The sequence below is a fragment of the Apiospora aurea genome, assembly GCF_038362705.1.
Source record: "Apiospora aurea strain CBS 24483 chromosome Unknown utg000010l_segment0_segment0, whole genome shotgun sequence".
Lineage (NCBI taxonomy): Eukaryota > Fungi > Ascomycota > Sordariomycetes > Amphisphaeriales > Apiosporaceae > Apiospora > Apiospora aurea.
In genome coordinates, this window is record NW_027117397.1 from 2,372,371 (window position 1) to 2,640,482 (window position 268,112).

The 268,112-nt window shown below is 48.1% G+C and overlaps 48 protein-coding genes across 48 annotated transcripts; 21 read left to right on the forward strand and 27 right to left on the reverse strand.

Moving 5' to 3' along the window:
- Positions 1 to 21,106: 21,106 nt before the first annotated feature.
- On the forward strand, positions 21,107 to 23,417 carry PG986_014752 (peptidase S8/S53 domain-containing protein; the record flags this gene model as incomplete). The annotated part of the gene is made up of 4 exons (XM_066850974.1): positions 21,107 to 21,181; positions 21,290 to 21,735; positions 21,820 to 22,762; positions 22,866 to 23,417. 4 exons carry the CDS (start codon positions 21,107 to 21,109, stop codon positions 23,415 to 23,417), a joined length of 2,016 nt encoding a protein of 671 aa, XP_066693212.1.
- Positions 23,418 to 38,949: 15,532 nt separating this feature from the next.
- Positions 38,950 to 41,131, forward strand: PG986_014753 (cyclin; the record flags this gene model as incomplete). Its single annotated transcript, XM_066850975.1, has 2 exons — positions 38,950 to 39,618; positions 39,671 to 41,131. 2 exons carry the CDS (start codon positions 38,950 to 38,952, stop codon positions 41,129 to 41,131), a joined length of 2,130 nt encoding a protein of 709 aa, XP_066693213.1.
- A 5,621-nt stretch (positions 41,132 to 46,752) lies between these two features.
- Positions 46,753 to 48,524, forward strand: PG986_014754 (uncharacterized protein; the record flags this gene model as incomplete). The annotated part of the gene is made up of 2 exons (XM_066850976.1): positions 46,753 to 46,844; positions 47,018 to 48,524. 2 exons carry the CDS (start codon positions 46,753 to 46,755, stop codon positions 48,522 to 48,524), a joined length of 1,599 nt encoding a protein of 532 aa, XP_066693214.1.
- A 2,112-nt stretch (positions 48,525 to 50,636) lies between these two features.
- Positions 50,637 to 51,943, reverse strand: PG986_014755 (uncharacterized protein; the record flags this gene model as incomplete). Its single annotated transcript, XM_066850977.1, has 2 exons — positions 50,637 to 51,332; positions 51,524 to 51,943. Coding segments are annotated over 2 exons (1,116 nt in total), but the record flags the coding sequence as incomplete, so codon positions are not given.
- A 1,065-nt stretch (positions 51,944 to 53,008) lies between these two features.
- On the reverse strand, positions 53,009 to 53,410 carry PG986_014756 (uncharacterized protein; the record flags this gene model as incomplete). The annotated part of the gene is made up of 1 exon (XM_066850978.1): positions 53,009 to 53,410. The coding sequence occupies one exon, from the start codon at positions 53,408 to 53,410 to the stop codon at positions 53,009 to 53,011; it is 402 nt and encodes a 133-aa protein (XP_066693216.1).
- A 4,728-nt stretch (positions 53,411 to 58,138) lies between these two features.
- On the reverse strand, positions 58,139 to 59,777 carry PG986_014757 (uncharacterized protein; the record flags this gene model as incomplete). Its single annotated transcript, XM_066850979.1, has 3 exons — positions 58,139 to 58,222; positions 58,340 to 59,383; positions 59,460 to 59,777. The coding sequence occupies 3 exons, from the start codon at positions 59,775 to 59,777 to the stop codon at positions 58,139 to 58,141; spliced, it is 1,446 nt and encodes a 481-aa protein (XP_066693217.1).
- Positions 59,778 to 60,563: 786 nt separating this feature from the next.
- Positions 60,564 to 64,000, forward strand: PG986_014758 (ribosome assembly protein 3; the record flags this gene model as incomplete). The annotated part of the gene is made up of 4 exons (XM_066850980.1): positions 60,564 to 60,626; positions 60,679 to 61,619; positions 61,673 to 63,492; positions 63,618 to 64,000. 4 exons carry the CDS (start codon positions 60,564 to 60,566, stop codon positions 63,998 to 64,000), a joined length of 3,207 nt encoding a protein of 1,068 aa, XP_066693218.1.
- A 498-nt stretch (positions 64,001 to 64,498) lies between these two features.
- Positions 64,499 to 68,248, reverse strand: PG986_014759 (Telomere length regulation protein elg1; the record flags this gene model as incomplete). The annotated part of the gene is made up of 1 exon (XM_066850981.1): positions 64,499 to 68,248. The coding sequence occupies one exon, from the start codon at positions 68,246 to 68,248 to the stop codon at positions 64,499 to 64,501; it is 3,750 nt and encodes a 1,249-aa protein (XP_066693219.1).
- Positions 68,249 to 68,902: 654 nt separating this feature from the next.
- PG986_014760 (uncharacterized protein) lies at positions 68,903 to 71,737 on the forward strand (the record flags this gene model as incomplete). Its single annotated transcript, XM_066850982.1, has 4 exons — positions 68,903 to 69,082; positions 69,181 to 69,712; positions 69,805 to 71,097; positions 71,265 to 71,737. The coding sequence occupies 4 exons, from the start codon at positions 68,903 to 68,905 to the stop codon at positions 71,735 to 71,737; spliced, it is 2,478 nt and encodes an 825-aa protein (XP_066693220.1).
- Positions 71,738 to 77,239: 5,502 nt separating this feature from the next.
- Positions 77,240 to 79,707, forward strand: PG986_014761 (uncharacterized protein; the record flags this gene model as incomplete). The annotated part of the gene is made up of 2 exons (XM_066850983.1): positions 77,240 to 77,893; positions 77,947 to 79,707. The coding sequence occupies 2 exons, from the start codon at positions 77,240 to 77,242 to the stop codon at positions 79,705 to 79,707; spliced, it is 2,415 nt and encodes an 804-aa protein (XP_066693221.1).
- Positions 79,708 to 80,750: 1,043 nt separating this feature from the next.
- PG986_014762 (uncharacterized protein) lies at positions 80,751 to 83,493 on the reverse strand (the record flags this gene model as incomplete). Its single annotated transcript, XM_066850984.1, has 2 exons — positions 80,751 to 83,285; positions 83,389 to 83,493. The coding sequence occupies 2 exons, from the start codon at positions 83,491 to 83,493 to the stop codon at positions 80,751 to 80,753; spliced, it is 2,640 nt and encodes an 879-aa protein (XP_066693222.1).
- Positions 83,494 to 86,925: 3,432 nt separating this feature from the next.
- PG986_014763 (carboxylesterase) lies at positions 86,926 to 88,762 on the reverse strand (the record flags this gene model as incomplete). The annotated part of the gene is made up of 4 exons (XM_066850985.1): positions 86,926 to 87,941; positions 88,022 to 88,250; positions 88,318 to 88,507; positions 88,569 to 88,762. The coding sequence occupies 4 exons, from the start codon at positions 88,760 to 88,762 to the stop codon at positions 86,926 to 86,928; spliced, it is 1,629 nt and encodes a 542-aa protein (XP_066693223.1).
- Positions 88,763 to 90,392: 1,630 nt separating this feature from the next.
- On the forward strand, positions 90,393 to 91,412 carry PG986_014764 (uncharacterized protein; the record flags this gene model as incomplete). The annotated part of the gene is made up of 1 exon (XM_066850986.1): positions 90,393 to 91,412. One exon carries the CDS (start codon positions 90,393 to 90,395, stop codon positions 91,410 to 91,412), a length of 1,020 nt encoding a protein of 339 aa, XP_066693224.1.
- Positions 91,413 to 91,732: 320 nt separating this feature from the next.
- PG986_014765 (uncharacterized protein) lies at positions 91,733 to 92,821 on the reverse strand (the record flags this gene model as incomplete). Its single annotated transcript, XM_066850987.1, has 1 exon — positions 91,733 to 92,821. The coding sequence occupies one exon, from the start codon at positions 92,819 to 92,821 to the stop codon at positions 91,733 to 91,735; it is 1,089 nt and encodes a 362-aa protein (XP_066693225.1).
- A 540-nt stretch (positions 92,822 to 93,361) lies between these two features.
- Positions 93,362 to 94,798, reverse strand: PG986_014766 (histidine acid phosphatase; the record flags this gene model as incomplete). Its single annotated transcript, XM_066850988.1, has 1 exon — positions 93,362 to 94,798. One exon carries the CDS (start codon positions 94,796 to 94,798, stop codon positions 93,362 to 93,364), a length of 1,437 nt encoding a protein of 478 aa, XP_066693226.1.
- A 1,797-nt stretch (positions 94,799 to 96,595) lies between these two features.
- PG986_014767 (aminotriazole resistance) lies at positions 96,596 to 98,399 on the reverse strand (the record flags this gene model as incomplete). The annotated part of the gene is made up of 2 exons (XM_066850989.1): positions 96,596 to 97,992; positions 98,111 to 98,399. The coding sequence occupies 2 exons, from the start codon at positions 98,397 to 98,399 to the stop codon at positions 96,596 to 96,598; spliced, it is 1,686 nt and encodes a 561-aa protein (XP_066693227.1).
- Positions 98,400 to 99,799: 1,400 nt separating this feature from the next.
- Positions 99,800 to 100,329, forward strand: PG986_014768 (uncharacterized protein; the record flags this gene model as incomplete). Its single annotated transcript, XM_066850990.1, has 3 exons — positions 99,800 to 99,885; positions 99,951 to 100,159; positions 100,226 to 100,329. 3 exons carry the CDS (start codon positions 99,800 to 99,802, stop codon positions 100,327 to 100,329), a joined length of 399 nt encoding a protein of 132 aa, XP_066693228.1.
- Positions 100,330 to 101,063: 734 nt separating this feature from the next.
- On the forward strand, positions 101,064 to 102,185 carry PG986_014769 (chitin deacetylase 1; the record flags this gene model as incomplete). The annotated part of the gene is made up of 3 exons (XM_066850991.1): positions 101,064 to 101,185; positions 101,249 to 101,659; positions 101,720 to 102,185. 3 exons carry the CDS (start codon positions 101,064 to 101,066, stop codon positions 102,183 to 102,185), a joined length of 999 nt encoding a protein of 332 aa, XP_066693229.1.
- A 1,089-nt stretch (positions 102,186 to 103,274) lies between these two features.
- On the forward strand, positions 103,275 to 105,635 carry PG986_014770 (uncharacterized protein; the record flags this gene model as incomplete). The annotated part of the gene is given in 4 exon segments (XM_066850992.1): positions 103,275 to 103,290; positions 103,387 to 104,078; positions 104,158 to 105,493; positions 105,508 to 105,635. The coding sequence occupies 4 exon segments, from the start codon at positions 103,275 to 103,277 to the stop codon at positions 105,633 to 105,635; spliced, it is 2,172 nt and encodes a 723-aa protein (XP_066693230.1).
- Positions 105,636 to 105,923: 288 nt separating this feature from the next.
- On the reverse strand, positions 105,924 to 107,948 carry PG986_014771 (uncharacterized protein; the record flags this gene model as incomplete). The annotated part of the gene is made up of 4 exons (XM_066850993.1): positions 105,924 to 106,357; positions 106,390 to 106,784; positions 106,905 to 107,710; positions 107,856 to 107,948. 4 exons carry the CDS (start codon positions 107,946 to 107,948, stop codon positions 105,924 to 105,926), a joined length of 1,728 nt encoding a protein of 575 aa, XP_066693231.1.
- Positions 107,949 to 108,902: 954 nt separating this feature from the next.
- On the forward strand, positions 108,903 to 110,981 carry PG986_014772 (major facilitator superfamily domain-containing protein; the record flags this gene model as incomplete). Its single annotated transcript, XM_066850994.1, has 5 exons — positions 108,903 to 109,272; positions 109,392 to 109,925; positions 110,064 to 110,319; positions 110,394 to 110,648; positions 110,672 to 110,981. The coding sequence occupies 5 exons, from the start codon at positions 108,903 to 108,905 to the stop codon at positions 110,979 to 110,981; spliced, it is 1,725 nt and encodes a 574-aa protein (XP_066693232.1).
- Positions 110,982 to 111,102: 121 nt separating this feature from the next.
- Positions 111,103 to 114,527, reverse strand: PG986_014773 (RNA polymerase III transcription factor tfiiic; the record flags this gene model as incomplete). The annotated part of the gene is made up of 5 exons (XM_066850995.1): positions 111,103 to 111,575; positions 111,651 to 111,986; positions 112,057 to 112,311; positions 112,380 to 113,241; positions 113,298 to 114,527. 5 exons carry the CDS (start codon positions 114,525 to 114,527, stop codon positions 111,103 to 111,105), a joined length of 3,156 nt encoding a protein of 1,051 aa, XP_066693233.1.
- A 1,234-nt stretch (positions 114,528 to 115,761) lies between these two features.
- PG986_014774 (uncharacterized protein) lies at positions 115,762 to 117,749 on the reverse strand (the record flags this gene model as incomplete). Its single annotated transcript, XM_066850996.1, has 5 exons — positions 115,762 to 115,856; positions 115,925 to 116,468; positions 116,545 to 117,182; positions 117,261 to 117,613; positions 117,655 to 117,749. The coding sequence occupies 5 exons, from the start codon at positions 117,747 to 117,749 to the stop codon at positions 115,828 to 115,830; spliced, it is 1,659 nt and encodes a 552-aa protein (XP_066693234.1). The 3' UTR covers positions 115,762 to 115,827.
- A 3,447-nt stretch (positions 117,750 to 121,196) lies between these two features.
- PG986_014775 (60S ribosomal protein eL29) lies at positions 121,197 to 121,676 on the reverse strand. The gene is made up of 3 exons (XM_066850997.1): positions 121,619 to 121,676; positions 121,380 to 121,534; positions 121,197 to 121,265 (listed from the first exon to the last, which is right to left on the reverse strand). Exons 1-3 carry the CDS (start codon positions 121,623 to 121,625, stop codon positions 121,230 to 121,232), a joined length of 198 nt encoding a protein of 65 aa, XP_066693235.1. The 5' UTR covers positions 121,626 to 121,676; the 3' UTR covers positions 121,197 to 121,229.
- A 1,046-nt stretch (positions 121,677 to 122,722) lies between these two features.
- On the reverse strand, positions 122,723 to 126,820 carry PG986_014776 (intracellular distribution of mitochondria; the record flags this gene model as incomplete). Its single annotated transcript, XM_066850998.1, has 4 exons — positions 122,723 to 126,427; positions 126,493 to 126,551; positions 126,610 to 126,714; positions 126,784 to 126,820. 4 exons carry the CDS (start codon positions 126,818 to 126,820, stop codon positions 122,723 to 122,725), a joined length of 3,906 nt encoding a protein of 1,301 aa, XP_066693236.1.
- Positions 126,821 to 128,379: 1,559 nt separating this feature from the next.
- Positions 128,380 to 131,085, forward strand: PG986_014777 (uncharacterized protein; the record flags this gene model as incomplete). Its single annotated transcript, XM_066850999.1, has 1 exon — positions 128,380 to 131,085. The coding sequence occupies one exon, from the start codon at positions 128,380 to 128,382 to the stop codon at positions 131,083 to 131,085; it is 2,706 nt and encodes a 901-aa protein (XP_066693237.1).
- Positions 131,086 to 137,585: 6,500 nt separating this feature from the next.
- PG986_014778 (uncharacterized protein) lies at positions 137,586 to 139,438 on the forward strand (the record flags this gene model as incomplete). The annotated part of the gene is made up of 2 exons (XM_066851000.1): positions 137,586 to 138,092; positions 138,155 to 139,438. 2 exons carry the CDS (start codon positions 137,586 to 137,588, stop codon positions 139,436 to 139,438), a joined length of 1,791 nt encoding a protein of 596 aa, XP_066693238.1.
- Positions 139,439 to 141,761: 2,323 nt separating this feature from the next.
- On the forward strand, positions 141,762 to 142,263 carry PG986_014779 (Yippee/Mis18; the record flags this gene model as incomplete). The annotated part of the gene is made up of 2 exons (XM_066851001.1): positions 141,762 to 141,860; positions 142,030 to 142,263. The coding sequence occupies 2 exons, from the start codon at positions 141,762 to 141,764 to the stop codon at positions 142,261 to 142,263; spliced, it is 333 nt and encodes a 110-aa protein (XP_066693239.1).
- A 1,291-nt stretch (positions 142,264 to 143,554) lies between these two features.
- PG986_014780 (uncharacterized protein) lies at positions 143,555 to 144,993 on the reverse strand (the record flags this gene model as incomplete). Its single annotated transcript, XM_066851002.1, has 4 exons — positions 143,555 to 143,681; positions 143,777 to 144,014; positions 144,147 to 144,700; positions 144,890 to 144,993. The coding sequence occupies 4 exons, from the start codon at positions 144,991 to 144,993 to the stop codon at positions 143,555 to 143,557; spliced, it is 1,023 nt and encodes a 340-aa protein (XP_066693240.1).
- Positions 144,994 to 146,599: 1,606 nt separating this feature from the next.
- On the forward strand, positions 146,600 to 149,360 carry PG986_014781 (PALB protein; the record flags this gene model as incomplete). The annotated part of the gene is made up of 3 exons (XM_066851003.1): positions 146,600 to 146,617; positions 146,698 to 147,050; positions 147,107 to 149,360. 3 exons carry the CDS (start codon positions 146,600 to 146,602, stop codon positions 149,358 to 149,360), a joined length of 2,625 nt encoding a protein of 874 aa, XP_066693241.1.
- A 574-nt stretch (positions 149,361 to 149,934) lies between these two features.
- On the reverse strand, positions 149,935 to 151,334 carry PG986_014782 (uncharacterized protein; the record flags this gene model as incomplete). The annotated part of the gene is made up of 2 exons (XM_066851004.1): positions 149,935 to 150,205; positions 150,268 to 151,334. 2 exons carry the CDS (start codon positions 151,332 to 151,334, stop codon positions 149,935 to 149,937), a joined length of 1,338 nt encoding a protein of 445 aa, XP_066693242.1.
- A 1,028-nt stretch (positions 151,335 to 152,362) lies between these two features.
- PG986_014783 (uncharacterized protein) lies at positions 152,363 to 153,462 on the reverse strand (the record flags this gene model as incomplete). The annotated part of the gene is made up of 2 exons (XM_066851005.1): positions 152,363 to 152,488; positions 152,533 to 153,462. 2 exons carry the CDS (start codon positions 153,460 to 153,462, stop codon positions 152,363 to 152,365), a joined length of 1,056 nt encoding a protein of 351 aa, XP_066693243.1.
- A 2,288-nt stretch (positions 153,463 to 155,750) lies between these two features.
- Positions 155,751 to 156,194, forward strand: PG986_014784 (uncharacterized protein; the record flags this gene model as incomplete). Its single annotated transcript, XM_066851006.1, has 1 exon — positions 155,751 to 156,194. One exon carries the CDS (start codon positions 155,751 to 155,753, stop codon positions 156,192 to 156,194), a length of 444 nt encoding a protein of 147 aa, XP_066693244.1.
- Positions 156,195 to 156,274: 80 nt separating this feature from the next.
- PG986_014785 (dehydrogenase-like protein) lies at positions 156,275 to 157,741 on the reverse strand (the record flags this gene model as incomplete). The annotated part of the gene is made up of 5 exons (XM_066851007.1): positions 156,275 to 156,499; positions 156,577 to 157,141; positions 157,265 to 157,411; positions 157,498 to 157,552; positions 157,657 to 157,741. The coding sequence occupies 5 exons, from the start codon at positions 157,739 to 157,741 to the stop codon at positions 156,275 to 156,277; spliced, it is 1,077 nt and encodes a 358-aa protein (XP_066693245.1).
- A 7,911-nt stretch (positions 157,742 to 165,652) lies between these two features.
- PG986_014786 (C2H2 type zinc finger domain-containing protein) lies at positions 165,653 to 167,292 on the forward strand (the record flags this gene model as incomplete). The annotated part of the gene is made up of 3 exons (XM_066851008.1): positions 165,653 to 166,401; positions 166,463 to 167,176; positions 167,235 to 167,292. The coding sequence occupies 3 exons, from the start codon at positions 165,653 to 165,655 to the stop codon at positions 167,290 to 167,292; spliced, it is 1,521 nt and encodes a 506-aa protein (XP_066693246.1).
- A 4,781-nt stretch (positions 167,293 to 172,073) lies between these two features.
- Positions 172,074 to 174,286, reverse strand: PG986_014787 (Fork-head transcriptional regulator 2; the record flags this gene model as incomplete). Its single annotated transcript, XM_066851009.1, has 3 exons — positions 172,074 to 172,985; positions 173,041 to 173,465; positions 173,503 to 174,286. 3 exons carry the CDS (start codon positions 174,284 to 174,286, stop codon positions 172,074 to 172,076), a joined length of 2,121 nt encoding a protein of 706 aa, XP_066693247.1.
- Positions 174,287 to 176,076: 1,790 nt separating this feature from the next.
- PG986_014788 (aminotransferase- class III) lies at positions 176,077 to 177,647 on the reverse strand (the record flags this gene model as incomplete). Its single annotated transcript, XM_066851010.1, has 3 exons — positions 176,077 to 177,012; positions 177,068 to 177,138; positions 177,203 to 177,647. The coding sequence occupies 3 exons, from the start codon at positions 177,645 to 177,647 to the stop codon at positions 176,077 to 176,079; spliced, it is 1,452 nt and encodes a 483-aa protein (XP_066693248.1).
- A 2,386-nt stretch (positions 177,648 to 180,033) lies between these two features.
- PG986_014789 (uncharacterized protein) lies at positions 180,034 to 180,879 on the reverse strand (the record flags this gene model as incomplete). The annotated part of the gene is made up of 1 exon (XM_066851011.1): positions 180,034 to 180,879. The coding sequence occupies one exon, from the start codon at positions 180,877 to 180,879 to the stop codon at positions 180,034 to 180,036; it is 846 nt and encodes a 281-aa protein (XP_066693249.1).
- Positions 180,880 to 181,858: 979 nt separating this feature from the next.
- Positions 181,859 to 182,744, reverse strand: PG986_014790 (uncharacterized protein; the record flags this gene model as incomplete). Its single annotated transcript, XM_066851012.1, has 2 exons — positions 181,859 to 182,341; positions 182,562 to 182,744. The coding sequence occupies 2 exons, from the start codon at positions 182,742 to 182,744 to the stop codon at positions 181,859 to 181,861; spliced, it is 666 nt and encodes a 221-aa protein (XP_066693250.1).
- Positions 182,745 to 183,267: 523 nt separating this feature from the next.
- On the forward strand, positions 183,268 to 185,229 carry PG986_014791 (uncharacterized protein; the record flags this gene model as incomplete). The annotated part of the gene is made up of 5 exons (XM_066851013.1): positions 183,268 to 183,339; positions 183,390 to 183,592; positions 183,661 to 184,102; positions 184,169 to 184,815; positions 184,956 to 185,229. The coding sequence occupies 5 exons, from the start codon at positions 183,268 to 183,270 to the stop codon at positions 185,227 to 185,229; spliced, it is 1,638 nt and encodes a 545-aa protein (XP_066693251.1).
- Positions 185,230 to 190,560: 5,331 nt separating this feature from the next.
- PG986_014792 (uncharacterized protein) lies at positions 190,561 to 190,851 on the reverse strand (the record flags this gene model as incomplete). Its single annotated transcript, XM_066851014.1, has 2 exons — positions 190,561 to 190,692; positions 190,744 to 190,851. The coding sequence occupies 2 exons, from the start codon at positions 190,849 to 190,851 to the stop codon at positions 190,561 to 190,563; spliced, it is 240 nt and encodes a 79-aa protein (XP_066693252.1).
- A 9,387-nt stretch (positions 190,852 to 200,238) lies between these two features.
- Positions 200,239 to 202,651, forward strand: PG986_014793 (STE like transcription factor-domain-containing protein; the record flags this gene model as incomplete). The annotated part of the gene is made up of 4 exons (XM_066851015.1): positions 200,239 to 200,341; positions 200,405 to 202,004; positions 202,076 to 202,159; positions 202,369 to 202,651. 4 exons carry the CDS (start codon positions 200,239 to 200,241, stop codon positions 202,649 to 202,651), a joined length of 2,070 nt encoding a protein of 689 aa, XP_066693253.1.
- A 1,252-nt stretch (positions 202,652 to 203,903) lies between these two features.
- Positions 203,904 to 204,945, reverse strand: PG986_014794 (uncharacterized protein; the record flags this gene model as incomplete). The annotated part of the gene is made up of 2 exons (XM_066851016.1): positions 203,904 to 204,572; positions 204,634 to 204,945. The coding sequence occupies 2 exons, from the start codon at positions 204,943 to 204,945 to the stop codon at positions 203,904 to 203,906; spliced, it is 981 nt and encodes a 326-aa protein (XP_066693254.1).
- Positions 204,946 to 205,344: 399 nt separating this feature from the next.
- PG986_014795 (phosphoribosylformimino-5-aminoimidazole carboxamide ribotide isomerase) lies at positions 205,345 to 206,353 on the forward strand (the record flags this gene model as incomplete). Its single annotated transcript, XM_066851017.1, has 3 exons — positions 205,345 to 205,644; positions 205,724 to 205,913; positions 206,067 to 206,353. The coding sequence occupies 3 exons, from the start codon at positions 205,345 to 205,347 to the stop codon at positions 206,351 to 206,353; spliced, it is 777 nt and encodes a 258-aa protein (XP_066693255.1).
- A 1,094-nt stretch (positions 206,354 to 207,447) lies between these two features.
- PG986_014796 (FACT complex subunit pob-3) lies at positions 207,448 to 209,157 on the reverse strand (the record flags this gene model as incomplete). Its single annotated transcript, XM_066851018.1, has 1 exon — positions 207,448 to 209,157. One exon carries the CDS (start codon positions 209,155 to 209,157, stop codon positions 207,448 to 207,450), a length of 1,710 nt encoding a protein of 569 aa, XP_066693256.1.
- Positions 209,158 to 209,990: 833 nt separating this feature from the next.
- PG986_014797 (coronin-6) lies at positions 209,991 to 212,183 on the forward strand (the record flags this gene model as incomplete). Its single annotated transcript, XM_066851019.1, is given in 7 exon segments — positions 209,991 to 210,024; positions 210,149 to 210,237; positions 210,311 to 210,453; positions 210,528 to 210,982; positions 210,999 to 211,134; positions 211,200 to 211,314; positions 211,368 to 212,183. 7 exon segments carry the CDS (start codon positions 209,991 to 209,993, stop codon positions 212,181 to 212,183), a joined length of 1,788 nt encoding a protein of 595 aa, XP_066693257.1.
- A 1,398-nt stretch (positions 212,184 to 213,581) lies between these two features.
- On the reverse strand, positions 213,582 to 218,500 carry PG986_014798 (uncharacterized protein; the record flags this gene model as incomplete). The annotated part of the gene is made up of 4 exons (XM_066851020.1): positions 213,582 to 214,040; positions 214,094 to 214,830; positions 214,886 to 218,390; positions 218,483 to 218,500. 4 exons carry the CDS (start codon positions 218,498 to 218,500, stop codon positions 213,582 to 213,584), a joined length of 4,719 nt encoding a protein of 1,572 aa, XP_066693258.1.
- A 44,310-nt stretch (positions 218,501 to 262,810) lies between these two features.
- Positions 262,811 to 266,008, reverse strand: PG986_014799 (uncharacterized protein; the record flags this gene model as incomplete). The annotated part of the gene is made up of 3 exons (XM_066851021.1): positions 262,811 to 265,374; positions 265,434 to 265,741; positions 265,809 to 266,008. The coding sequence occupies 3 exons, from the start codon at positions 266,006 to 266,008 to the stop codon at positions 262,811 to 262,813; spliced, it is 3,072 nt and encodes a 1,023-aa protein (XP_066693259.1).
- Between the last annotated feature and the right edge of the window lie 2,104 nt (positions 266,009 to 268,112).

The window sequence follows — 268,112 nt, forward strand, 5'->3', positions numbered from 1 at the left end:
GGATGGGAGATTGCGGCCCCAAAAGCTTTATACCGAGCAGCTGAGATCGAGAGATGCGAGCGAGACTGCGCAAGCCGCTCACAGCCGCCCGGTTTCCCGAGCGTGCCATTTTGGGTTCAATCATTAGTCGTAAGGACACTCCCGCCCTCTCGCTCGTAGCCTGGCCTCTACACCCCGAGCTCCGTGGTTTGGGACGAAGGGATGGGGTGATAGGCCTTGTGGCTTGGTGTTCTGGCCGTTTGAGTTTTGGCACCCTGTTCCCTTATTTCCTGCGTTGAGGCCGGGGGCAAGGGGACGGGGGTGGTGCGTTGTGGCTGCGCCTGTAACAGTTTACTCTAATTCTACAGCAGTGCAGGGTGCCTTGGTGGAACACGGATCGAACAAACGGGTAGCAGTGATGGTGTTCTGGTGTCATCTAAGGTTTGTTGCTACGGTAAGCTTCGCGGCCATCCCATGTCGCCAGCTGAGCCGGAGCTGCAGCCCGTAGGCCAATGTGAGGTTGATAGGCTAGACTGAATCGTTCCTCGCACGATGCTCATCCCATCGACTCAGGGCGCGGGGGGTGGGTGCTTTGAGGCTAGTCCTTCTATCTTTGGACAGAGGACAAATCCTCCCATCTCTGGCGGGTTTTGTCGATGTGGCAGAGTGATGCCGATGAGGGGCAGGACGTCGGAGAGAGGTTAAAGGAGAAGACGCCCAAAGCTTCGAGAAGAGCCCAGCGATCCCCTCGATGCCCGACCCCGACCCCGGCAGCGCGGCTTGGCGCAACTCCGGACGATCTCGCACGCGCTACTGTCGCGAGCAAGAATTAGACTTAACCGGATCAAAGTTTTCCTCGTTTCTACTTGGCAGCCTTGCGACTGCAGTCGTCGCGCCTTGGCGGCTGACAAGCTTTCCATCACGCCTGTTCGTTGGCCGTTCATGGCTTTAATTGCCTGCGTCGTTGCGATCCTCTGGGGGCTCCCTATTCCTAAGCACCTGCTGTAGTGCCGATCTCCCATTCAAATACAGCACGCGGGGAGCCTCCTTGTGTTCTTTTGCATTGCTGTTCCTGCATCTTGAGTGGCTGTTTGCGTATCGCCAAACCCATCCTACATACTGCAAACGCTCAACCCTACATGGAGCATTGGTGTGGCAGCTCCAGCCACGTACAGTGGCCTGATCTTGAAGTGATTCTTGGCCCTACCTGTCATCACAGTATCGATCTGAGCCAAGTGATACGGCCAAGCCTAGAAAGTTCGAACAAGATGGGTTTACTTACCAGGAGCAGTTTTGTGTATAATAAGACGAAATACAGGCCAAATAGATGTATATAAGCGACTGTCCCAACGGCAATACCCGCGGATTGTGATTTTAACAAGCTCCCTATATCATTCAAGCAGGTTACTTGGAACACTACATTGTATAGCATCGTATTCTAACTTTCTTTGATTGACGGTTTAATCGAGAGAGGGTGGGTGAGCGGTCCTTCTTTCCTTGTCATTCCTCTTCCAATGAAACTACCTTAACTTATTTACCCGAGGAACTATAGGAGTGTCGATCACCGGTCCCAGATTTCGTAAACTACCAGCCCCGAAGCTTCGGAAAGGCCCGCCTCACGCAGGAACCGCAAGGAAAGCCTATTAAAAGAAACATCATCACGCGAAGATGCTGCGTATGGTCGCCGCCCCCGGGCCCGAACAGCCGCGGTACCTCGGAGACCTACTCGAAGGACCCCTGAGGCGCCTCAAGTGAACGAATTCATCGGCCTCCTCGGCCTCCTCAGAGAGGTCTGACGCCTCGCCGCCTTTATCCCGCACCAGCTCCAAAAACATCTTTCGACCCATGCTAGGAAGGAAACCCTCAGCCGGATCTTCTTCTTCCTCTTCCTAAGGAAGGCATTCTCACCGACTAGAACTATAATATTGGGACAACACAGGGACCGATATGATGAGCACTTGATTATGGGAGCAGACTTGTCTGCTTCGTAGCTGCATGTCATCCATCGGTTGTGCGGCACGCGAACCTTTCTGGCTTAGGTTCCTCCAGGCTGGATTTCCTGGATCTGACAAGGGTTGGACTAATTGGATTAAAATGTGGCCAGGAGCCATGCTTTACTTTTTTATACGGTGTTGGCTCCTTGCGATGGGGAAAATGTTCGAGAATGGCGTGGAGTTTCCAGGGCTGGCTTACTCACACCCCCGGGCTTGGGAAGACAAAAAACGAACAACAAAACTATCTACAAAATTTCAAACATCTTTAAACCAAAACCTTGCACCAGTTGATGATTACTTGCTTGTACCAGGGAATCCAAAGTCTTCCTTTTCCCGAGCTGAATCCTTTTCTGCCATAAACAGTCTGACTTCGGATCAGAACTTGCAAGCAGTAGCAACCGAGAAGGACTCGGACAAAAAGAAAGGGGGCTCAGACTCCCATCAGAAGCTTGTTTTGACTGCAAGAGGATACGAAGACCAATCAGCCTGCGTATCTTTGGGAGCTGACCTCCACAGCTTTTGCGACGTGGGTGGAACGAGGTGAAACGGGGACCTGTCGAGTTTCATCTCTTCTTTCCGCCTGACAGGGGCGGCCGGTCTAGACTTGTCGAGCCAAAAACATCAGCACACGCCCGACATCGCGTCGGGATGCCAATCCTGTCATCTGACACCTGTCGATCAATGATCAACACTCTGTAAGAGATCAGCAAATCAGACTCGTCTCGAAGAAAAAGAATCGAGTAGGAAACCCCAATGGGAGCATCAAACCAAAATAGTTCAAACAGGATATATGAACTAGAACATATTAGAGCTCGGTTCGGATAGCCCTATAAGCTTTAACAGCTGATGAGTAATAAGATGAGTCCTCTTGTCTCAGCTCATATTTCCAGCTGAGGGCTGGATGGCAATCGATCTTACATAGTAATTGGTGAAAAGGGGTCGACCAACACATTGCCCGCTTCAAGTGACACTACTATGCGATGTCGACTTTTCGAAACGTTATCTTCAACCATCACAAGTCTACTATGCATCAAACATATTCAATTAGTGTCATCTATCAAACTGCGTATAGTCTCAACATGCTATTGGGCATAAGTAACGAAGGAAAGCTTGGAGTCTTACGTGCCGCTGGACTGTACCTTTGAAGCTGACTTCAGATTCAGAAATGATCGATTAATGTTGACGCCACTTGGACAGACTGCCATCTTCACATATATCTAACCCTATTTCACAAATTACCCGGAAGAAGCCTTCATCTCCAGAGGTTAGAGATCACACAGAAGAGATAAACGCTAGATCAAACCGGTCAGTATTTACCAACTTGGCTCTTTCGATTAGTTTAATGGAAACATCAGAACGACGTACCGCTGTTCAGGGCGATATGCGAATATGTGGTGATGGCCATAGGTATCGAGATGCCGGCCTCAATGAAGGAGGTCTACTTCCTCTGCACGAGTTTTTCCGTGCAATGCGCCCCTCTGAAATGGCCAAGTTTGTTGCCATAGCATGCATATGGTGGATGCTGCTTGGAGAGAGATCCTACCTATGTCTTGTTTTCAATATCATATATCTCAGGAACGTAATCATCGGTGCATTCGTGGTTGAAAAGAGAAGTTCTCTCGTCGAACTGCCAAGCCTTTCTGCGATCCAACTGCCGTCTTTCGTGGGCGACATAAGATTATCAATGCAAGGGCTACTTGGAGGCAGGATCGAACCAACAAAATGAAATCGGAGAAAACGCGCCACCGCAACGGTATTTCGCTGTAAGCGAAATAGCTTTAGAACAGTTACTCCCTGGAGAGGTTTTGGCCATTCCATCATTCCTTGCTTGCTTGGGAAATACAACATTAATTCTGCCAAGCGGCGAAGCGACCGTCGCTCGTGGTGGTGTGATATCGTGTAAGCCTTTGCCCGCATATGCATAGTAGCAGTCCTGCAGGCCGGATCATGTATGCCCCGCCATTGATCGGATTAGTGACAGAGGGTTGGTTGTGCGAGGAAATTGACTTATATCGACTCATAACCAACTACAGTTGGTCTCATTCATCACACCATCTAGCACGTGTATAAAGTCACTGGTGTAAGACGTAACCCCTATCGGCTGACCCCCCCCTTCCGTTAACCCTTTATATAAATGTTACTTAAAAATTAAATAATAAATTAAATAAATTATTTTTATATTTTACGCTAATAACTTTTTTTATTAAACGCGTATAAATATAAAAATTATATTTTAATAACGTGGTTTATTATTAAGTCGATTATATTCGTAAAATAGAAATTAACGATTTTTATAACGATAAGAATAAAGATAACGTGGTTTACCACTACGCGACGTATATTATTTAGCGACGCATTTTAATTTAATTTTAATATAATTAAACTTTAACGCGTAATACTTTTATAATTATAATACTTAATTAATCCTAAAAAGATTAGATAATTTTAATAATTTAAGCGATACGAAACGGACCGAATTAAATAAACTAAAGGGTAGTAATAAAAGCTTATAATATACCCGAATTAATTTTATACTATCGAATCCACGGTTAAACTTTAAAATATAAAATCCGACTGAAACAACGTAAAATAAATCTAATTAAAAAAGAGGTATTTCGTAAGTATATAATTAATTTAAATATTTAAGGGATATTTCCCGATTTCGTTAGTGTAGAAGATATAGTTAATTTCTTTACCGCGTTACGCGACGGCGATTATATTGGTAAGTATTAAGTTAAGCGTTTTATTAATTATAACCCGAATTTAAAGATTAAAATAAATTATTAATATAATTATTAAAAGGCTTTTTATAAAGATTTTAAAGTTATTTTTATTTAATTTACGCTAGTTACGAATATAAAGGCGAAATACAGGATTGTCGACGAATACATTTAAAATTTTAACGAGACCGGTTTTATAATAGGTATAATCGGGTTAATATTCGTCGTAATACGCGCCGAGCGGCGTAGAAAGGCGAAATTAATTTAACTTAGTAATCGGGAATAAATAACGGCGATTAAATATATTAATTTATAGGGTTAATATATTCCGTCGTTTTTAATCGTTTAAAGTTAATATTACCTCGCGAATTAATCCCGCGAAACCGATTTACTAAGCGATTAAGTAATTAAACCGATTTTTAATAACTGGATTAATAACGAAATAAACTTAAACTAAATTAAATACTTTAATAAATATACTAGATCGTAAATAAAGAGTCGCTACCGCCTTTTAATTCTTAACGGCTATAAAAGTTATATTTTAACCGAATTTAAAGTATATTATTAAAATAACGATATTATTATTATTAATATACTTCCTTATTTATCGTATTTACTTTAACTTTTCGATATAATATTTTATTTACTTTTAAAACGTATTTATTTGAAAAAAATCGAGTTATTTATTAAAGTTTCTATAAACTATATTATTAAGCTCGAGTTTTTTATTACTTTTAAAGCTATATATTTTACTATTTTTACGGAAATTAATATTAAATTTGTTACGGCTCTAGATACTGAGATAAGCCCTCGGCCCTTAACGGGCCGACTGCTATGCTTAACGCTGCGTACGGACGCTCGGAAAGCGCCCTTTTCCGAAAACCTCTGCTCTCGATCTTTTATTTCGTAGTTTTTCGAGTTACGTCTTCGTTATATAGTTATTAATACTTAAGAGACTATAATAATAAAATTAACGTTGTTTTATTTATTTTAATATTTAATTACTACCCGTAATATTACGTAGCTTTTTTTATAAGTATCGCGACTTTCGCCGCGATAATTACCCGACTCGACATCTTTATAAACGCCCGTACTTTTAATACGTTTAAAAACGTAATCGCGTTTAACCCGGAAGCTTAATTTCGATATAACTTCGGTTTTTACGATTATATTAACGGGTTAAAAATCGAGCTAAACTTAGCGAAATTTTAACTCGTAAATACGTAAGCTTAATTCGCGATACGTAGGTTTAATTTATTTAAAAATAAGCTATCGTAATTTATTAAAAAAAGTTTACCGGAATAAATCGTTTTTAAAGGACGAGTTTATTAAATAATTATATATAGAAAAAGCGTTAACCCTTTCCGCCGCTATTTTTATTATAGTTACTTTTTTAATTACTTTTACCCCGAACGTTTTTATACCCGTTTTCGTCGCCCCCGCCGGTGTTAACTTATTTATAAGCCCAGTACCGAGATTATATACGCCGTTTATTACTCGCCGTCCCGGATTTTTTATTAAAAATAAAAAGCTTCTTAACCTAATAAAGTTTAATAGGTTTTATTAAAACCTCCGTCGCTTTTCCGCTTAAATATACGGTAAAATAATTTAAAACGAAAACCGCTTCTTAACCTTTACGTTCCGCTTAGTATATATAGCCGGCCGCTTAAAAGGCCGGGCTTACGATTTAATCTTACCCCGTGTTTATAAAAGCGTCCTCGATTTCCCCGATTACGCCGATTTTTTAAAATATATCGAAACCGTTTTCGGCGACCTTAACCGAGTTTAAAACGCCCGTAACCGACTATATTAATACCGTTAAAAAACTTAAGATTTTAATATATATTACGCAAAGTTTTAACGCTTCGTATTTAAAAAAGAAATATTTTTCGAAGCTTTTTAACCGCTATTATTTTAAAATATATCGTAAGAATTATAAAATATATTACTTTATAACCCCGCGCTTATTTAAAAATATATTTAATACGTTAAGTATTTATAGTCTTTAAATAACCGTTTTTATTAATATAAATAGTAAACCGCGAAAAAAACAGTTTATTTACGTCCTTAGCTCGGTTTCGTTTAATATTATTCGTACCCCGTTTATATTTAAATTAGTCCGCCGCTTATTTTCGTTTTTATCCCGGGTTTCTTTTACTGTTTTAATATTCGAAAATAACTTTATAAATTTTAATTATACCTATAAAAACGAATAATATAAACGAAAAAAATATTTTCGTTATAACGAAAAAAATTATTTAATATTTAATTACTCGTTACCCGATACCCGTTTTTAATCCTAACTCCGGTTTATTAAAACCGTTAGCCCCCCGTTAAAACTTATCCGTTTTATTACCCGTTTCTCTGCCCGGTCCCCCAGCCCGATTTTAAACACTTAAAGCTTAATAAACGAAGCGAGCTTAACGTAAATCGTTACTAGGCTCGTACTATACGCACTTTTCGAAATCGAACGATCCGATTCTCCGAGGCCGCGGTACGAAGCTAATCCGTATAAAAAAAGCCGGGCTACGCTTAAACTCTTTAATTTTACTTATTATTTTAAAGCTGAATAAAAAACTATTATTAACGTATATTATAACTAATATTAATATTAATAGTATAGGGTTTATAAATTAAAATTAAGCCGATTATTATAACCTACCCCTAAATAAACTATCGAACCTTATTAAATTAACGACTTTTAACGGTTCGAATTATAATTTCGGCGCCGTTATTTATTATATTACCGCTAATTTAATTATTAAAAATTATATTAAAATTATAAGGCTATTCGTTATTTAGTTCGCGTATTATTTTATAATATTAGGCTTACCTTAGTTAAAAAAATACGACCCGAAAATTAGGTTTTCTAAATATATTTTTATTTTTAATAGCGATTATTACCGGAAATATTGTAATACGCCGAGGAGTCCGGCGAAAATTAAAGCGATGTACGACGTATTATTAAAAAACCGCTCGATAAACTTACCTATTTAACCCGAAAAATTAAAATATATAAATATCGCGAAAATATTTTTCCGCGTTTATTAATTATATTAGCGACGCGATTACCGTATATTTATAATTACGTTAAAAGAAATCGATTAATTATTAAAGAAAGAGGAGCCCTTTAAACTTATACCGACCGTCTTTTTTAAATTATTTAATTATACCGACGTGTTTTCGCCGTAAAAGGCGAAGAATTTACCGTTATATCGCGATTACGATTACCGTATCTAGTTTATAAAAAAGAAAACTCCGCCTTTTAAACTATTATACCTAATATTAAGAAACGAGCTAACCGCGTTAAGGAAATAATTAAACGAGAACCTATAAAAAAAGTTTATACGCCTTAGCTTTTTCTTTACCGCGTCCCCCGTTTTATTCGTTAAAAAGGCTAATAAAGGCCTCCGATTTTATATTAATTATTAAAGGTTAAATAATATTATTCTTAAAAACCGTTACTTATTACCTTTAATTAAAAAGTTGCTAAATAATTTAAAAGGGATAAAATATTTTACGAAATTAAATATTATCGCCGTTTTTAACGCTATACGTATAAAATAGGGATAAAAATACTTAACCGCTTTCCGTATACGGTTCGGCTTATTTAAAAACCTAGTTATACTGTTTAACTTAACGGGCGTACCGTTAACGTTTTAAAGGTTTATAAACGATACTTTAAGGTTTTATTTAAACTAATTTTATACCGCGTACTTAAATAATATCCTAATTTATAGCTAAACGCGAAAGGAATATACCGAACACGTTCGAAAAGTTTTATAAACCTTAAAAAAATTAAGGTTATTCGTAAAGCTAAAAAAGTACGAATTCGCTGTCTAAAAAACGATATTTTTAAGAATAATCGTGGGCGCCGAAAGGATTCAAATAAATCCGAAAAAAATTAAAACGATTAAAAATTAGGCTACGCCGGCTTATTTAACTAATATATAAATCTTTATTAAATTTAAAAACTTTTATCGAAAGTTTATTCGCGATTTTTTTAAGATTATCGCGTTAATAATAAACCTAATAAAAAAAGGCGTACCTTTTTATTAAACTCGAAATTATAAAAACGCTTCTTAAAAATTAAAAAAGGTATTTATAAAAGCGCCGGTATTAATACCGTTCGATTAAAATAAAAAGGTTGTTTTAAAAACCGACGCGTTTAATTTTATATTAACCGGAATACTATTATAATACGATAATAAAGGGATATTACGGCCGGTAACGTTTTATTCGAAGAAATACTTTACGACGGAGTGTAACTACGAAATTTACGATAAAGAATTATTAGTTATTATTCGTTGTTTTAAAAAATAACGGCCCGAATTAAAAAGCGCCGCTTCCCCGATTAAAGTAATTACGGATTATAAAAACTTAAAATATTTCACGATAACGAAATTATTAAACCGAAAATAAGCCCGATAGTTTAAATTTTTATTACGTTTTAATTTTAAAATTACGTATTACTTAAAAAAATAAAGAATTAAGCCCGACGTTTTAATTAAAAGGTTAAAAAATCTATTAAAAAAGGGGGATAAACGCTTAAAATATTAAAGTTAAGTAATATTAAAACGCGTTAATTTTGAGCACCTTTTTAACCTCGAATAGAATATTTTTAACCTCGGATAACCGTTAGCCCGTTTATATAAATACGTCCGCTTCGCCGATCCTTTAACTTTTTTAAGCCTGTCCCCGATTACCCGATCTTAAACTAGGTTTTAAATAACTTTACCCGCTAATAAACCTACCGTTAATGCCGAGCTTATTAACGACGTTAATTTAACTAACCCCGCCGCTTTTAAACCGCCCCCGGAAAAAGAAACACTTATTTCGACCGTCTCGGCTTAATTATAACCTCTTTTTAACGAAGGTTATTTAAAAAACGAAAAACTTTTATCTATTATTAACGCCTTAAAAACCGAGAAAACCTGCTATCCGCGGATTTTTTTAACCGAGTACGAAATAAAGGGTTAATACCTATTTTATCGAAGAAGATTATATGTTTTTAATTTACCGGAATTATACGTAGAACTCTTAAAAATATATTACGCTTTTTTCGTGACCGGATATATAAAGCGTTTATGCACTTATAAAGCGTTGTCCCGAGATTATTATTAGCTTAGTATATTAGTATATATTAAAACCTAGGTTAAGAACTATTATATTTATAAAAGAATTATTAGTTCCCGCGAGCCCCGTTAAAGGGTATTAAAACCCTTCCCCGTTTTTTTAAAAAGCTTAGTAAAATTTATCGATAAATTTTATTATTTACCTACCGAAAAACGAAAGCTACGACGCTATTTTAGTCGTAATTAACCGTTTAACTAAAATAAAGCATTTTATATACTATAAAGGTATTTATAATTCCGAAAAAATCGCTCGCTTATATATAAAATATATATAAAAGCTTTACGGACTCCCGAAAACGATTATATCGGACCGAGGCCCTTAATTCGTTTTCGATTTTTAAAAATACTTAATCCGCCGTTTAGGGATAAAATCCCGCTTATTTATTATTTATTACTTTAAAATCGATAAATAAATAAAAATCGTTAACGCGTTTTTAAAATAATATTTACGAGGCTAAGTATTATATTTATAAAATAATTAAGTAAAATAATTACTATTAACCGAGTTCGCGATTAATAATACGATTAATAAAAGTATAGGCACGACGCTTTTTTTCGCGAATTACGGGTTTTATTTATATTTTAGTTTTAAATTTACCGTATTAAACGATAAGATCGCTACGAAAAACGTTAAAAACTTCGCTCGCCGAATAAAAGAGATATACGAGTATTTTTAAGCCGAGATCCGTTTAATTTAAAGCCGATAAAAAAAATACGCGAACCGTAAACGTAAACTCGCCCGCCGATTTTTAATTAATTAAAGAGTATAGCTCGATATTTATAATATATAAACGTTCCGCTTATAAAAGAAATTAAACTAGAAGAACCTAGGGCTATTTATAATCGAAAAGGTCGTTAGTTTATACGCGTACCGCTTAGAACTACTTATTTCGATAAAGATTTACCCCGTATTTTACGTTAACTTATTAAAGCCCGTCGCTGAGAATTTTTTACCTAGATAACGATAAGACTTTCTTTTATTTATAAAAGTAGAGGGTATTAAAAAATAGAATGTTAAAAAGATCTTAGATTCCCGTTAAGACCGCCGAAGCCGCGATGGCCGCCCTCGCTTAAAATATACCGTTAAGTGGACGGGATACGATGAGCCGACCGAGGAATTTACCGTATACTTAAAAAATTATACCGAAATTATAATAAATTATTATCGCCGTTACCCGAATAAATTTAGGTTTATTTAAATTAAATTAAAAAATTTGCCGCCTAATTAAGAGTTACGCTAAAAATTATTTATTTAAGCTAATTAAGTATTATATTATTTAAATCGGCTAAACCGTTTAAATTTTACTCTATTATTTCGCGTTAACGGTGCTTCGCTTTAAAAAAAGGGGTATTATTACGGCTTTAAATATTAAAATAAACCTTCGGCCTTTAACGGGCCGACTATTATACTTAACGTTACGCACGGACGCTCGGAGAGCGCCTTTTCTCGAAAACCTCTGCTCTCGATCCTTTATTTCGTAGCTCTTCGAGCTACGTCCTCGTTATATAGTTATCGATATTTAAAAGACTGTAGTAATAAAATTAACGTCGCCCTGCCTATCTTAATATTTAATTACTGCCTGTAATAAAATTTAGATTTAACGTATTTAATTTAATACTTTATAATTTTAACGAAGTAATTAATAAGTTAAATATACGTTTCCGGACGCTTATATTTAACCTATCCCGTTTAAGGACGGTTAATACCTATAACCTTTAAACGCCGTTTAACCCTTAATAAATAATTAAGCACTCTATTTATATTAAAAAAGGTATTTATTTATTAAGGAAGCTCTCTGACGCCGATTTTAAATATAATAAACTAAATAACGAAGGGTATAACTAAAATAACTTATAAAATAACCTTTATACACGATAAAATATATATATTAAAGGAGGTTAATTTAATACTTTTTAAACGTTAAAAAGCTAAAAAATCGCGAATCTAATTTAAAAGAGCCTTTATTATTAAGGAATCTTAATAAATATAAAATAAAAAAGTAAAAAGGAAGCGTTTAACGCCCGATAAAAATAAAAATAAAGGTTTATTAAAACGGAGGGCGATCGATAAAAAGCGCTATAATATTTACGGCGAGATAAGTTATAATACACGAATATATAAAAAAGATATAAAATTAAGCGAGAAATCGGATAGCGAGTAATTTTAATTAATTTTAAGCTTTATAATTAAATTAATTTATATAAAAAAATCGAGAAATAGAAACGGTGCGTCGTTAAATAATATACGTTACGTAGTAGTAAACTACGTTAAGGTTTTTTTAAGGTTTAATTCTATTAAATTAAAGATATACGAATTAAAAATATCGATTACTTTACTTTTAATAATTAAATGTTTAACGCTATCTATAATTATATAAAAGGAAAGGCCGCCCGTAAACTATTACTTTTCCTTTAAGATTATTACCTTAATTATATTATTATTATTATCGATAAATTCCTTAATTATTTATAGGAGCGTTATTTTAATTATACCTTTTACGAAAAAGTTAAAAAAGAGTACGATTAATTAGAAATAACTTTTTTAATTAAATATTAAAAGTTCTTATTTAATTTCGTCCGATTAATTAAAAAAAAAAGGAACTCTCCTATACTTCTTAGAAAGAAAGTTTTTATAATAAGTTTATACTTCGCGTTATAATTATTACCGTTACGATATATTTTAATAAAACTATCGATTTTAATATTTACGTTAAATATTATAAGTAAATAATTTAAAGCTTTATAAACATAAATAAGAAGAAGAAGTAGTTCGATAAATTTACCTTTTCGTTAACCGTTAAAAATAACTCTAATAATAAAAACGATAGAATCGGTGGTTTTAAAACCGCTATTTCTATAAAGTCTATTTTATTAATAGGTAACTCTTTAATTAAAACTTACCCTTCTCTTATTACCGTTAAAGAGACTTAAAAGCTAGTAAAGGAAGGACGTTACTTTAATTATTATTAAATTAATTATCCTTTAAAGTAATATAATACCGGAGAACGTAACTTTATTAATATTAACGTGGTTTACTACTACGCGACGTATATTACTTAACGACGTACTTTTTTACTTCTCGACCCTTTTATATAAATTAATTTAATTATAACATTTAAAATTAATTAAAACTATTCGCTATCTAATTCCTCGCTTAATTTTATATTTTTTTTATATATTCGCGTATTATAACTTATTTCGTTGTAAATATTATAATATTTTTTATCGGTCGCTTTTCGCTTTAACGAACCCTTATTTTTATTTTTATTAAACGTTAAACGCTTCCCTTTTACTTTTTCGTCTTATAGCTACTAAGATTTTTTAATAATAAGGGCTCTTTTAAATTAAATTTATAATTTTTTAGCTCTCCGGCGCTTAAAAAGTGTTAAATTAACTTCTTTTAATATATATATTTTATTATATAAAAAGGTTATTTTATAAACTATTTTAATTATACTTTTCGCTATTTAATTTATTATATTTAAAATCGGCGTCGGAAAGCTTCTTTAATAGATAAATACCTTTTTTTAATATAAGTAAAGTATTTAATTATTTATTAGGGGTTAAACAGCGTTTAAAGGTTATAGGTATTAGCTATCCTTAAACGGGATAAGTTAAGTGTAAATATTCGGAGATATATATTTAATTTATTAATTACCTCGTTAAGATTATAAGGTATTAAATTAAATACGTTAAATCTAGATTTAATGTTAATTTTTATAAAAATAATAAAATGCGCGGCTTTAAAGGCGATAAAGAACTTAAGCTTAATAATATAGTTTATAGAAACTTTAATAAATAGTTCGATTTTTTCGAATAAATACGCTTTAAAAGCGAATAAAATATTATATCGAGAGGTTAGAGTAAATACGATAAATAAGGAGGTATATTAATAGTAATAATATCGTTATTTTAATAATATACTTTAAATTTAACCGAAATGTAGTTTTTATAGCCGTTAAGAATTAAGAGGTAATAACGACCTTTTGTTTACGATTTAATATATTTATTAAAGTATTTAATCTAGTTTAAGCTTATTTTATTATTAGTCTAGTTATTAAAAGTCGGTTTAATTACTTAATCGCTTAGTAAATCGGTTTCGCGGGATTAATTCGCGAGGTAATATTAGTTTTAAACGATTAAAAAGGGCGGAATATATTAACCTTACGAATTAATATATTTAATCGCCGTTGTTTATTCCCGATTATTAAGCTAAACCGACTTTATTTTTTTACGCCGCTTAACGCGTATTATAATAAGTGTTAACCCGATTATATTTATTATAAAGCTAGTTTTATCGAAATTTTAAATATCTTTATTAATAATTCCGTATTTCGCTTTTATATTCGCGACTAGCGTAAATTAAATAAAAATAATTTTAAAATTTTCGTAAAGAGGCTTTTAATAATTATACCGATAATTTATTTTAGTTTTTAAATCCGGGTTACAATCGATAAAGCGTTTAACTTAATGTTTACCGACGCGGTTACCGCCGCGCGACTGTTACGACCTGGCCCAGCCATGCGGCCCAGAACCCACCCTACGGCACGGCCCTACGATACCCCGAAACCTCTGCACAAAGACCCAGCGTAATCCGAAGCCCCACCAGTCAGCGAAACCCCACCAGTCATCACGACCCCACTGGTCAGCAAGGCCAACTACGACGATGACCAACACCACGAATTGGACAGTACGAATTGGACAGCACGAACTGGACAGCACGAGTTGGACAGCACGAACTAAACAGCCAGGGAAGGACAAGCCACAGCAGGATAACACTGGTCACGTGGAGATAAGATACGCGCAACGACTCTCGGGATCGCGACAAGAGCCAGAGAGTCAGCTCGACAGGATCTCGCGAGAGCTGCGAGATCCCCGAGATCTAGGGAGATCAGTGAAGGAGAAGTTGGATATATAACGATGGACATTCCCCATGTATTTCATATAGACACTCTCTACTTCAGTGATCAATCTAAGCATCAATCTAACCCATTGGTGAGGCAAACAGCCTTAACGACCCTATTGTGAATACCCTCAAGTCTACGCACCTCAGTCATCTTTGTTCCTACGGCTATTGCACATTGTATCGATAGAAGTGGACTTCTATCGCACGTTCAGATACTCTCTCGTATTGCCAAACATAAAACCCCAGTACGTCTTACTAGGTTTCCTTTGGAACCCAGATAGCGTTCGTTACAGCGACGCGGTAAAGAGACTAGCTATATTTTCTATATTAACGAGATCGGGAGGTATTCCTCGGATATTTAAATTAATTATATATTTACGAAGTACCTTTTTTTAATTAGATTTATTTTATATCGTTTCGGTTAGATTTTATATTTTAAAGTTCGGTCGTAAATTCGATAACGTAAAGTTAATTCGAGTATATTATAAGCTTTTATTATTACTTTTTAATTTATTTAATTCGGTTTATTTCGTATCGCTTAAATTATTAAAACTATTCGATTTTTTTAAGATTAATTAGGTATTATAATTATAAAGGTATTACGCGTTAAAGTTTAATTATATTAAAATTAAATTAAAGTGCGTCGTTAAGTGATATATATCGCGTAGTAATAAACTACGTTAACGGCGATTAAATATATTAATTCGTGAGGTTAATATATTCCGCCGTTTTTAATTATTTAAGGCTAATATTATTTCGCGAACTAATTCCGCGTAACCGATTTATTAAGCGATTAAATAATTAAGCCGATTTTTAATAATTAAATTAATAAGGAAATAAGCCTAAACTAAATTAAGTATTTCGATAAATATATTAAATCGTAAACGAAAAGTCGCTACCGCCTTTTAATTTTTAACGGCTACGAGAGTTATATTTCGCCCGAATTTAAAGTATATTACTAGGATAACGATATTATTATTATTAATATACCTCCCTATTATCGTATTTATTTTACTTTTTCGATATAATATTTTATTCGCCTTTAAAGCGTACTTATTCGAAAAAATCGAGCTATTTATTAAAGTTTTTATAAACTATATTATTAAGTTCGAATTCTTTATCGTTTTTAAAGCCGCGTATTTTATTATTTTTATAGAAACTAATATTAAATTTAAATTTAACGTATTTAATTTAATACTGTATAACTTTAACGAGGTAATTAATAAATTAAATGTACGTTTTTAAACGTTTATACTTAACTTATCCTATTTAAGGACAGTTAATATTTACGACCCTTAAATACCGTTTAACCTTTAATAAATAACTAAACACTTTATTTATATTAAAAAAAGGTCTTTACCCATTAAGGAAGCTTTTTAACGCCGATTTTAAATACGGTAAACTAAATAGCGAAAAGTATAACTAAAATAGTTTATAAAATATTCTTTATACGTAATAAAATATATATATTAAAAGAGGTTAATTTAATACTTTTTAAACGCCGGAGAGCTAAAAAATCGCGAGTTTAACTTAAAAAAGCCTTTATTATTAAAACATTTTAGTAATTATAAAACGAAAAAGTAAAAAAGAAACGTTTAATAAAAATAAAAATAAAGGTTCGTTAAAACGAAAGGCGACCGATAAAAAGCGTTATAATATTTACGGCGAAATATATTATAATACGTAAATATATAAAAAAATATAAATTTAAGCGAGGAATCGGATAACGAGTAGTTTTAATTAGTTTTAAACGTTATAATTAAATTAATTTATATAAAAAGGTCGAGAAATAAAAAAAGTACGTCGTTAAGTAATATACGTCGCGTAGTAATAAACCACTTTACTCGGTATTATAAGATAAATAAATTAGAAATAACGTGGTTTACCACTACGCGACGCATATTACTTAGCAACGCACCTTTTTTACTTCTCGACCCTTTTATATAAATTAATGTAATTATAACGCTTAAAATTAATTAAAATTACTCGCTATCCGATTCCTCGCTTAATTTTATATCTTTTTTATATATTCGCGCATTATAACCTGTCTCGTCGTAAATACTATAGCGTTTTTTATTAGTCGCTTTTCGCTTCGACGAACCCTTATTTTTATTTTTATTAGGCGTTAAACGCTTCTTTTTTACTTTTTCGTTTTATAGCTATTAAAATTCCTTAATAATAAGGGCTTTTTTAAACTAGATTCGCAACTTTTTAATTCTTCGGCGCTTAAAAAATTCTAAATTAACCTCCTTTAATATATATATCTTATCGCGTATAAAGGTTATTTTATAGGCTATTTTAATTATACCCTTCGTTATTTAGTTTACCGCATTTAAAATCGGCGTCGGAAAGCTTTCTTAATAAATAAACACCCTTTTTTTAATATAAGTAAAGTGCTTAATTATTTATTAAGGGTTAAACGGCGTTTAAAGGTCGTAAATATTAGCCGTCCCTAAACAAGATGGGTTAAGTATAAACGTCCGGAGACACATATTTAATTTATTAATTACCTCGTTAAGGTTATAAGGTATTAAACTAAATACGCTAAATTTAAATTTAATATTAATTTCCGTAAAAAACAGTAAAATACGCGGCTTTAAAAGCGATAAAGAATTCGAACTTAGTAATATAATTTATAAAAGCCTTAATAAATAGCTCGATTTTTTTCGAATAAACACGTTTTAAAAGCGAATAAAGTATTATATCGAGAAGTTAAAGTAAATACGATAAATAAAGAAGTATATTAATAATAATAATATCGTTATCTTAGTAATATACCTCGAATTCGGCCGAAATATAGCTTTCGTAGCCGTTAAAAATTAAGAGGCGGTAGCGATTTTTCGTTTACGATTTAATACATTTATCGAAATATTTAATTTAATTTAAGCTTATTTCGTTATTAATTCAGCTATTAGAAATCGGCTTAATTATTTAATCGCCCGGTAAATCGGTTTCGCGGAATTAGTTCGCGAGGTAATATTAACTTTAAACGATTAAAAACGGCGGAATATATTAACCCTACGAATTAATATATTTAATCGCCGTTATTTATTCCCGATTATTAAGCTAAACCGATTTCGCTTTTTTACGCCGCTCGGCGCGTATTACGACGAGTATTAACCCGATTATACTTATTATAAAGCCGGTTTCGTCGAAATTCTAAATGTTTTTATCGACAATCCCGTATTTCGTTTTTATATTCGCGATTAGTATAAACTAGGTAGAAATAACTTTAAAATCCTTATAAAAAATCCTTTAGTAATTATATTAACGATTTATTTTAGTCTTTAAGTCCGGGTTACGGTTAATAAAACGTTTAACCTAATACTTACCGACGCGGTCGCCGCCGCGCGACGCGGTAAAGAGATTAGCTATATTTTTTATATTAACGAAATCGGGAGGCATTCCTCGAATATTTAAATTAATTATATATTTACGAAGTACCTCCTTTTTAATTAAATTTATTTTATATTATTTCGGTCGGATTTCACGTTTTAAAGTTCGGCCGTAAATTCGATAGCGTAAAATTAATTCGGGTATATTATAAACTTTTACTATTACTCTTTAACTTATTTAATTCGGTCCGTTTCGTATTGCTTAAATTATTAAAACTATCCGATCTTTTTAAAATTAATTAGGCATTATAATTATAAAAGTATTACGCGTTAAAGTTTAATTATATTAAAATTAAATTAAAGTGCGTCGCTAAATAATATACGTCGCGTAATAGTAAACCACGTTACCCTTTTATATAATACTATTATCTTAATAAACTTTAAATAAAATATTAAAATAATTTTATAAAATTAAATAAAATAGCTTTTAACTTTATTTCTTAAAAATTATTTTTCTATTATAATTATTTAAATATCGTATTTAAATAATATTTTATATCTCTTTTAAATAAAAAGTTAACTTTTTACGAATTTATACGATATTTTTAAAAATATTTTAATATAAAGTGCTTAATTTTTTTATTTTATTTTTTTATTAACGTAATCTACGGTTTAATTGAATACACGGTTTAATTAAATACTTTTTAAGGCCTCGTATAACGAAATATAAATTAATTCTATTATAATGCATTTAATATATTAAAATTAATCGGAATCCTCTTTTTTAAATATTTTTATATTATTTTAATAGGTACGCGTATTATACCCGGGTTCCCTATAGATTTTATAGCGTCGCGGGTACGTTTTAAGCCTTTTCGTACGACTACTACTTCGGCGCGATTTATCCTGTAATTGTTTATTAACGTTCTTTTAAGACTATAGGTTTTTTTTAGCTTATATACGAAGTAATCTTTTATTTTATAGCTATTTTTTTTTTCGTACGGCGGCGCCGGTTAAGTATTTTATTTATTTCTCGTAATGCGGTTATTTTACCTTTTAAAAGAGCGAGCCGGTATATTATTTACGTTATATTTTTCGTAATTTAGTTAAGTTTAGTTAAAATCGATATCGGAGAGCTATTTTAATACCGTATAATACGGTTTTAAATATATTCGGTTTAGGATTAAGCTTTAATCGGGTTATTTAGGGTTTTTAATTTTTAAAGAATAAGTAAGCTAAAAGACGTCCTCGGAGGTGTTAAAGTATATAGCTTTATATTTAATTATGAAATAATATATTTTAGATTATACGGGACGAGTCCGGTCCTTTAAAAGCCTCTTTGTATATTCGAAACGGTGAAAGTTACTTAGAACGTTTTTAAAAACGTTAGTAGGAAGTTTTCCTTTAAAATATAAGTAATATATACCCGTATAAAACCTTTAATTTCTTTCTTATACGCCCTTTTTAATGTATAAAAATAGCCGATATTAAGAGGCTAGAGTTTATATAATAAATGAGAAAGTATATAAAATATAATAATCGAGTTTTTTTTATAGTAAAGCTCGAAAGCTATTAAATGGTAGCTTTTATAGCCGTTAAGGATTAATAAGCGGTAAATACTTTTCGTATAAGATTTCGTGTATTTATTAAAGTATTAAATCTAGTCCTCGCTTTTTTTATTCGTAGTTTAATTATTTTTAATGATTACGATTACTTAATCTTTCAATAATAGGTTATTTTTATATTAAGAAGAGAGGTGCGTTTTCCCGGTAAAAATAATGTACGGAGGGATAACGTAATTATATAATCCGATACCTTATATTATTATAATCTATTCCCGATTCCCTTACTATATTATTTTAAGCTTTTTGCGTCGATCGGAGGTAGTTATAATTATTTCGGACGAAATTTAGTTTATAAAAAACCCGGTTTCGTTAAAATTATATATATTCTTTTTTTAAATTCTATATTTATTAATTATATTCCGTACGAAAGTAAATTACGCGTAATACGCGTCGGGATTTTTATAAAGGATTCTTTAATAATCGATTCTTTAGTTAAAACGTGTCCGGAAATCTAGTTATCGTCGTATAAAATTAAAGGTTTAATTAACGCCGATACGTCCCGCGTCGCGTAAATTAAGTAATCGATTCGCTATATCTTTAATATTATTTATTTAAAGCGAAAACGATCGCGAATCTAAATTAATTATATATTATACGATTAATTACTCTTCGAAATTCGTAAACTTTTACGTTAACGATTACGTATTTTATCGTAAAATATTACTGCGACGTCGATAACGTAAAGTTATATAAAAAATATTATATATTCGCGCTACGGTTTATACGCGTAATTTAAGGTTTTTTTAAAGCGCTTAAAGCGTTAATTATATATCGCTCTCTTTTTATTAATTTACTATTGTGGGTAGTAAAAGTATAAGGTATAAAATATAAGTTATATAAAATTAAAAAAAAGTGTTTAATTAAACCGTGTATTTAATTAAACCGTGGATTACGTTATTTTATAATTAAAATTCTATATTTTTACCTATTTTATTTAATTCCATATTAAGTTTTAAATCTTACCGATTTAAGTGGGAAACTACGGAATGTATAGGTTATTTAAGAGGGGGGGGCAGCCGATAAGGGTTGCATCTTAGTTCATACCATGTCAGTGCCAACTGCTCCCACACAATTACGTTCAACCGGCTGCCTTCCAGTACGGTCTAAAGAGCCCATTGCTGTTGAGGGGGCATACCTCATTGCTTTCAAGGAAAGCTACAGATACGTAAGTCACACCTCACCTTGAACGTGGGAGGAAGGACAATCAAGTCCTGGTGAATGATGGGTGGGACGGTCTTCTTCGCCGTACCTGTACTGTATTCAGACTTTAACCAATCGCCACCTCAGAATGATGGGTTCCTGGCAAAGCTGTCAGACGAACTCGGCATCCAGCTCACTTCACGGACGACCCAGCAGCGGGACTGTCCAAAAGACAGCGCCTCGGACATACTTACTCCCAAACCGAGCATCTGATGGCCCAGATCGACCAGGCCCACGCCGCGGGCTATACCGGCAAAGGGCAGACAATTGCCATCATTGATGCATGGGTGCGTTTCTCTGATACTTCGTTCCTCGCTGAACAGATAGCGACACGATGGCTGCTCCGTAGGTTCCGTACAGGAAGTGACTGCTTACCAGCCGGCTTCTGGAAATAGATCGACTACACACATCCCGCCCTTGGAGGTTGCCTCGGCGACGGCTGCCTGGTCTCCTTCAGCCACGAGTGGCTCGAGGAGGACGACAAGAACAATCCGGACCCCGAATGCAAATCACACTCCACCTCCCTGGCCGGCGTCATCGCCGCGCAAGCTGGTAGCGGGCCCGCCGGGTACCGCGGCGGCGTGGCGCCTGGCGTGCAGCTCGGCAGCTATGCGGTCGCCGGGTGCGCCCGCGGCCCCAACGACGAGAAGCTCATCCAGGCGCTCGGCCAGGGCCTCAAAGACGGCGTGACGGCCGTCGTGTTCAGCATGGGCACGATCAATGGCTGGTTGAACCAGGTGCTCAACCTCGCGTTCGACGAGGCGAGCCGGCGCGGGCTCCTGATCGCCGTCGCCGTGAGCAACGACGGCAGCGGGGGCGTCTTCAAGACGAGTAGGCCCGCGTAAGCCGCGGAGGTGCTCGGCGTAGGGTCCGTTGACAACACCTATACCTATACTCTTGCGGATGTCTCAACCTATACCCAGAGTTCGGGTAGTGACGGTGGTGAAGCAGTCGAATTCGTCTGGCGAGATGGCGATCCTGGCTCTGGGGCGACCGGGTGGAACGACATGGTGCTGCCACTCTGGTTCAACCTGAGCCTCCACGACACGGGCGAGAATTGCGATAGGTTATTCCCCGATGACGTACCTGACCTGAGCAGTCACCTCGTATTGCTTCCGCGGACCTTACCATATGGCTCCTGGTGCTCGGATGTTGACCTTGCGGCCCGCGTTGGCGAGAAAGGCGCCGTCTACGTCATGATGGTGGACCATGATGAGAACGAGCGCATCGAGGTGGTCCGGGTTAACACACCATCACTCCATGCCATCGCCATGACCGACAGGAAGCAGGGCTACGAGTGGATGCGGCTGCTGCAGTCCGGGGCCGAGGTCAGGGTGAACATGACGGCGCTGCCAGACAGAATGCGCGTGCTCGCTGACAAGAAGCAGAGCGGTGGCAGAATGAGCGCGTTCAGCGAGTGGGGCCCGACCTATGATGGGTACCTGCCCACGTCAGTCTCGGGGCCCGGGGACAGCCTGCTGACCACCAAGGCAGGCGGCGGTTGGGTCCTCTCGGGGGGCACCTCGCTGTCGGCGCCCTTTGTGGCGGCCGCCGCGGCCCTGGTCGCCGAGGCGCGGGGCCCAAAGGACTGGAGAGTTCTCCGGAGTCTGTTGAGCACGACGGCTTTGCCCCTCGTGCGCGCCGCGCCGCAGGGCAACTGGGACCTTCCGGGGCTGGAGCTGGCGTCGACCGCGCAGCAGGGCGCAGGGCTCGTTCAGGCCATGAACGCCATCCGGGCGCCGTGCGAGATCAGCGTTCACAAGATCCTATTCAATGACACGACGAACCGGCAGAAGGCCGTCTTCAACATCCGCAACCCAACATCCGACGCCATCACCTACGACTTGGGCAATATCCCAGCGGGTACTGTGTACCCTTTCAAGCCGCACACCTGGATACTGGGTAATTACGGTGCGCTCACCAACGATGGGCTGTACACATCCGACGCGGCCGAACTGTCATACTGGCCAGATACGCGCGACCGTCCCTGGAAACGGGGGCCAGGCCACAATCGAGGTGACGGCCTCGGACCCGCCAGGGGTGAACAAAACGCGCTTGCCCATATTCTCGGGGTGGCTGGCGCTGAATGGTTCCGATGGCTTCGGTTACACCATCCCATACATGGGGCTGGCGGGCAGCATCGACAAGACGCCGACGATGCACTCTCTGACATGGCAGCGGCAGGACGACAGCACCATAGGGCCTGGCGGCACCGTAGAGCTGCCGGACGGGTTTCCCAGGCTGGCGTTCGAATTAGCGCTGGTGGCGCGGCGGGTCGTGACGGAGCTCCGAGATGCGGCGACCCGCAAGACGTTGGGCGAACTCCCCATGTATTTCGGACAGATGGCTTACGCCAACGCGGGATGGTGGGGATTGGCCGGATACTTCGACAATGGCACGCGTGTGCCTGATGGCGAGTATGTCGCAGTGGCCATGTCGCAGGCGGCGTTCATGTCGGACCAGGATAGGTCGAAATGGCAGCAAAGAGCGTCGCCTCCGCTGAAGATCAAGTGGACTCGCTAAAGAGCAGAGAGGCCAGTGTTGATGGTCGCGATTGTTTGTACTTACAGTTACCAATGTAGAAACTCGTTTGGGTGTTGCCTGCACTCCCTGATGTTGCTATCGAGTCAAAGAGTGTACACGTCAGACCACGTACGTAGTTTCTGATAGCATGGAATGACCCTCACGACGCATACCGAAGGGCACCGCACCTATGGCCCTAATGCTGCAGCGAAACGGTCAGAGTAACCGCCGAATTTTTCTCCGCCGCTTTTCAAATGCAGATAGGCAGCGGTAAAGAACCTCTTCTCGCCATGGCATGGCAGCCTGATAGGCCATGTGAAGAAGCAGCAACCTCGGTGCCGCGGGCTGCGTGGATTAGCATTGCAACACCTACCTGGTAGACACACAACCTAACATCAAATCACACCTGGATGCAGGAACCCAAGCAAACCGACCGTCTTTCTGCTTGTATTGAGCTCCTTGCACGCGCGCACTCGTATATGAGAGTGAATCCTTGACAATGAGCATGCGAGTCAGGCTTCCCACCTTCCTAGCGGTGAGGCATCGTTGGATGCAATGCGCACCTACGCGACGACGATGTGTCACGCGCGATATATGAATCGCAAGCATACGCGTAATTCAGCCCAGCTTGCTTGCTTCAATGCTCTTCAAACCAAGTTTCTGTCTCCCATCAGCATGGCAAGTGTATTCATCCCAGAGGGCACGGATGCGAGGGTTGTTCTCCAATGCGAGATTAGCAAAAATTGGCAATCAATGGCAATGGGTCCGTAGATGCAAATGCCCTCAAATACGAGGTGGGATCAAGTTCCATGGAAGACCACATCATGCGGAAGAAACAGGAAAGCAGCCAGCATGAAAGAGTCAACAATTCATCTTGGAATGTAGTAACAGAACAAAAAGTGGAATTGAATGCGATAGCGGACAGTTGGGGGTTGGAAAGTGGAAGTACCAATGAAAAAGGCAAAAGAAAATCAACTTAGCATCTCTTGGTTTCGATCCAAGGACCTCCGGGTTATGAGCCCGGCGCGCTTCCCCTGCGCCAAGATGCTTCTTTTCGTTGATGACTGAAAGCCCCTTATCAGCAGATATGACTAGTACCAAGAAGTTGATGTGACATTGTGGTGGATAAAATCTCGTCACTGACCAGCCGTGGTTGCTGCTTATGGGCGCCAGTTGTGAGGGTTGCTTATGTGATGTTCCAATGGTGGGCTGTTGGAAGACCGACATTGACTGATAAACTCAGGAGTCAGTCTATCGTTTTGGGGGCAGCGCACGCGGGTGGACAATGGTTCATTCCAGTCACATGTTCCCGAACGACGGAAAAGAAGTAGACAGACGAGAGGAAGCTGTGATGTGATTCTAGAACCTCGCCCAAAGAGAGACAGGCACCTTGTTTCCGGTGCGACGGGCGGTCGTTGCCGGTGATACCGATTTTTGGCAAGTTGTTGTTGTAGTCGTCCTTTGGCTAATAAGTGTGACGGAGACAAGAACGGACACCCTTCCGCAACCAGTACAGGACGTGCACGCGTGTGCACTTACTGATCAACTGTCTGTCTGACGGACTACCTACATGCCTACTAACATCACATGCCGTGCCAACACTGGCAAGATTGCAAACACATAGCCCAGACCGATCGATCCTTCAATCGACCGCCTGGGTGAGTGAGACCTGTGGCGGGCACGCTCGAGAACAACGTGATTCCAATGTTGAGTAGGTAGGCAACAAGAAAACGAAGCGTGAGACTTGCGAAATCGTCTCAATCACCCGAGCATTGCTCACTCACTCATCCTTCCATTGAGCACATAGGTCAAAGTGGAAAAGTATGTAGGGCAGAGACAAACGGGAAGAGTACCGTCCACTGTTCCACATGCCCCTCACTCATCCCCTAATTCAGCGGAAGGACTACTACAGCCAGGCAGGTCTTGTTCTGGAATACGAAAGCGGCAGTGATGAATGACCTGAGAGAGAATGCGACGACCTTCTCACTTTAGCCTCGCAATGTGTGCGCCCGCTTGCAATAGCCGATCCGACCTGCAGGTCACAGTACATACATACCTCCAAGAAAGATGCCCTACATAGATCCCAGGTCGAGTTTGGTCGCAGTCAGGAATTTCGAGATTCCTTCGTCGGGGTGGATATCGAGTCAGGAGGCATTACGTCGTCGTTGTCTGGTCGCCGTCGATCGCTCATCGTCAAAGAAAGTAGCGTACTCTGACCTGCTAACGTAGTCTGTATGCGAGTACATACTACTACGTATTGGTCGGTTGGCTGCGCTGCGCGCAGTATATGCAGGCAATAGCAACGGGTCTAATTGTGTGATCTTTTTGCGGAGCCCCGTTTGCGCAGCCCGTCATCAATCCATCGCCCAGGGGCAACCTAGAAGTATGTGTGTAGTAGAGGGGCTGTTGTTGTATTCTGTCTCCTCCTACATACGCTGACGCGAGGTGGCTGACGACGGTATGGGAATAAGAGACGGGATACGCTTGTTAGCCAAGCACACAAAGCAGCTCAGGGGCGGGCTGGCTAGCTGGCTCGTCGGCTGGTGGTGTGACATCAAACACAAATTGTACCCCTTCTTCGTCTCTATCTGGCTTGCTTGCACTCATTGACAGAGAGGGATGCAAGTGAAGAAAAGATGCTCGCCAATAACAGAAAGAAGCTGTCTCGACTCGGTTGGAACATCTTCGAATCATCATTTCCAGTCTCTTTTCCTGGTTGCATCATATGGGCGAATCCGGATCATGCAGACGACGATTCCGTCACATCCATCTGCCTGCCTGCCTCTTTCTCTGCCTCGTGTAAGCCGCGGGTGCGAGGTTTCGCCGCCCTCGAAGGGGGCGGCGCGCGCTATTTCAAATGGATGGATGCAGGGCGGGGGGGGGTTGTTTAGTACATGTATGTAGCCCCGAGCAGTCAGTGAGGGATCGGCTATGGAAAGGCCTGAAAAGGGAGGGGTTGTCCGTCGTCCGGCGCGTTTGCTTGTTTGGTGGAGGATACCTCAGCATAGATCATTTTCCGTTTTTTTTTTCTTTTCACCACTACACAATGGATTGAACGGCTGGAGCCTCTTCTCGTTGCCGATCCAGCCAGGGAAGGGGGCAAGTGTCGTCGGTAAGAGGAGCAAGAAGAAGAAAAAATAGGACAGTAGTAGTGAGTGGTGTCCACAAGGGACTGACGGACTTACTGGTCTGATAAGACATTTTTCTTACGCAGACCACCGATCTTTTCGGGTAGGTGAGAGCAAGTAGGTTTACTAGTCGGTAGTAGTGGATCGAGTATTGGCCCAGAAGCCGAGGAGGAAAAAGATAGGGGAGTGTATATTGCAGGCATGTACATTGTGACATTTCTCGTGTCAAAGTGGGAAGAGGATGTACCTAATTGGAAGACTGCGAAACCGTTCGGGTGTGTGTGTGTGTGTGTGTGTGTGTGTGCAGGTGCGGTGTCGAACGGGACGGGTGTTAGTTAGTCGGGCGGGACCGCGGACGTGGAAACGACAGCATCCGATGGAATGTGAAATTCGCTACGACTCCTTACTAAAGGAACGGTGTGCGTGTCAATGTAGGTGCGTGTGCGTGTGAGTGTGTGATATTGCTCGTATCGTCAGTCAATGCTGCGCTGCGCTACCTGCTTTTGCCAGGATCATACCAGTAGAGGCACATGGGGAATTCAGGCAGAGAGAGGTACCGAGGGGTCACGGTCAAGGGACTTGCAGCCATTCAGTTCAAGGGATCGGTTTGGGAATTTGGAGAAAAAAGAGGCAGGCCACAGTGCCTCTGGCCGGTACGATGTAGCACCGTAGAACCCCGCAGGACGACAGGGCCCTTCCCAATCCGCTGGTGAGGAGCAGAAAAGATGCGGTTGTTGGGGGTCTGGGATGGTGGAAAACGAACTTCTTCGTTCCGCCTGGAACAATCATCTCAAACACCAACCAATCAATCAGTGGGGGGAGGGGAAGCGATACGATCAGTCTGCACCTGCCGTGCGCGTAGAATGAGGGAAGAAAGCCGACTTGACTTGGCATGAGAAGGGGAAGCTGGCCTAAACCTACCGTGGAAGTATCTGGAATACCTTCTGATTGGATGATGCGGATATCTAAAAACACCCATCTTCAAATATTGACCAATATCGGAGAGCGATATATGATTACCTACAGGTTGGCGGAACCTGTTTTAGGTACATTGCGTACAGTTGCCATCTACTAATAATAGTCGAGGGGTTTCGTGACGGCCCGGTTGCATTCACTTTTAGGTATTCGAGCACGCAGTCTCCCTGACTTGGACAACCGCGAGGGCGAGGTTGCCTTGCCGCCGTGAAGAGAGTCAGTCAGTCGGCCGATCGAAGTCTGGGCCAAAAGGACAAGCACAGTCAAGTCGGATGTCGTAAGGATGGGATTCAAGCGAGTTCTCCCCACCGCCCACCGCCCACCGGGGACGGCAGGTGGCCATCAGCTTTTGATACCGATACCCAATTTACACCAGACTACTGCAACTTATATACGCCCTTGACCTTGCTCCCTGCCTGTTTGTACCGAGAGCTTACATATGGCGGTGGCTAACATGACAGATGGAACGTCATCCCGGCGACAAGGCAGCTGCGGAACATGTGCCAGTAGGTGGCCAAGAGTCCCTTGCGACGAACAGCGCCCACCTGTTAGTCGTTGGCTGATAGGCGGCCTAAGAATATAGCTCTATCCCTTGACGCCGAGGTAAAGGACATCGGCTGCCCGGCAGGGAGTTGGGGGCCAAGATACCGACTGGGTTTTTTCCCGTCATCAACCACAGGGGCTTTCGGTTGTTGCGAAAGGGATGCTAGCGATCTGGCCATCGGGCGTGATATTGGGTCTTGTCGAGCTTGTTTTGTTCCTTGGATCGGTGCGACGCTTCACTAATCTGGCCAGGCCGCTTCTGCCCAACATCTACGCGCGGTATCCATCCAAGAAGGGCGCGCGGCAACTCTCGAGCCTGGGAAGCCGTCATCCGTATCCACGGTCTACGGGGAAGTATTCCCCGGTGCAGTTGGTCCGAGGCTGGGCTGGGTGCTAGTTGTCCACGGCTGGAACCATCGGTATCGCCAGGTTCTACGAGAGTGCAGGGCCTACTCAGGTTCACCTATGTCCGTGTTGTGTGCCGAGCATTCTGCTGCAGGTTTCAGTAATCCAAGCGACTTGACTGGCGCCGGCTGCGACTCGGCTTTGGATGTGGCGGGACTCGGGATGCGCAAGGGTGCGCTGCTGACTGCAAATATATCATGGTGTATTGGGACTGTGTAATGGGCCCATCTTCTGTTTGTTGCATGGATGCTCGTGTGTATTGGACATGCTTGGTGTAAGTAAATCAATTCGCGACAGTCTGAACTCGTGATGGTGACGCAAGTCCCGAATGGAGACGGAAAGAAAGAAAAAAAAGGTTGCCAATCTGATTTGCTCCTAATTGCAGCCGCGTCGTGATGGGTAACCCATCATGGTGCGTTTTTGAGTTTGAAACCGTAGTGAGAGACTGAATTAGCGCTGGCTCTCAGTTGCTGCCCGAATACCATCCATACCTAGGCAGTAAGTAAGAAGTAATAGGTAGGCAGGCCTGGTCATTTCGATTAGAAGGTTGATTCGCAATAGATTTGGGAACGAGATCGGCCGGTCCCTCTTGTTTGTGATGCTGCACTACGACACCACGGGAAATGCTCCTGCGACGTAGTTTGGTAGTGTAGGTACACGGTACTGTGGCCACCATAGGTCAGTATTTCCTTTCCACACGCTATCTCTGCCTCACCCCATCTTGGCCCCCTGCCCCGGCACAGCTAGCACCCAGGCAAGGCAGGTGTATCGCAAGCGCATGCGTTGGGGGAGACGTCGTCTGCCGCCGAGGAGGAATCAAGAAAAAAGGGAGCGTCTAAAGTTGGCCCAGGGCCGAAACGCAGGTATGGACCCCCGTTCATCCCGGAGCTTCGAAATAAAATAAAAACAGGGTGATATCACCTGTCGCTCTGACACCGAGCGGCCCTCATGCAGGTAGGCCCTCCTGCAACGAGTCATTTGCAGCTGAAATTTTAGAGTGGTGGTGGTGGTGGTGACTAGGATAGGATCCGAAAGATGTCGTCCAGCTTCTGTTGAAATCCCTGGGACTCGAAGCGAAGAGGGCCCTTTTTTTCGTAGTAGTAGTAGTAGTGTTTCCCGTTAGATCGGCACGCGGGAGAGGTCGGTGCGGATGAGTCTGCTGTGACGGACTGAATGACTGACTGACTGTATTACACAGTGAGAGAAGCAGCCTGGCCAGAACGAGACAATCACGCGACCGAGGGGCAAGACGTTTTTACGCCAATACGTTCACCCTTTCCACAGCCCGCCCGGCCAAAGCATCAGATAGCAGTATGCGTATGTATGGGAATGTATCAGCCATGTGCGCTTGTTGCTGGTCTGGCGGAGTGAAGACTGGGAAGAGTTCCTGTTGGTATGGCAAGGTAAGGTACGGCACAGCCCCTCTTGGTCGGGTACCCGATATATTCGACCCCTTGTCACAAATCAGGTGGGAGACAGGGTTGCAGCAGCATGGAATTCCTCTCCGCCACCTGCCGCAGCAGCAACGACTATCGACGCGCCACAAACCCCCTTCCCCTTCGACATGTTCCAACAGCAACCCTGGAGCTGCCGCTGGAAATAGCATCGCATCATGCACCGAGGTGTGCTTGAAAACATGCACGTTAGTGAGCTCGACTGAGCATGGCACGGCCTGCTGGGCTACTGTAGGTCGAGATTACTTCATCATCCAAGTCCAGGTCCATGCCATTGTCCTGTCTCGACCTGAGATTCACGGAAATGCATCCGGCAGTCTAGAGTAGCGATAGCGAACTTGTTTCATTCGTCGCTCCCATCCGTGCAGGGCATACACCCCTGCAACTTCTGGTACTGTGGCTTGACTGCGGTCCAGTCCAGGGTGGCAGGTAGGTACTCGGTGGGAGGGCGTGCCGTTAACACCATTAAGTTTCCCTGCGTGGCCGGACTACTTGCTGCCTTGCCCTCTCTGGATTAAGGTCCTCACAGTACAGTACGTAGCGCCCTACTTCCTACCGTAGTAAGACGCAAGTAGGTACCGTTGCAGTCAGGACATTCCTTCCCAATCCAGGCGCAGGTAGCGTGGGCAGGTCTTATTATTAGGTGCTGCCGGGCTGCTATGATGTCGGGCGGTAGGCCGCGGGTGATGATGATGATGCCGCTGAAAAGAATGGAATCCAGCATATCCACTGGCGCTCCTTGCACTGAAGGCAGGCATGATCATCACGACATTCCGAAAACCTGCCCAAACCCTGCAGCGTCCACCTTCAGCGCCACACTTGGGGGATTATTAGTATTTCATTGTAAGATGCTAGCGGCTGACCGGATAATGAATGGGCAGCGCAACCAACCTACAATAGATACCTCCTACAAAACTTACGGACGAGGCCACACGTACATCATACACACACTACGAAACGGGGCAACCGGCTAGCGACAACAGGGTGAAGATGCATGAGGAGTGCCACTGCTGTCCTACTCGATAGCAATCACGATGTCCATCAGGTATATAAAATACATATATGTATACATAGACGGCATATAATGTCTGCGCTGTGGGCCTATCAGAGAAGAGCTGCCGAGTCCGTCCGGTAGGTAGGCAAGCAGGCAATATCTCAGAATGCCCAAGCCCTGTACAATTAATACTCTACATTGCTGGCCGGTATGGGCGCTGAAACGCATGAGTGTCAAAGAAGGGCATGATGTGACTGGCTGCCCCATTGCCAACTCGGGCACTTGGAGGGCAACGTGGCCGACATTCTTACAATAAGCACCGAGCTATTAGGTTTCGGGTTGGCTTCCGAGTCAAGAGCAGAAATCCATTGTAGGTATCGAGACACGAGAAGGCCCACCGAGGCTGAAAAAAAAAAAGGAATCAGGGAGAATATTGGCTTGTTGATTACCGTGTGCAGGCAGACAATTGATAGTTCGTTGCCTTGGGCGCATGCTTTATGCAGTGATGACTGACTTTCGAGTGGGCATTTTATCGTCCGTCCATTCGCCGTGGGGACCATGGCCGAGTTGTTTTTTTTGTTTTTTGTTTTTTGATTAGCGATCGTCTTTCCAGAGTCTGGCCAGCGGGTCCCTCGTTGCGTATCTCAATCGGCCAATGTAGGGAGAAAGACTTGTATGTATGTAGGTATGTTGCAGGCATGTAATACCGCACACGGACGTAGGTCATCGTAGATTGCGACCGACGAAACGAGCCTGCAAGTACGAGAAAGCCTAACCTAGAAGGAGACGAAGCAGAACCACACCTCGTGTCTATTGCTTGGCCCGAGCCGACACACTTCGCACTCGTGATATTCAAGCCAGATTCCGGTATCAAAAGCCCAGCGATGGCACGCACGGCTTGGGCGGCCATGGACCCTGTCCATCCAAATGGAGACGTCGGTGGTTTGTTTAGTTAGCCAAGGGTCTGATTGGCCCAGCAGAGTTGCAAGAGGACGATGACGGCGCCTCTACTAATAGGCATTCAGCGACAGCAGCAGGCTCTCTCCAGAAAGTATCGACTACGAGAAGTGCGTGGAATTAGCCGTCCATGGCCCATGGGTCAGCCTGACTTGCTGCTATCACCGAATATCATCTCACACAAAAAAGGCGAGAGTTAGGGAAATGGGGCGCGCGCCTTCGCCGGTCTGCCTGTCGTCGTCGTCTGGCCCGTTCCATGACTAGCTAGGCCTTCTCCGAGAGGGCAGGTGGGAGGAGTAGTAGTAGGTACTTACGTTCGATTCGATTTAGATCCAGTCATCGAAAGGGCTCCCGTGCAGGGTAATCTGTACATACTGTATGCCGCCCGCGAAGACGCCAATGACATGCCAGCAGTATCGTCCATCCTCCGGTTAGTATCAGGAGATATGAACAGAATACTCAGCCCGAGGATGACGCCAAGGATGTATGCATAACAACCCTGGCGAAGGCTGGGCAAAGGAGACTCCGTGAATGCGCATATCCAAACTCTCTTCCTGTCCCTTACGCGTGGATCTCGCTCATCGTCACGCCCACTTACAGGCACGCAAGAACAAGATCTCTTTCTTTCTTGACCGACAAGATTATTAATGGATGGGTGATCGTACCATCATCCGCCCAGCTTGATCCAACCCCCTCACTGAAAGGATCCTTCTGCGATCCATCTCATCAAAAATCATGCCTGCTCTGCCGGAGTCCATCAATACCGGCGGATGGATTGCTTGGAATGTCGGAGATTCAGTCATAGTAGCAGCATGCATAGCATAACACCTAAGCGGTGGACACTCCGATAGGTGTGTGCCCTTGCTACGAATCGAAACGAAGAGTTGCCTGTATTGGCAATTAATTGCCTGCCTGCGCTATGCGACGCTACGCTAGTCACAAGCAACCCAACCTGCGACTTACACCTCCTTCGTCCTTGTGCCTCGTGCGCGGCCGCGTTCCCAATTTGTTTCCGGCCGGTTGCGGGTGCACGCAGCGCCAGAGACACGTTACCGAAATGGTAAGACCGGGGAGTCCTTTTTCCCTCCAGACCCTTTCTTCGACTTCTTACTCACTTACCCCTTGCTGGCAGCCGGCCAGCGCCCGCGCCCCCCCTCCTCATCATCAGACAAGAGAGTGATGGACATGAACCAAGCGAGCTCTCGTACGCACTAACGCTTTGCTGTTTGTGGCAACCTCCACGAAACAAGAGCCAGGAAGTCCGTCGTAGGTTGCAATCAAGAACGACAACAATAATAGATCGCCCACGCAAGGTCCATGTTTCAACCGTTGATTGATGACAGTGAACATGGAACCTTGAATACGGGAAAGGAGGCATGACGACGGACGGATGTAGGAAAGGAAAGCTATGTGTCTCGTATGTACTATGTTGTCTTGGGCACGATGCACAGCCAGCCGGGCAAGGGCCCAAGCCAGCCAATGAGTACGAGTAGATCGCCCTGTAGCACAGTATTTCTGTGCGCCTATTTGCACTATACGGTCTGGTATTTTTCGCCCTCGGTAGTAATTCCTGAGCTGGCAGCCTGGGCCCATCTGCACGTACCTGTGCGCAGGCATCAATTCGATATGGCTTCTCATCTCGTTCGCCGCTCCTGGAGATGTCTTAGGCAACTATACATAAGGAATGAATCCAAGCAAATCTCGATTGCAGCCCGGACCGGACTCGTCGCCCGTCTCCGGACTGGTATTGAACATCCACATAACCTAAAATGAGGGCCGGGGTTTCGCCCATTCCGTCAGGATACCACGCAATTCCTGGGTTGTTGGGCCGAGCCTTCCACTGAGTCCATGATGCGAAGTGAGTGTTTTATTTTATTTTAGATCCAGCGCCGTCAGATTGGAAATGGGCTTGGATTGGGTGGTCGTAGTCGGTGGCAGGTATTTTGGCTTATGACCGGGGTCTCGGATGGAAACAAATACCTTGACTGCCCACTCACTCACTCACTCACTCACTGCTTGCCGGCTGCAGTTGGGACTATCATTCTCATCCATCAGATCCATCCGCCGTCTATACGTACAGTGTGCACATAGTGTGCATCCCTTTCTTCTTTTTTCTCACCCGACCGAGACGACTGATGTGTGTGGTGCGTACGTGTGTGTGTTAGTGTCGCGCGCATCTTGTTCTGGCTGGGTCTGGTCTTGATAGAGGACCACCCCGGACGACGTGCTACCTACGCCTACATACATCTGACCTGCAACCACTTTACACCAGCATGGTCATCGACACGTCGCGTGTTCGGTTCGATGATTGCCATGCCATGGAAACCGGTCGTAATGAAAAATGCGCCCCATACCCAAGGCGTGCGTAAGTACATGACATGAATCGGCGCAAGCGGGATTGTGAATGAAACTCGAGGCTATCAATCAATCGTTCAATTTTTCTCCAAACTGCCTCCTCGCCCTTTCATCGCGCATTACGTGGGGACTCTTATTCCCTGCCCTGTCCACTCTGAACGCAAACCCGCATCCTTGACGAACGGACGGAGGAAGAGGCTAGAAAAGTACAGTGGCTAGGCAATGATTAACCCCGGAATGCGAGTTTTCTCACACACTCGCACACACACGATCCATCTCGCTTGCTGGCCGGTGGTTTGATTGATGGTCTCAACTTGCTTTGCTGATGCCGCCGTGATGCTTTCCCTTACCCCCCTACCAGTACCTACCTACCTTGCCTAGGTATCTACCCCTCCCCTCCACCACACATCATCCTAATACGGCATGTACATTTCAATAGGGCCATCCCAGGCAGGTTTCTTTTGCCACTGCCGTGTATGATAGGGCGGACTCCTCTTGGGCGCGCGGCGTTTGACCTCGCCAATCCAAAGTTTCGTGTTTCCACCTTTTTTCGCATCTCGGTCGGTCGGGGGGTGGTCCAACACGACAATAGACCGACAACGCAAATTCCTGTACCGTAATACTGTGCCCATTCTCGCCAAAAGGTTCTGCCTACGTTTCGTGGGGCAGACGCCTGGATCATGAAGCGTGAATATGCGTGTGTCAATATGTGTGTTGCTAGTTCTTTTTTTCTTTCCTTGTGCGGGCGGGCGCCTCGCCAATGTCCCACAGCCAGAGAGGCAATTTACTTATCCCGGCCCTGCAAGCCCCAGCCAGCATTGCTCAGGCGGTCACAGATATGTATGTATGTATGTATGTATGTATGTATGTATGTATGTATATATGTATGTATGTATATGTGGTATGGGGACGTACGCAGTGATAATTGAGCCCGAGCAGGGTTCCTGTTAACTGGGCTGGACCGGACTGGATGAACGGCCGACGCACTGCCCTGGCCATGTCCGCCGATGGTAGCATATACCACTACTATCCTTGGCCCTTGCAGTTGCAGCACCAGCAAGCAGCAGGGAAAGACGGCATGGGACCGTGTGGTAGTTGACGGGCCACACATATCGCACAAACAAAGACAGTCCAGGTGTCGGTCGGGCAAGGCTGCTTGCTTGTTGTTGCTGCTGCTTACTGCTGCCGCTGGCTCCTGGCTCCTGGCTCCTGGCCTGGCTGGCTGGCCTAGCAGGTCGGGCGGACTGGCAGCCAAGCAACCTTGCCCTAGTCAGTCAGTCCATCCATTGACGATGATTGATCCTGAACCCTTTTTTTCCCTCATCCAACAACCACACAGTTCTGAAAACAGTGTGGCATGCCGCCCCCTTTGGTCATGCATCAAGGCTAGAAGACTCCAGGCTAGGCTGGCATTGTCTGGTCAGCAAGCAGTGTCTGGCTTTTTGCTCTGACGGGCTGCGCACCGCACTACACTATTACCAGCAATACTCCGCTTCCTGCACTGCATGTGCCTAAGCTAGCTGAAAATAACAAATCGCTACGATGCCGGACGGAATCCTCGTACGCTCGGCGCTCACAATTCCATGATCAACCTGGGAAGTAGCAAGTATGGAGTTGGGGGCACTTTTTTTTCTTTAATCGCCGTTCAAGTTTTTCTTTCTCTGGTTAATCGGCATTTTTTTTTTCTTGCTGCCCTTCCCTGTCGGTCGTCCCAGCCAACCTAAGCGACTGCGAGGTGTAACGGCATGGTATGGCGAATGCACTAAAAGGGTCCCGGCTGGGCTCTAAAACACACTCCTTTCCCAGCAACGCACACAAGAGGCCGGCAAGAGGAGGCCCCAGTCCGTGGAATCCACGTTCCTCGTCAGGCTTTGAGAAGCGGAGTTACGATTGGTCGAAACCTTGGATGATCGAGAGAGTCGCAAACCAAGTGTGCTAGGAACCACTTCGTTGTGCAAACCAAGCGACGCAAATCCCCGCCGATGAATCTTTTTTTTCTTCTCATCTGCTGGGGCTGATGATGGATGGGCACTTGCAAAATCCATTTTTTCCAAGATTGATGAGGAGTTCCTTGTGAGTCTGGGACCGTCGGTGAACTGAACTGGAGGTATATGCGTCGTGTGTGTGTGCATAGGTACCGTAGGTGTACGTGAAGCAAAACACAGCACGGGAGTATGACGCTCCTCGGTTCTCGGTGATGCGATGCAAAGTATTTGATTTGATGTTATTGAGTCTGTTCTAACTTCAGGCATTTTGCCTTGCTTTGCTTTGCTTTGCTTTACTGTGTGTGGAATCCAGACGTGGGCAAAGCCTGGATTGGCCGGATGGATCTCGTTTTGATTGCGATTGTGCGCAGTTGTGTGTCGTTGGATGGATTGATTGGGTGTATCACGGCACTACACCACAGTTCAGTACATGCCTCCCCCTACGCCTCCTGTGCACTGCAAACGCAGCAGCACCACCACCACCTACCTATCCCGGAGGTAGGATGTAGGATGTATCTACAGCTCCCCTAACACTATCACACGTCGATGGACGGCATGGGCCTCCCAGCCCTGGCCGAAAAAGAACGAGTCCCTTTTTTATTAGGCATTATTTCCTTCTTCCTGCTTGTGCTAGATTAGTGGGTTTGTTCTCATTCTTGCTGTTTCCGCAGCACCAATTTCAGAGCGCGAGCGGTGATCCATCCACCAACGACACAACCAGTCGGGACTGGCCAGTCAGAGTCAGTCAGTCCAGCCGAAACTAGCATGTCATGTCTATCTTCCGGTCGGTCGGTCATATTTGCGGTACGAGCGATGTATTGATTACATTGGACAGGTTACATGCTCCTCTGACCTGCCTACCTGACCACTTCTTGTTGCCCTCCCCCCTCCCAGCCCAGTGCCCAGTGCCCAGTGCCCCCCGAACGAACTAGGCTAGGTGCTTGCTTGTAGTTGCAGGTACATCGAATCTCCATGTTCATTACGCACCCACGCAACGCACACACGCACATTGATACGTTTGATATCCATCCATGCCAGGCCAGAGACGCATTTCATTTGATCAATCGATCGCTCAATCAATTCCAACGAATTACGCACAGAAAGGCTGTTCGTTGACGAAGCTGACTGGCCGGCTGTAATGTACAGATGGGCGTCTATCTGTAGGTACTGACTGACAAGGTGGTTTTGCCCGACCGGCACATGCAATAGGAGGCAGCATGCATACAGATAGCACTCCTTGGACTTGCACATTCGCACCACACACTCTCTGGCTGCTGCTCAACCACTCGAGCCCTTCGCTACTGTGTGTGAGAAAGAGTATGTGCGTGGTGTGTATGCGTGTGTGTGTGTGTGTGTGTGTGCTGGGCTGGGCTTGTAGGTACTGGTAGTCCAGAAAGCAACCGGAGGAGTACCGTACGTGCTTACCTAGGCTCACGCCTAGAGCCAACTCTCAGTCCGATTGTACCGTATTGTTCCCATGTCACGGTTCTCACCTCCACATCCACATGCCCGCCCTCTCCCACGCCCCCATGTCACCCAATCAGGGCCGTTGTCCTCTTAATTTCACCCCCAGGCCCTTTGACTTTTCCCATCCCAGGCAAGCGTGGTTTTCAAAGAGCCATGCCGCTCTGCCTCTTCTTGCCTCTCTCTCTCTTCTCACACGCCGCTTGCTCACTCACGTACAGTACAGTACCAACGCTGCGTACCCTCACCTAGCACCCCTCCCCCCCCAGCACACTAAAAACCTTCCTGGTCGACGACCTGGGACTCCCTTTCCTCACTGTGACTTTCTCCGTTCTCCACCTGCACTTCCACTTGCACCTCCCATGCCGGCCGCTCGACATACCAAGTACAGTAATACCCTTACCCCCCCTGGACGACACTAATCCAAGCAAAATTCGGTGGCAGTACTGATGAGTCGCAGCCAAGCGTCCCCAAGCCCACTTTCGCTCACGCCCTCCCCATTCTTCGTACCCCCCTCCCCCAACCCTCTCCACTCTGGCATCCCTCTGGCGAATCTCTTCAGACATGGTCAACGCCAGTCTCAATCCGGCTGATACCTAGAACATACGTAACTTATTAACGATTGTATATCATTCAATGAGCGCCCAAGTTCCAATTGCATCCCGTCTTCAGTTCAGGAACTCTTGCAAGTCCGAGGAATTTGAACTGCAGTGTCGTGAGTGCTCGTTTCTCGCCAGCGGCAAAGCCATTTCTGCCTTCATCCGTTGTAAACCCAACCATCCTCCCGTTGCACCTTCGTCGACAAGCGCTGCAGCAACAAACCGTCCCTCCCGATTCGATATATCTCCCATTCCGTAACCACACCCCCACCAACCAAAGGAGGATCCAGGAACGCGGAAACGAAAGAGTCGAAACTTGAAAAAGCCTCCTTCTTTCTCTAACATTACTACTTCTCTCCTGGACCGGTTTTGGCAACAACTTCAGTCCGGATTGTTCAATGCTCGATATGGCTCATATATGACTTGTTCGGATTCACCATCAAACCACTTATATTGCGTCTTGCAGCATTCACTCCCGGCACCGATCCTGACCACTACAAGCCCTTCCTGCCTGGCCTGACGATTGATGAATGGAACACCCACCAAAGACGAACAATACCACTCACATCGATTTTGAACTTGCTTCTCTCCGGGTTTTCCCACCTCGATCACCAATCCCTCCACTCTAGGATATTTGAACTCTTTCAGGAGTTTTAATTTCTAGCTCTTCCTCATGTCTTCAGCCATTTCGACTATCGCTCGTCCATTCGTACCTCCCTATCTCCCATCTCCGGTGGGATATCCGCAGTCACGAAGGCTTGTGCCTCCGCCTTTGAGCTTGAAGAAGGTACAAGAGACGTCTGTGGCCGACGAAGCTGCCCTCTACTCGGGCGGTCTTCGAACGCCCCCAGCTGAGGACGGCATGGGCACTACTTACCACCACAATCCGGTGCTTTCTTCGACGTACGACAGCCATGTTGCTTTGGCGAGACAGCCTAACAGCCTGGTGCAAGCCAGCCGCCCAGGCATGGTTCTTTGTGATGCCACGCTGAACCAGTTCTCGAAAAGCCAGGCCCAACAGCAGCAACAACAGCAACAACCACTGCCGCACCAACATCACTACCAAACGGCACCGCAACATCACCAGCAAAATCTGCCGCAACTTCCGCAACCTTCACAGCAACCTCACCATGCCTCGGCCGTGGCATCAGTTCCCGCCTGCCACTCTGGAGCTTCACGTCATTCCACTCGGCCGTCGACACCATCCTCCACACGATCAAGCCACGCACACTCGGAGGGGGGCACCGTCTCTCGCAGAGAATCCACCATGGTTATGCACAGCCTGCGCATGCCGAGCTGTATCACCTCGAATGGCGGCAATCTGGATGACTTTGCTGCACTGGTAAGTAGAATGGTATGCCATACCGGACCGACTTGCACCTAACTTTTCGCAGATGACATGTTTCTTCTGGTTCGAGAACATGGAGACTATCCAAGCGGCAGAGGGCGTCAAAGACCGCAACCCGAACGCACCGGTACCTCCATTATCTTCGTACACGAGGCCGGATCGAGCTTACAAGAAATGGGTGAACACCATTCTATCGACGACCCAGGTCACCCAGAACGTGATTCTTTTGGCACTGCTCTTCGTGTACCGCTTGAAGAGCACGAACCCGAAAGTCAATGGTAGCCCTGGAAGCGAGTACCGATTACTTACCGTAGCGCTCATGCTGGGAAACAAGTTCTTGGATGATAACACCTACACGAACAAGACCTGGGCTGAGGTGTCCGGTATCGCTGTTAAGGAGATCCACGTTATGGAGGTCGAATTTCTTAGCAACATGCGATATGGCTTGTTGACCTCCAAGCAACAGTGGGCAGAGTGGTTGGACAAGCTGGCGTGCTTCCATGAGTACTGCGAGAAAGCCGAGCTGGCTGAGAGGGCTGCCGAGATGGCCGCAGCCAGGCGTGCTATGCAACCGAACCTGCCGTCGCCAACCCACCGAACTTTCACCTCTCCGCTGCCTTCGCCCACCAGCATCCTGCCTCACAGCAGCGTCTTGGCTTCCAGCATGCAAAGCACGCCGGCCTCGGTCCCAGCCTACTCGCCAAGCGCGACCATGTACAGCACGAACCAGAGCTGGCCCGGACAATTCCAGCCTACGCCTGCGATGTCACCCTTGGCTGCCAAGCCAAGCTTGAGCTTCAACGGAGCCAGAAAGCGAAGTATGGAATCTACAGAAGTGGCCGAGCCGGCGCCGAAGCGAGTAAACCGTCAATCCGTCGTTTCCATGCCTCCGCACGCGCGCCAATTGCCTAGCGGTGGCGTGGACCCCGCCCGCTTGCCTGTGCCACACCTCACATTGGACACTAGCCAGGCTACATCTGCTGCCTACGTGCCGCCCCCTAACTATTCTCAGGGGCCAGTCTCTCTGCCGCCCCTGGGATCAGGTGTCCGTGCCATGGCGACCGTCTATCCCAACGCGACCACTTGGGCCCCTCAGGCTCCCATTATGGCCACTTGCGGTCCTCAGACACCAGCTTATACAGCCCCTTCGAACTATGGAACGCCTACGAAGCGAAACAGTCCGCGTGGCTTGGCCGTCTACGGTTCATCGCCCTTGGCCGAATCGTACGCTGGGCATCACACCCCCATGTCCAACTCGCCTTCGGTCTACCTTCAGCAGCGCAACAGCCCTTACAAGCCTCTGCGTCCTGTCAATACTCTTAACTACCCACCGCCTTCGATTCCTCTTTCCGAGTACCATTTGGGCTCCGCTCAAATGCACTATCAGCCACTGGGCCGCCGAAACAACGTCCGCACTGGAATCGTGCCGGAATTCATGCCTGGCTACGGCAGTGGACGACCAACCCCCATGCCGGCGACACACACGCTCCACCACTATCATTCTTGAATGATATGAGTGTAGACTCATACGTTACTTGTGCTTTTCTTCCTTTTTCGTTTTTTTTTTTCGTCAATATTTGCATGGCCATCGGCGTTCCACAGAGGGTATATGAAACGGTTATTCCCACGGAATCCTGCTTTTTTCTTTTTCTTTTTTTTTTTTTTTCAGCGACAGCATCGAGGGCATCTACGAGGCGTTTTTTCTTTTCGGTAAATCCCGTGGTGGGATTTTGTAGCATGCACGAACGACCATCTGAGGAGTTTACCGAGGAATTTGAGATACACACATTTTCGGTTTCGGGGGTTTGCCACGCGTATCAAGCAAATGGCTCATGTAAGATTTGGAGAAACGGAAATCAATGAGATACCCATGGTTCAGGAAGTGGACCAACACTGGCGGTATCTCACAGGGAGGGAATGAATATAGCTAGCTCACAGGCAGAGACGGCTCGTCAGCGATGACAACGCGAAACCGTCCATGGACCATGAAACAAATCAAAGCAAATTGGTTCAACCAACAACAATAACCACAAACATTTTTCGATATGAACACATACATGCTTGACACGTCGAAATGTGACATGTAGATTCGCCATGTCGCCAAGTACCCTCGGTATGATGTAATGTCATCCATTGCCTCGGGATTTTAGTAGAAGCCTTGGCAATCTTATCTTATCGAAGCTTCTCAGCCGATCTGGCAGATCTTGGCGTGCTACCCAGCTGATTGTTTTACCGGTTACATTCTATTTTCGGTGTTCATTGGGTGTCAGTCTAGGTACCTACAGTGTGTGAACAACACCCGTTATTCATCCTCGCGAATTGGCTTCTTTCTATTTGCTTTTGGTAACACTCATCTCTATCGACCTATTGAATCACGCACGCATCAATAATGAAAGTTGCAAAGGTTCATCCGTAACCAGAACTTTGCCAGCTGTCAGCCAGCTGGCCGTGACTTGGTTCTGGTGAGAGGTAAGACCTTTGCTTGTGTGACGAAGTTGGTAACAGCCTGGAAAGGGTATTTCAGGCTTGGGTAGCTTATCAAATAAACGTTGAGCCGAAATTTGCTTGAAGCGGAAAGACTATTCGGGTTGTGTGACAAGGGCTAGAAAGGCCTAGGCTGTATTCCACTACTAGTTGATTGTCATGGCACTTCTGTGGGCTCTGGTTCCTTCCTCCTAGAGTTGAGGTACTGTGTGAAGTTTATATACACGTTGTTGAGGGCTCGAAAGGGCCTCTTTCCTTCCGAAGGCCGTAGCTCCTTGGAATGTGATGCTGCCGGTCGGCCGATATGCGTGCCACTTGGTCCTAAGTTGCCCTTATTTGACCTTGAGGTGGTGGCGGAATCGAGGTAGAGGTGGCTCATATAATTGTTTTCAACCGAGGGTTTTGGGTAGAAGGGGACCGGAGGCGATGGAAGGGAGTTGAATAGAGGCCATAAGGGAAGACGTGTTGTGATGTTTGGATATGCATAGCTCTTATGGTACTAGGAGTTGGGAACATATGCACACGTTTTCATGTGCACAAGTTCTGTCGCCATCTTCATATCCTTGGACTCGGGGCTTCTTTTTTTGGATCTGGTAGATTCCAGGGTAGTAACCCGTACTTTGTGGCTGTTTTGTTTCGGTCAGGCTGGGTGACATTTGAGACAGGATTGAAGTTGGAGGATATTATCCGTAGAATTGGCTGGGCTTATGGTACTTGGCCATGTACGAAAGCTCATGTGGTTGAAATAAATGGTAATGACCGCCAGTTGTGTTACTCATGCGCGAGACGAACTAGATGTGTGCATTAATATTTCCCGCTGCTCAGGCCTGGTTTTTGAGTGTCTGCAAGAAGAGGGCATATTGATGAACGAAAGCAGTCTTGTGGTATCTTAGACCACGTGGAAGAACACTCGAGAGCTATACTCGGGTAATTATAGCGTAGTATCCTTCTACCTGCCTTACGAATGATCGCAACTCACATCGCAGGATTCAATTCCCCCCCCCCGCCATGTTCATGTCACGCCTTTTCTAATTCGGGTTTACACTAGGTCTGACCAAAGCAGCAGAAGACATAGACAAGAGCAGGTCACATCATGAAAATCATCAACATAGGACGTGTGCAGAGTAGAACATGCCTCATGGAGCAAAATAGTATCAGTAGATGTTTGGTTACAGGAACAGGCTGTGGGGTATGTTCGCCGTCTTCATAGCTATCAGCGTTTCTCATGAAGCGGCTGGTGATATTCCACAGGATAGAACCTATTGAAGCTGTCGTTAGAAACCGCCCCCGAGGAACATGTCTAGCCTCGCGGTTTATGGACGTGAAGCAGATTGAACCACAAGATGGTGCACCATATAACTATCAGGCACTTGGTCGCATGTTCTGGTAGTGAAGGGAGGGAATGCCCCTTGACCTCCCCTGAACTGCGATTCCTAAGACAGCTTTGGTTCTTGCCAAGAAGGCAGGTTGGCAACCATTGAGCGAGTATGAGAACGAGACTTCTGTTGCCACGGTATTTGGATGGAATACTAAGGTTAATCTCGTCATGGCAGGAACTGAGCAATGGCTATTGCTATACCTATCAACAATAAAGTCATTTTGAGGTGTAAGATGCACGACATCTCTCCAGTGGTTGTCTGATGCCGAGTCTCTGTCTATTGCGATAACATGTCGGGACGTATAGCTAACGAGGTGCTCAAGTACGATGAGGCTCCCCCAGTGGTTGGCTTGGTGGCTTTTGTTCAGGCCGCGTAGGATATTATAAGATCAATAGCAGCATTAGTTGATTCCTCTGAGAATAATATTCAATCTAGCATTCTCCATTTATAGGTCTCGAGAAATTTGGGTGGATCAGATCCTAATCTGCCCTCATCGGAAAATCATTCCAACATTTGGGTGAAGATCCCCCCAAATGGAGACTAGAACCATAAGCCGGGCCCGGGTATTGGGTAGATCTTTCACTTGCATCCACCCCATAGAAGCTCTCGTGTTGGCAATGCTGTCTAATTATAGTGTGATGGTATGCCATCTCCGGTCGGGCTGTCCTGCCCCTCAAGAGTCGCGGCTTCTCAGAGAAGATAATCTCGGCAGGCCGTGTGCACTGCCCGAATCGAATATGAACCCCCCCCCGAGCCCTCAATCTCCATGATCCATAGAGTTCCGCTCGCAGCAGGGGCGTGCCTCCTTATGGTGGTCTTTCGAGACCCAGTTGTAGATGGGAAGGGCTTGCTAGTGCCCCGAGCAGTTTACCAGGTCGTCCAAGGTGCAAGGCTTCTTGTGGCTTCTGGTTCGCGGACACCACGTGAGAAAGAGCCCCAGATGGATCGGCAGCCACTTGGTATGGGTAATACAGTGGCCCAATCACACAACGCTCGGATTGCCAAACGATGTCTGCTCATCCGTCGTGCAGGTATTTTGAGACGCTGAATGTGTTAGTCGACTGACGACGGTTGAGTCGAGACGGGCTCGAGCGACAAAACCGCCAACCAGCTCGACCCTTGAAACAATCCAATTGTTGGGCAACCGAGTCGCTGCACAACAATTGATTGAGCGATCTGCACATACCTCGGCTCGATAGACCGCCGCCGTCGACCAATTTCAGCAAAGGATCAGGTCTAGGCCCACGTGTCTGTGTGACTGTTCTCTCTCGTTGCTTGCTGGCCGTCTGCGCCGTTCAGAGATTCTCGGGAGGGGCTCCCGAGCACGGACCCTCTCGGTGTCACGGTTGGATCAGCCGCATCGAATCGCTGCAGCGGCGTGGATGATGTGCTGCAGGCAGCCCAATCACTCACTTGGCCTCTCTTAGCACTGCAACCTCTCTAATTTGGCCGATTACATGCAGTTTGATTGCAACGGGAAGTTTATTCGCCGTCAAATGATCGGCAAGTGGTAAGTCTGCGGCCGCTGCCGAATCACATCGCAGACACCCGGTCGAGCTATTGTGGTCGGTCACTAGTGGCAGTAGCAGCTGAAGAAGAAGCTGAAGAAGAAGAAAAGAGGCTTGGAAGCTTTGGAAGCTTTGGAAGGAACAATGCAAAAAGGAAGCGGCCCTGGCAAGATGGCCTTTCCCCACTTGCCATCTGCCCCGGCCTGCCTTTTGTGGCTTTCGACAGCACCAGTCAGCAGCAGCTTGGATCCGAAAATAAATCGGGATCAACTGCCTATTCGCGAAACAAGACGCCTTGGGATTCGCAGTCATCGCCTATTTTAGGGACCATCTCGAGTTTTTTTCTTCTTCTTCTTGTCCTGCTTTTCTTCTGCCACCTGGTTCTGCCGAGCTCAGCTCACAACGAGCCTGAAACGCCATGCACAGACATGTGCTCGTGGGGTTGCGTGAGGAAAAAACACAGCACTTGAGGGAAAATACAGGGTCTAGCGCCGCTCTCAGGGTGCCCACCCACCACCCCCCTAACGCATGAATTCGTCCAATACTCCATTTTCTGCCTCTTCCATGCAGGGAGCAGCCGGTGCCTGGCATCATCATCGCCGTCATCGCCGTCAATGTCGCTGGGCGGACTGACCACCTGCTCTGCCGGCCATGACTCTCGCGCCGCCGCTCAGCCGGCGATTTGGGATTTTGTCGGTGGGAGGCGATACACGTACGCAGCTTGCAACGGAACACACCACAAACGTTGAACATGTCGAGCCAACCAGGTAAGCTACCTTGCACGGCTAACAGTTTGCGGAGCCGCCTTGCCCTTTCTCCTATTGCCAAGAGGGTAGCAGGGCCCCCGTACCAGACCTGTGGCTCACCATCTGCTCATTTTTATGTACGCTGCAGTCCTGTGCAATCCCCGTCCGGGCATGGGCTCTCCTTATGGCAATTGGTGCAGGGCGACCTGCTAGTCTTCAACCATGGTTTCGGTCTCTCGGGAAAATTGACTGATGACGGCCGTCTGACTACGACCTACAGTACCTAATGTACTGGCCCGGCCCCCTGAGTGAACACTGAAGTGAAGGGCGCGAAAGTCTTGGTAGTGCCGTCCAACGGCCGCGAATTAGGGCATTGCCGACCGACTAGCCTGCCCCCCAGGCCAATAATGCTGGACAACACAGGCCTAAAAAGCAGGACGGTGACAACCCAGTCTTTGCTGATGATGTCGGTCGGAATATAGAACGGCTGACTACCTAGGTATTAACCCCGTCCAAACAGCCTGATTAGTACGTGTGGTAGGACCGCCACACATGACTTCCCACGCCCAGCGGCCTCCTTTCTGACTTGACCTCGTCGAGAATTCATTTTGTCATGACAGTTTCTTAGCCGGGTTTGAGGTTGATTGGCCCATCACAGACAGGCCCTGCCCTGCCGGCTTCCTGGGCCCCCCCATTACCCATCCCTCTGATCCCAGTCCCTATCCCAGTCTCCATCCCCCACCCTGCAACTGGAGCGACATAGCCGTCCACGGGAGCTCCGCCAAGCCGCGCTATCGCGACCAGAACCCGTCAGGGAACAAGTACCATGCGAGTCTTTCGATTCCATGCAGCTATCTATTTCTTTAAACTCCCGCCGGACGCCCGTTCCCTTTCCCGTCTTCTGTGCTGCCCGCCCACATCGACCTACGTCTCTTCAATCTGAAGATCGATCGACTGTCCGCCATTGTTGTCGTCCAGAGCCCCTCGACTAATACACAACACAACAACACGATGCCGCTTGCAAGGGAGCCCAGTCAGCGGTCCAAATGGATGAGATGGCACAACACCAACAACGCTGCCGCTGCCGCTGCCGCCATAACCAAGTATGTGATCCCCTATGAACCCGGAGTGCTACCTATATTTCTATATATCTATATCTATATCTATATCTATATCTATATATATATATATATATACACATATATACATAGCACAAACCATTTGTCAACTCCATTTGGCCCAATTGCTAACAGTTGCTGCACTTCAGCAACACCAGCAACAATGAGCCCGCGGAAATCATTCACTTGGGCGGCTCGCGTGTCAGCAATACTTCATCATCAGCGGATGAGCGCCCGGTTACACAGTGGTTCACCATGTCCCCTCCGGAACCGCCTATGCAGGCTTCCGACCGGAAGTCGGACGAGCAAAACCAGGAGAAGCGGCTTCCATCACCACCGCCTTCGGCAACCAATTCCATGTTGAGCCCTGCGCCGCTCAATGTAGGTCAGTCCAAAGGCAAACCGCCCGCCCCTGTGCAGATCCCTACTGCCCATCAAAGGATGCTGTCCCCTCTGCACTCGGATCCATCGAACGGGCATTCGTTCTTGTCTCCGCCCTTGACCGGATCCTCCTCGGACAGCCGAGGGTCAGCGGCGATGTTTTCCCCTGTTGCTCCTAATCCTTTTGTATGCAACCCGGTCTCGCCCAGCTCGAGTATTGCATCCAACGATGCGCCCGAGCATGGTTTAAGGCGGTCCCAATCCGTGGCCGATATCAAGGATCGCTCGAAAGAGGTCACGAGATCCAATACCACCGTTACACGGCCTAAATGGAGACCTTTCCCCAACTCCACGCCGTCCGAGTCCGACGGCGAGATAGACGAGATGTATTCGAGACAGCCGGCGACTTCGCGCGCCGAGTCGAGCATCTCCGCCAGAACCTATCCGCCCCCGAGCCACCCTCCGCCTTCTGGACCTCTACCTGCCATTAGCCAGGTTTTATCGATGGGAGAACAGCAGCAGCAGGAACAACAGCAACAGCAACAACAACGTCCTGAGACAGCAGCCACGGTAGAGGAGATAACAGTGAAACAACCACAACCCTCCGGCCCACCGCCGCCTGTACCAGGCCAATCTGGCCAGGTTTCTTCCCTGACGCGGTCGTCGTCGCTGAGCGGCCCGAAGATTTCACTGGTGGTGGACCACAAGGCCCGCCCGGCGAAGACGACGAGGCACACGCGCGAGGAGCGCCTCTGGCTGCATAAGAACTACCGGGGCGAGGCCAACTTCCTGCGCGCCTGGGGTCTCTCGATCGATAGCGAGGAGGACCGGGACGAGGGCGCCGCGCTCCTGCGCGAGCTGTGCCAGTCCGAGCAGGAGGCCAAGTGGATCAGGAGCCAACAACAACAGCAAGTGGTCGAGCAACGTGGAGAACAACTCGGGTCGAAGAACAACAGCAGCAACAACAGCGCCACAGACGGATCCCTCCATGTGATCCTCGAAGAGAGCAACACCGGCCACAGCCCACGGCAGCTGCCGCCCTACGGGTACAAGTACCCGGGGGTCATGGTGGAGGAGGAGCCCGTGACGACGATTGTGGCGGCGGACCACGAGGACGGCGTCAACCTGCGGATCCCGGTCAACCCGCCATGGACGACAGTGGCGGAACAGCAGCAGCAGCAACACCTCGCCCGAATCGCCGCCGCGGAAAAGCACGCGCGGTCCGAGAGTGAGCATTCCGTTTTGGGTGCGTACCTCGATGTCCGAATGAGCCGCTTGGACTGATTGTGAAATTTGTGTACGACAGGAGACATTTATTACGGCAGCGGCGGCAACCGGATGAGTTATGAGTCTCGTTACTCGTCGGAGGACAATTTCATCTAGTTGCATTTTGGCATAGGATGGCAGCATCATCGGTTGGGTTGGTTGGGGTCTTCTGATTTTTATTTTATTTTATTTTTTTACTATTTTTGGTCATAGGGGGCGGTTCTCGATTCCCCGTCTTTCTTTTGTTACACTGTAGCAACAGCAGCATTCATAGCGGCGGCGCACTTGGACGGCCGGACGGACGGCAGGGTTGATTAATTTGTGTGTTGGTTCCTTTTGTTCTTGTATTTCCATAGGTTCATGGAATGGCGAGAAGAGGGGTGTGTGGTGGTGGTGGTTGTACAGATACTCGTCAATGTATATTTATATCTATCTAGACTGGCAGATGAACTCGGCAGTCAGACTGGCTGGCTTTTCGGAAGAATGCAACATGAATCATTCAACCAGGTCTCTATGAGTATTCTTTGTTGCCCTATAGAATACACTTTATTGCAGTAGTAATGTGATAGCATAGATAGATGGCTGGAAAACGGTGCCTCGTGGCTGACTTTTGGACACCCTCCGCTGTCTCGGTGAGCTACAGCCCTCTCTCATCGTGAAAATGCCCTACCAACCAACACGTACTTACTTTTCTCAGACTCTCAAAGTCTGCCAAACACGAACTTCTCCTCTTTTTCGTTTCGTACCTTCCATGCTTACGTTGGCGCTCATCAACAGATACATGGCTTCATTTACTCCTGCAAATGACTGTCCAAAAGGCTCTGAACCAGTGTTTGTTGTGAACGGCTTGGGGGAAACAAAATATTGATTGACACGACCGAGGTTGGTAACTACCAAACCAATTGATGCATGGTCGGTCCATGCCCATCAGTATTTATCGAGGCTGGGACTCGTTCCAGTACTTGGTACGCACGCGACGCAAATCTCTCAACATCCGGTCTTCGTTCTATGTTATGCATTTCTCCGGCGCCGTCGGAGTGTGGTTGCATACTAGGGGAAAGCAAAGGATGTTCTGGATTGTGCGGTTGCACTCACCGGTATAGTGTCCAGTAGCGTCGAATTGAACTAACGATGGAGCAACTACTTCTCAAGTCCCATATAGTGTAACGGCTAACATACCGCGTTTTCACCGCGGAGCTCGGGGTTCGATTCCCCGTATGGGAGCTACAATCGCATCATGCAATTTCTCTTTTTGCATTTTCGCGCTATGCCATTCCCGAAGCAATCCTTTTTGTGTATGAATGTCTTCTCTCTCCTTATTTTTGGCGATGGTGACCGATTCGATCTGTTATTGGGCTCATGTTGGATACTATTTGCGTACGTAATCCAACATCCCCTATTTACGGTTCGGAGTATGCAACAGAAGCGCTGGCAAGGAAGCTGGATATATACTCCGATCACAAAAGCTCATTGATCGAAAATATGGCTCTCTGCTCCTGCTTCGTTTTGTAAAAGACGACAACCATTTCAGGCAACAAATGTACTTGAATCGACCAAGGGCGTTGGGAACCGCCATATCCATACTTTCCTGGGCGCCAGTGAAACCGTCCGGCTTGGTCCAGAACATCGTCATGCAGTACGACAGAAATGACGAAGCCGAAGTGCCTTGCGCTTATGAGTTGGGATATCATTTGTATTGCAGCAGCCACTACATCCACACACAACCTTAGAAGAGTGAGTGACCAATACCACTCTCGGATCTGTCTAGATCGGCCAATCATGGCGTGGCCAGATACGACACCAGACAAGTACGCTGTGGAACGCCGTCCAGAAAGTAGCAAACAACGCAACGCTTTGATGTGTGGCTAGCATAGCCTTTCGTCCCTACCCTCGCTCAGGGGAAAAGAAAAGACATGACTACCAAGCAAACATTCGTAACAACTCTTTCCTTCTCTCGGCGTTGTCGTCTCTTTCAATAGTCATGCCAAAAAAAGAAAAAAAGAAGAAAAAAAGACCCGTGACAAGGGACAACTGCACTGAAGAAGACCTCGCAGGTTTGCCGGTTCAAAGGAGATGGGCCCCGTCCGGTGTCACGCGTCCTCGAGTACGTTTGCTCCCATCCGTCTTACCCGTTTCCTGTCTTAGCCCCCCTTCATCTTCGTCGTCGATCGACTCTGTGCTCATCTTCCGGCCTGACGTCTTGAGTGCTGCACCTTCATTGGACTCCATCTTATGCAAGCGCTCCTTTTTCTCTGCTTCATCAGCGCCGCTGGTCACATCGAACACTTCCTCAAACTCCGAATCCTCCCCGTCACTATCCGGGCTAGGGTCGGGGACGGGGTCGCCCTCCTTATTGACGGGCGCCAGAGGCTCTTGGCCTCTCTCGGCCAGATCAAGCATGGAAGCAGGTTCTCGTGTCGGAGTTGCCGCACGCTTGCCACCACCCCGAGCCAGTATTGCGTCGACGTCCAGAGGTTTGATCGTCGGATCGAATGCGGCAGGCAACCCGACCGCCATCGCGACACGATGGGCTTCTTCGTCGGGGTCGATGGTGGGTTCGAGTTCGTAAGTGCTGTTGTTGTCGCTGTCTGCTTCGTGTTTTTGACCGGCTAATATGCTCAGATAGCTGTGACGGCCAGGATCCTGCGCTCGCTTGGCCTTTTTCTTCTCGCGCTTCTCGTTAGGGCGAACGACCACGACCGGCACCGGCGAGTACTGCAGGCAGTACTTCGAGAAACTGTTATAGCTGCTGAAGAATCCCTGTACACTATCCAGGGACCGACCCTTCGTGCCCACGATTAACATAGATGGTTCGTGGATCTTGATCTGGAGGGAACAAGTCAGTAAATGGCCCATTGCTCTGTCAATAGTCCCCGACTGCCCGCCCATCAGAGGTGCAGTGGAATCCGGGAGTGTGAGGAAGCGGTATACGCGCTGCCGCTGCCGCACCTGAGAAGGGGTCCGGGGAGGGGTGATGCGCTCCAACACCAAACCATTCCTTGACTGGTAAGACTTACGAAGGACTGAAACGTGTTATGCAGTTTTCCAACAGCATATTCCACCACCAGAGCTATCGCCAGATTCTTCACGTTTTTCGACTGGATATGCTTCTGCAATTGGCTGGCGGCATCATGGTACGACTTGTCTGATGATCGCACTTGGGTTTCGATGACACGGACACATACTATCTCGTCTCCATCATCGACAAGTTCGTCCAGAAGCCATTGTAGGGCGTGGTCGGAGTACGAGTTATCGTCGACGCCGACCATGAAGGTGCGGCTAGATCGGGTCTTCTGGTAACCATTATGCCGATAGTTAAGGGTCAGCGAGATCGGATTATCTTTGGTCGGTGGTTCATTAGAGGTGATATTGTCGAATCCAACATGCTGTTGAAACCTATGCGGGGAAGACGAAGGTGTCAGCGTTTCAGTAGCCATCGATTAGGCGAAATCGCGCAGACATGTGAATTGGCCAAAAAAATGGGAAGTGCTAGTTTTAGAACACAAGCAGGTAATGTAATGATGATAGCTTGAAAGAATGGCCGCTGAGCCGTTTGGGGAAAGTGGGTGCAGGGAGGTGAAATGAGCTTGGCAGCAGGTCGGTGACGCCAGCGGAAGTCGGGTTGACAATCGTCAGATGTTTCGCGAAACCTCGTTCGAGAGGTTGCAATCCAATGGATTGGCGGTGGTAGGAAACGAGAAGGATCGCCAAGCGCTGAGTCAAACCCAGAGAGGGGCAGGCTGGGGTTGGCGGGGAACCATCCAGTGCCAAGCGAAGACCATTTGGGGTCGAAAGCGCTTTGTTGAAGAGGCAGCCCGACGAGCGTCGTTTGTTTTGCAGCATCGCAGCAAGCATAAGCTGGAGTTGAACGGCGAGCGGTTAAAGCCCCGAGGGCCCCGTGGCTGCGCGTCGCAATGGGATCCAATCAATGGACGGACAGCCGTCAAAGAGACACCAGCACCCGTCCCCACGATCCAAACGGCGCGGAGGGGGCCTTCCCCGGCCAAGGCACGTGAGGAATACCGCGTCTGGGTGTGGGTGCAGGTACACGCTCTCTGGCTTGTACTCGTTTGTGTGTGTGGCAGGCCATGTGATGCACCCCTCACGAACGACGATTCTGGAGTGACGAACCCCGAGAGTGGCTCTTGCAGCTAACCCCTCCAGAGGAGCTAAAAGCAGAGCTCCAATTCTCTTGAGTCGAGACCATAGCGGGCCGCATTTGCAGCGTTGTGCAGTTGTGGCCCGATCAAGGGTCATCCCGCGGGATGTCTAACATCATTCGACGTCGCTTGGGTTGATCTTGCCCGAAACTTGCCGCACGCAATAGCGACACAGAGCAAAGCAGAGCCTCATCGCCCACAACAATGACAACGACTTCTCAATCGAGTATCGCAGTGGCATCGACATGGGGTTTGATGAGGTATATGGGGATTTGCAGAGAAGGAAAGAGAGGCGAGAGGAAGTAAAAGCGAGGAGAGAACAAAACATCAGGAAATACTAACTCACCGACGATGCGGAGGCGATGCATCCCGTATTCTGCTGCTGCCATGGGGTTTCTTCTGTCCTTGAGGCAACTTGGGGTTGTTAGGCTGCCGGAAACTGACACTCGAGACCGAAGGCTTTCTGGACAAGGGGCCAGGGCCGCTACTGCCGGGACTAGGAGCAGTTTCCGCGCCGGGGCTAGGGACGGTCTCGTTGCCAGGCGTCGAAACGCTGCTAGCGCTCGTGTCGTCTTTCACTTCGGCCCTTGATGATGAGGAGGATGGCTGGGCATGGTTCGGGGAACTCGTCTGGGCTGCGCGGCGGCCGGCATCGTCGAAATAATCTCCCCGCCGCGGGGTGGACTGCGATCTAGGCGAGGCGTCACTCGCGGGACTCTGCACGGGAGTGGTGTTCAGCGACATGATTGGCGATGTTGCTGCTGGCGCTGCGGCTGCGGCTGGGGCAGGATCTCGAGTATGTCGATATGTCTGTCGGGGAGGGCGCGTGGCGGTTGCGGGTTGTAGAGATGATCGACTAATATACAAGTTGTTGGTTTGGTGTTCGTTTTCAATCTGTACCTGACTCACGTTGCCTCAAGAAGAGGGCGGAGGAGGCAAATTCGCATAGGCCAACATTTGGTAGGAATGTAAAGGGTGAAGCTCACGATCGAGCTTTGGACTAAGGCTAAGGCGCAGTGACTCTCAAGTCAGGCAGGCAGGCAGGTAAACAATGGCTGGTTCTCGCGGCGGGGCAGGGCAGGGCAGGTGCGCTCGTGACCGGGTTTGACTTTGGGGAGGCTTGGGTCGGTGGACGCCGCCAGTCTCTCTTCTTTCTACCTCTGTCGGGACCAGTGAGGCAGGCTTTCTGGCCAAGGTTGGAGCTGCGTTGGGCGATGGCAATGGAGGAAAACAGAAGTGTCGAACGAACAAAGCCTGACTGGGGACTCAATGGACCAGAGCCTGGGCCGGGGGCGCGCACCGTATTGTAGTCGGGAGACAGGTATGAGGTAGTAGGACTCTAGGCCGAGCTCGACACCCTCCCCAGAACCAAAGCGACTTGACAGGGTTACAGCTATCTCGAGAAATCAACGATAAGCCAGGCTGCCAGGGGTCCTTGCGAGCGCTATCAATCAGAACCAGGCCCGGGGTTGTAGGTTGGGTGCAGATAGGTGTGTGCATGTGCATATACATGTACATACATTGATATATGTCATGTTGGTTTGCTGTGCTGCCTGGGGTGGTCCAATGCGCGTTTGGGTTTTACTTACTTTCAAAAATCAGTCGGGTTTTGCTTCTTTCCCGCCTTCTCTCTTATCGTTCGTCTGGCGTGCGTGCTTCTGTCCTTCTTTTTCCTATGAGGGGGAGGTATTGCGCCAACGAGAAACAAAAGTGCTGGATAATACAAAAACGCTGCTGCTGCAAGGAACCGAAGGAGGTCGTTCCCGTAGAGGCTTAATGCGGTGAGCTCTTGCCAATGCCGACCCTTATCTGCACGTCCCAAGCTCGAGGCAGAGACAGAGGCAGAGTGAGCCAGTCAGATTTCTCGGCACCACCACGTTCGCGCAAAGCGCATGTAAATCTGTATGTTTTTCCTGAAAATCTTTCGATGTTTGTGCGACAATGGTCCTGCGAAATGATGTGGGAGAACAATGATGTGAGATGTGATTTGGCCGGCTGGGACACTAAAAGATGGGAAAGGCAGAGGCGCGGGCTCTTTTTTCTCTCTCTTTGTCTCCCTTGCTCTCTACGGGGCGGTCGTTACGTCGATCGATAAGACGCAGAAATCCGGTTACAAATCGGGACTGGACTGGATTGGATGTCGTCAACTTGTTTCTCTTGCTCTGCCTTCCCGATGTCTGAGATCTGGGAGCTGCAAGAAATTGAAACAGGGTAGCTTAGTAGTAGTAGTAGTAGTAGTAGTAGTAGTAGTAGCCAAGGCGCCCGAGGGGGTGGGTTTCCGAATATTGCTTGCTATCTCTGGCTTCCACAACAGACAACGGGTGAGTCAAGCAAGAGGCTTCAAAAAAGCTTAGGAAAGCTTGTACTTAGACAGTGTCTTACGGGGACGGGACCAAGAATGGGGTCGGTATGACCTCCCTTTATGTAAGAAGTTCAGGGAAGAGAGGGAAAAGGGCACAGCACATTCACGCGGAGCCCAGGCCAGGGCCAAAGTGAGGAGCTAGTGGGGAACCGGGGCCGCAGATTCTCATACGGCGGCTGCGCTGATGGATCATGGACTATGTGAACGAGCAAGCAAGAGGAGGAGGAGCTGGAGCAGGCAGATGGGGGAGGATAGGTAAGGTAGCGAGTATTGTCCAAAGTCTGTACGTTTCGGTACATGTACTTCTTTTTTCTTCTCACGTTTGTGATGCTAAGGATGTTGTGTGTGGCCCGATGCGGAGGGGAGTTGTGAAAATGGGACAGGACAGATCGAAACAGAACTATGTACATTACATGCACCGTAGGGGGAACAGCCAAGCGGCTAATAGAGGCTGGGCGGCAGATGCGCAGCCCAACGAGCTGGGGCAGGTAACGCCCGCGCATCGCGACCACATTGATGCCGTCCTCCCTCTGTCAGACGCTCCGGCCGAATCCTCTCCCCATGGTCAACCATGTCACCGTTGCGTGGACGGAACCCGTGGATGCGCATTGCCGCTGGAGGGAAGAGATGTACACGGTTGGGGCGTGTCACAAAAATGTCGTCCCGTGTTAGGCCCGTGGGGCATCAGGGCTGACGGACGGGGTTCGGTCGAATTCACCAACTGCTTGCTGGTTGCTGCTGCTGCTCCATCTTCATTGCTGGTCCTTTTGGATATCGCATCATCCTGCCGTCTGCCTGTCCTGCTTTCTCTTCCTCTTCCCTTCTCCCAGTTAAAATTGATCCAGTTCGTAATTTGTACACCGCGCTTATCGACGTCGCAGGTGGCTGCATAGTATCCGGTACTTTGGGGGAGGCAGACAGCAGACAGCAGCCATCCAGATGGGAGCTGAGCTGGGTAGCGGTACACATGGACACGCTTGGCAGGCTTGGCAGCGCTGCGAAATCAAAGTTGCCAAGTCATCGCACAGCGTGTGTCGGGGGACGGACGTCCTGGGCTTTATTCCTAGGTTCGCTCAATTTGCATACCTGGCTGTTTGCTGCTTGCACGCGGCGACCCGCAATGCCGGCCCCTCTGCCATGTGAATTTCAAGCAATCATCCCACGCAACCGACGCCAAAACCTGTGTGTTGTGGTTCTGTCAAGCGGTATGCCTGGAGGTATGAAGTATAAAGGTGCAACGTCCAACCTCCACAAGTGTTTTGCATGTACGTCTGGATCAAAGACAAAAAGGTAAGAGGAAGCAACAGTGATATATGACAGAGACAGTAAGTAGGCTTTATCTAAACATTATGCCATGAAAATAGCTCGATGATTGAGGACTCTATCCAACAAATCAACATCCCACCTAATCACATGTTATGACGACACTAACCGCTATGATAATATCAATCCGTCCCATTTGATGCTACATACAAAGTATCTCATGCACTTACACCAACGTAGCTAGCATCCCGGTGGTAGCAGTGGTAGACACAGCATGAAGAAGTACACTCGTGTCCATCTACATGCTTGCCTACATCCTACCTAGGTATCTGCAGACCACTCCGGCGCACTTTTCGCCGTGCGGTGAAACAGAAGCGAGGTCTTTTTCCAAGCCCTTCGTTCGGAGAGAACAGGCCCAGCCAGCTGCTCTGCTTGTTTGCTACGGCTAAGACGGCTCGGGTCGTTCCAGCCTCGCAGTTTAGCACGGCAACCAGATCCGAGTCAAGTATATTAAGCCATTGTCCCGGAATGAGGAGGCCACGCGTTGCGGGCGGGGGACCCCGTCACCGGTCGGTCGGTCTATTACCTGTATGCGAGCCGGTAGAATGAATAGTCTGAGTTGAAATGCCTCTCTTGCTGGAAAGGGGGCTCGTAGCTCGGGGGCCCATGAAAGCTAGCCCGCAGCTTATGGGCGATGTTCCCTAGCATCGAACAAGGCCTGGCCTCTTCGAGCGGAGCGGAAGTGGGTGGAGGGGCAAAGGGGTTACCGCACCGACAGCACCAGCGCCTAGGTGCGTGCAGTACAGGCACCTACTTTCCACTTCTGAACCATTGAGCGCCGATCAATGAAGGAGGAAAACACCAGCCAGCCAGCTCTCAATGCTCAAGGAGGGGCCAGCAGACCAGGTAGGAAAGTAGACCTTCTCTTGCTGCAATACACCGGGCATGCCCGACAACCAGTAACCAGGGTGGCCAAGCCCGTCGACTTCTGCCTCCACATGAACAGCAACCGCAAGTCAAGGTACGGTTACTGTCCAGACCCGGTGCGAATGCCACAGTTCCGGCGCTGTAGCGACGACTCTCACACATCCCGCATAACACGCAGATGAACAAGAAAGAATTCAACCAGAAACACGCATTGATCGCGTAGCGTACATCGTGCCACCTTGCACCAAGCCACCTAGCATTCACACGCTTCATGTATATTTGCATAGCTCAAAGCCCGATGCAGCAACTCTTGGCAAGCTGCAGCCTGATAATCAACTGACGCGCCGCAGTACTGACGCATACCAATCTTACATCCAACTACGGGAAGGAGGGGCGTTCAAAGTAGCACAGTTCAACAACCTCGTGACGAGGGGAGTCATCTTGGCTCAGGTTTGCTTTGCTAATTTATAGATGAATGAACCAATTGAGAAGCCTCATTCCACCGGCTAGTGGCACGATGAGCTGCCTTGGTTTGTGATTTAGCGTCATGAACCAACATATCTCATTCGGACTCTATCGGTCTCCAGAGCAGGAGCCGGCTATTCTCTTTTCTCCCTCCCCCTTCCCAATGCCGCGTAGCCGTACTTGTACGCACATGAAGAAAATGTGTCGTCACCCCGGAACCAGCTTTTCCTGTGCGACCTTATCCCCAAGCCCGTCACTGATGGTGCGTGGCCAGAGTATAAACAGTAATTCCCGTGACGCCTATGCAATGCAAGTTAAGAAAGAAACCTGCGCAAAGCCCATCCATGGACCCATCCGTCCTTACGAGATCTCATGGGCCAACAATGCTCGGCTTGGTGCCATGAAGTTGCTGGCCTGGCGATTGATTGATGTGTTTCGTCGAGGTTGCCCTACGTCTAGTTGTATGTGCGGGCAAGGTTGCGCAGATACCAGTCTACCAGCTTGCGTCCTACCTTGGCCTCTGAGATGTGGATCAAGTCCTGTAGCATGCCGTTAGTAAAATGGGGAACAAAAGGCTTGACGGTTACGCAGAAAGCTTGTGTGGTCTTTGATGCAAGACAGCAATGGAGGGGAACAGGGGGTTTGGATATACGTACTCCTTGCATGGCGTAGTCAAGATCGCTGACGTTGACCCATTCTCCGTCCAACAAACCACCTTGGTCAGTCCATCGCAATTGCCTAGCTCGCTGCTTGTTGACCAAAAGGTAGGAACGGAGCTCCTCGGGCTGGACCTCCAGGAAACCAGCGAGCTTCTTAAGATCCATGGTTGTGTAGAGGCGCAGGTAGGACTTGACGGTCGGGTTGAACATGTTGGTCTTGACCTCGTCCATGAAGATGCCCAGGTGGTGGTCAATGGGGTCAACGTTGGCCTCGGGGTTCTCGAAATCCGGGGGCACGGGCGAGATGAACTTGGGGCAGGCCGCGCGGAAGAGCTCCTCGAAGATGGGGAGAGCCTCGGGGCCACCGCGCTGCAGCTTGACGAGCTGGTCGCCGTACTTCTCGCGGAGAGCAGTGTGGATGGTGTCATCCAGACGAGTGGGGTGGAAGGCAACGCAGATGGCGATCAAGGCGTACATCTGGTCGTTCTTCTTGGTGATGGAGTCGTACTGAGCGTTCTTCTGGAAGTTCTTGGTACGAGACACATAGATGAGGATGTGGCTGAACATGCGGATGGCATCGGCGTAGCGGTGCATCATCATGTAGGAGAAGCCCACGTAGTAGTATGTGGTGAAGTGGGCGGCCATGACGCGGGCGAACATGGCCTTCTTGTTCAGCTCGATGTCGTCGAGGGTCTTCAGGGCGAGGCTGAAGTCACCGAGCAAGCAGTGGACTCGAAGGAGACCAATGATGGAGAAGTAGCCAAGCATGCGATAGAGGTTCTTAGATCCGTAATCGCCAGCGACGGCCATGGGGTCCTCGTTACGCTTCATGGCAGCAAGCTGCTCGGTGATCTGAGACCGCTGGATCAGGGAGTACAGCACATTAAGCACACTATAGCAACCCCAGGTGTTGGGGTTCTCGCGCAGGATCTGGCGCTCTTCTTCGTTGTCTCGGGGCTGTCGGGCCAGTCTCATTCTGTAGGACGAGAAGGAGTTGAACTGGTAGATGAACTCGTCGATGACGTCCCAAGCCCAGTAGTACTGTAGTTGGCGCGCATTAGCAAAAGTCCTTGGATGGAGATCATGGTGGAGGGTGAGGAGAGCCGGGTTTACTGACCGAAGGGGGCTCCAGATCGACCGGGCCTTCCGAGTTCAGAATGAAGTGGAACAGGTTGCAGTAGGCATCGTAGCTCTGGAACTTGACTTCAAGAGGGGCGGAGAAGTCCAGAGGCTGGGCGGCGGCGACGAGTCTCGACTGGATGTCGTCGGTTTGGGCGGCCATGCCGAAGGAGCTGGTTCGCTCGAGGTCCTCGCCAATGCCATCTTCGTACTGGACCTGCTCCTTGTAGTCGTTGACCAGGGCCTCCTCCTCGACATCGCTGTCAACTTCCATGGAGCGCATCGGGCGCTGTTCGCCGTTTTGAAAAGCGCTCATCTTGACGAATGTGCTGCTGCTGCTGCTGCTGCTGCTAGCGATGTATGTGATGGGACAGCAGCGACGGGCGTCGATAGACTGTGGAGGTTAGAAGGGAAAATATGTGTGGGTGGGAGAATTTGACGATTAAGTGGGGCTTTTGACTTGTGTGCCCAACCAGATCAATTGGCTGGCGATGCGTGCAAAGTGCCTGCCATTCAGTACGTACCGGCCAGAATTAGTGCGGGGTTCTTTCCTCTCAACCCCTCCAAAGCAGAAAAAAAAGTCTTAGTACAGCTGCATACCTTTTAGGTATGTAAAGCGCCTGCAAATGCGCGCGCTGGCTGTGCTGAAGCGATCCCAAGATCTTAGCCTGGATGAATCATAATGAGCTGCATTTCTTTCACAGCCCCCGGACCAGCATCCATTCATTCCTTTGACTAAGTGTATTGTTGATAGTATCATTTGAATGCCTATTATTTAGACTCTTGTATGCCATTCGTATGAATCGTTATGCAGTCGGACAGTCATCTCCACTGTCTTCTACTGTATTGAATAAGTACTTAACCTCGATGAAGTCAGACCTTCTTCCTACCGATTATTAGTCACCCGTCTCTTTGCCGGACATAAGCGATCGCATCCATCTTAAAGAATACCTTTACCTACGGAAGTCGACGTCTTTTATATAACAAGTTCCGAGTCCTCTTTATTCAACGAAAAGCAACCGCAATACTCGCTCTGACTTTTACATTCAACCACGTCATCTTGGTCTAGAGCCTCCTCAAACACGACTCAACACTCGGCACCATGCCCGTCGTCTCGCCGGAAAAGCTGGGCCGCCTCCAGAGCGAGCCCGACGATGTCAGAAACGTATGTACAATGCACCCCTATGATGCCTTACACACTAACACTTGCTAAATAGATATGTATTCTTGCTCATGTTGACCATGGAAAAACGTCTCTTACGGATGCGCTTATTGCCACAAATGGCATCATTTCACCCAAGATGGCCGGCAAAATCCGGTATCTCGATTCTCGCCCAGACGAGCAACTCAGGGGAATCACCATGGAGTCTTCGGCCATCTCGCTGTATTTTTCCATGTTGCGGAGGTCGGCGCCCGACGCCACACCAGAAGCTAAGGAGTATTTGATCAACTTGATCGACTCGCCTGGCCATATCGACTTCAGCAGCGAGGTATCAACCGCTTCCCGGTTATGCGACGGTGCAGTTGTGCTAGTCGACGCGGTGGAGGGAGTCTGCAGTCAAACAGTTACCGTCCTACGCCAGACATGGATAGAGAAACTGAAGCCCCTATTGGTCATCAACAAGATGGACCGCCTCGTCACAGAACTCAAGATGTCTCCGACTGAGGCATATCAACACCTCAGCAAGCTTTTGGAGCAAGTGAACGCTGTGTTAGGAAGCTTCTTCCAGGGCGAGCGTATGGTGGAGGACTTGAACTGGCGAGAGCGCATGGACGAGAGAGTAGCTGCCGCCGCAGCAAAGGAGAAGGAAGCCGCCTACCAGGAAAGCGAGAGTGATGAACTGCAATTCCAGGAGAGGGATGATGAGGAGATCTACTTCGCCCCCGAGAAGAACAACGTCATCTTTAGCAGTGCCATTGACGGCTGGGCATTCACTGTGCGGCAATTTGCCAGCCTGTACGAGAAGAAGCTCGGCATAAAACGGAACGTTATGGAGAGAGTCCTCTGGGGTGATTTCTACCTGGACCCCAAGACCAAGAAAGTCTTGGGCAGGAAGCACCTTAAGGGGCGGAACCTGAAACCCATGTTTGTTCAGTTAGTCCTGGAGCAGGTATGGGCAATTTACGCAGCGACAACGGGTGGTGACAATGGAAGAGGGTAAGTACTGCTAACATCCGAACGAAGAGATCTGTCATACTGACCAGCTATAGTGATCCCGCACTGGTCGAGAAGATTACCAAGTCTCTAAACCTCACCATACCACCCCATATTGCGAGGTCTCGCGACCCCAAAGTCTTACAAAGCACGATATTCGCCTCATGGCTGCCGCTATCAACTGCGTTGTTGGTTTCGGCCATCGAATCGTTACCTTCTCCTCGCGTCGCCCAGAAAGAGCGACTTCCTGAGTTGCTAGAGGACTCGCCAGGGGCTTCCCATATCGACGCCAATGTCAAGAACGCGATGATCAACTTCCAGACATCCAAGTCTGACCCCGTAGTTGCGTACGTCAGCAAAATGGTGTCAGTACCCGAAAGCGAACTTCCAGCCAACAAGAGACGTGGTGGACAATTGAGCCCAGAAGAGGCGCGCGAGCTTGCGAGGAAGAAGCGCGCTGAGCTGGCGCGAGCACAACAGGCTGCGGATACCAATGGAGCGAACGACCTTACAACAGCTATCGAGGATGTGAACCTCGATGACGTTACCCCACAACTAGACGAGAAGCCGATCGACCCGGAACATCTGATTGGTTTCGCGCGAATGTACTCTGGCAACCTGTCAGTTGGAGACGAGCTATATGTCCTGCCGCCGAAGTTCTCGCCAGCTCATGCGCATGCAGCCCCTGAACCGCAAAAGGTCACCGTAAGAGCCCTTTACATGATGATGGGTCGGAACCTCGAGTCGCTCAGCTCCGTGCCCGCCGGTGTCGTTTTCGGCATCGGTGGATTGGAAGGACACATCCTCAAGTCCGGAACGCTCTGCAGTCAGCTAGACGGCGCTGTGAACCTTGCTGGTGTGAGCATGCTTGGCCAGCCCATTGTCCGCGTGGCGCTCGAGCCTGTCAACCCTGCAGACTTGGACAAGATGATCAACGGTCTGAAGCTTTTAGTCCAGAGCGATCCTTGCGCCGAGTATGAGCAGTTTGAGAGTGGCGAGCACGTGTTACTAACCGCAGGTGAACTGCATCTGGAGCGCTGCCTGACAGATCTCAAGGAAAGGTTCGCTAGGTGCGATATCCAGGCGGGTGCACCCATTGTTCCTTACAGGGAAACGATTGTGCGAGCCGAGGAGATGAAGCCCCCCGCCAACAAGGAGCTGGGTCGCGGTGCTGTCGTTGGTGTTACAAGCTCAAAGCAGGTCTCGATTACACTCCGGGTCCGACCTCTTCCCGATAACGTGACCGAGTTTCTCCTGAAGAACTCGGGTGCCATCAAGCGCCTGTACAACGAAAAAGAAGCGGCTGCTGAGGGCATAGAGATTTCTTCAGAGAGTGGAGACGTGCAGGAAGATGTCGACATTGACGACGACGTCCGTGATGGCAAGGGACTGTCGCACGATGAGTTGAAGCAGCAACTCCAAGCGGCGCTGGAGACCGGCAAGGGAAGGGAAACCTGGAAAGGCGTCATCGATAAGATTGCCGCCTTCGGCCCTAAGCGAATCGGTCCCAACCTGCTGATCGACGCGACCAAAGAGGGCGGGTGCTTGTCCAAGGTCTTCGGGGCTAACAGCACCAACAACAGCCTGGGAGCCGATGACTCTCTCAACGCTTCTCATCTCAGCGACAAGATCACGTACGGTTTCCAGCTGGCTACTAACCAGGGACCGTTGTGCCACGAACCGGTTCGCGGCATCGCTGTCATAATCGAGGATATCCAGATCGAGCCACCAGAGGATGAGGCATCGGCCAGAGACAGACTAGGCCGTCTCACCGGCGAGGTCATCAAGACGGTGCAACAGTCCATCCGCCAAGGTTTCTTGGATTGGTCGCCGCGTCTCATGTTGGCCATGTACTCCTGCGAAATCCAAGCTAGCAGTAAGTCTTTCTTCTCTTCCCCTTTCTACCCCTTGCTCTTTCTTGCCCCAACACTCCGCGTCCTGGCCAGCCCTTCTTTTTTATCGTACCGATGCACTGTACTAACTCGTGTAACCCAAACACAGCCGAAGTCCTAGGCCGCGTCTACGACGTCCTAACCCGCCGCCGCGGTCGCGTCAACGCCGAAGCCATGAAGGAAGGCACGCCCTTCTTCACCATCTCGTCGGTCCTCCCCGTCGCCGAATCCTTCGGCTTCGCCGACGACATGCGCAAGCGCACGTCGGGAGCGGCACAACCCCAGCTCATCTTCACCGGCTTCGAGATCCTCGACGAGGACCCCTTCTGGGTGCCATTCACCGTCGACGACCTCGAGGACCTCGGCGAGCTCGGTGATAAGGAGAATGTGGCGAAGCGATATATGGACGGTGTTCGCAGGAAGAAGGGGTTGCTGGTCGAGGGCAGGGGCGAGAGGAGGGGAGCGGAGAAGCAGAAGACGCTGAAGAGGTAAGGGCGACGGCAACTGGCGCACGTGTTGGTAAGGTATGGAATGGATAGGCGAATCCGGGTTTTGCTTGCCGGACTAGGCTTTATTTATTCCTCGTTGTTGAAAAGGAGACTTGGGTTTCAGACGGCGGCGCATCACGATCTTTCCATGGGTTGGTTAGTTAACATACAAAGTATTGCCATTTTCACAAGCACCACCTTTCACTTTCCAGTGGTTGAATAGTAGAGGCAAAAGAAACGCAGCTTCATTTCGTGAATTTGTATAGCAGACAATCAAGCAAGCAACCAGTCCACACCGTACTCCGTCCGCCATGCTGTCATTCATGCCTCTTCTTCTAATATGTTCGTTCGCCTAATTCCATGAAAACAAACGCTGGGCCTCCATCTTTCGAGCAGAAGCCATAGAACTATTATGTACAAAGCCAGATGTTCTTCACTGTTCTCTCCACTTCTTCTTCTTCCATGATCGTCAACAATGATTTGAGATCATTCATGCTTACTTTTAACCACTCGTGGCGGCATCCTCCATGTCCGTATCGCCGTCGCAGTCTTCTGAGCTGCCTCGACTGCTTCGGTCGCTCTGCTGCTGCTGCTGCTCTTCTCTTTCTCCAACAGCAGCAGCCGCAATACTGGCCCAGTCCTCCCCGCCTGTGCGCATGACAAGAACAGGGTTGACGTTAGCTGCAAAATACTTCTCGCGCCTCGTGCTAGCCCGGGTCCCGCCCTCAAGTGCCGACATCGCTGCACGCGTAGTGCGCATGCGCTTCTTGGACTTGCCGCCCTCGCTGAGGAGGTTGCTACGTTGGAGCCGCTTCTTCTGCAGATGTTGATCGTATGCCACGATGCTGCGTACAAAGGGGGCCACGTCCAGAGTGATTAGGCGCATGGTGCGGTCGAAGACAGATGGATCTAGGTAGCCACCTGAATGGGTAGGTGACTCGGCGATGACATCGAAGGCGAGACTATAGTCGTAGCGTGTGATTGATGGAGTCGAGTAGGGAGGGCTGGAGAAGCTTTCACTTAATTTCTTCACGGCGGTATCCTCAGTGAAGGGGCAGGAGTCGGTCATGCATGGAAGCTTGCCCTTGCCAGACGCGAATACTTCCTTGCCCAGGCCCCGTAGGGCTAGGGCGATGTGCATTGAAGTTAGATCGTAACGAGTTGAAGGTTCTACTTCCAGGAGGCGACGACCAACAATAAAGTCATCACGAGTCTTGAGAGGCAGATCTGGTACCGAGTGGTCGATTGTTACTCCATTGCCACCAGAATATGTGCCCGAAGAACATAAATCCGCAACACTGAGCAAGTCGGCGAGAGCGTCAACGGCTTCCAGTTCTGCCAGTCTCTTCGCTCCAGACGTCTCTTGGCCACTGATGTTGCGATGGGAAGGGAACACCAAGTCGCCGTAGTCAAGACACCAGCCGTCCCAAAGTTGTTGTTGGGCCTCTTCTTCGATAGTACGGTAGGCGCAGGCCTCGAGTAGCGGGTCTCGGCCGAGCCAGCCCATGCCGGGCTCATATGTATTCGTGCTGACCACACGCATTTGTCCCTCGCTCTCAGCTGTGACGTCTTCCACCCCTTTGTGGAGAAACCAGCCAAATCCGCCCCTGAGATCACCGATACCAATTTGGCACCAATAGCTGAGCTCTGTTATGGACGCGCGAAGGTCGTGATGGCGGGAGTCAAACAGCGTTTCAACGGCACGCCTCCTCAAGGCATGCCCTTCGTTGGCAGCAATCAAAAGCAACAGGTCAACCGCCAGGTCCTTGGGAGGATTGCCGAATCTGAATATACCGTACAAATTGAGATTTTGCAGCGGCACAAGGCTTTCATCATTGCAGGTCATGACGAAAGGTCGTTTTGACTGTATCATGAGGCTGATTACTGTTGCCCAGAATTGCTTATCTTCTTCGTACAAGATATCAACTTCCTCAAGCAGGATCAAGGACTGCTTTTGGCCCTTACCGGTCAGGGGTTTCGCTAGCTTTTCCTTCAGTGGCTTCAACACCTGATCGACTTTCTGATCGACCTTCGCAGGTTTCGCTTGTGGTTTCGCTGGCTGCGCAGACGTCTTTGGCTTGAAGAAGGTCATCATCGTACCCTGCTTGCCCGATTTGAGATCCCTGGCCACTTCATCGTCACTAGCAGCTTCCACATGGGCAACATCTGCCTCGCCTTGCTTGTGCTGAACGAGGTGATTTTGGGTCATGTCGCCGATTCTCTCGAGTATGTCTTTGCCACTTCTTCGTGAACCGGGACTGATCTCAAAGATTTCAAAATCGAGTTCCTTCGCGATGGCATAAACTGCAGCAGTCTTGCCACAACCGTGCGGGCCACTTATGACGACAGCATTCGTGAGTCTGGCAGATTCTTTGGAACCCTTTCCAGCCTTGACGACTGTCTTCTTCGCACTGCCTTGGCTTCCTTGTGGCGCCCAGTCAGCCTCATCCTCGGAGATTTCGGCCAATTCGTCTTCTTCGGCAAAATCATCAACAATAAAACCATCCAGCTTCTTCCCTTTCTTTCTCTTCTTGGCAGCAGCAGTTTGTTTTGACTTGGTTTTGCTTAGATCCGCAGCGCCGGTGTTAACTGATTGGATTTTGAGTGTCATTAACCAGTCCCTAAGCATTATAGCATCATGGCCGCTTTGAAGAACATGAGCCGCCGCATGGGGTGCATACTTCTGCGCCCAGGCAACAGTTTCGCATTTGGATTGGTCAAAGGCGGACAGAGACGTTGCGAGCGAGTTGTATGCATCGGAGATGGCGGGGTGAGATTTCTTCCCAGAACCAGCTTGCCAGGTGCGAAGTTCAGGGCGGATCCGGGACTGTAGCTTCAATCCGCTCTCAAGATGTCTCTCAGGGATTCGCAAGGCCGGGTCAGGAGGTTGGAAGTCATCGGTTTTCAGGGCCTGGAGTGTCTCGGTAAGACTGTCAAGACCAAGGTTCATGGTGACGTTTGACAACACAGACTCGCCCGGTTCCAGACGAACCATAGCCCCTTTCGCTTTCTTGTGCGGCATTGCGAAATGGACCCCATGATTTCTCGAGTTAGGCGCATCACTGGCGTCGCGTCCATCCCCGTGAACGTGGGCCATTCCCTTTGAAGGCCAGGCTGGGTGCTGAGCTCCAGGTATCTTGAGCCCGCCTGGCCTGGAGCCGAATTGAGGAGCGTTTAATTTCGGGAACGGGGCTGCCTTGGCCTGCTTAGGCGAGCAAGGAGTTGATGTGAAAATGGAATGCCGCTTTTCTGTTGACTTGGCGTTTGAATCCTTCTGCTTATCGTCCGAGGTTGAAGATCTGTTCGAATTTGGCTGCTTCGACTTTGCAACGAAGAATGGATGAGTGGGCGCTCCAGTCTTCTTGGTCGCCTCTTTGGGTGCTGCTGATTTCTTGGGGGTCTGTGGTTTCTCAACAGTCGATTGTTTCTTGACGTCTGGCTGTGTCATAGGATAATCATGGGCTGGTACAAAGCGAACGCCGCTGTATATAGCCTCAATCGCCTCGCAAATCCGGGTGCTCGATTGTTCGTCGGTCCCATAGCGTATAGTGACAATGCGAGAAGGGGGCTGCTTGGGCTTTCTCCCACGCTTGCCTTTTACCGCAGGTTTGACCTCGCCATCTGCTTTGCTCCCATCATCAACTTGCACTTTAGGTGGTGAACCGATTGTTCCCGTCTTTGGGTTGTATTGTAATAACTTGTGAACCTTCACAGCTGGTCGTATTTCCTGGCTCCCATTTTGAAGGTTGCTTGGTGAGTCCGCTTGGCTTCTCGAGGCAATCGTTTGTGTCAGGGGTTGCAAAGGCGTCTCAGCAACCATGACGCCATTACTGGGCCGGCAGTCAAGGCTCCCAGTGTCTGACGTAGGCTGCTCTTCCTTAGATCCAAAGTGATCAAGGATACTGGAGGCAGCAGAGTCCTTACAACGGCGCTTGGCTCGCGGTGCTGCCTTCTTGGGGGGTTGGTCGTTGCTTCCATCTGGCACATCTGTGTCGGTTTTGCGTCGCTTCTTTTTCGGTTGGCCGTCGTTGGGTTTCGGGTCGGGGTCTCCAGCAAGTTCGTCAATGTCGGCAGCTTCTTGCATGGTTTGTGCCCGTTCGGAGTTGGGACTGCACGAGGGATCGGGTGTCACTGGGCGCACCACATCGGCAGTTGTGTCTTTTGGAGCGATCTTGGGAGCTGAGAAGAAAGGATGCACCTTCGTGGTTGACAGACCACCATCTATCACCACTTCCCCTCCATTCTCAGCCATCGTGTGCACGCCGCGATAAGGAGTAAGATGTGGGCAATCGGATCAAGGATTCGCAGCCATCGGGATTTTGGAGCACGATATGGTGGCCGAGGTGCTGGGCAGCGTCTAACTATGGAGTTTAAAAATGGCAAGAATGGATTACAGGTCTAGATCATCCCCCTAAGGTGAAGTCGAGTTGTAAATATCGGTCTGGTATATGGTATGTCTGGTGTATCACTGGCAAACGACCATGAGAGCTACCAGCTTGCTGCATGCGAATTAATGGCTGTCGCGTCTGCTGCCACAGGCAATCGCGTCCGTCATAGTCGCGCAAGCTAGTTGGACGCGCCTGCCAGGGTCAGTCTTAATTGGATTTGATGCACTGGCCCATTTGCTGCTTGGGGCGACCAGCCCAACCAACTATAAGTAGGGGCTGTAGGAACTTCCAGCGGGGCTTATCGTGGACTGGCCCCACTGATACGGCTGCAAAAGATGTCGGTCTTTGCACGGTCCGACAACTTTTTTCTTTGCTTGCTGAGACTCCACTAAAAAAGTTCACGATTCTGTTTGGTCAACAGGCGAAGAAGAGCAGAAAGCCCATCATCCCATTGCGTGCGCTGCAACGCTCTCTTCCCCGACCGACCCTCGATCGCATTGGACCCAGCCACGGTCGCAATGACTTCCAACTTCCAGATTCAGAAGCCGTATGTGCTGACCACTTTGCCTCGCCCTCTGGACCCCAAAACCGGCCAATATGTTGTTGGTGAGGTCTACGGAACCACCGAAGGCTCGAGGAAGAGAAAGCGACCGGAAGTAACGGTGGGCATTGACGGCGAAGCAGTTAATATCTACGACGTAAGGCTCAATTCGAGATACCTTCCTCTCGGCTACGTACTAATCTGTCTCAGGTGTCGTCTACCCGACTAGTCACTTCCTATCCCATCCCTCCGCAGTCCTTCTTCAGCTGCCCGCCTTGTTCGATTCGCCGGAGGAAGCCTGAGTCGAAGGAGGTAATCAGGTACACTTATATAGCGACTCGAGACCCAGCCTACAAAGTGACGCTCTACAAAGACGTGATCGAAGCCTCCGGGAAAACCATCTCTTCCACAAAAACCCAGTCGCTGCAAAGTACCGAGCCTGTCGTCTACTTGACTACCCGGTCCAGCCAGGAGTCCAAGAATGACGATATCCTTAACTCGGCCAGCGATGAACTGTTGGTGATCCGACGCAATGGCGAAGTCCTGGGGCTTGACAGCGAGACGCTCCAGCAAAAGTGGAAGACAACCCCTGCTATTTTGCAACAAGACTTTGCTTTCGAGACTAAGCAAGACTTCCAGCTGGACTACTGCCTATCAGCTCAGGCATCCGAAGTGGTGGAAGGCCTGTTCAAGGGAAACTGGGACGCTGTCAGTTCGCTTTCCAATGCCGCGCGCGATGGTTCCAATGTCGAGCTTCTCCTGTTTGTTTCCAGCATTGTGGCCGATGGTCAGCGAGTCCGCCATCTTCATATCCTTGGACCTCTTCCACGCTCGCAAGCCATAGTGTCTACTGCGGGGGTCTTGTGCAACTGAATGCAGTTCCTCTGCCCGCTTCGTCCACCTCCGAGAAGAAGGCTCCCATCTATCGCCTGGACATCCGATCCGGATCTCTCACCGTCCTGTCAAGTGGTGTGCTGACAGTCTATGACTTGACGACCAGTATCCCGAAGGTTAGCCACCGTATGGAGGTCGAGGAAGCAAAGTCCATTTTACGTCTGTCTAAAACGTCAGTTCTGGCGTCGAGCTCCACGATGCTTAATATCTACAACCCGCAGTTCCAATCTCTACAGAGTTCAATCGAATCTGAGATGGACAGCCAAGGTCAAAGCGCGAGCAGTGGATCGAAGCAAGGGTGCTCCCTGGTTGCGTATTTCTCACGGTTAGAGCTCGCTATCGGTATATCCGATACCAATCTCGTTGCCGTCCAACTCGAAGCACCCAAGACTCGGTCTAAAAAGCGTCGTGCCGAGGGCCTTCTTATCGATTCCATCGGACGTGGTGTGCAGCAATTCAAGAAGACCAATCGGGACTCAGGCTCCAAGGTGGACACATCAACCTTCAGCGGCTTCCTACCCGGTTCTTTACGGGATGACTACTGGGATAGCTGGGCACAGGACCTGCAACGCGCCGATAAATGGGTCGAGGATGATAACATCGAAGCTCTCGAGGCCTTCCTCGCTGAGAAGTTTGGAATAAAGCTGAAGGACACCAAGTCGACCAACGGCGCCAATGCTTCCTCCAAGAAGGGTGAGCAGCAACCGCTGCCCGAGTGGGAGTGGCCGAGTTCGAGATCCGATTACCCTCAGGCCGACAGGCGCTGGATCTTGTACGCAATCAGCAGGACGTTTCAGTGGACCGGCGAAAAGGTCGACGATACCAGTGCGCCCGTGCTGGTATGCACTCTGCCGTACACTAACATCATCAACTACCTTCTGGATGCAGGCCACTTGACAATCACCAATGTTAAGGCAGCTTTGCGGTCCCTGACAAACAATCTCCGAGACATCGACACGAGTCTGGCCGAACAGCTCGTGCTACGGTTGGCGGAGCTCGACCCTACGCTGGAACTGTTGGCAATATATATCTCGGGAACTGCATTGGGCGCTGTTGAACTCGTGCTAGCGGTTCGTACAATCATGAGGAGCCTGGGGTGTGTTCAAGATCCCAAGCAACCGCCACCATTGCTTCTCACCAACGGAGCTACTGAGGGAGCAGAGAGTGGTGAAAACGACAGTAACGACGTGGAGATGGAGCTGGACAACCTCGAGCAAGACATCCTCAAGTTTGAGTCGGCAATCAATGGCAATACGGGCGTGCAAGGTGATGGCCTTAGTGCGGCTTTTGAGAAACTAGGAAACTGCTCTTCACCTTCTATGGTCAAGGCGTTGAGATCGATCTTCAAGCCGGAGGAGATCCTATCTCTCATTCACCTTCTACGAGTCGAATTGCTCAAGGGGGCGTGGCCCTCGCGCTACATGGATAACACACAGTTTGAGGAGGATCCGACTATGGAGGCTCCCCGGACGGCGTTATCAAGCTGATCGCGGACCTGCTGCACCGCTGCGTGGACGCCATCGGACCCGGCGGATGGCTGCTCAACGACGCCATCCTGGCGAGCGACGGATCAAGCGACCTGATCACGGCGCTGCGACTCGAGGTCGGCGCTGCCCTGGAGGCCTCACTGGAAGCCTCGTCGATTAGGAGTTACCTGGGGCAAATGCTGAAGTACAGCGAGGCAGCCCAGAAGGCCGAGGAGCAGGCCAAGAAGGTCGACGTGTCGCGGCCCATCGCGCTTAACGTGCGCGAGTCGGGCGACCAGGCGTTGCCGCTGGGTCTCAAGACCAAGTCGCAGCAGATCGAGTGGCGGAAGGTTGTCGCTGGCGGTGAGATTGTGAGGAGATCCGCCCGAGAGACTGGACACCTGCGTAGTCAGCAAGTCGGCTCTTACTCTTTGGAGAGGATCGCTATCTAGATGCCCTTACGCGCGCGCGAACGAGCAGGGCCGCATTGGGCAGGTATACTTATTTGCGGCTCTTTCTACGGAAGCTTACGCCGAAGGTTCTGTCAGTTCCTAATGGGGCCCAGAGGGACAGGTTGCAAAAGTCACGAGGCACGCGGGGGAGCGAAGCGAGAAAAGGGGCTTTGGTTAGCTAGCGCTGTTACGACATGGATGGTCGAGTAAATGTGGATGTGTGTACGGACGGACTTGCTGTTGGTTGCGACTTCTAGGCAGTCAGATAAAGACCAATGAAGGTGTAGAATTCACTTAATGTTCCTTGAGCCGCATGCCTACCTAACCTGACCTGGCCTCATTGACTCAACGTGAATCAGCCACCACCATTCTAGTAGCTTGGATTCGGCACTTCAACTTTTCAGCTCGGGCACCAGCCTGACCTGAAGAAGCAAATTACAGGAAATGCGTGCGTCTATACGACGCTCTACGTACGTAGGTGTATGGCTGCCTACTTGACTTCATCGAAGATAGATACCGACAACGAGACACCGCTACTCATTGGCCAGCCTTGCTATCCGAACGGTATTTCCCAGGTTGCCGGGACTCCAACGATCACGATATCCGAAAGCCTCTTTTTGCTGGGCAGGTAGGTAGGCAGGTCCCTGCCGCGAGCCTGTTCGGGGCGTAAAGTACACAGGAAGTTTCTCTCATGTATACATTCTTGGCGTTTTCTCTCTCCCTTCTAGTGTGTATCTGTCTCTCTCTCTGTAACGCTGACATCAATATTGTCATAGGCATGTATGTAGTTTACTGAGCCTATCTGATTAGTATATGCAGGATGAACGAATGCTTTCAACCGGTGAAGTGGATGACATGTCGGTGACTCAATCAAGAAGAGCCCCGTACTGGTACTACCATAGGGGGTGTTATCCAGGATGTAATTAGGCATTCGCCGGCTTGCGAAATTCCCATATTGGGCGATCGGTGGCAGGTTGAGTCCGTAACATCGTGTCTGCCCATCATCAGCCTCAACCCAAGCTTGTTTGTGAGGCTCGCTAGTCGCAAACCTACAGGCCGGGTTCAAGGATGATAGTAGGTCAACCCCAGCACCCGTCATGATGCTGCGAGGTTTTCGTCCCAACAACAGAGACCTCGGGACCCAGCGAACGTGCAGATCGTTCCGCAAGGTGAGCTCGTGAAGCATGTTCGGTGTTCTGCTCGGTGCTGCTTTCCATGGAAGTTCCCTAGGCTTCCCAGTCAAGCCCGTTTACAAATCGCACAGCCCAGGTGTTCCCCTCCATATTTTTCTTCTAGAAGTATTCCATAGCTACCCGTATGTATGTAGCGAGAGATGGCCCCACCAAGTCTCCGCCGCTCCGCCGGTAACGTTTTTTCCTGTCCACAAGAGGCGAGTCACGAGGGCTGTACTCTGCTTCGCCTCCTTTGCTTAGTCTCCCCGATGGCCGGTCCAAATGCCTAGCTGCTTATTCGAACCTGGGCACATCATCATCATAGGCGCATTCCCCTCGTTTTTTTCTCCCCGAACCCCGAGCTAGTTCGAGCTCGGTAAGCAGTTTTGGATTGGGCGATGTCAGCTGGTAGCGGAAAAAAAAGGGGGGGGGGGTTCAGAAGTGATCCGAGAGCCTCATGTTTCGAGGTGAGAATCTTCTGATTACCCCACAATCGAGAGGGCTTAGCCATGCAAGTGTCGTGCCGAATGGTGGGGTGGGTGATGGATGACGGTTACACACGGACGACATGGAAGCATTTCCGATCATCAACCAAGCCTCGTTTGCCGTTCGTTACCTAACCTGATATGATCAATCAATGGTTGGAAGAGAGAAAGATAGTCTTAGGTGCACTCCATGCGCCATCCCTTCGTTGACCGAGCTATGGACCAAGGTATCAGGGATGCAGACCACCCTGCATGCGATTTCCTAACGCAAGTATTGGCGCCTGAAGGGGTAGAGTTGTCTTGTACGATGGGGGGTGACTCCTTTCCCGGCCGGAACTGGTGACTCTCCAGTGCAACGGCACACAGCGTAGACGCACCTCCGAAAATCTTGAAATCGTGTTAGATGGCATTGATCGTGCTTCTTCAGCCAGGTGTATATGTTGGCACCAATTGACTTGCAGATGCCTATCTCGAAATGGCGATCAGGCAGGCAGACATGATCAAAGCATCCAATGTAGTCTGGGTAATTCTCGCAATTTCTGGTCGTACGCCGCAGTCTTCTGATATGCACATACACTGAAGATTCACACTTGTAGATCCTCGTGCGTGTTCCGTTCCGCGGTTCTCCATAGCCAATCGATGTTTCAACCAATGTAAACATGTTGCGAGCTTAGGTGATCCCTGACTGGCTGACTGCACCAAAGTACGCCAAACAAGGCGGGCGTAGCACTGCCGGATGCAATATCGGTGACGGGACGGTCATTTGGAGTGTGCCCGCTTAATGATATCCATCAATGTAAAACTGCCAGTGTGGCTTTCCGGGTGGGATCGCGGTTTGCTGTTGATGCCTGGGTCGAAAGAGGAGCGCCCGCCACAAACGCCCAAGCCGCGATTAAGGTTGAGACCTGATGTCCAATGCAACATGGTCAATGTAATGTGAACCTGACTGCAAGGCCGAGATTACGTGCATACACATACATACATACCTCTATATCATACGCATATAGCAAACGGTATGACTCAAGGCCCCGGTTGACAGCAGTGCCCTTGATACGTGTCCGCGTCGCCGTAAAGAGAGGGGCACAAATGGCCGCTTGATGGCAAACAAACCTTGTACCACGATGAAATATGCAGCTTTCCACATCGTATATATATAGCTGAAAAAATTGCTAAGCGGGTAAGTCACATAGTGATGCACGCACATCGCCCAATTGTGGTGGTCGAGGTGGTGCGCCCAATGACCTAGCACCATGTTAGCAACAACCAATTCGAGACTTGCCGCATGCCATGCCATGTACTATCCTCCTGCAGCTTCGCTTGGAAGTTGTGGATTGACCACCCAGAGGGCGCTTGCATAGATCCGATAGATTGTAGAAGGTGTCACGCCGGCGATCATTGTCGGCGCTACACAGAATATTTCACGTCCCCCCTGATGGAGGAAACAGGTTGTTGGGCAGGCAAGCCACCTGCCCGTATCAGTTGTCGTGATAGGACACGCATATAATATGATACCTTTAGTGGAAATTACGAGGAATCCGGGAACGGCTGAAATATGGCGGGCATAGCCGCCTTTCGGGAGGAGCAAAGAGAAGAAGATGAAAGGAACTCCCCCGAGTTTTTGTCCGAGTCCCACTGCCCATCTCGATTCTGTTGCCTGCTGCCGCTTTCCTCTGCATGTGGCTCCATCCGCCTGGACAGCTGGATGCAGACGCCACTTGGTTTTTGTCACGAATATCAAGTGAGTGGCGGTTGCAGCGTCGCGTTGCAGCGACAATCTTCAACGTAGCAGTTCAGTAGTGCTTGGCGGCAGTAGTCATAAGTAATAGCAGCAGCAATCGCAACCGCAATCGCAATGGTACATGTGCGCCGTCTTGCTTAGCTGACCATGTGGTAGTGGTAGGGGGTGGTATTGGGAGCGTGAGAGCGCTGGAGCGGAGAACCGAAGCCGCGGGCCCGGCCACTGATGACAGGATACGTATATGCACGTACAGTAGCGTTCACGAGCCTGCAGTTGGCGTGCCCTCGGCGCCAGTACCTTAACCTAAACTGGTGTTTGTCGCCCGTATCGTTGGTACCTCTTTGCTAATTGCTGGTTTGCGGGGGATGTTTCAACTTGGATGCGAAGCAAGGACACACGCACACGCACACGCATCGAATCCTTTCTCCCCCATCCAAGCGCATCCTTCCAACACATCCTGGCATCCCTCCATCTCGCTTTTTCTTCGCGCCCGTTGAAGACCCTGGTCCCCGGTCACTTCAATAATTTTTTCGGGGGGATGGGATTTTCTTGGATTCCATGGGGGATGATCCCCGCCTAAAAAGTCTTGAGGATGGGATGATTCACCACGTCATTGGCTAGCCTTGTCTCAAGGGTCCGAGTTATGATGACATACGTCCCCCATGGATGGCTGCCCGTAATTGGGGAAAGACGTCACATAGCCTCAAACCCAGCACTTTTCTGTCTGGCGCTGTACAGCTACCGTACCACCACCAGAAATTACCACCACACCAGACACAGGAATTTCCAACGCCAGCCCCCCAGCCCACAGACTTTTTGCTTCAAGTTACCTTCGGACTAGAATACGTCGCAGATAACACCGTTGCAGGCTACTAACTTTGTCGCAGGAATCGAAACGGTCTGGGAGCCACGAAAGCAGGCAATGGTCCTGTCGATCTCAGGACAGAATAGCATGTCTGTCGCTTGTGGGTGTACATCCTTACGTCCTTGTGTGTCTACTTTTTTCGATTTGAATCTCGCGGCATGCGTCAGTCGAGCGATTCGACATCAGATTGAGCGGGTGCCGGGCATGGGGATAGAACGGGAAATGGCAGACCAAACGACAAATGTCAGCCCATCAGCACGCCGCATAGGCATCAATATGTGTCGATTACAATAAACCCCCAGCCGATTGTACCTCAAAGCATGTGGCGGCATTCGAAAACGGCTTCGACTACATACACACATCTGATACAATGCATTATGTGCGCTACTGCGCAAGCCTCCAAGTGTACCCTCTCCCGATGCACAGCGACTATCAAGTCTATCCGCCGTCCACTTTTGTCGACCTCTGAGACTGCGTCGAGTAGACTAAAGGGCCTTTTTCTGCTATTTCCGTCCCACCCAGACCCTGCTAAGTACGTGTAGAATCCTGTTGGGCCTTCCTTTCAGGGCCCCATCTCCAACGGCCGCAACTGATGGTGGTCGCTTCATTTTTTGTGTCTGTACAGTTTCTGTACAGATTCCGAGAAGACAGTCTGACAGCTGGGCGCTGTCTACTTCAGCTAGCCAGCTAGGCACGCAAGGCACATACCACAGGTTCACGCAGGTGTGTGCTACGTCAAGGGTTCTATCTACTCGCTCGATACATGTACTGGTACCTGGAGTGGCCAAGCCAAGGGGGCTAGGTAAGGACGGACGCTGGGCGCCCCCTCGCCCACAACATACAAGGGTCACCAGCCCAGCAGATCACCCCCGGTCGTATGGGGACATCCTTGGAACATAGACACTCCACTATGTCCTGCACCCAGCACGCTTACACGCACAGTCGCTCCCTTCCCGTTATGTCCATCCTTTCACCCTAGATTACTGCTACATGACCTAAACAGATCGACTTATTAATCTTACTTTACGCACCTCGTGTTTCTTTCTAATAACCTTTGGTCTCCCATCCATTACTTACGACCTGTCCCATCACATTGACTCACATCTCTGGATTCTCTCGTGCTAAAGGGTTTTGTGAGACAACATCAACAGCAGCAGCAGCAATAACAACAACACGACTGGTTTCAGTACTGGTCGACTTACACGGCAAACTGGGACTTGGTTCCCAACCCACGACGGCGTGATGACGACCAACGGTTATGGAACAGCCGCGCAGGCATCGTCAGCTGCTGACATTGACAAGGTCGACGCCTTTGCGCGCCAGCTCTTTCGCCGGGCCCGGAATGCTGGCACAGACTTTTCCGACGTGTCTATGATAGTCTACGGGCTGCATACGGCATTGAAGCATCTGAAAGCGGAAGCTGAGGACCCGGATTCTTTGCTTAACTCGGGCGACAAATCTCGATACATCAGACAGCTCACGCCTATCCTGGAGGACTGCGAATTCACCCTCCAGCAACTCGATACCATTCTGGGCAGATGCAGCGGTACTGGCAGCGGGAGCGACGGGGACAGTCGAAATGCGTCCTCGCTAAATGGCTTCGAACGCGACAAGATTGCCCTGATTCGCACCAAGCTGGCTAACCAGAGACTCAACATTGATATGTTCCTCGACACGGTTCAACTGCACAACCCAGCCAGATCGCATCCCGCGGTAGACACCAGCAACGCGAACCTAGACTCGATCAAGGACAAGGTCGATGTCATTGCCGCGAGGATCTTCCAACGCGAGAGCTCGAACGCGAGCGCTGGCGAAGTTGATGATGGCCTCTGGCGGCAGTTCAGAGACGAACTTGAGCATGAAGGTTTCTCGAAAGATGTCCTCCGAAGGAATCAGGTGCGTCCATCCGCCCCATCAATCATTGCGATACGCTTACTAACTCTGCCCAGGATGTTCTTCGTGCTTACATCAGGCAGCTTGACGAGCAACGATCAATCTCTGGCGGTGTTACACCTACTGTTCGTGGTTTTCTTGAGAGTTATGAGTCGCAGCAACCTTCTTTCGCAGTCGCGCCATACCCACCCTATCCAGCTGACCCTGAAGAGTTGAGTCCGAAGGAGATGTATCCTTCCATCGAGAATGAGAAATTCTTCCCTTCCATCAAAGATGAGAGGCGCCAACATGAGAAACAACCACCATACCCGTCAAGTCTAACGCAGCAGTCCACTGACGTATCCTACGACCGGCGTTACTCGGATGATGATGTGGATGACGAGCGTTCAGATGATTCCATGGCCCTGGTCATTTCCACGCGCGATCTCATGGCCATAGACAAACGCCAGGCTGACCTGGCCATTGCCATGGACAATATGCATCTCCAACCACCTCAAAACTATATTACCGGCCCCAGCCCTGGCACCTCCCCGCAAAACCACTACCTTCCTGCTCCGCCTAACGCCGGTCTTCTTCCACCGACTGACCAGAGTGGCCTCTCACCTCACTTTGCGCCACCTCCACCTTACGGGAACTCGCCTCCTCCCGTACTCCACTCGCACTCCATCTCGGCACCGGTGATCCCCGGCGTAGCACCTTCTCTCCCGGGACAATCGCAACGTTCCTCGCGCCTCGCGCCCGACTCCCAGGGGTGCGACATCCCATTGGACGCTTCTTGGACGCGTATCAAGCGGTCCCTTGTCTCTCCCGAGGTTCTGCACCAAGCGGGTGTGCGTTTCGAGGCGCGTCCAGACTTCGTCGCGATTCTCGGCGTGTTCACCAAGGAGGACATTAGCGAGTTTGCGCGCCGTAGCGCAGAAGTACGCAGGAGGCGGATGGGACAGCGCAAACCAAGGGAGCGCAGCGATAGCCAACGATACTACCCGGACAAGTACAAGAACTGGGACATCGAGGCGCAAAAGAGGAACGCCAACGGCAACGGCAACAGCAATGGAGCCAGCAACAGACCTCGCGCCGACTTGCAGTTCTCTTCCAGCTCCGACCTGTTTGATTCATCGGGCGACAGCTCCGACGAGGCGCTTCCAGCTTACCGATCGCGTGACCGCCGCGCCTCCCACTCGCAAGACTCCAAGTCCGACCAGTCTCACGAAGATGGGGATGAAAAGGGGACCAAATCCTACCCCTTTATTGTCCCTCCTCCGGATAAGGATCGAGGAAGCGGGGCGAGTCCTTCCGCCACGGTGAAGCCGAAGCCCATCCTGAAAAACAAGAACGACGACCCTCATGTGCGCTTCGATCCGGAGCCCAAGGTCCTGAACGACGGATCGACCGCAAAGTCCGTCCCGCAGTCACGCAGCAGCGGTCGCAGGGACCGAGACGAACGCGAACGACGGTACCGCGAAGACCGCTATGCGCCCCGCTCCTACGACGATAGGGACCACCACCGTGAATCGATGACGCGAGGGGAACGAGACCGGGGTGACCGTGACCGCAGGGAGGAACGTGGTCATCGCGGCAGCGAGGACGACTACAGCCGTAGGCACGGTGGTCATTCCCGACACCACTCCGATACCTCGTCGCGCCCGCGGAGCGATCGATACAGCGCCCGGCGGCGCAGTGACCGGGACCGATACCGCGATGAGGACGACCGTGTGGCTCGGAAAAAGGCGCGGGGCGAGACGCTCCGCGCGGTGGGCATTGGTGGTGCTGCGGCCAGTCTGCTTAGCGTCCTTACTGAGGCGGCTGCTGGTCTGTAAAGATACACATATTTGCTGTCTCAAGGCTGGGCCTCGAAAGACGACATACAACAAAAAAAAAAAAAAAAACTCAAAAGTCAAAAAAGAGAAACGGGCTTGGTCATGGCCAGGAAAACGAGAAGGGGGCTATTACGATTTGTTACGATTCTACGTTCTACATGTCCGATTTTGTTCGACTAAGATTGAGGTTTATGGGGGGTGGGGGAGATTATACCATTACTACACTGTCGGTGTGTGTTTATGTGTTGTGTTGAAGTGCAGTATCAAACTGCATGCTGTTTCATATGTATGATATGATGGCGGAGGATGTGTTAGGATACAGTGATGGAGGTGAACTGTGGAATATGATACCCGGAGAGGAAAGTTGCTCATTTGGAAACCATCAAATTTTTATACCTGGAAATGAATGGATGATGCATGCGTACTTCGTTCTGTTGGCACGCATGCGGTTGCTTTTCACTCCTAAAACTTCCTCTTGAACTTAAGGCCTCTTGTGACCTCCGAGTGGATAGCTTCGTCGTGACGATGTGTCCCGACTCATACTTGCTGCCGAATGCTGCCCACGGACTGACATTCAACCAATTGATATACCGGGCTGTCCCGGTCCAGAAGGCATAGAGACGATCGAGAGTAGGAAAGCGCCGCCAACCCCTAACAGAGCGAAATGATATGAACATAAGCACATAATTACTTATGACGGTTATAGATACGTACCGATCATCCTTGGCCAACTCAGGTTTAGAGTACAAAATAATGTATTGTCATTTCGTGTCATGATCCTATATGAATGCAAGAACAAATCGCAGACACCAATACGCCATACATGCATACAATGATAGGCATGAAATATCCCAGAAAGCAGTTGGGATGAATGACCAGACATTCGCACCCACACACAACACACTCCCATCTCGTCGTGATCGTGAAACCCAATATTTCTCCAAACAGTCCCTTCCCCTCCCCCTCTCCAGTAGTCATCCACCACCGGTATTGTATATTCTTTAGCCTCATTATATTATCACTCCACCGCACTCACTCACCCATCAACGACGCCGACTCCTCCTCAGCGCCCCACTCGCCGCCGGATCCCCGTCCGCGCGCAACGTCTCCATAGTCACAGGTTCCTGTACTGAAACTTTTGCATCGACAGCTGCTGCGGCCGCGCCGCTCCCCTTCTTCATGCGAGCCATGACGACGGCGCGATGCCGCGTCGCCTCAGGATTGTCGTAGTTGATCTGCGTCGAGGGAGGTTTATCAGAGGCGTTGCCGTCCTCGTCCAGGATGGTGTTGTCCTGGCTGGCGGAGCCACCCTCTAGACTGTTGAGGGAATCGATGCGTGTCGCTTTGGTGGCAGACCCCGCGCTCAGAGATGACGCGGGTCTTGCGGCGGTGGTAGTATTATTATCGCCGCCACCACTCGCTGAAGAGGCAGCCGATGCGTTGCTGATGGCTCGACCGAAGACTTCGCGCTTGCGCCGGGGTGGACGAGCCGCCGCATCGCCAGCAGCACCGTTCGGGAGCAAGTCGACGAGACGATTGGCCAAGGCCTCGCGCTCAGCATTCTTCGCGGCCTCTTTCGCTGCCGCTTCTTTCGCAGCCGCGGTCTCTTTTGCAGCTGCCGCTTCCTTTTCCGCCTCCTTTTCCGCCTCGGCTTTGCGTTGGCGTGATCGTGCAAGGTCGTCGGCCGAGGGAGGGAGCCGGATGGATGGCTCGTCGTCCGACTCATCACCATCGCCGCCTTCCGAGTCGGCTACAGTGCCGCCCGACTGGAAGCGCCGCAAAGGCTTTCGATCATCGGGCTTTGGTGCCGCTTTGCCATTGCTATTTAAAGACGTCCTAGATGCTTCGGAGAGAGGTTGATGTTCGGGGGCTGTATCGGGAAATTCTTGGGGCTGGGTTGGTGCCGTTTCGTAGTGGGACGTTTCTTCGGGGCGAGCATTGTTCGTTGGGGTCCTGTTGTCATCCCTGAAGGCGCTTTCGTCAAGCACGCCACCCATAGAGCGGCGACCTGGTTTTGGCTTCTTGTAGACAGGTTCGGACTTTGTCCTTGCCAGCTTTTGGTTATGCCTTTGAAGGTCTGGATCAACATCAATGGAGTGTCGCTGCTTCAGTTCCGGGAACATATACTCCTCCCACCAGGGTACCAGGCAGCCAGTCGAGATGCACTGCCAGAGCCACTCGGCATTCACCACGGGGATCTTGGAAAGGATGGCAAAATCCAACTTCTGCCTCCGGACGTCCTTGATCGATGGGCAAACCAACAATGAGCTCTGCGAGTTCAGTCTCTCGGCATATTTCGCGCCCAGTTGCGATACTGTCTTCTCAACCTGGTTGAGCTGCTCGTTCTTGAAACCAGCGGTGCAAATAGTAAGCTCCTGAAATCCATCAATCGGGAATAGGGGGAACGGCCGCCCCAAAATATGCTCGTTGGGATGGTATAGACGCCGGTTATGAATGCATCGCTCAAGATAGAACTCGGTAATAATATGAACACCTTCGGGTATGATGGGATGTGTATCGGGTTGAGAGGTCTGTGGCACTATCAAGAAGCGCTGGTCGGCTGGTTCGGGGTGTGACGCAGATGCCACATCAGCAAGTGAGGAGGAGACTTCTCCGCCATGTGACACCAAGTGCTCGCAGACGATCTGGGACCGTTTTGTAGGGAATCCATGAACGAAGAACCTGCATGACGAGAACACGCCACCGTCCGGGAGGGGCGTGGGGTTCACGCTCGACATCGAACGCGAGAGCTGGCTACTTTCCGACGCCTGCGGCTCAGGCGCCTGGTCTATAGCTGACATGCTGGCCGCGCGAGAATCCAGGGCCGGCCTCGACAGATCCATCGACGACCTCTTCACAATCATCTCGCCCCAGATGTTGTTGCCGCCCTTGGCAAGCTTCATGCTCGCCGTCTTCCGGAGCTTCCTGCGCCCCTCCTCCGGCGCCGCCGCCGAGCCGTCGCGTGGCCGCTTCGCCGAGGCCAAAAGCTGCTTGATCTCCTTGCGCGCGCCTCTGCCTTGCCTCTCCGGCGGGAAAAGCGGGTCGTAACAGGCCTCGTCGAGGATCATGCCCCGGTCGACGCTGTCGTTGAGCCACTTGAGCGAGACGGTGGTGATGTCCCAGTCGCGGGCCGCCATGTACTTCTTGCCCTCGGGCTTGCAGACGATGAGGTGGGTGACCTTCCTAGAGAGATCGCCCGTGTACTCGCCACCGTTCGCCTTGACCGTGTCCTCGATGTACAGCCGGTCGGCTTCCTCGAAGCCCGTGAGGCACACCAGAAGCCGCCCTGGGTCCCTTTCTTCCGCGTGGGGGCTACCTGGGTTCGCGCCGCGCGACTCGAAGGGCTTGAGCTGCCATTGGGCCTCGAGCTCGGGGAAGTTGATGTCCTGGTCCTCGACCCAGAGGCTGCGGACGGCGTTGATCCAGCCCACGGCCATGGGCTTGATGTCGGGGCGCTCGCGGGCGACATGGCGGTACTTGGGGGTGTCGTAGTCGCCGACGATGAGGTGGGTTACGTCGGGGGTCAGGTCATACTTGTGAATGCCTCCCAAATCGGCCGTTCTCGTGGCGATCTCGGTCTGGTGGCGGTGGAGGCGGATGTTAGTTGGAGAAGATGCAAAAGACAGACAGACAGACAAGACATATGGCAGCGATGCGCGTCCAAGCGGGAGATTGACTTACTCTTTGGTCGGGCGGGATGCTTGTGCAGCAGACGACAACACCAGCAAAGGGTTGGGAGGGGTCGAAGGCCGTCCCACCAGTCTCTGAGGCAGGCGGCGAGTTCATCGCTGGCTTAGCAACAGCAGTGACGCATTCCAGGCAGGACCAAAAGCAGCCAAGAGAGGGCCAAAAACGGGCAAAGATTGGGAGCAAGGTGAGGCTGGCAGGTGTTTGGAAAAGTAAACAATCTAAGTAAATAATACTGGCATAAACCAATGCAAATGCAGATGCTGGGTGTTTTGGGTGTGCAGTGCAGTCCAAGGAATAAATGGTAGGTGCCGTTGCCAATGCCAATGTTGCCTCGAATACTGTAAGCAATCAATTAATTGTGGCGCGTCAAGTCCAGTCAAAGGCGCGTTGAGCCGAATCGATGGACGATCAATCAAAGAGCGGATGTACAAGTAGATGCAGAGTGGGGCGCCACTGATCGCGTTCCCAGCTAGCAGGTACGTACCTTTGTCTTTCCCAACGTCATGTCATCCTCCCCTATTCCCTTACTCAACACCATTGGCCATCACCACTGCCGTAAGGATCATAACTCAATTGGGACGCTGTTGTGTTTGGTGTTGCTTCTGCATTGCCACTGTGTGGATGAGACAGTGGCCAATTGATTGGATTGGAAGTGAATTGCACGGATCCTGTGCAGTTATCCTACGCATCGCGGAAAGGGGGTCAGGTTGCAAGATATCGTGGAATGACTGGGGTTTGGCAAGCAATCCGGCCATGAAGCATGACAAAATTGCTTTTAGAATCACATGACTCATGCCCTGTAAGCTTCCAGGCCGATAATCATCAATTCGCAAATGACCAGGCAGCAGTGGTTATGTTACCGAGGCTGGGCAGCACCAACACGAAGAGCACTGTTCAGACTGAGTATTCCGAGTAAATGTGGCATGGCCCACAATGAAGGGCAAATGCATAGGCTTGCCAAGTCAAATTTTCCATATTAATGCCGATAGGGCTGGGGAATCAGTTTGGTATGGAGGATTTGTGTATTGACGATTAGGATAGCATCACTGCAAGGAGGAAACCCAAGAAACAGGCTTGTGCCATATGGGCTTATCTTTCATATCGAGCTCTGGCCTTGAGTGGAGGCAGGTGTATTTCTGTTGCAATGCGATTAAACTGAAAGTCCCAAAGCTGTGTGTGGTTCGGGGTTTGCCTCATGAAAGGTGTGTGTGGGGGGGGTGGACGGTAATGGGGAGCTCTGGATGACCTCAGGTGTGTTGATTGTTGAACAGCTACAGTGGCAGTTACTGAGTGTGGTAGACGAGTAATACAATTACTACAGTGATGTGTTGCCGAGTAGGAGGCTAATAAGTGGCTGCCTGTCTGTTGTGGTCGTCTCCGTGTCCATGAACTATCACTTATTTACCTACACTGTGTATGCCACGATGATGGATCACGAAATACAAAATCACGAGGGACCTAGAAAGAAGTCCAGCTTCATCAGATGGCGGTTGGGTACGAAAGGCATGGCGGTTGCTCTGAAAGGTGAGCCAAACCTCGGGTGGTGGTGGTGGGCAGAGCTGGCCTACCGCCCTCCTGTGTCCAGGCAGCCAAATTGTATCTGGGAGGGGGACATTTCGGTAAAACAGAACAGCCCTACTTAATGCCGAATAACTCGAGGAATCATCACCACTGGATAGTACAGATTCGGACGTGCAGCAGGCATGTTGGCGTAACGGTCTGTACCATGACTCCAATAGCAAACAAATACCCGGAAACAGGCAACCCATGTGGTCACTGGGCCCTGTTAGGAGCAGCTCCTGGATCACAAATGGAAGAGGTGGGTGACGAACATCTAGGGGTTATCGCAGAAACAAAACACTTACTGCAGTTCCAACATTCCAAGTGATCCAGAAGCAACGCTCAGGAGGGGGTGCTCAGATGAGGGCCTAGTAGACAGTTCGATAGTTTATTTTTTGCTCTTTGTAATAAGAAGACATATGAAGTTCTATTGTATTTCTTTGTTTGTTCTCTGTCTCTCCTTCGCTTCGGTCGTTTCTCTGATGTGGTTTTGGTAAAAAAGGGCAAAAAGCCCAAAAACTAAAAAAACGCGCTCCCACAGGGATTTGAACCGTCTACTTCTCCATAAGCACCATCACCCAGCGCCTTTGACTTGACACCACCGCCCTTTGCATCTATCTTATCGGATGGGCATTCCTTCGTCACGTCCATGCAGAGGATGGCATTCCTTGGACCATGAATTGACAGTCGTCCTCTCTCATCTAGAAAGTCCAACCAAAACTTTCGCCGCTCCTTTCGTAGGCTCCACACATTCGAGTTGAATGCGTCGCCCATTCCCGTCAGCTGAGTTTTGTTCTGGATGGCCGCTTCCGCTGTACATGTCGATGACTTCTTCTGAATGTGCCAGTGTCCGTCAACGTCCTCGACAGGTTGTTTCCCAAGCTGCATTGGTCTTCTGGCCCTGCCTCTGTGTGTACGCCCACGCATGGCTCAAGGGAGCTAGAAGAGTGGCTGTGTTTCTGCGCAATTACTACTCGACGCTACCAAGCTTCCATTCTTGGTCAGGCAAAAGGGGCAGTACCAATCCTTTTGTTGGAGTGCGTATGATCACTTTCCACAAGGACGAACATGTCCATTCGCATGTTGCACGTTTAAAACGAGAAAGCGCTGTTCTGGGGCCCAAATTTGGCAAGCGTGGGATTCCATTTTATGATGACATGACAGCGAGGTAGTAAATGGATGGTGGTTGCTCCCTTGTACTGAGTACATAACATAGCCTAACTTTAGGAGGCCTGGGCTGATTGGATAGGCGTAACCGTTTACCTTGTGCCCCAGTTGCCCTATTGGCAAGTTTAAGTAATCCCCTTCCTGTTACTTATTTCTTTCCCCTTGATCGGATTATTAGAACACAATAACACCGCCATCGACGGCCGGCAGTGAAGACCACTAAAGACCACACGTCATCCTTGTTAAAAGATACGGACGGTACTGTTATTGGACGAACTAGGGGTAGGAAGGAATGGAACGCGTTTGCCAAGACTCACTCATGTGTGGCGGGACGCGCTGGTCGGGGTCTTCGGAAGCTTGACGGATGTGTGTTCCTGTGCGGCTTCTTTTTCCTTGCCACTGTTGGGTGGCCGCGTTACGGAGCCACCAGCGAACCAGTGGAGGTATGAAATAGGATGGGTCTCGAACATGACGTTTGGGACCTGGATGTCGAAGTATGGGGTGTGACGCATGAGCTCCAATACTCTAAGCCTTCTCCTTTTGATGGCCAACCCCCTACAACTGTTATCCCGCCTCCTCGCCTAATAAACAGACAGCTTGCTCCCCCTCCTACGCACGACAGCAAGCCGACTGCTGCTGAAAAGGCCCCCCTCTATTACTAGTAAAACATCCCCTATTACTACAACAAACAGATCCGACGAACGTTCTATCACCGTTGATCCTAACGGTCGTCCATGACATAAGAGTTGTCACACTCACAGATGCCCTTATGCTCTATATCAACCAAAACATAGACCTACATTAGGAGGACTTCCTGACAGGGTTCTGTACAACAGGGTAGTCAGGGAAGAATGGCTTGTACACAGCCTGACAACGAGAATTATGCTCCGACGTGGACCCGAGGATGCGGAACAGCTCGTCGCCAGGAACTCCCAGCTTGGCCAAAGAGCCGTTGCCAGGCTTGACCTGCTCCCAGCCCGGACCAGCCGCGGGGTTCTTGATCCAGGCCACGAACCAAGCGTGGATGGCATCGGCCAGCGCCTGCTGCGCCGCCGTGACGCCCTGCAGCGACGCGAAGCACTCGTTGCCGCCCAGGAAGAAGGGGATCTCGGTGCCGTGGGTCGGGGCCGTGCCGGGCACGCCGACGACGTTGTCGTAGGCGCCAAAGAAGCGGTACTCCCACGTGGCCTGCGTCTCGCTGCGCAGGTCGACGAAGAAGTCGACGGGGCAGTTGAAGCGCGCGTCGCCGTACTGCGTGCCGCTCATGCGCGACTCGGTCGCCGAGTCGGCGACGTCGTGGTCGTAGTCGTACGCGCCGCGCAGGACGGACGCGGGGATATGGGCGCTGTCGGCGTCAAACGTCGTGATCCATTCGGAGAAGTTGGCGTTCTCGGCCGAGTAGACGAGGGAGAAGATGGTGCCCTCGCCGTCCGAGTTGCCCGTCAACAGGGGCACGTGAGACGGATACGCGCCGGCGGCGAAGCGGGTCGGGTAGTCGGAAAAGCGCGTGATATCGTCGATGACGGGCGTGAACCAGGTGTTGGCCGTCGCGTTGAAGAAGGCCGTCTGCATGGCCAAGGCATCGACGGTGCGGAGGCACTCGAGCTGGCCGGGGCCGGTACCGCAGCCTGCCTCGGCTGCGACGACGTCGAGAGCCGCGTTGCTGGGCGCGTAGGCGGGGCCGGAGATGGCGTTCGCGCTCATCTGCACGGCGCCTTTGAGCCAGGTGTCCGGGTGATTCCAGAGGTAGTGGTCCACGTGGACGGAGCCGGAGGAGTGGCCGCCGAAAACGATATGGTCAGGGTCGCCTCCGAACGCTACATTCAGCCGTAGCCATCGTCAGTCAGCTTGATGTCGTACTCGCATTTTCTGCTGGTGTGTTGTGGTATTCCCTTACCGGCGATGTTCTGGTGGATCCAGTCAAGTGCCTTCTCGACATCCAAGATGCCGAAGTTTTGGCTTTCGCCGTCTCCTCCCAGCTCGGCCGAGTTGGGAGAGGCCCAGATGCTCTCACGTGTGTTGAAACTGACAAAAATGACGCCGTTGCGGGCAAAATTGTTGCCCTGGAATTGAGGGTTACTGCTGGATCCGGTAACCATAGCACCGCCGTACATGTAAACAAATACCTGAGCCATGTTAGTTTCTGAAATATATCATCGCGGCGCAACAGAGGGTAGATGATGGCGGACTCACGGGCAACCTGGCCCCCTCCCGCCCCCCCTCCGATGGAGCCCAGACGTTCAGGTTCAAGCAGTCCTCATCCTGCCGGCTATACGAAGTGCCTGTGATGGCTTGAGGACACGTCGGCCCGTAGGACGTAGCATTGAGGACAGCAGCAGACTTGTTTCCCTGGGGCAACGGGAGGTCTTGGGGGCGTTTCCATCTGGTTCGTAGGGCATGCATTAGAGAGACGTCTACTAGGCTAGGCTGGCCAGGAGACCTACCGGTTTTTGCCTCCAGTGGACTGGGCAAAGGGGACGCCTAGGAATACCGAGTTGTTGTGGGAGTCCCGGAATCCATCAATGGTCCCTTGCGGCAATAGCACGCGCGGCGTCCCGGAGGCGGAGGGCGGCTTCGCGCATGGCGATGCAGCAGCGAAAGACAGGCTAGCAGCGAGCGGCAGGAGCTTGAACAACATGACGGCTGCTCAATCTTTGATTGGATCTCGAAAGCTACAAAAAGAAAGATGAGTTGCAGATCGGATGGCCGACAATTTTTCTACAGTTGAAGGTAGACCGGAAGAGAGTCACTAGAGGATACGGCTCCGAGGCTCCTGATCTAGCGCCGGCCATCACACCCGATATGGGCAAGGTACGGAGTTGGAGATTTGCAGCCCACAGTAGTAAGCACTAGGTTACGATACATCTCGGTGTCCAACCGCGCGATGCCCAATTGGGAAGGGGGCAAGACCCGGGAGGTGCGACAGCGCGTTCTCGATTACAAAATGAAGCTGCTCGGCCCCAAGTGCCAGCTTTATGGCTACGCAGTGAAACCCGATCCTGAGGTCGTCTAATCCCCCAAGTACGGACGAACCTGATTGGCGGGTATATAAATCCATCAGCTCCATGAATTGTATGTACGCTGAGCACTTGCATATGATCTCGTTGGTGCGACCTGGACAAGTTCGAGCCAGCCTGAGCCGGGCGAGATTGTGAGACGCCACTGACGCGCCGGCGCCAACGGCCATCGTTTGGAACGAAGGGAACGGGAAAGCCCACCTCCACTGGGCTCCCGTCTCTTGCGTAAGATGTGGTGACCTTCAAGTCCCGTCGTTTGTAGGGTTGGCCACGTGATGTTCTGTACCTAACCCAGCATGCAATCACCCGGAAAAGGGTGCATGTACTACGTGTTTCGAAACCCTTGTACGCGATGAGTAATCGACGTGTACCTGCTGCCTACTTAAGTAGGTATGTAGGTAAACATGTGCTCACATATCCAGTCAGGAAGGTTGTCGCCGATTCTGACTTGTACATGTATGTGGGTCGTCGAATCAGTCCACGATGTAAAGATATGGACGGATGGGTAGGGGAGCCGTGGATCAGACCAGATCAGATCGGAGATGCCCACCATTCCGAAAAGGGGTCGTACGGAAACAGGTCCGCACGCCCTAGAAAACGACTGCAGTTGAAACAAGCCCGCCCTCGTCTTGCCTTATCGGGCATTATTCACGCTTGTCACTGTCATTCAAGAGCTTGGCAACCCCGTGGCAGTCATGGGTTTCTTTCCTCCCCATGATCCATTTGTTCTGATGCCAAACGGGCAATTGCATGTTGGTACTACAGGTACGACCCAACGTGTTCGCCTGAATGCCACCTTCCGTTAGTCTACCGCCTTGTGCCCACCCACCACGTCCTGATCGGGGCTTGTTGCCCATTACTAGTCCATGAGGCTCTTCAATTTCCGACTGCCTCTCCCTCTCTCGACCTCGGCAGCAAATGACATTTTCCCAAAATTTCCGTCTGCGCTTCTTTTCTTCGTCCTCTTTTCAGGCTAGCTCAAACTGCTCTCCAAATCTAGCACACCATTACTTATTCACGGTACGCGGTGGTTCTCTGACATTCTACTCTTCTCAAACATATCGTTCTATTTTCCCAAGATCAGGATCGAAACGGCGGGGTCGGGTTCACTGAAGCCCGAGATACAATCGAGGTTTTCTACAAGACTGTCTCTTGAGAGGGCTCCTTTATAGTCCGGTCTATTTAAACAAGACAAGACACATCGAAGAAACTGGAGTACGCTACTATCTACCCGCGACCCCAAGGACAAAGATGCAACGAGGTCGTCCCACCAGGACCCCTTCGCTCACTTCCTCCCTGGCCGACTCCCGTTCGCCCAGCCCCTATGCGCGCTCGCGGTCTCATTCCCGGCCACCTCCCTACCCCACCAGCACACACCATAACAACGTCCGATGGTCCTCCTCCGTGTCTCCGGATGCTCCGCTACGGAATAGGAGTTCCTACGCACCGCCGCCACAGCAGCAGCACTCTTCATCATCCCGGCGACGTGACTCTTTCGCCACCAACCGACCACCGACACCGCCACAGCAGCAGAAGAGGAAACCGTCGGTATCCTTCCTCAAAGACCAGATCAAGGAAAAGATAAAGGACGAGAAACCCACCGCCAAGGACGTCAAGCATAAAGTGAAGGGAAGCAGCACGCTCAAGACCTCCTTGATGTTTCTCGGCTCCGTCGCGGCAGCGACGTACGTGGCCAACCGTTTCTGGCCCCGGGGCATCACTTACGGCGATAAGGAGGCGTGGGAGGAGGACCGGCGACGGGGCCGCAGGCGGCGCTCGGCCTCTCGGCGGCGGGAAGGGGGGCGGCGGGGTAGTTTCGACGACGAGGAAGAAAACCCTCGGCTGTATCGTCGAGGCCGCGGGGTCGAGCGCGTGGTCTACGGAGAGGAACCGATCCGGCGGGCTCCGTCGAGAGGGGGTCGATCGGATCATACGGCTGCCGCTTCCGGGTACACCGTAGTGAGGACCGCTGCGAGCCGACCGGTCAGCGTGGCGAGGCAAGAGCGATATAGAGACGATTCCAGAGATGGCGGTCGGAGGGCCTCTTCCTCATCCTATTACTACTACGATGGCGGCGACCACTGTTACTACTCCACGAGGCGGCGCGACGACGATGCCGACGAGTTTGACGATGGCCGTCGTAGTGCTGTTTACCGAGAGCCTCGCTACGTCGAGCACCAAGTCACGACGCTGCGGAGGAGCTCATCGGATGACCCCTACACGACGACGGAGCGGGTGGTGCGGCGACAGTATCACCTTGATGACCGTTGATGAGTGGTGCTGGTATCTGCTCTCAAGAAGCAGAGAAAATCGAAAGGGGGTGGCTGGTTTGGCATTTGGTGGCGGCAGCGTTTCGTTCATGGAAGCCAAGGAAAAGTTTGTCATCTTCCCCGGGTCAGGTATTAACTTTGATAGATTTTGGGTGGAAATGATTGACTTGTACAGTGAAGCCATGCGCATGAAGCTTTTTGTGTTGCTTTACCCGGTTCCCGTCATGGGACTGACGAAGGTGCGATGTGATCCCTGAATGAGCATCTCGAAATGTCGCAGACGCTCACGAGCGACGGGCCAGGCGGTACACCGATGGGTTCTCAAGAGGGGCGTGGGCGATTCAGGGGTAATATGTCAACTTGACCCTTGAGTCGTGTGCCACCAGCTAGCGCAACCCAGGGTACCGTCATCGACAGAGACGTCAACCCAGAGTCTGGGCTGGGTTGGGAGTTGCTGCGTTCACTTCCATCCGCTTGTTCGTCGTTGCCGCTGCAATCACCATCATTGGTCTCCTCAGCTTCGGGTTCCTCTTCTTCTTCTTCTTCCTCCTCGGCCTCGTCGACCTCTACCCCTCGAGATCCGACTTCAGCCGCCGCCGCCTTCTTAGCCTTTCCAACTGCATCGCGTCGCCTGGGAATTACATCTGTACCTTCCTCCGCGACCTGCGCACGACGTCGTCGTCTTTTAGCTCGCGCTGGTTGACGAGTCCGAGCACTGCCGCCATGATGGCTGCTACTTCTCTCGTCACCGGCCTCCTCCATCTCCACATCCTCTTCTTCGCTTCCACTGGCCGGCAGCTCTCCTGAAGATTCGAAATCTCGGGGGAACCACAATGGTGACGTTAGCCCATCACCACCACCCAATAGCTTCGCGATGGTCTCGTGGGGGTATTGAGCCGCGATGACGTAGTAACCCAGCCTCCAGCGCCGTCCTTCAGCACTGTGGATCGGGACCACGATCTCGGCGGCGGCTGTAGTGGTGGTCACTGCGATGCTCTGTCCCAAGGCAAGTTTTCGGCTGGAACTATCGCCGCCACCATCACCGGCCTCCTTCTCAACCTTCGTGGAGTAGACCAACAAGTCACGGCCCGAGGGGCTATTGTTAAGCAGCTGCGGCGCGCCACCGCCAATCGTCGGCAACGGGTACCAGATCAAGAACTCGGGTGGTTGGATTAGGCTACTGTTGCTGCTGCTTCTGTCATCTTGGACTTGAAACGCGATGCCGCTGTTCGTGCTGTCGGCGGAAAATATGGTGGTGGTGCCCGGGCTGAGGCGGAAGAGGATCAGGTTGGGGTTGAGGCGCTCGGTCGACCTGACGGAGGGCGAGATCTGAATGTTGCCCAGGGGCAAGTTGCAGATGAGCAAGATGCGTAGAGAGGTGGTGTTCTTCTCGTCCAACGAAGGAGTCATTCTGTTGCAGTGCTTTTAGATGCCAGTGAGCAGGATATGATCATTTCGTCCCCGCGACTGGGGGTGATGTGCTGCGTTAGGAGGGAGATCAAGCATGGAGGGTCGGATTTGACTTCATAACGTATCATTAGCCTTGTCCCTTTTGAAAAAGCACATGTCAATTCAAATGAAACTGCTCTCCATTTGAGATTACTTAGGTCATCTCGCCCGTCGCCGTTGGGAAGTGAGACTTTTATCTTGCGAACCCATACCGAAGACGGCCTCAAAACGGTGAGCAGCCCACTCCCAAAGATGATGTATGACAGGGCAGGGGGACAAAGGCGGCCACGTTCGCCATGTATCAGAAAATGTCTTCGACACATCATCATCCTCACGGAGAAAATGGTACGGCTTTTTAACATAGAGACTAATATCACATTTGACGGTTCACACAAAACGCGAAGATAGATTACATGGTAATGGGTCATTACTTCGTTCAGATTAAGTACGTAAAAATATTATATATAGAAGGCATTAAAGATTAAGCGTGAGCTTCTTCCTTTAGAAGCGGTAGTTCTCGTGACGCTTACCCACAATAGTGCCGTTGCCCACACCGGAGTCGGTGTAGATGGACAGGCTATCGGTGGAGTTCTTGTAGCTGACGCCACACTTCTCGGAAAAGCCGTTGGGGCCGCTAAACATGTCGACGCGCTCCTGGAGGTACTTCTCGAAGCCGGCGCGGGAGCAGGTGGTGCCCGGACCGTCGGCGCAGGCATCGAGAGGCTGGGGCGCGCTGTTGACGAGGACGCGGTAGTACTCGCCGTCGTCGTAGCCGTAGCTGCCGGTGCAGTTGAGGCGCTCGACGGCCAGGTTGCTCAGGAAGGGCAGGATGGAGGAAGCCTTCCAGGCGCGGCGGTAGTTGATGCGGTCCAGGGGCATGGTCTCGTTGACCTTGTCGGGGCTGCCGCCGTAGGCCGAGTTGTTGAACAGGCCCATGGCGACGAGGACCATGGGCGGGAGCTCGCGGTGGGTGAAGCTGACGTACAGGTCCTCGGCCTCGGGGGCCTCGCTCATGAGCAGGCTCGCGGTGGCGTTGAACCAGGGCAGGCCGACGGCGCCGGCGACCTCGTTGCCGTAGCCGACGTTGTAGTGGTAGCGGACGTCCTCGGTGTACTCCCAGGCCAGCCAGTCGTCGGGCGAGAAGAGGTCGAGGTCGCAGAAGGGCGACTTGCCGCGGATGACGGACTCGTAGCCGCACATCTCCATCATGCCGTAGATGTCGTTCATGGTGAAGTTGAACTCGGGCGCCAGGTCGTTGAGGCGCGCCATGATGGGCTTGGTGTACTTCTCCTTGTACACGGAGGACTCGTCGCTGCCGGCCGACGAGGAGTAGGCCGGGCAGGCCTTGTAGGGGGTCAGGCTGTCGGCGCCCGACTGCTTGCCCTCGTAGATGCTGACGACGTTCATGGTGTTGTCGTCGAACTCGAAGCCGCGCACGAGCGACTGGGCCGACTTGTAGGTGCGCTCGGCCGAGGAGGTGTAGACCTTGGAAGGCAGCTTCAAGTGGGAGTAGCGGAAGAACAAGTCCACGCCGAGCCGGGTTGCCTCGAGTCTTCCGACGCGGGTCAGCAGCTCCTCCTCTTCCTCGCTAACGGGGGCGGACCAGTCGGCCAGGAAGTTCAGGGTGGGGATCTTGGACCAATCGATAGTCTTGTTCTCAACCTTGGAGACGAAAGGCTCCAGGTAGGTCTCATAGTCAAAGTCGTTGGCCGCAATGGCGGCGTGGCGGACCAGGTAGGCGGCGCGCGAGGCTTTGCAGCCCTGGGGCACGTCGGGAGAGGCCTGGGGGTCCTGGGACTCGAAGTAGGGAGCGACACCTCCGAGATGCTCGAGGGGGTTGAACTTGTAGTTGGAGTTCAGGGTCGCGGCAGAGGCGAGGGAAGCGAGGGGCAGGGCCTTGAGCAGGCGCCCGAGGCTGTAAGACTGGCCGGAAGACATGGCTGGCGTATCGCGTGGAAGCTCAGGCAAGTCACGATGGAAGCGAGAGTGAGAGCGGGAGTTGCGGGTGAGGACAGGCAAGAGAGACAAGCGACGTCGAGAGCGAGGCTACATTGCTTATGTATTGACATGACTCCCTTAAACTGAACCATCTTACCTATGTAGCTACATGCCGATTCCCCATCCAGCTGCATACATGGAGCTACGTATGATGTATGCTAGCTGGGGTGGCAGAAGGATTGCTTCTGGGTTGCCGGTGTGCCGGCCCAGGTAGGTAACGGAGGTAACGCAATTGGGTGGTGTAGGCAAGCCAGGCCCAAGGGGAGACCAAAGACAGACAGCAAACAGGTCAATTGATCCCGCCGAAAACCTGTTCATGCTACTGTCGGTACGGTTTCTGGTACGGTTAGCGGTGAATTCGATCATCGATTCACGATGCCAACCATAGCAACCGCAGGCTAGCCCTTGTCTTGCTGGCGTCATTGGCCCGAGCGTGGGCGGGTAGATCAGGAAAAGCTAATTTGCTTTTCCCCACTGTTCCCGCGAAGCGACCGTGGCTGTCGAATGCGCTGTCTGCGCTGTCTGGCTGTCGGGCAGTGCAGTGTCCAGCGTGCAGGCCCCCCAACCCCCAGCGAGCGGTGGTTCCTGGATGTCTGGCGCCACTGCAGTAACGTCATAGCCAAGCAAATGTCTGCGGTCGATATGCTCCGATCCGATCTTCTGAAGCACAAGGTTGAGTTGCATCGGTTCCTCTCGGTCGGTCGTCTCCACGCGAAGCGGCCCGCCAGCACTACAATATGCGAACCGGGGATTAATTCGATTGCAGTGTTTCGAATTGATCCTTCGTCCATGCGGCAGATGCATCGCGAAAATGTATCCAATGCAATGAACACGCTAGCATAGGGGAGAGACATGAAGAACCCCCCCCTAATGGTCGATCTTAGCTTCATTTTAATCCAACTACAGTGACATAGCTCGGAACGCTAATAGAAAAGATGCCGCCTTAGGTAAGTTTCACTGGAAGAACTTTCGGCATTGATGGCACCATCTTCAGGAAGAACAGCCACCAACGAATCATGCAAATCTTTATGAGGGCTTCGAGTTGGCACATACATGACAAGCTCATGAGTGCCTCCGACTGCAGCAGCTCGTCAAGAACTTTTACCTGGCAAGGCGTTTCAGGAGCGACGAGTTCTCCATGGCAGACCTGTGGGACATGGCTCGTAGGAGTCGGGAGCAAATGTTCAACTCGCTGAACGAGGCCGAGTTTCACCACTTTAGTGTGGACCGGTTCTTGGGCAGCCTGATGAAAGGTGATGATACAAATCTTTTACCGTAGCGAGAATGCACGTCACATAGGGTTCAATGAAAACCGCGAGATCCAGTTCCTGCCAATCGTGAAAGTACTATGTACAAGTAAGTCCCAACTCACATACCTATGTAACTGTACACCAGGATTTCATAATGGATCTGCGTACAAGTCGGTTCACCCCCGGCCACCACAATCAGCCAAACAACTGCGCCAACGGCGCCGGTAACGACCACGGCGAGGCCACCGCCATAGTTATAGATCTGGCTGCTGGAATGATTGATAGGTAGGTAGCTATGGGACGGAGGTCTCGAGACGTTTTGGCATCTCAGTAACTACCTACATAGCATTCCGAAAACTTCGCGTGCCACTTGCACATTTACCCCGTAGGATTGGATTCGGACAGCCAAGTTTTGAACTTTTTCCCAATTGAAACATCTAATATCATTCGTCTAATGAGTTCTATATCTACATCTATCTGAATGTCTTCACGCCTTCTCGCTCAGCCTCTCATCGCGCCGAGTTCTATGCGCCTTAATCAGGTACGCGATGCAGATGAGCACGCCCAGCCCCGCCAGCCCGATACCCATATAGTACGCCCCATGGAAACCCCGGAGCCTGTCTTCGGGCGTCTCCCCGCCATTATTGGCCTTATACTCGACCGTGCCCGCGAACCCGAGCCCCAGCGCGATACTATAGTTGACAACGGTATTAATAAGACTAGCCGCAATACCCTGATGCTTGCGGTGTACCGCGTTTGACAAGATAAGCGTAGCGGCGGGAAAGCTCATATCCATGCCCCACGGCGTGACCAGCATCGACACAAACGCCTGGCTCCAGTACGTCTGCTCGACTGGCGCCGTGGCAATGAGCGTGATCCCCACCGTGAAGAAGAGCAGGGCCGCGGCCATGACGACGGCGGGGCCGAGGCGGTGGATCAGCATGCCCGTGAAGACGGACGCGGCGCAGCCCGAGACGGCGACGGGCGAGAACCAGGCCGTCGCCAGCAGCGGGGTCGCGCCCCGGAACTCCTCGAAGAACTGCCAGGTGTACATGATCCAGATGCCGAAGCAGCCCCAGCCGCACGCGATAGCGGCCAGCACGAAGGAGACGTCGACCGAGAGGGCGTCGAAGGGGATCAGGGGGTGCTGGGCGTAGCGGATCTCGATCAGGAAGAAGGCGGCGATGAAGAGGACGCCGATGAGCAGGAGCACGTAGACGTAGGGGGCTGACCACCCGCTTAGCGGCGCTTGGTTCCAGGCAAAGTTGATGAGCACTAGGCCCGTAATGCCCGTTGCGGCGCCCGCGAGATCCAGCTCGTGGATCATGGACCAGAAGCCTCGGGGCCAGGTTTCGCGAGGCCTGCCCATCAGGGACGGCCGCGAGGGGATCACGTAGTAGCTCAGGACGACACTGAGGGCCAATACAATGGCGAAGCAGAAGTAGGCCCATGGCCACCAGTGTCGCGCAAACAGGCCCGCGAACACGGCGCCCAAAATGCTTCCTCCGGGCGCAGTAGCGCCAAACGCAGCGAAGGCCAGGGCCTTGCGCTTGCCCGGCCCGTACGACGCGCCGAGGATGGCGAGCCCGTTGGTCAGGCAGATGGCGGGGCCGATGCCCTGGAGGACGCGCGAAAAGATCAGCAGCACGTGGTTCGAGTAGATGGCCAGGCCGCAGACGACGTTCCAGACGGAGAACCAGGCCATGCCAATGAGGAACAGCGGCTTGTAGCCGTACACGTCGCCGAGCCGGCCGGAGAACATGATGAAGGTGCCTACGGTCAGGCTGTAGCCCGCGATGATCCAGGACAGCTCGGCCGGGTTGGAGATGCCATAGCTGTTGCCGATGATCTTCAGGATGCCGATGGTGTTGCCAAGGGCGGCCTCTGTAATATGGCGTCAGTTCTCATATTCTCTCTACTTCAGGATGAGTGTCCCGACCTCGACTGGTGGAGTGAGACAAGGACGTGCAGGGGCATGGGAGGGAGGAAGGGAAATACCTACGGGTATAGAGCTGCGCAAGGCATACCACGGCTACAAGAAGCAACTCGTGGGGCAGCGAGATGGTCTCGGCGATGGAAAGGTTGGTGGAGACTCGCGTGGCTTCGGGCCCGGTTCCATCTACGGTCGAGGTGTCGTCGGCGTCGTCCTCCGGCGAACTGTCCAGTCCCGAGTCCCTTCTGAGGTCGCGCTCATCATCCTTCGGGGGTAAACGCCCGTGGTTGGTTCCGGCATCATCGGCGTCGGTCGCTGCTGTCATGTCGTCGCTTGTTGAACTCCTCCTATGTTCCATCTTTTCATGCGATGGGAAGGTCTTGGACCTGCAGCAAACCAGCAGGAACGCTGCTTTCTTATGGTCGTGCGGCCTACTGAGCGCGGGCGGCGCCAAAGGCTGATTACTGGGCGGATTACAAATGGCTGATAATTCCAGGCTCACACATCAATACGCTTAATCCGGACTCATGGGCGATGCGTCAGGATCTGCATGTTTCGAGCGGTAGACGCAGCCTTTTCTTCTAGAAGTAAGCAAATAGTTCAGGTGATCTGCGGAAGGGGGCGACTGGTGTCTGCATTCTTGCAGAATCGGGCACGGCATGGGATAAGTTAGAACCCACTCATCCATCATCCCTTTCTAAAACGACGGCAAGGAAAGAAAAACTCTGGCCTTGGTGATTTCAATGATGACGGGTAAGACTGGAGACGGGATGGGGCCACACACTCGGAAATAAATGGACCTATCATCTGTCATCGGCCCATTGCCTGCTGAGACGGTTCGGCGATAGCATACGTAACTTTGATGTCAGGGAAAATGGTCTGTTCAGATTGTTCTAGTTAATTCCTTCCTCGCTCGTAGCCTTACATAGTGTTTGACTAGACCCAGCCAGCAAAGCGAAGAGGCGTTGTTGTATTTCCGCGCCGGGTTTACGAATAAGCTCCTGCCATTTCCGTCCCGCCGCTGCTGAAAAGTAACTGTTGCAACCACAAGACAGGGGTACGACGTGATCAACCGAGAACCAGCTATTCGGTACCAGCAGGGCAGGAATGACTTCAAATGTCATTCCTATCATTATTGATTCAACCTGGGAGCCTCAACACCTGCCGAACATGTGTAATTCAGCGTCGGACCGCCTCTTTTCCCTTCTTCTCCTTTCTCTAATCAACGTAGTTTCTTCAAAATAAAACAACACAACTTCATAGTGCACCACTCAGTATCATACTGACGCTACAGGTACCAAACTCCAATGCATGTCAGCCAGGCTGAGAAAAGAAAACAACGGGAAGGTACCATGTTGCCTGTTGGGTCATTCCCCAGCCTACTTCTACGCAACAACCATACGAATGTATCGAGGTTGGCAATTGATACTCAAAATGGCCTAGTAGTAAGCCTGCCTGCAGCAGTAGACCAGGTGCATCGATCGCTTAGGCGACGATTGTGGTCTTTTCAGAAACCTAGCCGACCCGAGCCAGTTATAACAGACGAGAACAATCCATGGGTGTGTTTTCTGCCCTTGTATGTCGGTCAAGGTGCAAGACAAAGTCACTCTACTCCTAAAACTGCCAGTAAATATCCTACATGGAGGGTTGCTACTGAATCGGCTGGTTAGCGTTGGCGAGGACCTGAACATCACGAAGAATAGCGGCGTGAGCCAGTTATCTTTTGAGCACCTGACGAGCGTGAACAGAATCTACATCATGGACAACCCGAATTCGACGATATCCGGCGACTTCTCACGAATGGATACTGCCGTTTCAACCTACATCAACGGTATAGTGGACACGTACGTTGGGCGAAGATATATATCGGTCAATTATTGAGCCGTTCAACGAGCTAATCGGACGGCAGGACCATCAACCCAGCCCTTTTCCCGCTCCTTTCCCGCGCCGGAGAGGTCAGTAGTAGCTTCACCGCAGAACAAGAAGACATTGCCAGCGGAGTTACCCTGAATTCTTGCGAGAGTGCCAATGCCGTTTATGGATGTGGAGCGGGCCAGAACGAGATAGAGCGTGGGATACGGGAAACCCCTGAAGCTCGGATGACAGCTCTGCCAAGTGGTAAGCACTGCTTGAGGCTGACTGCATACATAAGGCATCTCATGTTGCGCACTCTACTGCGTGCAGCAAGAGAGAGTCTGGGTAAGAAGTATGGACGTTGGACAGACCTGCATCAATATTTGCTCCGCCCTACCCGACGCAAAACTCGGGACCGCAATGAACCGTCATAAGGGCCGGGCTTGAACGCGATGGGTGTGTTATCGTTGTCGGCAGCTGGGGTGGTCTGGTCTCTAACCTTAATGGCTAATTCCGTAAGTGCGAGAGAGTTGGGAGTTGGGAAAGTTCGATGCAAACCGATTGGAAGGTGCCCCCACCCCCATTGAAACAACTGGTCTGCTCCGCCCCCGGATTGTCAAAACGCTGCCGTTTAGTTGAGCCTGCGCTGTGAGCCTGTGCCCTCTGATTCTCATTTCACCACAATGCAAGTTCCATGGGGGTATCCAAGCGCTACCGCAGTGCTCCGAGACTATTGTTTCAGCCGGAGAATAACGTTCGGATACCATGGACTTACTGTCAGGATGAATCCGATACCCCGCAATGCGCTAGCAGGTACACCCCCAACCCCCCCAGTTCCCATTGCCTGCCTGGTGCAAACGGCTGAACAGAATGGAGCCGTGGTGCACATCATTTCGATAACATAAGCACGGCTGCTGCTCGATAATGCACCTTTTCGGTGTATGGGCCGTGATGGCGAGAGGGCACACCACCTCCAGTCTGGAGGGCGCGCCTATCATCGGAGTTGGCGGTATTCGCACCCCGCCCTGCCTTCTTGGCCATATGGTTGACCCTGCAGCACTACCATGACCACTTCATGTGCATCTGGCTCTGGGGCTGTTTTGCACAACTCGCACGATCCTGAGATTCCAGATCTTCAGAGAGTACCTTACTGGTAAGCGGAGCAATCATGGTTCACATCGAGGAGAGCTTACAGGTCCCTCGGGACTTCGAGGGGTTCGGCGAGGAGGGATATGACCCTCAATGGCCTAACGGCGCAAGAATAGCAGTCTCTTTCGTGCTTAACTATGAGTAAGTGCACTACCTGAATAGACTCGCACCACATATTTCAAAGTTGCTGACACGTAATTACAGAGAAGGTGGAGAGCGCTCTGTACTGGACGGCGACGCCCACTCGGAGCCCTACCTCTGGGAGAAGGGCGCATCCGGCGGCTACAAGGAGGGCACCCGGTACCTGAATGCAGAGCACGACTTCGAGTACGGCAGTCGGACGGCGTCGTGGCGCATCATGCGCCTGTTCAAGGAGTTTGGCTGGAATTTCACCATCTACGCCGTCGCGGTGGCGCTGCAGAAGAACCCCAAGTTCGCCAAGGCCCTGGTGCGTGAGGGCCACGAGATCGCAGCCCACGGCTTGCGGTGGAAAGACACCTGGGACTACACCCTCGAGGAGGACAAGGAGTACATCAAGAAGGCCATATTGCTGCTCAAGGAGGTTTCTGGCGAAATGCCCGTGGGCGCTTACTTTGGCCGTGGCACGCCGCAGACGTAAGTGCATCTAATCCGCAAACCCCCTGTCATATGGGCGTCGACTTATCACAACCACAGACACATGCTGTTCCCCGAGGTATGGAAGAGCGTCGGCGCCGAATTCCTGTGGTCGTCCGAGTGCTACAACGACGACGTGCCCTACTGGATCGACATGCCGCAAGAAAAGGACCTACCCGACAGCGAAAAGAAGGGCATGCTGCTGATCCCGTACAACTACGACTGCAACGACGGCAAGTTCCACATGTCGCCCGGGTTCGGCAGCTCGGTGGCCGAGACGTACGAGCAATACCTCAAGAACACATTTGACTGCCTCTACCGCGAGGGCGGCAAGTTGATGAACATCCCGCTGCACACGCGCATCATCGGCAAGCCGGGTCGCAGCGAGGCGCTGCGCAAGTTCATGCAGTACGTCGCCGACAAGCCCGGTGTGTGGGTCACGACGCGGCGCGAGATTGCAAAGCACATGCACGCCAAGTTCCCGTACAAGCCCAATGGTGCTTGGATGGAAGGGGTCGGCAACTAGAGCAACATATCATCACGTAATGGCAGACTATCTATATCTATCTATCTTCCCAGCACACATGCAGAATATCCCAGGTCTGCGGTTTCGAAGCCGTATCAAGGCGCAGTGCATTTGGATCACACTCGGTTGATCAGAGAAGCATCTGGCTCCACTCTACGACTCTGATGCGCAAGAAACAAGACGGCATATCAACTGAACTGGTATAGCTTCGAGATAACTGATACCAACCGCAGCTATGCCGTCACTCACTTCCATTGACGGGCACTTCCCCTCTTCTTCCTTCTGTCTGATATGCACTGCCGCATCGGCACATGTCCCCGGAACCCACTGGGACAGCTAACAGAGCGGGGCCGGCACCCTTCGCTATCAGCAGCACCTACCCCTTTTGGCAATCTGCTGGGCGGAGGTGACCGGTTCCCACCGACTTGTTATCGGACCCTCTTGACTAACACCATGGACATGACATGACAGCTCCGATAGTACGGCCCCTTCCAATGTGTAACCATAACCGAATGAGACGGTTATATACACGCGAAGATTCGGACATCCGTATTTCGATCGAAAAGTTGACCGCTTGTTGTTACGAAACGACACGACCCTCACGACGCAAGCCCGATTGGTTATTTACCTGAGTCAGCTCACTTGCTTGCCCAAACTAATGATGACCACCCCCGGCCAATTGCCTCCTTCGTGTCGCCGGCCCTGACGGACGCACCGACTCATAACCCCGAAAACGGGGCCGGACCGCATGTACTAGGTAAGCAACATTGGCATTTCCGTGGTTCTTATGGATGAGCTCCGTTGAGAGAGTAATCCTTTGCCAAGTGGTGAATCTTAGAGGCATTCCTCTTCCGGACTAGGTCCACACATCTCTCTTGCGCTTCTGTCTACTGAAATCGGAAAACTAACACACCAACTTGCAGATGTAAGAACCGCAAACAGAAAGTAAGCCAATCATGTATCAGACATTATACCACACCTTAAGAGACACACCCCATTGACTTTGCCTCAAGTGTGATGATCAATGGCCGATCTGTTCCAACTGCAGGAAGGCAGGCACCGAATGTGACAAGACTGCCGTGACCGAAGATGAACCACCAGCAGCGTATGTGCCAGCCCCTCTCCGTACCAAACATGACATCGTGGCCACGTTGCATGCATACTGAACATTCCCCTCTCAGCTATACCCGCGCACTTGAAGAGCGAGTTGCCTTCCTCGAGTCCAGGGTGACGGAACTGAACGGGCTCCCATTTCAGCAGCAAGAGGAAGAGCAGAAGCATAGGCAGCCACAACACCCTTCACAGTCCCAATTCCCTCCTAGGAACAGTAGTCACAGTAGCAATGCGCTAGGAGAAGTTGTCGAGCTGTTGTCTATGGGAAACTTTGAGGCGCCTGCTTACATCGGTTCTTCATCGGGTCTGAACCTCGCCTTGAACCTGGGAGAAATGGTACAAGCGACCGTCTGGAACAAAGCCATACCAAGCAGAGGAGGCGATATCAGCCCCAGGAGTTGCAAGCGGAGGAAGTCGAGCGCCGCGGGAACGGGCTTCTCGTGCGGAGGTGATATCAAGTGCAGCAGTCCTACCCCACAGGGGTCCCCTACGAAAGCCATCACCATGGACGAGGTCATCGCCAACAGTGCGGGCCCGCCCAATGACGAGCTGGGTCTCAGCATTTTATCGGCCTACTTCAGTCAGATCCACCCGCGGTACCCCTTTCTGGACCCGGCCGAGGTCTGGATCCTGCACAACGAACGGGCCGCTTTGGCGGCGACGCCCATTCCGAATTTGACGAAGCAGCAGCGCTTCGGCATCTTCAAGCTGTACATGGTCTACGCCATCGGCGCCATGCTGCTGCAGTTGACGGAGAAGCATACAAGTTCTCCGCCAGAGGTCAGTAACCCCTAACTCTCTCCTTATATGCGCACTAGCCATGAGCCCAGGACTAACGTTCGTCCAATTCAATCAACAGAGCTACTACATGTCAGCCCTCCAGCATATCTTCGCGGCCCGGGAGTCGCGCACGACCCAGAACATTGAGGCCATGGCCCTGCTGGTGCTGTACCACCTGCGCTCGCCCTCGAGCTTCGGGATCTGGTACATGATCGGGCTCGCGATGCGGACGTCCATCGACCTGGGCCTGCACATGCGGCGCAATGAAGACAAGCTGGGCAGCCGGGACGAGATACAGATGCGGCGCCGGCTCTTCTGGAGCGTCTACGCCCTCGAGCGGACTATCGCCATCTCCATGGGGCGTCCGTTTAGCATCCCGGACCGGCAGATCGATGTGGAATTGCCCGAAGATAAACCGGATGACAGAAGAAGCTCGGAAGGAAAAACCAATACCGAGACAAGCAACGGTAATGACCACCGACCCCTAAGCAGTGGCAGTAACAGTAGCTGTGTGAGCCCCAAGGCGGTAGTGTTCCATGGGGGCATGGGGAGGAGCTATCCGGTCAGCTGGAAGACGTCGCTCACGCCTGCCATCTTCCTCTTTAAGCTACGCCGGATCGAGTCGCGGATTCAGCACTCCATCTACCGCACCGACAAGCCGCTGGCCGTTTTAGTACCCAAGCTGAACAAATACCACGCGGAGCTGGAGGCGTGGAAGCAGGACCTGCTGCAGTCGCCTCTCGCGACTGCTACCACCTCAGCAACTACTACTTCTTCGATCAACAGCTCCAACAGTACAAACAATAGCAGAAGCAGCAACAACAACAACAACAACAACGAACTAAACTACCCCCTCCTCCACTACCACCGCGCCATCCGCCTCCTAGTCCAGCCCTTCCTCGCCCTGCTCCCGCCCACGGACCCGTACTACGCCCTTTGCCTCGCGTCGGCCGGCGACATCTGCCAGGCCCACAAGCGCCTGCACCAGACGCTCGACTACGGGCACTCTTTCATCGCGGTCCAGACCGTCTTCGTCGCGGGCATTACCTTGTTGTACGGCCTCTGGACGCACCCGGGCCGCGTCTGGTCGGTCCGTCTGGCCGACGACGTCCGCGCCTGCTCGCTGGTGCTGTTCGTCATGGGCGAGCGCGCGCCATGGGTCCGCAAGTATCGGGATGCGTTTGAGTTGCTGGTTAATGCGGCGATGGAGAAGTTGCAGCAGCGGAGTAATGGTAGCAGCGGTGGGGCGGAGGAGGTGTTTGCGCAGGTGGGAGAGACCGCAGCGGCGGAGCAGAAGAGCAATTTTGCTGCTGGTTCTGCTTCGGATGCTGTTGATGTGACTATCGATCCTCAAATCATTGCGGCGTCGACGATAGCACCGGATCAGGGACATCAGCAGCAACAGCACCAGCGCAGTATCTTGAGCCAGATGAGCCCGGGGGCGACGACCATGAGGCGTGGAGGGTGGTGGCGGAGCTGGCCAGCTGGATCGATCAGGACAAGGAGCATTCGCCAATCTGGATGCCGGACTTTGAGACGCTGCAGAGCCTGTCTTAGCGTAATTTACCTCCATCTATTGGGCAATCTGACCGAAGGGAGAGTGGATATCTCGCGGCATCGGGTTTGCTATTAATGAATGATAATGATTATGAGGATACGTAGGATAAGAATATCACGAGGATCATGTAAAGACTTTTTTCAACCATGGTCCCTGTGGCAACTCGAGTAACGATGGGCACGTTTCCAAATGAACAAGTTCTTTCATGGACACTTCAGAGCTCGATAAAGTATTCGGCGTTTTACACGTATAATATATTAGCATATTAGTCCATATCATTCCAATCTTCACACGACAACCGACTGATCCTTCTCTTTACTACTCGTCCCGTAGCCCCTTGCAGGAAGAGCACTGCCGTAGTCGACGATCCCGTAATCGCCCACCAGGACCCCGCGAATGCGGTCCGCGTTCTCGCCCGCGAAGAAGCCCTCAGACTGCGCCATGTACTCGAAACTCTTCGTATCCCCGTCGTAGCCAGACGCCGTATGATCCGCAGGGTACATGGGTACAGGCCAGATAAGACTCAAGACCCAGTACACCCCAGCCCCCATGAAGAACGAGAGCAGGAAGCCCAACTTGTACATATCCTTGCTCGCCTGGTTGACGGCGCCCGGGTCGAGGGATCCCGCAATGCCGTGGACCGTAAACACGACGCCCGCGACCCATGCCGCGACGGCGCGCAGGTTCCACCCGTTCATGTAGGCGTAGGGGTCCCAACGGCCTTGGTGTAGAGCGAGGGCACGTGCAGGTTGCCGCGGTGGAGGATCCAGTAGTCGACGACCATGACGCCGCAGACGGGCATCAGAAACACGGTGTAGGAGCCCAGGAAGGTCAGGAACGTGGACGCGCTGCTGATGATCTTCCAGGGCACGCACAGCGGCGCGAGCACGGCGCAGAGGACTTGGCCGCGCACGATGGTCAGGTACCGCGGGAGCAGGCCGGAGCCGTCGGCCCCGACGGGCAGGGAGTTGGAGCCGGCGTTGGTCGCGATGGTGGCGAGGACCATGCCGAAGGCGGCGAAGAAGATGCCGGCTCGCGCGCCGGGGCTCCAGAACTCGGTCAGGATGGCGTCGTATAGGTCCCAGACGTTCCAGTAGCTCTTGCCTAGGATCCCCGTCGTGGCGCTGGTGGTTGCGCAGCTTACGAACCTATTCAATGGGGGTAAAGGTTAACAATGAATATCTACAGGGATATAGTACAGCTTGCCCGAACTTCTGCAGAAGAAAAAAGGAAAAAAAAAAGATAGAGAGAAAACCGACAAAACTTACATGACAATCAGCTTCGAAACCAAGATGCCCGTGCTCTGCGACCAAGTCGCCTGCGAAAAGGAAGTAGCGTAACGAGCGACATCGGGCTGGTTGATGAGAATCGGGCAGAGCGCGCCCATGACGCTGTTAATAGCCTGGATCATGGGCCAGACGAGGGCACTCCCAGACAGAACAAGCTGCTTGTCGTAGCTGAACGAGCCAATACTGCCGCCATTAGCATGGACGGCCCAGCCCAGCACCCCGAAGAGGGCGACGGTGGTGTAGACGGCCTTGACGACGAACAGGTGGCGCAGCAGCGTCGGGTGCAGGAACATGACGGGGAACTGGACGATCCAGTAGACGAAAAAGGCCAGTAGGTTCTTGGAACTAATCCCCGCGCTCGCGGGGAGGGTGCTGGGGATCCGGTCCCACGCCGCGCCGAAGATGGCGCGCAGGCAGACGGCCGTGATCATGCCGCCGTAGAAGGTCTGCGTCGCAAAGTAGATGATGGCGACCGAGGCGCGGACGACAACAAACAGCTTGGCGCCGCCGACGCCCGCGGACGCGCGCGCGAAGACGGGGAAGCCGACGTGGTAGCGAGTGGCGCCGCGCGAGTTGAGCACGACGATGGCGCTCAGGACGAGGGAGCCGAGGGCGGCGGCAATCATGCCGTGGTACCACTGCAGGCCGATGGAGACGAGCGTCGCGCCCAGGTTGTAGGACCCGGAGCTGAAGGTTTGGGTGAGGTAGTAGCTGAAGAAGTGCAGCGCCGTCCACGTCCGCCGTGCTGGTGGGGTGGGGAGGAGGTCTTCGTTGAAGTAGGCGGCCTGTATCGCGTCGGGTCAGTATGTTCGGTGCTTTCTCTCACGCATGTGCATATACGGTCTAGCCATAGGCCAAGCCAACGCAAAACCGCCGCGATATATGTTTTGGCATGCAAAGAGCAAGAATGCTATTGGAAATTTGACATACACCTTCTGCTGGGGCATCTGGCGTCAGCAGTGCTTTCTTGAACTCCTCCTTGGACGAGAAGGCCGTCTTGGCCCTGCGAACGGCGGTCGCCATGGCGGTGGGTCTTGCTTTCTCTCAAGCCGAGTGGTGGTGAGGTTTTAATCTATGGTCGTCCTTCTGCGAGAAGATGGCACATGACACCCAGTTGTTGAATATATGCAAGACGATGGCAACGAACAGGGGCGGCAGGAGCCCTCTGGATGGGAAGGCAGCCTGGGCGGGCCGATGGGATATATTCCAACCCCGCTCTCGCCCTGACAGGACCATTCTCTACCAGTGGCCATTATCATTGCCGGTATTGGACTCCACCGCCATGGCAGAGGATTCCAAGACTAGACTGGGTTGTCGGACCGGGATGGTGGTAGGCAGGTCTTGTGTGTTCTGTTCTTGGGCTAGATAACAACAGTGCATCATGGCTGCATTGCGGGCAAGTGGGTAAAGCGAATACTGCATGCGTGCTAGCGACAGATAAATACACCTGGGGGCCTGATATCTACTAGTCTTCTCGGCATGTGGTGGTTTGGTGATTGTGGTTCTGGCGTGGCCAGTCAAATAAATGCTTGACGGAAGGGTTGGATTTGTCGGAGGCATTCCGACCATCTTCGGCGCTGCTGCGAAACCTCCGACGAAACCCGGCAAAGCCGCCGCCAAGAAGAGACGGGGCGGCAAATCATGCCCTCGGAGCACTCCGTCTATCACCTGTCAGGAGCGTTCCGAGCCTCAAACTCACTCTGGCCTGATTCGAAGAGCCCAGTCGTGAGTGATTTCCGTTTTACTATTCATGCTTTCCAAGCCCGCAAGGTTGGTCTGTCCAGGGCAGGCAATCCAGGAATGATGTCCGGGTACGTACACTTGCCTCTCGTCGGATGGATGCCGAGGCTTGATTCGATGCGAATGGTATATACGTGCCTCGGGTCTATTCTTGTCGTTTGAGGGAGCCGAAGCGAAAAGGGAAAAGACTTACAAAAGAGGGCGGAGGATACTATACAGAGGGAAATGAAGACGACTATGGCCATCAACACCACCGCCAAGGACCACCGCCGCGTCCAAGCCGCCGCCGAACGGGCCCTGACGGACCAGACCAATCTGCTCTCGCGCCCGCGGCTCCTGACCGTGTTTGCCGTCCTGTCCTTGTCGCTGCTCATCTCCTTCATCGACCAGAACGGCATCGGCGTCACTTTACCGACCATCGCGGCCGACCTGGACGCCGGCGACACCATCTCCTGGGCCGGGACCGCGTCCCTCATCGCCAACACCACCTTCGCCATGCTCTACGGCAGACTGTCCGACGTCTTTGGCCGCAAGGCCGTCTTCCTCGTTGCCGTGGCCTTGCTAAGCGTCGCGGCGCTGCTTTGCGGCTTCGCGCAGGACGCTGCCGGTTGTAAGTGCAACTACTTATTCACAGCCCATGTTCGCCCCCTTTTCCCGCTCTCTTACTCCCTTGGGTAGCCATTCCTGCTGGCCGGCCTCTCTGACCCCTGGAACCCCTACCCGCAGTCTACGTCTTCCGCGCCCTAGCCGGAATTGGCGGCGGCGGCGTCAGCAACCTCGCCATGATCATCGTGTCGGACATCGTGACCCTGGAGCGGCGCGGGAAGTACCAGGGCTTCATCGGCTCGTGCGTAGGCCTGGGTAACATCACCGGCCCCTTCCTGGCCGCCGCCTTCATCTCCTCCCCGCGCACGACCTGGCGGGCCTTCTTCTGGACCACGGCGCCCCTGGCCGCGCTCATGGGCGGCGTCGGCTGGTTCCTGATTCCGGGGATCCCTCCGTCTGCTTCGCCGCAACAGCAGGAACAGCAGGAACAGCAGAGTAAAGCCAAAATCTGCGAAGGCCTGCGTCGGATCGACTGGGCTGGCGTGGCCACCTCGAGCATTGCTGTCGTGTTCCTCCTGATTCCCATCAGCGGCGGGGGTGCCTATTTCCCCTGGGATTCGCCCATGGTGATCAGCATGCTCGTAATCGGCGTCTTGTCCTTGGGCCTCTTCATTTTCGTGGAGTCGAGGGTAGCTCGGCTGCCCATGATGCCATGTCAGTACTTTCTTTCTCCTCCCCTGCCTTATCCCCCGGCCGCCCCCTTTTCCGTTTCCTCCCCCTTTTTCCTCTACTGCGCAGCAGACTATATAATAAAACCGAACTGGTAGCATGACGTGCTGACTGTCCGTCCAGTGGAAATCTTCCAAAACCCCGTCATCAGCATCATGCTCGCCCAATCCTTCCTTTTCGGCGCCGTGTACCAGTCCTACCTGTACTACCTCCCGATGTACCTGCAAAACGCCCGTCGGTACTCGGTCCTAGCCTCGGCCGCCTTCACGGCGGCGCTCGTCGCCATGCAGTCCATCTTCTCCGTCGCGGGCGGCCAGTACATCGCGCGGACGAAGCGGTACGGCGAGGTCATCTGGTTCGGCTTCGGGTCATGGACGCTGTGAGCTTTTCCCCTTTCCCTCTTTACCTAAACTTATTTGACCTGCTACTCACTACTATAATCCTCGCCCCCAGCGGCTCCTGTCTAACCCTCCTCTACGCCGCCACCACCCCCACCGGTCTAATCATCCTCCCCCTCCTCCTCATCGGCGCCGGCGTCGGCTGCATCTTCCAGCCCACCCTCGTCGCCTTCCAGGCCCACATGACCAAGCCCAAGCGCGCCGTCATCATCGCGAACCGCAACTTCTTCCGCTGCGGCGGCGGCGCTTGTGGTCTGGCCGTCTCGGGCGCCGTCCTGCAGGCCGCCCTCCGGGCCAACCTGCCGGCCTCGTACGCGCACCTGGCCAACAAAGGCACCTATGCGGTACCGGAGGATCTCCTCCTGCTCTCGGCCGCCGACGAGGGGGCGCCTTATTAATTCAAGCCTACGTGGCCGCGAGCCGGGCCGTCTTCATCTTACAGATCCCCTTGATCGGCCTGTGCCTGCTGGGCTGTGCCTTTATCCGAGATCGGGGCTTGCAGCCGTTGAAAGACGACAGCGGCGGCGATGACGAAGTGAAAGAGGACTTTGACACGTCCGTTGATGAGCTGCGGCAGCAGCAGCCGCTAGAGGAGAAAACTGGCTCGGGAAACCCCGTCGAGGATAACAATAGGGGGGCGTAACGGCTTATTGGTGCAGGCGGAAAATAGATGATTAGACCCAAGAATCGAGTTTTTCACCAACACGAATTTTACAGATTACATGCTTGAGCAATTACTAATACATACTACGTATATATCCCTCTCACAGGACCAAATGCTGCCCCGCCACGCTCCGAGCCGCAATCATATCCCCGCCAATGAGACAGCAATTCTGGATATTATAGGCCGCCTCCTGCGCCAGATTCTCCATCTTCCGTCTCCTCATTATCACGCCTCTCTCCCCCTCTTCTCCCATCTCTTCCTCCTTCTCCGCCGGCGGGTTGGCCTCGATCTCCCGCAACACAAGGCGGTAGTACTGGATCGCCAGGTGCGTGAGCCCCAGCTGGTGGTAGCTGCGCGCCAGGTTGTAGTGCGCCTCCTGCCGCTGCATCGAGCAGTTCTCCGCCGACGCGAGCCGCTGGTCGTAGTACTTGTGCAGGAAGGTCAGTCCCTGTGCGATCAGGTACTGGCGGTTCTCGGCCTGGCGCTTCAGCGAGTAGTGCACATAGGCCAGGCCGATGCTGATGTTGACCATGGGATTGTTCGGCTCTCGTGCGTGGGCTCGGATGAAGTAGTCTAAAAGGAAGAGAAAATATATCAGCGCTTCGCCACTTATCTCACCGAGTCTTGCTAGGTTTAGTTCAAACTTACTGAGAGCGTAGGTAAAGCTGTTCGACACGAACAGGATATGCCCGTACATCATCAACAGCGTCGCATCGAGTTCTTTACCAGGATACACCTTAACATCCTGGCCTTCGAGCGACTTGTCCTTCTGCTCCGGCGGCAGCAAGGCGGCATCCATCATCTTGATCTGGCGTAGCGTGAACTTCTGCACGCGGGAATCGGCGTACCAGCCGGCCGTCGACGAACAGAGCCGACAAATGGCAGCGTAAACGCGGTACCCATCGGTCGAGAACTGGTTCTTGGACATGATGTACCGAGCAACCTCGACACACTTCTCCTCATCGCGAGCGCGGAGAGCACAAGCTGCGAAAGGAAATGTCAATAACAGCTTACGCAGGGTATCGACCGAGATACTTCATGGAAACAAACATACCTGCCATCGCCATATGAATCAGAAACAAGTTAGCCGTATCCTCGAAGAAGACATTGGCGTCCTTGGCCGACTCGCAAATCTTGTAAGCCTCTTTCGTCTGGCCAATCTGGGCCAAGGCTAGCGCGTATCCAACAAACAGGTCGAGCCATTCGGGGAACGTGACATCTCGATATTCCACCGGGTTCTCGTGTACGCGTTTCCCGAGGTTCGACTGGACACGGCTTCCCTGGTCTGCCGCCTGGGAACTATCGATATCTAAACCATACAGGTTAGCGTCATTTAGCCTCGCGACAATAAGCGAACGAAGGTTCGGGAAGACTGACTGTCTTTCAGGCGCTGAGCCATCTTCAAGAGTGTAGGGTTGGTCGAAGACAAGCCCGCTTTGTCCTGCTTAAGGCCAATGTTCACGAGATATCTCTCCCAGGGGAAGAAAGCCTTGAATGAGCAGAAATCCTCAATAAGCTCCTTGGCGGCTGCCATCCACTCCTCCCCAGGACCGCCGAAGAGTTCCCCCGTCTGGTAATTACCTGCACGCACGATCTCCCATTTCGTGGCCAGGTGTGCGGATCTTGCGTTCTCTTCACGCTCCCTATCCTCGTTCAGAGCGAAGATTCTCACACGACGCTTATAAGGTCCCTTCGGGCCGGTCCTTGGTTCCTTCGGTTCCCTTGGGCGTCTTGGACCGGATGACCGTAACGCTTTTTCTCCCTTCACTCTCGGTTTCCTCGGGCCAGCAGGTTTCCGCTTTGCCTTCAATGGCCTGCGAGGTCTATATGCGCCATCTGCATCGCCGTACAGAAGGTTCTCATCGCGGTCTCTCTCCAGCTCCATAGCTTCATTCACCAAGATGTAGGCCTCCTCTCCTTGTCTCGCTTCTTCGTACATCTTCGCCAACTCATAACGTGCGCTGATACGGGTGTCGATGGTTGACTCCTCGGCGTCCAAGGCGGCAGCAAAATAGTCTTCGGCATCTCGCTTGTTTCCTGCCTCCAGATAGCATTTTCCAACTTGGTACAGTTGGGCCGCATCGAGGTACCCCTCTTGATGACGCAAAGGGTCGTAGAAGCGCAGTGCTCGTGGATAGTGCTGATGTCCGTACAAGGCCCCGGCTATCTCAGCAAATATATCGGAGTACTGTTCATCGTCTGGGACAAGCTCGATAGGCTCGAACCATTCCAGATGGTGCTATGTTCGTGGTCAGTTGAGTGCCTATATGGAAGCATGATTAGATAAATACGTACCATTGCCTCGTCCTCTTGTTTTAAGTGGAGGCGGCAAATAGCAAGCTTTGCCCGTAGACGTAAAGGGAGCCCCAGCCCGTAGGACTCCATGGGGTGCTTTCCGGGGGCGTAGTCTGGAATCATCTCATTGCGCCGGTGATCGTAGTTATCCCATTCACGGTCGTCCTGAATATTGTCCCAGAAGCTCTCGTCTCGCCTTCCAAGCAGCCATCTTGCGTATAGCTTGGTCTGGCTGATGACATCCTCCCATTGCTTCAAGTGGTGTAGGAGCTCGATATACATGATGAAGTCATCCCAAGTGAGAGGGAGGTTTGGATCATGGCTCCCTAGCTCGAACTCAGAACGGTAGTGCTCGATACCGCGCTGATACGCCTCCTTGGCAGCGTACTGAGGCTTCTCGGTGCCCTTTTTCCGAGTCATCGACAGCTGGACAGCGGCTTCCACGAGACCGCGGAGAACCACGAGGTCGTGCGGGGTCTGCTCAAGAATAAGCTGGTACTCGCCGATAGCGTGTTTGTAGCTCTCCCTCGCGAAATACAAATCGGCCCTGCCCAGGCGCGTCGCGATGTTGTCCGGCTCGATCCTGATGGCTTGCGACAGGGCCATCAACCCAATCTTGGAGACATCCTCAAAGTCTTCAGGGCAACTGTCTAGAAGCTGGAGCGCCAGCTGCGCGCAGTGGACCCAGCCGGTAATGATCTTGGGCTCCAGATGAGCAGCGCACACGAGCGCCAGGAGGCCCTGCTTGACCTCGCCGCGGTCCTGGAGGATGCTGGCGAGCAGGGTCCAGGCCCGGTGGATCTCGCCGTTGATGCGGATGGCATCCTCGACATAGTTGAGCGCATCGTCCAGGCGGCCTTCCATGTAGGCGGTCGTGGCGTAGTTAAGGCGCATCTTGACATCGCCAGTGGGCTCGGCGGCCTTGCGGGGACCCCGTTTCTTGACGATACGCGGGGCCTTATTAGCAGCCGCCTGCGGATCATCGTCGAGGCCAAACTTAACAGCCTTCTTGATGTCGCGCGCGTTGACGAAGTTGCGCACCGAGTCTTCGAACGTGCCTAGCGCTTGCTTCTGGGCCTCGAGAAGGGCGTCATTCTCTTCTGCCGGTTCCTCCACCCGCAGGCCTTCCGGGGGCACGGAGGGGGCCTCTTGGTACAGCGCCTGCGTTTGAGATTGGGCAAAAGCGCCGGCTGCGGCGTGTAGCCATTGTCTTGAGTCTGGTTGATCCATGATCCGGTGCTGGGTAGGAACATGCACCGCGATGTAGTGTTGGGGTTTGGCTTGGGGCTTGAGCAGCAACACCAATTCAAGTCGCTATCCCCATTGGCCGAGTGAACGGAGAAAGTGTAACAGACCGTTGGTAATCCCAACCAGAAGTGGAACAACAAAAGTTTACCAGATAAATCGAGACTGCGGAATAAGTAAAAGCTGCTCGTCGCATGGCCTTGCGAGCATTAAGAGGTGTCGTCTCCAATCATCAGAAGGCATCACAACGCATTGGTTCGCATAAGCCCAGCTCAACAAATGGAACGTCGGGGAAAGAATGCAGATTTGATATCAGATAGATGATGTTCCGTTTCCTTTTTTCCTTCTTTATTCTTATTCCGATGGGTTGATCCGTCATTTTCATTGAAGACTGCATCCATCCTTCATTTGACTTTGTAATCCCGTCTGGGATATTCTTGTTCGCACCCACCTATCAAAAGCCTGTACCTGCTAGAAGCATAACGCCACCTGCGCCAGCTGGAATCAGCTGCATCAATATTGGACGATCCCCAGTAGCAGTGATCGTCAACGGTTCAAATATAATCGAAACCCAACCAAAGACCAAACCCCGAGATTGCGTGAAGGCTGTCTATCTATCCCATCTGCTGGCACCACATATGCCACACGTTCCCCAGATGCGCCTATAGAGCAAAATTGATAGACCCATTCATGTCACGAGAAGTTGACGTTTACATTAAGAGCAAGCAAGCCAGGTAAAGTCGGTGAAAGTTCCGTACTCGTGATTCTTCTTTCCAAGTTTGTATTCCGCGACAAGGAAAGACGAGAGTAAGCGGTGGTACTGTGGTGACTGACTGGCTGTCCCGTCCATCCACCCCGCCCCTGGCTCTTCCTCCTTCGCCCCCGCCGTTGGCGTCGTTGATGATGAAAATGATGAGATGTTTTTTATGTACACAATTTCAGAACAATACAGGGAAAGGTCAACAACAACAAAATCCGCTATGCTTTGATTTTCTCATCGATTGGCTGAGAAAACCCGCCTGACACGCCAAAAGTTTCACTCCAAGAAACAATCAAGCAACAAATGCCTTCCCTCTTCCCTTCCAAAATCCACGGAAGAGCAGCATTGCCATGTATATCCTAGCTCCGAAACCCCCTAGATGCACCCTGAGTATCCTGAATTTTCCCTGCCAGTGATGATAAAGGGGTGGCCTGACCTCTCGATACTAGTTATTATCTACCGATGTTAAGTCTGAACTGCTAAGAACTACTGTCAAAGTTTTGCTCCTCGCTCATTAGAAAAAGGCTAGGCCAGCTTGCCGTCCGCCTTGGCTTCTGTGAGGCTGTTAGTGCACTGTTCATGTCTGATAGCGAGGCGCAGATTCGATAAATTTCTTACTTACCCTTGACCTGCTCGAAAACCTTAAGCATCTTGCGTCTAGCGCCTAGCGCGTTGACGCCTCGCTTCTCCAGGGCCTCGTCGTCCAGCTCAACCAGATCGGTCCACTTCAAATCCTTCAGGTTATCCGTGTACTTGTGCAAGCGGAGACTGCGTAGCCAAGCGGGGATGTCCTGCAAAAGAGTAGGGTCGGTCGGGTCCTCCGGGGGCTTCGAGGTACCACGGCGACCGCGCGGGGATCGGCCACGGTTCATATCGGAGTGGTCAGACAGATAGCCCTCAGGCGAAAGACCCATCTGGCCCATGCCAAGACCACCGCTCAACAGGGGGTTGCCATCGTAGACACCCAGGAAGCCGTTGTTCTGAGGGGAAGCAAAGGGCATGGCTCCTCCGGGGAAGCCGCCTTGCATGGCAATGCCCGGCGAGCTGGGTCGCGAGCGAGCACCGAAGCTGCCCATCTGCTGGTTCTGCATAGCGATCATCTGATCTCGGCTAATGACCTGTCCGTGCTCGTTGATCATCACAACATTATTAGGGATGCCACCTGCCTGGACACCTGGTGAAAGGGGGGTTCTGGTTTGCTCCCGGAGCATCATTAGATCTCGCCCGGCGATATTTTCGTACGTCGTCCAGCGCAAAACGGTTATTCACAGTAGACAGAGCAGCGAGCTTCATGGCAGTCGCGTTGGCCACCATGTCAGCCTGGTTAGGGCCGCCGCCTGGTTGAAAGTTGGCCACCATAGGGGTGTTCACCATAGAGGCCCAGTTACCACCAGCGGTGTAGGGAGAAAGAAGAGGAAGATCGGAGCCCTGCTTATCGCCGGTCGTGAGAGTGGTGCTCTGGATGTTCTGGTTGCCACCAAGTTGAGGGGGTCTGGGTGACCGCAGGCCGGCAGATGGCGGGGGCTGCTGGAACTGGCCCATGGGGGCCTGGCCAGAAGAAGAGTTGGGTCTGCCACCTTCCCAGGGGGAAGAGGGGTTTTGACCGTTGGACTCTTCAGCAATTGTAGGGGCGGCGAGGGAGTTGCGAACGTCGACGGCAGTGCTGTTACGGTTCGACGGAGGCTGGTTTCCAGTCTGTTGGGTAAATTTGGCCTTCTCGGTTGCGATGGCAGCGGCGGCATCGGGGAACATGGCATTGATAGTCGAGGGGTCGAGGCCAGAGTGTCTCTTGGTCGAGTTCTGGGCCTGGGACATCGAGTTTCTAGTCGAGTTGACGTTCAGCTTGCCCATAGCATCGCTAAGGCGGTTCGACATAGGATCTGTAGTGCGAGCCAAAAGAATTAGTATCGAAAATCAATAAACCGAAAAATACGAACAGCACCAATCATGAGACTGACCCTTATCAAAGTTGGCGGGCGACAAAACGCCCGACATGGGGTGGTTCTTGCCCATCTGCTGAAGAACCTGAATAAAGAAACGAATTTGGACTTGAGTAGTCTGCTGCAACAAGGCATACAAGGCAGCTGTGCGTTCAGCTTCGGACAGGACACGGAACCACTGCTCAATAGCGCTCAGCTCGTCCTTGAAGTCCTGGTCCAGCGTAGCAGCCGCCATCTCTTCCAGCGTGGTCTCGTACTGGTCGATGTCGGCGATCCACTGCTGCGTCATCTTGTCCTGGGGGTCGGCATCGGCGCCGCCCTGGCCTTGGCCCTGGGACTGGCCGTAGAAGTCCGACGAGGGGCGGATTCGGCTCGAGGGGGGTTGCCGACCATGGCAGCCATGTCGGCAGACGCTCGCAGGTTATGCTGGGCGGCGGCGGAGGTCCTGGCCGACGGCGGGCGAAGCGACGAGGCCGTGTTGGCTTCCGGGGTGCTGTTCCGATTCATATTTAGCATAGAGGTTGCCTCGCGAGACACCTTACACGACGACACTGGCTCAAGCAACGATTTTTGGTCTTTTTGCTGGTAGATGGGGAAATCTTGACTGCTTGGCCTTTGCTCTGTTCAGCACGTTGTTGGTGTGTGTGATGGGATGTGCTCTTGAAGATGATGCTAAAAAGAGAGCGAGCTAGCTGAAAGGCTGCAGCAGCAGGACAATGAATGGAGGGGGATGAGACAAGAAGTCGGAAAGGGGAATATTTCTAATCGCCCGGGCAGGGTCGGCTAGATGGGGAAATGTGGTTCTCTGAACGGGAAGACTGTCCAGCACACCTTCATGAAGCAGAGGCGCAGAAGCAGAGGCGAAGGCAGGATGCAGACGACACACAACAGCAGAAAGGCAGACAGTCTTTGTCGGTCGAGTCGAGTCGAGGAGCCCCAAAGGGAAAGACGGGCAGGGTTGGCAGGCAATGTGAAACGACGAGAGACCCCTGCGGTCCGGAACGGGGGCGATCGATGGCCCGTGTGAAAGAATGGACAAGGGGGAGTCAGGTAATGCACTGTTTCGAGATTCTCGATGGATGGCTTCTTCCAAGGGCGATGCAACAACAAAGCCTCGATGGAATACACTTTCGACCTGCCTGAGAACTGGGAGACTGGCCAGAATAGATCACAAGAGTAGGGAGTACGGTCTATAGAAAGTGGTCAAATGGTGTGGCTTTGACTGTCAATTGCAACAGAAAAGAGGGAGCGCAGCACACCTCCGTATGCAATTCTGCCCGCAGGTTGGGCGTGAGCTTTTTGCAGCAAAAAAAAAAAACTTATGGAGACAAGCAGCAGATAAGGTCTCAATCCAACAGCAGAAAGGAACATTCAATGGGACAGCAGGTCCCTGTCTTTCCCTGATCAGACCAAATGTTTCTTGGAGGAAATGCCACTGAACTGGATGGGGCTGAACTCTAGGGGCAGTCGTTAGGCAGTTAGGGGGGCTTTAGGGTCGTTCTGCGGGCGGCGCTCGTAGGCCTGGAAAGCCTGGAAAGCCTGGAAAGCCCGTAGCGAGCTGTGAGCTGCGCAGCGGTAGGTCGTTAGCGGGTTCCATTAGCTTCCACTTTGCGACCAGTCGGGACTCGGAGCGGCCTTCAGACCTTACCACCAGGGTTACAACGTACCAAATTGATCGATTTCTCTACCACCCCATATGAGATGAACACGAACATCCAATGCGACGACGACGACGAGCTTACGTGCCAATCGAAATAGGAGTGACTAGGCCTAGCGAACCTTAACATCTATGCTATGGGTGACTCGGTAGAACCTGTTCAATGTAGACACCTGTCAATCCGTCACCTACGCCCAGTACAATATTTGCGAGCTCGGGTACGTGTAGGGACAATGCTGTTTTTGACATGCGGGATCCCGGTATTAGATACCAGGCTGGGACACACCTACTATATCTTGGGCTTGGTCCCGTCTGGGGCGATCCAAGGTTCTCCCAGGACAGTACATGGCCAATCGGTCGTACAGCGTCCTAAAAGTGGTGTGTTGCCTCCGCCAGCACCGTATAGCAGCAAAGGAGGAATGTCGGGCATATGGGACTGCACCATCCACGGGCCATTGCATCTGCCTGCTTCTGCGAGTATCATCAGCCACTCACACGTTCCTTGGCCCAATGTCCAGTCCAATAAGCTCGGCGTCCCAAACACTTCTGCCGCACAGAGCCTGAGCCTCTTCCAGGCCGCTCATTCGTCCTTAGCCTGTGCTTGGCGTCTGCGCCTATAAAGCCGCATCGGGAGCACCTACACACGGCCATAGAAGAAGGGCGTCATCTATTCACTTACCAAGTCTTGGCCACGAAACTAGTCAACCGCAATTGTCCACATACATACTTACCTAGGCTTCGTCTCCAAGGAGTTGTTGCTTAGATAACACACACTACTATCGAAGATTATGTACATATCTAGCTCCAAGTATCTACATGTTGGTCTCAAACAGTTCCAGCTGTTTACTCACCCCAGATCGTCATCAACTCTAAACCGTCCAAGGTTACAGGCCCGGCTGGCCGATGAATCAAACCCACCACGGTTCCTGACGGTCCTATCCCAATTTCCAAGAAGGGCATTGAAAGCATAAAAAAAGCAAAAAAAAGAAGAAGAAAAGGGAATGCCGAAAAAGCCCACCTATACCATATCACGTACCAGAATGGAATAGGTAAGCCTGCAGGTGGTATCTATGCGTGCATGAATACGGAAGAGGCAAAGAGCACTTGCATAAGCGGGCAGTCCACCGGGCAGTCCTACTGATGTTAAAAGGGTCAAGGCACCAAGGGCACCTACCTGGCCTCCTATTTCTCCTCGCTCCCTCCTGAAAGGACACAGCTCCCCAACTCGGTCAAGACAAGTGCCAATAGATCCACATTTTCTACTGCTCTCGAGCCAGTGCCCGGAGGAGTCCCAGCGCCAGGAGCCCACACCACCGTTTGACAGGTAGAAGAAACACCATCAGAGCGGCCTGCACCCGACTGCCAAATCTACCCAGTCGGCGCCAGATGGAACCGTCAGCCCAATAGTCGGGCCACCGAGAGTCCAATGTCCGCAGAAAGGGGTTTGAGACGATGACAGCGTCGCGAATCGAAGCTGAGTTTGAGCTGGCGCAGAAGGAATTTCACGGTCTCTCCGCAGTTGCGACTGGTCCGTCATATGTCAATTTTGGTAGGTAGGTGTACAAAAGAATTACGTGCAATCATTTGGTTCAACACATAATCCTCATTGGCAATGGTAGAAACAGTATCAGGTTTATTTATCATAGGTCAGCTGAATGACGCATGCAGAGATTCTGTTCTGCTGGCACGTGGAAGGCTCTGGAGTTGAGCAGACATAATCAACGATATCATGATGGGGATGTAGTCCAGCATTCATACGCCTTTGCAATCGGACCGTTTGAGCAAAGGCGTTTGGTAATAGACGGACAAAGAGTTCTTCTCGGCACGAAGAATAATTCCTTCAGCAGTTGGACAAGGGAGTGATTCCACAGCTGTACACACTAATGCCGGTTTTCGTTCGGAGCAGCAACTTGCGTTGTGCTCCGTTCGAGTCACTTTCATGGGGGATTGAGGTAATGGGGACGAGGATGGGATGGGATGGGACGAATGGATGTTCGGATCTCACACTGGACGACGACGCAGCCCGAATCACTTCTTCGGTGGAGGAAACGGCATCGGAGAGGCACGCGAGGAAGCGGACGCGGGCGAGCGGACGGGCTGGTTTGGTTGTTGTTCATCGTGGCTCATTAGCCCAGTTTGGATTCAATCTTCTCCATTGAAGACAGTCCTCTGACGTAAAAGACAGCCAAATGCATGATCATATATCCCCGGGACCCGTGAAATGTCGTTGGTCCGAAAAGTTCCTGAACTCGCCATCGATGCACGCCGTGGCATGTGCTGCCTTCCCTAAAGCCCTGCTCCGAAACTCGAAAAAATTGTGGGCGAACTTCTTATGCGGTCTCACGCTTGCCCTCCTTCTTCTCCTTCTGTAGGGAACTGTTAGCCATCGGCCCGGATGATCGTTGACCCGTCACAATCAGAGGCAGGTTTTTTTTCTGGTCGCGGCGGGTGATCGGTGGGAAGAGTCAGGAATCGCGTACCAGAGCCTTCATGGTGCCGTGCAGAGCATGTCTGTGGTTGCGTCGGAACTTGGGGTCGGTTCCCTTCAGCGAAGGGTAACGCATAGTCTTAGGCTTCTTGATACCATTGCGGTGAGCCTTCTTGCTCTGGTTGTGCTGGGACGAGTTCTTTGACTCTGCGCGCAGAAGATTCTGTCAGTAACTGCATTCCCATTCTGCAAATCGCTTGAGCGAAGGGCGTGGCACGGGTGGTAACATACTGGCCATCTCGACGACTGTTCCTGTACAGAGACGGGGTGGTTTGGTGATGGGGATGCGGAATTGAAGAACTGGTGACGAAAAGTAGAATGGATCGCTAGGCAAATCGATTGAGTGCGAGTCGGTCACTTCGAAAATGTGCGCGGCGCTACTAGGGCTGGACGTCGGCTGTGACTGGCCTAGTGCGCTTTTTTATCAGTATTGACCCCACTCCATGCGATAACAAATTTGATTGGCTCCGGTGGCCAGCCAGACCAATAGTGGATCTTTATCTCGACAGCCTCCAGGGCTGACAGCTGGAGGTCAGTTAGGACGAGCACAGGTCAAGGTGCCTCATGCTGCTGTTCAGCAAGAGCGACAGGGGGAATAGGTGCTTATTGCCTAACTTTCATACGTGAAAGATACGTTGATGTATCTGTGATCTGCTTGATATTGAATCAGAGAGAATTCATACCTTAGTGTCAATGGAAAGTGCTAAATATGCTCATTACATGTAAACAGGCATCACGTTGTACACAATAGAAGTGTCTTCATGTCATACCTTCATACGCCGTCACTAGTTACAACAGTCGATTGTACAGCCCGTAGAGTGAAGATGATTTTCTATTTTATCAAGAGCCCGCCCGACAAGTAGCAAACCCAAGCTCGTTATTTCGTTGCAGAGGCGGTTGCTCGTCGTCGCAGCCGTTGTTTGGGTAGTGGGGTGGTCGCCAAAAGTATGTATGGCATCATCAACAGAAAAAAATACACACATACGCAGAAGAGATGTATGTGATGTAACAAGAAAATGCCCAAATGCTTTTCGTTTTCCCAGTCGTACCCTTCATGCAGCCGTCGTGATCAACCGGTCACGTCTCTATGAGCAAGCAAGCAGTTGCTCCCAGCAAAGCAGCACAGAAACCCCCCGAAGCACCGAGATATACTCCAGCCGTATCTGCAAAAGTATTTTCCCTCCATCCTCCGTATGGTACAGATCATCCCTCATCATCACTATTCCCTCAACCCTTTCCCTCTTTATATGCAGCTTTTCTCTCTGTATAAACATTTCCTCCCCAGTCAGCCAATAATTGGTTGCTCAAAAAAGATGCACCTATGCAAATAGCCACTTATTTGCTGGCGCCAACACGAGGACCTCCTCGGCCAGATCGCTTCTTGTTGGTACTCTTCTTTTGCGAGTCACTACCCTCAATGAACTTGATCAAGTCATCAATGCTTCTAGCATCGGTGCCAGGTGCCTTGGGCCGTCCGCTGGATTGCATCGACGCCACGGGGTCGACATTTCCGGTGAGGGCCGAGTTACGCGACGGGAACTTGATCCCGGCGCGGAGTCGTCGTGCGTGGACATCCTTGTCGCGCTTGGCAATAGCAACGGCATTTTGGGTAAGCTGCTCGAGCCACGATTCGGCCTCCTTGGTGTTGTTGTTCTCGGGACCCAGTGTCTCCTTGAAGATGGTGTAGCACTCCTTCATGCGTACCAGCGCAGACTTGGATTCCTTGTCCAGGGCCAAGGCCTGTGCGAGTTGGAAGAGCAGGCTAGCCGCACTCAAACTGTTCTTGCCCATGACGCGCTCACAGACAGCAAGGGCTTGCTCGAACCAGATGCGAGATTCGTGGTAAGCCTGCATATGCTGCAGCATCACGGCGGCGTTGTTGAGGGTGGTGATGGAGTCGGGGTGGTCAGGGCCGTAGATGATCTTCCACAAGTCAAGCGCATGCTTGACGTAGATCAGAGCCGTCTTGCTGTCGCCGGATCCGTGGACAAACAAGCTCAGGTTCAGGTAGTACAAGAGCGTCTCGGCAGAGTCGACACCGATAGTACGCTCTGACACGATGACGGCTTTGCGGGCCAAGTCAACCGCAGCCTCCTTCTCGTCAAGCTGGTAGTAGATTTGGGACAGGCTAGAATAAGCGCGGGCAACTTCCGGATGCAGAATGCCGTAGATTTGCTCATGCAGAGTGAGGGACTCGAGCAGAAGCTCCTGTCCGATCCTTCGGTTGTTTTGCATGATGGAGTGCTTGCCGCCTTCGAGAGCCTCCTCGGAGATGGCGCTCTTAGGGGCAGAGTCTTTGACAATAGGAACGATGTTCACAATGTCGTCGGCAGTGAAAGTCAACGGCTCCTTGGGAGTGGTGGTAGCAGAAGCAGGAGAGCCCTCTCGGTTCTTGTTCTTCTTCTTCTTGCTCTTGCTCTCTCCTTGAGATTGACCATTGACGCCGTTGGCAGCTGCGCCGTTGGCAGCGGGCTTATCAGCCTCTGCCTTCTGAGGCTCGCTCTTGACGAACTGGAGATCCTTGGTTTGCAATTGGAGACCAAGCTTGAGAGAAACCTCGCGCAGCAACTGCAGGGGCTTGATTTCTGTGTACCAGTTAGACTCGAGGGTGAATCTGAACCGGGTTTGAGTCTGCTCCTCCATCTCCTTGCGAAGGCTCTCGGGGGTGACCTTCGCGAACGAAAGATCGGCCTCCGGGTACAAAGCCTTGAGAGTCTCATCAATGTCAGCAGTAGGCTTAGGATTGAGACCAAAGCCAACGAGACAGTTCAGAAGGTGAGCAATGCAAGCCGACGTCAGGGGCATTGGCAAGTAGCGCAGGTAGTTGCCGGAAACGTGCTTGAATGATCGGGCAATCATCTCTTGCATGCAGAGCTCGCGAAGGCACTTGAGTCTGGGGCCCTCACAGATTGCCATGACCTTAGAAAGGTATCGGATATTGATACCTCGCTTGTGCATCATGCGGGTGAGAGATTGGCCATCCATAGGGAAAGGCAGTTCCGAGTTCTTGACGTCGTTGACGAACTCAGGAATAGCACTCTCACGCAGATACTTGCATGCGTTCCTGACTTCTTCCTCGTCTGCGGCCATCTCAGCCTTCTCTTCATCGGTCTGGGGGACTTGGCCGCTGAAAGCATCGGGGTTGAGTGAGAACTCAAAAGCGGAAGCGTCAAGGCGAGCCTCGGCTTCCTCCTCGTCTGCGGTCTCGCCCTCCTTCTTCTCGACGGCCTTCTTATCGTCATCCTCGGATTCAGGCTTGGATTCGGACGCATCCTCGGCCTTGGCATCAGCTGCTTTGGCCGGCTCATCCTTGGACTCCTCCTTGGATTCATCCTTGTTTTCAATCTCCTTGGCCTTCTTCTCAGCCAATTGCTTTTGACGCTTGGCCAGTTCGGCGTTGACCCATTCAGACCACTTCTGCGTTCGGAAGCCTTCGACAAGCTCAGGTCGCAGAACCGTCATACGGTGCGGGTAATCAGAAGGCTCTTCGCTGCCCTCAGTCGAGCCAACCTCTTCCATCCAGGAGATGTCGAGAGGCGTAATGCGGTAGAGGTCCAGAACATACTTGCGGCCATCGGTACCCATCAAGCCCTTGGTCTCGACACTAGCTTCGAGATCGAAACGCTTGCCATCCTTGTCCCAGACAGCGTGCTTCTTGCCTCGGAGGGCCTTGGACAATTGAGCAAACGTTTGGGCAAATCGCTCGTCGGCTGCGACAATTTCTTTGCCCTCTACAGCGCCATAGTCGATCGAATTCTCGCCCGGCTCCCTCTGCTTGAAGATACCAGGAACCACGGTCTGGCCAACAATGCGCTTGCCCAGGTAGTCCACCACGACAGTAGCCGGGCTGTAAAGCCCGTCGATGTCAAGCTGGTTCACGATTCGTACACCGTTAACGTCCTTGCCAGTAGCAACACGGGCAGCGTCGTCACCTCCTTCCGAAGTGAAAGTGCCGACACCATCAGCGCCAAAAGAGAAGAAGACGTTGTTGTAGACGAAAATCTGAGCATCGCGGCCCTCGGTCGGGTTAAGTGGTGTCACCTCACCGCGAGCAACCAGGATAGCACCCCTGGCTGCAGCCTCGGCGTAGTCAGCGAAGAGTTTCGACATGAACCTCTCGCGGAAGACACGATCTTGCACCGTCTCCTTTGGCAGCTCTCGGGCAGACTGGAATTCTTCGTTCCAGTCCCGCAGAGTATCAGTGTTATCCACACCGGCAATCAGGTAACCCTCTTGCGTGCGTGTGATATCTGAGCTGTGCTGAGTGATGGATGAGTTTACCGAGGGAACAACCCACGGTGCAGCCGGAATGGCGTTGGTCATCTGGAAGGTCGCCATGGGGTCCTTTTTGCTGCTATATTGCAGCAACTCGTTGAAGCTCTCCTTGAATGAAGGCGAGATCTCCTGGAGCAGGGTGTAGAGCGAGTGGGCCGAGGCGCCCTTGGGCGCAGCGCGAGGAGCAGGGTCGAATTTGCTGTTTGAGGATTTGTTGATGTAGAAGCCACCCACATGCGAAGTGATTTGGTGCTGCTCACCCTCGTTTGTGGTAATGAGCAGATACAGCAAATGGCCCTTCTGGCGCAGGTGGTACGGAGGAGGGTTCCATGACGAGAGCGCCACGGACTTTACTGTCTTGGGTGCTGGCTCTTCCTCCTTGGGGAGAATAGTGGCAGCCACATCGGCCTGGGCGTCGAAGCTGTACTCGCTTGCCTTGGCGTTGTCATTGTCCTTTCCGGAGTCCGTGACAGCGTCGAACAAGCAAGTACCGGGGATGATGCCATGGAGGGTATCGGTTCGGTCTCCGGCAGCACCAATCAGGTCGCGGATCCGGATGACATGTATCCTGGCCTCCTTTTCTGTGTAGGGGTCCTCCACCAGCTTGATCTCGGACTCGGCACCGAGGCCCTGGACGTCGGAGATTTGGACAAAGTCGTTGATGCGCTCTCCGTTGTGCTCGAGGTGGAAACATGAGTATTGGAATGCTGCGGGAAGCTCGATGATGGACTGGCGCAGTTCATGAACTTGCTCCTGCGGAGACGCCTACAGAAATTGCGTATTAGTTGCCGTCCAGGTGCAATGCCTTGTGTATGAAGTTGGTAACTTACCACCACGTGGATCTTGTGTGGTTCGTGGGGCAGGAGGATGGTCAGAGGGAACAGAGCATCTGCATAGGTTAGTACCGACCACTTATTGGCCCAATGCTCAATCTGAGGCGAGCTCACCTTCTCCAGCCTGTTCGGGGTCCTCCTCCTCAGCCGAGGGCTCCTTTGCTACCTCAGTAGAGTCTGTGGCCTGACCATTGGTGGTAGTTTCGGGGGTTGCCTCCTCTGTCACAGGTGTGTTAGTCGAGAGCACAAAAGCTTTTGCAGGCACAGCAGGCGGGGTCGACGACGTACGGGCATTCGAAGCGGGGGTCTCTTTTTGCGTAGCCATGGTGAAGCAGGACAAAACTTTTACAAAGGATTGGTGTCTATGGCCGTCGAGGTGGGATTGGTATGTCCAATTCGGGTCGGGAAGGTGCAATGACAAGCACGAGAGCAACGACCAGCAAAGGACGTTGTCAGAAGCTCGAATAACGGCCGGCGAAATGCAAGAAACGGTCTAAAACAGATATACAGACAGACCAAGAAAATATTGTACAGGTCAATAGAATGAATGGTCGTCTCGATTGAGGTCGTATAACGGCAGAGGAAAGCGTGGGATTAGTTATGGTGGGAGGGTGAGGTGTGGAAGTGAGTAGCTCCCATAACTTTTTTTTTCTTCACTCCCAGTTCGCTTTACAGAAAGATGTCTTGTGTCGGAAAGGCAGCGTGCAAAAAAATCAAATTGGGGAATCCCTCCTCCCGGCTGTCCCCGGTACCCCGGAGGAGCGAGCATCGGCTCCCAGGCTAACGGATGCTAATACGCCACAGGGTAGCAAGCACATAGCTCACCAATTCGCAGCATGTAACTCGTCATCGACCATGGCCATTGACCATTTTCTGGTGCGTGTGCGCGGCGATGGCTCTGGACCTACTGGCTGGGCCTCGATCTGATGCATTCTCCCACATGCACCGCACATTTCGCAGGCAATTGCAAATGATTTGCAGCGAGCGGTCTACTGCGGGCTGTTCATTGGCTACAGCGACAACTCTCTCCCAACTATGCACGGCGAGGGGCGCCAAGCCCACATTGCGAATGCCGAAAAGACTTGCGGAAAGGAAAAGCAAATGTGCCCACACAAGCCACCTGGCGAGCCTTGCAGACCCTTAAGCCCCCTCAGCCCCCCTCAGCCCCTCTACGAGAAAATCCCGTCATTCACCCGTTGCTCAAATTGATAAAAGTATTACCAGATGAACCTGTGTATAGTTGGAACATACTGCAGATTCGATATTATATGCTTGTACCAGTAGTGTCGTAGATTATCCTTGAATCCGGGGGAGCTTAATCAAGACGGAGATGAGCCTCGCCACATCTTGTTATCACTGGCTACATGCAGTCGGCTTCACAGGAAGAGGGAGGGAAAAAAAATGATTACGTTATTTGGTACCTAAGTCGGTGCTTCCAATTGGCGGGGGCTTTTGCAGGCTTACCTAACCCATCATGCACTACGCCCAGATAGGAAATACGTCAATAATAAACAATATGGGGGCATCTCACTGGTCAGGCTAACCCTTTTCTCACGACGATCATCCAGACGACATGTTTATCTTCCAGATCCTTGCCATCGCGAACTCCATGACCACATATTGTTAGACGAAAACCATTGCTTCATCCCAGACTCCGTTTTGGATCAATTTGGATGGAATCGCCTCACCCGACATCCGGCAACTTTCATTCATCCAGGAAATATTTCTGCATCGCATAGCATCGCTACATTGCATCACCAAACTCGCCATATCTACGCCGTAGCACTGAAAGAGAGCAGTTTTCGCCATGCAATAAGGAGTATCGAATTTGAGCATTTATTCTTTGGAGAAATCGATTTTGCCTCAGCATCATTAGAACGGGCGATGGACGTTCACAAGACGCCTCAGCCCTCGCGACACCGGCTCTCCAAGGCAACGGCAACAAAACCAGACCGGCCCCAGCCATGGACCGCCTCGCGGTGTCACCGTCTGCTCCGGCCCTTGCTGTCGCGGCTCGCGCTCCTTAGGAAAGAGTTGACGTCGCTGCCGGAGCCTGGTGCCGCTGCCGTTGCTGTGGCGACGGATTTGCCGACAACGAAGGACGGAAGGAGGAAATCGGGAGGGAAACGCCAGAGTTCCGACTGCCAATGGATGCTCCCGCGGAAGAAAATGCGGCATACGTACGCCCAGCAGCAGCAAAAACCCGCGGAACGACAAGCTTCCTCTTCGGTCTCGGAAGGCTCCTTCTCGGAAACTAAGCAGCAGCCCCTGTCTGTCAAGTTGAGGGCCGCCAGAGAGCTTCAGGTGGCAGACGAGGATCTTCCGGCACCCGGGGAGGTTGTGGCTTTCACGCCGTTGGTGCGCCGCGCGAGAGGTCAAGAGGTACCCTCTCCGGCCAATGTTTCGCAGTTTCGGGGTTCTCAGGGGTCAAGCTCATCTCAGGCCAGGAGGAAGAAAACTGGCGCGAGTAAGCGCGGTGAGCTCGAGGACCGCCTGGCCAGTCTGAAGGGCCTGGTTCCGGCCGCCCGCTACAGTGACTACGAGTCGATATTTAGGAGCCTAGAGGCTCTGCTGAAGGGGACGGCGCAGGAGCAAGAAATGACGAAGGGCGCATCGTCTCTCCTGGATATGTGCCTCAAGAAAATGCCTTGGTACATCGCCGGCGTCCAGGCCTGGGAACTGGACGAAGCGGAACAGAACGGCACCAAATCTGCTTTCAATAGCTCCGACACCTCTTTGCGGTTATATAATGAATTAGAGACATTGGGCGCCTCTGGACATGGCTGGAGTCACTTACGAACAGTCACCAGAGCAGATGGCATCGCCGCTGTGCGGGAGGCCATGCTGGAGGGTCTTCTGAACGACGATTTCTGCATGTTGGTCATCGATCTCTGCACGGAATACGAGGCAACCGCCGAGGCCGAGGTCCTAATCGAAGTGCTCATCCAACGCCAGTACCCGAGCCCGTCCGGGCCAGATGCATCTTTCGCAGAGAACGACACCTTACGGCCACTTTCGTTCCTTTGGAATTTCTCGCTTGGGCTCAGTCGACACTCGTTTCTGTTGCGGCAGTACACAAAGCTATTGGCGAATGGTTTTCTGCCCGTCGAGTGGCTCGTTACCGGGGGTTTCGAGCGGGTTTGGGGTTTGGCTCACCGGGTCCTGTCCAGAGGAGATAAAGCTCTGGCGGCCATCGATTTCTTGATCACCGCCGTCATCAGCCTTTGCAGGCACCATCGCGTCAGTCAGAAGACCGAGACACATACCCAACTAGATTTGCATATAATTCCGACCATAAGCCGCTCATTGGCTATCCTCTCCGCGATGAATGTCGTCGGAGAGATGGCGACTCGAGTCGGCGAGGTCCAACCCATAACTTCGCAGCAAAACATCGCTTTTATCAGCCAAAACATCACATATACTTTCTTTGGATGCCTCATGGAGGTGGAGGGACGTAAGCGCCGGAGCTCCAACATGACAAAAGACCTGTTATACTTGGCCGCCTTTCTTGCTTCTTCATCGAGCCTACGAACAGAGCGTGTACATTCTAGACTCACCAGCGCTTTCGAGCTGAGCCTAGGGTCGTCGCCGCCAAATGGCGGCAAGGCCGTGTCAACTCATGACTCCGTTCAACATTACAGTGGCATGATCTCGCTCATCTCGCAAATCGCCCGAATCTGTGGACGCGGATCCTCGGATGCACCATACCAGCACTTGGAGCGTCTATGTCGGGATCTACAACTTCTGGGCCTTGAACAAGACATTATGAACAGCATCACGCGAGCCGGGGCCTTATTCCTCGCGCAGCAGACGAGCAACCTAAAGGACCTCGTCTACGCCGAAAGTCTCGTCTCGGCACACCACCAGCAACTGGAAGAGACAGCAAACGACGGACACAGAATAAAGCAACAAGTAGCAACTACTACCGACCTCTTGCTGGGTTACCGTTGGGAAGAGACGATTGGCGAGTGGGTCGCGGCCAGTCCTGCGGCGGAACGACGAAAGCAGGTACAACACAGGAGGTCTGGGAGATTTCAGCAGTCAAGCTCGACAGCGCGTAAAGCCGCAAGTCGCGATACCAGTCCCTTGCCTTCTATTACAACTGCTCAGCCGGCTAGCCCATCGGTTCCGACAGAGCCCGTTCCAGATCTGTTTACGAATTCCGACGGAGAAGAAGTTGATAGCCACCACGGCAAAGCCGGCAGCGATAAAGGAAGACAAAGTCCAGACGAAGAGAGCCAGCGGGGCCGTCGTCATCAAACGCTCCAGCCGAAGCAGTGCAACTTGCTCAAGCCCACATCCAGTAACCGCAGATGTTCCATGCGGCCGACAGCCAAGACGACGATGGCCGCGGGGGCCGGTTACGATGACGAACTCGCCTGGGTCGGCGGCGAGGAGAAGGAGAATTTCGAGGCCCAGACAGCAGCAGCGACAACATCCCGTTCCAAGTCCAAGGTCAAGGCGGCGACAGTTCGGCATCACTACAAGACGTCAAGCAGCGTCAGTCATGGGCGACCGCTTGGCGAGAAGCGTCGTGTCCGGTTGTCCGGCGATCTAATAATACACAGCGATGACGAACTTGGCATTTGAACAAGTTTCTGTCTCTCTGTCTGAATGTTTTCTGTCAGACATCAGCCATTCTTTGGCAGTTTGGGTCCAAAACGTTTCGACGTTTCATAAATAGATATTTCTTAAGGCAGCTGCTGTGCGTCGTTTATGCTTCGCAGCGAAGCGACGCGTGTACTTTTGGTTCACCGTGACAACGGCACTGCTGGCTGCCAATTAACGGGAAAGTTCGGAGGATTGCTCGCCCCCTCTGAAACGCGAACGAGGCAGCCCGAGTAGAACAACTTTCTCGATATGTATGCATCAATATGAATGTAGATATTTGTGTAGTACTATTTTTCACACCAATGATTTGCCGAACAATTACCCCCGGCAAATACTGCCCTACCTCGGTTATTCACCTTAGCCATCATCTCCTATAGCCCTCTTTACCGAGGGGCTCCTTTTCTCCTCTCTCTCTTCCCCGTGGCGGCGTGGGTCGATCAAAAAGTACACCAGGGATGCATTTCTACAATCTCCTGGGCATCCACGTGGGAGTTCAAGAGGAGTTCATTTTACGATTGGGCTGCGAAGAACATTGCCTGGGACGAGTAGAGTATCATTGCAATGGACCACCTTGTTTTTTTTGCGTCCAGTCCAGGGCGGCAAGACTGGAGGATCTCGATAGTAGGGAATGACGAGGTCTAAATTCTAAGTGGGCAACCAACATCATCGTGGACCACCACGTCGACCAATCGGTAATACAGGAAGAAGACGGACGGACAATTGTTAGCGTCCGCTTCCGCCCCCCAAAGGAGTCAAAAGTACGAAGACGATGGGATATCGGAGAGTGGGAGTGGGTAATGTGTATTTTAAAACAATCTGCGTATCGTCACAGTCAATATCGCTCTTCCCTTTGGATACGATGTGGTGGGTTGGGGATGGACGAGCGTCCATGCATTGGCGGGAGCCTTTCCCAAAAGGGGCGAATAAGTCGAAAAGTCCCAACAAGCAATCCTGCATATTTTGAGCCGCATGCTCGAAATGGGGGTCCGTCCAGTCGGCTGTCGCCTGCAAGGGGTTGCTGTTGTTGTTGCTAAAGATACACGCAAGCACGCACAGGCACGTCGACCCAACCAGTTGGATGCCTACCGAGGATTACTCAGAAATTACACATACGTGTACATGGTGACAGTGACGAGGCTGAGTGGATATGAATGAGTCGAACGAGCTGAGCATGGTCCCTCTTGCGGGTGCTTTGCCAAGCATCTGAAACCATGCTGAGCATCTTTTTTCGGCATGGACGAGAAGGCAAGTGCACGAATGCTACCAAAATCGCATGGCAGGGCCCCATATCGAGGGCATGTTGAGCGTGTATATGTGATCCCACCCACACGATAACCGTACAAGTCGAAGCGAGCAGCACGATGTTTGAAACGACGTATCAATCAATGCTGTGTTTGGATTTACCGCGCCGTTGGAACTTCAGACGGAACAAAAGGATGACAGAGGTCTGAATAATGCACTCAGCTGTCAGATACTTGGCGACAAGGCAGAGTAGAGCCTCCAATTTTGGGGAGGGGACCCGCCCACACCCGTCGTCATTGTGTGTGTCTCGTCTCGTCTCAACTTGCCTCGAATGAGTTTCCAAAACAACCCCCTGTGCCGAGCATCGTGAAATGTCTGTGGGTGATCCGATCTGCCTCCTCCATCTTCTTCCCAATTTGCCCAGGCACAATCCCCCCTAACGTCGCTACGACTGCGACGTTACACGTGCTGCGGGTTGTGGCTGTCGATCATCAGCCGAGCGGTGATTTGCGAACGATGCGAATTCCCTTCTTCGCTACCAGCGATTGGGAACTCCCGGTGGCTGCCCTAGAGCCCCGTCATTGGCGGATTCCGTTTCCCCAGGGGACCCAATAAAAGGCCGACCGTCTCGCCGTAGACGCAAACAAGCATCAGCCCGTTGGTCGAATTCTGTGTCTCCAGGGATGCCAAACCAAAAAACAGTCAGAGACACAGTGAAGCAAGCGAACGAACAGCCAGTCAATTGGATAGGTATGCAAAGAGGAGAAAAGAAGAAAAGACCAGAAGCGCCGGTGGAGTGCTCCATTTCGGTCGTGCTCCCCGATATCTTGTAACACCAAAAAGGCGGGAGGGTAATGAGGCAGGAATGCAGGCAGACCCGCCCTGCCCGCTGCCTCCAATCGGTGAATTATTCACCGCCCGCAAAGGGCAACACACTGCACACTGGAAATATGAACCTGGCAATTCGACGTTACAATGAATGCATGTTCGGTATGGAAGGGTTGTGCTACTATGTACTTGGCACTACTCTTCTATTCGAGTATTCACATCTGTTATTGCGGCTGAAGGACAACCTTGTTGAGGGCCCATTTGATCCTACTTGCACAAGCAACATCGTGTATCACTGTCCTGTGTCCCAGAGTCACGATCCCACCGCTTGTGCGTTTGAGCTTTGATTGTACGAGCGCCGGAGGTCTAGAGGGCGGTCTGTTTGCTAAACTTGATGGAAAGTATCTTATCAGAGCATTTCCTTTTCGGTCTTCTGATACATGGTCCATCGGTACGGTTGGTCGTTTGCGTTTATGATAAGAGAAAACGAAGGAAGCACTATAAGTATAGAGTGGTCACGATACGGTTTGTACTGACTCATTCGGCGGCGGCGGGCCGGCGGGCAGTCGCGAAACCCCCAAGGGCCAAAATGCGATCCGTTTCTGTTTCCTCGAGCAGACCGCACCCAATCAACGACAGATTATCCGGGTCGAACACAAGTAGATCTGGCTAAAACCAACGAGTGCGATTTAAAACGTCCAAAGCTATGCTCTCGTGGTCTAGGCGCCTGCCTATAGCAACCAAGCTTTGAGCGCCGTCCCGACCAGCTTCAATATCGTACTGTAAACCGGGAGACATTACGGCTGGTTAAGTGGATGTTGCCCTAAAAACCTGCACGCTGAGCGACTACCTACCGGGAAGCATGTAGCGCTTGCAGCGTGGCAAAATGGATATCAGAGGTTTTGTTTTCATGTCCACAGCTGGTGGTTTCGCCAAGGGACCTGTTCAAACGTTGGTCGATCTGACACCCCAAAAGATCACTCCACCTGCCATTGCCTCGTCTCGACTTCCCATGTTAGTCGGGCTTTCTAAATGAGCGAAAGGACGACGGCGATTGTTCCCAGTCTGCCAGCCTGCCAGGATCTTTGCGCTACCAGTCCTATAAGGGCAAGGTACATGTATGAATGTCCCAAAGGGCCGGTGGTGGTGCCCTATTTAGGTTTTTTTTTTTTTTTTTTTTTTTTTTTGGTTTGACGCTTGAGTTGCCTGGCGTACTTTACGCAATTGGGGAAGGCGGGCTCATCAGTCGAGCAGTTTTGGTTCCCTGGCACGATTTGGAAACGGCAGATTTGCCAGGTAGGAGGAAAAAAGGAATCCTCGGCCGCGTACAGAGACCCTGTAGGAGGAGTGGTGATAATAAGACGATTGGTTCCCAAGGAAGCGTCCGCAAACACGTTACAGGTGGTGGCTTCTGTGGATTTCCAGAGACAGCTTCAGACGAAAACGATGATCCCCAGGCCTAGAGCGCAGATCTGCTGCCACACACATACAAGCCAGAAAGCCCACGCCTGGCGCTTTGCTGCAGAAGTGAAAATCGACCCAGGCTGCTGGGCAGGGTTTGATATAGTCGTGCGCAGCGGAGCTTGGAAGCTTTCGCCAACGCTTTGCGCCCCCGGACCCGACACTGACGATACCTATTGTAAAGTCTTGAATCCATCCATCCGATTATCGAGCCACCGCACGGCTAGTGACATCTGATCCCTCCATCTGGGCAACGGCTTGGCATCTCACATAGATATCCCATATTAATTTGACCAAGAGCCTTGGACGCAGTATGTAAAATAGGCAGATGGGATCAATCTCCGCAAGGGGAAGGATAGCAGCGGGGGATGGGCAACGGGAATGTACGTATGTGTGTAGTAGATGGCGCTGGGATAGAGCTGTGACCAGCGGGCTACATATGCCGCATGCCGTCTGTAGCTTCGCACTCGCGCAGCGATCATCATAGATTTCAAAGGATCTCATAAGCCGAGACCACTCACACCACAAAGCCAAACAGCCAGACAGTCAGACACCCAGGCAACCCCCTCCGACAATCCAACGTTGCGTGCAGATTGGCCTCTGTATCTGGGCGGGAAGAAGATTGCTGGAGAATGATCTGGGGGTTGCATGTATATTGGGCTTTCATTGGCCATGCTCTTGTCCCTATCCCTGTGATTTATTGGGGACATGTCTTGGTGTGCAAAATTTAAACTGTTTCACAGGCCAGCCACAGTTGCAGCCCACGCTTCCGCCGGACGCCCACCATTGGACTGGCGTCACTGAGTGGCCAGAAGCAGGCGGTGCTCTGCCGAATACAAGAGCTGATTCGTGGAGGACGAAAAGGCTTGGTGATGACCGGGGGAGGAACAGGGAGAGGGGGCATTGATGCAACGAACAGGAACCCTCGTCATGCAATGGACAAGTTGCCCACCCCACCTGATAACACTGGCATCAATCCAGCCCAGGGACTCCATGGCTCAGTGACAGTTCTCGGCTTGGCTTGACCCTGTAATGTGCGACAGGGCAGCTCAGCGAGTCAGTCATTCAGTGGTGAGTGGAAGAGGATGAATTAGTCGAGTCGGAGGATTTCTGGCGGCGCTGCTTAGGGCCTTACTGTAGGCACAGTCAGCTGGTAGGTGTGTAAAAACTAAGGCCCGTACCTTGCAGAAGTGCATAAACGGTGACGGGGTTATGCAGCCGCTCCCCGAGAAGGTGCACTAGATTTCAGTCTAAAGTCCGATTAGGCAAAATGCCCTGGCTAGCAGAGCTGAGCAAGCCTCGTATTTCGCCAGCGTGTACGACGACTGGCTGCGACGTACGTACGCAATGGCGGTACATGCTGTGCGCATCAATTTCTGATGATGGCTGCAGCTCAACAAGGTGTAGGGGCCGGGGGCGGCAACGCTGTGCTTCCTTTTCCCTCGTTTAAAACAAGAAGAAACCAATATGCCTCCCACGACCAAAGCCTTCGGATGGCCTCTGACGTACAGCGGCCCCGACTGATCAGGCCATGGTTCTGTCAATTTGAAGTGCAGGCAGTCTTATCAGATCATAGATGGCAACCTGGTCTAATTCGGAGAGCTTGCGAAGTACCTAACCCCGGCAAATGTGCGGGTTCTCCGTAATGGCAAATGGGCGCCTCAATGGCGCAGGGGAGCAGGGGAGGAGCATGGATACGGGGCTACAGGCCCTGAGCTCCCAAGGTGTAAGGTACCTGGACGAAGATGCGAGACCCAGCACCCAGCAGGTCCTTGTTGATCCCACCTAGCGGCTCAAGTTTCTTCTTTCTGTGCAGTGGTGGTCCCTTGTGGACACGAAGGTGGAGCAGTGTGTCGGTCATGACCTCTGGCCACCAGCCCTGAGCCCAGTGACAGTGCCTGCCCAGTACCTTGGCCGGGCTCTACTGCCCAGAACTGCCCCCCTCCTGCGTCTGTTTCTGGCTGCAGACCCAGTGTGCCCAGTTGCCCAGGTGTGGATGGTAGGGTACCGGCAGCGAGCCGCCAAATCCACGCACGAGCAAGTAATCAATCCAGAGTAAACTGGGGAAGGCCTTTGATTACCTCCTTATTTCGTATATCTCTGGCCGGCAACCCGTCCTTGTTGCGCTCCTTAGCCAGCCCGTTCAGAGCAGACCAAGCTGTGTTTGCATTACTAGCCCAGTGCTACTTACCTCACTTTTCACTTCGTCTACGTTTCTTACGTACCCTTTTCTTCCCTTTTTCCTCTCTCCTCCCCTTCTTACCGGTTCCGTCTCCGACTCCTGCAACATTCGATAAACCCCGATAGACTTTCGACCCTTTTTCTTTCGGGCATCTACTCAATCCTTTCGATCTCGGTTGCTGTCGTCCGATCCCTCTTCCCTCTTGACAACCGGTCATTCTCACACTCATTGGTGCAATCGCCCGAACTCTTTCCTCCTTCCAGGTGGCTTTGACTTTATCGGGCAAGATAAAGATACTGTTGTGACCGTGCCCCACGAGAGATACGCTCACTCTGTCTTGGGATTGCGGATCAGTTCTCGGGGCTTCATGTTCTGCTAGCCAAACTGTCTTCTGCTCGATTATTTCCGCCCGGGCCAACAACTAGGTCCTTTGACTGCCGTCATCACTCACTTAAACAAGTCGCAAGCCCTCATTTGCACGCAGCTGGCTGTCGTGGATTCCTCTCATTCAATTCAACTTCATTCCGCTTGAAGTGGATCCTTGTTTGTCCGACCCGGCCTCACATGCCTCATCGGACCGGAGCCATTATCAACATTGTATCAATTGCAGAAGGATAGGGAAAAACAACACAAAGGACATAAAGGCACGATTGTTCAGCACGTGTTTTTTATTAGGACTCACCGGGCCTAGACCTCGACCGCCCGACGGGACACCATCTTCTCACAGTTGCTTACATAACAGCATCTAATTCACAACACCGACATCATGTCAAACGCGACAAATTCGACAGGCACGCCGCCAACGGCGCAGAAGGGCACTGCTGTTGCTGCCGGTTCTGGTCTGGCCAAGGGATGGACGCCAGGCATGGAGAACGACGCTTTATCGCACTACCTCATCTTCATCTGCGCTGCGGTCTCGGGCGCTTTCATCATCTGGAAGATATGGACGGAACTCACCAAATACGTGCGCACCGTTACTGGCCTGACAAACGACACGCAGTACTACTTTGCAAAGGCTTCAGGAAAGGTGTCGTGGTTCAAGAAGAACATCTTATATTCTCCCATGTTCCGCAAGCGCCACAACCGCGAGTTTCAGCTCAGCAGTGCTGCCAACATGGGCACACTGCCTACGCGATTCCAATTCCTGTTTCTTTTGGCATACCTGAGCACAAACGTTGCTTTCTGTGTAATCGACATTCCCTGGGATGGCGACTACACCAGCGCAGGGAAGCAGCTGAGGAACCGAAGCGGTACTCTGGCTGTTGTCAACATGGTAAGTCCAGCTTGAGCTAATTTGCAACAATTCGTGAGTGCCACGTGCTAATATTCCCTTAGATTCCTCTCTTTGTCATGGCCGGCAGGAACAACCCTCTTATCACGTGGTTGGGATTCTCCTTTGACACCTTCAACCTCATGCACAGATGGTTCGGCCGAATTGTCGCCTTGGAGGCTGTCACTCACACCATGGCCTTCTTGGCCGTCTCTGCCCATGCTAAGAGTTGGAGCCAGGCTTTCGATTCCATCTGGTCGACACCTTTCATCCTCTATGGCTTCATTGCCACCTGTGCATTCGTAGCCATCTTTATTCAGGCCGCCAGCGTCTCGAGACACGCCTTCTACGAGACATTCAAGATCATGCACATTCTCCTGGCTATCATCTCCATCGTCGGCCTCTGGTACCACTTGGATATCTACAAATACCCCCAGATCAAGTGGCTCATCCCTGTCATCCCCATCTGGATTGCTGATCGGTTCGCGCGATTCTGCCGCATCGCTTACAGCAACTTTGGCAGCGGTGGCACCAAGGCTCTCGTTGAAGCGCTCCCTGGCAACGCCTGCCGCGTCACCGTTACCATGGCTCGCCCTTGGACTTTCAAGGCTGGCCAGCATGCGTACCTGTACATGCCCTCCATCAGCCTTTGGCAATCACATCCCTTCTCGATCGCGTGGAGCGAGGAGGCAGAGGATCTGAGCGACGAGAAGCTTGCCATGAACCGCCAGGATATCCTGGCCCTGCGCAAGACCAGCCACTCTTACGTGATCCGCGCCCGTACCGGTATGACGCAGAACCTGTACGAACGTGCTGCCGCTGCCCCTGATGGCCGCCTATGGACGACCTGCTACGCTGAGGGCCCCTACGGTGGCCTGCACATGATGCACTCCTACGGCACAGCCATGCTTTTCGCCGGTGGTGTGGGCATCACCCATCAAGTACCTCACGTCCGCGATCTCGTTGCTGGTTACGCCAACGGCACCGTCGCTACTCGCAAGATTGTTCTCGTATGGATCATCCAGAGCCCTGAGCATCTGGAGTGGATCCGACCTTGGATGACTGAGATTCTCGCCATGGACAAGCGACGTGAGTGCCTGCGTATCATGCTCTTCGTCAGCCGACCTCGATCTACCAAGGAGATTCACAGCCCGTCGTCCACGGTTCAGATGTTCCCGGGTCGACCCAACATCGAGACCCTGCTGTCTATTGAGATGGAGAACCAAGTCGGCGCCATGGGCGTGTCTACTTGTGGCCCCGGTGCACTCAGCGACGAAGTGCGCGCGGCTGTACGCAAGAGGCAGTACCACGGTACTATTGACTTTGTGGATGAAGCCTTTACTTGGTGAAGAAGTCAAGGTTTTGTTTTCGGAGCCGGAAGCCTTGTTTACTCGTCTGTTACCATGTATGGCGTGGAATGGGTTTTTGGGAATTGGCGAAGCGATTTGTGTACATTGTTGGCTTCTAACACCCCCCTTTTTTTCTTTGGATCGACTCTCGTCTTTCTTTTACCATTTTCGTTGTGCATATTACTGTGGTCTGGAAAAGTAAAACGGACCGCTACCCCCTGTTACATATACTTGATTTCGGCATGTTGGAAGAAGAAGACCCTGACTCTCTTTGTGGTCAAAGAGGCCTGTATCTACTGCCCCCTGTTCGGGGGCTGGGTCGAGTTGCAGATAGGACACGGATATCTAGATGCCTGTGCGAGAACAAACCCAAAAATACCATGAATGATACGATCGACATACTACCAAACTTTCTTGTATCTCGTCTCTACTGTGACTTGCACTGACTTGTATGACCCGCTTACCTCGTCCACGGCTACTACGAGACAGGGTTATGACAGGTTGGCATCAGTAGATCATGTTCCTGCCGGTGCTTCGAGAATTGGGTTTGCAAGGAATATAAGTGAGCTCGTTCTAGGGTGTCTAATTTGGGAGAAAATCAAGCCATTTGACAACCTTCCAAGGATACTCTGGCCCAATTCGGATTGACCTTTCCAAGAATTGGCGAATGAAGTTTCTAAACTTAGACGACCGCATCTTCGCTTCAGGGGCCGACCCTCGAACGGATCAGATGCTGACGGACTTTGCGAACAGACAGGCGCATCCCTTGCGTCGTCTTGGCGGCGTGGGTTATTTCGAGGGCTGAGTTAAAGACTCGGTAGTTGTAACATATATATATCTCCGGGCTAGGCGCATCTCCCAAGACAAGCCAAATATCACATCTAGTTTTAGACGCAATTCAGGCAGACGGTTGCATTCTTGTCTTGAGTATCGAGTGTAAGCGCGAGATGAGATGCTTCTTGATGATCAATCCATCCAAGCTGGAGTTATTTATGGGCGGAGTTCGGGGAACTGCTTATCTAGGAATTGAGAGATGACCCCCCACCTCGTATATCCCCAGATCCCAAGGGCTGAAAGCTGCCGGGAGATTGTATCGAGGCCCGTACGTTACTATCAGCTCACTTCGCATCTCTCGTATCGTTGGGTAGTGCAATTACCCGACAGTTGACACGATACGGTCAGGTGGTGGTTATCTCAGATGGCCGCGACATGATTACCTCCCGCAGGAAACGTGGGGCTTGGCATACATCTGCTAGAACTGAAGCGCTTGGCCCCAGGTGGTCACTTGGGCGGCGGGCCACAAGGCCCGTAGCTTGGGGGGAAGGGGGAAGGGGGGAGGGGGGGCTGTTGATTACCCCGCAGTGACAAGGCAAATGACCGCATGTCTTTGCTGAGCACTGGCTGAGGTTCGCAGTCGGCGGGCCAGCCGCCGCCAGCTACCAAAATCAGCTCAAGCTCTTTTTGGGCTGCAGACTACAGCCGGGGCACTGTCCAGCAAGGCCAGCCAGGCCAGGCCCAGGCTTCTTCCAACTCTCTTGCGTCAACCCATCTTATCACCGCAAGTGCATCATTCCATCCCCCGCCAACGGACGACAACAGCTTTCCCATCCACGAGGTAAGCAAAGGCTGTTCGCGCGTGAAAACATCCATCTCAAACCTTCTCACTGTACATTGTCAATATTTACAATAACCATCTTTACCCGACTTGAAATAAAGAGAAGAAACCCTGCCCTTGTGACCATTACTTCCTACTCGCTCGTCTCGCCCAGTCTCTCGTCTGTCTATTCTACCTCTGCCTGCGCCGTAAGCTGAACGAACAAGCCTATGTGAACCCCAAGGCCTCAGCGGCTGCTTGCTTCCGACATCGATTCCAGCCTTTGTCGGCTCCCCTACAACTGCCTTCTCCACCGACTCTGGGTAAAGAAACCAAAAAAGACCCTCACAGCGTTCCTGACACGCCTGCCTGTCTTTCCTAATCTGCCGAATCGATAATCGGGAAAGGAGCTCGGCATCTACCAACCTACCTGCCTACATCCTTGAAGCACAGCTGTCGTTATCCACACCCACAGCTTCGTCGTTATCTTGGTCGAACCGCCCGACACTCCCCGCCTTGTCGTCCACAGTGACTGGTAGATCTACTACAAACAGCCTGGTTCGCCTAGAGAGACATTTGCCGCCCCGTAGACGAGGCCGGGGGAACATCAGCAAACAATATCCCAGAGGAGCATACATACCTGCACACTACTCTTGAAAAGAAACCCAAGCGCCCCTTGGCCAACCGGATTTTCCCGTACCTTGCCTTGCCTATCGCCATCTCTTCAACATGGGGCTCGCGTACAATACATATCTCAGTAGCAGCAAGATCTATGGGTGCAAGCACTGTAAGGCTCACCTTGCCAATGCTGACGATATCATAAGCCGAGTAAGTTCATCTCCACTTACATCGTTGCCGCCGTCGTAGAACATGGCTCCCTACCTCCCTGCCCGCCCGCATCCTCCTACTCCTTCCCCAACTCGAGCCCTCGCAAACACGCAGTCGCAAGCTGGGATACTTGTAAGCTAATATGTGTCCAACCTTCCTCGACGAACAGAACTTCCGAGGGCAGCATGGAAAAGCCTATCTCTTCAACACTGTAGTCAACACCGACGCCGGCGAGGCCTCCGAACGTAACATGACCACGGGACGCCACGTAGTGCGTGACATCAGCTGCCGCCAGTGTAAGGAAGTCGTTGGTTGGAAATACGATAAGGCATATGAGTCCAGCGAGAAGTACAAGGAGGGCAAATTTATCCTAGAGGCCGAGCTGCTGTGCAATGTAAGCTGAGGAAGACGCGGAAAGAAGCTCCAGTGGATGCTTCACGCAGCTACACGTCGAGACTCGCCTGCGTCGCCCCTGGTCTGGGTGGGACATGGCGCTGTATATACTACATCCTGAAAGCAGCGTCTGGGCGTATTGCTAGAGGGATAGGGGGGCTGTCTGCCCGCTGTTTCATCTTGTTGGTACAGGCCTCGAAGCCCCCAAGGCTTACTCGACCGGAGCCCTGTTGGGCTATTGGTAAATGAGATCTTGCGCGGGAAGTTGCATTGGTTTGGCGTTCAGGACTTTTCAAGGGAAAGGATAACAGGAACTGTTTTGTAGGCCTGGCGGTGCTCCTTGCCTGTCATCGTGTTTTTATGCTGATTTTGACTGAGCAATAGGAGAAGGGAGGAACGTCTTTTCCAGTTTCTCATAAATATGTGTCTCTACTATTCACTTTACATACGTACGAGACAGAGAAATCATGCATGTCCGTAATATATGCTTCACGTATTTATCCTATAGTCTCGAATATGTTTCCTGCGCTTACCCGGGTCCTGTTCTCTAGTACCATTGAGATAGAAACAGAGGGCAACAGTCTACTCTTTGTCACAGCTGAACAGTCTTGCCAGCTCACTTGCAGTTAAGGAAGACTGAGGCACAATTTCACATCAGTATGTCACGGCCAGACCGTTCACACAGGTGCCAACATCGATACTAATGAGAGATTCAGTACCCTGATCATTTGATGGATACATACCACCGATGTTCAAAACGATCCATGTGTTTCTATCTCATGTATCTTGCATATGCATTAGCCCAACGCAAACAGAACAACGGTATGGATCGATCACCATAGTCGCCGTGCTCAAGGTAGAGCGAGACATCAGGCCTAGAAGCCGCAGGGAAAAGAGTCGTTCATTATATACATAAAAGCTATTTAAATGCCATGCGGTGCAAAAAAAAAAAAAAAAAAAAAAAAAAAAAAAAACTATAAATACCAACAAAGCCAATACAACATGCTGCAGTCAAATCCATGTTGTTCCTTCGCAAAACAAAAGCCCGAAAGAGGGGTTGCTTCGATCTCCATATTCGAAGAACGCCTCCTATCGTGATATCTAAAGCGCAAGAGAGCGCTTCTCTATCCATCACATCCCATGTTGGTTGAACGGTCGGTTCGTCCGGGTTCAGACCCAACCCCCTATCCATCCATTCACGCCGTCTATCAAATGCCCTCGCACGCGCCAGTCCGAATATCTAGCATCGTATACATACCCCCATTCTGTCTCTGTCTTTCGTTCTTTCTTTCTTTCTTCTTCTATTTCGCCGTGAGAGGAACAGCAATCTTACTTGTAGCCTTCGCCGCCAGCTCGGCCGCCTTGGCGAGCTGCTTCGCGCGGAGTTGGCGTATGTAGCGGAAGAGGGCGATAAAGAGGATCTCCATCCTATAGTTTCTATGGTCAGCAGCCGATTTTCTCCCAGGAACAAGAACCGAGAGGCAGTTAGATCGGATTGGAAAAGGGAAAAGAAATAAACACACTTTTCCTTGGTCATCATGAGGATACCCTGTACCAGCAACCCCTTGAGGATCTGGGGGCCAATGCCCTTGAACAGACCCATGGGCCCCTCGTTGTCGAGGATGAAGCGCATCACCTCCATGAAGCTCTTGAAGGGCTTGCCCTTGCGCACGGCGGGCGGCTTGGACTGCAGGCCGACCTTGGCGACGATCAAGGGTTGCGTCGCGATGGTGGCCAGGGCTTTGGACATGGCGCCGAGAACTATGATAGGTTTCGTTAGTAATCTTTTCTTTTCACCCCCTTTTGGCATTCCCTAGCAGCCACTTTCGACGATGTATGTATGTAGTATCTCCTTTCAAGTATGCACAGAGAGAAAAAGGAGGGGCGTCTTACAGAAAGCCTCGCCGGGTGTTAACCGCGTCTTCGACGGGAACATGCCGCTCTTTAAGCGCTCGTAGGCGCCGTAGGTGATGGCCGGGTTGACGACGAGGACCAGACTGGCCTTGAGCCCGCGCCAGAGCCCAAAGAGGCCGTCCTCGCCCTCGACGACCTCGCGGCCCGTCTCGAGGAAGGACTTGCGCTCCGTCTTGGCCTGGGTCTGCTGGCGCGTCGTGACGACGGCGACGGGGATCGTGCAGAGCTGGGCCAGCGCGCCCGCGACGGCGCCCAGGGCCAGCTCGAGAGCCGTCGACGGGTGCGCGGGCGCCCCCGGCCGCTTCAGGTACACGGCGCGCACCGTCGAGTACCAGTAGAAGTAGGCAAAGTTGGTCGAGGCCACGCCGAGCAGGGCGCCCTCCATGCCGGCGTACAGGCCCGCCAGGCCATCCTCAGCTACGATCTTCTGGATCGCGTCCCAGGTCGAGGTGTAGTGCGGCTCGCTGCCGTGGTGGTGGTGGTTGGGGTCGTTCGGGTTGCGCTTGACTTGGACTTGGAGGCGGGTCTTGACACTGTAGTTTTGGCAATAGAAAGATTGGTCAGCCCATTTTGTACTACTACAACTCATTACATAGACGGGTGCTTTGTTCGATTGTTTTAAAGGGACCGGGCCGGCGAGAGAGGAAAAGGGGAGCCGAGGGAAGGAGCGCGCAGTGGGGTCGGAGACGCTGACTATAACATCGTTTGTGCTCTTTTCTTACATGTCTAGAGGGTATACCAGAGCGTTCGCGAGGACGGCGCCCGTAGAGCCAGCGACGGCCAGACCCCAAGGAGGGAGCGCCGCGGCTTTCGATTGCGCGGACATGGTGTACGTGTGTATGTATGGATGGATGGATGGATGGGAACAAGGTAGTCGTTTTTTTTTGGTTTTTTTTGCCCAGCGAAGGGTTCGGCGCGTTCGTTCTGAATAAATCTAGTCTTTCTATGATATCTCCAGGGTCTTGGTGCAACTCCTATGTTGGTGGGATCACTATCTGTCGATTCTGTTGTTGCGCGGTGGGTTTTGCGCAGGCGGTTTGACCGAGCGGGAGATGCGACCTCGGTATGAAGTCAGAGCGTGGACTAGCTCGCTCAACTGCCGAGCGGCTGGTTTGCGACAGTGAACCGGACGGGGGACAGGAAGATTAGCACCGGTATTTTGTTGGGTCTTTCTGTCTTGTCTGGCAACGGAAATCTCAATTGAGTATGAAAACAACCTGCGTAGCCAAACGTCTTGTGTCTATAGGAATGGATGTGTGGAATATTAGACGTCGGCATAGGCGGCGTCGGGACAGCTTGTTACAGAAAGACGCTCGCGCCTGCATGTGTGATGACGGGGACCTCGGCCATAAAAGTGTTATCTTATCGAGATGGTGGTGCCCGCCTTTGCTTCTCGGCAAGCTGGAGAGTAGCTGGAGAGTGACCAAGACTCCCAAACTCCGGACCCTACTGCCGATAGTCCCAGTCGGAACCTGCCCAGCGATTCAGCAGACGTAATACCAGATAGCCGAATGAATAGTGGTGAGCCCAGACGAGAAAGGATCACCCTGACGGTTTGTTCGAATCCTACCTACCGTCCATGCCTTCCAGAACCATGGCAGTCTGTTCAGTTTGAACCTATCAATCAATGTTATGTGCCAAGGTGACTCCGGTCTTCAAGTACCTTACCCAGATCATTAGCGAGCGGGCCGCAACGATTGCTAGATCTAAGGTCGGTAGTCTTCGTATGATTGGTTTCCATCCCAAATAGTAGTACCGTTAGCAATGCAGATATTTCGATAGTGCTGCGTAAAATCGGCCGAGTATGCGAGAAGGAGCTGAATTAGGACGGATAAGGTACGTCGAGCAGTCTGGCACTATGGGTTGCTTCGAATGCTACATGTCCTTACCTAGGTTACATGTACAGACCTCAGGGACTGACTGTTAGCGGCAAAATGGCAAGTGCCTTTCCCCAACAACACCTCCAATTGACACCACCACAGCAGCTTCCAATCCAATTCATCGCTCACACTCTTTGAGACGACTTGGCAGAACAGGATTGCAGCAACAGCATGCATGCAGACTTGTCTTATATATTCCAGTATTTATAGAACACCTCAGAGATACTCCGTCGTCGACACGGCAGATGCCGCAACGGACGGCTTGCAGGCTTTCCCGATCCAGGAATCTCCTCCCAAGCGCATGCACACTGCCTCAGTGATACCCAAACAAGGCGGGGCCTGTCAGCTCATCGTCCATCCATCTTGCGCCTAAAATCCCATATCAAGCAAGCGAAATGCACACCCGGCACCAACAAGGTGCCACCCCCTCCAGCCCATCTTCGTCAAACACGATCCCGCCGTCTGCTGCTATGGGTGAGGCTTTTATTTCTCCTCTGCCCTCCTACGTCCCAGCTCCGCATCATTTGTCTACGTCGTCACGCTTCCTGAAACATGGAGGCTGAAGCGAAGGTAAACCCTATTATATGTTAGCCGCTTTGGAGGGGAAATGCACGAGCTATTTTGTCGCTAACTATTCCACCCTTTGCCAGAAACGGGAGGCACAGGCACTGCGATGCTCAGGGCAAGAAGCTCTAGACCATGCCATCGCCGCGGCGGAGCTGTACATGAAGGCAGCCGGTACGGCCCGGGTGCCCGCTGAGAAAGCACGGTTAAGGCAGAAGTGTAACGACCTGCTGTCTTTGGCGGAGCGACTGAAAAAGATCGCTCGGGCTGTCGATACCGTGAGCCAGGTAGAAAAGCGCTTGAAGCTGCCTCGCCTCTCACGCCAGATTCCAATCAGCGAGCAAACCATCTTGCTCCGCGGCTCCAAGCTGCATGGGAACAAATTTCCCCCATGGGAATCAGATCCAGACCCAGAAGAATTTCGGGGATCCAGTTTTACGTAAGGCTGAGTATGGATCTATGTTTACGTATAAATCAATTAACAACCTGGGGTAGTGATGCGTCCGAATTCTCGTTATCGGGTCGCCAGCGTGAGGTCTTTGCTGGCTGGAAGCGACCATGGGACATTGTGGGGGGCGGGACCAACATAAGCGACGACAAATATTCACGACTACGTCTGATGGAGGCTGAAGACGACTTCGACCTGGTTCAAGACATCACGACCGACTGTTCGGTCGTTGCCAGCCTTGGTGCTGGCATCAAACACCTCCGGCCAGGACCCACCTCCATATTACCCACCGTTATGTTCCCTATAGACTCCGCGAAGGGCCAGCCGCAGGTCTCAGAAAACGGCAAGTATGTGTTCCGTATGAACTTCAACGGCTGCTTCCGGAAAGTCGTCATCGACGACCGTTTGCCTTCTTCACACAACGAACGGACTCTTTATGTGGTGGATCGCCAGAACCCCAAGCTAGTCTGGCCCGCGCTGATGGAAAAGGCCTACTTAAAAGTTCGGGGTGGCTACGACTTCCCCGGGAGCAATTCAGGAACGGATCTGTGGATTATCACTGGTTGGATTCCACAGCAGCTGTTTCTTCAGAGCGACGATATTGACTTTGACCAGACGTGGGCAAGAGTTAAAAAGGCGTACGACTACGGCGATGTCATCATTACATTGGGGACAGGAAGGCTGTCCCTTGCCGAAGAGGAGACATCGGGTCTGGTAGGTGAGCACGACTATGCTGTCCTGGATATATCCGAGTCGCAAGGAAACAGGAGGATGCTCGTCAAAAACCCTTGGTGTGCTGGACTGGTTTGGAAAGGAATAGGGTCGTCCGATTCACGCCAATCTCCTAGCGACCATCCCACCAAGCTGAAGCCTGGTTCCTTCTGGATAAGTTTCCATGACGTGACGCAAAACTACGAGTCTCTCTACTTGAACTGGAACCCCGGCCTCTTTACTGAACGCCAGGACCACCATTTTGTATGGGAGCTGCCGCCGCCAAGTCTATCCCTTTCTTTTGCGCACAACGTGCAGTATTCCATGACTGCATCGGCCTCAGGAAGTGCTTGGATCCTGCTGAGCCGCCACTTTCAGGATGCGGAGCTCGATATTGCCAGGGCCCTGTCGAACTCAACACTTTCCGACGTGTCTACTAAACTTGGTTTCATGAGCTTATACATCTTTGACAACGCCAACGGCTGCCGCGTCGAGCTTGGCGACAAGTCGCTCTACCGTGGGCCTTTTGTCGACTCCCCTCAGACCCTTGCCCCCTTCGAAGCCAAGAAAGGCGTGTCGTATACGATTGTCGTTGCACAGCAAGGCCTTCCCCTGCCTAGCTATGCCTTTACTCTTTCGTTCTTCTCCCGCTGTCCTCTGACCATCACCAAAGCGCGCGACAGCATGCTTTACCATACCGAGTTGAAGAGTTCCTGGACGCGGCGCACAGCTGGTGGTAATGCCGCCGCCGCTACCTACCTCTTCAACCCCCAGTTTGCCCTCACGATTCCCAAATCGGGAAGGGACAGCGACGACGGAGGGCCCCTCACGATCCTGCTGAGCACCGACAGCCCCGACCTCGCGGTGCACATCGACTTGGTCTGGGCCTCGGGCCGCCGCGTTACCACCCTCGCCGTCCGCGACATCGTCGCCACCTCGGGCGAATACCGCCGCGGCTGCGCCCTCCTGCGCGTTCCCCGCCTCGACCCCGGCACCACCTACACCGTCGTCTGTAGCACCTTCGAGCCGGGCCAGCTCGCCGACTTCTCCCTCCGCGTCGGCGCCAACATCGACAAGTGCCGTCTCGTGCCCGTCGCCGCCGACGCCGCGGGCATGCTGCGCACGCCCCTGGCCCCGCTCCTGTTCGAGGGCCCCAGCGAGGCCCCGCGCAAGACGGCCCGCGTCCAGGTCGGCCGCCTCACGCGCGCCAGCGTCATCCTCACGCGCCGCGGCGGCGCGTCCAGCAGTTCGAGCAATAGCGGCGGACGCAGCATCCCCGGCACGCCGCGCAGCCTCCCCCACGTCCGCCTGCGCGTCGAGCTGGGCCGGGGCCCGGACCGCGTCGTCGTCGCGGCGTCGGGCGACGAGGATAACGACGAGGGTGAGTTCATGGAAGTCGGCGCCGTCGGGCTCCGGACACGCGAGTTCGACCTCGACCCCCTTCTGATCCAGGCCCGTCGCGGGCTCTGGATCGTCGTCGAGGTCATGGGGGGCGTTCCGATGGCCGCGGCCAACTCGGACGAGGGGCTTGATATCGAGGTGCTGAGTGATGGGCCCGTGGGGGTTGGGCGGTGGGAAGGGGATGACTAGCTGGCTAGGCAAAGGAGATAGGTAGAGAGATAGGTAGGCAAGGACATTTCAAACCATCTGTCTGTTCGTCATAGCACAGATCCATACACATGCACGCAACGTTTCGATATCCTGGGCCACGTAGTAAGTATGCAATAGTAGTATCATTCTCTATACACTCCTTGAACGCGATCAAGGTCAGAACCTATCGTGCTTATACCTCTAGTAGTCGGGGCAGCAAAGCCATATACCAAACAAAACAAAGCCAGGCAGGTAGTCACAACCCCGAATCCGAATCTGCCCCCCCCAACCATCCGACCCAACTCCTAGGAACGCCAGGAAATATGCAAATAACCCGTAGCCCCAAATCGACAAGACTTTCCGCGAACAAAGCCGCAATGAAAGCCCATGGCTCTAACCAAATTAGTGGTACCAGTAGTAGTAACAGTAATGAATGACTGAATAGACCCAGTCCGCGCTCTCCTGCGTGGACAACATGACGTAAAAAGGAGGAATGCACAACGACACTCTACGGGTCAATTAGGCTCAGCTTTATCGCCTTGTGGCATGCCTGACAAGGATGGAAAGCACGGCCCTAGTTGTGCTCCATGGGCTCCTCGGGCAGCAGCTCCTCGATCTCGCCCTCGTCCACCTTGAGGAATTTGAACGGCGGCTGGACGATGCCGTTGAAGAGGAAGGTAAAGTAGACCAGCAGGGCAAAACCGAGGACCTGCAGCCACTTGAAGGACTCCCAGCCGAGGCCGAGCGAGACGATCCAGATGAACAGCGTACGGCAGGTGTCAATGGTGGAACGCGAAGTAGCGCTCACACTGCGAGTGACTGAAAGTCCGAAGAAGTTGAATCCACTAGAGGAAAGAGTAGTGTTAGTATCATGTAGCCACATAGATAGAAGATCAACCGAACTTACCCGATGCTGATCATGATCAAGAAACTGGAGATGAGCACGGCCTTATGCTCGAACATCTGGTTAAGGCCTTCGACCATGTCGAACATACCGTACCGACCGGCATCGGTCTGGCCGACGGCGAAGTGCATGACGAGCATGATAATCAGAGTAGCAATGAGGCCGAACGAGCCCTCCCAGCCGACGACGTTGATGGGGTCAATAGCCGAGCGCTCCAAGATCCACTCCTCGAGGACGAACTGCGTAGCTGTGAAGATCTGGGCGCCCGCGATGAGCAGCACACCGACGATGACGCGCACCGCCTCGGGCATGGCCTCCTCGCCGTCCTTCATGGTCGCCGAGGCCAACCGCCGGGTCAGGCCGGTGACGACGGATTCAGCTCCAGCACCGGGTTCAACATGGCCGTCGGGGCTGATGGCGCCCGCGAGACCGACGATGGCCACGCCAAGCACGACACCAACGAGCGAGACCCATTGGAAGGCGTACAGGTGGCGGCGCAGGAAGACTACGCTGAAGAGCCCGACGAACAGGACCAGGGCCCCGCGCGTCATCTGATAGATGCTAGCAGCGACCATCAGGAGACCGCCGTTCATAAGCGTGGTGCCGCAGATATCGCACAAGGCGGGGAGCGCCAGAAGCAGGATGCGGATTCCGGCAAGGGTGTCCCTACGCGGCTTCTTCTTGGCCGCCGCCGCATTCGCACCATTAGTGTTATTGTTGGTGAGCGTGCTCTCCGACGTCGCGTCCTCCTCGTCGCCGCCGCCGTTGCTCGAGACAACCGTCGCGTCGTTATCATCGCTGGTGTCGAGGGGTCGGTACCCGTTCTCGCCGGGCGTGGGCTTGTTGAAGTACTTGCGGTAGAGGGCCATGAGCCCCACGACGATCCAGCAGCCGGCCTCGCCGACGAACATCTGGGCGGTCTGCAAGACGGGCTGCTCAAAGGTCTTGGGGTTCGGCCCGTCGCAGTCGCGGACGCACTGGTTGTCCTGGTACTTGGTGAGGAGCGTGTTGCAGACGCCCGTGAGCAGCATCATGCCCACGAGGAAGGGCACCATAGCTTTGGGCGCCATGGTGATGGACGACGGTAGTGTAAGTATGTGTAGGTGTGTATGGATTCCCTCTCTTCAAGTTTCGAAGTCCCGAGTCTCGTCTAATGTAGGGAAATGGGATGTGATGATTGGTCCGAAGACGGGGGGGTTCAGATAAAGGTAGGTTACAACAACCGATACCACTACTGACGACGGGATGCTACCAGAGCTGTTGTAATCTGTAAGTAGAGCGTCGTCCCAAAACCGACGTGTCTCTATGTTCGGGTGTGATATAGAGCCTGACAAATATCCAATGTCTATCAGGATGAAAGAAGAAACAAAAACACACAGATTGACCCGTCACAACAAAACCAGTCTGATGATGGTGTTTCGGGGAAGGTTGTTCGGGATGAATGGGAAAGCCACTGAAAGCCACTGGCTGGATTGGGGGTGTGCCTGTTTCGGAACACGTGAGGCGGCAGGTGGACATGCGACGACTGATAAGGCAATCAATGGATCGTCACTTCCTCATCATCCAGGACCCCTACAGGGCCACTGAGAGGTACCTCTTACCTAAACGCATGCTGATAAACCCCCTGTGGGTCCTCCGGCCAGGCACTATTTCTCTCTACCGCCTGCTAGCACATCAGCTGGGTCTGGGGTAATGCAGCAGCGACCGGCCATCAGTCAGTCAGCCCGCCATTTTCAGTAGGTACTTTACGACCTAAGGGTCCCTACGTACATCATTGATACTCCGTACTGGCCGGGGTAATCCAGATCGACTGTACTTATTGACAACCAGGTTCGTGATCCAGTTGCGCGCATGATATGTGTAGCAGAAGCCAAAAATCACTGAATGGCGAACCACTTCGGCAGCAAGTCTCCATTTGTAACAATTAGGACATTCGTTTATTCGTATTACACTAAAGCTGCCCGGCCAACTTTGCCAGCATTACTAGAGTCTACAGTCGTCATAGTTCGTTTGTGTGTGTGTGTGTGTGTGTGTGCTCTGTTTTACCCCAGTGACCCCGCTGCCTTGTATATCCGGATCGGGTATTAGAAATAGGTGATCAGCCTGTCTTCTCCTCGCCAGCCTTCTTGGCCTTCTTCTTCTTCTTCTTCTCCAGCTCCACGGGGTCCTTGTCCTTGATGTTGTTGTGGTGAGGAATCCCCAGCTCCTTGTCGCGAGCAAGGCGCTCCCGATCCCGATCGGTCAGCGGCACCCCTCTATAGTCTTGACATGCTTCCCTTCCAGCCCCATCGTGATGCCGGCAATCATGGCGGCGATACACGCCAAGCAGACGAACAGTCCTGTGGACCAACTAGGGCGGTCATAGCGGTTCAGTGCCCACATGAAAGTCGATAGAACGACTTGCAAAAGTGTGTTGGCAATGTTGAACCAGACGATGAAATCAAGTTTCCACATCTTCGTGGGCGGCGCGCGAATGCCAGTGGGCGGCGGCTCGGGGATCGTCTCCAGGGGCCAAGTCACGCTGGTCTCGGGGAACTGTTCCGCCGTTTCCTTGATGTTCTTGGGGCCGATGTTGACCGGGAGGTTTTCCGATCCCGCAAGTCGGAACCAGTTCCGGTGCACGCCAGCCAACTCGCGGAGGGCTTTCGTGTTTTTCCCCATGCGGAACTTGAGAAGCAAGACCAGGTCCCGTATGCGCCAGGGTGCGAGTCCGAACCCCGTCACACAGAAAAGAGCGTTGAGGATCTGCGAGTCTGTCTCGATCCAGACCCGCCTCGGTGAGTCGATGTCGTTGCAGTCTGGGACACACATGGCAGGCGCCGCGTTACATAGCAGCAGGAAAAGCATACCACCCCATGCGACAACATTCAACGAATATATGGTGAGGAAAAAGCCGAATCCGGTGTTGTAAAATGCCCAGAAGTCGATGAGCCCCTGCTCAATGTTCTCCCTCACCGAGTATTTGGGCGGGAAGTGGTACCCATTGGCATATATTTGCTCGCGAGCGGCTACGTTGGCGACACCGCCCATAGCAGTAGCACCGACGCTTTCTTGCGCCTGGTGATGTGGTTGTTGACTGGCCCCATTCTCGTACGTCGAAGTCGAATTAGTAAGCTCTGTCGTTAAAGTATCGTCGCCGTTGCCGGATCGTTTGATGGGTTCCGTAGACGATATCTCACTTGACGCCATCGAGGACATAGTCTGGGTAGCGAAGTGTTGGGAGAAATGTGGATGGCAGCAGCCCCAGACTCGCTACTATCAAGCAGCGGTCGCAAAGCGGTTGCAATCGCAGGATCGCGATTTCAGAGTCGATTGGAGGTATAGTTCGGTCTGTCCAAACAAAAACAGTTGTCGGATTGGTATTTTCAATTGAGACCGGGGTTTGTTCTGTGGTTGAGCCCGTCCGGAAATACTTGTCAAAGGGGTATATGGTGGAGCGGATCGTAGATGTTTCGGCGGGCTGATCGATGGACCGAGTCCAATTGAAGATTAAAGGCGTAGCAGGAATATCGCTGAATAAGACCAAGAACCCAAAAATTAAAAGAAGGTAAAGAAGAAGTGGGAAGAAGAAGAACAGCCAGCAAGCGAGCGTGGCGGTATGTTGTAGATGATCAAATCGATCGGGGAGGGAAACCGGGAGGATGACAGGATTGGGAAGCTACCTGCAGTCCGACCTATCTCCTACGTAGCACACGCACTCGCACTCGAATCTGACGGGCCAGCCCAGCAAGTAGCGGTTTCCAGTTCCCCCTTCGCCAAATTACACTGCACGTACACGGGATTCTAGGCTGGCTGCCATGGGCAAGTAAGCGAAAGCGACTTACGCCCCCCTAGCCTTGGCACTGTGGCTATCTAATTCCGGCATGGTAGTAGCTTGGCATGTGGATGATGCAGACGTGCAGGTAGTGCCGTGCTCCAACGCACCGAAACGGTCATGATCCTGAGAGGCTCAGAGAGGTCCGCTGTGAGACGCAAGTAAACGATGAATCGGCAATTTGAACTGCAATGATGAGTCATGTATGCAAATATACGCCTGCTCCCGTCACCGTCTAACTGTAACACCCGTCTGGAGGGTGCACAGGAGGAAATCAAGTGTCAACATCAACGAACAATCTTCTCTAACTCGGTTGCTTGCTACATCTACTTCAATGTTTGATACCTAGCACACTCCACTGAATTGCGCCAGCGGGGGAGCCGGTTTTAATTGGCCCCCTGGCCAGGCCCGGTGGTCTAGAATCTCTCGAGGCGATCTGCAAGAATACCTGCCGGAGTTCTTCGCCCTTTGGCTTCTGTTTAGCCCCTCGTCAGAACCTCGTGCCACACTCTCAACGCTCTAGCCCGCTACGTCACCCTTGGACTCTCCCAAGACCCAAGCAACCAAGACAGAGTCACAGAGCCGTGTAAGCCGCCAAAAAATGAACGGAAAGCAGGTTTACAGATGAGCCACAACCAAACAATTCCATCTCCTGGTCCGTCTTATTACATATAAACATTAATATGAGTTTCCCATCGCCGTCATCATTGTCATCCCGTTTGCTAGTGTTGGACGTGTGTGGAAACCAGCCACGAAAGCCAAGAGCGAGCAAACAGCCCACGTCAGCAGCTGTGCAATCGTGCCGCCCAGGATTGCATTCGGGAGGCAGGGGTCGGTCTCCTTCGCATAGGTAAGATCGCTCTCGCATTCACAAAGGGCATCTCGTACGTTGGTTGCACGGGTCCCCGTCAGCATCAGCTTAGTCAAGTCAATAAATTGATGTTTGCCCTGCCACAATCCACCATCTTACATACAGGTATGCATAGTAGTAGATGGAACAGAAGGCGGTCTAGCCTCCTATCCGTAGGTTTTCCTTTTATGTACGTCGGGTTAGATCGGCTCCTTCTTCTGCCGTACACGACAGCTTAGAATTGGCAAAAGGACTTCTGAAAGGACGGTTGATCGTTCGTGGGGAAGCTACAGCACCTACGTTAGGTAGTAGGCCAGATCTAGGGTCTCTCTCAGTGGAGCATCAGATACAAGTACGTGCTACCAGCCGACGCCAATCACACATGCGATAACACCTGGCAGCGTTGCTTAGAGGATCGAAACTTCAAAATTCGGACTGCTTATTGAAAGAAGGACAATTTTTCTTTCCTTTTTGTTCTCTTTTTCTTTTTCCTTTCACTTGGACTTTCCAGATTCTATTGATGACGATGGGGGCGAAGACTGATGTCCTTCTGAAGCTTTTGTCAGGCTGGAGAACCTCGTTCTAGTAGAGATACAGAGCTACAAGAAACCTTTGTAAATTGCTGTCAGACACCGCCTCTTTTCGTTCTTGACTGCGCTGGATTACTGACTCCAATATCCTCTTCGGGCGTGACCATACAACACTCGAGCAGGCAAACCCCCAACCCCCAACCCCCCCATTGGACTGAATAACTACCAATTCGAGCTATTTCAAACGTCACCGCAATCTGTTCAGAGTAGTTCAGACAATCAATCCATCGCCATGGCGCACCCAGATTACCTCACCGATCTGGCGAGCACCGTTTTTGAGAACCTTGAGAGCCAACACGACTGGACCCTCCTGGAATCACACACACATAAGCAGTCGTCTTTGCCCGAAAACAGCAAAATGTTGCTTCCGCGGCCTCTCCTCACCGGACTGCCGCCTAAACGTCTGTACCTTCATCCGGATGACCAGGTCGAGCTGGTTAAGACCCACGCCACCTACACCGTCGATGAGACGCCCGAGATGGAATGGGTGGTGCCCATGCACCTGAACGAGCAATTCACCCTCAAGCAGCTGGCCGAGGTGTTCGACTCGCTGGAGATGCCTGAGCCCTTGGCCGAGGGCCGCTGCAAGCGCCTGCTCATGGCCATCGTTCACGACGACTCTACCGTCGTGTACTACTTTATCCACGATGGCATCGTCAAGCCGCGCCAGAACTGAGGAAGGAATCGTTTTCTTCTTGGAATTTATTCACTACTGCTAGAACAGCGATTTTCTTCTATGGATCTGATCTGCCACTACTACTCTGAAGGCTTGAAGATGACCTTTTGCACCTTCATCTTGTCAAACAGGTCATACCCTTCCACCGCCTCGCTCAAGGGCATGATCTTCTCGAACATGAACCCGAACAGGTGCTGGTTCTTGGCCAGGACCTTCAGCGCATCGGGGAAGACCGAGCGGACGGGGCAACGGCCCATCTGGAGCCTCAGATTCTTATCGTATGCTTCCTCTCCAGTCCAGGGAATCTGTGCGTATCAGACCATGTCAGTGCTACGCCTCTGAAAAGGGGATATATATGTGTCTTGGAAAAGGGATACTGTACCTCGGCGTTGTGGACACCAATGGAGCTCAGGAAACCAAAAGGTCGCAAGACATCAAATCCAGTTCGTAGAGCCGGGCTCAATCCCACCACCTCGATGACCAAATCGGCACCGCGGCCCTCGGTCACCTCCTTGATCCGGGCCATCATGCCCTCCTTATCCCTGACGAAGTTAAGGGGCTCGGCGCCCAGGGACTTAGCCAGCTCGAGACGGCTCTCGACACTGTCGATGGCAAAGAGGTGCTTCGGCTTGTACTCGAGCGCCGAGACGATGGCACAGAGACCCACGGGCCCGCAGCCGATGACGACGGCCACGGCCTCGGACGGCTTCTGTGCCGGCCCGAAGTTGCGGAAGGCGTTGTCCACCCCGAAGAAGCCGGTGGGGAAGATGTCGGCCATCAGGATCAGGGCGTTGTCGTTGATCTCCTTGGGCGCCACCATGACGGTCCCGTCGGCGGTCGGGACGCGCACGTACTCGGCCTGGGCGCCGTCGAGCTTGGCGCATCCGAGCAGGAGGCTTTCCGTGCACCGGCCTGTCGCGCCTCTCCTGCAGTAGAAGCAGTCTCCGCTAGTCGTAGTGTCAGAAATAATCGATTTCCAGCCAGTCAGCCAGCCAGCCAGCCAGGAAGAGGGCAAGCACTTTGGTCGAGGCCTTCCTGACGAAGCTTTTTTGCAAAATTTGATCACTTACCAGGACGTTGTGAACGGGCACACCACTTTATCGCCAACCTTGACAGCCTTCACATCCTTTCCAGCCACGACCACCTCTCCGGTGAACTCGTGGCCCATGACGAACCCCGTCGCCGACTCATGAAGACCTCGGAACGTATGGAGCTCGCTAGAAAGAAGGTCGTCGAACAGTAGTCAGAAGAAATTGTACGATGCTATTACCACCATTCCGTGGCAGGTATTATTAAAACTCACGATCCGCACAGTGCAGTGCTCTGGACCTTGACAATGATATCCCGTTCATCTTTGACTATAGTGAAATTACCCCTATTAGCTCTCTCTCCGTCCTCCATGTCACTATATGAAACGCAAAAAGAAAAGAAGCAACAAAAAAACTCAGAGGCATTAACTCACTTGCGGGAACCGGCCGCTCTTGCACGGAAACCTTATGGGGGCCGTCGAAGACGACGGCCTTCATAGTAGCTGGTAAAGAAGCCATTTTAGGGGGCAGTAGCAATCGCAGTAGCTTATAGACGACTCGGTACTCTGAGCCTGGCTGTGAATAGGCCTGTGCAACCTCTCCTTTCCTACCTGAAGATGCTATGCGCAAATTTGAAACGAGCCGATATATCTCCCCATCAAATGTGGGGCAGTGATTGGGCGGGGTCCATCGCCGTCAGATCCGGAGTCGGGAGAGGGTTACTTACTTATCCTTTCAACTCAAACTATCGTGTGTAAAAGCGGTTGCAAATCAATCGTTCCTATCTTGCTCGAGCATCTACGTACTACCTGCTCTAACAGAAATGGCTGTTGAGGGAGTATATCAAATGAGAATGAATGCCCTTGACGCTTACACAGTTACTGTATATGCAGAATAAGTATACAATACCCAGACTATATTGCGCGTAATCATCACTGCTGCAGCTATCCCGGTATGCGAGGACGGCTCAGCTTCCGATGCTGGTGTGGGGTCCTTTCGGAAGATGGAAGGGCTTCCGTTAGGAAAACTCGCGCCCGGAAGTTGACGGACAGACTGCCCGGGCAGGAAGTCTGACATGAACACCCTTGTCATTTACCTTTCCCGGAGATGGCTGTCTGAGGGGGAGGCAAGGTAGCTTAAGGTAACCGATGTAGCCAGGCACCCCCCCAATGCGTACCCGAAGAGAACGGCGGACAGCAGAGTGCTCTTTTCTTTCTCGAAAGCTTGTCAGAGCATTATTATGACCATTACCAACCTCATTAATGCCTGGACAAGATATGATGAGGCGGCAGCAGGCGGTGGCTGCGACCCATCATGCCATTTCCAGTCGGTCGGTAGCTGATGATAGTCGTAAATGACCAACGTTGGGTGAGGCAGTGGTTGATCGTTGGCCGCCCCCCGAGGCCTAAGGCAGGTGAGATCTGGCGCCCAACAGCCGGCGAAAAGGCAAACAGGAGACAGTACCGGTTTATCCCCGCCCCCTGGACAATGCCCGAGGCCTGAGGACTTGCTTCATATTATGCCCTTGGGTCGGGATTGCGGGAGCGAGCGTGCGCAGTTGTGCTTCAATTTCAAGCAGATGAGGGAGAGAAGCCCAAGCGCCGAATATATGGAAGAGCTCGCTATATCTCCTTCACTTAAAAAAAAGTTAGGACATGCGTACCTATAACGCGACTGGATACTAAGATTGGCAATGTTTCATCCTCGTCAAAATTACGTCGGAGCGGAGGGGAAAAGAGGAACGATTGCTTGCCCATGTTGGCCTGTTCGTCCAACTGGGGATGATGACATGACATAGCCCGATGCTCGTCGTTTCCCCCTTTTCAGGCAACCTGTGAGCCTGTGCTGTGTAACTTGGGTTAAATTGATGCGGCTCGGAAGAGGCTCTCGTTTCAATGCGGGAGAACCCACCTGCTAGCCGAAGCGGCTGAGCTGAAGGTGCCACGATTGCGACGCCTCATGCGTTTTGTGTACAGCATTGTGATGTCTTGTATGCACTCGGCCAACAGGAATGTGACGGGCGAGGGACGAATAGGTGAGACCGTTGCACACCCATGCCACTCAAAAGAAAAGAAAGCAGACATCACATATGTAGGACTTTCTGCCTTATTGGCAAGCTAGGTTGTGCTTGCCAGACTGAACACATGCTACCAATCGCGGTATGACAATCATGTCTAGTGTCGCTGTCGTCGTTACCATATCCTGGGTGCCATACAAGGGCAAGGATGGATATAGAAGGAACCGATAGAAGGGATGTGAGGTCTTGACATGATGGATCGAGCAGCTTGCTCTTCTGTGCTGCCGCCCTCGTTACTCATACACGTGTACAAGAACGAGAAGCCAGCCCCCTCCTACTTCAAGATTGTCCATTTGCCTTCATCGGTGATTGGGTACTCCCCCATATCGGGACGCAATCAAAATGGCGCATTCGAGGAGACCAACCTAGCGACTTTGTGAGATGCCAATCACGGCCACAGCCGCTGATGCCACTTGGTGATCATCCTTTAGCTTCGCCCATATCTCGCGCAGTCGGGGTGGGGGTTCGGGTTGGTCTCGCGGTCTTTCTCAGGGTGGCTTTCATGATATGAGCAAATCTCGTTCGTGCAAACTGCATCGAGCATTGCGCGCTGTGCTGCGCGTTTGTGATATGGATATATCTTTACTTCCAGTTGGTCGGCGCCTGTGTTGGGCCCATAGAGCAACTGCTAACACTGCCAGGCCCATACTAATAGCCAAAATGCTCTGCCGTGCCGACGAGAAAGCCGTCCAATCACCAATTTGGGAGGCAGTCGAGCACAATAACCTAAATATGTAGGCCTTACCTTGCCTTGATTCGGTGTGGGTGACTCTCCCTAGGTTACCAGTAAGAGTTTGAACTTTGATGAGGCACGTCGTTCAAACGATTGGAGCATGGAGGCTGAAGTCAACCCGACCCCCCCCAGTCGGCCCTACAGATGGCCAGTGAGGCGAAGCTTCGACCGCCGATCATGTTTCTCTGGAACAGCCACTTGGGGCGTGGCATCAAACAACTTTGTTTCTTGTTGCACTCCCGTGACACCAACACCCTGGATGCTATTTTGAGGAATCAAGGGGCTTGTTCGTCTTTTGCCCAGTCCTTCTGGTGTGGCCTTGACCTACTCTATACGTCAGTCACTGGAGGAATAGCGGAATGGGATGACGGATGCCCCTACCCTACCATCAGCAGAAGCGCCCCAAATCTCTCGCGGGTTCAGAAAACCCGGGGGTAATGATGACCAGCGCTGTGCAATTGGTTGCAGTCGGAGCCGCCCCGGTCGCGTTTACGGAAACGAAAATCCTTACCACCCCTCCACACACACTTACTCCGTCTCTGCAATTAGTCAAGCGCGCAAGAAGGACACGTGCGGACAATGAACCCAGAAGAGCCTGGCACGTTGCAGATGCGCAGTAGCTACAAGCATACAGACCTACATAACCCGTGCATAGGTGTGGGTTCTTGGGTTGGCGGACACATCTTGAAGAAAGAGAGATGGAGACTCCGAGAGATAGATACCCTTCACCGGTCCTTCAGCACAAAAGAGGCTAATCATCCAGTTTTCCTATACGTGAGGCACATTGAGCCAATGAGTGGGACATGCCTGGATGATGCAGGACCCCTGGGCCGCTTCCTTCGTGGGGTCGAAAGTTAATTTGCAGGATATGCGCAGCTCCCGCGATGAATAACTGTATGTGCTGACGTTGGATTGGCTTCGGTTGTGATGTTCTTCCCTCCTTGTCAGACCTGTCCTCTTCGAGCTGGGGGAAGATCGGTCCCTCGCCTACTCCTCCTCTCAGATAGGAGAGGGACGATGGCGTAGGAGCTTCGCGGAGCTGAGAGACGTGTAAGTCTCAGCTAATCATAGCAGCAACTGGCAACCCTTCACTGCTCGAAGGATGGCAGAGTGTTGTGCAAGTTCGTAGGTGGGTATGTTCGTGCGTGAATGAGCGAAGTGTGGGTGGGCTTCTTTACAAATAGCTAAGTGTAACTATTGGTACATCCATGACGCTTTTGCCTTCTAAGCCGGCCCATCCCGTCTGGGAACCTGGCCGCACAGTATGGCGAGGGCGAGGGCGAGGGAGAAGACCGTGAGGGCCTTGATGTCCAATATCGTCTTGAGTCTTGACCGCAACGAGAAGACCGGACCGGAGTTGTGATGGCCTGCAGCAGTCCAGACCAGATTTCCTCTAATCAGATGCAAAGACGAGTCATTTCGGGGGTTGGGCTTGGTGGCATGCTGGCAAGGTTGCATGGGTTGCAGAAAAAAAGTTGATCTTGACCAGTTGAGCGCAAATTGCCGTCGGTTTCTCTGTGGCTGTGGGCGACGTTGAGCGAGGGTGGCCGAGAGAGTGGCAGAGCTCGCAGTCGTACGAATGAATAAACTTGTGTACATGTCAACCCTCTGATACAGCCGAATACAGTAGTTGTAAAAATAAAGAAAAAGACGGGAGTAATACATCTGCAACTAAAAACCAGATAGAACAACTAAACATAATTCTTCTCATATTTTCCATGAACTAATGGACCTTGAAACTTATTGATATGTACATACCTCATAAGCTATCGATTTCTACATGCGAGCGGGAACAGAACGACTACTTAGTAGGTGAGTTGGTGAGGTGGGGTTCCCAAGACGCTGGGAAATGTCAATCTATCACTCTATCTGCCAGCGGCTGCTGCCAGATTCTGCCTATCTCTAGGTCCCTTGGACCCTCTTGCTTCAAACCCCACCCCCTCCTTCCTCGCTTGTTGTTTCGTTTCTACTTATCACTGTTGTTTCGCAAGTTCCTTTGCGTAATAGCATTGACAGCTGCCTGGGATGGAAATGGAGGGTTCCAGGGCGTGATAGAGAGCGCTGTATCCGGTCACACATGCAACCTCTGCTCTCCGCTGCGATGGCAAGACTTTGAGGAATCATCGACAACAAGACCCGAGACCCGTCTATCAGACCGACGCAATGTAGGTGCAGTGCAGCAGCAGCAGCATGTAACCTATGTACCTGAATGGCCGAGTAGTGGGAGAGGTAGTGCTTGCTGCGGCTCAATGTACCTGCTGCTCCAGTTCCCCGCAAAATCCATCCAACGCAGTGATATCTGACACACGTCTATGCTGGCTGGCATTTGGCGATTGCATGCGAGCATCCCCCGTCATCATCATCCCGCCTTTGCACCGCATCATCTCCATCACTCCCATTTTTGAAGGCTCATGCTGTTTGCTGGGCTCCCATTCGACCCTTCCGCTGAATCCATGCTTGTCAGCATCCCATCCCATCCACTCCCTGTTGGCTCTCTGTGCTCATCCTCATCATCCATATCCTTCCCGTCCCACCCGCCCGTCCGGACACCCTTTGCCTTGCTTGATCCTGATTTTGATTTTTGATTTGATCCTATTCGGGACCGGTTGCCTAGGTACGACGTAGACCAATCAGCTACCGCCACCACCACTACAAGTCTACCACTTGCCCAGACATGCATACTTGGTCTTGTCACTCTTCCACTCCCAAAAAGCACACACGGCAGGCATAACCCGTGAACCCTCATCATCGGTTGCACCGTTTGTCCAGCACCTTCCCTATCGGGGGAGGCAGGAAAGGTGTCTTGTAGCATGTCGCATCCCTCATCTCACCTCACTCTCTTTCCACACGCACATTCATGCCAGACCTACCCTTCGTGTACATATTGTCTCTGTCCGAGTTACAAAGTCGACATGGTGTTGATCGGGATGCTTATCGAGAAGGAATACCATCCTAACTGCAGCACGTTTTGCAATATGGGCATTTGCCCCGGACCCCCCCCGGTGATCAATCCCCTTCACCGTGACTGCTGCCAGTGAATATGAATGGTGCGGTAGATTAGGTGCTGAAAGAGGCATATGGTTGAGGGAAACGTCCTGATCCCGTTTGACACGAAGGAGCCGCCCCACTCCACAAGACTACTAGCAACAGGTGGTAAGCTCGGATCAGCCGCAAGCATGATACCCAAGACAACTTATTACTCCAAATTGGGGGGCCAAAGTCCGGCACCTGCATCCTACCTGCTCCTTGGGCCGCATGACAATCGAATCTATCAGAGTCGGAACTGGAAGGGAAAACGTTCGTTGGTTTGGAATAGGCTAGAGTCTATTTCGCCGCATATCCTCAATCCAGCCGTTACGCCCGCGCTACCTATTTTCATAACCTCCCACGCCAGCCAAGACTGCTAATGACGACCTGTCCGTATTTACCCATTGCGTGAGTGATTTTCCGTAGGGCCGGGGCTGGCTGGAGGGCGAAGAGGGGTGGCAGTGGGCGGAAAAGAGGATGGTGTTCGTTCTGGCAGGGCAGAAAGGGCGCAGCGAGACGCAACGCAACGCAACGCAACGGCAAAGGGAAACATGTAACCACCTCCATGCAGGCCTCTTGTGCAGGCCCTACTACTGCCTACTACTACCACTACATAGCATACCAAGTGAAAGGCAGACGGGGCGATGCAACGCATATGAATGCAGAGAGCCTAGTGGCCTCGAGTACATGATGGGTAAGGCATGAGATCACCACCGGCGGGTACCAGGTACAAGCCTCGACGTCACTCATCGAAAACGAGCATTGCCTTTATTAGCTCCTAGTACTAGCGAGCGGTTCCGTTACCCACGTTCTGGACCGCGGGCCATCTGCTATTCGCGGGACCTGTATGCGGACCTGCAAGAGACACACAGCCGCATCGATACATTGCCATCGGGCCCAACCTCGACGCACTACTGCCTATTTCCTGCCTCTTGGACCTCACGTCGCTTTCCTTTTTTTTTTTTCTTTCTCTCTCTCTCGCTGACGGCCTCGAGTCATAGGTCGCTTCGGGTTTCCAACAGAGCAGCTGCGGGCACTAATAAGCATGCTACAATTTTGATAGGTATAGCCATGGCCATGGTCTGGTCATGGCATGGTTGATAAGGTAAGGTAGGGCAATATCATCCCATCCGCCATCCCTGAGCGACCCGGCCTAATAAGCTTTCTGTTGTAATTTGATTTGAGGAATCCACGGCCCATAGAGCAAGCCGGACAGGCAATGCCAATACTTGTACCTCAGGCAGGCTCGTCAGGGACCATCATCATCAGCTTTCCACACCCCGTCCATTGATGCACACCTGCCTACATCCTGCCGACATCATTCATTTCTGGAAACCTGTGTGTTCCCTTGAATTCCAACTCTCCCCTACGCAGGCGCATACCCACTACTGGCACCATCCTGCCACTAAATCACAACGCAATACGCACTAACTGGACGCTACACGGCCTGTCTGTCACAAGAAACATTGTTTGCCCGTCCTGTCCCTGCTCATTTCACCCTATCGGATCCCTGTCGCTGGCCTGTCATCGCAACCCCAGGATCCCAGGATCCCATCAGTCGTCAAGTCTCCGGCCGCGTTTCGCTAGCAACTTGGCCAAGTCTTGCCAGTCCAAGCAGGAAAACGCACCAGAGCACACCAGTGACCACGAGCAGCACCCCCCGACTTCTGGAGCCCAGCCCACAATAAGAGGAGCAAGCGAACTGAGGCTCTACGGGTCCCCTCCCCGCCTTATAATTTACGTCAAACTGAAAATAAAGGCGACAAGTCAGGTCCCAAGACTGCCTACTGGACTTGTCGGCAGCGGCTTGGGGCTCCAACATTTGTGTGTGTGTGTGCGTGTGTGTCTGTCTGTCTGCAAGTGCGGCGCTCTGGTCACGAGCGATCGCCCATTCTTAGCGGCTATTCTGTCGTCCAACCTTAAAGCTTTACCGCCATCTTTTCTATCCTGGCTCCTGGCACAGAGAGGAGGGAAAGGTGGAGGGGACTCTCTGGTTATTCCTCTCTGCTGCACATCCCCATTCGCTCGAATGGTAGTGTTTCTCTCCCTCCTTTTCGTACGCCGCCCATGCTCTGCCTCCCCGACTATTTGTGTCTCTGCAACTTGTTACCCGAAGAGCCGCGCATTCTTGGATGGTGTGGTGTGCATGTGTGTGTGAGCCAACCGCACTTAGACCTGTTGTTGCGACCATAACCTTGGCGAACTTACACAAGACAATAATTAAATATATTGTCACAACGGAGGTTTGCGCGCCGCTGCGCCTGCCGATCGCGAAACCACCTGCGCCCATCCTCTCTGCCGGCGACTGGTTAAGATTAGGGGTTGTCTTTGTACGAGCCCACACCACCGGTCACGTCGGCGCAATTTACCCTCAGCCTCGACCGACCCCAGGCTGCAGTGGCTGGGCTCTTTTCGACGGTACTATCTGGACTTGCCTCTCGAGGAAAAAGCGTCGCGCAGGCTTACTAGCAATAGTAGCTATCCGGCCGTCCCATCTGAGCAGCAGCATCGCGCCGCGCACGCTGTGGCGCGTACCGAAGCCCACTAATGCGCGAGTAACGGCAACGATATACCCAACAACCAGCCGAGAACTATGACTACTACCTTTGACGGACCAGCTCTCGCCCAAGACAGCGAAATATACGACCCCAATGAAGGGCTTTTCTGCAACAGCCCGCCCATGAAAGCTCTCCAGCCGAAACTCGACCTCTCGCCCTCTCCTCCGCCCGCAATACCGCTACCTAGAGTCAGTCTTCCTCCCAAATCCGGTCGCAAGTCTTCTAATCGTCGGCGAAAGGTACCCCCTAGCCAAGGCGATGCCGTGTTGATACAATACATGGACGGTGGAAAACGGCCGGATATCGCCTTTGAGGCGGGGAGTCGGCCTTTGTCATCATCAGTTGGCGAGGGCGGAGAAGAGGGGGAAGAAGGGGACGAGGAAGAGGAGGGAAGCTGCAGCTCCAGTTCAGCCTCCTCCAGCGAGCACGAATTTGACGATCAGACGCTCAGCCCGGCCATGTCTCCGGAATCGCGGCCGATCATACCACCCGCTATAGACCTCAAGTCTCTTGCCGCCAGCGCTTTGTCGATACAAGCCCCGGCCCCGGAAGAACCGCGCGATGTTGAGCAGACGAACGAAATGGGGCTTGTCCGCCAAGAGACGTTCTCGTCCCGGCATGGTGATCGCCCTACGAGTCTGCGCCAGCAACAGCAACCGCCTCATCCCTTGCCTCTCCGGGGGGAACCCATCTCGCAAACGCCCAAGCCGGTACTGGCGCCTCCGATGTCCCCCCTACACCTCCCAGGCGACTCAGGACTTATACTCCCCGCGCCAAGCATCAAGTCAAGGGTTGCGACATCCGAGCGATGCGAAGTCTCCTGTCACGCAATTACCTACTCCTAGCATGCATGGCGACTTGCCACCGATTGGTTCTCCCCAATCCGAGACCAATGGCCATGCTTCTCTACCTCCCATTAGGTCCCAACTCGGGGAGCAGCTCAGCGATCACCCTAGCATGACGGAAAAGGAACATGCTATGAGGCATGGCCCTCCTACTCCGTCGTTCCTCAACTCTCCGCCTGCAACGTCTCGTATGCCGCCATTGAGCAATCCTCATGCGTCGCCGCCGGTGTCGCCCAACTATGCCTACAGTCAAAGCATGCCGTCCCCGGCACATTCCCTACCAATGCTCAGCCCGTTTGCCTTTTCGCCGCCCAGCACAGGCAGGCTACGGTCGGGCTCCGAATTCAGCAGCAACAACGGCGACCGGCCAAACCTCTCGGATCAGCAGATACCTACCCCCGCAAGTTCCATCACGGATCGGATGAGCATCGACAACATGACGAATCCGACGGGCAATTTCATCTGCAAATTCGCTGGCTGCAACGCGGCCCCGTTCCAGACGCAGTACTTGCTCAATTCCCACGCCAATGTCCACTCCTCGGCCCGGCCCCACTACTGCGCCGTCAAGGGTTGTCCTCGGAGTGAGGGCGGCAAGGGCTTCAAGCGAAAGAACGAAATGATACGGCATGGCTTGGTCCATGAGTCGCCGGGGTATGTGTGTCCGTTCTGCCCGGATCGCGAACACAAATACCCCCGGCCGGACAATCTACAGAGGTAAGTTTTGAACCAGGACGAGGAAGTTCTGCCAGGGGCTCCTCTTCCGTGGAGTCAGTCGCATGAACGGAGGCAACGATGCTAACACAAAGTTTTCTTCCCTGTCAGGCATGTAAGGGTACACCACGTCGATAAAGACAAAGATGACCCCGCCCTTCGCGATGTCCTTTCACAACGGCCAGACGGACCAAACCGTGGACGGAGACGGCGCGGCGCACCGTGAACACTACACTTTACTTCCTCCCAATCGACACATTCTTCTTCACCCTCGTTCTCTTTCATTTGTTCTCTGACATCTTTACCCTCCATTACATCCATCGAAACGTAGATGTATATATTGGCGATGATATCCCCTGAGTGCTGTGGTGGTGGATCGACCACCCACCACCTTTTCCTGGTTTTTTTTTTTCTTTCGTATTCTTTCTTTCAATTCTTCGTTCTTCATCGACCTTCACTGGATCATCGAAGTATGCCCTAGAGGCTATTCGCCAACGAGAGATGGCTCAGAGCCAACCCGTTTGATCAGATTACAAACACACACTCATACATTTTATGGAGTTTGGGGCGCAAATGCAATCACAACCATATACCACTTGGCGGGCGCGTGCGGGGAAGGAGGCAACGGAAATGGATATGGAAAGGGGTGTTTCTTAGGGGGCTTTTTTTCGGGGATGGGGAGTGTGAAAACATTCAAGTTCTAGGCTTGGTGTACTTTTCGTGTTTGGTTCAATTTGCCCCGTTATGGGTGCTGCTCAAGCTGGTTGACATAGGCGCGAGCTGTCTTGTCTGTCTTGTACTTGGGGTCATTCACTTCTTCTACTTCTACTTCTTCCTCTTCATCAGGATTCTCTTCGTTCTCTTCTCTCTCTTTCCCTCTCGCTCCCAGGAGTTCTCGCCTCGAAGCTAAAAGGAGAACATCTCCCCCAAAACAGCTTACCACAAGGCAAATCGTTTTATTACTGCCTTGGCAAGTAAGAAACTGATGCTTTAATGTCTCTGGGTCCCGTGGATACTTAACCGGAACGAAAGAGCTGAGGGAAAGGAGAGAGAGAACAATGTTTCGACTATTATAACACGATTATACCCCCTTCCCGTATGCATGACTATCTATGAGCACGACCATAAATACCCCCGAAGAAGAGAAAAAATTGAGGGAGCAGGAAGAGGGGGAAAGAGAGAGAGGCGACCCAATGAGCACGCTTACTTATGTAAACTTCTATTTATATATATACCCCCTTTTCACTTTTAAAACTTTACTTAACTTTATTAGTTTTATTATAAATATTCTACTTTTTTTAGCTTCTTTACCCGACTAATTTAAACATTTACATTACTTTTCGCACTTATTTTTATTTATATTTTTTCCGTCTCTTTATTCTGTGCCGTCGCATTTTTAGGGGACCTTAGGGCGAAATTTTTAATATTCGAATAAAGATTTAACGTGGTTTGCTATTACGCGACGTAAATTACTTAGCGACACACTTTTTTTACTTCTCGACCTTTTTATATAAATTAATTTAATTATAACGTAGTTTACCACTACGCGATATATATTACTTAGCGACGCACCTTTTTTACTTCTCGACCTATTTATATAAATTAATTTAATTATAACGCTTAAAATTAATTAAAACTACTCGTTATTCGATTCCTCGTTTAATTTTATATCTTTTTTATATGTTCGCGTATTGTGACCTGTTTCGCCGTAGATATTACAGCGCCTTTTATCGGTCGCCCTTTATTTCGACGAACCTTTATTTTTATTTTTATTGGGCGTTAAACGCTTTTTTTTTACCTTTTCGTTTTATAGCTGCTAAGATTCTTTAATAGTAAGGGCTTTTTTAAGCTAGACTCGCGACTTTTTAGCTCTCCGGCGCTTAGAAAGTATTAAATTAGCCTCTTTTAATATATATATTTTATTACGTATAAGGGTTATTTTATAGGTTATTTTAATTATACCCTTCATTATTTAGTTTATCGTATTTAAAATCGGCGTTAAAAAGCTTCTTTAATGGGTAAACACCCTCTTTTTAATATAAATAAAGTGCTTAGTTATTTATTAAGGGTTAAATAGCGTTTAAAAGTCGTAAGTATTAGCCGTCTTTAAACGGGATAAGTTAAGTATAAGCGTTTAAAAACGCACATTTAGTTTATTAATTACCTTATTAAGGTTATAAAGTATTAAACTAAATGCGCTAAATTTAAATTTAATGTTAACTTTCGTAAAAATAGTAAAATACGCGGCTTTAAAGGTAATAAAAAACTCGAGCTTAATAATATAGTTTATAAAAGCCTTAATAAATAGCTCGATTTCTTTCGAATAAGCACGCTTTAAAGGCGAATAAAGTATTATATCGAAAGGTTAAAGTAAATGCGATAAATAAAGAGGTATACTAATAGTAATAATATCGTTATTTTAATAGTATACTTCGAATTCGGCTAAAATATAACTCTCGTGGCCGTCGAGAATTAAAAGGCGGTAGCGACCTTTTATTTACGATCTAATATATTTATCGAAATGCTTAATCTAGTTTAAGCCTATTTCGTTATTAGTTTAATTATTAAAAATCGGCTTAATTATTTAATTGCCCGGTAAATCGGTTTTACGAGACTAGTTCACGAGGTAATATTAATTTTAAACGATTAAAAACGGTAGAATATATTAACCCTACGAATTAATATATTTAATCGCCGTTATCTATTCCCGATTACTAAGCTAAACCGATTTTACTTTTTCCACGCCGCTCGGCGCGTATTATAATAAATATTAATCTAATTATACCTATTATAAAGCCGGTCTCGTTAAAATTTTAAATATTTTCGTTAATAATCCCGTATTTCGCCTTTATATTCGCGACTAGCGTAAATTAAATAAAAATAACTTTAAACCCCTCGTAAAAAGCCCTTTAATAATTATACCGACGATTTATTTTAATTTTTAAGTCCGGGTTACGGTCGATAAAACGCTTAACTTAATATTTATTAATACGGTCGCCGCCGCGTAACGCGGTAAAGAGATTAGCTATATTTTCTATATTAACGAAATCGGGAGGCATCTCTTAAATATTTAAATTAATTATATACTTACGAAATACCTCCTGTGAAAGGTGCACGAATCTAGGTGGTAACGATAGGTAAGGGGTGGTAAAAGGATAAAGCTAACGCTTATCCTTCTATATTTCTAGGGGGCCTAAGTCTCTATATATATAGGGCGGCGGAGTAGAGCCGGAACCGGTACGTAAGCGCCCCGTTCCTTCTGCTCCTGTCACACCTCCTTTTTAATTAAATTTATTTTATATCGTTTCAATTAAATTTTACGTTTTAAAATTCGGCTATAAATTTAATAGCGTAAAGTTAATTCGGGTATATTATAAGTTTTTATTATTATTCTTTAATTTATTTAATTCGATTCGTTTTATATCGCTTAAATTATTAAAACTATCCGATCTTTTTAAGATTAATTAAGTATTATAATTATAAAGGTATTACGCGTTAAAGTTTAATTATATTAGAATTAAATTAAAGTATATCGTTAAATAATATACGTTGCGTAGTAGTAAACCACATTAAATAAATAAATAAGCAGTACGTTTTATACCCCTTAAAAGGTTAAAGTAGCTCCGCTACTCTTTAAACATTAAAGAATATAATAATAATAATAATAAATTAAATTATTATCGTTATAACTCGTAGTTTTATATTATATATCTTAGTTTTAACTCGCTTTTATATTAACTAATTAAAAGACACACCGCACTAATTAAATTACTATTACTAAAAAAGAATAGAGAGGAAAGTAAAGGGGAAAAAGGGAAAGAGGGAAAGGGGAAATGAAAGAGTAGAGATTTAAATACTCGAGTTCGCATACCCGACTAGAGGCGGAGCTATATAAGGTTAAAAATGAAGCATCTCTTATCTTAAAATGCATACCTAAACACAAGAGCTAATATCCCTATTATCGAGTAACTCGCATAGTTTCGACATACCTATTATTCGCCTTGTTCTCCTAGATAGGACGGAACGAAGCGATATAAACAAAAAGAATAAGTATATATATAGTATGCGCCTCTCTAAACCGACAACGTGGGCCTGCTGTTTGCTAACCTCCTAACGATGCGCACGCACATATCCAGAAAGGGAGAGATGGTCTTCTATATCATCACAAAAGAAACAGCCTACCCTGAAAACGTCAGTGACTTAGCATCGTGCTTGAACATAGGTACATGATCACATTTATTACTCGCCTCGGGTATCCTCCATTGCCACGTTACCGGAAGGCGAAAGAACAAAATCTGGATATGAGTAGAGATGCTTGGAAGCAATTCCAGTCGAAAAATGCTTCCCGACATTCAACTTATTCTTTCTACTGCGACTACTACTACTATCAACCAATACCTAGAAAGTATTGTTCTTCATCCGAGTTTTCCTTGTTCAGAACGCCGCCGGGAAAGCAGGAACAATACAACGCTAGCCTACAAACAATGCTACAGACGATGATGCTTTGTGAAAGAAAACAAAAACAACCTGATGATGATGATCCGTTGGGCACAATCCATGTCCGTTCCAATATTGCGCCATCCGGAAGTAACCAGGCTGCCCTCCTTTTTCATGCACTCCCTCAACCCGAAAGTGCAAAAAAAAAAAAAAAAAACTCCTAATCATCGTAAACGTCAAATCATGCCCGTGAATTTCAGCCCATCATATCCATCTCGAGAGAGGTAGTGATGGCGCTGAAGTAAGCAGGCAAAAATAACCGTGGAAACGGTACTGCTGCTACTACTCATGTGTAGTGCATGCCTCGCAGGATGGTGAGCAGCAATCGCTAAGTATTACGGGCGGGTCAACACATAATACATCCACCTGCTAATGCAACTCCGCCTGGCGGTGGATCTCGTCTCTATCGCCCACCGTTCGCTCGAGCCAGCAAGCCACCGCCGCGGCCAAGGTGGTTATGGTACGAGCCGATGCTCTGGAATCCCTTGGTCAGGTCGAAGCCGCCCTCTTCCTCCTCCTCATCTACAGTAGTCGTCTCTTGTGTTGCTGCACGGCCAGACGACCGGGTGGGGCTACCAATCGGAGAGCGACTGCCCTCGTCTCCCGCGAAGGGGGGCGGGCTGCTGCTGCGAGGCAAGTTGAGAGACGGCTTAGACGGGCTGATGTCGAAAGGCCTAGCCGGTGTGCTGCCAATATCGGCAAATTTCCAGAATGGCGCAGGTGAGCTGGTAGGCATGTGCTGACTCGGCCGCTGAGCGGTACTCGGGGGTGCAATGCGTGGCTGGACTCGATGGGGTACCGGCGTGATAAATGACGGTGTCTCGTCCTGCAAATAAGAAGACGTCAAGAGGGGAGGCGAGCGTGGTAAGCTATCAGTGGTAGTCGTGGCAAAGGAGCTTGCTTTGTCAAGCGGTTTTCGAGGCCTTGGAAGTGGGCTACCATCTTGGAAACTGGCAGAGCCGGGCGGCTGGAATCGTGAACTCCGCTCAGGGGTCATCTGAGATCGATTGAAGGCCGAACTAGGTAAGGGTGAGCCTGTTGGAGAGGCCTTCCGCTTCCGTGCTGACGCCGGCTCCCGACCCGATGTCATGTCCTTGGGTCCGTGATTGATGTAGTTCAACTGGTTCGGCGCGCTGGGTGAGGATGGGGCCGATGACCCTCGGTGACCACCACGCCCTACCTTAAAGGCCTGACGCGTCATCTCTTCTCGTTGCTCCGGTACGATCTCCCACTTCATGCCCTTCCCTGGTTCATCAGTTGAGCGAGGCGCCTTGTTGAAGGCTTTGTTCAGCGACAGGTTGTGGCGTATACTGTTCTGTGAGAGGGTCAGTACTTGCAACAGATGATGGGAAGTAAGTATCAAGACTTACCTGCCATCCCGAGGGCGTCTGGTTGCGGTAATACGCATAGTGGTCTGTGATGTACCGGTAAATGTTGTTGAGGTTGAGCTTCTGCTCCTTCTGGCTCACTATGGCCTGGGTGATCATTTGAGCATAGCTGTAAGAGGGCTTGATGTGCTTGTTTTCTTCCAGGCTCAAGTCGATTTCACCATTGTTGAGCAGCATGGTCCCAGAGCTGCCGTATGCGGGCGACTTGTGCGCTGATGCAATTGTACGGCTCTTGGCCGACTGAGGTGTGCCAGGACGTTTGTAATCCGGGGGCGCGGGTGCGATCGGCTGTTGAAAGGCGCCGCCTCTGGCAGACGGAGGGCGGCCAGCGTTGCTCGATGATGGGCGATCTCCCGAAGACGACAAAGGGAGCCGCAGGCAGTGCATGGCGAGCTTCCAGCGATGGGCTAGATCCTGAGTGCTTGATTTGTGGCGCCACAGGACCAATACGTGATATAAACATGTCGTGGATCTGCAAGCGACTAGTACTAGCCGGCAGCACAAACATCATTTCAATACCGCCTGCTTCAATCACCTCTCCGCTGGACAAAGGATGCGGCTCGTCATCCTTCTTGAGCGGCACGCCGTTGACCTTTACGGGGTTGCGCCCCTTACACTCCAGAAACCACTTCTCCTCGTCGGCGCCATAGAATACCCTTGCGGTTTTGCGTGAAAAGATCTTGTTAGGGCCGAGGTCAATGTGGACAAAACCCTCGTCTTCGGGATTCTGGGCGAGTGCGGTGCCATCCTCGGCCATCTCCGAAAAGCGGCCAATGTTGACATTGAGCTGGCGTACGTAGTAGGTCCATTCTCTGGCCGCAATCTTCGCATATGCCTCTATATCCCCCTGGGATGTATGATTGGCATTGGCGTGTTCCTTGGAAGCCTTTGTTTCCACGCTGGCCAGGTGCTCGGTTACCCGGGTGATGATGGTATCAGCGGCTACGTTGGGTTCGACATCGTTGTCATTGGAGGGATCGATGGTGAGGCTGGAGTCCTCTTCGTCGACGGGATCCGAGGGTGGTGGAGGAGGGGGTCGGGGTCCGCCTGGGAGCGCATCATTAGCAAACGTGGGTTTCGTGGGGGGGAGGGGGGAGGATTGCAATCGCAGACATACCCGTCTCCTGCGCTTCGAAGGTCGCGATGGCGACGACATTTCGGCGTGGGCTAGACTGGGGCTGACGTCGCGGACTCGGCGAGCCCTTTGCGATGATCGTGTGGGAGGCATATTAGTAGGTGGTTGTGGAAAGACGCATTACCGTGGGTGGTGATCCGATTAGTCCGGTGGCCGATGGCGATTAGGAAAGTCGGCGACGATGATGTAAGAGAAATGCGCGTGGCTGGCACGTTTGCGACCTGGCAGAGCAAGGATGCAGGTGTGCAGGCTACGTAGGTATATATGCCCCGCGCAGGCAGAAGCAGCGGCAGGTAGAAGGATGGATGCAATGGTCGGGACGCAACCTAGGGGCAGTTGTTAGTCGGGAATGGTTGGGATGTCTTGTGTGAAATTGGCAGTTGGTGGTGGAAGGGATCGAATGGTGGTTGAAGGGGCAGGCGCGTGAGGCAAGACGAGGCGGGGTGAATACTGGAAGGAGGCGCAATTGGATTGATTGATTGACTGATGTGACTGATTATTACCTACCTGTGATTCAAGGTCCGTGGTTGCAACCAACAAGGGCCACCAGTGCGAAAAGTAAACAAATCTCCTCGGGGGCTGCTTTTGCGATGCGACGAGGTTGTCTACTTATCTTCTGCAGCAATGGACAAAGAGACACAACAGAACGAGGCTCTTCTTGCGTTGCGATTGAAGAGAGAGAGAAAAAAGTCCAAGTCAGTAAACAGTTGGTTTCGTATGGCCAAACCGACCAGGCCGAGATGCTCTTATTGGATCAATGCGAAGGCGAGCGCATTTATTGACTGACGATGGGCAATTGGGGCGATTTGTTCAAAAAATGCTGATCAATCGCGTTCGCCAAAAAGCGAATCCCTGTTCGCGCGCGTCACAGCGAGGGAGGGCAGCGCACAGAAGGCAGGCAGAACACGCTTTGCTTTATGCTGTTAAAGTGCCTCTGGTCAGTGTCTGGGCTCGCTAGCGTCTGCTCATGCCCTGGGGTTGCTGCTCGTGCTGGTACATGTACGGGGCGCGACTTGGGGTTTAGTGTGCAGCTTGCAGCTTGGGCGCGAGAGATGCAGGTAGCAGTACGCAACGGCTAAGCAAAAACTGGAGGGAAAACCAGACTAACTCATAGTGGGCATCAATATTTACTAAGGTTTCACTGGTTGGTCCCTTCCGTCGTTTTTGTGCGTCATTACGTATTTCTTCTATTATTGGCACTGGTCGAGAGAGAAAGAGAATCGTTGTTTTTGTGTATTTCTCTCTTCACACCCTTTGGATCCAGATAATGAGTGACTTTGGGTCGTGTCGATGATGGCATCTACCTTTCGGCTTACCTAAAGTGGTCAATCAATTCGCTCTTCAACCTGCTCAACCCTAAGTAAGCTACACACACCCCTAAAGCCAGAGAGAGAGAGACCAATGTGAACACTAAGGGATGCGGGGGCATGCTTGAGACCACTTGCTTGCACTCATCCGTCCAGATCGGAAAGTCCAAACTGTAGACACCAAAAGCTAGCCAAAAACATACTGATGAAATAGCATTGTGCTTTCCATGGTTTGCTTGCAGCACAAACATCCCCTTGTGCCAGCTTAGATCGTATCCTGTCAGGAACAGCAAGCAAATAGAAGAAGGATAGCTTGTATGCCAGCCGTGTGGCTTGTTGAATCGACCAACTTGCAGGTATACACATGACACATGAATTCGTATTCAAAGGCGTGCTTGCCCACTACACGCAACTGGCTACTATATACCTCAAGAAAATAGCTATCCGGAAATATCATGACACTTGCTACAAATCATCCAGTCATCAAGAGCGCACGCAGTTGGTCAAGCCATATGCCCAGAGGGGGGACTCAAAACTTCAAGCCTCCATCCCCAGGTAGCGTGTAAGCCCAAATTTTTACAGACTCGACAACACGGTGGAGTCTGCAAATACTTTTTCCACAACAGAAGCCAACGTATCAACCATCAACCTTATAGTCTCAGGCGTCGAGTTGTACGCCGGCATGAGCATGACGTGATCGCCCCTTTTCTCTCCCGCGCAGCCCTGTCCGTAGTAGATGGCCATGTTGTAGGGGGCTGCCATCGCCGTTGCGTGGATCTGCTGCGAAATCTGAAGTCGCCCGTCGAAAGGCTCCTTAGTGGCCTTGTTCTTCACGAACTCAATACCCCAGAAAAGCCCGCGGCCACGGATGTTGCCCACGTGGGGGTGACTGCTAAGCTTCCCCTTCAGGAGCTTCTCCAAATACGCCCCCTGGGTTTGGACATTGGCAAGCAGCCCGTCCCGCTGGACAATCTGCTGGACCTTCAAGGCTGTCGCGCATCCTAGTGGGTGATCCTGGTAGGTGTGGCCATGGGTGAAGGCCACACCTTTGGAATCCATCAGGTCGGAAACCTTGTCACCGGCGAGGATGGCGGAGACTGGTTGGTACCCCGCTGCCAGGCCCTTGCCTACTGCTTGGATGTCGGGAACGATTCCCTCTTGCTCCCAGGCATGTAGCGTTCCTGTTCGCCCCATTCCAGACATGACTTCGTCCAGGATCAGTAGTGCGCCGTACCTGTCGCACACGGCTTTCATGGCCTGGAAGTATCCCGGCACAGCGGGTACGCAGCCAGAAGCAGCACCGACGACAGGCTCGGCAATGAAAGCCGTCACGGTCTCGGGCCCCACTGCAAGGAAAGCCTTCTCAAGCTCCGACACTTTTCGCAAGACAAAATCGCCATCGCTCTCATCTTGGAGACGTTGTCGATACTCGTTGCACGGAGGTATACGGTGTACACCAGGCAGTAGCAAAGGCTCAAAGGGGGGCTCGTCGTGCCAAGTGTCCTCCCAGAGCTAGAGATCCGAGAGTAATGCCGTGATAAGACACTTCACGCGAGATGTAATTGACACGGTTTGGCTCCCCTTTCCAAACGAAGTATTCGTGAGCAAGTTTCATGGCACCCTCCATCGCTTCCGAGCCTTGTATAGAAGAGCAATGTCAGATGGGATGATTTCACCTAAACAGGAAGGAAGGTCTACTGACCCGAGTTGGTCACCCAGGCTTTTCGGAAGTGGCCTTGCGAAGTGGCCTTGAACCATTCGGCGAGGTCCCGCCTGCTGTTATTGTCGAAGAAGCCATGTGCCGCATATGAAAGCTGGCTGGCTTGGATGGCCATGGCTTCAATGACCTCTTGGTTGCCATGTCCGAGGCAGGTTACAGCCGCACCGCCACAAGCGTCCAAGATCTGCCGACCATCTGATAAGCGGATATAGTCCCCTTGGCCCCCAACAGCGATGGGACGGTCCTCTCCGCCGGCAGATGTGGGCAAGCTGGGTGCCGCGCTCGAGGATGCTACCTCAACAGCCACGACCATGGTCTCAACATTGCGGGCCTTGTTGTCCAGAAGCACTTTCGGCTGGTAGCCTGGAGCAACTGCCGAACCCCTTGGGCTGTTCAACAGCGTCCGAACCTGCGTTGTGCTCGACATGATACAAGAGTGTGTAGGAGGACGGGAGGAAGTCGTCTGCCTGGCTGATCTGAATTCACGGGCATTCATGTAAGGGCTAAAGCGCATGGCATGTTTCTGGACGACATGTTGCGGGTTCTTAAAGAGGCGGGCACACGCTTGTGATATAGGCCGTGGCACGTTACCTGTCACCCCCATCAGGAGCGATGGGGTTTGCGGTATTGGCAAGCCTGACACTGTATGCCGGGCAGTCATGGCAACGTAAGAAGCCAGGGAAGCGAAACGGCGGGGCAATAAGCATATCCGCTCCATGCACATTGATGACTAGTCGCTCGGCTCAATGGTACGGTGTATGTGAGAGAGCCTAGTGTAAGCTGACTAGGGGTCAGGAGCTAATGTTGGTTCGTGGATATGATATGTACGCAACACTCGTGTGCGTTGCATGCAGCAAAACGGTGTACTCGTCTCACGCCTGACGCTTCGAGAACAAGAGCGAGTCTGGTCTGCGCGGCGTTCATAGACGAGAGAAGTTGATAAGTCATCTATCGATAGTATGATTGGCCTTTTATCACACAGTATGGTGTAATTGGTTGAGTCGGTCAAGAAAAGAGAAGGGGGGGGAGAAGAAGGTGAGATATAGAGTGTGCGATGAAGCATACACGATATCGTATGTACCCGCTGGTATCGCGAAATCTGCAGTGAGGTATTGCTACTGAACTTGCTTGGCCACGGCCTGCGGAAGTTTTTCCGACAGGGCTCGAATTGAAAAAAAAACGATGTGTTCTCTCTATGTGTGACTGACTAGATGCAGCCCGCATACGGCTGGCGGCCTTAGGTTGTGTAGATAGATGTATTGCACATGCAGGGTATTCATCGGCCACCTCGACGACGCCACCACTTACACGCACCGATTTGGGCACAATTCTCGAATGGGAATCAGTAGCGCGGTCGGGAAAGCTGCACTAGGGTCTTGGGACAACGGCCGTTAGTCTCCAGGGTATTTGTCGTCCCGAGTGTTTGCAGGTCGAGGCATGACCGGTTACCAAGTTGTCGGGTTGAATTGGAATTTGAACCACGCTGCATATCGAGGAACCAGCCTTACCTGCGACTCACATGGAAGGCAGGGATGCGGGATGCCCGTCAGTCACATGGTCCTTCGGTCGGAGTGCTGCCCAATGACTTGTTTGACGAAGCCACGGCAAGAGAATCTGGCTGAGGGCGGCCCGATTGCAAGAGGGAGACGACATGCAAGCCGAAGCAAGGCAGAGGCCATGCGTTTTGTTGCGGAGGAATCAGGAATGCGTATCAGTAAGAGAGCATCCTGGCGCTGTTGTTAATGAGGCAGGGATGCCAGTCAGCCTAAGGCATGGGACATTTACATCAATGCATGTACGAGGCTGATGAAAGCCATTGTCCGAGAGGCAGGTACATCCGGGTACTTGTCTCATTCCATTATTCACCTGAAATGGATGCACGTTCATGTTGTAAGCCGTGGGCGCCTCCCCTCCCGTACATACGTGCCGGGCCGAGGACACCGCTTTATTGCTGACCTCACCACAACGTACCTTGCGGCGCGCCATGACATGGCTGGCCGTCAACCCGAAACCGACTGTTTTCCCGACCAAATGAGGAGCCGACAATGGGCGGACCGACCCTCAATCCAGCCAAGGTCACATCTTGACCGACCACAAGCCACTAACCACTGCTCATGCAGTCCGCAACACCTGCCACCCTCTCTCTATCAATCAGGCCATTCCTTCTTACACAGTGCTATCTTCTGCAGCGCCCCTTGGTTGAATAGGGAAATATGGAAATAATGGGAATAAAGGAAAGCGTCGGCTTTTGAGGGGACGTCTTGCTCGGCTCGTCTCTCTCTTTCCCGGCTGGCTGCTCCAACTAGGACCATCTCTGCCACGCAGCATGCATGCCCCTCGCCCTCGGATTGGCTTGGGAAAACGAGGCAGTGTACATCCGTGACGCAGTTTCCATCTACCTGCGCAACCCGAATTCTTCAATACGACTCTGGGTGGCATCCATGAGAGCACAGTGCACGCGGGGAGTGGTCCGACAGGGCGAGTCTGTCCGAAGGCAGGCGGTGGGAGGATGAGAAGACGCACAAGACGAGCACGTTTTCGATACACATTCTCCGTCCTAGATTCAATAACTCCTGCTTTCTTTTCCCCCCTCCATAGTAAAGCCAATCCTTCCTTCACCCTCCCTCTTCCTGCAAGTGGCCACATCGGGATGCCGAGCCGAGACATATCATCCTAGCATGCCAACCGAAAGCATTGAACCCCTGATAGACACACGCAGACACTATCAGCACGATTCGACGCATGCTAGCTTCGTGCGAACCGGAGGAAGTGAAGGCATCTAGGCTGGGAGAAAGTGGCCATGCAGCTTAAGGTCAGATCTCTTCGTGGTGGAATCGCTCTGCATGCCACCCAGTCCGCGCAATAAAGCGTACGGTAACTTTAGCTTCAGCACATGAAGTCCAAAGACTCTGGAAGCTCCCAGGCTGGAGGTGGCGGAGAATACGGTGATAGTCGACCACGCGTTCGCCCACCTGCGTTGACCCCTTGCTGTCGTCGGCACCCTCAACAACTTCGTCCTCGGCCGTCACGCCGTAGTCGTCGGCGCTTTCTTCACCATGCTCCGACGGTGGAGCTGATGGTAGATCGCATAGCCATGTCATATTCCTCTTGAAATCGTAATCATGAAGCTGGCATGGGTTTATGGGGATGATGCGGGGGAAGTGGTTAAACCTCAACAGGCTCACGTCGACATACAATGTTTCCAGACGCGGTACACGCTGAAGCAGGGTTTCTATCTGCAGGTGATTCATCGCGGTGGCTCTACCTATCCCTATCATGATGTGGCGTAGACGCCGACCAGTCAAGGCAGCCAAGCTACCGAGTCCGGTGCGACACGCAGCAAAATACTTCAGTGACTGCTGCATGCAGAAAATATCGTTCCGTGGCATAATCAGCTGCCGTATTAGAGAGCCGCGACGAGTGGATCCCCAGAGCCCCAGCAGCGGCAACTGTCGATCTTCTTCTGGTTCCTGGTATCCTCGGATTGTCTGCATGCTCTGTAGGTTGCTCTCTTTGCTGGCCAGGAGGAGGGCCATGAGTCCCTCGATGAGCCTGACCTCGGCCTCCTTGAAATCCAGCCTGGCGTCAAGATTAACACGGTAGCGTTCGGGAGCAGATGGGACGTGTGCGCAGAACAACCGCGGGTTTTGCTCAGTCATATAATGATACAGCTCGAAGGCATTGTGTGCCGCTGTGGCCCATATCGCGTCTCTCAGCTCCGGAGGTAGGGCTGGGAACCGATGGAATATGGGCGGTGTCTCTGGCGTTGGATCTGCGGCTGTCGCGTGACTGGTGGCTGTCACGGCGGGATTAACAGTAAGCGGTGCAGGGGGTTTTCCATCGTATCAGCAGCGTGTTGGGGTATGATATAGTATGGCGTGGCGTGTCGAGAGGCAATGAGGTTCGAGACAAGCAGCAAGTGAGTAAAGATAGCAACAGGAGGTTTCGATGATTTTCCATTACTTATACACGATATACCACTGACAACCAAACACTTACCTTGTATCGGAGAAACAAATGGTAAGCTTTCTATTATACTGGTTAAAATAAAAATCAATATCAAGGAGAAAGCTTATTGCTCTGATGCAGTTATGCGCATCTGGTCCACTACTAGAACAGTACCGCGTATAGTCCAGACCGTATTATTGTGCGGTATGGATAGCAGGAGTATTGCTGATGTTAGGTTAGACTTGATAATGTACCACGTATGTGTGAATGTAACCTAAAGTATACGATATTTACTATTTCCGGCCTTTCTGATGGCAACTTGAAATATGTCTCGCTTTGTTGGTCCTGAATGTTGGTCAAGCTCATGGCGTTCCTCGTACTATATACCAGCGCATGGTCTCGAAAATAACTGTGTTGCTATCATGGATGGCAATGCATGACAAACCACGGCTCCCATTCTTCTTAGAACCGCTAAAAAGCATGTTCCTATTATTGTGTTATAATCATCATTCATTGCTCTGAAATTGTGTGGCCAGACTTGGTTGTAGAATGGCAGGTTATCCGGCGGTTCCAAAACCTAAAATGCAACGAGAACACAGTAACAACATCTCTTCGTTAAAAAACATTCCCTCGCTGCCTTCCCTTTCGTAACTCTGGTCATCCAATTGGTGGTACTTCGGGCCCCTCCACTTACGGGATCCCGCCAGACGGCTCCTCCGGGACAGGCTTGGGCGGCATCTTAGCCCGAACCCCGAGCGTGCCCAAGGCGGCAGCGAAATCGGGCAAGTCGTCGGCCGCGCCCGCGACGTGGGCCCAGGTGACCTTGCCACCGCCCTCCTCCTCATCGGCGGCGTCGGCGACGGCGGCCACAGCGAAGGCGCCGGCCGTCTGCCAGCGGGTGCCGCTCTCGGTGGGGCGGTTCCAGATGTTTTCGGTCTTGCCGAGCTGGAGGGTCTGGTAGAGGACGCGCGGGTTCAGGACGTGCCAGGTCGTCGACATGCCGAGCCCCCACTGGGCGTAGAGCTCGCGCTCGTGGTCGATGACGACCTCGACGTCCCAGTTGCCGCCCACCTGGATCACCCACCGCTCCGTCGCCTCGGGGCTCGAGTGCGACACGGCGACGAAGTGCACGTTCTTGTGCTGCGAGGACAGGTGCGTCAGGGTCTTGAAGACCTTTTCGGCGACTGGTGGGGCGTGTGCGTGTCAGTAGAACTGGCTTCATGTTGATGAGGATATCAAAAGTTTTGTTCGGAAGGGGTGTTCATGATGAGTGGATCTCGTTTTTTTTCCCCCAGGGGCTGGCTTGCGAGGATGAGATAAACAGATGTCAAATGAGCACGCGATAGATGAAGAGCGTGCAAGCAGGACGGAAGTGGTATATGAGTAGACTTACATGGACAACCACAGTGCCGTAAGAAGACGATGACGGTAGGTTTGTCCTTTGGCAGGTTGAGGTTAGGGTGAACAGGTGCTTTGTCGCCGGCTTTGGGGGTATAGCAGTCTCTTTCGCAGGCGGTGCCTTGAACGATTCCCACTCCTGAGCCAGTGCTGCTTGGTAAGTCGGCTGCTGAGACATGATGCCGGTATAGTTCAATTGGATGGGGATTGTAGTGAGGTGGCTGATCGAAAGGAGGATGAGAAGACGAGGTTCTGCTGCAGGCAACACCTACGACCCAGTCAACACACCGAATGACGGTGTAGTTGTCAAGTTCGAACGATGTGTTGTTTGTTGTTCGGCACCGCGGGAGGCGGTGGATGCGCTAACAAGGGAAGGGTTTGGTGGTGCGCGCGGTTCAGAGAAGCTTTATTAATGGACTCTAATCACTGCGCTTCAAAATGCGGGCAGTCCCGGCTTCTGCATAAGTGGCCGCCGCCAAAACGTCAATTGACTGGGTTGAAAACTGAAAAACCCCCCTCTTGGTACTTCCATATCGACCAATGTGCATACCGTTTTCGCGAAGACGGAGCATCGCCAATTGAACCGGCACCGTTGGAGAATCCCAAGTTAAGGAATCGTGTATATAGCCTCAAACAATCTACACTGCATCATCGAGAGCTGACGTTTATATGCGCCACAGTGCTACTGGTGACCCCGCGCCATGCATGAAATAATCACCCTGCAGCTGGGGCAGCAGAGCAATTATCTAGCCACCCATTTCTGGAACACACAAGTATGTCTTGCCGTCCGCCGCCTGGTAGATACTGCTTCTGACCGCAGTAGGAATCCTATTTCACATTCGGTGACGACGCCGGCGAGTCGCCCGTCAACCATGATGTCCACTTCAGGCCCGGTCTCGGCGCCGATGGTACCGAGACCTTCATGCCCCGGACCGTGATATACGATCTGAAGGGCGGCTTTGGCTCCATGAGGAAGATCAATGCCCTCTACGAGGATCAGGAGGCCGAGGCCCCTGCGGTACTATGGTGCGTCAGCTCGGATTCCCGAATGAAGAACGGGAGCACATCAATTTTTGACACTCGTTCGTTGGCAGGAGCGGAAAGACGGTCGTCCAGAAGCAGCAGCCCATCGACGTGAGCGCCTACCAGGAGAGCCTGGACACGGGCGCCGCCGCCCCCGAGTTGACGACGCAGAACGTGCGTTACTGGTCCGACTTCAGCCGCGTCTTCTACCACCCGCGGTCCATCGTGCAGCTCAACGAGTACGAGCTGGGCTCGACGCTGATGCCGTTTGAGAAGTGGTCCATGGGCGAGGAGCTGTTTGCATCCCTCGACAAGGACCACGACCTCATGGACCGCGACCTGCGCCCTTTTATCGAGGAGGCCGACCAGATGCAAGGCGTCCAGATCATGAGCGGCATCGACGACGCCTGGGGCGGCTTCGCCGCCAAGTACGTCGAGCGCATGCGCGACGAGTACGGAAAGACCCCTATCTGGGTCTGGGGTCTGCAGGAGCCCAACGCGGGCATCCCTAGGGTACTCATCATCCCACCACCCATTATCCCCTCACTCCTCACTTCACGGTACTGACAACTTCTCCAGGAGAAACGTTTGCTTCGCCTCACCAACAAGGCCAGGTCGATCGCCGAGCTCTCTTCCCAAGTATCGCTCTTGATCCCGCTCTCCGTTCCCTCCCGGTCTCTGGCCTCGAGCGTGTCCCTGGACAAGTCCTCGCCCTGGAACGTGACGGCCCTGTTCAACGCGGCCATGGAGAGCACCTCGCTCTACACACGGCTCAAGTCCGACGACCGGGCCAACTCGCTCAGCATGGGCAGCGTGACGGACATGCTGAACGTCTTCGGCAAGCAGACCATCGCGAACCTGCAGATGAGCCCCGTGGAACAGCAGGCTCCGGCTAGGGGCGAAGGCACGGGAATGCAGATCCTCTCGGGCCGCGGTGAGCTGATCTCGCGCCTCAACGAGATGAGCTACGAGGATGAGGAGGATATTGCTGGAGGACAGAACCGGGTAGAGTCGCTCGATGTGGATCTTTCCTCCCTCGACGAAAATCTGGGTAGTGCTGCCATCGCAGCAGCCTGCCGCGCGGGTCGAAGAAAAGCACACCTCTTCTCCCAGCTCGAGACGGCACGAGGAGATGACGCCATCATGGCTGCGAGTCGCGAAGAAGATGATAATGCAAATGACGAGGATAGATACGGCCGTGCCCAAAGACGCCAGAAGTCTCATCGGTGAGTTTCTCCCTTCCCAGTCCCGGCCACAACCAACCAACTACCTACATATGTGTTTTTCTTCTCCCCTTTCCCTCCGACCACCCACCCGTCAAACAATGAAGATATATAAATATACTAACCTTTCTATCTCCTTCCAGATACCAATCGAGCCTCGCCTATCCCATGCTAGACAGCTACCCCCGCATCTTCCGGGACAAAGAGGGCGCTGTCCGACGGGACCCCATCTCCATGCGGACTACCCTGTCGACGGACTCGTCGGTCATGACCAGGCTGCGAGGGCTGCGCACGACCGTCGTCCGCTCCATCGGGCTCGAGGACAGAGAAGACATCGGCAATGAGCTTGCGGAGGTTGCGGAGGCGTACAAAGAAGGATGGTCTAGCGGCAGTGATGATGACGATGATGACAACTAAGGATGAAGAAGGGGTTTACACAAAATAAATCGGGCTTGAGGAACGGTGCTGGTTGTGAGATGTTCACGGCGTTTGAGAATTGAAAAGTGATATGAGACTTGTTGATTTTCTCTATGGACAGAAGCATGTATGGAATGAAGTTTTATTAAATTGCACTATGTATAAGCCCGTCCATCTGAATCCCTTCATGTCATTCTGCGGATGTACTAGTATTCTACTTCTTCTGCTGCAATCTCATCCCTTTGCTATGACTTGGGATAGGATAAAAACAGTCCCAATAGTTGAGTCTATCCGACCACGACGAGTTGACCCAACCGGGGAAAGGAAAGCATCGAGGCATTTTCCGATTAACCCAGACCGGAATGGAATGGGAAACTGTTCTTTTCAGTCGTGTTCGTATGTGTGTCAAAGCCATCATCCGTGGTATCCTCCCGGTGAATCCTCTCAGCGACTGCCATCCAGCATTGATGGAAGATGAACCCTCTCTACTAACCTCATTTCTCCCCCCCTCACTCGACTTCCTCAGGGCGTATATTGGCTATTTCGATTGTTACGCTATGAAGTTATGCAATGTAGATACGTAGATATATATGGCATCTCATCACAGTGCCCCGCAGTCACGATAGAGGCTGGCCCACCACATCTCATGCCCAGCTATGCCTGTGATGACCTCAGGTCGAACCTGTGACATCGAAAGGGTTTAAACATAACCGAGCGTTTTTCACCATAATTCGAGCCTTGCTCGCTTCCTATTTTGCCTTCCCGAATGAAGGAAACTGATGTATTCGTAAACTTTGGAGTCTTCTTTTAAGCGCCCATATCCTATGGCTAGCAATGAATGGTATTATTCCTCTATAACACAGGTTTGTTGCCGTGCAGGTATCTATTTTTCTTTTTCGAATGCTACGCTTGCGGAGCTATGGTACTGGTTTCTGGTGATATAATGCCTCCATGTCAAGTAGTATGTTGTGTGTATCTGTACGTCAAGACGGCAGTACTGTCGGGACCAGTGTTGCCATTATGCCTTTGCTGTAAGGTCAGCTTCAGCCGAGCCATATCAACAACCAACCCCTTTCTCCACGTCCGTCTGGAAGCATAGAGGACTCAACGGTTTGCCAGTCGTGCTCCAACACATACACACATGCGCAACAGCACATCGGTGTCTGGAAGCGGAAGAGTTGATCAACAGCCTTCACGACACGGATCTACCACACAACTTGCGTATACGCGCCAAAGTCGAATATCCATTGTATGTCGCCATCTCCTACGTCTCGATCTCCGCCACTGTGTGATGATATCCCAGCCAACGACTCAGTACTCTTACAATGATTTCTTCTTCCAGCGTTTTCGTCTCTCTTAGGTTCCAATGGTTCTTACTCAGACCAGTGTCGCATAAAAACGGGATGATCAAGATTGTCGTCCCACCCTCTCTTCCGAGCAGACGGGGGCAGTTAACGGGCAAAGTGCCGCCTCTCCGACTTTGCTCGTAGCGAATATTCTTCTTATCATGTTCCACGATTCTCGAAGCCCGGCTGGTCGAACTAGTCAGGTACGACGAGACGCCGACATTCTATTGCGAAAAAGATAACGACTCGCACCATACTTAGATCCCACGTGAATTATATGAATAGAACGTCGGCTAGTCGGCAAACCTAGAGCGCGCGATACTCTACCATCCGAAGAAGAGAATGAACAGAATAGGAGAGAAGGAAAAGATACTACGACTGATATCCGGAAATCGGATCTGGTTTACAGCCGATGGGATCCCCCTATGCGTGTTTCCCTTCCTCGGAGAAAGCCTCAGGCTTGCCCATGTACCTCCATCTCCTCCTAGATGAGGGCGCCACCCAAACAGACGACAACGATGCCAGATGCCAACATACGGCTATAGGGATCGAAACTAACTGGCACATCTACCTCAACAACAGCGGGCGGAGCCCACACGCCTGCCCTTTCCGTTGACAATACATTACACATACTCAATATTCTATATAAACGAGGTCAGCTCCCATACTCAACCAGGGGTTAGGGGGCAGGCATGACAGGGCAGGGCTATACAGGGACTACCCCAGAGCTCTACCTGACGGAAGGAGGCCACCAAGCTTGCATGTTAGATAGAGTTTATATGCATTTCTGTTGGAAAATGGTGCCATGATCCCTCTCTCCTCCAGATTCTCCTCCCATTGCCGACCTGGATAAAGCCCAAAACCGAACGTATTCGTAACAGGACAAGCATGATGACTCCCCCATGTTCGAGAAACAACAGACGAGAGGAAGGTAGATAGGTAGGGAGGGGGGACAGACAACCCCATCCATGGATTATTGTGCGTATTGCCCACCCTCAACAATAACAATGATAATAGCATAACGTAGCATGGGGAGGGGGCAGACATACGGTCCGAGAAACCCGAAAGAATGATTTCCTCACCACCCACATGGCGAGTCATATCGTCATCCCATCCAGTCAGCTGGTGACTCGAAATCCCGACTCTTCTCCATCTTGCTGGTTGCTAATCCCGAACGATGACTTCAATAGCACCAGCATCAGACCAAGGCTCGAGGAATGGAATCATGGAAATCAGTGTCTATCTACTTTTACAGCCGTAGCTACGTCGTAGGGCTCGATCATCGTGCCACTTTCACGAGGGGACCTTACATCAGAAGTCACTTGTCAATACGTAATTGCGCCACCACCAGCAGCGTTCCCATCGACGGCGTACCAAGGGTGGCTAGCCGATCATTCAACGGGCGGCGACATTCAAGGCTTGGCTGTTCAGCTGGTGTCGTAGTTAATAAGTAGCGTGGCGTGGAGGAGAGGCCTGGGCCCTGGTCCGGCACCTGGCATCGCCAACGGGCTGCCTTGATTCGGCACACAGGAAATGTTAGTGACTGCCCAGCATGATATCGTAAATAGCATCCATATTAAGGGTCCTGTCTTTCACTACGTACTAGTAACCAAGGTATACTGGACCCTACTGGCCCTCGGTACCACGTTCGGCTTGTCGAAGGTTTGGATGCGTGATGTGATGTACCTTGCATATAGGGCCCCCGACGACCGGACTGTACGCCGAACTTGCGGAGTTGAAGGAGACCAGGCCCAGAACACATGGTGGTATGACTATACAAGGTTAGCCAGCACAGTAAGTCGTCTACCAGACTACCAACAAGTGGGATTTATGCCGCAGCCGCAGTAGACTAACGAAGGACAAAAATTCGAGGACAGGTATTATCCCTGGGTTACGAAGTTACCTCTATCAGTGATCGACCTATGAGCATGGAATAACCCGCCGAGCCAGCAGGCGAGCCAAAGATCAGACTCCAGAAGGAGGAAAAAAGACCTAGTCCTAGCTGTTTCAGAAAGTCGATCCGCTGAGAACGGTGGGATGATGGGCCCCGGTATGTCTTCCGTGGCCCGGCGGCAGTGGCATTTCTACCATGAGTGCCACAACGTAGCCGGGTTAAATCCTGCTCATGACATCCACCAGGGGTAAGTCAGGTCTAGAATGCCTTTGTCAAAGGAGCTTGCCACATTTTTACTTTTGGTTGAAGTGGGCTAGTGGTCCAGACACGAGGGCGAGGCGAAGAGAGCGGCGGCTATGAGGTAAAGCTTCTTGCTCTAGCTGCTTGCTTCTTGTGTTCGACCCCAACTTGCTATCATACGATATCAGGACGCCACAAACAACGAAGTGGCAAGAGAGCATGAGGAGTATCGAGCATACCGAGGGATGACGCACATGGGCAAAAGAAAAGAACACGAACTCAACCCAGTCTGAACAGTTCGTGTCGGGCAGAGCAGGGGCTCGGATCAGGGCTTGGGATAGCAAGAAGCAACAGGAGATGTACCTACCAAGTGTGTACATACGAACGAATGACTTTGACTTCGTCATGATGTTCCCATGGCATGGCACGGCATGGCCCCCCCACATCTTCTAGAAACAGTATCCTTGGAGGAGGAGCAGAGAAGACGACACTCACTCGCCAGCATGCATACCGTGGGCCGTCAGCACAAAGTGCGTGTTAGACAACGTGGGCGGCAACCCAAGAAACCTCGCTAACCATTGTTTCGAGAGGAGCCCACCAGTTGATACCCTCAGAAAGAGGAGAACAGGGCGAAAGAGAGAGAGAGAGAGAGAGGTGCCGCCCCAACCACCAACCACCCCCAAGGGTTCTTTCTCCCTCTGGTCCCTAAGCTCGCGATGCCGATCCCTGAATGCTGCGTGGCTTCGAGGGTTCAAAGGCCCATCCGTACATGGAAAGTGGATGTGCGATGGGGAACTAGATCGAAAGATGAAACACAGAACTCGCGGTTTTGTCTAAGCCCAAAAAAGCCTTAAAGATAGATAACGATGCCAATGGACAAGATGAAACGCGCAGATCACAGGGGCCTGAGAACCGCCCAACGTCAGTCAATAACGGCGGCGGCAACGGACCTCGCATCACGAGGCAGGGAGGGAGGGAAGGAAGAGACGAATATTATCCGTCGGCCGAACTGCATGCATCTGAATGGGTGGGAGGAGCCAAAGTGGTGCAGATATGCAAGCTGCAAACTGCAGCTGTGCCCTACTTACTTACCTGCCGGTTCAAGGAAAGAAGGGGGTGGTGATATAGACTAAGCTGGCTCTTCTCCGGCGTTGCCTTGTGATGGATGTTGCTTTGGACTGACCAACAAAGTGTCATAGTGTTTGTATGGTTTCGTACGGGACGAGACATGGCGTCCAACTGCCTGAACAGAGCCCGGCTCATGGCTGCCGACATGGGGGAAAACGGGAAATAATCTTGTTCATTTCATTTCCCAGGCGACGGGTCACGGGACGCTATCATGCGTTCCCATTCTCTGGCCGCTTAAGAGTGCTGGGTTCGGTGCTAGGCGCCGGTTTCCCCTCCGTCCACCCCTCTATAGCTGGCGGGATACATGGAGGTTGCTGGCGGGGATGCACGTAATTAATCTCAGACGGGCTCCTAGGCTGGGGACTGGGGACTTTGTGACGAGCGCGCGCGCACACAAGAGCGATGCGTATCGGCGCTATAGACAAGTAGCGCAGAGGGTGGGCCGTCTTGGCCGCTTCGGTGCGGTGCAGCGCCGGACGTGATGTCGAAATCCAGTTACAACCAACAATCACATCATAATGCCCATCGTCTTTCCTCACCCTACGGACGGACCCTAAGACCGAAGAGACCTAAGACGCTGGGACTTGCAGAAAAGGACGGGTCGAGTCAAGGTTGGATTAGGTTGGGCGGGCCATGCGGGATTGTCTCAGGAAGCCAAATACAGGCTGCGAGCAGGGCCAAGAGCCGTAAGCTGGCAGGACTTTACCCGATATAGAGGGCATTCTAGAAGAAGCTGTGACGAAGTTGTGCCTGTTTCAGGTTCCTGGCCACGGTAGCGTCGTCGTCGAGGTTGGAAAGTCGCAAAGCCGCAGAGGCCAGGGTCGCGTAGCTTCTGGAGCAACGACCAGAAGCGGACTGGCGTCTTGTTTCAGACAATGCCAGCTTCCTGCACGCATACCACCGTACCTTATGGGAAGAGTGGGCATTTTCATCTGTCATCTTTTCCGAGCGTGCGTAATGTACCTGCCGTTGCTTGGTTCCTTGCTCGCCTGCGCGATCTGAATTATGTAGCATTATGGGCCGAGCAAAGGTGAGAGAGACTCGCGCACTTTGTTTTCGAGTATGTAGGTACCAGGAAGGGGTCAGAAAAGCGACGATGGCCTATCCCTGGATTGACGACCTGCATGTCGGCCCTTCTTCTGCATGAATCAGGCACACCAATCAGTGCTCCACTCAGGGTTCTTGGCCCTGCTTTGCGCACATACTCACAGCAGCAGCAGCAGCAGCAGCGTAAGAATGAATCCTGGATCAGAAGAAGAACATTGATGAAGCAAGCAGAGGAACGAACGGACGGACAGGCCGGCGGTATGCCGATTTGGCTCGAGGGGTCCGACAGACGGACAGGTCTCGTGTTGGACGAAGTGAGGGCTAGCCAACTAGCCTAGCCTCGAAGGAGAGGGTGAGCGAGCTATGCTCGAATCCGGCTACGGGCTGCCCATCACGACGGGTAGACGAACTACTTCCTCTGAGCAGCGCTGGGATTACCATGGTTTGTTTCAGCAGAAAAAAGAAAAAAAAAGAAAAAGAAAATCGCCGATATCTGAGCCCATCTCTAAAGTGGCGTTTCAAGTTCTGTAATAATTCTCCTAGAGCAAAGGGTACTGGGTAGATCTCTCCTCAACGTCGCATTGGACGGTGATTGATTACCCTTACTGGGCGGCCGTCGATCTGGGGCAGTGAGGCAAGAACGGCGCGAGGGCTGGCGAGGGTGATGGTGAGAATGGACACCTGCTGGCAGACCTTTCATGTTTCGATTTATTATTAGGAGCTGGGAAGAAGCTATTGCTACGATGCAAGCTCGAAAGCTAGCAGCTGCTACGATTATCAACTCCACACTTCGGAGGATTTTTTTTCTGGCTGTCACCTTGTCACCTGCAGTGGTATGCTGCTAATACTCGGTAATGATGCAAAGTCGCAAACAAACCTGCGCTTAATGTGTCGTTAATTCCAAGCCAAGTAGTAGATCTGCAGTGCAGTGAATGGAGCATGCAGCCTCGTGACGAGGTCCATACCTAGGTCTGCAGCAGCAGCAGCAGCAGCAGCAGCATGTCCGGTGACCTGTTTGGTACCTGCTGTATTCCTGGCCTTGTCCTTTCTCACTTCTCACCAGGGCCTACTTCTACTACTGCAGGTCCCTATATTGTGTTTATAGTAGCATGTATCACCTCAACGCATATGCGCCTTGGCAAGGTGATCAAGTCTGTAAGTGGCTGTCGATGTTGGGAAAAAGTGGCTTATTTCCGAATCAAATGCACGTCCTGTACCGGTTCAATGGGGCCCAGACGAAACTCAGTATTCCAATACTGAGCGAGTAGAAGAGCCTCAAGATTCTGAAACCGTAGTCTGCTCATGTCATTGAACCCAATATCGATCGTGGGAACGGAACGGGGTCAGGGAGGCGGGCAAGCGCCGCCATGATGGCAACCCAAACTTTGCGATATCGCACACATTGATGCCCGTTGACAAACGTCAACATCGTCAACGACATGTTCGAACGAATAAGCTTCGAGCTCTACCCGTACTACTGGCTGCATCACATCTACGAGAATTGAGTTAATGCAGATCTAACGACTTCGATCTTGATTGGCGATGGCGGACCACTTTCCCATCTGCTTCCCCTCCCAGCCATGGGGCTCGCACTTGGAGAATTCACGTTACGTCCAATCGTCTGCATGGCGAATGGAGACTCTGAAGTGTGCCCGTGATCAGTCTGGCGCGTGCATTCTCCTGCCCTCTACCTCCCGTCCAATGCCGACGATGATGTGGCTGATGTGCTGGCTATAGAGCCGCCAGGTCATCGAGTATGCGGCCGAGCAGCGGGAAAGCAGGTCTTGGGGCAGGCGGCCGGCGGCGTACAGAGATGCCTGGATCGAATCGATATCATGTATGGAACCGGCCGCCCGTTGAAGAATGGGAATGGCTGGGCTAGGTTTGCTGTAGGTGTATTCTATTTATGGCGTGCGTTGTCATCCACAGCAGCCCAAGGCATTGGTGCAGCCGATATGGGGTGTGGGAGAGAAAAAGGAAAGACAGAAGTCTGACGCGACCAATCACCGGCCTGAAGAGCTCTCCTTGTCCGACCAGCGCAAGCGATACGCAGGTTCCCCGCGGCCTCATTGGCTGCTGCAGAAATCCATGCACCCGAAAGTCAACGAGACAGGAGAATTAAGCTTAGTGAAAGTCGGCGGGAAAAATAAAAGCTGATGTGAAACAAGACACTTCAGTGATAGGTATCCGACCTCAAGGGCGCTAGCAGCATGTTTAATTGGGATGACAGCTTTTGGGGGAGGCGGGCAAGCGGAATTTTGCCTTTGGCTTTGCATAGCGATCGATTGAGTGACTGGTTTGATAGCGACTTCAATCGTCAGTCAGTCGGTCAAATCTGCCCGTACCAGCGCGTAACGCCGGGCGGGCTTTGTTTCATACGGTCTTCTGTCGCACGAAACAGATAGGCATCGCGTACCAAGAAATACATCACAGAGGTCGTGACTTCCAGAATAGCAACATTGAGGAGCCGAATAGGAGGTTTGTTTTTAGAGCTGTAACACCCAATCGCTGATCTCCGCGACTTGCGAATTCAATCCGTACCTGACGGGATTTTGGTCTGCCTTATTATTATGTGTGCGCGTTTGTGTGTGAGTGTGTATATGTGTGACTCGCTCCATCAAATGAGGTATCTCACGGGATAATCGTCTCCTCCCCGAAGTTCCCTACAATGTTAGCGAATGGCATGTAGCGGATTAAGGCGGGCCATGCTAGTAATAGAGTGGGGGAAACAAAAACAGCAACACCCTCACTGCCGATGAAGTTTCGCAGACCGACAGTCTTGCGCGAAATTGCGGAGGAGTTTTGCAGTAAGCGACGATGTCACCTTGCTCAGCTTGGCTGCCTAGCTCCCTGGCCAAATCTCGTCATGAAAAGAATACGAAGCGACCTGGTTGCAGTCCAATCCCACCTCTCCATGTGTGCGCATGTCACAACAAATCTTTCCTCGGATCCAGGAAGGCAGGAATCAAGAGAGTTCGGGGGTAAGAAGGACAGCCTTGTTCTAAAACTTACGAGCATTGAACACCAGATCGAGAAGTTCATGCAAGGGTGGCGGGACGATCAGGCAAGCGAAGTGCAAGTAGATGTGGTCCAAGTTGAGAGAGGGCGGGCTGGCTGGCTTGTGCACTGCTTTTTTGATCTCTTGTCTCGACTGCTTCCTCTTACAACGTAACCCCCCTTAGCCAGTTCGCGCCAATGCGCGATGTCATCGCCAGATGGTTTCAAGTTTCGGAATATGCTGGTTATGATGATCAAACAGGTCCTCTTCTTTGCTGCCACCCTTCCGGCAGGGCGGCGTACCTGCCGCCGCTCTGGTGATGTCAAGCTCCGGCGCCCTCGGCCCCATTTTCTGGTGATTGCTGGGTGGTTTTGTTGCTTTCCGCCCTGCGAGCTGCGGGCATCAGCCGTCACCTGTGGGTTAGAAGCAAGTCTGCAGCTTTGACCTATCAGAAAACCATCACCTGATTCTGGTGCCCGGAATAGGTTCCCCGTATAAACCGGCACTGGGCGGATTGTATCATTTCCGTCATCAACCAAAGACAAAAAAATAAAAATAAAAAAATAGAACTTCTATTCGGATAGGGAACTTCTCGTACGGTTGACCAGCAGTACCCCGCATACGTCAATCCTCGGGCGCGCAATACCTGGGTAGGAAGGTAGGTGCTTCATCCTGTTTATCTTAGGGGCACATTGGGACCAGGAACATTGTACCAATGGATTGCATTGATGAACTTCGTCACGACAAGAAGGAAATACCTGCTAAGAGAAACACTCAAAAGTAATGGCTGCCGTTGAGTGCCTCTATTGCCTCTTGTAATAGCCTGGCTTTGAATCATGGTTGCAACGAACGGGCTTGTATGAGAAAAAGAAAGCTCCGATGCCGCTGAGCAACTGGAATTGCGTGACCACTGGGTGCCACAAGCCTGTCCGGTCGTTGGTTTGTTCTTCCAGTCTCGCATTGACTTTCGTCCAGTAGCGCATTTATCATAATGACTCGTCTTTGTCATATCGGCAGGCCAGTCTCTGGGACATTATGTCGTTAATCTGAGAAAGCCACTTATGAGAAATCGTATTCCATCATTGCCAGCCGAATGGACGACAGGACAGTGTGCCCTGGCTGCCGGGCCTGTTGCAAGCTTCCATCATCGCCAGTGTCGCCATGAGGCTGGTACAAATGCACGAGCTGATCAGCGTATGGTCCAAGACTGACTCGGACGCAGCTTGGCGGGGAGCGGTCCATCATCGTGGGACTATGTAGGGAATATGCGCGTCCTCCCGTATGGTGCTAGTCGCATTCTGGGAAACGGAGGGGATGGCTGGGAGGACACGGACGCGGGCGCCAGAATGCCTGGCAACAGCTTAGCGCCGATATCTGGGAAACTAGCTGCACTCTGAGGCATTGCGCCAGGCTTGTTTCACATTGATAGGGTCTCATAAGAAGCCACAGGGATGCCGCTTGCCCAATGACTTTTAGGGTCCGAGCCATGGCAAGGGACCCCCCATGCTCACCTGCTGCTTGTAGCGAGAAACAAGGATTGCAGGTCGGGTAGAACTCATCTGGAAAACAAAGCATCCAGGAACCATTGGTCTTTTTTTCGCCCTCCTGCTCTGCATTGGAATTCCGCGTCGTGCGTATTTGTGTACTTGACACTGGCATTTGTCTATTCGTCTGCCAGAAGTCTTAAAGCGGCAAGGAAACGCACCGGCATTTCCCACCTGCGCGCTGTAAGCCCTGCTGGAGTATGCAGCGATTTTGAGGTAGTATACCTAATCGATAATACTCACCCAGCTGTCAGCCCCCGCAGCGATGATGACTGCTAGATACCGGCTCACTGATTCATGAGCCAAAATCATGCGTTAGAGATCTAGTAATATTTGCCGGTATACCAAATGCTACCTTGAAGGACACGGCATACTAGGATTCTCTGATGCTTTGACTCGGGAAGGACACTGCTCAGGCTTGGATGGGCCTGCCCGCCTCACGATAGACATCCGACTCCAAAACACCAAAAAGCGCAAGATTCGTAGACTGCCAGCATGATGCTTCCATTACATCGTCGATCGCTCGGCAGAGCCACTGGCCTACTGCTTGCAGTATGCAGTACGCAGCCTGGAGATTTGGAGCTTCAGCGCCATGTTCCTGCAGACGGAGATTAATGTGGTCCATCGGCTGGACCCCCCTACCGAACCGGCAAGACTCAGGCAATTTTGGAAAACCCATACGTTTCCCCATAACTCTCAATCTGCTTATACCTGCAGGAACAGAGATCGCCCAGCTGACTATATGACTGACTCCGTGCCTTCTTTTTGCCGACTTACGTGTAGGGCGGATGGCATAGTCAGATCATCATCATCGTCGGCATTGTGAAAACATGTAAACATGGACGTCGTACGTGTGGTCCCGGGACGGACATTACCGCCGGTAGCGCAATGGTTTTGCCGACTTATTGGGTTGACCAAGATTACAAACGGCTAGTACCATCGACGAATACCTTCGATAGACCACTGCCCAAAATGCACAACTAGACATAGCTATTACTTAGTTCGCAAACTAGGATATACCGAACGCTATTCTTAAAATTATTGAGATGCTCTCTCACTCACCGCAAATACCGGGGACAGACCGAAGCCGCATGATACAGACAGATAACGTCGAACGGACGCGGCTCAACGGGAAGGTCGTACCTAACCTACATACACCAGGGACAAAGTGCAGGGAGAGTGGGACGGGGCAGCCAGCGAAAGGTTGCTAGACCCATGTCATTGTACCGCGTTCCTGCCGAGAAAAAAAACCCTACTTGCCGCCTTTACATAGGGGCTGTCTATGCGCAAATGGGGACGAGAGTGTTTCCCGGCGACAGTCCCGGAACCCCTTGGTCACGACTCCGGGGTGGTGGTGAATGCGTAAGGGCCAGTGGCTGGGCCCCGAAAACTCTAAACCCAACCAAAAAAACTGGTGAGAAAGCGACACGCCATGCCTTACTGTATAGAATCCAAATATCCCATGAAGGTGCCAAGCCTGTGCGTTTCCAATCACCGAGGAATAGGGTCTACATGCGAATGCATGCCCTGACGTGTGCATGAAGAGGCTCAATTTTGTTCCCTTTCGAAAAGAAGCCGTGCATGTGCTGGCAGGTCAGGTAACAGCTCGCGCGGGACTATCATCTTACTCAAGGTTGCAACAGCGCTCTTATTGGGTATGAATATGCAAGACACGGACACAGAATGGCGGGCGTGTTCACGGCTGCTCGTCAGTATACAAGGCTTGCAGGCTTGCTAATACCCGACAGACAGCCTGATTGACATGGCTGCCGGGGGGCTCTACTCAGGAGGACCGTGAGAGGGAGTCCACAGGCGCGGTCTTTGCACACCTGCCTATACTGCATGGAGTACTGGTTCCTGAGAGCTGCTCCATGAACGTTGCATGAGAAAGTCATAATCCCTGTCACCTGATCTTTTTGTTGTTGTTTTTTCTTCATTCCTCGTCTTCCATTGGGAGCGGAGTACAGTCGTGGAAGTACTACGTATACCATGTACAACCCGAACCTGATGGGCGCGCACAAGTGAGAGAGGGACAGGAAAAGAGATAAGAGTAACAGGGAGGGAAAAAATGAAGAAGCAAGCCAGCCAGATAGATGCTCCGGGGCAGAACAAGCTGCTTGCAAGGTTGAACAAGAGTCTCTAAATTTAAACCAACATAACAATAACCTGGAGGGAGCGCCCTCTCCCTCCTGCTCAAGTAAGACTGTTAGCGGGCACTTGCACCGCAAAAGCAATTAAGGCAAGAAAGCACCAGGTCGAAGCGAGAGACAATGTAGGCGCAAGATGCACGTTGATTAGCCGACGCCCGCATGATTAGTGCCGTCTTATTCTGAGATGCCCCCCTCCCAAGCTCATTGTGAGCTGGCAGCAACGCTCGCTGGCCGGTTCATCAGATCAGTGCTGTTAGACAGACAATGAAGCTCTCGAGATCAGGACAGTGGGCCCAAGGATTTCCTACCTATCACTTTGTATCCGTATCATGGGAAAAATGTGAGCATTGTCCTCTTATGTGTACCCGTACCTTATTTCTTTCTTCTGCCAATCTTTGCCTGTATGTTGTGCTCGTGTGGCCTGCATACAGACGTACAGGGCGGGTGTACTTTGCTTTGGCCTGAAGGATGGGACTGCGGCACCCTCAACCCAACTTCCTCGCTATAGCTACATGCCGTAGTACAAGTAGTGGTAGTAGTAGTAGTATAGCTGAATTTTGCATACCTAGCAACTTCCGCTCTGTCTCTCGTTGTCCATGCTGTGTGTACGCCCTCGGTCTCATTATCTCATATCAAGAGCCCCGGCCAGAGTTACGTCCCATCCCACCTTTGTTTTTGTTGCTTGCAACGTTGGCCAGGTCCATGGCTTGCCTGGATCCCCGAAATGCACTGGGGGAGAGACAGACAGAGACAGAGGTACTGTGGTACTACGGGAAACACACACACTCTCTGCCCTCTGCCCTCCTCTGTCTCCCCCATCGTGGCCAGTGGGAGGCAGAGGCTCGATGGAGAAGAGCGAGGTTGCGTAGTGGCAGGGGGGCCCAGGGACAGGCTTCCCTGAAAGTCCATCAACGATGCGATGCGATGCAGGCCGGGCCCCGCCAGACAGGCCAGGCTCGAAGCTGGTGGAGGAGGTAGAAGGCGTGAGGAAATGCCAGTCGGCGCTTCGCTCCTTTGGGCAACCCTCCCTGGCCCTCTTGTTTTAGTGTGCCTTTTTTTACCCTCTTTCCACACCTCAGCGGCCAGGCACCCCCCTGCCGCCGGTACTTCAACCGCCAGCTGCTCCGTGCCACCCATTCAATCATTTCTCTCGTTCGACAACAATTACTGGACCCTCTCATCCCCCCAACCCTTACACTAATCGGGATGCAGAGAGCGAGTCTACTACGCGTGGCCTGCTTTTCCTTGCGGTACTTCGGCTCTAGGCGGTACCTTTTCGCCCTGGGATCGGCGCGCCTGTACTTACTCGCTGCAGTACCGGGTCCCCTTCAGGTCATCCCATCCACCCATCACCTCGCTGCAATTCAGTGTGTGTGTGCCCTGTCGAATCGCAGGTCAGGTACATTCTGACTGACGCTGGATTGGCCGGCCCCATACAGCTTCCCGTCTGCCCGCTCGCTCAACTCTCAACTCGCGCGCCGCAGATGCTGGTGCTGGTGCTGGTACTTTAGACACACACGCGCATCCGGCAGCACTCTCATGTCTCTCCTCTCCCTCAGTGCCCACCCCGGTTCAAGTTCCCACCCCAAATCTCTCTTCCACTCGGCCACTTCAGAGTACCAGTCCGTGTGGGAAATCATTAAACACCCCAGGCCGTCCTACTCTCCGTCTCGACCCTCTTCTAGTCCTGCTTCTTCTTGAACCTTCGCAAGAACTCCTCTTCGAGACATCGCTCTCTTTTTCTTTTCACCCCTCACCCCCCTCCTCGTCTCCTGTGTTGTAGGCCTCTTAATTGCATCCTTCCAAGAGCCGCGCACTCTGCACCACTCAGCCCATCTTGAGACGTTTCTCTTCTCTCAACAGCACCACGAATCACCTGCCCCCCCCCGACTCTACTCGGCACCACTCATCAGACGCAGATCGTTGCAAGCTGGGCATAGTCGACGCTTCTGTCCATATTGTTTGATCCACGGGGAGCATCTTTTGCTGATTCTGTCTACCAATTGCACGGTTGTTTATACCCGTCATTGTCGCTATAGACGAGTCCCTTGGGAGAAATCCAGCTTCTCGTCGTCCACTTTCTAGTGTGCACTTGCTTGCATCCACGCTCCACACGACGCACATCTACGTCCTGCAACCCCTCCGTCATAATAGCTCGACGCATAGCCGCCTCGAGACGACGCAGACTTGTATAGGACCTTTAGGACCTCCCAGTCTTTTTCCCAACCCACGACGACTCTTGGACCTTGAAGGTTTCCACTGACTGCGCCTTACCATTCGCTTGAGGCAAATCGGTGCATCAGTACTCTCGTGCAAAATACATCCCGGCGGGCTGGACTCGACTGAAGTTAACACCAACTCACAAAATACTAGCAGCAATCTATCAACACCGCCGGAACTCTACCAGTGCCCGCTCCAACCCCACAAAGGCAGCGCCTCGGAGCTTCCCACTGCCATCAACGTTCAGTGGCATCTGTTACGCGTTATTGGCGCTGTTTCCGTGACTCCTTTTTTGTCCACCTAATAATTGTTTGACGCCTGTACCTATTTCAAATCGCTTGCCTCGGCAACTTCGAAAGACGCTGTATAAGACGATCGGCCTCCTTTTCCCCGTTACTCTGCTGCTGTGCTAGTACGGGCAATGTACACACAACAGGCAGCTATGGCCGCCGCACCGCAAAAACCAGAGACGTTCATGCTGAGCACCGAGGCCCAGCAAGCATTACCACATGATGCTCAGGTAGCCCTGCAACAAGTCGATAACCGTGAGTGTGCCTCCTGCGCGATGCGATTAACTATGTAGCTCCATGCTTACACAGCTTCAACAGTCAAATACTTCCTGATCTCGGCCCCTGTCGATTGGCAACCCGACCAATACATTCGGCGATTCCTTCTCCCTACCGGCGAGTATGTGTCCTGCGTGCTGTGGAACAACCTGTTCCACATCTCCGGAACCGACATTGTCCGCTGCCTCTCCTTCCGATTCCAGGCCTTCGGTCGCCCGGTCAAGAACTCCAAGAAGTTCGAGGAGGGTATTTTCTCAGATCTCCGCAACTTGAAGTCGGGGACCGATGCTTCGCTCGAGGAGCCCAAGAGCCCCTTCTTGGACTTCCTGTACAAGAACAACTGCATCCGCACACAAAAGAAGCAAAAGGTGTTCTACTGGTATAGCGTACCACACGACCGCCTTTTCCTCGATGCCCTGGAACGTGACCTGAAGCGCGAGAAGATGGGACAAGAGGCCACCACTATGGCCGTCAGCGAACCTGCGCTGTCGTTCCAGTACGATTCTTCCCAGTCTCTGTACGAGCAGCTCACGAAGGCCCAGCAAGCCAACTCTTCCTCCTTCAATGCTCAGCAGGTGTCTTTTCCTCAGTCGCAGGCCCCGTCCCCAGTGATGAGGGCCATGGACTCGATGCCCCCGCCGCAAATGATGCCCCAGACGATGGCCCCTTTATCCGACGGGATGGAAGCCATGGTTCAGTACCAAACCATGGCCATGGCCCCCCAGATGCCTCCTCAGGTTCAACAGGTGATTAAGCGCGAGCCCGACTACGCGCGCATGCAGTACAACCAGAACGGTGTGCCGATCCAGGGACACCAGCGCCATGCTTCCATGCCGGCTTACGGCCTCGAGTACTCGCCCGCCCCATCGTTCGTCTCGTCCCACTACGAGGACTACAGCAACCGCGGCATCTCGTTCGAGCCCATCACCCCTCCCCAGCAAGCCCTGGGCATGGGCGCCGAGCCCGCTTACATTGCCAACGAAGAGACCGGTCTCTACACTGCCATTCCCGATCACATGGCTGGTGTCAACGGCCTGAACGGCATGATCCAGCTGCCACCGTCCAACCTGGCTGGCCCCCAGTTCTCACGAGCCTATGGCGCTAACAACGTCTACTCTGTTATCGAGGGTTCTCCGACCTACAAGCAGAGGAGGCGGCGATCGTCGATCCCCCCTTCCATGTCCGCTATTGCTGCGGCCACCGCACAGGCGCAAGCCGCCGCTCACCGTCCCTCCGACCTGAGGAGGTCCGTCTCTACCTCAGTAGGACCGGTCGCGGAGGGCGATGAGAACGAGAACTCGCCGCCCGGCCTGTCCTACAGCAACTCGGGAGTCTCTGTCCACAGCCAGCACCACCATAAGGACATGGTCGACATGTCCCGACACGGAACTCCCTTGTCCACGGTTGAGGGCAGCCCCGCAATGAACCCCATGTCTTTGCAACACCAGGAATACGTCCACATGGGCCACGATGACATGCACGGTGAACGGTCGATGCATGCGAGCCACGGGGGTCACGCCGGCGCTGTTCGACGCGCTCGCTCGGCTACCGTCATGGAGCTTGGCCCGTACCCCCAGAAGTCGCATTCGTGCCCGATCCCGACTTGCGGCCGCCTCTTCAAGCGCCTAGAGCACCTGAAGCGGTAAGACCAACTTTTTCTTTTTACTATGTCATGTGTGATGCGCCGCGCATGTATCTGACCAATATATCTAGACACGTGAGAACACATACCCAAGAAAGACCCTACATCTGCCCTTATTGTAGCAAGGCATTCTCCCGATCAGACAACCTAGCACAGTATGCTCCATACTTTTCCTTGTTGCTCTTTTTCATTTGTACGCTTGCTTCCTGTGATGAGTTACAATGTATTGTGCGAAAACGACGAGCGAGACAGATACCAGAGCGTCAACCCAAACCACAACACAAGAGACACAACAACAGCATGAATCACAGGAAGCGGCATTTATATTCTCTTTGTACCTGGACTAACACATGGGCCTTTACAGACACAAGCGAACCCATGATCGCGGTGAAGGCGGTGAGGGCGGCTTCAACCTCTCGGGCGAGGACGAGGAGGAGTACTCGGGCGAGGACCAGCTCGGTTCCCTCGAGGAGGCCTCGCCCAACTCGGACGCCGGCTACATCCCCGCGTCGCTCAACTCGGTCGCACACGATCCGGCCACCAGCATGCCGACGAGCACGAACATGTCCCACGCGCCGGCGTTCAACAGCCTTCAGACCCTCAGCATGCCCATGACGATGAGCACGCCGACGGGGGCCATGATGTAAACACCTTGGCGATTTTTTCTGTTATCAGCGGTATTGCATTATGAGATATACGCCTCTTCTTCGTTTTGAAGGTTATGATAGGGTCTTCATGAGCGAGGTCGGCATAGGGTTCTTAGCGGGTTGGTTTGATCTCGGCATCTTGAGCTAGACTCCTGGAGTTTCTATTGTTTTTTACCCGGGCGCGTGTGTTGGCCGGGGGCCTAACCGGCTCGGCATCTTTGGTTTTTTCTTCCAACAACTTCTTTTCCTTTTCATATTTTGGAAGTACTACTCTTTTTACCTTTTTTAAGTACGTGCGTGGTGGGACGATCACACTTCTTCATTTCATATACGAGGATACCAAAATTCGAATTTTGATAGACCGGCGGCTGCCGAACAGGCGCTCACAGAGAGGGTGGGCTACGGAATCACAGATGCGGGGGAAGAAGACTATCTGTGTGGGTGGAAACTCGTGCCCTGTATATATATATAACCTTTACTGCTTTCCCCCTTTACCTGCCCGACGGTTTTTTCTTCTTCCTCTTTCTGTTTCCTGTTGATTGCGTTGATTGCGCAGGAGAGAGGAAGCGCGCAGGAATGTGCCCTCGAACAAACACAAAGAGTTCGCACGAATGGGAACACCGTTGCGTGCGAGCTTTACTCGGGCTTGGATTTTTTTTACTCTTGCTATATCGGGACTTGTCCTCTCCAACGTGTATTAGAGAGTAAACAAACCAAAAAAAATAAGAGATCAATGAATAACATCCATAAATGCCTTGCCCTCGTGACGCGAAGAAATGTACCTCCTACAACGAGACCTGTATACTCGAGATTATCCATGTACTTTTACATTCCTACTTGAATCACTTTGCTAATGCACATATTTGTGATAATTATACGGGTTTGCGTATGATCCTGAACCTCTTATTGAAGGGAGAGTTCATTCCTTCGCTCACTATCGATTATTGGGTATATACGATTCCGACCACACGCTCGTAGCTGTCTGTCAAAAAGACGCTTTATGTGACAGCGGCGCCACCCTCACGCTCTCATCGATGATCCTTTACCGTCCCTGGCTGACACCTTGACAGACAGAGAGCGCTAGGATAGTAGAGTTCGACTTGACAGCCATTGCTCAATTTAACGGGCGTGCCCGTCCGCCCAACTTTTCCATACTTTGCGGACGCCATTTTAGCCGACGTGCTGTTGTCGCTCAGGCCCATGAACTCGAAAAGATATTGGGGGGCATCATCGTCGAGGTTTTAGTGTCGTTTCAACATTGTCCGAACTCATCTCTCTGCTCATCTCCTCCGCTTCTTGCCACCCCTTTGCCGCCCCTGCTGCTACCGCCGCCCGACCCTTCAATCTCGCGGATATCCTTCTTGCTCAGCTGCAGCAGACCGTTGCGCAGCTTGCCGACGGCGGGCGCATCGACCGCGGCCTCGCGTTTCCGGCTCCCGCCTGCTCCGGCCCCACCGGATGAGGCCTTGGCCTTGGACTTCTTGCCCTTGAGGCCGGTCCAGCCCTCGTGCACGCCGGTCGTGGCGCGCTCGAGCACGATGCCGTTTTCGCGGGCCTCGCGCCGGCGCTTCTCCTCGCGCTTCTCGGCGGCCGCGATGATGCCCTTGCGGTGCGACATGGGCATCTTGGCCTGCTTGTAGATGCTGTCCTTGGACCCCAGGCTCGCGAGCCGCAGGTCCGTCGCCTTGTGCCGGTTGCGGCCCTCGTGTTCCATGGTGCCGGTGGTGCCCTTGGCGTTGGCGCCAAACGTCGAGTCGAACAGGTGCGACTCGGTCAGCAGGCGCTGCAGCGCCATGTCGTCGCGCAGCAGCGTCGTCGCGTCCTCGTCGGCCGCCTTCTTGCTGCTCTGCTTGGCGGGCGCGGCGGCGGCGGGCGCGGGGGAGGGCGCTCGGGACGCGGGAGGAGAGGTAGGCGCGCTCGGCTTTGCGGAGGGTGGGGTCCGAGGAGGTTGGGTGGGCGATGGTGGTGGTGTAGTCTATCACCTCTATTTGTGGTGTCTCTGTTTCTTGCGCTGCTGTTGTGTCTTCGTCGCCTGATAAACCGCCCCATTCATCGTCGTCGTCGTCTTCTGAGTCGCCGTCCTCGTGGTCTGATGCAGATTCTCCATCCTCCTCATCGTCGCCGGACTCGTCCGATCGCTCGTCTTCAACCTCGCCATCCTTCGCATCGGTAGTCGGCGTTATGGGCTCGAATTTCGACTCAAACAACTTCCGGAGCTTCTCTTGCGCAGCTGCGACTCCGGCTGGGTCCTTCTCTTCGCGGCGCGATTTGCGCTTTCCCAGTACCGAGGTCATTTTTATAAAATCGTCAAAGTCGTTAAAATGTGGACATGGTTGGGATTTTAGAATTGGCCAAACAACGGTCTCTTTTCCCGAATGTTTGGTAGTTGGTTAGGATGATGATCTTTTCTGGAATTATTAATTTTTTTTGAAAGGTTCCTTGTAGCCTCGCAATAGCCACACCTGACGCGACGATGCTGGCCAATGAAAGCCTGCAGATAAGAGACCGGTCCCTGACAAGCCACACTTTGCAGGGGGTCTCAGCTGTCGATGCAACCCCGCCTCAGCCTCGGGGAGCTGAAGCTTAAGCAATGAGCTTCATCATAACCCCCACCATGACTTTCTATTGATGATACATCCCGTCACGAATACACACCATACTTTTTCTTCGTACTCCAAAAGGAAGCAACAAACATGACCAAATTCCGGCCCTGCATAGACCTGCACGCGGGCCAGGTCAAGCAGATTGTTGGCGGGACCCTGGACAGCACGACGGACGCGCTGAAGACCAACCATGTGTCGCTGGAGCCCGCGGGCCACTTCGCCCGTCTGTACCGCGACCACGGCCTGAGGGGTGGGCACGTTATCATGCTGGGGCCCAAGAATGACGAGGCCGCTACTGAGGCGCTGGCCGCCTGGCCAGGGGGCCTGCAGGTCGGGGGCGGGATCAACGACGGGAACGCCCGGTTGTGGGTTGAGAAGGGTGCCGAAAAGGTGGGTAATCGGCCGCGACTTCTTTCTGCTTGGACCAGTCGACCTGAACATGGAAGCTGACCGTCTGGTTGCTTAGTAGGTCATAGTCACATCGTACCTCTTCCCTGACGGCAAGTTCAGCCAGGAGCGCCTCGATGCCGTCCTGCGCTCTCTAGACGGCGACAAGCAGAAGCTGGTCATCGACCTCAGCTGTCGCCGGCGCGGCGAGGACCGCTGGTTTGTCGCCATGAACAAGTGGCAGACCATCACGGACATGGAGGTGAACCAAGGTGAGTGAGCCCGGCGCGATATTACGTGTCTCCATTCCCTTACCCCTATCACGGCCACCCAGCTATATTTACCCCTTTCTCAACCCCTTCTATGTGCCCTTTATTTCGCACCTCACCCGGCCCCTGCTGATGGGGGATGGACACGACATGTAGAAACCATCAAACAGCTCGAGCCCTATTGCTCCGAGTTCCTGATCCACGCCGCGGACAACGAGGGCCTGCAGAAGGGCATCGACGAGACCCTGGTCCAGCACCTGGCCGAGTGGTGCAGCATCCCCGTCACGTACGCCGGCGGCGGCCGCCACCTCGAGGACCTGGACCTCGTCGCCAAGTTGAGCGGCGGCAAGGTGGACCTGACGATCGGTAGCGCCCTGGACTGCTTCGGCGGGAGCGGCGTCAAGTTTGATGACTGCGTAGCCTGGAACAACAAGTCGTCCTAGTGAAACCAAATACATCCCTCCGGTGTACCCGAATGGGTTAAGATGCCGCCAGATCATCTGCTTTTGCTATAGTCTTCGGGCTCTACCCCAATTAGGCTGCGAGGAGAGCCAGCCAACTTGGCCACTCTCTTTTTCGAAGGCCTGTGCCAGTTCGATTGCAGAAAACCCGGTCTGGCTCGGATGAAATATACTTGGGGCATCTTTCCATCCATATTGGGGACGTTTCGAGCATACTAGACTGCACACTGGGAGTATGTCCTGGTAGATGGATGAACAAACAATAACAATAAGTAAGAGTGGAAAGCGAAAGCATCGCCGCCGAACGTATCCGTGAAAGGTTCGCCATCGACAGCCATCAACCCAGCGCAATCTCCCCAATTATCCCCAGCTATGTGAGCTGAGCTGGCCTGTAGACAAGCTCCCTCGGCCAGCGAAGGCCACTCAGCTTGGAACTCGTCTGCACGACTGAGACGAGCTATGGTGGTGCATTTGCAGCCGTCGGCCATCGCGGGATACATGCTTGTGCGCTTTCGTCGAAGTGTGCTCAGTTAGGGGGCGGTCTCGGCCACCGGCCCGGTCCGGCCCCTCCTCCGCCGTCACCGCGCGGCATGCTGTCCTGTTGTGAATTTTCCGAACCTCGTTGGGATTCGTCACCGCCGCATATGCGAAAGGGTTGATCCCTTGAAAAAATCAGATTCCAGCCATCTCTCGAGCGTCCAGGACCGCTATTCCATCGACAAGCCACCGCCCAAAGGCTCCGGGCAACAGGTGCCGAAACGGGTTTCCACTCGAATAAACAATCTAAGACAGCAATGGTCACCAGGGTAATCACTGATGCGACTTGCTTTTTGTGGCTGACAGTCAGGTTAGCACATGGAATAAACCGAGAAGAAATGTAGCCAAATGTTTCCCAAGAGCCAAGCAGGCTATGAATTATGCCTAGCTGGTATCTGCAAAAATCCTCGGAGGACGGTGACAACGTAAAAAAAAAAAAAAAAAACCAATCAAAAGCAACCGCCACACTGAACGCCAGCTCTGTGCCTTCCTAGATAGAATACAGTTCATTCCGCGTTTTGTGAGAAGACCATTCTCCCCTATTTCTTAGCCTTCTTCTTGGGCTGCTCCTCTTCCTCCTCCTCTTCGGCATCCTCCATCTCCTCGTCCTCATCCTTCTCGTCGACGTCGCTTTCGCCGTCACCGGAACCGTCGGATTCGTGGTTGGAGTCGAACTCCTCGGCGACGTCGCTTTCGGAGTCGGCGTTGAAGTCCTCGTCCAAGCTTTCCTCGTCCTCATCGGCCGAGCCGCGATCCGCACGGTTGCCAACGACCTCCTCCTCCGAGTCATCCATCATGGCCTCTTCACGGATGGCCGCAGCCAGCATCTTGGCATCCTCGTCGATCTCGTTCTTAACACGCAGGCCCTTGAGCTTGAAGAAGTCCTCAAGTGCCTTAAGATCTTCACGGTTGATGTTGTTGAACTGGTTCGAGCCGGCACCGTTCTTCAGATGAACGGTGATGTCAAATGTGGATAAGGTCGAGACAGCGCCACCAACTCGCGAGAATGTGATGCTAGCCGTGTTTTCGTACGAGATGTAGGTGGCGGGCTTGGGCACGAACATGAACGCCTTCTCCAGACAGTAGAGGAAACCCTCACTAGCCTTGATGAAGCACTTGATGCCGACCTGCTGTCGGTGCGTCTGGAAGTCCTTGGCAGGGGAGAGAATCTTCTTGCCTGCCAGGCCCTTAAAGCAGTAGGTAATGACCTGGTGCAGGGGTTGTTCGTAATGGGCCTGGAGCTTGTCCTTGTATGCCTCCTGGAGCTTGTCGTCCGTAAGGTTGAGGTCGATGGTCACCTCCTCGTCCTTCTTGCACTGCATGACCAAGAAGGGGTAGCGTGTTTGACCCTGGCGCAGGGGAGGGTCCAGACCGATGCAAAGCATGCAGTGAAGCTCATCGGGCTTGGGAAGCACCATGAATTTCTTGATGGCGTCATACTGGATCTTGTAATCGTATGTCTTACCGCGCAAGCGGAAGGAAGACTCGTACATGTCGATGTCGAAACGACCTCTGGGGGTAAGGTGAAGGACCTCGAGGAAGGTGGCAATAGCGTCCCCAGCCGTCTCGCCGATCTCAGCCTTGTCGATAAGGGTCTCGTAGAAGAGGGTGGCGGCGTTCTTCTCCTCCTGATCGACGTCGCTGCCGGCATCCTCTCCCTCAGTCTCCTTGCGAGTCGCTGTTCCGGGAATGTAAAAGCGCATCTCGACCAGCTGATCCTTGCCGGCACCCGACTTCTTGCCACGGCCTCTAGCACCGCCCAGATGACCATTGGTGCCTGTGTCAGCCTGGTCAGAAGCAGCGAATTCAATCGCCACCTCGTTACGACCAGCCAAGTTGGTGTTGGATACCTCGGAGTAGGGAATCTCGAAGTCGGGGCGGTTCTGGACGTTGAAGACCAGCTCGGCCTTGGTGAACTCGGTCTTGCCCCAGTTCCATCCTCTCAGCGCATGTTCCTTGGTCTCGAGGTTTGTGCTGTACCAGTTCTTGAAGACCTTGTCGAGTCGGGACTTGTCCTCCTCTTGGAAACCGTCGAGGTGGATGACTTCAGAGGATCGCTTGAGAATCTTGACTTCGTAGCCCTTAGCGGCGCGACTCCAGTGCGCGCTCGCGATGTCGCCTCGGTCGAGGGTGAAGGTGTTGCCGCCAGCTGAGGGTTTCCAACCCAGACCGTTCTCGGCGAATCTGCATTTGCCGTGCTCTTTGGACAGGTCCAAGTAGATGGTGTCGAAGCTCTCGATGGCGGACATGCTGGGCAGAGCTGTAGGGCTAGAAATGATAGAAAGGGCGGGAAGTGCTGAAATACCAGGCCTTGCGCCACAACCTTGAGAGAGAGAAAAACAATGGCTGGCAAGGAAGGGGAAGGACTTTCAATCAGGCTTGGCAGGCAGTTGTAGAGGGAAAGAACTTGACCTCGCCAGGCTAGAGAAAGTGCTGAGTTAGTTCTGACGGACCAGACGCGACAAGCAGCATGCACCAGACGCCTTCCAGGTAGAGCTAAAAGCTTCCCGCCTTTCCTGCCATGCAGCTTTTCGCGTTAATTGGCCCACGCGATTACCTAAGCCGATGCCTATTCGAGTTGTGCATGTAATGCATTTAATGCTGTAACTTTAGGCGTCACTGATAGGACTCTGGACAGCTGCTGCCCGAGCCCACTAAAAGGCCAGTTTGGCAGCGCTGCAAGTCAACTAAGCTCTAAAGTCAACTAACTGGGTTCACGGGGCCACTGGACCATCCCCATCGGTCTTCTCCAGGGCCCAGGCGATCGACGTCTGGATTCCTTGCTCTGACAGTTGAAAGGTGGTGAGGCGCAGCTGGGCCAGCCTAGTTTCAGGGTTCAAGTTATCCAATTCAGCATACATTGTACCTAGGTTATTGCATCCGCATTTGCATTGGACTGCATTTCATCTTTCTGGAAAGGAGCTTCGCTTCCCCCTCCCCTCTCTCCCCTATACCACATACCACACACTACAGTGAGCCTTTGGGCGCCTTATTCTGTATTCTTTTCATTCTTAATCTGTTTCTTCTCTTGCCTCTCTGTACCATCATACCCCCTTGCCGCTTCCGCGCAACAGCTGTCATCATGTCCGGTCGCTTCGTGCGAGCTTCCAAATATCGTGCGTCTGATTTCTATCTCTCTCTCCCCCTTCGCATCTCCTGTCTCGTTCGTAACCACATGCGACCCGAGAAAGCGAGCAACGACAAGACCCCCCCCATCCTAACAGCTCCTCTCTTGCGCAGGCCACGTCTTTGGCAAGTCCACGCGGAAGGAATTCTGCTATGACAACCTCCGTATCAGTCGCAATGCCTGGGACACCAACTTGATCAAGGTCCGTAGTACCCCCAACAATCTTGCGCTTCTGCTTTGCACGCCCTGCTGACGTGTACGTACCTGTCGTCTAGGCCAACCCCGAGTACCTCTCAGTCAATTGGGAAGCCAGCGGCGGCGGCGCCTTTGCTGTCATTCCTCTGAACGAGAAGGGCAAGGTCCCCGAAATAATCCCCCTATTCCGCGGCCACACTTCGGCCGTCCTCGATACCGACTGGTGCGCACGCGACCACCCCCCAACACCCCCCTTCTTGCGACGGACACGCCCCCTCTCTGACACACAAGCTACAGGAACCCGTTCAATGACCGGATCGTCGCCTCGGCCTCCGACGATGGCAAGGTCATGATATGGGAGGTCCCCCAGGACTTCACCCTCTTCACCGACGCCGAGGAGCCCGCCGACGTCTCCCCTGTGGCCAAGTTCGGCGGCCATTCGCGCAAGGTCGGCCAAGTTCTCTTCAACCCAGCCGCCGAGAACATCCTGGCGTCCGCATCTGGTGACCTGACCATCAAGCTGTGGGATGTTAACGCGGGGTCCGCCTCGCTCAGCCTGAAACACCCCGACATTGTTCAGTCCCTGTCATGGAATGCCTCCGGCTCCATGCTGGTCACTACTTCGCGAGACAAGAAGGTGCGTGTGTGGGATGCTCGACAAGAGAGGCCAGCTTCGGAACATTCAGGCCACGAGGGCGCCAAGAACAGCCGAGTCGTATGGTTGGGCGAACAGAACCGATTTGCTACCACCGGTTTTTCCAAAATGAGCGATCGTCAATTGGCGCTATGGGAACCCGGTACCGCCACCCCCTATCGGGGGCTTCCACACCCTGGACAGCATTTCCGGTGTTTGCATGCCTTTCTGGGACGACAGCTGCCACTGCTTGTACTTGGCTGGCAAGGGGTAAGTCGACTATAGGAACCAAAGCTATCGTAAATGAAGCTCGGCCGGCTAACATAATGCCACAGTGATGGCAACATTCGCTACTTCGAATACGAGAACGACAAATTCGAGTTCTTGTCCGAGTACAAGTCTGGTGACCCCCAAAGAGGTATTGCTTTCTTGCCTAAGCGTGGTGTCAATGTGAGTCTACCTGCCCCTTTTAGAATTCTTGCTCTTGGCTGACCACCTACCAGGTCCACGAGAATGAGGTTATGAGGGGATTCAAGACTGTCAACGATTCGTACATCGAGCCCATTTCGTTCACGGTACCGCGACGCGCCGAAACCTTCCAGTCCGATATCTTTCCCCCGGCGGTCGGCTTGAAGCCTGCGATGAGCACCCAGGAGTGGCTTTCGGGCAAGGAAGCCCTGCCGCCCAAAATCAACTTTGAGGATATCTATGAGGGCAACCCGGTTAGCGAGGTCCCCGCCGATTTCAAGCCTACCCCCGCTCCTGCGCCTGCGCCGGCCGCCAAGCCGGCACCCAAGAAGGAACCCGAGCCGGCACCGGCCCCGGCTGCTGCGCGCTCCCCGCCTCCCTCGATGCGCGATCAGAGCTCGTCCATCGCCGCCATGGCCTCCAAGTATGAAGACGACGATGCCGCCAACGACGACGACGAGACGAGCAGCTTCGAGGAGATTTCCAAGCCGGTTTCGCGGAAACCCGTCTCGCCCACCAAGACGACGTCGGCCCCGCTCCCGAAACCCGCTGCCCTGAAATCCCCCACCCTCACATCTCCGTCCACGTTCAGTCCTACTGCCGCTTCTGCCCCCGCGCCTTCGTCGAGCAACAACAACAACACTTCTACTCCTGCCGGCGTGCAAAACACCCTCACGGAAATCAAGCAGTTGCTCGAGACCCAGACCAAGATGATCACCTCTCAAGGGCAGCAGATCGTCGTTCTGACGGGCGAGGTCGACAGCCTCAAGAAGCGCGTGGGTTCGGGCACCCAGGACCAGAGCGAGCGCATCCGGCAACTGGAGCTCGAGCTCGAGTCGCTCCGTTCGTAAAGAGAACAGAAACAAGAAACAGTAACCCACCCAGTCAGACAACAGAATGGAAGGGACGAACCATGAACAAGCCCTTCAAGCCCATGAAAGAAGAATATACCATAATCATACATGGGTGTTGGAAGGGATGGAGTCGCAGTAGTCGTAGTCGTAGTAGTAGGGTTATTCATGACCGAAGCACCCAACTGAATCTAGATAGCCCGAGTAGTAGTAGTAGTAGTAGTAGTAGTAGAAGTAGCGGGAGGAAGAGGATGGATAGACGGTGTTCTTGTGTATGTGGAAGGATAGGCGGAAGGTGGAAAGTGTGCTGCATTACTTCGTTCTTCTTGTGTATCCTCCCGGCATGCTGGCGTCATGACTATGGTAAAGAAAAGCATGCATGATAGGTTGCGAAAGACAGGCAGGCAGGGCAAGACAAGGCAGAAGAGCTCAATACATGTAGAAGATTATGTTTGTTTATATTCACCAGCCATTGTTACGACTTTGACCTGGCCTTAGTTCATCCATCACAAGATACAAGATAGGGCACATTCACAATCATCATCGGTTGGGCAGAGGTAGGTTGGTGTAAGTATTATGTATAGTGGTGTACTGAAATGCATTTTGTTATACTCGATACACAAGACAACGCACTTATATAAAAACGACTCGCAAATCCAGAAACCGGACCGCTGAACCGTCAAAGGTGACGACGAACTCCGACTCCCCAAGTCCCCCCTGAAAAAAGCAAGACGCACGCACGCACTCAAACACAATGGGATATATGCAAATCCCCTTCAACGCATACACTCTGCCTGAACTGGTGTTCGTTTCTCTCATGCCTTCTTATCTTCGCATCTTCTCATCGCAGTCTTTCTCTTTGATTACATGATGAAAATGAATATTTCGCGCTGCACAACAACGAAAATGCCCGATTCTGTTTCATGCAATATAGTAGATGTGGTGTGCTGATGGTGGTGGTCCTGGTGAGCCGCTGTTAGAAGCTCTCGAGGCCAAAGAACAAGGGAATTTGGCCATGTAAGGACTCTGTACACCACCCCGAAAGTGATCAGAAACACAGATGCAAGCATTCTGATACGGGTTGTTTCGATAGCAAGGGAATAAGGAGGAGACCTGGCGGACCAGCAATCCCAGGAAGACTTGAGTGAACAAGTCTAATAGATTAAAGCTGAAGTGGTAGAAGGGGGCAAAGTCCTGGATCCTTGTCGGATAGGGATCAATGGCACAGGAACCAATGAAGTCATGACGCCGAGTATGTATCATTAAGGTCGTAGGGTCATTAATGGCGTTTGGCGTATTACTTCGTTCCTCATGTTTCCCTCAAGAGCATACCATGATGCTTGGCTCGGAATCGGCCTTGAAGTGTTGTTGTTGCTTTGGGCACAGCCCGTAGCTCTCTCAGGCGTTCATGCTCTTGGATTTGGAGTGGGTTCTGCGGCCCTCAGCCTTCTTGCGGAGTGCCTCTTCCCGCTTAAGGACGAGTTCACACCACTTTCTGCGGTTTCCTCCGTGCATGGTGTCGTCTTCAACGCCTTCGCGGCCGACAACATCGCCCAAGACCTTCATCCAGCCATCCTTGTCTTCAGCCGTGTCGGCGTAGAAGTCGATGACCTCGCCATTGTTGAATCGGACCCGGAAGCCCTCTTCGACGAACATGTAGCCCTCCTCCTCCTCGGCGAAGGCAGAACGACGGCGCTTACCACCCTTGCCGGTGGTATCCGGCTGTGTCAGTTGCCGGCGATCATCAATGATGCGCTTGGCATTGGACAGATTGATGGTCGCCCGAGGTTGACGGGTGGCTTCGTGGTAAGCAGTGAGCTTGGTCCCGACCAGCTTGAAGTAACGGCGACGCCAGTACTGTATGTATGTTAGTTATGCTTCTTCTGGGGCCATGATTCGGTGTAACTTACAGGACAGTCTCCACCCTGTTGACTGAGGTGGCCCTCCCAGTTCCGGCTCAGTCTCTCCTCGCTAGCCTTCAACTCGCGGATAGCCGAGTTCATGCTCTTGGGCATATCCTCGTCGGTAGAGCCCTTGGCGCGAGGTACGAAAAGAAGCTGAACTTCAAGTTTGCCGATCTTGTAAGGGGCACGGCGCACAACGGAGTTGCTGGGTCCGCCACGCTTGCTCTTCACGCTGCTGGCAAAGCCAGCTTCCTCAACAGCCCACTCATTGAAAGCAGCAATCTCGACCATATAAGGTCGACCATAGCAGTGGGTCTCATGCTCCTTGAGACAGACGTAAGAGCGAGCAAAGCTTCCATCATCGGCAGCCAAGGGAGACATAAGGTCCCAGGCGGTAGGCGCAACCTTTCGTTGCCGAGTAGCGGCGTCGCGTTGTGCTTGAACAAAGGCCTCTTCTTCAGCGCGCATGCGAGCTTCCATCTCCTTCCGCTTCTTCGGGCTGGCAAAAACACGAGAAAAGGTCGACGTCTTAGGCTTCGCCATCTTAGTCGGCGAGGCGGGCAAACGCTGGGGCTCTGGTGGCTTCTCGAGCTTCACGTTCAGTGTCAATTGGAACTCGAGATCATTGGGAACAACCAGCTCAAACTCTTGCCCAATAGGGGCATTGCGTGCAAGCTCAAGCCAAGCGGTTGTTACACAGTGAACACCGTTGTCGAGGGTGAGGCTGAACCACGTTCGTTCGTCTGCGTCGCGTTAGTCAAAAGGCTATACTCTTCTCCATATTCAATGGATACATACTTCTGGGCAGAGGAAGGTCGAGATCCTTCACTCCCATGACCTTGACGAAAAGGCGACCGCGCTCTCCACACTCTTCTGTTGCCAGCTCGGGGTGGGCAGCATCTTCCTCGGGCACGTTGTTGAGAGCTGTCGTGGCGTTGCTTTCCTGGCCCGGCATTGGGGGGACTGGGCCGTTCATGCTGGGGGTCGTTCTCTTCCTCGTACTTCGCTGTCGTGGCCTACCATTCCATGGCTCAACCGTCCAGGATTGGGGACGGGCAGTCTGCTTCACAGGTGAGTTGTCAGCAGATCGAGAAGCTTCGCGGGCTTCCTCTGATTGCTTGTCGCTAGCAGTGACGACCTTGGTGTTCTGTCGCATGAGGTATCCTCTCTGTTTACGATTTGTGATGTTAGCATTGAGTTGACTTTCTTCATTTGATAACTTGCGACCAGGTGTGCGACCGGGGGTTCTGTCGGTCGCCACAACCATATTCTGAGTCCTAGACGCTTGTCTAGTAGGACTGTTACTTGCAGCCAGAAACTCGTGCTTAAAGAAATTCTGTTGGAGCTGAACCTTTTGTTGTTCGATGACCCTTTCGAAATCCTGGTCAAGGCTGAGACCCAAGTCAAGATCCAAAGTCAGGCTACGCTTCTTGAAGCTGGGGTGACGGTCGATGAAATCCTCCTCCTCTCCGTTGCCCTCCTCGTTTCCAGCCTTTTCTTCGCCAACTTCCGTCGACAAATGGCTCTTGTGGCGCGAAGGGATAGGCGGGATGATGGGAGGTACCTCGCGGCTCACATGACGACGAGCTTCCCGCATGGCAGCAAGATCTGAGGGTGTGGCCGAAGGTCGGGTCTTGAGTTTGGAGCCTGAAGCGCTCTTGATTGTGGCGACACGCTCTGGAACCTCGGGAGACTCGAGAGGCTCATCCGGCATCTCTTCGTCATCCTCCTCCTCCTCATCTTCGGTGTACTCATCTTCAGAGACAGGATGGTGAATGACCGACTCGGGGGTACCTGGTTCTTCGATCTCTTCTTCTTCTTCTTCGGGCTCTCCCCATCCTGAACCATCATAATCAGCCTTAGATCCCCACCCAGAGCCGTCATAATCAGCCTTCGGCAGTGACTTCTTCACTGGAGTTGTGGAGCGGCGCTGAGAGTCAGCTTTGGCATCAGCCTCAGTCGCGGTGTCGTCTTCTGTCTCATCTTCCGCGTCTTCTGTAACGTGGCTCTCGGTGTAGCTTGAGGCATCGTCATCATCTGTGTCATGGCTTTCGGTGTAAGAAAAGCCATCGTCATCTTGGTCTTGATCTTGCTTGTGATCTTCAGCATGAGTGAGATCATCCATGTCTTGCTTTGGCTTGCGACTCTCCGTGTAGGTAAACGCATCAGCCGCCTTAGGCTTGGGAAGCATGAAGGACTGAAGACTTCTAGTAAATTCAGACTCCTGTTTGTTACCGTTCACCTGGGGAAGGGTGGCACTGAAGTTGGTAATGCCAGAATCGATGCCAGAATCGGCGGCTGGACTGAGCTTCTCGCCTGAGCTGCCTGCACGAGGGGTCATGACCGAGTCCTCGTCATCTTCCTGGTGATGCCGTTGGGCCTCATCAGAATAGTGGCTCTCACTGTCATCGTCCTTGAGAGTATCATCAACCTCGGACTGGTCGTCCTCTGATCTCTGGTAGAGGTCGTAGACATCACTCTTCTCGTCTTCCGTTCCATTCAGGAGCACACTGGATTCGCCATCTTCAGCCACGTCCTCAAGAACCGACTCCTCGATACTATCAATAGGAACATCGGGGTTGAAAGGTAGCTGGCGCTCAGGGCTGGAGGGCGCCGGAGACGAGTTGAAGTGAAAGTCAGAGTCTCGCTCGAAAGCTTTGTTGCCATTAACACGCTGCAGAATGGACTGTCGAGAGATACTGGGAAGCTGGTAGTCCATATCCAGACCAGAGATGTCACCGATGGTGTCGTCCTCTTCGCCTGCCTCATCGCCTGCTTCCGACTCAACGGCCTCCTCGTTGTCGTCTGGTGTGGGGCTCTCGACTCTATCGCGAGGACCTGCACGTCGCATCCGCCGCTCACGTTGCTGCTCTGCGAACGACTTTATGGGATCAGTCGAGATGGCCTTTGGGCTGGTATCTTCAGAGAGCATCATGAGCTTAAGTCGCTCCTCCAAAGACATCTTGGTGTTACCAATGTTTTGCATTTCGGACTTGCTTGTCGCAGCCGGTGGCGGCGTTGGAAGGTCCCGACGGGGGCTTCCTAGCATGCGCTCAGCGGTTGCGGACAGGCCATTTGAGGAGGAGTTTGATTGAGTGCGGACATGACCCATGCCCGGTAGAGGCGGCAACGGGCGGTGTTCACCGCTCGATGCAGTGGAGTCAGTGCGGCCATGGCCATGTTGGGGCCTAGCAGTATCCGCTGGAGAAGGAGCCCCTTCCGGCAGAGGACTGGTTTCGTATCTCTCCTCACAGCTATCCCCACGCCACTCCTCAGGTCCGACGACAGGTGTCTTGTCTGTGTCTTCAAGAGTGGCATCGAAACTATCTTCGTGGAGATCGCCCTCGTCTCGGTAAAGACCATAAGCGTCCTCGTCGTCCTCCTCCTCTTCCGAGTCGTAGCTGCCTTCTCGGGAGTTTGTGCCGATGGAAGACAGATCTGGTGTTGCCATCTCATACTCGTTGATTTGTGGGGGGCCATTGTCGAATGTGACGCTCTTCATGTTCCGATGGAGGGATTTTCCCCAAGGAAGATCGTTGTCTTCCAGTGCGGACTCACCAAAGTAGTCGGCCGGTTGTGAGTCGTGACTGCTCTTAAAGCGATGGTTGGAAAGTGAAGACTTCATAGGAGAGACCTGGTCCTTGCTGGGACTGCGGGGGCTCAGAGGTGTCGGGCTATTAATGGTCTTGGGACTGACGATGGACCTCCCCGGGCTATAAAGAGGAATGCTCGACTGGCTGTCACTACGGCCATGGCTTGAGCGAAAACCGCCTGCTGGGTTGCTAACATAGGCACTGTTTGATACCTTGGCGAGAGGTCGCTCTATAGTGGGTATCCGTGTCGGGTCATACTCCTGTTTCTGCTCCCGTGCGAACATGGTACTGTTCTTGACACGGGAGGCCTTCTGCAGGCGCTCAATAGAGGAGCGCCGGGTAGGGGACGGTGAGCCTCCGCCATAAAGATCATTCTCTTGGGTATTGCGGCTCTGCCAGAAGAGGCGAGGAGAACTAGTGTTGTCTAGCGGTGAGGACTGGAATGGTGATGAATCGGTGTTGAGGCCCATCTTCTGCGAAAGCGCCACTTGTGTCAGCGTGGGATATTTCTCCGAGTGGTTGACTGGAGGGATAACTGGTGCTGCTTTGCTTTGGCTGCGACCACATACCTTGGTTGTCTGGTTCCAACTGGGCGAATTGCGTCTCTTCTCACCGACAGAAATCTCAGATAAGGGACGCGGGAGGCCGCTCTTGTTGGGCGTCGTGGAAGGTGTGCCTGAGCCCTTGGAGATGCGCAGTGGTTGTGTAATCTGGTGGAGAGGGTTCCTGTCAACAAACGGAGACTTTTTGGGTGGTGGCCGAACGCGGCAAGCGCCGGTGGTAATAAGTAATAAGTACTCACTGCTTCTTCAGTAGCCATCTTGCTTGTTTTTCGTACAATAAATTAAAGGTGGATCATTTCCTTCGAGGAAGTATACACAGGGGAAAAGATGTTAAGCGGCGAATGCGCTGCGCTATTGGGTGCTGGTGTCGCCTGCTCGGCTGTTGGTGTGCCAGCAGCGCTCGAGGGCTTTGTTTTGATATGGACGGACCACTGGGGTCTTATTGGTTTGGTTGGTCTTGTCAAAAGAGCGCCGCAGCCAGTGGAATGCAATTGGCGACGCGCTGCGGTGTGAAGAAATGGGCAGGTAGTGAGAGGAAAACTCTTGGTTTTCGGGCTCCCCTTAAAAAAAGACGAAATCGCAGTGGAATGAATTGATGCGACACGGAAGGCGGGACAGTTGGTTGTAGCCAGACACCAGCTCTTCACAGCATTTGTTGACGTTGACGTAGTGAGAGAATGGAAGGTCAAAGGAGGAAGGTTGGGTTACAGCGGTTGGGCGGTAACGGAGTTCTTTGGGACAGGCTATATCGCTGAAATCGAATATGGACGGAACCCGAAATGGAGATGCTTTCCTTGCCAACTCAGAGGAAGCAGAGGATGGGGATGAACAATAGGAGGAACGGCGAACGTAAAGGCATCGAAGCGGTCTGCGCAGCACCGGTTGGGTAGATATTATTATTTGCGAAGCGGTGGTGAGCACTTGGGCTTGGGCTTGGGTCAAGGTAACGAAAGCGGCGGGATGTCACAGGAAACGGGCGGTGATTGGCCGGGGAGCTGTTGCGATGTAAACAGAGGAGCTACTGCCCCAAGCTTCCCCACCAAATCCACCCGCTTCCACCAAGCTCGACTGCTTTATGCGGCCGTTGCCATACCAATTACGCCGACGGTGTAGGGATCCTGCGAGCAGCTGGCTCATCATAGGCTTGCCGGCACCACTCCATGGCCAGACTCCCAGCGACTCCTAGGCCTCCTTGGCCTCCTAGCCACTGCTAGCGACGACAGCAGAGACACAGCGGCTACGCACTCCGGAGAATTGCTTGCGAGCCGGCTTCCTACTGCACGTCGCTGCGCTCTCTAAGCCCCTCTGAGCCTAGGGATTGCCCAGTGGACTGTTCCTCGACAACGGTCCTCTCCCCTCATTCGCCCTTGGAGGGCTGGCCTACCTTTTCTCGCATTGCCCGACATATTAATCTATACACCCATATGGCTAGCAGTGCTGCGGGCGGGCAGCCATTCATTCTCGTTCATTGTTGTGTGCTGGCGGGCTCTGGTCCAGTTTTGATATTCCCCATTCTGCCTGTCCTGTGCTTCGCTAGCAACAATAGCGCGCGCACAGCTGGTTTGCCTGTGTTTTGGCGACCACTCGCCATCTCCATATGCCGTTTCTAGTGCTCTTCCATCTCCTCTCCAATGCATCAATTCCCAACCGACCTACTATTCATAGTCCTAGGGCGATGTGACCAGCAGAGTATCGAGATTCCCTTACATTAGACTAGATGGCTAGCCTTCCGGCGCTCCACCGGCTGCGTCAAGCTCGTCTTTTCTGATGCAGTCTAACGCACGTAATAAGCATTGTGGCCAGTTTTGAGCAGGCGAGTCCACCGCTGCCGCGTCCCGTCTGTGTGTCTATTCTTGTTTCGTCCCCCCTCACCTCTTCTCGTATCCACCCAATCCAAACAAGGAAAAAGGAACGAGGTGCGAAAACCTGCATTTTCCTCCTTTGTTGACTTCCAATGCTGACTGGACCAAGCCGAGAAGAGAAGAAAACGAGGAAAAAGCACACAACTGGCTGGCTCTGCCGTGCTTAAGTCCAAATCCGATCCGTCGAGAAGTGGCAGATACCATGCCCGGTAGATAGTTCAGACGAGTCTCACATTTGGGGGAGAAATGTTTTTCATTATTCGACGGACCAACTTATTCGGATCAAAACATCCATTGATTGCTCCCTACCAACTATCCATTGTCGGTAGCGACATGCGTACATACGGGGTGTTGTTGGTGGAAAGGTGCATTAGGTCCCGCGACACATGCACGGACAAGACGTCATCCTGAATTATTGGTTCGGCCGTCTGTGTGTGCATGATAGTCTGCATATCACGAACCTGCAATTCAACTTTCGATCCCATATCATCTCCTCTGGCTTTCGGGTCCCTCTCGAGGGCCCTGAGAGAACCCGCAGCAGATGAGGCGTTCGCGCTCTACAGAGTCTGCAGTGTTGACAACTTGTCAGTGATCGACCCTGCATCTGCTACGGCGGACGGTCAGACTTGGTATAAGGAGAGCCAGTCGTTCTTTCGAGGGATGGATGCAACATTTCTTCTTTTGTTTTATTATTCTCTTTTTTTCTTCTCTCTTCTGTGCCCCGCAAGCCTTGGCCCGTTCCATCTCACTGCCCTATTTTGGATATGAATGATAAGTTACACGGTTCTGACTGGCTTGGTGCAAGTCGGTGGGTGTGACCAATCCATATTAGACACCCCCAATTGTAACAACATGCCTCTTGCTAGTAGTACCAGATGTGCCCTTCTGCAGCCTATATAGCCCCTAATTCTCTAATCAGATAGCCACACGAAGACAAGGCAAACAAGGCTCCCGTCGATTGGTGGTTCTTAAGTAGCAGTCACGACTGCTAATGCTAAGCCCCGACGTCCGCCTTTCCCAACGAGCTAAAATATACTCTCCTCTGCTCTAGTTTAACATGCTCTCTATATATCTCCTTAGAATAAGGTTTAAGGGTTTCTATGAGTTTATAACTATAAATCTTAGGAATTATATTATAGTTACAGTAATTCGGGAGGTAAGGCTATAAATTATTACTTTATTATAGAAAACCGAAAAAAATACGGAAAGAAAGAAAAGGTTTAACCTTACCGGAACGATTTCTTTATTTAAATAAATAAGGAAAAGTTAAGTAGCGCTTAAGTTATTTTTATACGCTTTACTTTATTTTAATTAATAAAGCTATTAAAAGCTTATTCTTAAAATACGTTATAATATTACCCCTTTCTTTAAAATAGCTCGTTTTAAAATATATTAAGTAAAAAATTAATATTATAACTATTTAAACTTAACGTGGTTTACTATTACACGACGTATATTACTTAGCGATACACTTTAATTTAATTTTAATATAATTAAACTTTAACGAGTAATACTTTTATAATTATAATACTTAATTAATCCTAAAAAAATTAAATAGTTTTAATAATTTAAACAATACGAAACGAACCGAATTAAATAAATTAAAGAATAATAATAAAAGCTTATAATATACCCGAATTAATTTTACGTTATCAAATTTACGGCTAAACTTTAAAACGCGAAATCTAATTAAAACGATATAAAATAAATTTAATCAAAAAGAGGTATTTCGTAAATATATAATTAATTTAAATATTTAAAAGATACCTCTTAATTTCGTTTATATAGAAAATATAGCTAATTTTTTTACCGCGTCGCGTAACGACGACCGCGTTAATAAGTATTAAATTAAGCACTTTATTAACTATAATCTAAACTTAAAAACTAAAATAAATCGTCGGTATAATTATTAAAGGGTTTTTTATAAAGATTTTAAAATTATTTTTACTTAATTTACGTTAATTATAAATATAAAAGTAAAATATAGGATCGTTAATAAAGATATTTAAAATTTTAACGAAACCGGTTTTATAATAAGTATAATCGGGTTAATATTTATCGTAATACGCGCTAAACGGCGTAAAAAAATAAAATCGGTTTAGCTTAATAATCGAGAATAGGTAACGGCGATTAAATATATTAATTTATAAGGCTAATATATTTTACCGTTTTTAATCATTTAAAGTTAATATTACTTTACGAATTAATCCTACGAAACCGATTTATTAAGCGATTAAGTAATTAAGTCGATTTTTAATAATTAAATTAATAACGAAACAGGCTTAAATTAAATTAAATACTTTAATAAATATATTAAATTATAAATAAAGGGTCGCTACCGCCTTTTAACTCTTAACGGCTACGAGAGCTATATTTCGGCTGAATTTAAAGTATATTATTAGGATAACGATATTATTACTATTAATATACCCCCCTATTTATCGTACTTACTTTAACTTTTCGATATAGTACTTTATTTATTTTTAAAGTATATTTATTCGAAAAAAATCGAGCTATTTATTAAAGCTTTTATAAATTATATTATTAAGCTCGAGTTCTTTATTACTTTTGAAGCTATATATTTTATTATTTTTATAAAAATTAATATTAAATTTAAATTCAGCGTATTTAATTTAATACCTTATAATTTTAACGAGGTAATTAATAAATTAAATATATGTCTCCGAACGCCTATAATTAACTTATCCCGTTTAAGGACGGTTAATACCTACGACCTTTAAACACCGTTTAACCCTTAATAAATAATTAAATACTTTATTTATATTAAAAGAGGGTATTTATTTATTAAAGAAGCTCTTTAACGCCGATTTTAAATATAGTAAATTAAATAACGAAGGGTATAATTAAAATAGCTTATAAAATAACCCTTATACGTAATAAAATATATATATTAAAAAGAGGCTAATTTAACATTTTTTAAGCGCCGGAGAACTAAAAAATCGCGAGTTTAACTTAGAGAAGCCTTTATTATTAAGGAATTTTAATAGCTATAGGACGAAAAAGTAAAAAGGAAACGTTTAGCGCCTGATAAAAATAAAAATAAGGGTTCGTTAAAACGGAGGGCGACCGATAAAAGGCGTTATAGTATTTACGGCGAAATAAATTATAATACGTAAATATATAAAAAAAATGTGAAATTAAGCGAGGAATCGAATAACGAGTAATTTTAATTAATTTTAAACGTTATAATTAAATTAATTTATATAAAAAAGTCGAGAAATAAAAAAAGTATATCGCTAAGTAATATATATCACGTAGTAATAAACTATGTTATAGATTTTAATAAGCTTATTAAATTCCGTTATAAATAATTAAGCTTAATTTTTACACGAGCGCAATAAAAAAACTAAATCGAAAAATTAAAAATAATCTATAAAGTGGCATTAAAACTATATCGACGCTCGCGCGCGTATATCTTATATGTTTATAGTTAAATAATATTAAAAATAAAATACTAATTCCGGTTTAAAACGAAATAATTACGAAGTAATTAAAAAAAATTTAGATTTAAACGAAACTAATAATCCGGAGCTTCGTTAATAAAAACGCTATAATTAATTTATAATTAAAAAAGCTTATTAACTCCTACGTTAAAATTTAAAATAATTTCATAAATATTTATTATCCTTAAAAAACTAAATAAATTAACGTTTCGATAAAAAACGTACACACTACTTTTTAAAAAACTCTTTTTATTTCTACGTTAAAATATTATAAATCATTATAATAACCTCTCGAATCGGCGTAATAATATAATTAACTTTATGAAATAATAATAAAAAGTCCTCCCCGCTTTTATAAAAAACGAAAAACTTTATAACCGGATTAAATTAACCTTAAAAAAACGGTTTCGAAACGAGAAAAACGCTACCGAATTTTTAAAAAAAGCCTTAAATAACGTAAAATAAACCTTTTTAAAGCTCGGTAAAATATTACTACCTTACCGTTCTACCCGCACAATATATAACCTTTACTCGATAATACCGCGAATCGTTTTAATTTAAACTAAGTTACTTATTACCGATATAAAAAAAAACTATTACGCTAATAAATATACAGCCTTAAATATAGTATTAATATAGTATATATTAAGAAATAACTATAGGTTTTAAATAAAAAAATACTTTCCCTAACTATTAATTTAATTATAAAAATATTTAAAACTTTACGAACCTTTATTACGATCGTTACCTTATTATCGCGCTTTACCCCGATTTATACGTTCGTCGATTTAAATATTTATTTAAAAATAAATATAATTAACTATATTTTCGCTGAAAAAACTAAATTATTTCGTACCCTATTCCGCGTAGTATTAATTATATCGATTAATAAACTATATATTTCTATATATATATAACGAACGCTATTTAGGTTTTAAAGGAAACCTAGTAAAACGTACTGGGGTTTATATTTAATAATACGAGAGAGTATTTAAACGTGCGATAGAAGTTTGCTTTTATCGATATAATGTATAATAGCCGTAAGAATAAGGTGATTAAAGTGCGTAGATTTAAGGGGATTTATAATAAGGTCGTTAAGGCTATTTATTTTATTAATAGGTTAAATTAATGTTTAAATTAATTATTAAAGTAGAGAGTATTTATATAAAATATATAGGGAATATTTATCGTTATATATTTAATTTCTCCTTTATTAATTTCTTTAAATTTCGGGGATTTCGCAGTTTTCGCGAAATCTTATCGAGCTAGCTTTTTAGCTCTTATTGCGATCCCGAGAGTCGTTACGTTTATTTTATTTTTACGTAATTAATATTATTTTATTATAATTTATTCTTTTTTAGTTATATAGTTCGTATTATTTAATTCGTGCTATCCCGTTTATATTATTAGTTATCGTCGTAATTAGCCTCGTTAATTAATAGGGTTATAATAATTAATAGGGTTTCGTTAATTAATAGGGCTTCGTTAATTAATAGGGCTTTAAATTATATTAAGTTTTTATATAGAGGTTCGAGGTATTATAAGACCGTGCTGTAAAATAGGTTCTAAGCCGTATAACTAGGTTAAATCGTAATATTATCCCCTTTTTTTTATTTATTTTATCCTTAAAATAGTTTAGTCGCTATAAGTACTTACGGGTTACTATTATATTAAAATTTTATAAGTTTTTTTCTTTTTTTTACTTTTATTGTAATATGTGTTTATTATATCGTTTAATTATATTAAGAAACGTTATGCATTTAAGTAATTTAAAACGGAAAAATCTCGTATTTATAATTTTTTTATTTAGGTTATTTTTTAAAGTTTTATCGAGATACCGAACGGTTATTTTTATTATATTCGTCGTAGTTTTACTTATCGGTCCTTACTAAATAATTCTTTTCGGTGTAATGAGTGCGTTTCTAATTATTAATTTAAGTGTAATATAGGCTTTTTGGTTAAAGTATTAATAAACGCCGCTTTTTAATATTTAAAGTTAAAGGCCGAGATCGAGGAAGTCGAGGAACGTTATCGTGAGATAAATACGAAAATATAGCGTTTTTAGAAATAAAAAAAGCTATAGTTTAAGAAAATAATGCGTGCCGTTTAACGAAGTTTAAATTCCGTCGAAGAATTAAAATATGTAAAACGAGAGGAAGCGGAGGAAGAGGCTTATTATAAAGCTATATTCGAACCGGTTTTTAGAGAAGTTTCGATATTACCTTCCGATTTTTTATTCGATTAAAACGCCGTATATTTTAACGTATTATTAAAGCCGTCGTTATTAGCGGAGTTCGAGGTCGTTTTTTAAACTATTAAAGCTTTTTAGCGGCGTTACTTAAGTGTTTTTTAAGTTCTTAGGTATTATTTTTTATTAGGTAACCTTTTTACTTAATAAAGTATTTTTATCCCTTTTTAATTTATTTCTTATCGAAGATCGTTTTAATTTTATATTCGTGCTAATTTATTTCGGTTTTTAACTATGTTTCGATTTTCGTATTTTTAAAGGCTAATTCGAGTAATAAAATATAAAATATAGAGTGTATCCGTATTATTTTAAGTAACGATAATCGATAGTTAGTTTTTAAAATAATTTCTGCGATTTTAAATGGTTCGACTTTTTTAAAGTTTAGTTTTTCGCTTAGTCGCTTAGTTTTAATGTTTCGTCGTAAAAGGTAAACTTTTTTTCTTTTTTTAAGGTTAATTCCTTTAATTTAGTTTAGTCGGCGTATTATTTTATTCGTTATTAAAGGAAAGTAAGGTTTTATTATAATACTATTTATAGTTTCTTTAATTTTTCGATTTATCTAGTCGCGATAAGTGCTAGTTTTTTTTAGGGGTATTTTAATAATTTCTAGGTTATACCCGTAGTTTACCTGAAATAGTAATATACGAATAGCCTCGTTATTTACGCTATTATAGGCGAATTATATTATAAATAATAATTATACCCAGTTATTTTATTTATAATTAATATAATAATATAAATATTGTTTTAATGTTTAATTTATTCGTTCGGTTTATTTATTCGTTTAAGGGTAGTAAATTATAAATAGTTTATATTTCACGCCGAGTTACACTATTAATAATTTTTAAAACTTAGCGGTAAATAATTTATTTTAGTCGAAAATAATTGTTTTAAGTAGCTTATACTAGTTAATAATTATTTATAAAAATATATAAGCTAAGTTATTAATATTACTAGACTTTTTATACGGTAAAAAATAAATATACTTCGTAAGTTTATTCGTGATTACTAAAATATTATTATAATTAATTTTAGTTAAAAGTTCCTTTAATAGGGGTAGCTTAATTACGAAATCGAGTGCGATTATTTTTTATATTTTATTTAATAATAGAATTAATTATAATTCCTTATAAGGTCGATATTTAACGGCTTTAGCCTTATTATAAAGATTATATTCATTAATTATTTTAATTACGATTAATTTAAGGTTTTTATAGTTAAATTACGTAGTGATTCATTTTTAAGTTTTAAATACTTTTTAGTGTCCGTGCGCGGGGTATTCGTAAAAATTTTTAATAAAGTTTTCACGGTATTACTTAAAGATATAGATTTTATTTCGATAAAAAACGAGGTTATTTTATTTCTCGGGGTAATCCCTGGTATAATTAGTAAAATCCGGGGCTTAATTTAATTATCGGAATTTAGAGATTTAATCGTTATTATATTATACGGAACTTATAATATTTAATTATCGTAACGGCGTAAGGTTACCGTTTTAATTATAGGTTAAAATAGTTCGTGTTTTAAGTGGGACCTTTTTTTAGTGGTTTAGTCGTCGGCTTAGTGCGTCGGCGCGACCGTTCTTATTATCTTTACGGTAGATAATAGTAAAGTTAAATCCCGATAAGAATTTAAACTATTATATTTATTATTTATTTAACTCTTTAGTGGTAATAAACGTTATAAAAATTTTATAATTAGTATAAATCTTTATTAGTTTTACCGTTTCGTTAAGATAATATCTCTATTTTTTATATATTTTAATAATAATTATTAATTTTTTATCGTAGATTTAATAATTAAGTTCTAATTTATTTAGTTTCTTAAAGAAGAATACGATAAGGTGTAATTTTCAGTTATTATTTCGCTAGCTTAACTACCTTTTAATCGTATAATTCGATACGTTAATTTCGACTTTAAATAGTTTAAACGGGTTTATTACGCGAAGCATTAATTCGTTAAGGATTCGTTTTTTAATGTCGTAGAAAGCTTAGTTTTTTTATTTAGTTATCGAAATAGTTCGTTTTTTTTATTAAGTTTATTAGAGGTATTATTAACCTATTAAATCCGGGGATAAAGATCTAGTAATAGTTAATTAGTTTTAAAAAAGACTTAATTTTTATAACGTTTATAAGCGTAGGTTATTCTTTAACTATTAAAATTTTAAAAGGTTCTATCCGGATTTCTTTAAGGGATATTACGTATTTTACGAATATAATAAATCGTTAATAAAACTCGTTTTTTTAAATTAATTAATAAATTAGCGTTTTATAGTTTTCGAAGTATTAATTTTACGTGTTTTCGGTATTATTTATTATTTTCGGAGTAAATTAAAATATTATCGAGGTATATTACGATAAATTTATTAAGGTATTCTCGTAAAACGTAGTTAATTATTATTTAGAAATTAGTTAATGCGTTAATTAAATTAAACGGCATAGTTTAATATTCGAAATGCTTATATTTAGTTCGAAACGCGGTTTTCTACTTTTCTTTTTCTTTAATACGGATTAGGTTATATATATTAAGGAGATTAAGTATAGTAAAGATTTTAACGTATAGTAGTTTATTTTATAAATCGCTGATTAAAGGAAAGGGGTATCGGTTTTTAATAATAATTTCGTTAAGTTTTTTATAGTCGATATATATATACTATTTAAGTTTCCTGTCCCTACTCTTTTTTCGGGACGAAGAGTATAAGGAATCTTATTAACGATATAAATAGTCGTATAACTTTTTTCTCGAGGTTTTCCGTGATATATTTTTTTAAGGTTTTTTCGTACTTTTAGTTTAATTTATAAATCGGTATAAAAAGAGGTTTTTTCTTTCCTTTAACGGTATCTCGTAATCCCACCGTGTATAAAACGGTAACGTGGTTTACCACTACGCGACGCATATCACTTGGCGACGCACCTTTTCCACTTCTCGACCCTTTTACATAAATTAATTCAACCACAACGCTTAAAATCAATTAAAACTACTCGCTATCCGATTCCTCGCTTGATTCTATATCCTTTTCACATGTTCGCGCATTATGACCTGTCTCGCCGCAAACACCACAGCGCCTTCCACCGGTCGCCCTCCGCTTCGACGAACCCCCATTTTCACCTTCATCGGGCGCTGAACGCTTCCCTTTTGCCTTCTCGTCCTGTAGCTGCTGAGATTCCTCAATAGTAAGGGCTCCTCCAAGCTGGACTCGCGACTTTTTGGCTCTCCGGCGCTTAGAAAGTGCCAAATTAGCCTCCTCCAGCATATGCATCCTATCGCGCATAAGGGTCATTTCATGGGCCATTTTGGTCATACCCTTCGCCATCTGGTCTACCGCATCTAAAATCGGCGTCGGAGAGCTTCCTTGATGGGTAGACACCCTCTTTTTGATATAAGTAGAGTGCTTAGTTGTTTGTTGGGGGTTGGACGGCGTTTGAGGGTCGTAGGTACTGGCCGTCCCTGGACGGGATGGGTTAGGTGTAGGCGTCCGGAGACGCACATTCAGCTTGCTAATTACCTCGTCAGGGTTATGAGGTACTAAACCAGATGCGCTGAATCCAGATTTGATGTTGGCTTCCGTAAAAACAGTAAAATGCGCGGCTTTAAAGGCGATAAAGAACTCGAGCTTGGTAATATGGTTTATAGAAGCCTTGATAAATAGCTCGATTTCTTTCGAATAAGCACGTTTTAAAGGCGAATAAAGTGCTATATCGAGAGGTTGGAGCAAGTGCGATGAATGGGGAGGCATACTAATAGTGATAATATCGTTGTCCTGGCAGTATGCCTCGAATTCGGCCGAAATGTGGCTCTCGTGGCCGTCGAGAATCAGGAGGCGGTAGCGACCCTTCGTCTGCGATCTGGTATGTTTATCGAAGTGTTTGATCCAGTCTAGGCCTGTCTCGTTGTTGGTCCAGCCATTGGAAGTCGGCTTGATCACCCAGTCGCCCGGTAAATCGGTTTCGCGGGACCAGTTCGCGAGGTGATATTGGCCTTGAACGATCAAGAACGGCGGAATGCACCAGCCCTGCGAATTAATGCATTCAATCGCCGTTGACCATTCCCGATTACCAGGCTGGACCGACTTCGCCTTTCCACGCCGCTCGGCGCGTGTTACGACGAGTGTTGACCCGATCATGCCCATCATGAAGCCGGTCTCGTCGAAATTCCAGATGTCTTCGTCGACGATCCCGTATTTCGCCTTTATATTCGCGACCAGCGCAAACCAGGCAGAAATAACTTTAGAATCCTCGCAAAGAGCCCTCTGGTAATCGTACCGACGATTCATTTTGGTCTTCAGGTCCGGGTTGCGGTCGATAAAGCGCCTGACCCAGTGCTTGCCGACGCGGTCGCCGCCGCGCGACGCGGTAAGGAGATTAGCCATATCTTCTACACCAGCGAGATCGGGAGGCATCCCTCGGATATCCAGATCAATTATATGCTTGCGAAGTACCTCCTCTTCAGTTGGATTTATTTTACGTCGTTTCGGTCGGATTTCGCGTTCTGAAGTTCGGCCGTGGATTCGATGGCGTAAAGTTGATTCGGGTATGTTGTAAGCTTTTGCTGCTGCTCTTTGGCTTATTTGATTCGGTCCGTTTCGTGTCGCTTGAATTGCTAAAACTATCCGATCTTCTTGGGATTGATTAGGCATTATGGTTGTGGAGGTATTACGCGTTGAAGTTTAATTGTATTGGAATTGAATTGAGGTGCGTCGCCAAGTGATATGCGTCGCGTAGTGGTAAACCACGTTATAAATAATAAACTTAATCGGCCGCGGTAATAATAAATATACCGTCGTAACTATTTAATAAATTAATACGATATTTAATAACGGCTATAATAAATAAAAAAGTATCGAACGAGTTATAATAAAAAAACGAGCGCGAAAATAATAAAATATAAAAAAAAACCGTAATAACGTGGTTTACCACTACACGACGCATATTATTTGGCGACGCACCTTAATTTAATTCTAATACAATTAAACTTTAACGCGTAATACCTCCATAATTATAATGCTTAATTAATCCTAAAAAGATCGGATAGTTTTAGTAATTTAAGCGACACGAAACGGACCGAATTAAATAAGCTAAAGAGTAGTAGTAAAAGCTTATAATATACCCGAATTAATTTTACGCTATTAAATTTACGGCCGAATTTTAAAACGCGAAATCCGATTAAAACAACGTAAAATAAATCTAATTAAAAAGGAGGTACTTTATAAATATATAATTAATTTAAATATTCGAGGGATGCCTTTCGATTTCGCTAGTGTAAAAAATATGGCTAATTTTTTTACCGCGTCGCGTAGTGGCGACCGCGTCGGTAAGCACTAAATTAAACGCTTTATTAACCGTAACCTAAACTTAAAGATTAAAATAAATCGTCGGTACGATTATTAAAGGGTTTTTTACGAGGATTTTAAAATTATTTCTGCCTGGTTTACGTTAATCGCGAATATAAAAACGAAATATAGGATCGTTAACGAAAACATTTAAAATTTCGACGAGACCGGCTTTATAATAAGTATAATCGGGTTAATACTTATCGTAATACGCGCCGAGCGGCGTAAAAAAGCGAAATCGGTCTAGCTTAATAATCGGGAATAGATAACGGCGATTAAATGTATTAATTCGTAGGGCTAGTGTATTCCGCCGTTTTTAATTGTTTAAAATTAATATTACCTCGCGAATTAATCCTGCGAAACCGATTTACCGGGCGATTAAATAATTAAGCCGACTTTTAATAATTAAACTAATAACGAAATAAGTTTAAATTAAATTAAATATTTCGATAAATATATTAAATTATAAACGAAAGGTCGTTACCGCCTTTTAATTCTCGACGGCCACGAGAGCTATATTTCGGCCGAATTCGAAGTATACTGTTAAAATAATAATATTATTATTATTAATATACCTCTCTATTTATCGCATTTATTCTAATTTTTTAATATAGTACTTTATTCGCTTTTAAAGCGTGCTTATTTAAAAAAAATCGAGTTATTTATTAAAGTTTTTATAAACTATATTATTAAGCTTAAGTTCTTTATTACTTTTAAAGCTACGTATTTTACTATTTTTACGGAAACTAATATTAAATCTAGATTTAGCGCATCTAGTTTAGTACCTTATAATCTTAACGAGGTAATTAATAAGCTAAATATACGTTTCCGGACGCTTATACTTAACCTATCTCGTTTAAAAACGGCCAGCATCTACGACTTTTAAATGTCGTTTAACCTTTAATAAATAATTAAACACTTTATTTATATTAAAAAAAGGGTGTTTACCTATTAAAGAAGCTCTCCGACGCCGATTTTAAATATGGTAAATTAAATAGCGAAGGGTATAACTAAAACAATTTATAAAATAACTTTTATACGTAATAAAATATATATATTAAAAGAGGCTAATTTAATACTTTTTTAAGCGCCGGAGAGCTAAAAAAGTCGCGAATTTAGCTTAAAAAAGCCCTTATTATTAAAAAATCTTAACAGCTATAAAACGAAAAAGTAAAAAAGAAGCGTTTAACGCCCGATAAAAATAAAAATAGGGGTTCGTCGAAACGGAAAACGACCGGTAAAAGGCGCTGTAATATTTGCGGCGAGATAAGTCATAATGCGCGAATATATAAAAAAGATATAAAATTAAGCGAGAAATCGGATAACGAGTAATTTTAATTAATTTTAAGCGTTATGGTTAAATTAATTTATATAAAAAAGTCGAGAAATAAAAAAGTGCGTCGCTAAGTAATATACGTCGCGTAGTGGTAAACCACGTTATTAATAATTATAAAAAAAATTATAATCGATATTATAAAAAAAAAACGAGCGGGGGTTTAATAACTTTACCGGTTTATTTATATCTTAAAAAGTACCTTAAACATAGGCGCCCCGGCGCTTAGCGCCCCTCACTTATCTCTTATTTACCTTTCACCTCTACCTTATTATTTTATTACTTATTATAAAACTCCCCCTTAGTTAAACTCTCGTTGGTTTATAAAACACGTAAATAAAGCCGCTTATATAATCGAAACGCTTATTTAAAAAAGGGAATAATTATAATAGAAATAGAGAGAATAAAGCGTTTATATATTAATTTCGGCTTTACTTCGCCGCCTTATATATATAAAAATTTAAGCCTTTTAAAAATATAAAAAAATAAGCGTTAACTTTATCTTTTTATTACTTTTTACTTATTATTACCACTTAAATTCGTACACTTTTCACATTAACCGAGTTATTAATCTTAAAACGATTTTTTATTAAATAACGAAAAAACCTTAAAATAAAAAATTAAAGAGGCTATACCTTTTAATTATTATAAATACTATAATATTTTCAATAAAACCTAATTTTATATTATTACGCCGTATCGAAAAAGTGTAAACGATTATTAAATAGATTTAAAAAAAAAGCCTCGAAGACTTAAAATTTAACCTATTTTATAAAATATTCCTCGAAGAATTTAAAGCTTATAAAAAATACGTTACCGCCGTTTTAAAAAAAGGTTTTATTATTAATAAGATTATTTCGTAAGTAGTGCCTATTTTATTTATACGGAAGATTAATAAAAGATTTCGTTTTTATATTAACGTAGTTTACTACTACGCGACGCATATTACTTAACGACGTACCTTTTTTACTTCTCGACCTTTTTATATAAATTAATTTAATTATAACGCTTAAAATTAATTAAAATTACTCGCTATTCGATTTTTCGCTTAATTTTTTATCCTTTTTATATATTCGCGTATTATAACCTATCTCGTTATAAATATTATAACGCTTTTTACCGGTCGCCCTTCGCTTTAACGAACCCTTATTTTTATTTTTATTAGGCGTTAAACGCTTTTCTTTTATTTTTTTCGTTTTATAACTACTAAAATTCCTTAATAATAAAAACTCTTTTAAACTAAACTCGCGACTTTTTAATTTTCTAGTATTTAAAAAGTATTACATTAGCCTCCTTTAATATATATATTTTATTATATATAAGGGTTATTTTATAAGTTATTTTAATTATACTTTTCGCTATTTAATTTATTATATTTAAAATCGGTGTCGGAGAGCTTTTTTAATAGGTAAATAGTCACGTAATTAGGTTTTTATAAGGCGGGGCTGTAAATAGGTCCTGAAATAAATAGAATTTACGACGAAGAGGAAAGGAAAGAGAAAATCGAGCTAGGGCCGATGCGGTAGATTAGTTTTAATAATAGGGTAGTGGGGCTAGTGTAGGGTCTCTATATTAATTAGCGTATAAGCTAACGCATTATATTATTACCCCCTTTTCGTAAAAAGGCGGCGCTTTAACGGTTTTAAAGGGGATTTAAACGAAGGTGCTTTCTAATTAAAATAGGGATAGCCTCGGGTATTTACTTAATTACTCGACTATAAAGCCTTAATTTTTATAACGTCGCGGTTAGATTTTTTTCGTATTTTATCGCGAAAATTCCGCTAATTAATCTTTTTATAACGGGGTAATTTTATCCTTCTTTTTTACAGGATTTTCTATTATAATCTATTTAGTTTTTCGCTTCGCTAATCGACGATTTTTTTCGATATTAATAACTCGTTATTTAAGTAATCTTTATTAAAACGGTCCTTTTCGGCCGCGAGTTTCTATTACGTTAATCGTATCGGGGGCCGGTTTTATTAAGGTTTTAACGATAGAAATCCTTTAATTTATCCGGAGTATTTTTAAAATTAAAGGCCGGGTACTAAGTGTCGTTATCTTTTTAATTAACTTAATCCGCCTTATATTATAATTTATAGTAATAAGTTTAGGATACTTTAATTTTAAATATTTTATACTCCGGGCTTTTAAGTTTATTAAGGTTTATAATCTTATTAGCCGGGCACCCCGGAATTTATTTAGGTAACGGGTTATCGAAGTTTTTAAAAATCGATTAATATAGTAAGTTTTGTTTTTTTATAAATTAAAAATATTTAGTTTATAAATATAATTATCGCAGGATAAAATATAAAAAGACTATTAAGTATAAAAAAAGCTAATTTATTGCCGAATTAATCCGTTTTTAAACCGGCGATTTTTTTAATATAAACCCGGTTACCTACGTCGAAATCCGGTTTTTTTAATATTTATTTATTTACTCCCTTATCTTATTTTAAAAAACTAATATCGCCCGCCGCGCGGTTTTAACGTATTCCTTAATAGTTTATACGTTTTATTAAGCTTAGGTTCGATTTAATTTCTCGTTAAAAGGAAGTTTTTTTAAGTCTTAAGTTCTCTTTTTTAATCGAAATAACTCTAAGGCTTAAAACCCTGTTTTACCTCGAAAGGGGATATTTTTTTAAGGGAGTTATACGAGATCGTGGTTTAAGCGTAGTTTAGAGCGGGTAACGTATTAACCTAGTTATTTTAGTAATAAGTTAAAAATAACTGTAACCGTTAGTTTATATATTTATTTATAATTTTTACTTAGCCGGTTATATTGTAATATATCGTAGAGGCGAACGTTTATTTAATGCCTAATATTTAGTAAATTTCTTTTATAAAAAAAGCCGTAAACTAAATACTTTTATCGTTAATTATAGTTCGTAGTAATCCGAATACTTAGAATAGCTTTTAATAGTAAAGCTAAGCGGCTTTTTTCGCCTTTACGTTTTTATTATAAGGGGAAGTTTAATTATATTTTATTAAATAATTAATGACCGTTATTATTATATCGTAACCCGTTTTTTTATCCGAGGGGTTTATAGCTTTAAAGTTTATTACTATGTTTTACTATAATTAATTAAGTATTAAGAGTAGTTAAAGCTTCTTTAGTATTTTTATACGTAGGATTTTAATTAGCTTATATATATAATTAATAACGAATACGTCGTAATCGTTTATTAGTTTTAGCTACTAGTAGCCTTAAAAAACTAGCTTCTTAGTCTTAATTATTCCTAAATAAATAGTCGTTATGCGGCAATAAATATTTTCGATAATCCTCGTTTAAAGGTTATTTTTTAATAAGACCGCTAGTTTTTCTTTATAAAATAATAGTTTATTAATTATTATAAAATTTTTATAACTTATACATATTTTCTCGTATAAAACTTTAAGGTTTTCCGATTATTAATTAACGTTAAGTAGAGTATTTAAAAAAGATATTCCTAATAAATCGAGGGGCGGGATATTATTCCTTAATAATATAACTTTAATATCGGCGGCCTTAAAACTAAATCTTAATAATAAGCTTAAGCGTTTAAAAATAGTTTAATATCTTTCGTTTTCCTTTTTAGTTTTAAAGGTTTTTAATTCCTCCGCTTTTCGAAATAACGCGTTTACGACGGTATTATTTTTTCCGGGCCGGTAAATAATAATAAAGCTATACTAAGTTAAAATTTCGGTTTAACGGATTTATTAAAAATTAAAATATTATTTAATACCGAAATATTTAAGCGCGCGATAATCGATAATAATAATAAACGGTTTAAAGCGTTAAAGCTCGATTAACTCCGCGCGTTAATATTATAACGTGGTTTACCATTAAGTGGCCCGTATTATTAACTAGTTCACTTTTACTACTTTTCGATACTTTTATAAAAGTTATTTTAATTATAACGCTTTAAATTAATTAAATTTACTCGCTATTTAATTCGCTACTCGATTTTATATACTTTTTATATATTCGCGTATTATAGCTTATTTCGCCGTAGATTTTATAGCGCCTGCCGCTCGTTACGCGCCTTTTTAATAAACTACTATTTTCGCCTTTATTAGTCGCTGGCCGTTTTTTTTTTACCTTTTTGTTCTATAGTTTTCGAGATTCCTTAATCGTAAGGGCTTTTTTAAACTAAACTCGCGACTTTTTAGCTTTCCGGCGCTTCGAAAAAGCTAAATTAGCCTCTTTTAAAATACGTATTCGATTATATATAAAGGTTATTTTATAAGCTATTTTAATTATACCCTTCGCTATCTAGTTTACCGTATTTAAAATCGGCGTTGAAAAGCTTTTTTAATAAATAAATACCCTTTTTTAATATAAATAGAATACTTAGTTATTTATTAAAGGTTAAACAGCGTTTAAAAATCGTAAATATTAGCCGTCCCCGGACGGGATAAGCTAAATATAAGCGTCCGGAGACGTATATTTAGTTTATTAATTACTTTATCCGGGTTATAAAGTACTAAGCCGGATACGCTAAATCTAAATTTAATATTAATTTCTATAAAAATAGCGAAATATACAGCTTTAAACGTAATAAAAAACTCGAGTTTCGTAATATAATTTATCGAGGCTTTAATAAATAATTCAATTTTTTTTTAAATAAATACGCTTTAAAGGCGAATAAAATACTATATTAAAAAATTAAAATAAGTACGATAAATAGGGAGGTATATTAATTATAATAATATCGTTATTTTAATAATATGCCTCGAATTCGGCCGAAATATAACTTTCGTAACCGTCGAGAATTAAAAAGCGGTAGCGACCCTTCGTTTACGATTTAATATATTTATTAAAGTGTTTAATTTAATTTAAGCTTATTTTATTATCGGTCTATTTATTGAAAATCGGTTTAATTATTTAATCGCCCGGTAAATCGTATTCGATAGCCTAGTTCGTTAAATAATATTAACTTTAAACGATTAAAAACGGCGGGATATATTAGCTTTATAAATTAATATATTTAATCGCCGTCGATTATTCCCGATTACTAAGCTAAACCGACTTCGCTTTCCCACGCCGATCGGCGCGTATTACGACGAGAATTAACCCGATTATACCTATTATAAAACCGGTTTCGTTAAAATTCTATATATCCTCGTTAACGATACCGTATTTAGCTTTAATATTCGCGATTAGCTTAAACTAACCGGAAATAACGTTTAAATCCTCATAAAAAACCTTTTAATAATCGTACCGACGGTTTATTCGGGTTTTAAAATCCGGGTTCCGGTTAATAAAACGCCTAACCCAGTATTTACTAACGCGTTCGCCGTCGCGCAACGCGGTAAAAAAAATTAGCTATATTTTCTATATTAACGATCTTAAAAAATATCCCGCGGATATTTAAATTAATTATATATTTACGAAGTACCTCCTTTTTATTCGTATTTAATTTATATCGTAAATATCGAATATCGCGTCGTAAAGTTCGGTCGTAAATTCGGTAACGTAAAATAATTTTAAGAACGTCGTATACTTTTATAGTATTTCTTTCACTTAATAGATTTAAATGCTTTCGTATCGCTTAAATAACTAAACCGATCCGGTTTTCTTAACTTAAATTAAGCATTATAGTTATAAAATTATTACGCGTTAAAGTTTAATTAAGGTCGAAAAGTAATAAAATTGGACCACTTAATAATACGGGCCACTCAATAGTAAACCACGTTAAACTTTAAATTATAGCGAGTAATTTTTTATCGTAAATAAAGTAATTAAGCTTTAATTTTTAAAAGAATTTCGAAAAGTACCCGATTAAGTATTATTCCTTATCGTTCTACTTTTAAGAAAAAACGCTAGTAATAATATAATTAAACGAGTCGGTTTCAAGCTTTGTTTTTTTTTATAGTCGAAGTACGAAAAGATTAATGTTTATAGTAAAGCGTTTTTTAGTTCGTTAAAAACAGCTTATTATTTAATTCCTTAAACTTATAACTAATTTAATTTCGTTAACGTTATTAACGGTTTAATAATCTTATTATAATTTTTAACGAATTTATAATAAAAATTATAGAATTTAAGGAACGATTATACCGCCTTTACGTTTATTAATAAAGATTAATTCTTTACCGCGAAAATTTTATTAAGGTTTACGGCGACGCTATCGGTCTTAATAATAAAGCCGAGGTACTTAATTTTTATTACGTTAAATTCGTACTTTTTAAAGTTAACTTAAAAGCCGGCTTTTAATAATTTTTAAAAAACCTTTTTCACGTGCTCCTCGTATTAAAAAGATTTTTTAAAATAAATAAAAATATCGTCGATATAAATATAATAAAAATCATCGAGGTATTCCCGTAATAAGTCGTTAATAAACCTTTAAAAAATAAATAATCCGTTAGTTAGCTTAAATAAAAGGACTTTATATTTATACGTTTCGTAACGGGTTTAAAAAACCGTTAAGTCTTCGTTTTCCTCCTTTAAACGGACTTTATAAAAAGCTTACCGAATATTAATCTTAATATAAATTTTTACTTTAATTATTTTATTAAGGGTCTCCTCGATTAATAATAACGAATATCGGTCTTTTCGCGTAATAACGTTTAATTTTTAGAAGTCTACGTAAAAACGAAATCCACCGTCGCTTTTAAAAATTATAAATACCGAAGCCGCTTAAAAGGCGTCGCTCGACATAATAAACCTTTTTTAAAAATTCTCCGAAATATATTTTCGGGCTACGGTAAACTTTTCCAGGGATATTTTATAAAGTAAGTTATAGCCTAAACTATTTAGTTTTATACCGTTCGTTAATTCGATTTTATAGTTTATTAATCCGCGGTATTTAATTAATTTATTAAACTATACTTTATTAAATATATAATAAAAGTCCTTATATATTTTAAGTATTATTTCTTTTACCTTTCGGCGCAGCTTATCTTTATCCTTAGGCAGGAAGTTATTTTAAAAAGTCTCCTTCTTTTAAATAAACTTATCGATTTAATAAAGAGTAATTTTATAAATTTAGCACGAATCGTTTTTTTTATACTTTAATAAAAGTTTAGGGCGTTTAAGATTATTATATCGAGCGCTCGTTAATAATATTAACCTATAACGTTATAGGCGAAGCGATAAAGTTCGCGTTTATCCTTTTAATTATAATAAAACGTACGTTTTAACGTTTATTTACGATTATTACCGAATTATTTTAATTTTCGTAGTTTATCGTTAAAATTACGCTATATTTTAATTATTTTTTTATCTAGCCGGTAAATAATACGCGGACGGATTTTTAGGATTTAAATTTCTTTTTTTACAGTGAAGGGACTAAAAATATTAAGTAACCGCGTATTTTCCCCCTATATAAAATAGGCTTTTAATTAAAAAATCGGCCGTTTCGTTCCCGTTTATCTTTTTTAATTTAGGTTTTTAAAGGTTTATTCTTAATATCCGTATTTTTTTAATAGCTCGGATATTATAATAGTATACCTACCTCGTTTATCGGTATATTCGTATTTTTAATAAGGTTTTAATTATTAAAATAATTTAAATAGCGACTCTTTAGGCGGATAACGATATCGTATTCCTCGAACTATTTCCGTTTAATAATAAAGTTATATCTTATATTAATTATTATAAAGAAAAACTAACCCGGTACTTCGGTAATAAATTCGTAAATTAACGAATATTATTACGTTAAAAAACTAAAAAAGTTTACCGTCGAAACCTTTAATTTTATAGGGTCGAAAAACGGTTATTCGTTTCGCACTTAATTATTTAATTATTTCACCCGCGAAATTTACGCTTATAAATAAATAACCGGATATTCCCGTATTAATAAATATTACGATAATAAATAACGATAATCTATTATTACTTATAATATATTTAAAAATTAAAAAAAGTCTTTTAATTAATTTCTATAAAAAATCGAATAGTATTATTATTAAATTATTCTTAACGATAATTAATACTTATCCTAAAAAAGAGTCTTTATTCTTTAAAATTAATCTTTTAATTTTTTCGGTTCGGTAAAGGCTTAATTAAGTTTACGATTATTAAAAAAAGATTAAGCGACGCTTTTTTATACTTTCGATAAATCTTATTAATATCGGCAGGTTTACGTCCTTCGGTATTATATTACTTTAAGGGGCAATTAATTTTCCGATAATTAGTTTAGTAATAATTAAAGTATCGTTTTTTTTATTAGCTTTTAAATTTCTTTAACGGTAATAAGAGAAGGGTAAATCTTAGTCGAGGAAATGCTTATTTACGGGGTAAGCTTAATAGAAGTAAAGGTTTTAAAAGTGCTAGCTTTATTATTTTTATTACCGGAATTATTTTTACCCGTTAACGAAGAAAAGGGCTTATTAAATCGCTTTTTTTTTCGTTCGCGTTTACGAAACTTTAAACTATTTATTTATAATACTTAACGTAAACGTTAAAATTAATAATTTTATCGAAATATATTATAGCGGTAATAATTATAACGCAAAGTATAAGTTTATCGTAAAAGCTCTCCTTTTAAGAAATACGGGGGGAGTTCCTTCTCTCCGGCTAATTTAACGAAATCGGAAAAGAACTTTTAATAACCGGCTAAAAAAGTTATTTTTAATTAATTATACTCCTTTTTTACCTTTTCGCGAAAAATATAGTTAAAATATCGCTCTTAAAAATAATCGAAGAGCTTATCGGTAATAGTAATACGATTAAGGTAGTATAATAGCACTGTGTGAGGGGGTAACGTAGTTATATAAAGTAATAAAGAAGGAAGGAAGATTACCTAAGCTAGCTGTACGTAGAGCTAGTAATAAGGTAGCTAGCAGTAGGGCTAGTACAGCGCATAGACTACACTGGTAGGCTAATTAAGTAATCCTTTTAATAGGGCTTATTAAACAGCCGGCGGCTTAGAGAAAAGCCTGCCGACCTCGGTAAGTCCTTTATTTAATCCTTTTTAATTAAATTATAAATTTAATATACGTAATAAAACTATATATTTTTAATTAGTTTATAACGTAATTTTTTTTATATTATAATACGGTAATATTATAAAATAAAATTATTATAATACGTTATTTATCGCTATATATTAAAAGTAATTTACTGGCTTTTTAATAACGAGTATTTACGAAGCTTGCCGCGTTTACGCTTTAGTTAAGCTATAATTTTAAAGATTTATAAATTATTAATAATTAAATTAATAGGTAATACGTTAACGGGGTTTTTATAAAAACGTCCTCTATTTTATTTAATTAATTAATTAGCGGGCTAAACGGGTAAAATATTAAGAAAGTCGATAACGTTATTAATAATTACGTTAATAACGACGAGACGGTTACGAAAACGAAAACCTTTTTATTTAAATTCTTTAATAGCCGGAATAGGCGAAAAAAATACGCGATCGGGCTAACTACCCTAAAAAGCGGAACGTTATTTTTTAGGTTTTTCGCGACGAGGTTACTATAATTTAATAGGCCTTCTACCTTTTCGTGCTCAATACTTTTTAATTAACTCTTTAAAGCCGTTTAAAATATCTTCTCGTTTCCAGGTATTTTAATAATAAGCGAAACTTTCCCATTTAATAAAATATTCGTACCTATCCTTAATTCTGTTTCGTTTATAATTAAAAATGATTTTAATACCGTAACGTAGCAGTCTATCTTTTTAATCGGCTTCGATAAGACTTAAAAGAGGACCTCTTTTATTAAAAATATCTTTACTATTCGGGGACGGTATTAAATACTTAACGGAAATAACTAGGTAAACCCTAATGTATTCGGGGAAGTTAAGCTTATAAACTAATTTACCGATACGTTCGAACACTTTAAATAGACTTAATCGTTATTATAAATACTTCCGGAAAAGGTTACTAGGTAAATAGTAACCGTAATATAGCTTTAAATAAACTTTATTATTAACATTAAACTTAATAACTCGATAATAAAAGTCGTAACGATATTTAATAATAATAGCTATATAATCTATAATAAAAAAAGCGTTTTTATATATATACTCGCGTATATAACGAACTTCGGAGAAACTTTTTCCGGTAGCGTTAATATCGGTAATAATATTTAATAAACCGGGAATTTTAAAGCTAAAAATCTACTTATAAAATATAGAGTTAATCGCACACTAATAAGCACTATTTATATTCCATTAAAGCAAAAAAATAAAATCCAACCACTTTTTATCAAGGAATATAAACGTATAAAAGCGAATATTAATCTCGATTTCCTGATTTTTTCGTTCCGAAAAACTATCGGCTTAAAAAATACTATACGGTTATAAATAATAAACGCGTATTAAATAACTTCTATATACCTTTTTAAAAGTCGCTTATAAACTTAAAGTCTCGATTAAAAACGATACCTCGTAATACTCCCTAATCAAAAAAAGAAGCTAAATTCCAAAAACTTCTCCCTAATCTTCTATTATATATTAAGTATTACTAGAAAAAAACATCGTACGTTTAAAAGTTTAATACGATATAATTATTATATAATCGTAATAGTAATTATATTCCCTTCTTTTTAATTATTAAGAAATTCCTTCGGTATTTACTTAAAAGAAACTTAAAATAAAATCGATCGTAATATTATGTATCGATAATAGATCTTTATTTTTAAAAAGTTAATAGTCGTTAATTTTTAATTAATAATCTATCGTATTAAGTCGATATCCGGGGTAATAAATATAGTATTATTTCATTAATCGTTTTTTATTTTTAATAACGAAACCTTTAAATACCTCCAATATTTTCTCGACTCTTTAATAATATCGATCGTCGTAAGCTATTTTTATAAACTTATAAATAAGCTTATATAATATATAAAGTTTTTATTAACCTAAAAAATTAATATTATAAAATAAATTATCGCGAACCTCGAAAAAATAACTAGGACGAGAAAAATTCTTAACGACCTCGTTAATTTTAACATTTCTTTTAAAGTCTATAATAATCGTTTTAAAATAAATATTAATTCGCTATTTTTTAATTAATTATTAACGGAATTAATTATCGAGTAAAACTTCGGCCTTTAAAAAATAAGCGTTATACTCTATATACTAAACCTCGTCCAGCGTCGTAGGTTCGGCAGAACGTATTTTAATATTTTAAACGGCTAAAAGGCGGCTTAAGGCATTAAGGATAAAGTTAATCTTTCTCGTAATATAATAAACTTATAAGCCGTATTATAATAAATAAATAAAAGCGTTAATAAATCGAGCGTTAAATCGATCCGTGCTAGTTATATTAAAAGTTATTTAATCGCAAATTCCTTTAATCGTAACGTAATCTATTAAAATAATAACGGGGTTATTACTCGATTAAATCGTAATACGTAATTTTTTAACTATCTAAATAAAATATACCACCTCGAGCTTAAAAAGACCGTATTTAATCTTTAATTAGAATAGTATACGGCTTAAGTACGAAATAGGTTAAACTTAATTCGAAGAAATTAAAGAACCTAGAGTTTATTTATAATTAGTTTTAAAATAAAAAGCTATAACGTTAAATCCGCGTTAAATTAATCTATTAAGCTATATAAACAGGATTTTATTAGGATCGAAATAAAACAAGGCGGTATCCTTATAAATAGTTAACTAAAAAGCGTTAAAAGAGGCTCTTTTAAAATCCGTTAGTTTATAGTACGTGGATTTATAATAAATTATACGCTTAGTTAAATTACCGTTAATTACCTTACCTTACTTACGTCCTTTAATAAATAATATAATCTTACGCTTTTAAAAAGGTTTAATAATTTAAGCGTAATAAAGTATAAAATAGCGAAAAAATCTAGCGGCACCGATATACTATTCGAGGGCCTTTAAATTACTAGGAAATACGAGCTTCTTAAAGATAGTAAAATAGTCTTTAGTATTAATTAAACCAAAGCTATTAACGTAGTAACCGAGCAATTTAATAAAAAAATAGCCGAGAAATAACTTTATAAATAATATAGAAATATCGCGGGAATTAAACAGGGCAAAAATCGTTTCTAAATACTAAATATATTCGTCCTTTATCTCGAAAAAAATAACGATATCGTTAATAAAAGCACGGTAAAAGTATCGGTACTTCGCTAAAAGCTTATTTATAAATCTTTACGCGTAAATAGGATTATTTTAAAAACCTATAATAGCAATTATTAAACGTTTTAAACCTCGATAACTTATTATAATAAATCGGTTTCGAAAGTTTTTATATACTAGGAATTAATAAAAAAAAGCAGTTACGTCGATAATAATAATAAAATATTTTCTTCGTAAACTAAAAAATAATATCGTTTTATAATAATAACGGGCACTAATTAAAAATAGCGATAAAATTAAGAACGCGAAAATTTACGACGATTCGTCTTTTAAGTTTACTATAAACTTATCGCTAAACGACGAATAAAAGATTAGTAAAAAGTAAAGGTTTATTTACCCACTCTATTTTTCTTTAATTATAGAGAACGCTATAAGTAGCGTTAATAATCTCTTAATCCTTTTTATTAAAAAAGTATAGCCGGTAATTTAACTTACGGTTTTATTATCCGTTAATTAAAAGGATCTTTATTTATTTATCTTTAGGAATATTAATCGGCTTATTATCCTTTTAAAGCTTAAGAAACTTCTTAACGACTCCGATAAGTCTATCGGCGAAAAACTTCTTTTCGGCGTAAATACTTACACTTTCTTCGGTCTTTAATTTAAGGACGTCGGTAAGCTTCTTAATACTTAAAGTAAAAAAATGCTCGGTAATTTTCGGTTTATCGGGTTTAAATAGCATTATAAGTAATACGTTTATCGAGTAAGGATTAATTAAAGAATAATTATTAGAGTTAATAATAATATTATAAACTTTATTAATAAAAAGAGTGCCCTTTATAAGAGTAAAATTAAAAACAATGTCTATAAAATTAATATATAAACTATTTAAATTAAGGACTACATTCGAAATAATAATAGTTATAATAAATATTAACGTAGTTTACCACTACGCGACGTATATTACTTAGCGATACACCTCAATTTAATTCCAATATAATTAAACTTTAACGCGTAATACCTCCATAACTATAATACCTAATTAATCTCAAAAAAGATCGAATAGTTTTAATAATTTAAGCGATACGAAACAAACCGAATTAAATAAATTAAAAAATAATAATAAAAGCTTATAATATACCCGAATTAATTTTACGCTATCGAATTTACGGCCGAACTTTAAAACACGAAATCCGACCGAAACGACGTAAAATAAATCCAATTAAAAAAAAGTATTTCGTAAACATATAATTAATCTAAATATTCAAAGAATGCCTCCTAATTTCGCTAATATAAAAATATAGCTAATTTCTTTACCGCGTTACGCGGCGGCGATCACGTCGGTAAGCACTAGGTTAAACGCTTTATTAACCGCAACCCGGACTTAAAAACCAAAATAAATCGTCGGTATAATTACTAAAGGGCTCTTTACGAGGATTTTAAAGTTATTTTTATTTGGTTTACGCTGATCGCGAATATAAAAGCGAAATACGGGATCGTTAACGAAAATATTTAAAATTTCGACGAAACCGGCTGTATAATAAATATAATCGGGTTAATACTCGTCGTAATACGCGCCGAGCGGCGTAAAAAAGCGAAATCGGTCCAGCTTAATAATCGAGAATAAGTAACGGCAATTAAATATATTAATTCGTAGGGCTAATATATTTCGCCGTTTTTAATCGTTTAAAATTAATATTACCTCGCGAATTAATCCCGCGAAACCGATTTACCGGGTAATTAAGTAATTAAGCCGACTTTTAATAGCTAAATTAATAACGAGATAAGCTTAAACTAAATTAAATACTTTAATAAACATACTAAATCGTAAACGAAAAATCGTTACCGCCTTTTAATTTTCGACGGCTACGAAAGCTATATTTCGGCCGAATTCGAAATATACTGCCAGGACAATAATATTATTACTATTAATATACCTCCCTATTTATTACACTTACTTTAACCTTTTAATATAGCACTTTATTCGCCTTTAAAACGTATTTATTCGAAAAAAAATCAAGCTATTTATTAAAGCTTTTATAAACTATATTACTAAGCTCGAATTTTTTATCGCTTTTAAAGCCGCGTATTTTACTATTTTTACGGAAATCAATATTAAATCTAGATTTAACGTATTTAGTTTAATACCTTATAACCTTAACGAAGTAATTAATAAACTAAATATACGTCTCCGGACGCCTACACTTAACCTATTTCGTTTAGGGACGGTTAATACCTACGACCTTTAAACGCCGTTTAACCTTTAATAAATAACTAAGCATTTTATTTATATTAAAAAAAAGTGTTTATTTATCAAAGAAGCTCTTTAACGCCGATTTTAAATGCGGTAAACTAAATAGCGAAAAGTATAATTAAAATAATTTATAAAATAACCTTTATACGCGATAAAATATATATACTAAAAAAGGCTAATTTAATATTTTCTAAGCGCCGGAAAGCTAAAAAATCGCGAGTTTAGCTTAAAAGAGGCCTTATTATTAAAGAATTTTAGTAACTATAAAATAAAAAAGTAAAAAAGAAGCGTTTAGCGCCCGATAAAAATAAAAATAGGGGTTCGTCGAAACGGAGAGCGACCGGTAAAAAGCGCTATAATATTTACGGCGAAATAGGTTATAATGCGTAAATATATAAAAAAAATATAAAATTAAGCAAAGAATCGAATAACGAATAGTTTTAATTGATTTTAAGCGTTATAATTAAATTAATTTATATAAAAAAGTCGAGAAATAAAAAGGGGCGTCGCTAAGTAATATACGTCGCGTAGTGGTAAACTACGTTATAATAAACTTAGCGTTAATTCGAATAGTAGCGCTATAATTAAGAATAACCTAAGTAGTAATAAAAAGTATATTAATTATAGCTTTAAAACTTAAAGTGTTTAAAGGTATTTATACGACGCTTACTAAAGTAGCTGTGATAGTAAGAGTAGTTATTCCGGCCTTTTAAGTTATTTTAAAAAATCCGGTGTTTATATTTTTTTTAATATTACCTAACTTTTTCCTTTAAAAAAAATGACGGTCTTATTCGTTAAGTTAATTACTATAATAGCTTAAAAGCTCTTAGGGTTTATAATAATATTATAAATAGTGTTTATCTCGGAGTAAAAATAGAAATCACGGCCTTTAAAAAAGGGCTTATAATCGACTTAAATATACGTTAACTCTTTAAGCTTAAAAATCACTTTACGTATATTAAAAACTCGTCGAATATAAGGGTTACCTTTAAATAAAACCTAAAAAGTAGTTTCGAAGTTAATAAACTTTTAGTAAATAACCTTTATAGTTATATAGTTAATAATTACACTATACGAGTATAAAGTATTATTTCCGAAAAATAGGTTAAAAACAAAATCGCTTTTAACCTAAGCCTCTCTCGTTAGCTTAATTAATTTAAACTTACCTACGAAATTAATTTCTTTTAAGTAAATAAAGAATCGAGCCTTCTAAGTAATATCGGCTCGTTTAATACTTTTAAAGCGGAACTTTTCGTTTTAAACTATATAGTTTAGCTTAGTTAAAAAGTCTTAATTAATTAAATTATAGCCTATTTTAAAATTAAAGTAAACGTAATCTATATCCCCGTTTAGTAAAATACGGGCCTTTACCTTAAAGTAAGTATACCTATTAATAAAAGTATTAAAAATTTCGACTAAAAAGCTTCCTTAACGATGTATAAATACTCGTTCGCATCGTTTACGTCGTTCTTTAAAACGCTTTAATAAGGCTATAGTAAGATACCTAAATCGATCTTTTGGTAATTATATACCTTATTATAATTATAAATATATTAAAACAGCTTATTCCGAAAAAGAAAAGAGCTACCGTAATAATAATAGATAGTACGGTTAGCGATAAACGGAAATAAAGATGATATCTTTTTTATACTATCGTATTCTTTTTAATAAAGCTTAGTTTACTCTTTAATAAAAAATAAAATATAATATTTAAAATAAACGTAGTCTTAATTATAAACAATATAAACAGGGACTTCTTTATTAAAATCGGAATCGAAAAAAGAAAAAAACGAGAATAAATTAAATAAACTATTATTATACTTTTCGATATAATAGGAAAACTTCTTCTCTTTATCGTTAAACTTATTCTTCTTTTCGTATTTCTTTTTATAAGCCTTTTTTTCGGATTTATCCTTGTAAGACTTTTTTTATTATTTTATTTACGGTTTCGCTTACTGTTATCGGAGTTAGAATTATTATTATTTTTTTATAACTTTCTTTTAAACTTACTACTTATTTAACTGAAATCCTTCTTTATATTATATATATAACGCGACTATTTAACGTTAGGGTATTTTTATTTAATTAAGGTAAATAAACTAAACTTAGCTTCACTAACGCGCTATAAGTACTAAGGAAGTAACTCGAACTGTCGAGGTTATATAAAATATTACTTAATTTTAAGGGATATTTTTAATTAAATATAAATTAAAATACTATAAGTATTAATATTATTATCGTTAAAAGTTCCTATTATACGGGAATATCGCAGTATTTTATTAAAAAATTAAGGAAAAGCGTGCTTATTCGAAATAATATCGTAGAATATAAGCGTTATATCGTTAAATCGTAAAGTCGCTTTTAATAAATTTAGGATAAAGTAATTATATAAAGCATTTAACGTTACTATTAATCCGGCTCGTCGTAGGTTTCGACGATTAAAAACTATAAATTTACTATTCTATTAAATAGCCGCAGGTCTTCTTAATAGCCTTAAGAAAAGCGTTAAGATTTACTACTTAGCGGAGCTTTCGAGATTATCGTTAATAAACGTTCGAATACGATCGGTAAAAGCGCGAACGTTTATAAAGATTAAATCGCGATTATATTAAACAATACCGATATTTTTTTATCCTCTAATTCCGGGTTAAATATATCGATATCGTTACGTTTAAGCTTAAATAACTCTATTTTAAAGCAGTTAAATTTAGTTAATTAGTTTTTAAAGAGTTAGCTAAATAGTTATAAATAAATTAAAGTTTAATTATTATAAACTAAATAGGTTAAGTTAATGGGTAAATTTAAACGTGTTAAGCCTATTATTTAAAGGATTACTTATACTTAATACTAATTAATTTAAAATTAAATCTTTAAATTCTTAAAAGCTTTAAATATAATCGCTCGAAATCTTATTTAAATTAACTTTTATAATCTCGAGGTTCTACTCCGTATTCGCTTAAAACTTTTATAAGTTATCGCCCACTTTTTTAACCTTCGTAATAAGCTCGCCGATTTATCGACTGTGCTTAAGTAAGGTTTTATTAATTAAATCGATATTAATAACGATTTATTTTATATTATTAATATTAATTTAAACTTTTTTAAGTCTCGAAACTCTATTAGCAGTCGAGCTTTAATCTCGAGCTTTGCCGCCGCCCGTGGCGGACGATTCTCCGTTATCCCTTATATTAATAAAGGCGGTGTTTAAATTAAAATCGTATCCTTTTATTTTTAAATCGGGATTAAAAAACCTAGTAACGTTTTTTTTAAAGTCGCTTTCGTTTTACGATTCTTAATTAAAGGGGAAAGTTCGGTTATTTTTAAGGTTAAAAATAAATAAGTACGGGGTTTACGAGTAAATAATAGCTTAAAATTAAGTTACTCGCTATTTAGTTCGCTGTTTCTATTACGCGTTATAAGCGGTATTATACGGTTACTTATAAACGAGTAGCTAACCTTTTTTATATATAAAAAAAGAAAGGAAGAAACGAAGAAACGAATATAACGCGATAAATAAAGAAGTTTTAATTTTATTATTTTAAGTACTTAACGTTCGTTAAAGTAATAAGTTAAAAAGGATTAATAGTTTATTTAACGTTCGGCTTTATTATATAACCGATTCGTTTATAACGAATAATTTAAATATTTAACGTTCGTTAAATTACTCGCTTAAAATTAAACTATAAAAATAAATTACTTATAAAAATTTTTCGTAAACGGTAATAATATCGCGAATTTTCGCCAAGGTATTTAACGTTCCCTTAAAAAAATCTTTAAATAGCGGCTAAGTTATTTAACGTTCGCTTATCGTATTTAATAATAATACGAATAGTTATTTAACGTTAACTATTCGTATCGGGGCTAATTAAATTAATTAGTAAAAGTTTACTATTATACGCGGCTTTAAAAAATACTACTATTATAATCGCATTATATAAAAGGGTAACGTAGTTATATAAAGTAATAAAGAAGGAAGGAAAATCACCTAAGCTAGCTATACGTAAAGCTAGCAATAAGGTAGCTAGCAATGGGGCTAGTATAGCGCATAGACCACACTGGCAGGCTAACTAAGTGATCCCCCTAGTGGGCCTATTATAGTAATCCCGGAGGAAAAACAGGAGTTTATAAGCAGTATCGTTTTTTACGTAATTATAAATAACGTTAAACACTTAATTATCGGAAAAAAACAATCGGCATTTTTAATTCGTATATCCTTAACTTAATAAAATTAAACCTCGAAAAAAACTTTATCCTTATCTTTATTACTATAAAAGTTATTAATTTTAACTTTACGATTTTTTTTATAACGAATGCCTTTATTATTAATAATTATAAAAAAAGTATTATTACGTTTATTTATAACTAATCGAGTAACGGCGGCTTAAGCGTTATATAATTATTTTAATCGGTTCGTCGATTTAATATTAGCCTTTATAAGGTTAATAGTTAAGTCGTTTATAATTATTTTTACTTATTCCTAAATAATAACGGTTTTATTATAAACTTTAGTTAATTTTTTAAAGTAATTTTTAACGAGTCGAGTTTACCGTTTAATCCGTTAATTTTAAACTGCTCCTCTATTAAATTCTCGCTTTTATAAATATCGTAATAATTAAAAAAAAGAAGCGAAATTAAATATCTAGTTTAAATAGCGGTTAATTTTAATTAAAAGTTTACCCGGCGGGCCTTAATATAAAAATCGGATATTTATACCGTATAAATATAATTTAATAAAAATATAAAGCGTATTTCTTAAAACAATTCGTTCGAATTATTATATATTTTTTAAACTCGTTAAAGGCGATAAATCCGCTTTTTAAAAAATTACTTAACCTTTTTAATTTTAGTTTACGGGGCGAAAAAAAGTAGTTTTATTACCGTCGCGAGTGTATCGGTTAAATAAAGCGTTTAACTAAACTTAAAAGTCGTCGCCGTTTAAATCGTTAATTATAATATTATATCGTAAAGACTAGGCTTCTTTTTATAATCGTTCGAAGTCGGCGAAAATATAAAAACTTTATCCGTTTTCTACGTTATCGAGGTTATTTTAAGCGGTTTATATTTATTCGATTTTTAAATTAACTAACAGGTTATATCGGTTTAAAGATCGGCGAAAAAAGCGAGTTAACTTTTTATTAAATTTTTTAAGTTTATTAATAAGCTTTACGAAAACGCCTTAATTAAAACGTATATATCACTTAGTTTTCGCTTAAAAAGCGCGGTCGTTTTCGTTATACATTATAGCGCGTTTATATTAAAATAAGTCGTCGAGTATTAAAAATTTAACATTAATTAATTAATACTTACTTTTTATTACACGGCGGCGAGAATAATATTAATTAATTCGAATAGTTAAATAAAATATTATATTATTAAATAATAAAAAAGGCGGTCGTAAATAATTATGTAATTAAGTCTTTATAAAGCGGGGCTATAAATAAATCCTGAAATAAATAGAATTTATAACGAAAAAAAAAAAAAAGAGAAAATCGAGCTAAGGTTAATACGGTAAATTAGTTTTAATAATAGGGTAATAAGGCTAATATAAGGTCTCTACACTAATTAACGCATAGGTTAACGCACTATATTATTTAAACACCCTTTTTTTAATATAAATAAAATAACGTGGTTTACTACTACGCGATATATATTACTTAGTGACGCACCTTAATTTAATTTTAATATAATTAAATTTTAACGCGTAATACTTTTATAATTATAATGCTTAATTAATCCTAAAAAGATCGGATAGTTTTAATAATTTAAGCGATACGAAACGGACCGAATTAAATAAGCTAAAGAGTAATAATAAAAGCTTATAATATATCCGAATTAATTTTACGTTATTAAATTTACGGCCGAACTTTAAAACGCGAAATCCGACCGAAACGACGTAAAATAAATTTAATTAAAAAGAGGTACTTCGTAAATATATAATTAATTTAAATATTCGAGGGATACTTTTTAATTTCGCTAGTATAGAAAATATAGCTAATTTTTTTACCGCGTCGCGCGGCGGCGACCGCGTTAATAAATACTGGGTTAGGCGTTTTATTAATCGTAACCTAGATTTAAAAACTAAAATAAATCGTTGGTACGATTATTAAAAGGTTTTTTACGAAGATTTTAAAGTTATTTTTATTTAGTTTACGCTGGTTATAAATATAAAAGCGAAATACGGGATTATTAACGAAAATATTTAAAATTTTAACGAAACCGGCTTTATAATAAGTATAATCGGGTTAATATTCGTCGTAATACGCGCTAAGCAGCGTGGAAAAACGAAATCGGTTTAGCTTAGTAATCGGGAATAAATAACGGCGATTAAATATATTAATTCGTAGGGCTAGTATATTCCGCCGTTTTTAATTATTTAAGGCTAATATTATTTTACGAACTGGTCCCGCGAAACCGATTTACCGGGCGATTAAGTAATTAAGCCGATTTCTAATAGTTAAATTAATAACGAGATAAGCTTAAACTAGATTAAGCACTTTAATAAATATATTAGATCGTAAACGAAAGGTTATTACCGCCTCCTAATTTTCGACGGTTACGAGAGCTATATTTCGGCCGAATTTAAAGTATATTACTAAGATAACGATATTATTATTATTAGTATGTTTCCCTATTTATTATACTTGTTTTAATTTTTCGATATAGTATTTTATTTGTTTTAAAGCGTGTTTATTTAAAAGAAATCGAGTTATTTATTAAGGCTTTTATAAATTATATTATTAAGCTCGAGTTTTTTATTACTTTTAAAGCCGCGTATTTTACTGTTTTTACGGAAGTTAATATTAAATCTAGATTTAACGTATTTAGTTTAATATCTTATAACCTTAACGAGGTAATTAATAAGCTAGATGTGCGTTTTCGGACGCTTATATTTAACTCATCTCGTTTAGGGACGGCCAGTATTTATAACCTTTAAACGCCGTTTAACCCTTAATAAATAATTAAGTATTTTATTTATATTAAAAAGAGGGTGTTTACTTATTAAAGAAGCTCTCCGACGCCGATTTTAAATACGGTAGACTAAATAGCGAAGAATATAATTAAAATAGCTTATAAAATAACTTTTATACGCGATAAAATATATATATTAAAAGAGGCTAATTTAGTATTTTTTAAGCGCCGGAGAGTTAAAAAATCGCGAGTTTAGTTTAAAGGAGCTTTTATTATTAAGGAATTTTAGTAATTATAGAACGAAAAAGTAAAAAAGAAGCGTTTAGCGCGTAATAAAAGTAAAAATAGGGGTTCGTTAAAACGAAAAGCGACCGGTGAAAAACGTTATAGTATTTACGACGAGATAGGTTATAATACGCGAACATGTAAAAGAAATATAAAATTAAACGAGGAATCGGATAACGAGTAGTTTTAATTGATTTTAAGCGTTGTGATTAAATTAATTTATATAAAAAGGTCGAGAAGTAGAAAAGGTGCGTCGTTAAGTAATATACGTCGCGTAGTAGTAAACCACGTTAAAGCTTAATAAGAAATATATAATTAAAAAAATAAGTACCGATAATAACCGGATTTCGATATCGAAAATCGAGTATTTATTATTAAAAAAACCTAGTTTTTTTATAAGGTTTATTAATAAGCTCGATTATTTTTTAACCCGATAATACTATAAAATCGAACGAAAAATCGATTATTTATATTTATTATAAGTTTTAAAAAATAGATAAGTTTTAAAGTTTTTTATATAAACCGACTTAGAAAATACCCGAATAACCTTTTAATCGAATAAGCGGTACGGAATTTTAACGGCGAGGTAATCGAACTAAGCGAAAAAAAAGAATAAGAGATATAGCGTTTTATTAATTTAAAGACTTATTATCAGAAATTATAATACTAAGTCGAATAAAAAGAATAGAATCCCGATTTAATTTAATATCCCGTAAAGAATTTTAAAAATACGGTTAAATGATTATAAACTTATTACGAGTAAAATCCCGAGGTTTTTAATTCTTTAATACGTTTATAATATTAATTATAAGCGGCTAGTTATGTAATTAAGTCTTTATGAGGCGGGGCTGTAAATAAGTCCTGAAATAAATGGAATTTGCGACGAAGAGGAAAGGAAAGAGAAAATCGAGCTGGGGCCGATGCGGCAGATCGGTTTTAATAACAGGGTGGTGGGGCTAGTATAGGGTTTCTATATTAATTAGCGTATAGGCTAACGCACTATATTATTACCCCCCCTCGTAAAAAAGCGGCGCCTTAACGGCTTTAAAGGGGATTTAAACGAAGGTGTTTTTTAATTAAAATAGGGATTTTTTATTATAATTTATTTAGCTTTTCGCCTCGTTAATCGGCGGATTTTTTTCGATATTAATAACTTATTATCTAGCTAATTTTTATCGAAACGGTCTTTTTCGGCCGCGAGTTTTTATTACGTTAATCGTATCAGGGAGCCGGTTTTATCGGGGTTTTAGCGATAAAAATCTTTTAATTTATTCGGAGCATTTTTAAAATTAAAAGCCGGGTATTAAGTATCGTTATTCTCTTAATTAACCTAATCCGCCTTATATTATAATTTATAGTAATAAATTCGGAATACTTTAATTTTAAATATTTTATACTCTGGGCTTTTAAATTTGTTAGGGTTTATAATTTTATTAATCGGGCGCCCCGGAATTTATTTAGGTAACGAGTTATCGGGGTTTTTAAAAAGTCGATTAATATAATAAATCCTGTTTTTTTATAAGTTAAAAATATTTAGTTTATAAATATAATTATCGCGGGATAAAATATAAAAGAATTGTCGAGTATAAAAAAAAGCTAACTTATCGCCGGCTTAGTCCGTTTTTAAGCCGGCGATCCTTTTAATATAAACCCGGTCGCCTACGTTAAAGTCCGGTTTTTTCGATATTTATTTATTTACTCCCTCATTTTCTCTTAGGAGGTTAATATCGCCCGCCGCGCGGTTTTAATATACTCTTTAATAGTTTATACGTTTTATTAAATTTAAATTCGACTTAGTTTTTCGTTAAAAAGAAATCCTTTTAAGTTTTAGGTTTTTTTCTTTTAATCGAAATAGCTCCAGGGCTTAAAACCTCGTTTTACTTCGAAAGGGGATATTTTTTTAAGGGAATTATACGGGATCGTAATTTAAGCGTAATTTAAAACGGGTAACGTATTAACCTAATTATTTTAATAATGGGTTAAAAATAATCGTAATCGTTAATTTATATATTTATTTATAATTTTTATTTAACCGGTTATATTATAATATATCGTAAAAGCGAACGTTTATTTAATACTTAATATTTAATAAATCTCTTTTTATAAAAAAAGCCGTAAACTAAGTGCTTTTATCGTTAATTACGGTTCGTAGTAGTTTAAATACTCGGAACGGCTTTTAATAATAAAGCTAGGCGGCCTTTTTCGCGTTTACGTTTTTATTATAAGGGGAAGTTTAATTACGTTTCGTTAAACGGTTAACGACCGTTATTACTATATCGTAACCCGTTTTTTTATTCGGGGGGTTTATAACCTTAAAGTTTACTATTACGTTTTATTACGATTAATTAAATACCGAGAGTAATTAAAGCTTTTTTAGTATTTTTATACGTAAAATTTTAACTAGCTTATATATATAATTAACGACGAATACGTCGTAATCGTTTATTAATCTTAGCTATTAATAGTTTTAAAAAACTAACTTTTTAATTTTAATTATTCTTAAATAAGTAATTATTACTCGATAATAAATATCCTCGATAATCCTCGTTTAAAGGTTATTTTTTAATAAGACCGCTAGTTTTTCTTTATAAAATAATAGTTTATTAATTAATATAAAGTCTTCGTAATTTATACGCGTTTTTTACGTAAGACCTCGAGGTTTTTTAATTATCGATTAACGTTAAGTAGGGCATTTAAAAGGAATATTTTTAATAAATCGAGGGGCGGAATATTATCCCCTAGTAATATAATTTTAATATCGGCGGCTTTAAAACTAAATTTTAATAACGGGTTTAGGCGTTTAAAAATAGCTTAATGTTTTTCGCTTTCTTTTTTAGCTTTAAGGGTTTTTAGTTTTTCCGCTTTTCGAAATAACGCGTTCGCGACGGTGTTATTTTTTCGGGCCGGTAAATAATAATAAAATTATATTAGGTTAAGATTTCGGTTTAACGGATTTATCGGGAGTTAAAATATTATTTAGTACCGAAATATTCGAGCGCGCGATAATTAATAATAATAATAAACGGCTTAAAACGTTAAAGCCCGATTAACTCCGCGCGTTAATAATATAAACTTCGAATTATAACGAGTAACTTTTTATTATAAATAAAGTAATTAAACTTTAATTTTTAAAGGGATTCCGAAAAGTACCCGATTAAGTATTATTTTTTATCGTTTTATTTTTAAAAAAAACGCTAGTAATAATATAATCGAACGAGTTAGTTTTAAGCTTTATTTTCTTTTCGTAGTCGAAGTACGAGAAGACTAGTGCCTATAGTAGGGCGTTTTTTAGTTTATTAAAAGTAGTTTATTACTTAGTTTTTTAAATTTATAGCTAGTTTAATTTCATTAATATCGTTAACGGTTTAACGATTCTATTATAGTTTTTAACGAACTTGCGATAAAAATTATAAAATCTAAGGAACGATTATACCGTTTTTATATTTATTAATAAGGACTAATTTTTTACCGCGGAAATCTTATTAAGGTTTACGGTAACGCTATTAATTCTAATAATAAAACCGAGGTACTTAGTTTTTATTACGTTAAATTTATACTTTTTAAGGTTGGTTTAAAAGCCGGGTTTTAATAGTTTCTAGAGAACTTTTTTACGTACTCTTCGTATTAAAGAGGATTTTTAAAATAAATAAAGATATTATCGATATAAATATAGTAAAAATTATCGAAATATTCCCGTAATAAGTCGTTAATAAACCTTTAAAAAGTAAATAGTTTATTAATTAGCCTAAATAAAAGGATTTTATATTTATACGTTTTATATCGGGTTCGAAAAGTCGTTAAGTTTTCGTTTTTTTTAAGCGGACTTTATAAAAAGCTTGCCGGATATTAATTTTAGTATAAATTTTTGCCTTAATTATTTTATCGAGGGTTTTTTTGATTAATGGTAGCGGATATCGGTTTTTTCGCGTAATAACGTTTAATTTCCGGAAGTTTACGTAAAAACGAAGTTCGCCGTCGCTTTTAAGGGTTATAAATACCGGAGCCGCTTAAAGGGCGTCGCTCGATATAATAAAGCTTTTTTAAAGGTTTTTCGAAATATATTTTCGGGTTACGGTAAACTTTTTTAGGGATATTTTATAGAGTAAGCTATAGTTTAGGTCGTTTAGTTTTATACCGTTTATTAATTTAATTTTATAGTTTATTAATTTATAGTGTTTAATTAATTTATCGGATTATACTTTATTAAATATATAGTAAAAGTTTTTATATACTTTAGGTATTGTTTTTTTTATTTTTCGGCGCAGTTTATTTTCGTTTTCGGGTAGGGAATTATTTTAAAAGGTTTCTTTTTTTTAAATAAACTTATCGATTTAGTAAAGAGTAACTTTATAAATTTAGCACGAGTCGTTTTTTTTTATACTTTAATAAAAGCTTAGGGCGTTTAGGATTACTATATCGGGCGCTCGTTAACGGTATTAGTTTATAACGTCGCGGGCGAGGCGATAAGGTCCGCGCTTATCCTTTTAATCGTAATAAAGCGTACGTTTTAGCGTTTATTCGTAATTATTACCGAATTATTTTAGTTTCCGTAGCTTATCGTTAAAATTACGCTATATTTTAACTATTTTTTTATTTAATCGGTAAATAGTACGCGGACGGATTTTCGGGATTTAGATTTCTTTTTTTATAGCGGGGGGATTAAGAGTATTAAGTAACCGCGTACTTTCCCTTTATGTAAGGCGGGCTTTTAATTAAGAAAGTCGGCCGTTTTATTCCCGTTTATTTTTTTTAATTTAGGCTTTTAAAGCTTTGTTTTTAGTATCCGTATTTTTTTAATAGCTCGAATATTATAATAATATACTTACCTCGTTTATCGGTATATTCGTGTTTTTAATAGGGTTTTAATTATTAAAGTAATTTAGGTAGCGAATTTTTAAACGGATAATAACGTTGTATTTTTTAAACTATTTCCGTTCGATAATAAAGTTATATCCTATATTAATTACTACGAAAAGGACTAGCCCGGTATTTCGGTAGTAAATTCGTAAATTAGCGAATATTATTACGTTAAAAAGCTAAAAAAGTTTACCGTCGAAACCCTTAATTTCGTGGGGTTAAAAAACGGTTATTCGCTTCGTATTTAATTATTTAATTATTTTACCCGCGAAGTTTACGCTTATAAATAAGTAACCGAATATTTTTATATTAGCGAGCGTTACGGTGGTAAATAACGATAATTTATTACTATTTATAGTATATTTAAAGGTTAAAAAAGGTCTTTTAATTAGTTTTTATAAAAAGTCGAACAATATCGTTATTAAGTTATTTTTAACGGTAATTAATACTTATTTTAAGAAAGAGTTTTTATTTTTTAAGATTAATTTTTTAATTTTCTCGGCTCGGCGAGGGCCTAATTAAGTTTACGGTTATTAAAAGGGAGGTTAGGTAACGTTTTTCCGTATTTCTAATAAATCTCGTTAATATCGGCAGGTTTACGTCCTTCGGTATTATATTATTTTAAGGGGCAGTTAATTTTTCGATAACTAGTTTAGTAATAGTTAAAATATCGTCCTTTGTTTATTAGCTTTTAAGTCTTTTTAACGGTAATAAGAGGAGGGTAAGTTTTAATCGAGGAAATACTTATTTATGGGGTAGGCTTAATAAAGGCAGGGGTTTTAAAGGTATTAGCTTTATCGTTCCTATTACGGGAATTATTTTTGCCCGTTTACGAAAAAAAGGGTTTATCGGATCGCTTTTTTTTTCGTTCGCGTTTATAAAGCTTTAAACTATTTGTTTATAATGCTTAACGTAAGCGTTAAAATTAATAGTTTCGTTAAAATATATCGTAACGGTAGTAGTTACAACGCGAAATATAAGTTTATTATAAAAGCTTTTTTTTTAAAAAAAGCACGGGGGAGTTTTTTTTCCCAGTTAATTTAACGAAATCGGAAAGGAATTTTTAATAACCGGCTAAGGAAGTTATTTCTAATTAATCGTATTCTTTTTTGCTTTTTCGCGAAAAGTATAATCGAAATATCGCTTTTAAAAGTAATCGAAAAGCTTGTTAATAGTAGTAATACGATTAAAGTAGTAATCCCGGAGGAAAAATAAGAGTTTACGAGTAGCATTACTTTTTACGTAGTTACGAATAGCGTTAAATATTTAATTATCGGAAAAAAAATAGTCGGTATTTTTAGTTCGTATATTTTTAATTTAATGGAATTAAACTTCGAAAAAAACTTTATTTTTATTTTTATCGCTATAAAAATCGTCGACTTTAACCTTATAACTTTTTTATAGCAAGTGCCTTTATTATTAATAGTTGTAAAAAAAGTATTATTACGTTTATTTATAATTAATTAGGTAACGGCGGTTTAAGCGTTATATAATTATTTTAATCGGTTCGCCGATTCGATATTAGTTTTTATAAAATTAATAGTTAAGTCGTTTATAATTATTTTTATTTATTTCCGGGTAATAACGGCTTCGTTATAAGCTTTAATTAATTTTTTAAAGTAATTTTTAACGAATCGAGTTTATTATTTAATCCGTTAATTTTAAGCTGTTTTTTTATTAGGTTCTCGCTTTTATAAATATTGTAATAGTTAAAAAAAAGAGCGAAGCTAAGTGTTTAGTTTAAATAGCGATTAATTTTAACTAGGAGTTTACCCGGCGGGCCTTAGCGTAAAGGTCGAATATTTATGCCGTATAGGCATAATTTAATAAAAATATAAAGCGTATTTTTTAAAATAGCTCGTTTAATTTATTATATATTTTTTTAAACTCGTTAAGGGCGATAAATTCGTTTTTAAAGGACTACTTAACTTTTTCAATCTTAATTTATAAAGCGAAAGGAAAAATAGTTTTATTATCGTCGCGGGTATATCGGTTAAATAAAGCATTTAATCGAGTTTAAAAATCGTTGTCGTTTAAATCGTTAATTATAGTATTATATTATAAAGACTAAGCCTCCTTTTATAATTATTCGAAGTCGGCGAAAGTATAAAAACCCTGTTCGTTTTTTACGTTATCAGGGTTATTTTAAACGGTCTATATTTATTCGACCTCTAGGTTAATTAATAAGCTATATCGGTTTAAAGATCGGCGGAAAAAGCGAGTTAATTCTTTATCGGATTCTTTAAGTTCGCTAATAAGCTTTATAAAGACGCCTTAATTAAAACGCATATATCGTTTAATCTCCGCTTAAAAAACACGGTTATTTTCGTTACGTGTTATAGCGCGTTTATATTAAAATAAGTCGTTAAATACTAAAAAGTTTAGCGTTAATTAATTAATGTTTACTCTTTATCGCACGGCGGTAAAAATAGTATTAATTAATTTAAATAATTAAGTAGAATATCGTACTATTAAACAATAAAAAGGGCGGTCGTAAATAGTTACGCAATTAAATCTTTATAAAGCGGGGCTATAAATAAATCCTAAAATAAATAGAATTTACGACGAAGAAAAAGGAAAGAGAAAATCGAGCTGGGGCCGATACGGCAGATCGGTTTTAACAACAGGGTGATGGGGCTAGTGTAGGGTCTCCACACTAACCAGCGCACAGGCTAACGCACCATGTTACTCGGCTAAAAATAATACGTTTAACGAGCTATATAGAAATAATAATAAATTAACTGTTCTCGAAAAAAGAACGGTATAACGAAAGGGTTAAAAAAAATTTAAATAAAAAAATAAGTTTAAGTAATTATAATATTAATTTTTTACTTAATATATTTCGAAACGAGTTATTTTTAAAAAGGGGTAATATTACGGCGTATTTTAAGAATAAGCTTTTAATAGCCTTATTAATTAAAATAAAGCAGGGCGTATAAGAAATAACCCGAGCGTTACTTAACTTTTTTTACTTATTTAAATAAAAAAATCGTCTTAGTAAAGCTAAACCTTTTCCTTTTTCCCTATTTTTTTCGGTTTTTTATAATAAAATAATAATTTATAGTTTTACCTCTCGAATTATTATAATTATAATAATTATTAAATAAAAGTAACGGTATATTACCCGCTTTTACCGATAAATAACTAAACTAGCTCTATAAATATAATTTTATACTAGAATAACTAAACTAAACTAAATACGTATAAACTATAAGAATACATAATTCTACGCGTTTAACAACGATAGCCTGGATCCAGGATACCGACACCTACACAAAGCGCACGCCATCCTTGTAATTATAGCGGCTTCTCGTAGCTAGTCCTTGGGTAACGGTCGTTCCCGTCTCAACTGAGGCGTTCGGGGTGAAAATTTTAGCAGTAACTTGAGCCCACGGAAGAGACTGGCAATATAAAAGCTCGATAATCATTGTTTGGAGCAGGATCCGCGACGACAACCCATAAGATACTTCCCCTAGGTGGCAAGTGACCATACTCGAAAAGAACTGTCGCTTGATCTGGCATGAGCAGCGGTACTGTCTCTCCTCTAATGAGTGAAACTAGCGCGCGCACATCCGTTGCCTTTCCACTCGATTTCTTCCGAGATATGACTGGGATGTGTTCTGGCTGATGGGGCCTATCAGAACCGAGCGCGCGGTGTTCGGCCGGCTTTGAACCCAACTCAATAGGGGACTAACAGCAGAACATATATCTGAGGAACTGAGCTTCTAGAGCCAATTGCACTGTTGAGTAAGTAAGTAGGTATAGAACACAAGTCAACAGCCACGAGAGATAGTAGAAGACAAAGCAAGTATTTTGAACAGAAGTAAATAAATAAGATGTACTCGGTTTTGTTCCTACACGGAGCCTCCTTGGCAACCGAGGTGGTATCAAAAGTACAATGACTATAAAGAAAAATATGTAAAAGATTGAGGTTGTCCAACCCGTTTCACGCCACCCACCCAAAACCAACCGACCAATTCTATTTTGGTTCTCTATTATTTATAATTGTTTTTTTTTCGTCCATCCATGTTACGACATGTGATGGTTTAATCTTCCTCCTCGATGATGGTCTTCTGGGCGACGTAGTAACGCTCGCCGCGCTCGTCCTTCTCGTGCTCGATGGCGACCTTGCTGAGATGGGTGAGGATGTTCTCCATCATGGTGTCCTGCTTGGAGCGCTTCTTGCGGCCAAGGTTGTCGAGAGTGGACCAGTTGGTCATGGCGTAGTAGAGAATACCGATGACGATGACAACAGCAATGGAGTAGAGCCAGATGACGACGATGGTGACGATGTCGACGGCACCATTCTGGGACAGCTTGGGGTTCATGGACCAGGCAGTCTCCTCGCCGGTACCGCTGAACCAGCCGAAGCCAGCGAACAGTGAGGCCAGGATATCGACACCGAAGATGGCGGCGACCAGTTGCCACGAGGGGTAGGTCTCGAAACCACGGGTGACGAAGATGAGCCAGTTCTCGGTGAGAGCGACCTGGAGGAAGAGCATCTCTTGGATGCCACCGTAGTTCTGGATGAGACCACCGCTGGGGAGCCAGAGGGTACCGCGCAGGATCCAGGTACCAATGGCAAGCAGAACACCGAGGACAATGGAGATGATCCAGATCTTGGGCAGCTGCCACTCGACAGGGCGCTTCTCGAAGTGGGCGTTATCGTAGGCAACAGCGATGGTGGCGAGATCGGCAAAGAGAGCGATGAAGACAATCAGGTCAGCGCGGATAGTCTCGTTGATGATGACCATGGAGGTGACAAGGTAGATCTCGAGATGCAGGCAAAGAGCGATACGGTACTGGATGTAAGCCTTCATGCGCTGGAAGATTTGGCGAGAGATCTTGATAGCGGAGACGATGGTGCTGAGACCAGGAGCGAGGAAGACGATATCGGCGGCGGCCTGAGCAGCTTCGGTAGATCCTTCGACAGCAATACCACAGTCGGACTTCTTCAGGGAAGGAGCATCGTTAACACCGTCACCAGTCATAGCCGTCAAGTGACCGCGTTGCTGAAGCATCTCGACGACCTGGTACTTGTGTTCGGGGAAGACTTCAGCGAAACCATCGGCACGCTCGCAAAGATCGTGCACACTGGTGCCAGGCATGCCAGAGTGAATAAGCTTGTCAGAGTTGTAAACCTTGGAACCGAGGTTGAGCATGTGGCAGGTTTCCTTAGCGATGGCAATGGCATCACCAGTCAACATCTTAACCGAGATACCAAGAGCCTGGGCCTCAGCAATGGTCTGGGCGGTGTCGCTGCGGGGAGGGTCGAAGAGAGAGATCATGCCGAGCATTTCCCAAGGGCCATCTTCCTCTTGGACAGCGACAGCGAGCGAACGGAAACCACGGCGAGCGAGTTCAGTGGCCTTCTCACGGAAGAGCATAGCCTGCTCCTCAGTGCAGTTGGTCAGAGCGAGGACAGCCTTGGGGGCACCCTTGGCACAAGTGTAGCGGACACCCTGGTGAGTGCAGACGGCAGTGATACGCTTAGAGACGGGGTCGAAAGGAGTGAACTTCTCCGTCTTCCAGCCTTCGCTGATCATCTCCTTGGCCTTAGGGTAGCGCTTGAGGGTAAGAATGGTGATCTTGTCAATGGGGTCGAGAGCCTTGATGTTGTGAGACGAGGCAAGAGCAGCGACAGCCATCATCCAGTTGATGTCGACGCCCTCCATGACGAAAGGCTCACGGACGGACAGCTGGTTAGCAGTGAGGGTTCCGGTCTTGTCAGAGCACAGGATATCAACACCAGCGAGGGACTCGATAGCAGTGAGCTTCTGGACAATGGCCTTCTCCTCAGCCAAGTAGGCAGCGCCGACAGCAAGAGTGGTAGTGGTAACGACGGGCAGACCGACCGGGACACCGATGATGAGAAGAATCAGGGCGTAGTGGAGCAGGTTGATGGAGCTATCGGAGGGGAGGGCGATGTTGAGGTTGCGGTAGAAGCCACCGATCCAGGCAACGAGAATCCAGAAGACGACGAGGACCAAGAGACTAGCACCGATCGAGTTCATGATGGCCTTGAAGTGACCGGAATCCTTCGCACCCTGAACCAAAGAAGCAGTACGTCCAACGAAAGAAGCTTGGGCACCGGAAGTGACAACACCGTAAGCCTTGCCGCGCTTGCAACCGGTAGTGTAGTAGACAGTGTCGGTCATGTACTTCTCGACAGCGAGGGATTCTCCGGTGATGGCAGACTGGTCAATGGCGACAATGGCGTGGCCGATATGAGGGGTGCCTTCGTCATCTTCGGGGTCGCCCTTCTTCTCGACTCCGCCAGTCTGAGCACTCAACTCAGCCTGGTACTGAGCCTGACCGTTAGGGTTCTCGTAGTCGCAGATCAGGCGGGCATCAGCAGGAACAACGTTGCCTTCTTCGATGATGACGATGTCACCAGGGACAAGTTCACGGGCTCGGATCTCTTCTTCCTTGCCGTTACGGACGACAAGGGCCTTCATGGCGATGTCGCCCTTCAAACTAGCGACAACATCGGCAGCTTGTTTCTCCTGGTACCAACCGACGATGGCGTTGAGCAGCAGGATACCAATGATGATACCAGCGTCTAGCCAATCCTGGAGACCGAGAGCAAGGATGAAAGCAACTTCCATAACTGCACACGACTATTAGTAAAATAGCCCATATAGGTTAAACATGCTGAGGGCCGCTTACCATAGAGAACCGGGCCACGGAAGAAACCGATGAACTTGAGAAGCATGTTCTCCTTCTCGGCGGCGAGCTCGTTCCATCCCGACTGCTTACGTCTCCGCTCAACCTCGAGGTTGTCAAGACCCTTATGAAGATCGGTCTTGACCCATTCAGTCGGCGTCACAAAGTCGCTCTTGGAGGCCGTGTTGGCTCCGGATTTGCCGCTCTTCCAGAAGGCCCACCACGGCGCCTTCTTTCCTTCGCCGGAGAAGTCTTCCTCCTCTTCATTCTCCGCGTTGGGATCCCGATAGGTATCAACGAAACGAACCAAGCTGCGTATAGTCGGTCAGATGGGTGCCGCAGACAAGGGGAGTTCGAAGTGGGTGGGCATGGACTTACGCCTTGTACTCATCCATGTACGGGTTATCGCCTTGAGGGTTTTGTTTTACGGGCTTGGGTTCGACGTCGTTGTTTCTCTGGCTCTCCGTGAGGAAGCTTCCCGACTCGAGATCGGCACCTTCCTCCATAGCGGCGGCGGTGTATTCGGGGTTGCTCTTGTGGCCGCCGAGACCTTTCAACTTCTTTAGATTAGGTGCCATGGCGTAACAGTCCAGCTGTAGGAACAGAAGAAGAAATCAGGAGCAAGCAACGAAAGCCGAAGCTACGGGAGTACCACGAGATACCACGGTATATACCAGTTAAGAGGTTCAAAGAGGAGGGAGATTGGCGGAAGGTTGTGAGGTAGAGGAAAAGATTCGTCCAAACGTTGGATGAAGCCGATACTTATAGGAAGTCGGCCGCCATACCGACGATGGACGGAGAGGTGCCGCAACTGCCAGGTCTTGGCCCGTTTCCTGTGAAGCAGCCAGGATCCTGCGCAGTTGCAGGGGAAACTCCACTGGCGCCAAATTGATTTGGCGGGTATTCAGGTGAAGGCCCTTTTCTGGAGAGCGAAGGCGAGATGGAGATCTCATTCCACGGCTAGGGTAACTTCCATGATGGGACGAAATGTCCCGCAACTAGCCTATCAGAGACTTCGATGCCCAGTAGCACTACTGGGGCGTCTCCGACAAAAAGTGAACACGATGTAGCGTTGATCGGTTTCGCGAGGCTAGTTGGGGCTACCGTTGAAATTAGACATGGGATCCTCCCCACGCCAAGTGAGGTAGTAAAAGACAACCGGAGGTGAAGCGATCTGAAAATGCCTCACCACGGACGAATAAGCGTCGTGCGAAGACCCAAAATCTCTTCACGCAGTTGCAACAGCTCCGGGCGATCACGTACCCTGGCCATGGTTTCAGCATCGATGGAGCTTGAAACAGCGCTATACAGCGGCTCTATAGCAGCACGTGACCGGGTGAGATCAGGCCCCAGGCAGCCAGGGAGACCCATACCCCCAATCTCGCGCCCTCGTTACTTCAAACTCGGCCACGAACTGCGAGAGTTGGAGGGTTGGCGACTTGTGAGCTGCGTTGCGTGTGCATAATCTAATCGCACGGGGGGTTCTCGCATAGAAACATGATCTCCCGATGGAGCAGAAACAAATTGTCGGCAAGTGTCCACTGGGCATGCCGACCAGCCAATGACATTGTGATAGCTGAGGTTTTAACGGCGCCAGACGCTAAGAGGGAATAGAAGAGATGATCCTATTTTAAAATAGATAAGACATGACGGAAACTGCCAAGCTCCCTGTGTCGACGAGCTGCGTCAAGAAAATGACTCGTCTCGAGTCGTCTAGAAGCAGCCGCGAAAGCAAATTTGCTTCTTCCGCGTAAGAGAAAACGTGCCGGCACGCTGTATACATTACTTGCTAGTCGAAATAATGCAGGCCGCTTGCCGTGCAAGCTCGGGATAGTGGCAACGGGGCAAGTTCTGGGTTCCTGACTAGTCGGCCTCGGGCCCAGGAGAGTGGGCTGGAGTCGTCTCAATCGCGTTATGGGAAGAACAGCTCTTACTAGGATGCCATTTCTCCGCAACTCCGTCCAAGATGGATCAGGACGACGAAAGCAGGTACCCGGTTTTGCTGGTCTCCATAAGCAGGAGATTGTACAGTAGTCTCCGACCACCGCAAGCCCCGGAAATAAAACCCAGAAAAGCCTCAAAGGCCTCAAAGCGTGGACGCTCACCGAGGCCAGCTCTAGATAAACGGAGCGTTATCGAGCGGGCCAATGTGTCTTGGTAGCGGGGCATCGGCAAGGGACGGGAATTAGAAGCGAGGCAAGCTGAGTTGGCCATTCTCCCACTGGCTGGCAAGGAAGACGCGTTACGCTCTGACCCGCGCGGTCTCATCAGGCTCTAGCTTCTTTCTCCAGTGCTTGGTCCGTCGTCCGCACGACTTCGGTCGAAACTAGGTCCCTCCTTTTCCTCTCTGTCCCAATCCCTAGGGGCCGGCATCGCATCTGAACTCGCCTCCAACACCCTCGTGGCATTGCGGCTGTATCTCGGGCACGGCGTTGACAGTGTTGCTTACCCTTTCGGGTGACAATTTGGCAAGCGAATCCCGGATGATGAAACATTCCGAACATCAAACATCATCCCCCTTGGCGATGGGGGGTCGCGTTGGAGGTGGACAGGAAGCCCAGGTTGGAAAAGAGCTGCAGAAAGCTTGTCGGATCGAGCAGCCAGTGTCAGCCGCGAGCGACGAGCTCAGACCGCACTCTACAGTATGTATGTGCTGGCTATGCGGCATCAGCTTTCTTGGCC

Excerpts from the sequence above, each read along its gene's own strand:
- PG986_014775 (XM_066850997.1), bottom strand. Across the intron at positions 121,266-121,379 it reads ACGGCACCATGAAGGCTCTG|AAGGAGAAGAAGGAGGGCAA; the intron begins GTACGCGATTCC and ends AGTTCCCTACAG.